This window comes from Anser brachyrhynchus (assembly GCF_964034855.1).
Source record: "Anser brachyrhynchus genome assembly, chromosome: 16".
NCBI classification, from domain to species: domain Eukaryota; kingdom Metazoa; phylum Chordata; class Aves; order Anseriformes; family Anatidae; genus Anser; species Anser brachyrhynchus.
This window is the reverse complement of record NC_137734.1, coordinates 2769765-3009505: the sequence shown is the minus strand read 5'-3', so window position 1 is coordinate 3009505 and position 239741 is coordinate 2769765. Positions and strand designations below refer to the sequence as shown.

Here is a 239741-nt window from a genome sequence, read left to right as displayed (position 1 = left end):
ATCTTCATTTTAGCCAACATGTTATTTATTGATTTTCCCTGCAATTATGCAGCGTTGTATTTATTTGCATCAGTGCTCTGCTGTGCCATATATTAAACCTCCCTTCCTCCAGTGGTGGCTCTTTAGAAAAATGCTTCTGATTTCCCCTCAGAGTATGAGGTCAAGAGGCCATAAGTTATGATTTTGAACCTATAGCCAGACCTAATTTATGGATCATTTCTGGTTTCTTGTCCTTAACCATTTAGGGGAGAGTGTTTCATCAGAGAGGCAGTGCGGGTCTGTTGTGCACAGCTGCTTGGAGAGAAGTATCCGCACAGAGAGCCAGGCTTGGCAGCAGGAGATGTATGGACTTTAGCACAGCGCCCTGCAATGCTGCATGCGCTTCAGAACTGCTTGTCTATAAATTATCTGTAGTTCTGCTGAAAAATGTTTGGATTTCCTAGTATAGGTCTAGATTTTCTTACTAAAGTAAGGAAAATCTCATTGAGAGGAAGAGTCAGTTCTCATGTAACAGAAATTAGTTTTCATTTGCTCAGCACCGAATGCTTCTGGTTCTCATATTTTGTTCTCCAGACTAATATTGACAAAATATAGATTTGCTTCTCTCATTCTCAAACAACTTTGGCAATATTTGCTGCGGACGAAAGGTAAAGGTTTTACATTACAGCTTGTAAAACACTCAGAAAATTTCTCCTGGCTTGCAGCAAAGTGCAGTTGGCACTGCCCCGTGCCTGGTGCACTCCCAGCACCCTGCTGCAGCTCGTGCCGTGCCGGAGAAGTGAAGGCGTTGCTGGTTTAGATTTCACTCGCTGCACGATCACCTGAGCAGCACACGCTGCTTGCTCTGACTCAGAATAGCTCGGAGTGCTTATAAAAGGGCTGATCACCCATTTCAGCTAATTTTGGGTCAGATGCTGAGAAATCTCCGTGGGTAAATCACTGCATGGGGATGTGCAGGGCGGTGCAGGCTGCCTGTGCCGAGGAAACTGTCCGAAGGCGGCCGGGCAGGGGATGTGGCATGCCGCATGCATCAGTTCATTTCTGACTTAACTGCCTCAGCAGCTCTTGGGAGCGATCCCCTTGCGCTTTACATCACCAAAACCATCTGCTAGAGCTGTGCCTAGGATCGCCTGGTCCTCTAGAGGCAGCAGGGAGAAAAAGGCAAAGTGAGATTCCTCTGTGGAAAGAAGTAAAAAAAGAAATAAAAATTTAACCCATTCAAACCCGAACGAAGCCTTTGCAGCCTCAAACCAGGTCAAGCACAGGCTGGATCAGGCCCATCCTTCAGGAGCTCACCGATGATGTTGGGTGCCCTGAGGTCAGCCAGCTGCCTGCAGGGCGCATCGAAAACGCGGCGGAACAAATAAATGGCAACCTTGACAGCTACTGATGAGGTTCGGATGTGAACCGGTGCCAGACGCTGCTGTCAGCATTACCGCTGTGCCCGGCTGTGTCAGCACCGATCTTGCCATGAGAACCTTCAGTCCCACACGTGCACCCAAGCACACGGAAACCCAGCAAGGAAAACGCCCCCGAGCATCCGGACCCTGCATCTGGGGTGCAGAGGCAGCTACACGCATGCAATGAGTGTGCGGGTGCTCAGAGCTGGCTCCGAGCCCCGTGGGTTGGGCTGGAGATGAACCCGCAGCTTTTAATTCTGGATTTATGGCTGCTGGTGATCCTAAGCTAACCCTTTGCCTTTGCAGTGTCTGAATGCAACTTTGGGGATTAATAAACGGGAGAAGTCGGGACCTTAGCTGTCATTAATATAGTAGATGTGCCCGGCACTAAAACCAACAGCCGTAAACCATGGAGGAGCAGACTTCACCGAAAGGCAAACCAGCTACCTGGTGCACAGGGTTAATAGCTTCAAACCAACAGCACAGCCATCGCCGCGGGCTCGGCTCTGCTGCGTCTTCCTCCCAGGATCCCAAGGAGTTAAAATGAAACAAACCTCCTCATGCATTTTATGTCACAGCTCCCCCTTTTTTGTCTGTGTGTGACCAAGCCAAGTTCTTTTTTAGCTCTACCCTTTTGAAAACTGCTGGTTACAGATAAATTAAAATGCCAGAACTGAAATTGCCCACGTTAGCCCCTAAGGGAGCCTGCACTGTCATCTTTCATTAGATGCTGATAGACCAAAAGCCCAAGGCAAAGTGAAAGCTGGTTCCTAAGAAAGGGCTGGGAGCCAGGAGCTGCATCTCTCCACTGTAATTTTGCATCTCTGTCCTTTTAAGTTTAAGCTGAGCAATGCTTTCTTGGACATGTCTGTTTTCATACTGCAAATTTCAGTCTTAAAATCAACAGCAAATATGAACAGAGTATTCCACAGAGTCCTAAATTGTCAAGACAAGCCAATGCATTTTCTCAGAGCAATCTGATGGTTTTGTCTGGTGTCAGCCCTTACATCCTCCAGTGCAGATGATGTGTTTGGACGGTTTAATAAAGAGCTGTTTAGAAATGTGACTGTTATTCCTTTTTTAAAAAAATGGAGTCTAACAATCCCTCGGCAACAAACGCAGGATGATCCCCATAGTTCTTCCATCGTTTTAAAGGAGGGACGGTTGCTCGGTGGGCTTTGTGAGGAGCATTGCAGAGGTGAAATGCTCTGGTCTTAAAATAAAAAAATCTAAATTTAATGCCTGCACAAGAAGCTTAATAAACCATAAAGGCCAGCGGCTTTCCAGCATCCTTTCACTTTGTATTTGAATTAGAGATGTGCTTTGACTTAGAAAAATGGGGCTGGTCCTTGGTGCATGCGGCAGCAGGCTGTGCGCTGGGCTCGGGGCTGGAGCCTTGGAAAGGAGCAAAAAGCCCAGATCCGCATCCTCAGGGGCTGCTCGGAGCTGCACGTTGCTGTCGTGGCCAGAGGACAAGAGCTGCCTCACGGCCCCAGGATCAGCAGATGGGTGAGGAAGAGGAGGCCCCCGGTCATCACCTCTAGGTCTCTTGAGCTTCCTTGCCCCCACAAAATTCTGCTGAGGCAGAGCAGCCAGAAAGCTGTACTGGGCTGCCTGGTTATTTAACCCTAGGATGGATGGGATAGAATTGATAGAATTTATAGAATGTATAGAATTATATAGAATTTATAGAGTTGTTAGAATTCATGGCCACCATAAGGAACAAAGCGAGTGGCTGACTAGGGTACTTTTTAAGACTCGTGAAGCTAGCCTAGTTGGTTTTGTTCATCTGTTACGCTAGGAGTGAAATAATATGCTCCATTTCCATCCACCTTCTTCTATTTATTTGTTTTGATCTATGATGGGGAAAGGAGCCATCTTAGGTATCTCTTGCTTTCTCGGAGTCAGCAAGGTTTTGGTTTTCAGACCGTAACTTCTCTGAGCTCCTAATCTCCGTTTTTATCTTTCTTTTTTTTCTTTCTTTTCTTTCCTTCTTTTTTTTTTTTTTTTTCCTAGCTGCTCCTGAATTAACTTCTGTTCTGTGTATACACCACAAAGCAAACAGCCTCACAGCAAAGTCCAGTGTGCTTTTCTCTTGGCAGCAGGTAGGCCCCCTTCACCGTATGACACCCGCAATTGATTGAGTATATGAAACCATAACACAAAGTAAAGAAGGCTGCCAAGTAGATTGTTCCAAAAGTTATCGGGCAAGGCTGTGGGGAATTAATCTTCATTGCAGCACAGCTCCAGAGGAGGCAATAATAATGAGCTGCACTTAGCACAAGTAAATACCTGCGACAGCTCTATGTGCTGCAGTGCTTGAGACCTCGAGATCACAAAGGAGAGGAAAAGGTTTTGGCTTCAGTTTGGAGGAGTTTCTGCTCTATTTGAGCACTCCAGTGGTAGGTGTTCTGGTGGAGGAATTGTGGACATCCCCGTGATGCAGTAACTTGGCGTTTTGGCTTTGGATTTTCCTTTAGTGCATCCCAAAGACTTGCTTCAAGCAAGCAATGAGGAAGGTACTGCCATGGTCTTCTCAGATCAGCACTGTCAGTGCTCTGCCTTTCCCACTTAACTCTGTCCTCGTCCTTGCTTTTAAAATAAATCTATGCTCATATGCCACCGATGAGGTTTCACCTACCCTGCCTGTTGCCAGAGGCTGCTCATTTGGGATAAAGCTCAGGCTTAATCTCAAATACATGACCTAAATAACATCAGAAGAGTGAAAATAAACAGATCAGGCTTTTGCTCCTTCTGACTGTGGAGGATTTTTGCAGACTGGTTCATCCGGAGGGGTGGCAAAGGGTGTGCATACACCCGGCCAGTCTTTGTAACGTCCAGTGAGGATGCAGCCGCATCTCCTTGGCTGGGACTTGCAGCATCCACACTACATTGAAAGGGTATAAAAAAAACCAACTAAAAACAAACAAAGAAAGACCAAACAAATATCACACACACACACACACACACGAAAAAAAAAACACAACCACAAACAAACACACAAACAAAAAAAAAACCCATTAACCGCAAACAAACTACCTTCTGACCCTTTCCAAAAAGAGCCTGGGAACAGCCACCAGGCAGCAGTGGTGCAAATCAGGGTGGTTTCTCCAGTTGGTGCTCAGAGACGGGCATGCTAAAGAAGCTGCTTTGGCCACGGAGCGATGGTTTTGGCAGCAGAAGTCACAGGGTTGCGAGAAGGGCAAATTTGGTCTAAAATCAGAAACACCATTTTGTTTCCTGACTTACAGAAGAGGGTAATCACGCTCCCTTTACATGGGTATCATGCCGTTTAATTAGTAAATGATTAATTTGTTAATGATTTCCCTGGCACGGAAAGCACTGCTGAACAGCTTCTTTTCCCAGCCATGTAGAGCCGAAGCAGAAGGGAGGTACATCTGCACCGTCTCAGGGCTGTGCTCGGCTCCTGCTCCATCCCTCTGCCCGAATCTGTTCACTCGGTGGAAGAAGAGGGTGAAAAGCTGTGCTGAAAGCCCGTTCCTGCAGCACCTCCACATCAAGGCACAGAAAATCTTTGTGAAGCTGGGACACATCATCACCCTTTCTGAAGCTAAAAGCCATCAGGTGTTTTCTTAGAGCTGGACAAGGGCTGGGAAGTGAGTACCAGACCTCCTGGTGCCCGCGGCTGCGCCTCACTCCGAGCCACCTGCAGAAGAGATGTTTGCATTGCAAACTTTCACATAAAACATGTAATTCCGCTCTATAAACACTCACATAGCCCAAACCCTGCTTATTCACAATTTCAGCAAATAAGATTACCAGTGAAAAGAGAAGGAAGCAGAAATGAATTGCAGCCTTGCTTAAGAAAAGAGAAAGAGACCCATTTAAGCCAATTTCTCCAATCAAGGAGAAAGGCTGTTTGAAAAACAGATGAAAACAAGCCTGGTTTCCTTGCAAAGGAACTTGACCAGAATGGCATTTTTCCATGAAAAGGGCTCGAGAGGGGCAGTTTGAGGGGGCCGGGGCTGCTTCCCGAGGGCAATGTGGCCACAGCCCTGCGGTTTGCACCTCGGCAGCAGGGCTCCCAGCCCCTGCTGTGGCTGCTGCCTGCTCCCTCTGTCTCCCAAGGGGTTAATTTGCTGCAGAGACAGCTGAGAATCTCCAGGAAGGTTTCTCTTTTCCTGCCCCTGCTCCAAAGCTTCTCTGACTGCCGGCCTCTGGGAGCATCCCAGGTTTCAGGCAGCTCTGCGGTACCAGAGATAGGACTGATGTCTTTCCTCGGCCGTGGGTCCTGCCCTTTTAATTCTTGTGAGCTGATTATCTGCCTTTCCTGATCTCAATCCCCCCCTTTTCACGATGCCTTTCTTACCCAACGCCTCTTGCCAGCCTTTCCCCCAGCCCGGCTCAGCCTCTGGGGAGAGCCTGCCCCTTTCACAGCTTTTCGCCTGACGACACATGACTCCCAAGCAAGTGCTTTTTTTAGGGCTCTTGACTTTAAAAAGCTCCACTTTTCGAACAGGGACATGTGCTTAAAAGGGGCAACGTGCCCAGTGCTGAAGGATAATCCTGACATCAGCATTGTGGCACCAGAAATACACCTGCTGTGAGCGTGAGCAGAGCTGGACCCCTCGGATCTCGAGTGGCTTCAGATTCCTCAGGGAAGCTCAACGCACACACACAGAGCACTGCCTGTTGTGTGCAAAGTCATGCATTCAGCTCTCTGCAAAGTGGCGAGATTGGCTTAAAAATAATGAGGTTTAAAAATAGAGAAAAAATATATTTTGGGCAACTTTTATCTGCTCCTTGGCTTTGGAGTGGTTTTCAGCTTGGCTCTGGGGACCACTTCAATCCCATTTCCAAGTTCTTCTCCGTACCCTGGAGGGCCAGACATCTACTTGAAGAAATCAAATCAAATCTGAGATTGCCAGAAACCCCACAAAATACTGACGGTTTTTAAACCAAACAAAATCTTCTCTCCAAAAGGGAGCCCAGTCCAGCCCGACAATACAAATCACGAGCTGGCAGTGCAGCCCTCCTAGCGAGGCATCCTTGCTGATTAGCGCTGCTGCCTCATTAACATGCATACTGTAATCTCATTTGCTCCAGGATTGCTTTGATGTTAATTCCAGCGTTTTGGTGCAGTGTGGTACTGCACTTTGTGTTTCCAGGCTGACATCCCTCTCTTCTGCAGCCCAGGCCTTCCCTTCCTCCTGAGTCCTCCCTGCTGCAGCCGCCACAGCCCCGGCCACCCCGACCCTCCCAGCCTGCAGCTTTGCTCTCTTGCATGCAGCCTGGTGCTCGTGCTCTGCTTTCCATATAATTTTTTTCTATCATTTTTCAGACACCCTTTTATATATCTTTTCAAGCTAAATCCACCATTTCCCCCGGCCCCATTCCCTGGGTCGGATGTTCAGCCACAAAGGGGACCTGGTGCGGGGCCAAGGGGATGAAATCGTGACGCTTTCTGCCCCGAGTGCTTGCTCTGGGGCTCGTGAACAAACCTGCTCAGCCCCACAGCCCAGCCAGGCTGTGCCGCCTCCTTCCTGAGATGGTGGGGATGGTTTTGGAGCAGAGGATGGATAAGGCAGCATCCTCTGAAGGATGCCCACCAAGCCCTGGCTTCTCCAAACACCCTCTCTGCTTTGGGGGCTGTTCTTATGGCTAGAGGAGAGGACAAGGACATCAGGCAGATGTCCGGAGAGATGGGGGAAGAAAGTTTAATGCATGTTGTTATTGGTATCTGAGTTATCGAGAGAGCCAGATGTGTGGCTGGGGTTGGCTGGGGCTGGGGATGCTGTGAAGAGATTCTGTTCAAAGCAAGATGGGGACTTCACCGCCCCACAAAATCAATCATTTACACACTTAAACGCATATTTCAGCTATCACAGGCATTTGCAATCACAAGGGCTCAGAGCTACCTCAAAACACAGGCAGCGCAGGAAAGCTAGCCTGCTTTATTGTCTGGGAGATCAATGACTTTAATAATTAGCATCTTACTTACACATAATTTCTATACTCAATTTGAATCTTAATTAGAGGTGGAGAGGGGGGATGTAGAAGCTGTGATGCAGCACAGCGCCGTGAGCTGCTCCCACCCCTTCGGAGCATCATCCCCTGTTTGGGGAGACACCCTGGGGCTGTTGGGGGGCCGTTGCTGCCTGTCCTGTCCCCAGAGGCTTGGCAGAGGGACAAAGTGCAGGAGGACACAGCACTGGAGGGTCTCAGAGCCAAGGGACCCGCACTCATCCTGCCTCAAAGCCCAGTCCAGTCCCCTTCAGGGGCTGGCCAAAGGACCGCGCACCTTGGGTGTGCACCCAAGCTCTTGGGTGCCAGCACCCAGTGCCGAAGGGAGACGCGACAACCCCTGGGGCCACCTCTGCACATTGCTCATTCGCTGCAAGAGGAAAGCTCGGCTCCTGAGGAGCTCCCCAGGCCCTGGAGCAGTACAGCCAGAATGACTCTGGGTTTTACAGATGGACAAACCCAGGCAGCGAGACGCCAAGCGACGTTCGAAGCTCTCCCAGCACACCCAGCAGGGCTGGGACTCAGATGGGTGTTTCACGGGGTCCCCGTCCCCCTGCCTGGTGCAAGACAGGCTGCAGGCGGGCATGGGGCAGTTCGGGCTGCAGCTGAGGGTGGTCGATGTGGTCAGCTGCTCTAAAAATCTGCAGGCTGTAGGGCCCAAGAAAGGGCCCGAGGAGCTCTCGGTGCAGGCAGGTTCAGCCCGCTCAGCCTACCTGTCTTTGCACAAGGACGTGCATCACAAAACCTGCTGCATTTGAAGCCCAGCGTTTTAATTAAACTGATTTAACATCCGAGTTTGCGAGGGGCTCAGGGCTGGCAAGCACAAAGGAGCCTCACAATCACTCTCGCTCCATTGTTGACGGGCTTTTGCTCTCTGTTTGTACAATAACCTATTGAACTTTTCCAGACTGTAATTCAATACAGAATAGATCCTTGCAGGAGGCTTTTTTTGGCAGGGAGCACTGAAGGCCTTGAATCAATTTCACTTTTCCAGCGTGGCTGTTTAATGTATTGATACCAGCTGGAAAAAAAAAAAAAAAAAAAAGGAATCAATGTTACTTTTATTTGTCCTGAGCTGAAGCTTTTTGGGGCTGTTCTTTGTGACACCGATACCACGCGGCGTGTGGCCATTGTCCCACCTTCGCAAGGAAAAGCAAAGTCTGTTAATGTGAAACAAGGCATTTTTTTTTTTTGTCAGTAATACTTCCCGTTCTTGCAAAGGCTTAAAACCTTTTATACAAAAAGTCCAGCACTCGCACCGGCGCGTGGCTTAGCCGGTTATCCTAATGAAACCGGGAAAATGCTGCGTAGTGCCCGGGACCCTCGAATGCAGCTGCATTGCTGTGTGAGCACGGGACGAGGTGTGCTCAGGACCAGGCTCAGGCTCATGTCAGGATGTGCCTGGAGCAGGGCTCTTTGGTGACGATGGCCCAAGTGTCCTGTGCAAACTGCCAGCTTTTCTGAGCTGGGACACGCATGCTGTCCGCCCCATTTGCACCGGGGACAAGCCTGGCACATGGGTGGGAGACAGTGGCTGGCCACAGTGCCCTCTGCACTTACTCCTAAAACCATTCCCACCCCTGTCATGCAGACGTAATCCTTGGGGATGCCTCGGCTGCGGAGGCAAAGCAGACCTAGATCCGTGTGACACTGGAAAAAACTGGGCGAGGTGGCAGAGAGGTGGTCCTGTGCTGCGCAGAAAGCTGTGCAGGAGCTTAAAGGAGGAGGCAGGGCGGTGGGATGGGGAGAAGGTAGTGGGCTGGGGACAGCACGATGGGCAGGGGGAGATGGGGATGGGGCAGGAAGAAGCCTCATCGTGGCCACAGGGTGGGCTCGGTGGTGCCCTTCCATGTGTGCAGGAGCAGCACGGAGCTGGGGGGCGGCAGTTTGGGGAACACGGCAAGGAGTACACCCTCCGGGGCAGGGGCTGAGCGTGGCACACCAGAAGCACTCCCAAAAGACGAGGCGGTTAATTGTTACTTAAGCAATCAAGCTGTTTCCAGACTGCCTGGGGTGAGGCAGTGGCGGTGGAAGGTATCGCAGTGCCAGAGCAAGGAGTGGCATCGGCAGGGCCCCTCTTTGCTGGGAAACTTCTGCTGTGAGAGCCATGGGAAGCTGCGGGCTGCACCAGGGCTGCTGGCCTGGGGTGCCGTCGCAAAGCCCAGCCCAGCACAGGGCTGGCAGAGAGACCAGCAAAAGCAAGAAAGTACAGGGAAAAATCCCTACGGGGTTGAGCCAAATGTCCAGCAAAAAAAATAATCAAAAAATAAAAATAAAAATCTCAGCCCACTCAGAGGTTTGCCCTCCAGCTTGGTGACAAATGTGTATGTGCACAAACACAATATGATGCACATGGACACACACATGTAGGTACAGGGGATTTACTCAGTGATAATGGTCAGTTTTCCAAGGAAAAGGAATGGCTGGGTTTCACAAACCTTTGAGTGATTTAAAAGCATGACTTCCACTGAATGACATTCTCAGAGTGTTTTCCTGTTAGGGTTTGGCCCAGATGAAGAGCAGAATGATGCTGCACCAGCTAATTATGGGGAATAGGACGACTGTTTCCAATGGAGTTGCAGTTGCTAAAGATCTGCCCCAAAGGTTAGTCTTGGGTTTAGAAGGCAGCTTTCTTCCCTGCCATTTAACATGGGGAGAGAGGAGAAAATGGGTGCCTAAAATGTACAGATTGCGTATGCACTACAGCTTGGATGGGCCTGATGAGGACACGGAGAGCCCAATGTTGCTGTGGCGAGTCCTGCCACAGGGAACTTGGGAACGAAGTCCCTGCTCATAACCAGGTGCTGCAGCGCAAATCTCCTCTTCACTTGGAGCAATTTCTGAAAGACAAAGAAAAATCCCCCCAGCGAGGTGTGTGGGGACCATCCAACGTGCCAGCAAACCAGATCCCCGTGCCTCAGAACTGAGCCAGAAGGGGACACCAACGGCGGCAGGGTGCCGGCGAGGTGACGCGGTGGCCACGATGATGGCGAAGGTGGCCAGGACGGGCTGGGAGGGCACGCGGGGGGAGGCGAAGGGGTTTCCATGCACGTGGCCATAACCCTGCAGCGGGGCGGCTGCTGGCTGTGCCCACAGGACCCTGCAGGGCCCCATCCTCGGGCAGGATGGGGACCGCTGGGGATGAGCATCCCCGCGCATCCTTGCAGCCCCCCCGGCGCACCCCGCCGCGCGCGCACGGTTCGTGCCTGACCCCCGGCGTCCCGGCACTCCCCTTCCCCTCCACTTATAAATCAGAGCAGAATTAATTCAGGCGCCGCGTTTTATTTGATAAACGTCAAAATATGTAAATACCGGGCTCTCTTCCTCCAGTCGCTAAAACAAATGGAAAACACATTTATTAGCATAGAGATGAGTTTAATCAAATCAGCGGCGAGTACAAATTAGCCACAGGAAACGTAATGAGCTGGGAATTAATTAGCAGCATAATGGTAATAACTTTGCCTGCTGATTACCTTGCGGCCATGGCTCTCCCCCAGGGCTTTCCATGGGTTCTCCAACAGCTGATCTTTTCTGTTGCAGGAGCCCCTGAACTGGAACAGCATGGCCGACAGCTCCGGTGCAACAGACTGGAGGAGGGGAGGGAGACAGAGGGAGGGAGGAAAAAAAATGCCATGTGAGACTTACACCGCCTTTACCTTTCCAAGCCACAAGCCTGCTTCTTTTCCCCAGTGCTCTCTCAGTTTGTCCTGCTGGCCTGAGAGCTATTCTGTCTCTACCCGGCTCTGGAATGGGGATGCTGCCTTGCTGCAGCTTCTCGTGGGCAGGCTGCGCCCCTGTGGGGTATCTGGGTCACCTTTGCCGATTGAATATTGCTTCTCCAAGCAGGCACAGGGCACAGATCAGAGCCCTGACTGCATCCACCCCTTCCTCCAGGGTTATTTCAGCACTTCCAGCATCATGCTGTACAGGGGTGATGCTGGACTGGACTTGCTTGAAATAAATATTTGTGTGGTTTTGGATAGGGGCTTGGGAAGGGCAGGAGTGGGGTGACCCCGGAGACTCAGCTGGCTTTTTTGAGGAGCTGATGTTGCATGAGAAAGGGACAATTGGTGCTCCAGGGGCTTTGTAAAGTGCTGGGCTTGTAAATTAACTGTTTGACACCAGCAGTGATGGAGAACAGTGGGGGGCAGGGGCTGCATGCGGGAAGGGGGCAGCTTCGCTTCTTGATTTATTTGTATTCCTGCTGCAGTGCCTCGGCTCCTAACACCTGAGCAGTCCAAAATAACTCGCACAGAGCCTTCCAGTGCAGGAGCTAAAAGCTCTTCATAAGCCTTAATGAATCAAGCTGTGCAACAGCCCTGCGAGGAATTATTATTCCCGATGGTGCAGGAAGGTTAAGGGAGAAACGCTCGCATCTGGGGGCCTCCATTTGGACGCTCCTGTCCATCCTCGCGCACCTTCACACAGAGCCTCCTGCTCAAGTGACTGAGATGAAACCTGAGCAGCTGAAAATACAAAGCTAAGTTAAAAAAATAAGCCAGGGCATGCGCTGAGGTGCTTTAGCAGGGGGATTAGCCGAGCATCTCAGTTTAAACTGTGGTTCAAAGGGATTTCCCCAAATTTTATGGAGAAAGTGGGAGCACGGCTCCAGGTGGCTGGTGCCTGTGGATCCTTTTTGTCCTCTCTGCTCCGGATGCTTGGCTCCAGCCTGCACAAAAACCTCGTGAAATGGAGGGAGGAGGACGGTCAGGTGAGGGCCCGGCGCTGACAAGGACATGGCAATTTTTTTTTCCTGGGGAGATGGTGTCAGCTTGGACTCGTGCTTCCCCCAGTCACCGGGCTGTCAGGGGTACCTCATAAATCAGGCCGGTGAATCCTCGATGTGATGCTCACCGCATCGCTCCAGCTGCTCCAAGCTGTGCCTCAGCCATGCCAGCTCCTTGGGCCATCCAGGTTTGGGCAGGCATTTGATTCGAGCTGTCAGGAGCTGGCGGACTGAAACTGATGCAAACAAGGAAGGAGTCAACACTTTAAAAACATATCCAGGCTGGATGGGAAGGGGCAGAGGTTCTTCATTTACTGGAGGCAAAAGAAAGAGAGGATTTTCACATTTTACAGAGTGTCTCTGTGCTAATGGGAAGGTATTTGGTTTAACTCCAGGAGGCTTCGGAGAAGGAAGGGTTCTCTCAGTCCTGAGATGGGCTTAGACCAAAATGAAGGCTCTGTCCTTCCCTGAGACACAAAGGAAATTCACATTCAGCTCTGATCTTTGAAGCTGAGACTCAGTTCTCCTGCTTGGAGACCTTACTAAAATCTGTATCTGACCTTCAGGCGCAAAAATAAAAGGTAGCATATAAATTCCTGCTTCGGCTCTCACGGTAAGATTTTCCAAGGCCCTCGTTGTTGCCCGGAATTTGTTTTTGCAGGCATTTCTGGGTCATTTACCATTGCCTTTAATTCAAGCAATATCGGCTCATTGATTCTGCCAACATCTCCCTACCCAGTTTGAATAAACCCACCAACATCGGCAGTACTGACAGCAAAGCATTGCCTCCCTGAGCTGCTTGGAAGAAGAACCTGACGACTGGACACTTGTCCCTGGAAAACCTGGCCAGTGCCTCCGAAACCTGGAGACAGAGGAGAGGGAATGAGCTCTGCTGCGTGCTAGGTCTCACACAGGGACTAAAATGCTTATGCAAAAGTACCAAAACACAGCAATAAATGGCTTACGGGACGTTTTGGTGATGTGTGGACTTTTGTGGGAGCGTTTGCTCCTTCTGGAGAAGCAGAGGCAGAACTGGGACAGGAACTATGCAGAGCTCACTGCAGACGGCAGTAGGAAAGGAATGCTTGCACTGATATTTTCAGCATTTTTGCAAAAGCCCTCACTCAAGGTATTGCTCAGAGGGCCTATGCTGGGCCCAAGCCCTCCTGCTGCCTGTCTGCTCGGTACCTTGTGCCTAGAAGGGTGCCCAGGGCTGATGCACTGTGGGCTGTGGAGCATCCATCCCCTCTCAAAGGCCATTGCCAGGATGGTCCTCCGTGGAGATCTCACCTGCAGAGTCAGGGCTACAAGGGCTTGACCTCTGATGAAAGTCGAGCGGCTTCAGTTAAAGAAGCTCAGCTCTTTGCTCCCTTTAATGCCTCTGATTTCTTTTATTTTTGTATTTTTTTCAAAGGGAGCTCGTGCCACTTGCAACAATGGATTAAACCATGAGTTGTAGTTAAAGAATCCTGTACTTTATTATCATGGATAAATAATATCTCACCCAGAAGAAAATGGGAGAACACAAGGTCACCCAGCATGCCCAGGGCTGAGCCTGAATAGGAGGTCTAAGCTCCCGTCTGGTGCTCCAGCCTCCCCTGCCGCCCATGCGTCGCTCTGAAGGCAAAGGGGTTTTATTCTTCAAAGTGCCGTTTCCCTTTGCTACCTGCAGACAAATAGATTGCTCTAAGACACATGCCATGAACTGATTTTTGATTCATGAGAGCTTGAACCAACGCTGATCATAAGAGAATCGACAGCGATCATGAAATATGAAAGGTTTTTAAGAAGCTGTCTACGTCGCACTGAGGTCTGCAGCACGCTTCCTGCTTCAGAGCCAGAGGGGCCAAATCCAGCCCCAGCTTGTTAATGAAAATGCAGAAGCAAAATCAGGGAGAGCAGAATTTGCCCCAGTATATTCAGAGCTACCTTGTTCTGCAGAAGCTCTTCGGAAACCTACCACTTTAAGCACAAACACAAGACAACGCTGTTTTCATGCAATTTTCTTGCCAATGCTTTTTCTTAAAAATCTGTACGGCTGTCATGTAAAATATGCCTTGGTTTGTTCTAATTTAGATTACGCATATTTGTCCTCAGTGAATGATTGATTAAGTGCTCTGATCTTGACTGCTATGTTAGCAGCAGGGTATCTGCGCAAGAGGATTGGAAATCTCATTGGATAAATTGCGGAGATGAAATCTTAGCTGTTAGAGATCTGGTTTTCTTTTTCACAGCCAAGGCAAATGCTGTCTTCTTCGTAATAACAAACATGCTTTGTAATGCGTTCCAGGACGGTGCTGATCCTGACTTTGTTTCTTCATGGAGGGGTTTAAAGCTGTCATAATACCATGGCACCAAACTCTTAATGTCAAGGATATCGCTGTTACGTGGGGATATCTGAGTTCACTGGATCAGTTGTGATTTACACTGATGTAACTGAAAACAAAATTTGTCTCACTGACATCTGCGGAGCTGCTCTGATAAAACCAGCGCATAAGCAAAACCAGGGAAAAAAAAAAAAAGATATCTCTGTGCAACGGAGCTCATTCCAAGCATCAGGCATGGTTTAGCAGGGCTGCCCGAGATGGAAAACCTCCTTCTGGGGTTAGTTACCCTGTCAATCTCGCTTTAACATCACTGAACCTGAACCGTGTGCGAATGCATTGCTACCTGCAGGAACCGGGAGACATCGCCTTGCTTATTTGTATAATCTCATGTCCCACACTTCTTAGGGGAAATTATGTCAAGCTGTGTTTTGTCATCTTTTCATCTGTTTGCATTCATGATCTAGAACCGATGCGAATAAAGGCACCCGAAGAAGATGAATTAAAAACGTATTTTGTTTTTCGTTAGCATGTCTTAATTTCTAAAGTTAGTCTATTATTTGTGTTGTCTCTGGAGAACTGTATTGCTGGGAAAGTGTGGTAACAAACCAGGCATTTTTCTAAAGAAACGACATTTTATTTTCCTTTTCTCTTTCTGAAGCTTTTCTCTGACCTTCCTGGAGTTGTAAGGAAAGCTTTCAAGACCATCAGAATAAATGGGTTGTTTACTGTGATGCTTGCAGCCTTGGAAAGAAAAGATAAAAGAATAAAGGCAAGAGAATCCCTATACCTGCTGTCTTCCAAAAGGGGATGGATGAGGTGTGAGCTGAAGAGAAAATATTCCAAAATTTTAGCATGATGCTGTCACAGCGAAGCAGAGGGAACCAGAACAAAGCTAAACAAAGAGGCAGTGACCCCAGGGGTATCGGCGGGACGCAGCACCCTCCTGCTTGGGGCGTTCAGAGCTTTGCAGAGGAAGAAGTAAGGGTAGATTGCAGACCTACTAGAAAGAGAAATATCTTGGAGAAAATGTATTTTCTGGCTTAATTTCGCACCATCAGGACATCCTGTTTGCTATGGGCACGATCGGCACTGCTCTGCTCACACGCAGCCACCGGAGGCAGGGTCTCGGGTGGCTCCCGGCGGATCGCCGCTCTCGTGTCCCAACCCGGAGCTGCTCGCAGGGAAAGCCATGGCCCGCAGCCACGGACGGGAGTGCTAAGCTGTGTTAATGATGCCGTGTTATCATCAGGCTCTAATGCTGCCTTGAAAAGATGTCACTGCTGTGTATGTTCCTGCAGATCAGTTGGTAATTACACTTGGATCCCAAGTAATTACCTTGAGACTCGCACTCTGGCTTAGGAGGCAGAAATAACCACGCACTCTCCCAGTCCCACACGTAGTGCTTGTGGTGTAATTTAATAGCCAGCTACTAGCACAAAAGTAAAGAGGCATTTGTCTTATGTTTATGCCCTTTTAAATTAAACATCGGTGTTTTTTCCTATGAAAGGAGCAGGGGCCTGCATGCCACTGGTCTTTTTCCCACTCAAGCGCCTTTCCCCCTTTTTGTTACAAAACGCAGTACTCCGAAGCAAAATAAATATTTATAAGCTCCTCCTGGAGTGTGATTGTTTTGACAAACTAACTCGAGCAGGTCTTGCTTTGGCTTTCCTCCGCGCCCTAGTTAGATGCGAGGCGGGGATCGAGCGGCGCTGGAGGGAGCTGCGGCGCTGGGCTGCTTCTCGCGGCCCCTCTGGGTGGGACGAGCGGGGCTGTGCGGGATGCCAAGGAGATACAGGCTGAGTTTTTCCAGGTCACATCTGCCAGCGCCTCTCCTCTTTAACCTCCCAACGTGAAACACCTGGACAGCTGTAGCACCGCATTAAGCGCCTTCCTTGATGAAGAGCTCGAAGGCAAGACAGACTGAGGCCAGCACCCAGGAGTTACAGGGCACCCTCGCTGCCTGCAGTTTTGTTTCCCTACCACCCCTCATCGGGCATGCAGCTTTTTTTGCAGATAGAGGGTAATACTTCGTGTGCGTTTCCAAATAAAGCCGGTGCTTTTGCAAATAGTCTTCTTCCTTCAGGGTGAGCAGCTTAGTTTGGTTAGGGAAAGAAAGAGTCTGATGTGCTCCCTTTCTTTTGGCAATGTCTGGGTAATCATTGCTCATAATAATGCCATCCCAGATGTTGAAACATCTCCTGTATTAATTTTACCCAGAAGATAATTTCCCTTAGAAATCATGTGCAAATCCCCTGTTCTAATTTAAGAATTAATTCAGTGCACTAAATCTTAGCACTTCATCCTAGAAATGTTTTTCAGTGCCTGTTAACCCTTTGCAACAACAACAAAAAAGCCAAATGGGAGATTTACGGAATTACTAACCCCGTACCAGCTCCGTGTGAGCCAAATACAAAATATCTTGAACTAAGGGTCCTCTTTGACACCTGGAGCCTACCTGCTTGAATGATTTCCCACCTATGTGAGATCAGATGCAATCCAGCACCCCTTCTGTGAAGCGGTGCAATTCAAAAGTCACAAATACCTCTGTTTGCACCAGGGCACCGCTTTTTGCCTTTGTTGTCTTATTTCTAGCGGCATTCAGAGAACAAACGAATCTCAGGTAGCAGTACATTTAAGTTAAGAAAAAGTCATGCATGGAATTGGTCTCTGGGTTCTTGTAGCTACACAGCTTGCAAACGTACGTGCTCGTATTAGCAAGATCAGGCAGCCAGCTATGAAGTGTGCACGCAGAGCAGCTGAGGATCACAGAATTCCTCGAGACCAAATTTTTATATGTATCTACAAATGTTTTGTGATTCCTACCATAAAAACATGAATTTATGATGTCACGGTGATAGTATCTAGCTAGTCGCTTCATGCAGTAAATTGTCACATTTTGGATTTCACTGATTTTACTGTCGGCAATCTTTGTGCTTGTGCCCTGTTTGGGGAGCACCCTGTGCGCTTTGCAGAGCAGAGGGCAGCCCAAGGACCTTCTCCAAAGAGGATTTCTTCTGAATCAGCTTTGATAATTATCATAAGGTGATAATGTGTGATTAGTGCCAGGGCATGCCAACATATCCACCACCACCTCATAAACCCCCCGATTCAGGACTGAGACTGCAAAGAAACACAGCCTCGGAGGTGAAGAATGATGCAATCCCCAAAAGGAAGCAAGGGAGAAAAGACCGTGCTGCTACAGTGTGGTGAATCCCCTTTTCCTTTCTCAGTGATCCCCTGTTAATAGGCAGCAGTGGATGTGAGCCTGGCTTTGAAATGATCCTGGAGTACAAGATTTAGCTCTTGGTTTTAAAATGTGTAGAATTCAGCTCTATGGAAATGCTCAGAGAGGTAAGGTGGTACATTGCTCTAGAAAGTGCTCCAGGTGCCTCCACATCCCCTATGCAGATCAGGCCTCCTCTCCTGCCCGGCACCAAGAAGATGTGCTGGGATGACAGAAACCATGCATCTTTTGGCTTTATTCACAAATAATATCCTGCTTCACGACCCTCCTGCTGGGCACTGCTACTTAGTTTGCAAAGTCCTGCTTCTTAGACTTCATGTTTATTCGTCTATTTCAATAAAACAGGCTAGAAATATATTGCTGTTTCCTTCTGGTCCTCAAGTAAAGGAGACTGCATTTCTGCTGCCCTGAAATGTAGCCCTATGAGCACTGCAGAATGGATCTGCTGGCCCAGCAGCTCCCAGCCTGGGCATCAGTTATTATTCCACCTGATGAATTCACCTGGGGGATCTGTTCCTTGAATGCAAAACTCTTGGGTGAGGACAACTGGAAAATGCATTACGTGGAGCATGACATGCCGTGAGCCCCAGAAACGAGTGCATGCTGAGATATGTTCACAGGCAGGGGGATAAAGTCGCTCCTTTATCTCCAAGTTGCTGCTGGAATTTCCTTCTAAAAACCCGTGTTTGTGATAAAGGAGCAGCAGTGGCTACTTGCAGTGTAATATTGGAGTTGCTCTAGGATTTAACTGGCTAAAATCACTGCCCTGTTCTGATTTCCATTAGTGGGGTTTTTAGCTCCCCATCTGTGGTGCTTTTGGACCTGACCATTCCCTGCAGCCAAAGATCAACCTTAGCAAGGAAACCAGTTCTCACGAACCACTTTAGTTCCCTTTCCCACTCCTCCAACTCCCCATTTCGGATCCCCCCCAACAAGACACCCACAACTGAACCAGGTCCCCTTGGCCGTCCTCCCCACCATGGGGAATATGGAGCAGAGTCCAGTACAACTCCTCCATCACTGCTGTCAGGGGGTATGGAAGCTTCTCTCCCCGCTTTAGTTTTTCCTCGTGTTGTTATCTCCAGGCAGCCCTCCTTAGCCTTGACATTAACGCACCCAGCCTATATCTGCATCACTGGACGTTTTATATTTATCCCCCAAACCTTTCCCTCTCGCCCCACTACAGCTATGTTAATGACGTTCCTATTTTCAGCCACGGAGGCGGTTGTCGTTTAGGTTTTGTTAAGGAAATGACAAAAAGACCCAGTAACAAATCTGAACTATGTAGAAAACCTTTCTCAAAAAAAAAAAAAATCAACACCAAAACTAAAAAAAAACCCAGAACTTAAAATATTGTCCCAACAGGAAAGCTGGCTTTCTAGCTTTCTAGCAAACCTCCAGCCCAAATTTTCTGCAGCTTCTCAGGATCTTGAGCTCCTAAAAAGGAACTGTTTGTGGTGTCTGAGGCCCTGCTCCTGCCACGAAACATGTGCTGGCTGGTTCTGCGGGGGTTTTCTCCTGTCTTCAGAGAGGAGACATGTTTTAGTGTTATTTGGTGAATTGTCATAAGACAAGCAAAGAGACAGCTATTCTCACCCAGCCCACTGATCCTTCCAGAAGACTTTATATATATCATTTGTTTTGTTGTGCTGCTCTCTTGAGCTCCAGGATACTACATTCTCATTCAGGTTGGTTCATACTCAGACCCTAAAGCATCTTGTGGAGAGGAGGAACTCTGTTTCCAGCCATGTTTTGCAGGTCAGATCAACATGATAATGTCTTGCTTTCAGCAATAGCTTCTCGAACGCATAGCACGTGGGAGGCTGGGGGGAGCGTGGGTTGATATAACCAAGGTACAAATGGGCGGGAGGTCAGCATTAGTGGCCCGGGGGATGTATGCATATCTGCAGGAGATGGAGTCGAAGTCCTGTATGGCTTGTTGGCAAGAGGAAGGAATAAGATATAGAAGAAAAACGATGCCCACTGTCAAACCACAACAGAGCGGGGGTTTCATAACTGCCTGTAGATATGCCTGGGCTCTAACACACATCAGAAAGTCAGCTGGCAGGAAAAGGGAGGAAGGAAACTCAAGGGAAGAAGATGTCACAGTGTTGACTTCTGGGATTCAGGGACGGTGCCTGAAGACTGAGAGTCAGTGGGGTCTTTCTAACTGCCTCGCTGCAGCCACGGGTGCCAGTAGGACCAGCCACCGCTTGCTCCCACCAGCCCTCTCCCAGCTCAGCGTTTCGGCTGAGGACGGTGAGCAGTTGCATAGTGGAGCATTTTCCTTTCTCTCCCTTCAATTCCTCTCCCCCTGGGGAAAAAGTTGGGATTAAAGCCTGTTCTTGTTTGATAACTTCCCTTAACTATCAGCTAAATAATGCATGAACACTGATCCACCGTGCTGACTGATGACTCCCTCTGCTGACCCTGTTTTATTTTTATTGCTTGGCTCGGGCCAGTTCCTTCAAGTCCTGAATCATCAGAACAGAGACCTTGAGGTATTCCAGCCAAATCAATCCCTGGCCCATTGACATATTGCTTTACCTAACCAACCATACAACTTCGTTTTTCCCTGATAATTTCTCAATTAATTGCTTTTCAGATCTCATTCGTTACAAGGTCAGGCTGTGACTGGGCTTGTGCATTCCCATCTCTGATAAACTCTCCTGGTCCCCTAATCAGCTACGACTGGGATTTTAGTTCCATTAACTTATTCATCATCTAGACATTTTCATCTTGGGGAGCTTGACTTTTGATTGTATCAGTAGTATCTTCAATTATTTAAGAGGACTTAAAATTCCCTTCTTACCTAAAAGGAAAATGCCCTGAAAATTGATCGTATCGGACCAGCGTGTTTGGGATGTTTTAATGTGCAAGCCCGTGTTAAACAGTTCGAGCATGGTCACACCACAAGAATCTGCTGCTGCCGAGCATGTGAGTGCATGGGGCCAACTATATTAAGATGTCAGCTATAGGGGGATGACAGTATGCTTATGACTAGTGGCTGACTAATGCTAAATCACGCCTGAGATTCTGTTCCGTCATGTCAACCATTGATTCAGTTTCTGTGGGAAGTTATGCAAATGCCAGAGCCCCTAAGATGAGATCTGAAAGAGAAATTGCTAGCAAAAAGCTGCTTGCCCTCTTCTGGCTAAACACCTCTTTAGATAATCTTGAAGCTAGCAGCTCCAGGAGGGGGGTGTATTTTGAACATGCCCCCAAAAAGAAGGTCTCACAGCACCCTTCTTCTGCTTTGGTGCTAGCTGCTAGGAACCAAATCCTTCTCTTCTGCTGCAACCGTCTGTCTGAGTTTGTGCTTCATCCTTGCAGCATCTGGTCCAGTCCAAGGCAGCAGCCCACCGGTGTTACTTGCTACAAAATTAATCTTTTAACAGAAGCAGTATGTGTTGCACCACGAAATGCTCTGCATGCCCGCTCTTCTAAACGTCCTTCTTCCCACATGTTGCATCCAGGCAAAACTCCTAAGAGTTGGAAAGCTTCTCCCAGCAGGACAACGGGTAGCAAAACCTAACAAACTGCCATCAGCTGGGAAAATGATACATTTCTGGATGGGTTGATGGGACTATGAAGTCTGGAGGTTCCTTTTTATATTTGGTCTGGTGTGGAAGCCAGTGAAATGCTAGATGACTGAAAACCACCTTGCTATGGTGGTGTCAGGAGAGACTTTTAGATTGTCTGAGAGCTTCAGGCTCTGAAGAATATCCACAGAGAGGGGCCAAACTGTATCAGAACTCTTCAGGAATAACTGGATCAGGACTCTTCAGGAAGAAAACCTGGTTGAATACTGTAAAGACAAGAGCTGCTGCGTATTTAACAGGAGCCTCTCCTTCCAGAAAATGTGTACTCAGGGCTCTGAAGGTGCCACCTGATAGCAGTCCCTCGTGAAACAAGGCAGTGCCTTCCCATGCCATGCACAAATCTGTGCTACGTGGCAGCTGCCCAGATTCTCAGGCAATGGTATGGGTATTTCTGAATTCAGTGGGGTCACCCTTATCCTTAGCAAGACTGGGAAAAGACCTATCTGCTCTTTGCACTGGGGCAGGATGGAGAACCATGACCCTCTGGGGACTTTTCCACCCTGCCAGCACCCACATGTCCTCGTGCACCACGTGGAACTGAGCTTAGGGCAGCCCCCATCCAGCTGTGGGCCTGGGCAGGGGTCCTCCCAGGCCTAAATTTCCTTTCTGCAAAACGCAGGGGATAGCTCTTGATGCTCATGATTTGCTTGTGCACCACGGAATGATGGGTTTTCTCACAGAGCCCTGTGATCACACGTTAGAGTGCAAAAATTCAGCACTCACTTAAAAAGAAATGCCCGCATTACTGCCGAGAAGAGCTTAAAAAAGATTAAAAGCTCAGAAAATTGAAAAAAAAAAAGAAACACAAGAAAAAAACCACCCCACCATCAATAGGCAGTGCATTATCATGAAAGAAAGTGCAATAATGACGACTATATAAACTTGAGTGTGGCTTTGTTTGCTCTTTCCCCACACTGTGATAGCTCACCCACCCCACTGGACATCTCTGGGTGTCCGTGCCCTCTCCAGCTCTGCTGCTCCCCGTAAATCCTGCACCAGAAGGCACCAGCACTTGGAGGACTTGAAGAAACGTACAGTTCTCTCTCTCCGCCTGTTGCTAGGATCCGCAGCTCTACCCCACCACTTTCTGGGGCTTCGGCTCCTATTTTCGCTGTAGGAAAAAAGCGAGAGAGCTGGGTGCTTGCAGGCTCTGCATCAGGCTGAGCAGCTCCAACGCCAACCTCTACAGCATTGCTACAGTCAGACATAAAATCTTAATGCACGATGGTGCCTCGAATCTTACATTCTTCTGAAAAAGGTGAGTCCCCAGTAGTAAATGAAATATTAAATACTATTAAATATGAAACAGCTAAACCTGGATTCCATTAAAATGAATCTTTCATAGTTTTTCTGTTTTTTCCTCTTCTCTCTCTCTCTTTTTTTTTCTTTTCTTTTCTTTTTTTCCCCAGGTTGTGCAGCGATCTCGTGAGCTTTTATGTGTCCTTTTAAAGAAAAATCACAGATAATTTAAGCCTATACTATTCAGATTTATTTTAGCTGGAAAACAAATCAAGGCTGCGAAACCCTCTCATGGTCACATCTATCTCACTGAACTATTTAACGGTCTATATCAAAGGCTCACCTAAAGACACCGTTGTAATGCCGGCTGACATGTGCCACCTATTTAGAAACCTTGCATTCAGTTACACATTCTACTTTCATTTAGAGAGGCTTTAATCTTCCACCATATGATAAAACCCCCTCTTTTCATATTACGTAGGATACATTTAGAGCCGTGTTTGTTGCTCCTGCAGGTTTTCTGGGAGTTAAACTGTGACTTAAAGGAGTGCTGATGTGTTAGCTGGGCATCCCAAAGAACATCTACAAGAAAAAACTTGAAATTTTATAGAGCTGCTGTGAGTTTGGGATGGACTGACCATGAGAATCTGGCTGAGGTTATAACTGCACAGACAGCACAGCGCAGTCAACAAATAAACCCTTACACAGCGTTGTTGCAGTATTCTGTGACAATAGAATTTGCACCTGGACATTTGTAAATAAATGGGCGTCTGCCCAGGTTGTTTATGTACTGCTGTATTTGAGTGGGGCTGATAGAAATTTCTAAGAGCATGGGAGGAAGGGCACCCTGGTTCTGTGCTAAGGGTTCGCCTCTCTCTGGACCGCAGGGGATATTACAAACAGTTGGGTCTGGTGGGATCCCCACTTCTAGCACCTGTTTTAATTCCTGACTCTTCAAGCCACCACATTTTGATCTCTCACACATGCATGCATTAGTGTATCAACCTAGAGACAAGCATTCGGGCTGGAAGGCAAAAACGACTAAGAAAGACAAGCTAAAATGGCAAAGTAGGTAAAATACCATTAATTATTCATTGCTACCATTCCATTTTGTGCAAAAAGCCTTCCACCTTGCTTTCCATTACACTTGCCTTAGGTCACTTCCGAGGCTCGGCAAAGCAGGTGATGGAAATGGGAGTCCTGGCTGCAGGAGTCCTCGCTGTGGCTCTGCCAGTCCGTGTAGGTTTCACGTCTACCCTGCTCCAGGAACTGAGAAATGTGGGGAAGAAAGAAAGAAAGAATATGGTTCTGAAGACAAATTTCTAAAAAAAATAACCACCACCACCAGTAAAACAACAAAAAACAAACACAGAACAAAAATTACAAACGAACAACAACAACAACGAAAAAAGAGCAAATTTCAGGAGGTTATTTTCTGTGTTTAAATGTCAGCATTTTCTTTTTCCTGTGCTTTTACTCCAGCTGAGATGGCAAGAGCATCCAGCCAGTTACGGCCTTCTCGCAGCCTGACCAGAAGCATACGCTCGTGGTCTGTTCTTGTAAGGGCTTTTGATGCCTGCTTCTGGCCTGACACCCTTGAGATGCAGAGGAACAAATCCCAGCATTATTATTTATTTATTTTAATGAACTGCTGCTGGCCAGCTCACGTTTTCACCGGAAAGATTCCAAATTGCCCCAGAGCAGCAGAAAACATGTTGCAAAGCACTGCAAAGCTTAGACACGAACATGTCAAATAAGTGATCCACATGAGAGTAGATAGACGTGACATTTAGTAATCATCTTTCTTGGACAAAATGGGGCACTGCTGTCACTTTAAGTAAATCTCAGTCAAATTCTGGCATTTTACCATAGGATGCATCATAGTAAATTTCTCTTTTAAAAATATAAAAGATCAACCTTGGGAAAAAAGAATGGTTGCCATTATTTAGGGTGTAATACCTTATGCAGTCTTGGCCAACCATTTACTTGCTGCTGATATCAGTATGCCACTCCTAATGTTTACTGATGCTTACTTTATAAATGGCTTTTCCTAGCTGTCAAAATATTTGTCACCAGCGTCTCTTCCCCCTCTTTACCTCTCACCCCCTTTAATAAAGATTAATATCTTTGAGGTTAACTAGAAAGATCAGATACTACGTAAATGACACCATAGGTCTGATATTTAAACAAGATGAACATGTAATTGCTGAGATTATGTGAGCAAATTGGGTAATTCCTAGCCTAAATGAACACAGTTGGCTTTTGCAGGGTCAGTTAATACAAGTGCACATTCAAATGAATTGTGTGTTGTGCACACATTTGGTGCACATTTTGAAGGTTCACTCATCGAAGAACAGTAGATGTTCAAAGCAAAAATGGGAGAGCTTAGGTTCTACAGCTGCTCTGAAATAATAATATATTTAAAAGATATTCAGAAGGGGGATTCTGTAAAAATATGGCACGTTGGTTTTCCATATTTATAGTCCACCAGTGACTTCTATATTAAATGGTTTCAGTCTGTGAGTTCAAACAAGATTTTTCAACCTGTCATTCCTGCAGCTCAACCTGGTGTATGAAATGCTAAGCATGTTCTGTCTGCTTTGTACATCTTTCTTGACAAACACCTAGAGTAATGATTCCAGAATTAAAATTTAGCTGGCAATTTTATGGATGAAGCACAAACCGCTATTTTGGCTATGCAAAGCTAAGAGTAGTGAACATGCGTTCCGCTTTTAAACTGCAAGGTGTGACTTGGAAGACAGTGGAATAGATCGTGGTCTCTTCAAATAAGCTGTGCTCCAAGTGGCTCAAATAACATTTGCCTGGCTTGACCAGCACTGCAGGATCAGACCAAAGCAAAGGTTCATATTTGTGGACCAAAACTCCAAGATCAGACCAAAAGAGCTGTCTGTAGGTATCAGAGTTACTTTTCAGATCACCACCTTGCTGTATATGTAGGACGGTCTGTTGGATGGAAGGCCTGTGGTCCAATACAGGCAGGTCTCTGCAGACCTCCCCGGCAGGATATGAGGATCACATATAATATAGGCATGTGGGCCCTACATCCGGATCTCTTAACCTGAAATCCTCCACTTGTTGCCAGTCCAACTTATGTCAACGCTTTCTGACACCTACAGCAATAACTATGTGTATCCTCAAAGCTGCAGCAGTTTTGGGGTGGCTGAGCTGCTTGGTTTGTGGGTTCTGCCCCTGCCCTGTTGGGTCCTTGCGCACAGAGGCTCTTGAACTCTTTTCTGAACAATGTCAGTTGTGATTTCTCAGAACGTGGTGGAGACCAGGCACAAGGCACCGGAGATCTAGGTCCTGCCAGAGCCCAGGAGGACCCAGGCCCACTGTGGCACAGCGTCTCCTCTCGGCTGGGGAACATTTTGGACGTGAGCACGTGTATGTGTGTGTGGTGGTGACCTGGCTCCTCTCCATCCTGCCTGCTCAAGAACCATCACAGGAAAGGGAGAAAAATCTGGGGCTCCTTGGATCAGGAAGGGAGCACGAAAGTGCTCGTGGCTCTGATGAAGGCACTTATTTAGGACTGGAACATTTGGTTCTGTTTTGTGCTTTCTCCAGGGGCAGTTTGACATAAATTGTTAGATTTAGCCCTTAAACTTGCCAGGTAAAACCCTCCTTCAAATGTCAAAGGCAACATTCCCATCGGTGCCAGTGCTTCAGCCTCATCTTAAAACACTTCCCACTTTGTTGTGCGGTGCGGTGAGCACGAACCCGGTGATAACTGCAGTCCCCGGCTCCACAGGGAGGGGACTGTTGGCGAGGCAGCCCTTACACAAAGGGCACTGAGAGCATTCCTCAGCATCACACAAAACCTTCCAAATATTAGCAAGCAAGCTGAAAAAAAAAAAAAAAGCCAATTCCCAAAGTGAGAATTTCTTACAGAATTTCTTTCCAGTGCACCACCAAAACTATTGTGCTCAGATGACCCTGAAACTGCCTTTTGTTGGATTTTGTGCAAAGTGGGATTTTGTATCTGCGATAACCATCAGGTGATTTTATTTCTAGGAATTGGCTTATTCTGCAATAAAAGAAAAGACTCTCAGATTGGTGTTTCAGCAATCATATTTTGAAGAAAAAACACATCTAAACATTCCAGGAATACTATAATATGTCCTAACATCAGCTTAGTTTTGATTCACACAGATTGATATTTGCGCTATTTTACTGTACGACACTGGTTCTTATATGCATATAATTCTTTCCTTCAAATATAACAAACTTGATCCTTCATATAACAGATCTGAGACTGGTAAACCACAAAGAAATTTTACAGTGCAGACTGCAGCAAGCAGAGGTCTCTCTAGCGAAGGCATTATTTTACAAAATGATGGATGTGCATATTTATTTGCTCTGTGACTTCCGTGTCAGGTTTGTCATATTCCCTCAAATTACTAGTTAAAGCAAGGTTTTGTGTTTTGTTTTGTTTTTGTTTCTGCTGAAGCCTGCAGGCTCAACATACCTTATAAAAATCAAGCTGTAATTTATCTGCTCCATAGATCATGTGTAACAATAATCAGTCTGGAGTCTGTGCTGGCTTCTGATGGCTGGCTCTGCGGAGGAGATGTATGAAGTGAGCAGAAAGCTTCCTGCTTTTCATACTCTGTAATAAACCTGAAATATGGAGAGAAGTGAAACACGTATTTAAATTAAACCATGGAATCATGACAAAGAAGGAGTGCAGAGAAATACACCCATAACCAGACACATATTATGCAATGACACAATATTATTTCTCTTACCAGATGGACCTCTACAAGTTATGTATACTACATGTCACACACACACAGCAATTGAACGAGCAAACCAATTTTTGTCCTGAACTTTGACTCATCGAAATCGTGTGTACATTTACGTGCATTTTGCAGGGACAAAACCCTTTGCCAGTACAGGGACGTGTGGACCCCCACGTGGGTTAACGTATGCAGGCATTACACACGACAGCTAAGTGACAGTTTGCACAAAATTCACGGCTCGGTGTTAAGGCTTGTTTCACATGCATGCGGGTAATTTTGGAAAGGTCACAAACAAAGTTGGGGACTTTTTGTAGATGTTTGGTTAAAAAAAATGCCACATACTATTCTTAGATGAAAAATCTAAGTGTACCAAATGGAGGATGGGTGGAAAGACTCCATAATGATTGATGTAGCTTAAATTCAACCCCACACCCACATACACCTCTCTAAGGACAGGAAACAAAATTCAAATATTGAAATATTCGATATTGCCCTCTGTTGGCAGTTCCTCCCATAGTTGCATTGCCCTTTGCAAGGCACTGCCCTCCCCTTGTTGTTGCAATTTATCCCCCCAGAAAAAGAACACATTTGCTTTGCAGATGCTAGAAAAGCACCTCTAAAAAAGCCTGGAGATTGAACCGGGTGATAAATGCTGCACGAAGGCGCTTGCCAGTGCCTTGTGAGCCCCTTGTCACTGCAGGGGTTAACAAGCACCAAAGTGCCATCACCACCGGGCCCGAGGAAGCCAAGCACTGGGTAAGGATTTCTGGTCCCCTGGTCGTAGGGACACGGAGCTGTGGGGATGCCCTACCGTTAAGAACAGAGAGCAAATTTAAAGTTAATTAATTATCCACCACACACGCAGGTGGTGAGATGCATCCTGTCTGCTCCGCTCCCCAGCTAAATGTGTGCCTTCCATGGTAGGAGCACAGCGCATCTTGGGAGGCACTTCCCAAAGTGGCAAAGCTGATTTTGTCTCTAACTCCCCAAAATCTCTCCTTTTTCTTTTTTCTTTTTTTTTTTTTTGGAAACTAAACTGCAGTCGCGTAGTCATTAAGAGAACCAACAGAAGCCTGGAAGAAGAGATTAGCACATACCAGAGTGACAGGGCTGCTAGAAAGGGGAAAAAATAGACAACATCAGTGCAATGTACCATTAAAAGTATGGAGTGACAGATGACAGTTGGTCTGTGATGGGGTGATTCAGCTAAATGGTAAACAGAAGGGCGAATTCTGATCTCACTGATGCCAACATAAACCTTGGGTTTCAGAGGAGCTGCTTCGCGTCTCTAGTACCGGAGTCGAGCCCGTAAAAGCTGTGACTCAGCCAGATAATCTCTGACAACTGTTAGCGCCGTGGTAAATATGGCAACGTGGCAGGCTGGAACGGAGACGGGAAAAAGTTGCACTTCCCCACTTCCAAAAAGGAATGTTTCGGATATTTGGTTCCCCAAGACAACAGTTAAAATCAATCTGTGCTTGATAGTCACAATAGAATTGGTTAATGAAGGTTTAGGAAAGAGTAATTTATTTTATTTTATTTTATTTTATTTTATTTTATTTATTTATTTATTTATTTTTCAGGATGGATAAAATGTTTTGGTTAATGAGGTGGCTCAGCCAAGAAGTGAGTTATTGGCACAACCCTGGTCCCTCTGGGTCAGACCCTGGGGATACCTGCCACAGCTGGTACAGGCGATGTGCTGGACGGACACTCACTCACACCTGCTCAATGGGGCAAGGGATGGACAAGAAAAGGTTTTTAGAAGGGGCTATTTGCTTAGAAAATCTTCAGCGCTTCATCTCGCTTCAGAGAAAGGATCCCATCTAAAGCATATGTTCCACACAACGTGTGGGCAGGCAGCAAACACTAACGTGGGACCTAACGAACTGCAAATTAGAAATCTTCCTGAAGCCAAAGCTGGAACTGTCCCCGTCCTGCCTGCTCGGCTTTCTTGTGCTACAGGTGGCTGCTCTTGGATTTTGTAACGGAGATGTCTGAAAGGCAGAAGGATGGATCTGGTGTGTCCTGGGCTGCCCGAGACCGCTCGTCCCTCCAGCCTTTGGCACCATGTAGGACGATGGTGTTTGCATCCGGCAAAGTCCAATCTGATTAACTACAGGCATGCGGTCGTGTGCCGTATTGCTTCGATGATTTAAAGAACAAATTCCCCTTTGCTGTCTGTGATTTGTCTTTATGAGGTTTTGGTATTTTTATTTCCGTTCACGTAGTGCCTGGTTTCACTAGCGAGACACTGCGGTAGCTGCAGAACTAAAAATAAACCGTTTCGCACGGAAAACGCCATATTTTTTTTCAGATTCTAGCTGGCCTGAAAGGCGGCGATGCATGGAGCTGGGAAGATTTGAATTCACTTCCACTGTGAATGCCAAAGTGGGAGATTCCCACCTGGGAGCTCCTCGGTGGTGTGACGGGCACCCGAGGGCCACCAGCAGCAGGGATGCTCCCAGGTGGGCGTCCCACCTTTTGCTTGGACCACTGCCGCAGCAGGAGCTCACGGCCCTGGAGCCCGTCTGGATGGGGGCTGCAGGGATGGGTGGGGGCCTCTGGGAGATTTAGGAGCACTCGGAGTTGTTTTAAGAGCTGGGGAAAGGTTTTTGTGTTAACCAGAGTGAGCTTCTCCTATAAACCAGGCTCTGTGTCGCAGTGAAAGCGGGGCTAGGAAATAAAGCCATGCAGAAGTGTTCACCTTCTGGGAAAGCCACCAAAAATATATGTGTTGTGGAATTACTCTTTGCTGAGATGGGAATTCACATTTTATTCCTTTTATTATGTTTTATTTCTTGTGTCATTACAGCATACACAAGCAGATTATTCCCCAGCTACAAAAACAGTTGTAGTGAGATGCTGCAGTTGAAAAGCACAAAACAGGCAACAGTTCAACGTTCTCAGTTAAGATAATTATGTTAATATTAATGGATATTAATTTCTGTTTATTTTACAAATATTGTATTAGGAAACTAGCTTTCAAATTCACACCTCACCAAATGCTTTTCAACAATGATTTGTTTCATTAATTTTATCAGCTGCATTGCTTTTTTTTTTTTTATAGCACATTCTTTGCTGAGAGACATTAAACCATGATAGAATATCCTAAAAGTCTGTGCAGAGGAGCTGAGCAAATAAATGTCAGTGTACTGGCTACCCACCACTGTCAGTTTTTCAATTTGCAATGTACTTGGGGCACATAATAATTTTCTGATTTTTTATTTTTTTTTCTTAAGTAGTCTTGAAAATTTTCTGTGCATATTTTCTCTCTGTTTTAACGTACATGTGAGCCCTCACATTCAAATGTCAAATTATGTGTGATATGGGCCAGGTAATAAACCCTGCAGCATTAGTTTTGGATTACTTGTAAAAATAAATAACAGTTTAAAGTCAATGCCTTAGTCAAATATTCAGTGCAGAATTAGTTTTTAGCTGAATTCAATATCCACCATTTCTGGGTTTCTCACTAATAAATATAAAATTGTAGAGGAAAATGAACAGGAAAATATTTTGCACATGCTAAATTGGCCTTACATTCAAAATGCAAGTACTGATGGCAAAAATGCTTGTGGCACTTTTTTAGCTGGTTAAAAAAATAATAAATCGAGTTAATGCTTGCACCTGAATGAAAAAGAGAACGGTGAACAAATTATTATTTAAAATGTTTTCTTTCAAATCCCAGGTTTAGAAAATGTCATGGCCTTTATCACGGCGAGAGCAGAGCAGGGTACTTGATACTTGCTGAATTTTGTTTTTAATTTTACTCCAGCTTCATTCTCCCTGGAGCAGCTCCTTGTTTCTTGAGCCTACCCTGAGCCCGAGGGCTGCGGTTTTACCCTGGTGGCACTGTGGCGATTGCAGGGCACGGGGCTGGGATCAGGCACGACATAGCGGGACTCAACCCCCCCACCGCCGCCTGCTCAGCAGGGGGACACCCATTATGGCACGTTTATTATCTATTATGGCACATTTATTGCTCTTTAACATGCCTGGGCCTTAGGTGTCACACCATCAGAGGGCTGCATACGGCGGTACAGGCCGCAGGCCATCAGCTCTGCCCCAAAAGCAGCCTGCAAAGCCAGCCGAGGGATGGAGATCTGCAGAACGTTTTTCCAGGCAAGGACAAGCCCTCGGTGAGGGTCTTACAGGCTGAAAGAGCCATCCTAAGCAGCCCCCGAGCCCGCTTTTACTCTGTGCTTCCCTGCCGATTGGCTGCGAAGGCTCCACTGGATGCTGAATTCCTCTGCTAGAAGCTGGAGACGGAGCTGCAGTTCGGGTCCTGCCACCATCTGCAAGCACCCCTGGTCATCCGGCAGCGCGAGAGCCTCACCACAAAAAAGGGGCGCAGTTACATTTTCTCCCCTTCTCCCACAGTGCTGGGCCAAATGCCTTTCTCCTTCCAGTTGTGACCCAAATCCGCTGAAGTCGATGGAGCAGCCCCAACCCACCCGTGCTTGCTTACCACTGAGTTAGCCCATTACACACGTCCGTTTGCCTTGACCTCTCTCCCCAGAGCAGACACCAACTACTATTTTTCATGTTTCTTTCCCTGGACCTTGGCCAGCTGAGTAGAGGTCAAATACATCAAGCCGAGTCTAAACTACAGAAAAAAAAAAAATGAGCTGCATTTCAACCTTTTCCTCTGGCAGAGTGACAATATAATTCATGTTTATATTCCTGCCTTTGCCACTGTCCTGCTGTTTGACCTTGGGGAAGTCACTTCATCTTTTTAGGCCTTCATTTCTCCTCCAAATTTGAATTTAGGCTAATACATTTGGGGCAAGAAGTGCCTCACGCTGTGCATTGCGTTTCTGCCAAGCTACCGGGTCCTTCTGGATCTGAGGTCTGCGGTAGAAGTTAAGGCAAATTAAACTACAAACTCCAATGAAATGTGAAGAAACGTACTGCCTCCTTGCACAACACGCTGTGTGTTTTCAGTATTCCTTGCATGTCTAAGATGACTCAGAAGATTTTGCTCCCGAGCACCCAAATTAGCAGGCGGAGCAGCGCGGTGCCCCCAGTCCTGCCGTGCTGCAGGAAAAGCAACGCCCTGTGCTGAGCTGCGATTGAATCTGGTCAGATTAGACCTGGCGCTGAGCGAACTTGAAATGCCTTCATTTTAGCGAAGCTCCCATTTTTACGGAGATGTTTGGCTGCTTTTGGATCTAATTTCAGGATCCAAACACTCTGATTTCCCCATAAGGATGAGTTCAACCACCGCCCGCCTGCTATTCTTCTCCCTCGCTGCGGAGCTGGAAGTCGTCACGTCTGATGAGCATTCATTATGAAGTTGACAATTTGCCCCTTTCCTTCAAGAAACGCGGCAGCGCTTCGCTCCTCGCAGCCCACACCGACTTACCCGAGCCTTCCTGGCTGCTCTTACCCTAAAATACCTGAGCGGGAGGATCAAACCCCTCCTGCCCCCTCCTAACGAACCAACAAATAACAGAAGAGGGAAGAAATTATCTCTACAGTAGAGCGATGGAGGCAAAGAGCTTATATGTTAGTCATTAGCAGAGAAAAATAAAATAATAAAAAAAATTTCTCACACGGCTCTGAAGCAGAAGGGAGTAAGGGGAGAGAGAAAGGGAGCTCATGGACAGCTCCAAAAGGGAAAAAAGGCCGAGCAGGAGTACACAGGGGCACTGAAAAGAGGGTTGTTTTTCTGTTGCCTGCTGCAAGAACCCTGGCCAAGAAGGTTAGGTAGAGTATTCGGCCTTTAAACCAGCTCCAGCCATGCAGGGGGCTGGGAGCCCCTCGAACGGGGCCGGATCCCCCCTGCAGGCCCCAGCCACCACCGCTGCCTTGCCATGGTGCCCTCGGAGGCTGCGAGGGAGAAAGGAGCCCCACGAAGCCCCCTTCTCCTTTAAGTCAGACAGCCCCTTCAGGCCCACCCTCTATTTACACATTTTTCCCCACAGTGACCACTTGCAAAATAACGGGGACTTTTCAATTTATTTATTTTTAAAAAATGTTGGGGGTATCCCCGGTGTGCAAGGAGTTAAGTCATTATCCCCTCGGATGTCCACAGCAGCCCCACGTCCCCGCTGTGCCCCATCCGACTGCCGGGGCAGTGTCAGCGATGACTTCACCCCGGCGCCTCGCAGCATTGCACGGTGCCCGACTGCTGGAGTTTGCTAATTTGTGCGTTTTCACTCGAGGCCTGCTGATTCAATCATTTTAAAGATGCCCATTTCTTCCAAGCCAAGGATTTTACGACTCTAAGGATTAGAAGCTGTTATCCCAACAAACCCTGGAGCTCTCTATATTCTGATTTTATGGTAAGCTTCACTAATAAACTGTTTAAAACATATGCTAATTGTGTTTATTGTATTCTTTAATTATCATATGTATCATTAAAGATGTACTATCCCGCTTGGAATCCTAATACCTAATACCCTCTTTTTTTTTTTTTCTTTTTGTATGGTCGCACAGCACTGCATTACTTTAAAAAAATAAGAGAGGAAATGGATATATATTTTAACAAGGACGCCTATTTTCAATTTTCATTGTTTATTTAAAAGCAGAGTCTTTGAATTTAATTTGAAATCTCTCTCCTGAAGAAAGGCAGGCAGGGAATGACATAACAAAACATGGCACTCTGTCTCTGTGCATTTTATTCCTTAATTTATTTTTTAACTATGCCTCCCTATAGTTTAGTATGCTTAGTTTTCTGTTTCAGACCACTCAGGATGATAATTTGTGCAGTTGAGATGGGTTACAAAAGATCAGAATAATTGTCCCCTCATTTTTGTTATAGCTCATTATTCTTATCATACGTACACACACATATACACACTGGCACATGCATAATAAATTAAGTGTATTATGTATATGTACACACACCCATGTGTACATATGTATATTCTGGCTTATTCTTATGCCAATTTTTCCCCAATTAATTAAGAGGCTTTTTTCCAAAAAAAAAAGAGATACCAGTTGTCCTAGAGATGTGAGTCATTTTCCCTATTTTGAAGACTGATCTTAATTCTTAACGTGGTTTTATCCTGCCCCTTTAAAATGAGGTTTTCCCTGCATAATCAAATGCTCTAGCTTAGCACTCACAATATATTCCACTCTGCTGACCTGCTATCAGCAGCCACAACGTCTCCCAGCCCTATCTGCTATCGATCGCAGTGGCCTGCCCACGTCCTCTCTTTGCTGTTTGGATATTTTTTTTCCAGCTGGGAAAAGGAATTGGAGCTAATACAAGGGTATCTCATTCACATGGTTGAAAACGAGAAAAGAAACAAAAAAATCCGGGCATTTTTCAGAAGTGCAAGGTGAGGAAAATGGATCTGGGGAGAAAGACGCATGTGTGCTGAGCTCAGTCCTCGGTCATCAATATTGCAGGCGAGGATAACAAATGCGTGCAGACATGAGACAAATGCGGGCACGCGTGATTAGCACAGGCTTGCTCTTCCTGCCACGGCGTTTTGCATGCTCGTGTGCCCCAGCCTCCACGTGCAAAGCCACACGATGGACGGACCTCTCTCTTTACCGCTGACACATTACAAAAAATAAAGTTCTTCAAAGCTTTATCAGCAGCTACCACGGAATAATATTAATCCTCTATCCTAGAGATAATGCCTGTTTTGAAACCGGACCTTTGAAGTACTTTTTTCCCTCCCATTTGAGGGACGTCCTGGGAAAACCGAGAATATCCCAGCAGAAACACTCAGGTTTTGATGCAAAAGAAGGAAACCACTGGGCTGCTTCGCTGCTGGCATCGTGGTGGACTTGCTCACAGGAATTTATCAATCAGACTTTTTTTGTTTTAGTTGGTGAAGAATGTTTCCTTTAGGTACCAGATGCTAATGTCACATCATGAATGAAACTGCTTCTGCAAATTGAATAATATCATTTGCATTCACTCATTCAAAACAACACTGAGAAGTGGCAATGCAGCTCTGTGTTAAAGCAGAAATTTACATTTCCAGGCAAAAGAGAGTGTCTGCTTGGGTATCCAAGCCATGATAAAACAGTGGGGTTTGGATTTGATAGAGGTCTTTAAAATACAAGTTAAATAATTGTATAATTGTGTTAAGAATGATAAAAACCATATAATTTTGGTTTCTAAATGATGGCAATGAACAGCCTATTGCATCCACATCACATAATACAGAGCGTAATGTCAGGTCAGACGCTCTTTACAGGGGTGCTGGGGTGAATTCGGAATAAGCTGCCTGCATATGCATCGTCGCTCCTTGCTGGCTGGGCTCACTGGGAGCACAATTAATTGTTTGCTTTGCCTTTTTGGAGATTTAGCCTCTGCGTGCTTGTTGGTTTGACATCCCAGCCACACGTGGCCTTCAACTGGTGGGAAGAAATAGAGGATTGTGCTATGTCACGGCAATGCAGTGTGACCATAGACACCTCATCCACCGGGTGCCGGGTTCCTGCTGCCTTCCCCGGGCTCCTCATGTCCCCAAGCACCCAGGGGTGCTGCCACCCTGGGGACACGCCAGCTCCCTGCTCACCCCAGCACAACGCCGGCAAGTGATGGCTTTGTACGGCCCTAGCCGAAGGAAAGCATCGCCCTCGCCATTGCCCTGTTCTATTAGTGGATTTTGCGCTGCTTTTTAAATTATGCTGTTTTCAAACACGACTGCATTTGAATGTCAGCCTCTAGTACCCAAATATAAATGTCAAGACCTCTGTACATCTCTGGCATGTAGGAACTAATTTAATCATCTCGGTGAAGCGATTTCAGTTCAGACAATCACTTTGCTCGAGTGGAAGGGTTATGAAGAGAGTGCACAGTCGCGGGCGAGCGCTTACACACCATTTAGGGCTGTGCTGCTTTACAAAGAGACAGCCAAGAAGGGCATTTGTTCACCAGTGGACCTTCCCTGTGCCTGCCCCGCTGATGGAAATCAGGGTAATCATGAAATAAAAATGACAGGTGGCACCAGCGCATACTGAATTTTGTTTACTGGGAAAAAGTGGGGGAAAAAGTGATGGGGAATTATTACTTTTTTCTCCTGTGACTGGTGAAAAAAGGGCAATCTTATGAAATAGAGAACAGTGGCCAGTGTGTGCTGCTCAGCTCTCTGAGTGCTGATCGCCCCAGCCACGCACGCAGATAATGCGACCGCAGCAGCAAAACTATTTCGCGTATGAACCATGGGCTACTTATAAAATTCACCTTGGATGGCTTCATCCCTCCCTTTACATATGGCTTTTAAAAAAAAAGGTGAAGACAGTGCAGGTGGTATTCTGTTCAAGGAATAACTCTGCTAAACAGGACTAGCAGAAGGAGCTTATTCTCTACAGAGGCCAGCTGCCCGGAGCAGTCGCGCTACTCAGCCTGTGCCTTCAGCTGCCTTAGGAAGGAAAGTTCCTCCTAAATTTCTGGGGCTGTTTGGGCTGGCACCAGGCTACCACTGTGCAAAAACTCTGCTTTGGGTCATCGGTGGAAAAGCAACGATTTTATGGAAAAGACCAAGCAACATCCAAGCCCCTTTCTGTGGTTGCTGGAAGATCAGAGAGGCTTCTGACGAACTGGTGTCATAAGAGAGAGATGAAAAAAAGAAAGGGAAGCGGTGGAGCAGGACCTGGAGGGTGAGCAGGGGGAATAGGAGAGCCCAGGTGGCTGCGGGGACATCTGGGGACACAGGGGATGTGCGGAAGGAGGCCATCACCCTGGCATGGGGGCTCCCCGCCGAGGAAGTGGAAAGCGACCCTCCCGCAGCAAGCATCCTCGGCTGCTCGGTGGACACGCACTCCTGAGTCCGGCACGGGCAGTTTTGCAGCCCGAGGCCGCAGATTTAATAAACGAACTACAGGCACTGATCCGACCTGTCTGCGTGTGAGCCATGCTGGACAAAGTGTCCTTTCCCCAGGCACGCCGTCACCTCGCAGGCTGCGGGCCGGGAGCTGACCCAGCTCAAGTCATGGAGACGAAGTTTGGATCTGGCACTGATCACTCTCTTCTGTCCTGAACTTAGAACATTTGGCCCTAATTCTGTCCTCAGCTACCAGCATTAAGAAGTTAGAACAAAAAAAATTTGCTACCGTTTCAAGCAGCCCCAAACCAAACAAAGCAAAAGCGAGATGAGAAGTGCAATCCATTTTGGAGAGCTTTGGTGAAAGAGGCTTAATTTGTTGGATTACTTGTCACAATTAGACGCGGTATAGATGCTATCAAATTATATTAATAGCTCTAACATTTCGTAAGTGTGAGTATGAAAACTGCCCAGCCTGGATAATGAAAACATGCACAAGTGAGCTGTGTAAAACAATCAAAAATCAATCTGACGTGTCAAGCTGAACATGTCAATGAGACAGTTTGCAGTCAGAGGGTTTTCTTATGAAGTGCTGTCAACAGGCAACGCTACACTTGTCTGATCTGTCCAGCTCCACTAAGTGGAAAGATTTCTCCTCTTTTTTTTTTTTTACCCAATAGAAGACAAAGGAAAAACAGGAAAATGTAAGCCACAGTAATTCATCTCAAGTATCCTGAAGGACAATTAGTAACAAAGGCTAGCAGTGGTAAGCCTGCTCTTTGGTGTGGTTTGGAGATCGGGGGCTGTAATTATTGAGCCATCCTGCTGAATAGCACAATCAATGCTTGACGGCTGCGTGGCACAGCGCCGGTGCGACTGCTTGAGCTCTTGTGTAAATGAAACGTCAGGCTCGGGGAAAGGGGGCCATTGTGTTTACCCGCGCTTTGATTAGCTTTTAGTGAACAATGAATTTTCAGTCGACACAAGACATTTTTATGGTGTTGTCAGGATCTTTCTTAATAGGAGGTTCGGGTGATAGGAAGGGAGGAAGGGAGGCAGGCAGCGCGTTGGCGAGGAGGGTTGACGTCCTGGCGAGGAGGACTGATGTGCTGGTGCACATGCACCCAGCCCTACAGCCCTTCCCAGGGCTGCAGCCCCCCCCGTGCAGCCCCACTGGGCATCACGAGGCTCCTGGCCTCGTCCTTCCCTCCGCAAGTCCCTCAACCTCCCCTTCTTGCTCCCCGGAGCACTTCCATTCCCTCCTTGCCAGCCTGGTTTGTAACCTCAGCATTCATCCCTCTCTAAAACCCCTCTGTAACCTCATTTCTCCCTTCGGTTTTCCCAGCACTGCTCCTGATTTTGCAAATCATCCCTTCCTAAATAGCCATAAACGTTCAGGCTCAAGCCCAGGATGCTCTGGGAGGGTTTCACGAGTGCATGTCCAGAGGTCAGAGGCTGCAACAGAGGTTTGCCATTCTGCAAAGGTACTGGACGATCCCATTTTCTGATCAAACACAAATATTCTAGCCCCAGCCTGTGTTTCTAAGGGTGAAGGGACAGGTGACTCCACTGGCCTCTTTCCATCCATGCACCAGAAGAGCGGACACACATTGCCAACATGTACACTAGCATCTTTCTGCATATACACTACTTTGTGCTTATTGCCGTGCAAACTGCATCCCTGTGAAAGAAGAAGCCCTGGCTGTGCTAAGCCTTGAGAAGACGAGTGACAACAGGGATATCAAAATGCTTTGGGAATATATTTGTTATTTGCACCCAGACCTCATTCCACCACGTTTGCAGCCCCCCGTTCCGTGCCAATCCCCCAAACCAGGTTGTGCACGTCCTACTTTGAGCCCTCCAAAGCCGTGCCCGGTACACGAGGTGCCTGACTCCTGCCATCCAGCCCCAGTGAAGGATTTTGTCCCCTGGCTCTTCCCCCGTCCCCCCGCCAGCGGCTGAGCACAGCAAGGCGGCACCCTGCGAGCTGCTCGGGGCGGGCACCGCGCCCTTCCCACAAACCACCCCAAGCCCTCAAGTGGAAGGCGAACTGCAGATGCAATTGATTAGTAACTATCAGCTAATTACAGGGTAATCACATGATTATTTTTGCTTTGCAAACTGAATAGTTGTCATGAGATTGAATAATTACGTGGGGCAATTTTACATGCAGTCACATACTACCGCTGTGTAAAACCAGATAACCTAAGGACCACACAGCTGCGTACAGCAGGTAGGATTATTTAATTCCTATCTCTGTACAAGCCCGGGGTGCCTCTCATTGCATCACGTGCTTATAAAAGGATGTTTGGGTCCTGTGCTCCAAAGTAGAACTGAAAGGTGGGAAATCTTTTCCACCAGGATTACTAAAATTAAATGCGACCCCCAAAAGCTGTGGCAAAGCAGCATCTTTGCAGCTCTGCCAATCCCAAGGGCAAATTTGACGCTTCTGCCCTGGGGAGGAGGGAGACGGCTTTGGGCTGCTGCTGTCCCAGGATGGGGAGGAGGAGAAGGGGCAGCGCTGGCTCAGGGCAGGATCCTGCCGGCATTAAGCCTGGAGATTTTTTCTCCCATGGCTCTCGTGGCCGTCAGTGCAGCTGCACCTGCGGTGCCTCTCCTCCCAAGGCCTGGTCACAGAGCAGGGATGTGGGAGCTGGAATAACTCATCCCTTCAAAGCTCATTAAAACTTTGGTGTTGGTAGGAGAGTCAATCAAATCCTGGGAACGCAACCCAAATATTTTCAGAGACGGACTGAGCACTGTATCAGGAAGCAACCTGAAGAAATGATTTTCTCTGCTGGCAGTGTGATCTGAAAGGCACTCTGGCTCCTGAATATCTCTTTCCTGCAGCAGACGACTAAACATTTCAAGCCATTTTTGGTGTCACCAATTCAGATTAATCAAATGTTGAAGAGATGGGGTTAAAGCTGAGCCTGCACTCTCCAGGCTCTCAGCGCTGTGGCACCAAACCAGTGGGATAAATGGTTCCACACAGGAAGGCTGAATTTCCCAGGTTTAATGGAAACACCTTTGTTTCCCTCGTCAGGGAACCCCAAAGCTTCCCATGTCTCAGGATTCCTGCAAGAAGCACCTGAGATACAGAAGAGTGTTCAGTGGGATAAAAAAGAACCCACCACCACAACAACAAAAAACATTTTAATATTTTAAAAAAAGAACATTTTATAAAAAAGCAACATGGTTCCGAATTAGGTTAAGCTCTTATTAATTTTCAGAAAAGTTTGGCATTAGACGACATTTTTGCATGAGCCAAGAACTAGCAGAACGTACATGGGAACATGTTTAGTTTTCATCCAGAAAAAAACCTAATGCAAGAAGCAAGTGCCATCAGCATGCTCACAATTGTGCAGGGGGTGGGTCTGAGCCTCAGCTGGTCCAACCAAGCCTCCCCCAGTACTGCTATTTGCCCCAGCTGGGGCTTCAGCCCCCTTTGTGAAATGCCATCGATGCCAAGAGGCCAATGGGCACCAGCTCAGGAGGAAGGGAGCCTCAGCAGGGAGACTTTGTCTCTTCGTATTGCTTCAGGAGGTAAGGAAGGAAACACAAGTAGAATATATCTGTAAGGCCACGCGGCTGTCAGAGGGCTGGGATGTAAGAAAAACAATGGAGCTTCACACTTGTACTGTGATGTTCTCAGCAGCTGACATCTGAGATGAACTAAAAATATGTTTCTATGCAGGGAAAATCTCTCGGAATGGGTTAGGTTAATTTTACATGGGAGCTATGTGTACTCGCGGCCTGATCTAAAGCTAAAAACAAGGAATAAATACAATTTTTTATTAACAGGAGCGTTTTTGCTCCCAGAAGCTAATCTATTGGCAATGCTGAATCTGAAGTTAATTTGGAGTGAAACTGGGAGCTCCCGCAGACTCACTTACCTGACTTTGGCAGAGCAGAGACACTTCCCAGTCATTCTCAAAACGCCCCCACTGCCCCCACAGGGTGCACCAGGGAAGCTTTCCTCAGGCTCCAGGTGTGGATTTTTGTAACCGTAAAATATGTGAATCACACAAACTCTTTCTTAAATATCTCTGGATTTGAAAATCTCCGTGGTTAAGCTAAGAACTGTGGCAGAAGAAGAAAGGAAAGGTTGAAAGCTGTAAGGGGGGTAGGGAGGGGAGGAAAAAAATCAGGGTCACCTGGTTACAGTCAGACAAAAGCCACATTTCGAAAAATGTACCCTGTAGTTTAGTCAAGATGGAAAGGACGGGAAAAAGGTCAATATTGTTTTAAATGAGACTAACAGCTTCCTTTATGTAATGGGTGAACTCTGGTGTGTTTCCGGATGATTGGCAATTTAGCCGCTCGGGGAAAAAAAAAAGGTTAAACTTATCAGCACACAAAAGTGCCAGCAATTTATTTCTGTCACTTTCCTACAAATTAACCTGGTTTTAGGCATTCTGAGCCTCATCAGCAAGCCCAGGTGTGGACGGGACTTGGGGTCATCCCCGGGTCTGCAGGATGGGGGTCCGTGGCAGGCAGCTGCACAGAGGAGCTTGGGGTGGCCGAGGGCCCGATGAGGGTCCTCTGGGGTTTACAGAGGACCCTAAATTCTCCTCGTTTTTCTGGTGAGCAAGGTTTGGCCTGCCCAAGCACCAGGGTGGCCCCATAGGTCCGAAGCTCTGCACCTGTCTGCGGGTCAGGGAGGTGGGAGGGATGGATCCTGAGTGGGCACGGGCTGTGGTGGTCTTGTTACAGAAAAAACACGGAATCTTAGAAGCATCGGGATTGGAAAAGCCCTCTAAGATCATCTGGTCCAACCGTCCCGCTACCACCACCACCGCCACCCACAAAACCATGTCCCTAAATATCACGTCCAACCTTTCTTTGAGCACCCCCAGGGACGGTGACTCCACCACCTCCCTGGGCAACCCAACCCAATGCCTGACTGCTCTTTCTGAGAAGAAACGTCTCCTCATTTCCAACCTGAGAAAACATCTGGGATCTGGGCCCCACGCCTTCAAAGCCTGATGTCTGTGCCGGGAAGGGAGACAAGTGGAGAAAAGCCTGTCTCCAGCCCAGAGACAGCACGGAGAAATAAAACCCTCTGGAAGCTGCAGCAGCTGTCTGCTCGGCTTTCCGTCTGTCTGGGGCATTGGGCAAGCTTTTAGAGCTTTATGGACAAACTTAAGGTGGGGTCCCATGGGCGGTGACACCCTCAAGAGGAGGGTGAGCCTAACGCATGCCCGAGCAGGGAGGTTTCCCCATCACCTTATTTTTCATAGAGCAGCTGTTGATAAAGTCCTGTTGGTTTCCCAGAGCTCTGCTGGTTTCTGCCAGAGCAGAAAAGGCACCATTTTTTTTTTCCATCACTTTGCATGAGAGACATGGGCTTGTACAAGAGACACGGGCTGAAACAAGACCTTTAGCATTAACATTTTCCAACAACAGTTGGTCTTTCCTTCCCGTGCTAATTACAGCCTTTGTGAAAGAACAGGGCAGGGCCTCCTGTCACCCCGTGTGCTCAGGGGCTGGGGAAGGCTCTCTCTCTCGCACGGCACTCTTCAATTTTGACAAAAAATAGCATAATTAATTTAAACATAATAGCTACAATTTTCAAGAGGACCAACGGGAAAGATTAGAGGATTAAGGCTCTTGTACCATTTGGGACCAAAAGTTTCCACAGCCTAGATGCCGAGCAGTGGGGTAGGTGCCTGCCTTCATGGCAAGGTGCTCCGGTCTCTGAAAATTTGGCATTTTTACCTGGGGCTGCCTTTCAAAGACAACATTAACTGTTTTGATCTAAATCACTCAGTCTCACTGCTGATAGTGCTTTTAATTAAAGCAGTGGTTTTCCCGTTAAAACACCCGTAGTGGATAAAGCAGCATCTTTCAGCATGTGGGTATTTCAGTGTCGATTTTACATACGAGGATGCGTGACTGGCTGCTCTACACCATAACAAAGCTCTAAACGATTGCTCCAGCTGCATCCACAGGTGAAGCTGCCGGTGAGTCAATCAGCAAAAGATGCTTGACACAGCGATATTTCGATCTTTGGGATTTCCGTGGACGTTTATAGGCCTTTTTTCCCTTCTCTGACCATTGAAAGCATCACTGTCAAAGGACCTCCTTTGCACCCAGGTTAGTCCGTGATGAAATACTGCCCGATTTCAAAATGCTGACCCCAAATTAAAAGCAAAGACTCATGTAAAATGCAAAGGAGTATGATTTCAGTTCAGATCCTTGAAATATGTCCACTGTTTCTGCTTGATCCTTAATGCTTGTTTTCTTGAATACCTGAAACACCGGCTTTGACCTGTTAGAGGTACCTTTACAGCCTTGTTCGTGTGAGTACTCCTTTAGACTATTGAGAAAAACAGACTGAAACTCAAGCTATCAGCAAGGGGGAGAAACCTCTAAAATTTATTTTTTTAGATGTAATTAATACAGCTTAATTATCTTTTAATAAAAGTAGCAGTAATAGGAGCAATAAAATATGCCACAGGCAGCGCTGGGAGGAGTGGGCTATAGATTCTAGCAAAGTTTTCGGGGTCGGTGTAAGGGCTGGCTGCAAGCAGCCACACGAGCCTGTGTAGCCTTGCACCCAGGAAGGCAGAATTTCCTCTCACTCCTCTTTCCCCTCTGGGATGAAGCAGTCTGGTGGCAGCTCGTGTTAGCAAAACATTAACTTCTGGAGCCTCTAATAATGGCCCTCAGTGATCTCAGAAATGCTAAGAGGGCCAATTTTGCAGTCTAGGGTATTTGAATCAGCAGCTTTTCATATTGTGGTTGAGGCATAAATAGCCATTGTATCTGCTGAAATTATTTTGATCAAGTTATGTATTCACCAAGTGGTGTCACTACCACTGTTCTCGCCATCACAGTGCTGGAGTAGCGAAGATTCGAGGAACTTGACAGGATAATTAAGTATGAAAGCAGACTGGATTTAGCAGGACCCCAGTGAGTCAACAATCCTGATTGTTTCATCATCTCGGCTTTGTGCTGTTCATATCTTATCAGATTAGATAACAATCTGGTAGAGCTACGAGTTGAATTACCATGTTGAACCGCACAGTTAGACCACATGAAAAACATCAATACACATTTAAATAATCCCATTTTCAAACTCAGATAAGAAATGGCCAACCTCTACAAATCAAAGGCATATCCTCAGGCTAAAATAAAGAGTGGTCTGATTACCTATTCAGTTATATCAAAGTGCAACAATCAAATGCTATTGCTAATATAATGCAATGGCTCTCAGAGCAGAACAGGAGCACGACCACCTCGTGACAGCAAATTTCAGACCCGAAGTTCACAGGTGGAGATTTTCAAGGGGGAGGAAAGGATTTGGCTGCATAACTCCCACAGGAATGAATGCTGCCCGTGTCTCAGGGGCTCCAGCTCATCCAAGTTCTTTCTCAGAGGCACTTGCAGGGGTCTCAGCGAGCTCAGCGGGTCAGCAGGCAGCAGGTCCCCTCCTTTGTGACCTCTCCACTTCTCTCCCAGGACACAGACTCTGTTACCAGACATGGGTCCCCTTGTTCCACCTGCTGAAGTGACTGAAGTGATAAAACTGAGCCCCTTCTAGGCTTCAGGGGTGTTCCTCGCTCCTTGCACAGGTGGAGAGCAGGGCTGCTAGGTGGCAGAGGTGAAGGATTTGGCCAGCCGGCCAGCGCACAGAAATGTCCCCAGCCTGGGCAGCACATGGGGGGAGCCCTGGAGCCTTCCCCTCAGCATGCTGCTGCCGGGCACTTATCTTCCTCCTGGTCTATAACGGTAGTGGGACCAACAAGGGTTTCTTCTTGCACTAAGGTGAATTTTCCCAAGTTGCCATGCCGGTATTAAAAGGCTCTCATTAAAGAAGTTGCTCTCTTTCTTCTTTCCTTATTCTCTCAAAAAAATTAAAGCGCACAGCTCCGTCACTTTGATCTCATGAGCTCCCATTTCCCATCCCCAGCACTGCCGTGGCACAAGTAACATCTCCTGTTTAACAGGGGATGGAAGGCTGGAAGGGCTGTGCTATTCCATCGGATTCACAGGCCTGTGAATTGTATTAATAGAAATTAAATTATTTCTGATTTGTCCTGGGTTGAGAAGCGAATTAAGCCAGAATTTAAGCTTGAGATGCATGTGTGGCCCTCCTAATTACAGTCACAGTTTCTACCGCCCCGCCAGATCCTGATCCCACATGAAAGCTGGGCGAAATTCCACATTAAAAAACCTCTTGTTGAAAATTGATATCGAACCAAATAAAACTCAAATGGAAATCAATTTTCTTTAAATACTCCAGCCGTTTCCCCCTCTTTCCCATGCCTTTCCCTACCCTCGCTTCCCGCTCATGTTATGCCCCATGAGCATGGTCCCTGGGGTGCTCACAGGACGTGGGCAGGCAGGACGAGGACTCTGGGCCGGTTGTCGTTACACCAGGACACCCGAACCTGGCAGAGCTGAGCTCAAGCCCCCAGCCCTGAGCCCTGAGCCCTGAGCCCCTCTCTCACGGCTCTGCTTGCAGCGGGTGTGCAGCACGGCGTGGCGGCGGGCTGCAGGGGCTCTTGAACTTTTCTTTGAATTGAATTTTTACTTGCTGAAAACAGTTTTCAGTCCCGCCATTCTGAGAGAAAACTGAAGAAACCGTACTTCCCATAAATATTCCAATTGCAGTGAAACAGCACATTTTGATTTATACACGTTTCTAAAACCAAAAACCTCCACTTGGTTTGCTCTGGAGCTCTTTGGCTGAAAGTTAGGTCCCCCAGCAAAGCAAATCTGCAAATTTCCAGGGGAAATGGAAGCTGGCTTGGCAGCGTGCATCAGGCTCATGCTGAACTGCAAGGCGCAGGTCTGGTGGCAGTAAGTGCGGGCTGTGGATCCTCTGGGCGCCTGCCTCCAGAGGGAGCTTGCTGGAGACTGATAGGGAAGGAAAGTGTCAGCAAAAATGCCTTTGGTGTGCTGATGCTGGAAGAAGATGTGTGAACAAACCGTAACCTGAGCTGTTAAACTGTTGTCTGTTCATGTCTTATATACCTTCAGGACATGGTTCATCTGACCAGGAATGGTCAGGGAACAATTTCCCTCAAGGGGCGCTGTGCAAGCTCTGAAATAATTGATTTTTTGAACACTGGCCAAATTGCAGGGATGTGTGCATGTGTACTTCACTGCGGGTCAAACAGAACACTTTGTTCAATGCAAAGTGAGACATCCAATTCCCAAACCTTCCCTTAAAATAAAACTAGGCACAGCTGAAAAGACAGCATCATTTTGAAACTCTGGAATTGTATCATTTAGGAAATTTCTGGAAAATACCCCGTTTTGGTGTTTTCACCTTTGCCTGCTAAAACAGTTTATGAATTCCAGCCATACTCAGTGAACAATTTTGGTTAACTTCGAACCATGTTCTTAGTGATTGGTGTCTCCATCCTGTGCTTTCTCCAGGCACGATGTGTGTTTGGAGAAAAGCCCAAAGGTGAAAGTCGCAAGCCGGGAAGGTGGCGTCATCCCTTTCACGGGTGTGGGCGTCACAAACATTTTCCCTTACAACTTTCCCAGTGCCCTCATGTCCAGCAGCAGCTCCAGGAGATGACACAGGAGGGCTCCTGTGATTCCCGCAGGCTGAATTTTTGGATATCCGCTCCCAAGTTGGAGAATTCGGCTCTGCAGCTGGACTCTCCCTAGGACTGCTCATTATATTCTTTAGGACTCATGTACTGAGGTTAGAGACACAGCTCCAAAACAAGGGGCAAGAACCCAGGGAGGTAATTATGGATGGGAAAAAGAGATATACGTTTTTTTTCTTTTAAAAATGTATTGATATATACATTGATGAGCTAAACTGACAAGCTGTGCTTGAGAAAGGAATAATTGCATCTTTAATAATATTAAACCTGACACCTGCCTTGGCCGATAACACGCAGTCCTGATGCTACTTAGCTAACAATTAGGACACATGAAAAGGATGAAGGCAAAAACAGTACTAAATTGAATCTGCATTTTAAAGAACACAAAAATAAAAAAAAATAAAGACTGTTAATTGTCTAACAGTTTGTTAATTTAATCAGGCATGCAATTTAAAAATAGCTTTGCTTTTTCACTGAAAGAGGAATTAATTACGATTTCTTCCTGAATCCCATATAGGAGAAAAAATATTTAGGACAGCCACAATGCTCTTAGAAAGGTTGTTTATTAATAAAAGCAGAAAACCCCAATGCTAATTGGCATCATAAGCACAATTAGAAGAGAAGTTGTCGTCCATTTGAAAATGAACAGAGAGCTACATAGCTGAAGGATATTATTGCAAAATGGTAAACTGTTCAAAGGTACTAGTAAAAAAGAAGGTCTTTTCTTTAATGGTAAAATGCCATGTTATCTTGTTTAAATGGCATAACTTTGCAAAAGACGCCATAACATTTCAACCTTTTAAAATGTCAGTATTAAAAAATACATATCACAAATAGCTTCTTCATACACCTCCTTTTTTCCTCTTTTTTTTTTTTTTTTTTCCCCTTCCTGAAAGGCTTATGTGCTTATGTAGAACTTGCAACTTCAAAGGAAAAAGGCAAGGAAACACTAAAGATGGCTCAAGGTGATCTTGAGCCTTGCAAAACGTAAATAGATTTGGAAACAAATTTGCATTTGTCTGTGTTTTGAACAAAACCCACAGCCCTCGTGCCCGCTGGGCCCACGTTGTCCCCAGCACTCGGGGGCTGCTCTGCCGAGCCCCTTCCCCGTGGTCACACACAGAGATGCTGCCGTGGCTCAGGGCACGATGCAGACCCCAGGAAGGTGTCGGCAGGTCGGGATGAGTTACTTATTTTGTGGGAGGGCACCTTAATCATCACCACCGTGCTGCTTCCCCCCCCCCCTTTTTACCTTTGCGGTCACACTTGGGTTTCTTCAGGGAAATAAATCTGCGGCTCAGTGTAACAAGAGAAAATGATTTTTTCTCAGTTTGCTGCTGAACGCGGTGTAACGCTTTATGATCACCTGTTTCTAGCACCAACTGCAACAAAAAGAAAGCAGGGGCGAGAAAAGAGACAGCAAAAATCCCCCATGCAAGCTCGCTGGGTGGCGGAGCCTCCCTGCTGTCGCAAGAAGTAGATGAAGAGGCAGAAGTTGTCAGGGATTGACCTGGCGCAGGCTACCTCCATGGCTGGCAGTGGGATTTGCTGTTCTTGATTTTAAGATTTGGTCCTGCTAACTAGTGATCAAAAGGCCTAATGGGTCCCTTCAAATATATATATATTTATATATATATATATATATATATATCTAGGAGGAAATCCTTCTTCGATTGATCCAGGAACTTGGCAGGTGATTTCAGTGGGGCCACAACTGTGCTTCAAGCCTGGAATTTTTGCTGGGATAGGACAAAGAGGTGAAATGGTGGTGGGGACTCACCCAGCCTTTGATTTCCGAAGGCTGCTGTGTGCTGCTGGAGGAAGGCGGGGAAGCTGGGGCTGCCCGTCTTGGTTCTGTGTTGGGCTGGCTGGAGAAACGCTCATCAACATCTTACACATTTGAGCTTTCACTTAGAGAAAACAACAGCAAGGATCAACTTCAGAACCCCGGACCAGCAGTTTTGATATACCTGTGCCCGAAATATTTTGCAAATAATCCATCAACACATGCATGGCAATGTGTGTAAGCTTACCAACATACACATACATATACTATATGCACACACGCTCATAAAAGCGTGTATATGTACATATATAAATGCAACACCCTAATTTAATACTGCATAGAAAGCCACATGCTAATGTTAGTTTACATATCTGAGAACACAATGACTAAAAGTTGGCACAATCCATATTTTTTGCAGTATTCTATTGCATCTCTATCAAATAATCAATGACATTGAATATGTGCAACATAAACCTATGCATTTATCTATACATAAATAACATGCTATATCTATACATATAAATGGATTATTTACAAAGTATTTCTCAAAATATAGTGACAGTTCATCATATTGAGGGTGCAGTAGTTTGGTTAAAATGACACTGTTGAGCCCCTAGGGTCTTTTTTAATAAATATATTTTTGGCTTCTGCCTTCTGGAAATCTGCACCAGGCTTTGAAACTCCTGCAAAATTGATTTGCTTTTTTATTGCTGCTTAGCCCACACTACAGGCTGGACATATTTTCTTCTTTTAATTGAATCTGCCTGTTACACTGCACAAGTGCCAGGACATCAATTTAATATCTAGATTTTTGCAAGCTTTCAAACACACAAAAAAACTTATTTAATATGGTTGGATGTTTCTATTTCACTCCTCAGAGTTTTGATTTGTACATTAGCATTACAGCAGCTGTCCAAGCTGTGTGATATTCCTTGGGAGAAAAAGATGTAACTCGCTAGAGGAATATTTTCTTTTTCGCTGCCTTCCTGCTGTAGCTTATCTTCCTAACAAAGGCAGGACTACAGTGGGTTTTGTGATCTGAGGAACAGCACTTTAGCTGAGGGATGCACCGATGGGTAGGAACAGGGAGGAGATAACCATCAGACACCAAGAGGGAAGCGGCGGGCACCAAAGCGGGGCTCTGCCCTTCGCCGCTGCCATAATCGTCCCGGGGGCTGACGCTCACCTCGCAATAGCTAAAAGCACGCTTGGAAAAAGTAACACCAAAGCAACAGCCTCACAAAAATGCAGAGATGAATGTGCCCGATCCTGATGCGGGGAGGCTGTGGGACCCGCGGGAGCTGCTTTGCAGCGGGCGAGAGATGGGGACGGCTGTGGAACAGTGGCTTGGGCAGTACCACGGGCAATGAGGGATGGGAACTGAGTAACGAGAGCTTATTAGGTGGGGACAAATACAGGAACCGAGGGATGAGAGCTTATTAGTTCTTGCACCCCTCCTGCCTCAAGCCCAGCCGCAGGGCGGACCGAAGCTGTGGCCGTGTGGGGCAGGACTGGGTGCCGGTACATGTTCAGGCTGTCTGCAAAGCCTTTACCTATGTGAATGGATTAAACCTCTTGATTAACTTCTCAGAGAAGGAAGAAATAAGCTGTAGGAGGCGAATGGAGCTTAAGGTAGTGTCTACCTTAATTTCCCTGGGTGTAATTGATGGAGTGACTTTCCCGAAAATCCCCTTGCAGCAAGGCATGCTGCGAGGGGGCAAGGCGAGGTTTACAATGCTGATAGCCTGATAAAATCTAGAAAACTGCCAGGGCAAAGAAGATTGGTGTGTACAAATAAAGTTAGGCCAGCACCAATGCCTTTCAGCCTCAGCAAGGTTGTACACGTGGGCCCCTATCCTAATCCTGCAGCTCTGACCACATCGCCCGCATCCAATCCTTTAATGCTGAATTATTTTTGGAGGTTTTGTCCATCGCCTGTTCAACAAGAGCAGGACAGTCGCTCAGAGAAGCTGCTCGTACTTGCAGTGCCCCTTCGCAGGCTGTGCTGGGTGTGTTTTGGCCAAGCAGCCCATTATTAAGAAGCTTTGTTTAGAGTATTTCAGTTGCCTTCATGCAAACCTGTTAAATAAGTATATTGTACTGGGGCAAAAAGAAACATGCATCAATTCAGCTGTGTAATTGAGGTAAGTTGGTTGTACACCACTGCAGTCAATCTGTATTAAGGAGTTTCCACTTGTGCTTTATTTGATGTAAATGCTTTTCCCCTCTGGAGCAGATAAAACCTCAGCTTTGGCCAACTGTCTGCTTCTAAACCCAGAACAACGCAGGGCCTCCACAATCCCAGAGAGAGAAAAACTGCATTAAATGAATTTCAGAAATAAAAACCAATGCCAGAGTTACTCCAACAGGGTGGTGCCATGTGGTGATATTCCTGGGCAAGGCGGGGGCACCCCGGATGAAGTCCTTTTCATAATTATTGATGAATATTCTCAGGAGAAACAGAGGATGTTGCTTAATCGCTTGATCTGATATATGCCATCAGAGAAGAGGGAAAAAATAGAGTGAGGGCTATCCTCAAAACGCAAAAGCTGAGGAATCTTCTGAGCTGGAGCTGGTCCTTTAATTACCCATGCTGCGAGGGAGGAACACACAAAGAAGGAGATGGCTTCAGTCAAAGTCCTTTGAGATGAAGTCCTTTTACTGAGGCACTCTACTTGTTAAAGCTGTAATAATGTCACCTGGAGGTTAGCTTTTTTATTAGGACTCGGAGTCACGAAAACATTTAACGCACACTTGTGCATCTAATTTGCCATGCAATTGGCATAACGACACGTGCCAGCTGGGGAGGTGCGGGTGGAAGCCCATATATTTGTGCAAGGAATTGTTGGGTTTGTAGAGGCAGTCGGGAAAAAGATGAGAAAAAGAAAAGGTCAGAAGAAGACCCGGCTCTGGTACGGAACAGATATTGCACAGACTGAACCCTAGGATGATCAGAGAAGCTCTGGGAAAAGCAACATCCATGGACATCTATATCTATATCTATATCTATATCTATATCTATATCTATATCTATATCTATATCTATATCTATATCTATATCTATATCTATATTTTTTTTTCCCCAGGAGCAAGCTCTGGGGACCAGAAACTCCCCCATCACAGCCTCCAGCATCCCTTCACGCCGGATCCTGGGCGGGGACCACAAAAGCACCCCAGACCCCACTGGGAGGCCCGCAGCGGGTGCCAGGGATGCCCTGCCACCTGTGTGCAGCGCTCCCAAGCCCCGCATACCCATGAAACCCCTCCCCAGCTGCCTGCAGGCTCGGGGGCCCGCAGCAGCCAGCTGGCAGGCGAGCAGAGCAGCGAGCGGAGCAGGCAGAGGAACCATTAGGAAAATATCTCTGGCACGAAGCCTGGCGAGCGCGTGGTGCCAGCGCGCGGGGCGGCCGCGGGAGGAGGGGAGGCAGGATGCTGGCCCCGAGGTGCGGGTGGCAGCCGGGTCCCCAGCCTCGTCCCTCGTTTGGCTGCGAGCTCTGTTCGTCCCCACGGAGGGTCACGTTTGGGTTACGGCGGGGCAGCTCCTCGGGTTTTGGTTTTTTTTGCAACGAGGAACAGGCGCGAGAGGAGGCTCAAGCTCAGCATTTGCAGGTAGGTGCAGGTGTGAAGCTTGGAGGACACCAGCCGAGGGATGAGGACAAGCAAGGAGCCTTCTCCCCACACTGAAAGATTTTGGGACAATACACTGGCTGCAAAAGTTGAAGGGGGACCAGCCCCCAGAGCTGCAACCCCCCAGACCACACCACGCACGCTCTTCTCTCCCCTCCCCGGGCTCCCCCTTGCTCTGGCGGCAGCAGAAGCGGGTGCCCCCTTCCCTCTCCCAGCTCGCAGCTCTTCCCCCCCACCCCCTGCCGGCTTTGTTAAATGCAGCACATTTCCAAAGAAGCAGATTTTAATTTCAATAAACTCTGCAAGAAATAGATCAGCGCTAAGGAGGGGAGCAGCCACAGGAAGTGAGTTTAACTGCTCGTCTGCAGAATATTAATAGGCTGGAATGTTATTAGAATAATTTTTCACAGTTTATTAGAATAATTTTTCATCATGAATAATAAATTAATAGAATAATTTAGCATCGCTACTCCTCTGTTTGAAAGGGTCTTTTATTTAAAAAGTGGCTTGAAAAGTGGTGTTTGGGGAGGTGGGACGGGAAGCAGAGCCCCGATGGTGCTGGGGCTGCAGGACTCAATGCTCAACGTTATCCCCATGGACGTGGGCACCCTCCTCCTCGTCACCTGGCCCAAAAACCTGCCCGGGGTCCCTTGTTGCTGTGACATGTGGACCTGGCCTGGGACAGGAGCAGGAGCACAGCGTGCAACCCCTGGGCCTTGCAGCTCCCTGTCTGTCCGTCCATCCTTCCAGCAACCTCCACTCCTGGGTCCCTGCGTGGGGCTTTAGCTCCTTGCTTCCCTCTCTCACCCTGGGATGGAGGTGCCCATCGCGGTAGTTTTGTGCAAGCCAAGAGGTCTCCCTCTCCCTTGTTTTTTTATTTGCATCTGCGTGGAAGATAATCAGTCCTCAGAGGGCTATTCACACCACAAAAGCACAATGACACTATTCTCTCCCTCTCTCTCCCTCTCCGTCTCCCTCTCCCTCTTTCTACTGTTTTACTCTACAACTGACAATTAATGTTAGAAAGAACATGAAATGGAGGAGAAATTACAGCAATTTATCAACCGAAATTATAGGTGTAGACACATGTCAGCAGTGGAAACAGTTTCTATCAAAATTAAAGTATTTAGAGATTTTCCTCAAATTTCAAATTATGCAAATCCCATTTTTGTGATATGCTGCTACTGTAGCTTTAATTGCAGGATTAGCAGCAAGCTGCAAACTGCACTCGTAACCGGGACCCAGCATCTTCGGCGAGCGGCTCTCTTCCCCAGCACATCTTATTAATTCCGCCAAGTCCCCATCTCTTTAACAAATTAACTGTGTTTTGCAGAACAGGCAGCGGTGTTCTTGGTTTCAATCTGTCACGAAGGACCCTGCTGTTTGCAGAGGTGACTCGACAGCTGGATGAACAGACAGGTTTGAGTCCAAACATGGATTCAAATGCATATTTATACATAAAACATATTTATACAACAACGTCGCGCGAACAGCTTGCGCTGCCGAAGTTTCTGCAAGGCCCTAAGCGGGGAGGACACCACAACCAGAGGCGGGGGAAGGAATCTGGGTTTCAGCTTCTTTCTCCAGATCCTTCTGGACGTCAAAAGCTGCTCTGTGACCCCGGAGAGCACGAGGGCTTCCGCGAGGATGGGCTTTGCTGGTTAGAAACAACCAGCTTGGCTGGGAAGCCCGGCGCCAGCACGCCTGATGCAGCGTGCTCCCAAAAAGCTGTTCGCTCACTGCCAGCCTCAGGAGAAGGCACAAAATTCAGGACGTTATTTGTCTCCCTCCTCCCATCTTAATTCCTTCTGATGTTGGAAAAGGAGCCAAGGATGAGGCGCAGGAGCAGGCAGGAGCGAGGGAAGGTGCTGACGTGGCCGGCATGCCGGAGGGCTGCTGGGCCAAGGGCAGGAGGCTTGCTGCACCATCCCCTCGCTGTGCCACCGAGCACGCTGTGGTCCCACTCCAAAGAGCCAGAGAGAAGCAGAGCAGAGGGGAGGAGAGAAGAACCCATCTCATCTCCAGCAGAGAAGCAAGGAAAGCTCTCGGGATGGCTGTTCTGCAGTGTGAGGCATTGTTGGTGAGGGAAAGAAAATTTTCTCAGCTCGCCCCATAGAAGAAGAGTGGGGTTGTCCTGCGCTGCATCGGCCAGCTCATGGGTTACCGACAGGCTTTACTCCCAAAAGCCAACCCCACTGATATGGGCTGGGTCCTTCATGCACTTGGCTTGTTCATCTGCTCACAGAGCAGGTGCCAAGCAGCTGCCCTGATGGATGTTGGAGATGTGCTAACACTGAATGCCCCTTTCCAGAGTGTCCTGCCTGCAACAAACTGAGCTGAGGCTGAAAATGAACCAAAAAGGCACGCGGTGCATCAGGTGTCTCGTTCTGTCCCAGCTTCTCCCAGCAGCAGAAGCACTGCCACAGCTCCGGTGACAATGCGGTGCCCCCAGCCCTGGTGGCATTTCACAGCCACGCCTGACCCTGGGCATTTTGTGCCACCCTACACCCAGTCCTGGGGGAAATCCCCTGCCCTGGCTGATCTCCCGAATTGGGAACCGCGTGGCACCTGCGGCACAGTGACACCCGAGCTCCAACCAGTGGCTCTCCCTCACCGATGGCTTTCTCTGAATATTTTTTAACGTGGCCAGAGCAAGGCACAACCAGATGCCTGGGATCTATTTGCATATGCCAGGCAGTGTACGGCTTCTGACAGCCTCCGCACCCGGCTCCAATAACCACGGTCTGCTCCATCTGCTGACACCCCAGCAGAACAACAGTGGGGAGCTGCACTGCCAGAGGCACTCCTGCAGCCGCTGAATGGCTGAACAGCTGGTAAAGCATCGAAGGGCACTTTCTGGAGAAGAGCAGGGTTGTTGGCCCTGCTTCCCTTCGTACACGCACTGGGGAGAGGAGGCAGAGCGTGCACGGAGGCGAGGACTGGTTAAAGGGGCAGCCTCAGCGACAGCGCCCCTGTCCCCTGCACCCCAAAAGGCACAAGGCAAGGAGGAGCTGGAGTGGTTCATGCTAAAAGAGCAGCCTGATTGGGAAAATCGGGAAAAAAAAGTTACCCACAGGGCACTCTGCATGCAGGTGTGGTAGAGTTCAACCTGCTTAGGGTTTCTATGATGGTGCTCCCTTTGTACCAGTAATCCTCGCTGTTGAGAAAAGAGTGATGGTGTCTGAGGACCGGGGATGGAGATAAAGCCTCGTGCACCATCACGGGGCAGGTGAACACCCCTGAGCTGGGGGGGTGGCGGTTGCCAGTGGTTGCCAGTGGCTTGGGGAGCTTGAGGAAAGGCTACAGGTTGGTTAGAGCAAAAATGGGAAAGGAAAAGGGAAAGGGAAAGGGAGAGGGAAAGGGAAATAGGAAAAAGGAAAGCAAGGCAAGGCAAGGCAGTGCAAGGGAAGGCAAGGGAAGGCAAGGCAAAGAGGAAAGGCAAGGGAAGGCAAGGGAAGGCAAGGGAAGGCAAGGAAAAGAAAGGAAAGGCAAGGGAAGGCAAGGAAAAGAAAGGCAAGGCAAGGCAAGGCAAGGCAAGGCAAGGCAAGGCAAGGCAAGGCAAGGCAAGGCAAGGCAAGGCAAGGCAAGGCAAGGCAAGGCAAGGCAAGGCAAGGCAAGGCAAGGCAAGGCAAGGCAAGGCAAGGCAAGGCAAGGCAAGGAAAGGCAAGGAAAGGAAAGGAAAGGAAAGGAAAGGAAAGGAAAGGAAAGGAAAGGAAAGGAAAGGAAAGGAAAGGAAAGGAAAGGAAAGGAAAGGAAAGGAAAGGAAAGGAAAGGAAAGGAAAGGAAAGGAAAGGAAAGGAAAGGAAAGGAGAAAGAAAAGAACAATCAATGGGAGAAGGGGGAAAACCTGAATTGATTCAAGCATTTTTTTTCTCCAGAATAATTCAGTGATTCTCATTCAGCTGGTGCTTTTCTTAAAGACCAAAGAGCCTATATGATAAGCATATTTTACAAATTAGGTAGCGATTTATCCCGCTTTTGTTTTAATGATTGAAATGAATGATGTCGTGCCGCTTGCTGCTGCTGCTGCATTCAGCGCCTGCTGTTCTTGGGAGCTGAAGACACCGAGAAATTTGCATACTTAATGCCGGGAACTGGCACAGACTAAATAGCTTCTTTTCTTTCCTCTGTGTTTGTAGATTTACTGTAGTGCTGGGTTTAATCAAAGGCTTTTTAAAGCCGTCCGTGTGCCGTTTCACAATGCTGAACTTGCATGTGACAAAGGCAGCTATTTATTACTTATCAGCTTTATGGCAAGTACCACAGGCTACTCTAATTAAAGGTATAGGGCTGCATACCCCTGCAGAAAAAGGCACTGGCCGGTTAACATTTCTAATCCCTAATCAAGACGTGGCACGGATTAATTTTTTTGTTTTCTTTCTGGTTAAATGCTCAGCTATAAGGTTAGTGCTAGGGAGGGAGCTAAGCCAAGAAGGTCCCTTTGGATGGGATGTGAAGCTCCAGGTGCAGGAGGTGAGCTCCCCATGGTGACCTCGCAGGCTTCATTCCTTGAGGTGCTCCACACCTTCACCTTCACTGAAGCTGAAATGCCTGGGACATCATCGTCTTCATGAAACATCACCAAAACAGGATGGACCGTTACGGTAAAAATGCTCCATGGAGGTAAATCCATATCTACCAGACTTTTGGGGAGATCCCAGTTTATTTCTGATGTACGTGTGAGAGAACGGAAAAGAGAGAAGTGTCGCACTCCATCACTTGATTTGGAGTCCAGCAGATCCTCAAACAGGAGATCTGAGGGCAGAACTGTTCTTGAGAAGGAGCTTCAACCTTTCACAAGAGGGAGACCACTGCCCCATGACCAGGTTAAGGCCTAAGGCACTCTGCTAGTTATTTAGGGGATTGAACAGTCCCAAATCTAAGAAACCTTCTTACATTAGCTAGGTTTTGAGCTGAAAGCTAGTATTTTGATACAAATGTATGTCTTCAATAACTGGCCAAAAATTCTTTTATTTTTGTTCCACTGCTGACAAAACAAATCCTGAACTTCAGGGGATGCTCGCAGAATGGAAATGTCACATTACGGACAGCTCTGCATTCAAATCAGCGGCCATGAAACCCCACAAGAATAGCAGCGCTGACTGTAGTGAAAGCAGGATTGCCCTTAATTTACTATCAGCAAATTTAGGGCTCCCTTTGAAGTCAGCAATAAATTTCCACTGGCAAATTATTATTATTTCGAACAGCAAGAAAACACATTTTCCTCTCTAAATATTTTCCAACTTAAATAGACAAAACACAGTGCAAGGGAGAGCAAACAGAATTAATCTCTCATCTGGGCTGGTCCTTAAAGAGGCGAACTTCTTAAAAAAATAAATAAATTGCTCCCTCCCCCCAACATCTGCTGGGAGCGCTCGGAGAGAACTGGCAGCTTGAACAATGCCGCCGAGGGCTGGAGCCTTCGAACAATGGGACTGGGACTAGAGCAGCCCTCGCCGTGGCATCGTTTCCAGGCCTTCTGCACATGTTACTGGTTAACGGGAATAAAGATCAAGTTGGACCAATAACACTATAATTTGGAAACAAATATATTGATTACAAGAGAGTCCCGCTGGAATGAATGGGACTACTTGCAAAGTGCGGTTATTATTCCGCGCGCGTGGGGATTACAGAATCCGGCCTTCTGTGGTTATGAATTGATCAGCATGATATTATCATCCTGCAAATGCCATGTTATCGTAGTGCCGTAACGCGGAGCCGTGTGCTGGGGACGGCAGACATGGGATGGCGCAGAGGTGCCCAACCTGAAGGCGCTCTCTACTCCTTGCCATGGCTGCTAATTCCCGCGGATGCTTTTTTTAAATCTCCATCGCCAGACCTGGCAGGTCGTCTGCTTCTGAACCCCGCTAATAGGGAGTTTATCTGTCTTCTAAAATGACTATTGAATAAAGGAAATAAAAACTGGCTATGAAATATTTAGGAGAAAAGATAGTATTAAAATAACTGGATTTGCCAAAACCCCTACACCTATTAATAATGTTTTAGAGCACAATAATGGGATTAATTTTTAAATCCTAGCTTATTTTTCACCATTGGTGGGTTTTAGTTAGGTTCAGCGTTTTATTCAGCTCTTGAAGTGGCACCAAGTCCCTGTTTTTATTCCTGACTATTTATTTAGTTAAATTTACATTAAAAGATGAAATGCCCACCTAAGACTTTACATTCCTTAACTTGTCCTTCGACAAGTTAATCCCAGCGACAGAATCCCAACTGCATCAAAGCGATCATCTCACAGGGAAGCCAGCTGGGTTTAGAGCACAAAGAGAGATCACCAAACTTGTGCGATTTCAGCACCAGCAGCAACAGATCCCAACATCACGGAGACCTGCTCGTCTCTGTCTACATAGCTGATGAATGTCAGCCACCTTCACCCCTTGTTTTACCACAACCCAGTGCTTTCTGGGCTTATTAGCTCACAAAAATATTTATTTCCACTTTATTTCCTTCTAACATCAGCATCATCACTGCTTTTACACCAGTGACTTCCCTTTGTTCAAGCATCTTTTTACCTTCCTGCATGTGGAGCATCACAGTTATTCACTTATACATGGTTTAGTCTTTTATTTATTTAGTTAGTTATCTACTTATTTTGTCTATCTATCTATCTTAAAGGCTAAGCCGAGACTTTCAAACAGACCGGCCCATCTTGAGCTACCTGCAGAGAGCAGATTTTCCAAAGGTGGGTGTTCGATATTTTCTGGAAGTCGTTTCTCTCTAATGAGTTGGACCTCAGGCTCCCAAGACAAAAGACACCCAAGCTGCTAATCTTTTCTTAAAACTTTATCCCTGTAGCAAAGTTAAATTGCAAAGTAGCAATTTCTTTTCTAAATAATTTTCTCTGCATTGTAATTCCTTTCAGCTTGACAGCCTTCGAGACCGATCAGGCTGAGCCAAAGGTTTTACCAGCTCTAATCGGAGTCTGTTTAAAATGGCTGCAGTGTTAATTTCAAGCTAGGAATTACAAGACAAAAAGTCATATTTCCCCCTCCGTGTAGGTAACAGCCCAGTACGGACCCTTTTGGGAAAACATATGCAACAGCACAACGCTGATCAAACCACCACCGACAAAAAAAAAATTAGCAAGACCACAAATTTGCAAGGAGGGTTTTGCATTCAGTCCACCGTGCTGGAAACCACAGCGCCGCGCTCTAATGGCCTTCTTGGGTCCCATCAGGCTCGTGCAGCTGTTACTGCAGCTAGCGCGAGTGGTAGCCTAAAGGGAGAAAGAGACACTTATTTTGGGTTTGTGGTGGCTGCTGCAGCTTCATCAGCCTGATTTATATGCTGATTTGCATATGTTCACCCACAAATGCTGTGAATTGCGCTTTTCCACGAAACCGTACCATTAACGCTGGCTGCCAAAGCGGCGATCAGCGGTGCCGTTACACATGTTTGTCTTGCACATATCTTGGATGCTAGGTGTGTTATCAGGGCAGCCTCGAATCTTCGGGTGCTCCCAGCCACGCTTGGTGATAATACTCCATATGTGGTAAAAGATGGCTGATATCGGAGCTGGGATTTTTTTTGCTAGCGAAGCGGGTGCTTTAACATTTCACATCTCTTGCCAGAGACGATGCTACCGGCACGTCACTTGCAGGCCAGAACTGGTGCTATCTAGGGCCCGTAGGAGCTGGCTCTGTAGCACTCCATTTATGACACCTATTATGGTAATTCATAAAAAATAACCACCAAATATCCTGCAAACACAGAATTGTTTTTTTCATAGACCGATTTCTCAACACCTGACATTTCTGCAAGAAACCTGGATATTATCTTTGCTCTAGTCACTGTGCGAGCCTCTGAGCATTTCTGCAGTCCCGTGGTATCTCCCAGACAAAAGAGCTACAATTAACCTCCCTGTGCAATCGCAGCAGTGCGGAGCGATACTGGAATGCCAGGAAAGAGGTTTCTGATATCCAGAGAAGCAGGTGCCCTCCCTGTGAAGGTAATCAGACCTCAGCTTGGGCTGGATCAGCCCCAGCTTGCTGCTTTTTGGGGAGGAGGGCACCCAGACCCTGGCTGCAGCCGCTTCTGCCCGCAAGCAACTGCGCACGTTCTCCTCTAGGTGTGGCAGGCAGGATAGAAACTTGCCTCTGCAATCGATTTTATTCCATTTTATTACTCTCAGCTCTTCCAGAGTATTGCAAACCCTCCGGGGACCTTTTAAGACATCTGCTGATGCTTCACTTATAAATCAAATCTGCCCTTCCTGGCTACTTGGCCGGTGCCCCATCCTCCTGCCGCGCGCAGCCTGGAGCAGTGCACCGAGACTTCACCCTCGCGATGCCTCTCCAAAAAGTGCAAGGGGGGGGATTTTCCCAGCCCAAGCCCAGGTTTTATAAATCAGTTTTATTTTTTGTGACAGCTTAATCAGACACTTCCTTACCCATTATCCCTATATGGTGACTGCAACAGGTAAAACCACCATTTTGCCACTCTTTTTGGACCAGCAGAAAGTGTTGTCGAGGCGTGCTGTGTCGGTGGGGCGAGCACCTCGGCACGCTGATGACTATCAAGGCAGGGGCAGATGGTGTCCGGGGGCATGGGCACATCTGAGCCAGGGGAAGGTTACTGGGAAAAAAGATATTTTCGACCAACGTTTTTCCCGAATTGAAATTAAAGGCTGAAAAGATTTATTACAGCGGCATGTTCGTGCTGCTATATTTAAGGTGATGTCAGTGTTCTCAGCCTAATCCTTCTTATGCACCGAGGATTAAAACTCAGCCATAATAAAGTGCTCCGAGCTGAAACTTGTCCTCAAATGTTTCCTACTTGAAGTCTTAATTTTATTTTACGAAATTAAAAATAAAATTAATTCCAAAGTTTTGCAGCTTTGGGGATGTGAATAAGGAGGAATCCTGCCCACAGATTTGCCCATCTGATCGTTAGCGTATTTGAGAGACCTGCACGGAGAGAATGCTGCCAAGGTAGCAACATACTCCTGCTTTTCTTGTTTTAAGCAAGGAACATCAGACTACAAACAGGAAAAATATTTTTACCTTTGAGCTGCCGATAAAAGAGCAAACGAAGGCAGATTCCTGTTTGCACCATGGCCTTGCTGGGCTCCCAGGCAGCAGGAGAAGCAGGGAGGACATTTGCGTACAGGGAAAGGGAGCCAGAAAGAGATGAACTTTAAACAGCATTCACTTCCCCCTGGAGTGCGTGTTTACTCTTGAACATGCTACAAATAATTAATAGGTTGTATCTGGTGAAATTATAAATAAAATGGTAACAAAGCTACTTCGCTTGTGCAGCAGGAACAAGCTTCTACTAGGGAATTTGCATGTCTTTTTCCAATATGCTGCAGTCACCAAAAATATCTATTGTTTCCTGAGTTCTCCTCGGTCACTGGGCCAGCGTTTTTACACCGTAAGTTCAACTTTAAAATGCAAACTTGAATCATAACCCTATGATGATTTTCATGATAGTTTTCACCTTGATCAGCCAGGTGGGGCTGGCTGGCTGTGCTGGATCAGGAGCTGCATGTGGGACAGGCAGAAAACGAGTGGCTGGGGGATGTCACCCTGAAGAGCAAGAAATAGCCAGGTTTCCATTTCAGGGTGAAAAAACACGGGTGTGGGTGAAGCCAGGGAGATGTTAGAAATACAGACCTGGACTCCTTGGAGGCGTGGAAGGACCCAAAAGCTGGGACACATCTGATCATAGGGCTCATATATATTTATGCATGTGTATCTATAAATACACATAGACGTGTTTATCAGATGTGACGTTAATTCTGGGCTATTTATCAGCTTTGCAGTGGAGTTATTAAACTCTTTTCTCCAGCTGCTCATTCCTGGTGGCTATTCACAGGGCCTGCGTCAGGATCTCAGGACGCTGCTCCTGGAAAGGGTAGGAGACAGGCGTGCCTTTCCAGCAAGCGTTTCCTCTTGCAATTAATACCTCTGTAGATTAATTAGCACCAATAACAACAGTTCATGGCAGGCAGTGGGAAGTTGCTGAGCACTGAATGAGTGCCGGCATTGAGGCCTTCCCATCGCCGTCTGACAGGGAGCGCACGTCCAGCCCCGGCGTGGTGCAGAGGGGTGCAGAAATGCAGAGGAAAAAAGAAAAAAGGGTTGCTGGAAGTGCAGTGAGCACCTCTGACATCTCCTACAGTGGCCACACACAAGCCGTGGCCCTTGGGGCAGCTTGAAGGAGGAACTCGTGGCTGGGCTGGCTCTGGGAGCACACCAGGCTTAATGCAGGCCTCTGGGCCGAGATAAGGATAAGCTGAGTCTTTGAAGCTGAGATTATGGAAGGAGGGGAAAAATTACAAATCTGCTGAATGTGCCTAGTGCTTGTCATAAGATCTGAAAGTCGAGGGTGTCCCTTTCATTAGTTTTATTACAAAACTCTCCCAAGCTCTGGCTCCAGCCAGCAGCTTGGTCTGAGGAGGAAGAGGAGGGAAGTCCCGAACAAGGAAGGCCCAGGAGCAATACTGTTCCACCAGAGGCTGTTCTTGCTGAGCTTATGGTACTAAAATGTGGAATTCAGGGGGACCATGAAGCATAAAGATGGTATATGCACAATCTTTGTGTAATACATAGACTGGAAATGTCAAATTACATTTACCTGAATGATCTCAACTTGATTCCTTTGGGCATATACACGATCATATGATCTTTATGCTTTGCCATTTATTTTCCAAAATTTCCATCTGCACGAGTATGCAGCAGCTTTAAAGAGCACCTATTCAATATTTTATTTCCAGCAAACTACTCAAACTCTGCTCTGGTGGCAATGACTAATTCCTCCTCAGCCTTGCCTATGGCATTCATCAGTTTAGCATTAATTTAGGAGAAGGGTGACATTATTGCCATTTTACAGATGAAAGTGCTGAGTCACAAGCAGAAAGTTCACCAAAATGCACTAATTTGCTGTACACAATTTTTGATGATGCAGAACTGGATATTTTCCATCCCAAGGTGCTTGCTTGTCACACTGCCTGGGTGGCTGGGGGAGCTCAGCACCCCACTAAGAGCAGCTGATACCCCAAAGTGTCCCTGGTACCCAAAAATGAGCAGCTTGCATCTATTAATTACACCAGAAATGTAAGCACTTCATGTAGGATCTCTGTGGTGAAGGTAGAAATGGCTATAAAGTGTAGTACAGGGCTGCTGCCATGCCTGTTTTGTTGGGATTTTATGATTTGGCCTGAAATTTCATGAGGGTGAATGCTGAAAAAAAAATCAATTAACGCAGATTAGAGATTTCTGAGGAGAAAAAAAAAAAACAACCAAGCAGTTTTTCCCATATTAAAAAATTAATAACAATCTGCTCTGTTACATTTCTAACTATTACAGGGGGATGAGGAAGAATTTTATGCTGGGAATATGCCTTTTGCCTTTTGAAGTTCCTGTGAAAATCTGTTCAAATTTGGCCATGTTATACACATTAGAGGAATTACTATTTGCACATGCTCAGTAGAGATTTATTTTTTATTTTTAATTTTTTGATTTTTAGCAGCTCAGATCTTGAGAGAATCACCTGAGTAGCTTGGAGCTGTGCCATTCCCAGGGGCTGAGTGTGCTCCAGCCTGGACATCAGCGTGCCATGCAGGTTGGGGCGGGCTCTTTGAAAAAGAGGAAGAATTCAGCCCCATGGTTGGACAAGTGAATGGCACAAAGTCCCCTTTATACTTTCAAAACCCACAAATACAATCTGTATATAGTGAACCGGACTCTTAACAATGGTTTTTACCAGTCAAGCAAAATTAATAGGAGGTGGAGCTACCAGCCTGCTCATCACACATTTGAAGAGATGCTACTCCCTGAACATGTCTCTTATTTGGAGGAGGTTCATCATGTGCGCTGTCGGGGCAGCCACTGCTCTGACTTTCCACCTGCGAAGCAGGAACCACCCCAGATGCTGGGGTGCTTGGACCCAACAGTGCTCAGCCTGCCCTCTGATTCTCCCCACTCCCTGCATTTTGGAAAGGGAGCAGTCCCTGCCCTGTGGCTGCCTTTCCAAATCCTACGTGAGCATTTAAACCAAGGAGGAGACATTCAGGGGAAGAGCAAAGAGGACATTTCCTTCGCCTGCTGCAGTCCTAAATGTGTCAACACATGGTCAGTTCAGCAAAGGGGAGTTTTACCTGGTTAATGCCACAAGGAGATAAAAGCAGCAACACTGCTAAACAGAATTAGCTATTTATTTGTACGGCATTTAATTGCGCTGAATAAAGGTCAGTGTGTTCTCACAGCCTTCCCGTTTGCGTCTAGGGAAGAGTGGCTGTGGTTCCTCTTCCTGGCTCCAAGACATCATGCTCACTTCTCTAGCCAGATATTCTCAGTTTCTTTTTACGAACCCACCCATAAAGAGAAGTTTCTTGCCAAGAACCAGAAGGATTCTTTCTTTTAAACTTTTGGCCCCTGTGACGATGAAGTCAGAGACTAGGTTGTACCCAAACACAGAAGCCAAGGCAGCAGCATCATTTGTCTGAGAAAGTTAACCAGAAAATTTTGGATGCTATCTTTTTCCTCAGGTCACTGGGATTTGCCACATGCTGCCCCTTCCTTCCAGACTGCCCCTGCCATACGGTGCACTTTATATGCCCCACTTGGTCCTGGGCCTGTTATGTGACACGGTGAGCTGCAGAAGATTGACCCTAAACAACATTTAAGTACCTGTGAGGTCTCACCTGCATTCTTTGCCCCTCACTGGTGTCCTCTTGCACCTTCACCCAGCCTCATGTCTCTGCACAGACTGAAAGCCCCCCCATGCAAGGGCTGCAGCTGCTCCACCTTTACACCTTCACCCGCTAATCCTCTTGATGATGCGTGACCCGACAAACCCGAAGCAGACACCAGCCTTGCACACCCTCTGCCTGCCCTCGGCGGCACACATGGCTTTATCTGACACTTCTGGCTTCCTCCGTGGGCCTGTGTGGAGCAGGCGGTTCTGCAGAAGCAGCAATGCTTTCCTCAAAGACCCTTTCCCTAACGTCTCCTTTGGGCTTTTTATAACCTGATACTACACCTGCCATTCTCACTGAGCTGCCAAGTGGGATAATGTGCACAGGCGAACATTGTTACATGCAAAGACACATACTGGAGATGCTGACAGATGGAGGAATCACACCATTTTGCAGGAAAGAAGGGCAGGATAGGAGCAGGAATATCAGAATGAGTCTTGCCGTTTACATATAACAAGCTACAGCTATATTTGGATACGCTGCTGCATTCACAACCTTCCCAATTGCCAGGCTTTCAAATACACACATTACCACCAGAAGTGCTCTTGCTTAAGTGCTCCCATCTCCAGGATTTCCCTTGAAGTATCTGACTGAAGTAATGTAAAGTGCATTTCAATTGGCAGTGAATGCAGGTTAAATGGTAACAGCACAACAGATCCAGTGTTTGTTCCCTGAGCTTTTTCTTTTACCAGTCTCTCCTTTTAAAGAGTCGGTTACTTACTGTAACGCTGCATTCAGGCACCTTCAGTCTATTAAGCCTCTTTCCTGACCCTCTATACAACAGCTTGAGGATGCTGTGAGCTGTATCAGTACTGCTTTAGTACACAAAAAAGTGAGTAAATGCACTGCTGAGTGCTCAGGCTGAGCAGCAAGCAGTGGGTAAACTCCCTTCAGAATCTGTGCACTTGCATTTATCCCTGGCTACAGCACCGAGCTGACCGGAGACCAAGCCAATCGCTTTGGATTACTTCAGATTTGTGTCACCTCCCGTACCTGTTATGGAGCGCCAACTGCTTAACCCTTAAACAGAGTCCTTTTCCAATCCATTGGATTGGCTGCAAAATGTACAAAATAGCCAAGTCTGCAGTGAACAATGAAATATCCCCACCTGCCCGTGCCAGACACTCGGCCTGAGATGGCTAACCCATCGCTCTCTGAAAAGTAACCAAAAAATGCAGAGCAGGGGAAGATCTTAACCTCAGTCGCTCATCCCACAGGTATCTCACCCTGTCCTGAACAGGGCCTTGCTGGTCACAAAGAGGAATGACCCCCTGCAAAAGCAGGGACAGAAGAATCCTGGTTATTATTACCTGGGATAAGTTTGTGCTGGAGGAAGAACTGAGCTGGGCTACGGACAGGCTAATACACAACCCAGATGAGGACCAGCTGAAGTTGGACACGGATTCAGATTCACTCATCTGGCTCTGGACAGAATTAACCTCCCAGAAAACAGCAATGTGCCTTTCCCAGGTGTGTACTACATGCTCTAGGCTACATCCCCCTCCATTTTTGTACCACAAAATCATGCCAAGTGACCTCTGAAGGTAAAGAGAAGGGATCACACCCCATCACCACGGTGTAGCACAGGCAGGCTACAGCTTCCCCCCCACTAGCAGTATTTGTGTCTGTGTGGATGTTTATGAGAGAGATTTTAGTTTAGTTTAATTGCTGCAGTTAGCTTTCCTGTTGCTTCATACACACAAGCTCAAGCGGATTTTCTTCCTTTTCTTCTTAAAGCTGTGAGCAATTTATTTCAGAATCATCTTTTTTTTTGGAGTGGAAGGAGTGAGAAAAAGGAACCCTCTGCTAGGGACTTGCTGGAGCGAAAACCTTACGTGTGAGCATCTTCCAGCTCTGGATGTTGGGAGCTTCTTACGGCTTCCTCCTGGCTTCTCCGAACCTCCACCCGTGATGGATGTTTAACACGCCGTGATGCGTACTGCTCCGCGATGACTTCGGTGAGGCCATTACACGAGTTACGCCGGTGACAGATTGACACTTAAGCCGGTATATGTTTGCAAAATATCTGCCTGCATTCTCACGTGGCCCCCCCCGTTCCCGTAGCGTCGGCGCACACACAGCACACGGACAGCACCGAGAGCCACCCGACAGGGGGTTCAGGCCTCTTTCCCATCACACATCGCCGTAGCACCCAGAACTGAATCACCGCGGGTGTTTCAATAGGCAGACGTTAATTTATAGAGCAAATCATTATGAAATGGAGGAAATAGTGACTACCATCGGCGCTGATTTGATCTAATAGAGCCTCACACTAAATTGCTAATATTCTCTCTCTCCCGGCTCCTTTCTTTCAAATGACAGAAACAAATAAAAATATAAGCCTTTGTTCAACCAGCGCTCGGGACATCACTGCCAGGTGCACGGCTTGCTGATCACGTACAGATTCACCTTACCTCCTCCCCGCTGCTTCTCAGGCTGGGGCGAACAGCATCCATCCCCTTCGGCTTCAGCAGGGACTCGGTAACCTGAAAATTGAAAGAAGACACATTTATCGCTCTCTCCTGACCTGTCCTTTCCCTTTCTTATCTGGAAGTCGGCGGTTTTGGTTCACTCGAGTGGCAGTCGGCTGTCCATTTCCTGATGGCAGCAGACTCCCATCTGGCTGATGCAGATGCCACTGTTTTGACTTCATCCAGGTGGTCACCCAGCAAACCCTGTTGTGCCTAATTATTTAAGAGGGTTGTGAAACACTAGGTGATTTTATATACCATATGTGCAAGGAGACATAAGCATGAAGACGCTGTGGCTTAATGATGTGGCAACTTCAGCTCGGAATCTTCCATGTTTTATGGCTGAAGCCTGACCTTTCGCTTTACTGCAATGCACTTTGTAGTGTTTAGCATGAAAGGAAAGCAAACCGTATCGGAGACGGGGAGGTTATCGGCAGCGGTTACAGAGCTATCCTCGCACGTCTATCGAGATAAAGCACTTGACTCAATTTTAGAATATCCATCCTGGTGGGGAGAGGGGGGGAGAGCCAGTCCTTTAAACGGGATTTCAGGATTTGGAGTTCAGAGACTTTGTTCATGGTGTAAGAGCAAATCACAGACCTTCTTCTTCAGAGCAAAATAACGGCAAACCGGCTCGCCCACTCTAATTATTAATTTATTTATTTTGAACGTGCATAGTTCGTTGCTTTGACTTCTCAGACAATGGGAAGGTACAAGGAGGGAAGGATAATAAATTGCATTCCCTCCTTCTTGCCATCACAGGAAACCTTGAGGGACTGTTCAGCAAGCTAGAGCTCTTATCTGCCTTTGGGTGATCTCATTATCAAACCTTCATTTTGCTCCCCAGCAGGAGAGATGGCCTGCAATGTATGATAACCTCTACTTATGAAACTCACACTCCAGAAATCTCTGATAATAGGCCAGCTAAAATGGAAAACCGAAGAGCGGGCAGTAGGTTTCCCGTCGCCAATAAAGACTATGCACACAGACACACAGGCAGGCACTAAGACACCCTAATGTTTATTTATATTTCTGTGCACCAGTCCCACTGCTGGCACCTCCCAGGACTAAACCCACCAACCTAACACAACCAGCATTTTCTGGCATGCTTTGAATAATGTTTTCAAGGAAGCCCGTGTGATACAGATCCTGTGTCCCATCTACAGAGAGGTCAGTGAAATCAGTGGGAATTATAGCCTGCCTAACCTGCTCAGGTGTTTTATAGATCCCATTAAACACTTCTTTAAGGCCTGTTGAAAAATGAGCTGTAGAATCATAAGTAGTTCCTGGAGCTACAGAGAAAAAGAAGGAAGGAGGAATAAAGAGAAATGGGTTCCTAAAACACTTGGGCGCTTTGCTTGTATTTATTTTCAATTACTTTCCCATTGCTGGAGAGCCAGGAGATGTAGAAGGGGGGTGGCCAGGGGGGTTGGGGGTTCAAGCCCCCCAATTCACGTCCATTCTGCCTGCCTTATGCTGTGTTCCCTGCAAACCATCGGGCTCTGGAGCATGGAAAAGGAGCCAGGATGTCAGTGCCTAGTGCTGGTTCCTGCTGCGAAGCCATCCAGATGCACAGCTGGCACAACCACAGCCCGCAATACCAGGGTTTCTCCAGTACCTGGCCACCCCGCTTTGGGAAAGTTAAGTGCTGGCTCATGTAGCAGTGGTGAGGGAGCCCTTGTGAGCACAGAGAGGTCTCCAGAAGGACTCCCCGGGATGCACAGCCTCACAAAGCCGTGCATTTCCCCTGGCAGAGCTGCCTTGCCCCCCTTTCCCAGCCCCAGGAGCCCCCAGCAGAAGCTGCTGTGCCCTGCACAAGCTGCACGGCTCTCCTGCGAGCAGCTCCACCACCCGCATCCCCATCACGCAGCTTCTTCATCGCAGTCCGAAGACCGTGGCAACCCAGGCTGTGAACTTAATTCTTATCTTCTTTTGCTGCACTGCTGGGGGACTTTCTGGATCAGAAAGAAAATAGTTGGGAGGTCACCGAAACACCTGGAAGCATCAAAACCCTCTCCTTCTCTTTTTGTTTCCATTTTCCTATCAGTAAAAGGGTTACCAGTGGTCAGTTGCTCCCCCTCTCTAGCGTGGGCGAGGCAGAAACATTATTTGCACTTGTAAAATCTCCCTAGGCATAGCATGCTGCTGAAAATATGATAACACTTTTAATTATATTTTAATATATTGTGTGGATTATATTTTTAATACCTTAAAAAATAATCAGCCTGAAAAATCCCAGCTACTTGAGGAAATAAATGCAGAGGACAAAAATATTAAGATACGGAAAGATTTTTCTTATTAAAGGCTAAATAGGTTTTGTTTTTAAATTCCCATTAAAGAGAAACATGTATTATAAAATAATCATAAAAAACCGTAGGGAGGCACCTAGTTACGTGAGAGGCCCTTGCTGGGACAGATTGTCCTTGCTCCTATTGGGATGAAAAAAGAGTAAAAGCTGCAGAGCCCCCCCGGTATTCTGCACTGGGTCTTTGAAACGGGGACGTGCTCAGCCAGGGGGTTCCCCCAAAAAGCAGAGGAAAGCAGGAGCTCTCCTCGCAGGCGGGTCCCACCATGGGGACATCAGCACGGTGGGAATTGATGCACGCTCGCGTCCCCCTTCTCCTTGCACAGGCTGGAGCATGCAGCTGAGCTCGCTGGGACCGTTCACACGAGCAAGGTGAGCAGGAGGAGGCCTCACGCACTCTTACGGCACCAGCAAGGTTCCCGTGTTGGCGCAGATTAGCGGTTTTCAGTTGCAATGGCTGTTAACCCAGTACTTTTCAGAAACACCGTGTCCCCTCTTAATGACACATAGGATGAAGGCTGAGTTTCCTGCAATGGGAAAAGAATGACTCGCTGGCTGCTAAAACGGCCAGGGCTGAAGTCAGGTCTGTCCGGGCAGACCCTGCCAGAGCCCACGTGAGAACAGGGATATCACTGATAAAGTAAAGCCTACTTCAGCTGAACGTGACCGGCCTTTTCTTTAGAAACGGGAGAGGAATTCAAAACGACCTCCCTTTAACAGAGGCGTGTGAGCTCTCCAGAAGTGTTATTTTGCGAGCAACAAAAACCTGAGCCCTCCAGACACCCTCGCCACGCAGCAGAGCTCCTCTGCTCCCAGCTCCTCCACCTCGCCGTTCCCGCAGCGCTCGGGTGGCTTGCGGCGAGCTGGACGGGGCCGTGGCTCGCCCTCGTTTTCCTCTCCCGTGCTAAGGGCAGGTAATTATCTCTGCATTCCTGGAGGAACGTTACGATAAATATGGCTGTCGTTTTTCATTACCGCATGGTGAACAAAGGGAACAAAGAGAACAAAAGGAAGTGTGGTTTTCCTAACCTGGGCTTGTATGTACTTCTCTGTGCGTAAGGCAGGAGTAGAGGGGGAGAGTTTATTGCTGTTATTTATTGATTATACACCAGGCTGGGTGAATGTCTCAAAATTTACCTTTTTTTTTTTTTTTTAAAACTAATTAAAAATCATTCTCTGGTGAAATCCTTACCTCCTACATGCTGTCCCACCAACATCTTCGTTGGGTTAAGATGGAAATTATTTAAAAAGCTAAAAAGGAAATCGTGTCTCCCCATCTTCCACCCTAGAAAGCACAAATATTCTCTGTCCTGATTTTTTTTTTCCTTTTCTCTCTATTTGACCTCCTCCCAGTAGAAAGTATTTAGCTAGATTACTGAATTTATCTTGATGATCATTCTTTACATGACATTGGAAAATGTAACAAAGGGATTTGTGTAAATAAGAGTACTCAGAAAACGTATGTGTGTGTTAATTTCTTCCCTCCATAGTCATCTTTGGCACTTCTTTTTCAATGCAGACCAGTTAAATTAAAAAATGGTCAATACCCCTAATCTCTGAGGATATCTAATCCGAGCCACAGCCAGCTCAGAGTTCATCTCTATGCCTGTGAATTTTTTTCCATGGTTCCTAGGTGTTTTTACTGACTAACTGAACAGACACTTTGATTTGCCAAACTGTTATTAAAGAAAAAAAATTAGAAGGTTCACAGCGTTCACACTGACTGCAAAATTATCTCCTGAGTTGCAGAAAGAACAGTTTGCACTCATCTGTCTGAAGGCTGGCAGCAAATGGAAAATTATGGTGTAAGCAAAATTTCCCCTGGCAACTGTCTATGTAGGAAACATCAGACTCCGGGAAGGGCTGCGCGCCGTGTCGGTCACAGCCGCTACACACGAAGGGTCCCGGAGAGGAGCCTTGCATTTCCCTTGCTCTAATAACAGGTTTCCGAAACTTTGCTGAGATCTAGTGATGAATTCGCTTCTGTTAGAGCCCCAATCCCTTTCTCAGTCTTCCATGCTGTCCGTACAGCACTTAGATATCCCCCGCAAAGCCCCTCCTGCTGCTTCTCGCCTCTCCATGGCTCTGCCTGCGGTGGCACTTGGGCTGCCCCCTCCTGCAGCCCGAAGCTCTGGCCCCCACGGTCTCTGCTGTGCCCACGCTGGTTTCCTAGCGAGATCCAGCTCACAGAGGCCCAGGCACAGCCGACATCTGCACCAGAGATGCACGCTGAAATCCCACCATGCAGAGCAGCCCTAAACCACCGGGAGATCTCGCAGCCTCCATCTCCCCCCAGAGCCCAGGCCTTTATCTGCTCTCTGGAAGTCCTTAGCTGCCAGGTTGCTGCACATTCCTCTGCTGTTTCAGGTCCATTTACTGCAAAATAATTTATATAAATATATATATTGGAGCTACCGTGGCACCATAAGGGCCCAGAGATGACCTGGGAGAAGCTCAGCCACACCAGGGTGCTGCTTTCCAGCAGCGGGGCCAGTCTGCCCCTGGGGTGCAGATCCTCTCCCAACACCGTGCACGAAGCCTGTGCAGGCACACAAGTATCACGAGGCTGATGAAACGTTCCTGATGGGGGTTTCCCTGCTGTATGCAAAGGCGCAGACACGTCCAAGCTAAGTCCTGAGCAGCCTCAGCCCTGGTAGCATGCAGCTCGGTGTGGGCAGCTCCGGGGCGAGCACAGCCCGACCCTTGGGGGGCTGTAGCCAAAGCCTTGGGGTGCTGGAGCCAAGCGGGTTAACCCCTGTACGGCTTCAGCGAGAGGCAGCCCAGGAGTTGTGCAAAGCAACTGCAAGCCCGGTGCTGTCAGAAATGCAGGGAGCGAATAACGGGAAATTGGCGAAAAGGATTTTGTGAAATAAGGAAAAATGAGATATTTCTGATTTGGCATTCTCCCCTCTTATCCGGTCTCAACCCGGTTGCTCTAACAGGCACCTTCTTGTCGGTAGCCACAATGACATCAATTGAGTGGGAGCGCGAAGCATCAGCATTACCGGTGAGAACAATTCAGTTAGGGAAGGTGGCTCCGCTGGCAATATTGGAATCAAAACATTCAAATGCAAAGACGGAGAGGCTAACAATTCAATTTACGCTGTGAATGCTGAGCAGCGCATTAAGCAAATCAGTTCAGATGGCTGGAAGTTGTTCTTGTTTAAAGAAGATCAGAAACAAAATTTCAACTCCTCTACCACATCTGAATGCCAGAGCTGACGCGCTGAAGTAGGCACTGCTGTTATTTTGGTTTTACTGAATTTAACACAGCTGATGGGTCTTTTTTACTGCTGTCCTGTGGTCCAGAGGGAGCTGCTGTGGTCCTTTGCAGATCTTTTCAAACGGAAAGAATATCAGGTTTACCAGGTGGTTACACCTCGTGCAATGGGCTGGAAGGAAGACATTTTAGGGATGTAAACATTTAGCTTTTTTCCCAAGTATCCTTCTGTCATAAGATCATCCGTAATGTTATACACCATGAAGCTTCCAGCAGGAATTTGATGTTTCCCCCACAGTTTTAGACCCAAATTCTGAAGGACCGTTTCCAAAGTCACAAATAGCCATGCTGAGGATTTTTTGAAGCACTTTAAGGAGGTTTGCTACCTCAGCATGGCAGGCTGTCGTGCTGCCAACCATCCCAGCGGGACCTGGAGGTGTGTGCCACCCCTGGCACAGCCCTGTGGGACCCTCACCCGAGCAAGAAGTCTCATGGGCCCATAACGACGCTCTTTCCATGCCGGATCTGATCCTGGGAGAAAGTCGAGGATGGTCCTAGGCTCTGTCCTAAACCCTGCCCCATGCACTCCTAGCACTGCAGTGGGGTGCGCAACCCTGCGCGGAACTGCAGGGGCTGGAGGCCTGGGTGAGAGCAAGCTCCTGCAGGAAGACCCCGATCAGACTACAGGTTGCTTGCTTGGAGCTACACGGTGCCGCTTGCAGACGGTTTAAGATTCATTAACCTTCCCCTGCGCTCCCCAACCGGAGAGACAAAGCATCAGGACGGGGAACCTGCCGCAGCAGCGAGACGGACAGGGAGAATGCCTTACCCACCCCGCCTGCCCGGGCTGTAACACACCGCGGATAATCACACCCGAAGCTGGGTCAGACAGGGACAAAATGAACTGAGGCTGCAACCAGACCTCACGCATTTCTTGCGTGTACCTACACACGGCACCGCGACCCGTCCCCGCCTGCCCCTTGTCCCCGCATCAGCCGTCCTAGCTAAGAGCCCGGTGTCACCACGCCGTATGAGCCTGTTACTGGGACATCAGCAGCGATGTGCACGTTGTTTGCTGCTGTGTGTGCAAGCCTGCACGTGCAAGAGGTGATGCCAGCAGTTACACCCAGTTATCTGAGTCCTACAGCAGTCCCATCCGTGCCTGGCAACTCAGGAAGCATTTTCCACTCATCTTTTTTTTTTTTTCCAAGACCCGCAAAGTTAGTGTCCACAACCAAACACCTCTGCAGTGTTGCAGCTCAGCTGTTTGTCATGAAAAACGTTCTTCAGAAAATGAACATTATAACGAATTCTGTATTTGCCCTTATTCCTTTCATAAACAATCTTTTGAAAACTGCTTTTCTTTGGTCAAAAAGTTACTGGGGATTACACGGGTCTACCCTGCTTTTCTGGACCTGAATGAGTAGTGACTACTTTGACACATATTACTTAGTTTACCCAGGTAGGGTATTACTTTCTTATCTAACTACATTAATTGATTCTACATCACTTAATAGCTCAATAGCTTATCAGGTTACTTCACTCACTAGACAAGCTAAATGTCTGGAGGCAATTAGAGTGTCATTCTCCGTAATAACAAGTTTCTTTGAGAAGTTGCTGATGAGGTTCTTTATTACACAGATTATAAAGCGTATCTTCATACTGTTATAAATACAGGTACGGATGGAAATTACCTACCAGGAGTCCCACTTCCCTAGCAACCAGGCAGATTTTAGGCTCATTTTCGGAGCGTTTGTTTTCTCCCCTTCCTCCCCCGCCTCCCCAGCGCTCCCTCCTGCCTTCCCCGTGATCTGCGTCTCGTTTTCTGTCACTCCGAGGAGATCTGCGGCCACCGAGGATCTGTCACGCCATCCCTCGCCGCGTGCCGCTCTCGAAGTTCGGTTCATTTCGAGGATGTTACCCCGGGGGCACGAGGGTCTCGGCACCACGGGTTAATTACGGCTGCTCGTCTCCTCGGCTGCCCCTTACACGAGTGCGGGGCTGGAGAGGAGCTCGTCCCCTTCGCGTCCCCCCTACGGGAGGCTGCAGGCAAATTCCCAGCCTCGCCCCATCAGAAGACCTGGCTGACCCGTGCTCTGGCTGACCCCCTGATGCCCACTTTAGTGCAATTCCCAAACGCATCCACATTCTGCAGGACCTAAATCGGTATTTTCTTATCCCAAATCAGGGGTCCACTTTTGGGCAGTGAGGAGAGAGAGTGGCTGAAGGGCAGCGGCTGCGGAATCCTGCTCTCAAGTGGTCCCCAAGCCCTGTTGTCAATTTTTTGCTTGGGTGCTCAGTATAATAATAATAATAATTAAAAAAAATATTCAAAATAGTAAATTTTATTTTGGCCAAAAGCATGGACAATGCTGCTCCAGCCTCCCCAGCCTAGACCAAAACACTGTTGGTTGGGAATGGGGCAGAGGCAGGATTTGAAATGGCAAACCCAAATCCTTTATCTGTTTTTTTTTTTTTTCTTTTTTTTTTTTCTTTTAACTATTCTAAATCTTGCTGCTTTTCTCAGCCACCTCCTGTGACCAGACAGGTGCCTGCAGCTGCCACTAACTGTGCTTTTCTGCTGTGGGATTAAGGGAGGGCGTTTAGGTATTGCTGGTGGTCTAGGGTTAAAAGAGCAGAAACCTTTACTTCCTCTGCAGAGGGAAAAGTCTTGAACTCATCTGGGTTCCTGAAAAAATGCCCAAGGGAGCAGTGGCTTTTCCAAACCACACAGAGGCTTTGCACATGAGGAAAACAGGAGCCCTTGGTTCCTGGGATGGGGCAGAAGGGGCAGGCAACGCTAGGTCCCACCCTGGGTGCTCCACTACTCCACAACCTGAGCATCTCCATCCTTAAGCACATCACAAATCCCACAGCCCCCTTCAAAAACCATAACCTCCAGGCTGGTGGCTTGGGAGCTGAATGCCTGGGGAAATGCACTGGTGAGTTTTGCTTTCAAGTCCCTGCTTTTCACCTGTTTTTTACACAACCACCCACTGTCATAGACAGCAGCCACATTGCACAGCATCATTCAGAGATCTCGTCCTGATTTATCAGCTCCTTTGCCCAGCAGCTCCTGTGCAGGACAAACCAGAGTGTCCAGGAGGCCCCAGGGCTGTGAAGCCACGGCGAGGCACGCGCAAGGCACAAAAGCAGCCTCAAAACTGCACAGCCCCGTTTCTGTGCAATCACAGCAATCGTACGTGGGCTCAGCCCAGCACATTTGCTCGATGTGCTGCCTATCTCTGGCATTTAATGCGCTCGGTAATTTGCAGAGGACAAACAAACAAAACCCCGGCGGTTCGCTTTAAGTCGTGTGCGAGACCCACAGCTAGTTGATATTCACCAGCAAGAGATGTCTGCTACCTCAGAACAATTAGTCTAAAATATTTATCAGAAATAAGTGTTGGGGTTTTTTTTGTCCAAGTTTTTGAAGTTAGGAGGCCTCAGATGGGATTAATGGAAATTTTAATTAAGATATGGAAATAAGCTGCTTTCTCCCTGTCTCTCTGAGACTGCAGGGAGTTAACATTATCCTCAACAGCGTGTCTCAACCTGCTGGGGGAACCATTTGCAAGACGACTTTGTTTTTAAGCTCACCTTAGACAGGAGGTTTAGCCACGAGCGTGACGTGAGCCCCAAGTCCCTGCCTGGAAATCGCTGCTGTGCCCCTGGTACCAGGCACAACCCGCTACGCTCTGCCCCGGGGCACGCAGAAGCACCCAGGAAAGGCTTTCCTGAAGGAGGGAAAGGGATTTCAATCCTTTTCTGCTTCCGACTCGCATCCTGGCCGTCCAGCTGATTAGCTCCGGTCACGAGGAGGAGATAACCAGGAGCTGGAAGGAGAGGGATGGCCATGGGAGCTGGGATGACAGGAGGAGCATCCCCAGAGCAGCACACAAGCTGCTTCGGAGCTTCTCCAGGCTTGTCCTTGTTTAGGTAGGACCCAGGCAAGGCTGATGCGAAAGCAGAAATGAAGTGCTATTTTCAGTCTGAAACAACAACAGTGCAGTGAGCTTCCTGCTCCCAAAACGCTGCCGTTGCCTTAGGGAGAACACTTTTTAGGGACATTCACCCTCTTTGCCCCGCAGCACTGCAAACGCTGTGAAATGAACACCGCTAGCAAAGCCCCCGTTTGCAACTTGGGCACAGGGAAACAAGCTCATCATCCTCTGATGGCCACTGGAGAATCCTAAAAGCCATTTTATGCCGTTACACATAAAGTCCCCCCTTCCTGGGAAGGGGTCTGAAGGTGGCGAGAGAACTTGAGGGGACAAATGCTGCCCAACAACCACCTTGTGCCTGCAGATTTTTAGTGCTTCTTCATACACAGAGACCTTTGGAGCTCTGGGAAAACTTACAACAACCCTGGCCTCTTGTTCTTAAAGATTTCCTGGGAAATAAGGAACCAGAGTAGTCTGAAGAGCTGGACTTCTGCACAGAAACAGATATCGGGATGTAAGTCACAAAGAGAGGGTGCCTTATAGTACCCAGAAAACTTGTGCAGGAACAGCCTGGCAGCTGTTTTTCTGCTTTCCATTCCTCCTTTTTCCCTTTAGTCTATATAGATATATCTCACTTTTTTCCAGTCTAAAGATGAGCGAAAATAAAACAGATAGGCAAATATGTTTCAAAGAGAACTATGCTTTTGGATGCTTGGCCTCAGCAAATGATGGTCTGGCTTGCAGATGCACTAAACACCCGAATTTCTCGCTGAGCTCAACCAGAGCAGAAGTTAAGAGATGGACATTTTAATTCTGATTTCCAAAGGCGGCGAAAAGTATCCAATAAAGGCATTCAGAATTATTCATGCCATTCTGTACGCTGTGGGATCGCACTTCAATTCCTACAGATACATAAAAAGTCGTTTTATTTATGGGAAACAACTCTCAATCCTAAACCTGTTAAACCAATGGAAGTACTTTTGAATGCACTGTGAGTAACTTACTTCATGTGAGGATCACAAAATAACTTGCAAGCATTAATGAATTAAGTACTGAGACCTACACATGCGATATCTAGGCATTTCTATACCAAACCCCTCTTCCTGACAAGGAAGGACTAAAAGGCATGAAACGACTGATCCAGGGTCGCAGGCGAGTCCATGGCAATGCAAATACTGAAAATCAGTAGGTCTTTTTCTGTCCTCAAAACCAGACTCTGTCCTATAGCATCGGGAACAAAAGAAAAAGGAAAAAAAGGAAAAGGAATAGATGTATTAAGGATGCCCAGATGTTCTTGACACAGAGGGCATAGGTCAAATCTGAGATCCTATTTCAAAATCTAGAGAAAATTACCTTTGCAATGACATGTGGTGTGACCTTCAACTCCTAATAGTCTAGGAGCAGTCCATTTCTGCACGTCTGGATCGTACATTTTACATTCAGGATCTCTAAATCACCTCTTATCATTTACCTACTTCCCTCCGATAATGAACGCTATTTTGCTGCTGCACCTCTGTTCCTATGTGGGCTGCATCCTGTTACACACTTTGCAGAAGCGCAAGAAAAATCTCAAGGCACAAAGATGACATTTAATGCAAGACTCGGGTAGAGCTGCTGATTACCGCTTGCTGTATGCTCCGTGCAAAGCAGGCAGGCAGGCTGCAGAAGGCTGGAAGGCATTAAGCAGAGATGATTTTGAGGGGATCTCAATGAAATTAAACTTTTTTTTTTTTTTTTTTTTTTTTCCCCCAAGTAAAGCCCAGCAGGGGATAACAAAAATTAGGGTTGGATTTACTAAAAATGAAGTGCTCCAGTGATTAAAAAAATGGTTGGCTGCAAAATCCCTAACTGCATTTGATTGTGCAACAGCACCAAGGCAAGATAGCGCAGCTTTTATAAATTGTGTTGCTAAATACAAATATTTCATACTTATCTCCTTTTGCACAATAAGGACGGAACTGTTTAATGACAATTTATTAGTGCTTATGCACAGATATAATGTATTTTCTTTTCTTTTCTTTTTTTTTTTTTTCCATTTGGTTCTTCCAAATAGGAAAAAAATGATAATTGCTATCTAAGCTCTTGACTTCCCTTGACTTAATTGCAATCTAAGTCCGCTTCTAATCTGTACAGATCACAGTAGCACGATTTGGAGTTTAATTTGAACCCCTTGTGAATACATGTGAGGAGGCTAGAGGGTTTGCATGTGCACATCTTTCCGTGCTCAGTATTTTGAGCATACTTTTTTTTTTTCTCCCCCAAAAAAAGCCAGCAGAGAAAGGTCTCTCCTTTTCCCCTATTAGGACACATAACATCTACCTTTCTGCCAGTATTTTTCAGCTTTCTAAAGGACCACGATTTTTTTCAGAGCTCCATATTTCATGACATAAACAAAACGAAAAGCCTTGGAGGGAGAAAACCAAAATTTCCTGGGAGCGGGGAAGGCTGGAGCAGCTCTGTGCCTGATCCACGGGGCGTGCCGTGCCCCTGAGTTAAGGGGAAGATCCCTTCGTGCCTCAAGGCTGCTATTTGCAAAGCTGCCTGAGAGATCTGGATACCTAATTCTTATTAGAATACTAAATTGAGGTTTCTCTTACACATCTTCACCTCACACGTGCCTCAGGAGGTTCCCCAATCCATTTAGAAATACGGGAAAGGAAATCTCTGGCTCGGCTGGGGAGAACGAGCAGCACAGATGAGGTTAGAAGCATCCTACCTGGAGTGGGAGCCAACCCCTTTCTCAGGAGAGATGAGCTACTTATTTTTCTCCTGTTACTTTGATGACTATTTTTAAAGTATCTGCCCATCATGGACCAGGCTGAAAACCCAGAGCTCTGAGCCATCTCCACGTCTGGTGGCTGTACCCAGGGAACAGCAGGATCGTGCTGGCTCCTGTAGGAACTGCCGCATCTGCAGAGTCAGGGAAAAAGCTGGGAGCAGCTTCTTCCACCGCGGGGGAACACGCACACTCGTCTCCTCCCTGCTCACTCACAGACCTTAAAAGCAAAGCCACACACACCAATAATAATAATAATAATAATAAATATATATAGGCACACGTTTGCTACGGTATCTAACATTTAGATTATTACTAAAATAAGGCTTCCGCTGTTTTAGTTAGCTCCAGGGGTGGGGTCCTAGCTCATTACCCTGAAAGGGCGGTGATGTTTCCGCCTTCATTCCCACCATTAAACCCTTCTCGTTATTCCACAGGTGGGCTCTGAAGAAGCCGACCCAAGCCCACCGCTGCTGGCTCAGCCTGGACCTCGCTCTGGGGCTGTGCCTGGACTCCATCCTCAGCACCGGCTGCCCGAGCCAGGCTTGGGGCCGAGCTCCGCACCAGGCTGGGGGCAGAGGCTGCCCGCCTTGGGCTTACCCCTCCCTCGTCCCCCTGCACCCTGCGGCGGCTGGTTCCGCTGCACCCGTGCGCACCAAGGAGCGGTGTGGGGTTCACCGGCACCAATCCTGCTCCAGCAGCGCTCCGGCGCCTGGCCTGAGCTGAACCCTCGCCCTGCCAGCTGATCCCTGAGATCCTGCTCTGTGTACATCTGCAGTGTTCAAGGGCATGAGCTCAGCATTAGCCCCACCTGACATGATGCATTGTCCGGGCTTCTTCCAAGCATGCTCGTACGTGCCTGCAGCCCCAGTGCCCGACGATTAACAACGAGCCCAAAGGGACAAGCAACGAAACACGTCCCCGGGAGGCTGAACGCGAAGGAACGCATCCCTTTAAGGTGCCCTAAGTAACTTTGAGGACCGCGATGGCTCCATTAGCTGTACCCGAGGTGCCACTTCGCATTTCATGCTACAGCGAGGTTCTCGTTTGACCAGCAGCGATTCGCACAACTTGGGGAAGTTTCTTTCTCGGTGCCAGCACATTAAAGAAAAAGGCTACGCAGCGCTGCAGGCGAGATCCAATATTTTGTTGTCATGTACGATTGCCTATTGACTGTGAAAAAGCAAACAACACAGCCTGAGCTGTGCAAGCTTTCAGACACCTGAACCCAAGGCATCTTGCCGTTTCAAAGGAAACCCTTTGGGAAGCATTTGGGGTTGGTCCTCTTTTGCCTGACCCCACAAAACGTGCCAGGCTCTCCCGGTTCGGAGGAGGGTGTCTGTCTTTAAGTCCGTTAGCAAACGCTGCCAGCTCCGGCAATCCCAGCTCAGTCCCCAGGCTGTCAGCTGCCGGTCCAATTTTAGTTCTGTGTACTGTCTAGATAATGAATTTATCGACGAAATGTGGTTGTAGGTGTAAGAAAAACTTGGAGGATTCGACACAGCTTCTTGAACCTCTACTCATGAAGACTAATGTGTGTCTTGATGAACTAGTAAATTCTGTCCCTGAAGGTCTGCGTAGGGGAAAAAAACTGGAACAAAAATGATGATACTTAGAACATTGGCTTTTGTTTTGGTTTGTTTTTGCTTTTTCCTTTAGTCCTGCTGCAATCAGTGTAGAAAAAAATCCGGAAAAAAACAACATATGTATATAATTGTTACTATGACTGTGCCAAGGAGACCCAGGCCCGGAACACCCCTCTGCTCCACAAATACTTTTCTCTGCTTAAAAAGTCAAAACCTACTCATGGAGGAGTTTTGCCCTAAACATTAGCACGAACAGATACAAACACAACTCCACCACCACCGCTGACGTTGTGCCAAGAGACAGGAGGTGACAGGGACGGCAGCAGGGGAACCTGGGCAGAGAGGCGACCCCTCCATAGGAACCTGTGACCAAGCTTTGCATTTCCCATTTCAATGAACAGCGGGAATAAAGCAGGTTGAGATGAGTTAGCCAAACAGAGCCTCCAAAAGCTTCGAGTCAGTTCAGAAGAGATGGGTACTAGGGGATGGATTTAGCAGAAGTCAGTCCCCCAAAATCTGGATTGTGTAAGAGCTCGGCCCGTGCAACTCTGGAGCCAACGGCACCTGTGAGATAACTTTACATGCAATAATCAGGACTGAAATGATTGTAAGGGGGTAGATCGTACCCACCCAGATCATCATACGGAGATCTTTGTATGGGGAGATTTTGCAAAAGGGAGTGGAAACTGAAGCGGAAAGGAGGGCAGAGCTCCATGGCACGCTGAGGAAGGGCTGGGGAAGAAATAAATTCCTCCAGTTCCATGCAAGTTCCCCCAGAATAATAACTGAAGGCCCATGAGTGTTGGCTGGGGACAAGGCACATCAGAAACAGAGGAGATGGTGCAAACTCTGGAAAAAAAGGCTGCTCAGAGTGAATGCACACAGCTTTCCTCCCCAGAGCCTTGGGGGAGGAAGCAGTGAGCGAACCCATCAGATTTCCACCGATTTCCACCCTGAGCACCCAGAGAGGGCAGCAGGCAGGGCTGGGGCTGCAGAACCCCTCCGAGGAGTGAGAAAAGCAGTCGGCACGTGTGGGAAGATAGGGAGAGGTCAGACAGGCAACGGTGCTGGTTTCTGCTTCATGGTTTGGGTTTTCTCATGGTCTTACCGACCGCGTTTGACATGCACATGCCCTCATTAATGTAATGTATGGATAAACTGTAGGGCTGATAATGCCTAGTGCCTCGCTTGGTAGAAGCAAAAGGTTCTGAGCCCATAAGGGGGAAAAAAAATCAATAAATTACAATAAAAGCGAAAGAAAAACATTTCTCTGGCAACCAGCAATGCAGCACCAGCAGGAGAAGCAGCCGCAGTAAGGGGGGAGAAAAGACAGGGGAAAAAATAAACAAGATGTCTCATTTGGAAAAAAAAAAAAAAAAAAAGAATTTAAAGCAAGGCACATGTTTTTGCAGGAAAGCAATAGTGAGTGAAAAGAGGACAGTTACATGGAATAATTCCCCTCAAAAAGCTTTATAAATGGAAAAGAATAGATTCTAAACACTAGCTGGGCTTTGCCATGCACTAGAGACAAGTGAGAGGAGGGAAGGGAAAACACGGCAAAATTATAGCACAATGCAGCAAACTGCCTTCTCTTCTCCAAAACCCTCCACCAAGCAGCCTCCCAGGTCCAAATTTCCTTGCAGAGGGGAAAATAGAGATTTCAGCCAGCTCTCCTTGCCCTGCTTTGGATGGGGGAGAGAGGACAACCTTACTGGGTGCCGCTGGGCATGGGGAGCCCCATGGTCCTCACCCCAGTGCAAAGCCCCAGCTTGCGGGGAAAACAAAGGAGGCTTTGGAAAAGAGCTCTGCGCTTGGAAAGTTGCAAGAAAACTATCTAATTATCGGCTGTTGGATTATTTCCTTGTTTAAGAGTCCGTTAAGAGCAAGTCTGATCTGTTCCCTTTGCAGGTGTCTTCCTCCCTGTCGATACCGAGAACTCACGTGGAGCAGAGAGCCGGGCACAGCGGACGATCTCGCCTGCCTGACTGTCCCTTACGGAACGTCCACACCATAGTATTTTCATGTATGGAGTCACTCCAGTTTTCCAGCAGAGTACGGTCTCTCAGCTGCTCGACAGGACATGTTTGGGGGCCCGACTGCAGAGCAGAGGGGCTCTGCCACGCACACCCAGAAAGGATCAGAATCTGATCTCAGAGGGAGAATTTCCACCTGCCTGGATCTCTCCTTCTCTCCCCAAATGCCGTAACCCAACGGGTGGTTTTGCAGAGCGGTCATCCTGGTGACACTCAATCTGAGTGCTAAATAACTTAAAATTTACCCATTTTGAAGTCAAACACAGTGACTTATTCAGTGTCAGTGCTGATTGTGGGGACACACCGCTGTCTGCACCCCTCCATCCTGCCCACCCGAGGACAACAGACAGGTCAGACAGATGTCCTGCTGTCTGCCATCCTTCCTCCTCCTCCTCCTCTTCCTGCAGTGCCCAGGAAAGAGAAGAGCATCACCTGGCTGCCATCTCATGGCTCTATATCACAAAGGGAATTTGTCATTATTCCGCTTAATCACTTAATAGCGACCACCCCAAAATGGTGACTTTCCAAGGATAATTGGGGTATTTTTCAGCTTACTTGCTCTGCCAGAGTGCTGCAGCCTGGGAAGAGGCCCTGATCGAGGTTAGACCCGAAGGACCTGATTTCCAATATTCCTGCCCATCGGCCCCATTCAGAAAGAAACGGAAACTTGTGCCTAACTTCTTGTCTCACTGAAATGGTGAGCACAGGAGGCAGAGCTGGGCAGGAGGGCATCTGCCTGGCAGCGCTGCCTCCCCTCCCTTAGGTTTTGGTGTTAAAAAGATGGTACAGAAGCTACGAGGCACCGCTGTGCCAAAGGTGAAAAAGGCACCTTACCTTCCCCGTCGTGCCATGGAGAGGATTCCAAAGAAACATGTGCATGCCTATATTTAACTCTTGTTCCTTTCCAAAAATAAATAAAAAATAAATTATTCAGCTCATACAGGCGATGAATATAGGCCACGGAATCCAACACGCAGCAGCAAAAGTACTCCATTATTAAGTCTGTAATTGCCAAGAATTAATTTGCTAATTGCATGCAACTAATCTGCGTCCTTTTTGTTTTATATCAATTAACAGAGTAATTAAAAAAAGCAATCTTCTTGATAGTTCCTCACTGGCAGACTTAGCCCAGCAGAGCTAATGAAAGAGGGCCACCCTTTAACTAACCTCATTAGTATCTCTTCTTTTGTTGAACATCCTACGAAAAATAGTTAATTTTGCTGCATGGAAGTCCTTGATGTTAGCCTGCTAATGAGGGGGCCACACGGCTCGGAGTCGACGTGTGGTTGGCGAGTGGCTGTGCTGGTTGCAGAGGAGATGCCTGCTCCCTGCCTCGCTGCCCTTTTGGGTAGCAGTGGTGCTCCTGAGCTGAGCACCGCTCGGAGGTTTGGAGGTTTGTGAAGTCACCAGCCCTTTCCCGTTCCCTCCAGGCCACAGATGAAGTTTGTTTTATGCAAAAGAAGGGCAAGCAAGAGAAGCCCTGACTTCAAGGGAAGAGCGTCTGGAATACGGCTGTTCCTGCGCTGAATTTTTCTTGGGCTGAATTTTCATAGCCTGGAATTTCTGCTCGCTACCCGTGCTTGTGCAGCCCTCCAGGATCTTGCCTCATTGGCAGCTCCTAGCTCGGAAGATGCCGGTGCTCAAGGGGAGCACAAATGTTTCCCACCTCTGTCGTGGGCAGCCGTGGCCAAGGCAGGTGATTAGGAAAAACGGAGAGGAATCACCAACGAGGAGGGCAGGGGGACAGGAACAGGGAATGCTACACGGCTGTGCCCATGCTGCAGCGGTTCTGGGAGGAAAACCTCTGCCCTGGGTCTTCTCACCCGCTCAGACATCTCGTGGAGCTTCGCAGGAGGGCCCTGAAACCCACCGGGGCCCTGAGCTGCACGCACAGTCTTCCTCAGGTGTGGGGGGGATGTTTTGGGGGAAATATCCTTGAAAAGAAATACATCTGGGTGACAAGGGAGGAAGTCTTCCTCTGCGTGCTTGGCTACAGCCCTCCTTCTGCAGGATAAAAACCCATCGAGATGTTTTTGCTAATATACGAGGCATCCTACATCACACGACTTACTGCCTGGAGGAGTCCTTAGCAGACATGCACAGGTTCACAGGGCCGTGGGCTCTTTTATTTTGCTTGCTTTGGTTTTAGGGGTTTGCTGGGCCATGCAGTGGCTTCCTGGCTCGGGTTTAACACCACGCCAGGCACCCCTCTCCCCGTCAGGCTCGTCTGATGGTGTTTGCAGCTCGTGCCCTGCTTTTTCTGACAGCTCCTTGCTGTAATGAGACCTTCCACCAGGAGGCAAGTTGGGCTTCACACCGGCACAGCAACGAGCGGAAACGGCCCCAGCCAAGAGCTGTCTTTCACCTTGCAGGGGTCCCAGATGATGCTCGGATGCCAAAGACACCAGGAATTTATCACTGAACATTTTAGATGAGACATAAAATTTTCCCTGGGTTGGGTTTTTAGACTTATCAATCGATTTAAGGAAAAAAATGACAGTGTAGCAGGTGGCAGTGTTAGCAGCGTGCTCCTGTTCCAGGGGCTGGGCTTTGTCAAAGGAGACCAAAATGGGTCCAGGCTGTTCCGAAATGACAAGCTGAAAAACTAGGGGGGTTGAGAACCTCCTCCCAAGAGCACCGGGACCCCAAATCCCAGAGAGACCCCAAGCACATTGTGTTTCTGTCTCTTCAGGAGCTTTTTAGACATCATCTCTCCCTCCAGACGGCCTGTCCCTGGTGGTCCCCACCACTTTTAAGGGTCACCTGCCGGGGGGATGCTGGCCCCAGGCCTGGACCTCCTGTGCCACAAAGCAGAGCTCGTATCGTCGTTGTCCTGCCTGCAGCCGGCGTCCTCCAGATGTGCTCTCAAGGGGTCAAATAAAAAATAGCCAACAATTACTATTGCTGTAGTGCTGGTGCCTCTGAAGCCAGGGCTTTCTAGTGCCAGGGGGAGCCAAGAGCTGGGCCAGGGGCTCTCCTGCCCCATGCTGTAGGACTTTAGCCTATGACAATGTCTTAAAAACACTGATTGTCTGACTTCATTTTGACCCAGGCTCTCACCCCGATACTAATTACAGCTAAGACTGAGCCGACTCGCTTCCCGTGCCTCTGACATAGCAAACCCTCCTCGCTGAGCCTTAAAACCATCCCGATTTCCTTTTCCCCTCTCCTTGCAGGGATCTCAGGACCCGGGGGACGGCGGTGCCCGTAGCCGCCTGCCTTGGCCTCGCCGCGTGCGGAACAAATGGGACGTGAGGCAGGGGAGGGGAGCGAGGTGTCGCACTGGGGTTGGGGGAGAGAAAAAAACAAACAAAAAAAGAAGCCAGAAAAAAAGAAAAAAAAAGGGAAGAAAGAAGCCAGATTTATGCTCCAGCCATTTCCCTCTGTAATCAGCTTATGTTGTAGAGTTAAATGAACCGACGGGGAGCTCGTGCAGGCGGCGGCGAACTTGTAAATCAGGCGGCGGCGTGCAACGCGCGTGCAAGGCGTGCGGCGGCCGGGCGAGGGCCGCCGGGGGGGCGGCAGGGGCTGGCGGGGGCCCAGCGCGGGCACTTGGCGGGGGCCTCACCCCCCCCCCAGCAGGCCGGGTGTGAAGGAGCAGCTGAGACGAATTGCAATACCTCCCACTCCCCTGCCCATTTGTTTCTTATGAATGCGTAATGAATGCTAATGAATTCCTCACTCGGGGCATATGGTTAAGACATATAGAGCCTAACCTTGCTACGGAGAAGAAAGACCTTGATGGTGCACAAGGGGGGAGGCCCCGGGGGGAAGCCAGCCATGCGCGAGCGGGGCTGGGGTCAGCGGGATGCGGCCTGCTCCAGGCCCGGGTCCTGCTCCAAGGCGAGGCCTGCGGGGTTGGAGGGGAGGAGGGAGGTGGTTTACTTCCCCGCTGAAGGAAAGGCAGACGTACGCCCACGGGTAGGTTTTGGAGGATACGAGTTGCTGTGAGGTTAAAGGAAAAGGAGGTCTCCTTCCTCTGGAGAGGTGGGGAGAAGCCCAAGGGGGAAGCTTTGTGGTGCCACAGGGAGTGAAACAATTCAGAAACCCCACTCTGCGTTTGTGCTTCTCCCCTTTTCACCCAGATGTATTCCGTTTCAAAGATATTTCCCCAGAAGCATCCCCCCCCCCCCCCCCCCGTATATCCATATACTCCCAACATCCTCTGGAAACAAAACCAGGCGTTTAGCCCCGGTGAGCAAGGTGCACGCATCGAAGAGAAGAAGAAGGGCTGGGGCTGGGGGCAGGCATTTCTGGCCAGCTTTGGAGGGCAGGAGAGCCAGAAGCAGACAGGTTATTCTCCTTCTCTCAGGGTCTGGGGGCAAACCAAGCTCTGCTGGCCCAGCTCAAGGACCCGTGCTCTCTGTGCTCCTTCATCCACCCCTCTGAACGTGAGACACCCATGTTCAGGCAGCCGAATCCTACCGGTGTGTCATGGATCTGGTCCTGAAGTGCTGCCACTGCCTCAAAGAAGCAAAGACTTAGAGATGATTTAAATGAGCTAGCTTATATACCTGTAATAACACAGATCCCTTTACTGGGCCATATACTGACCACTCCTGGCTGCGTTTTGGGGCTGCACACAGCTTTCAGTCCCAAGCCGGGCACTAACTAGGTCCAGTATCCCTCCTGGGCTGCTGTCACGTCTGTGAGACATCAACAAGCACACACCCTGATGGCCCGTCCCCAGAGGGTTAGAAAACCCCAAGAAGATGCTCAAGGACTTTCAAGGTAGTCCAAAAATACCCGAAGAAACTTTCACCCACACCAAAAAGTCTTTTGAGACCGAAAGCTGCCGCAGGGCTCTGGGGGAACGTGCAGCAGGCAGATTTCTGAACGAGACCACCTCGCTTGGGCAGCTGGGGGCGAGACGACGCAGCTGATGCTGCCCCCCCGGCATTAGGGTTTTAACTGCCTTGCGTGGAGGCTTGCCTTTCCCTTCCCTGCTTTCCAGCTCTTCTCCTCCTATCCCCGAACCTATAGCAGGAGCAATTAGACAGAGACTCCTGTTAATCTAGCACATTGAGGCATTGCTGTCCTTCGCCATCCATCTCATGCCTTAAAACAAGAGCCGAGATTGGGTGAAACAGCGTAGAAAAGCGCCGCTCACCATAGCTGGCGACTGCTAATTTATCAGCGCGCTTCCGAGAACAAAGCAGCCCAGGTACCTGACTGAGCGAGCAGTGAAAAGCAGCAGAGAGCAAGCTGGAAAAAATTCAAAGTCCTTCTAAAAATTAAAATCTGAAAGCCAGCCAAGTCCCAGCAGCCGAGCGGAGGTGCGAGGCATTTAGTCTCCGGGGTGGGCAAAAGCAGCCGACTGCCGTATGCGGTGTGCATCAACACCTCTTGACACTTCTGAATGTGGGGCTGGTGCTGATGCCCACTTGGATGAAAGAACAGAGTGAGACTGCCAGCGCCGAAGTGGGTGGAAGGGAGGGATGATCTGTAGCAAGATGTTGGGTTTTCTTTAACCCTCTCTCATACAAAGAGCAGCCCGCGAAGACTTGGAGCCGTGGAGATTTGCAGACTCCAGGTGCTTGGGTGGAAGTGAACAGAAGGACGGAGCTGAGCCCACGGAGGGGGCAGGAGAGCTGTGAGGGGCCAAGCCCCATGCAGCCACCGATGCTCAGTGTGGGGGAAAAGGGACCGCTCTATTTCTTATATCACTTGCTTTCTGGAAATGGCCGAGTTTGCTGGAAGCTGTGCTCGGTTTTCCTCTGGAAACGCAGGCCCTTTGTGCCTCCTGCAGCACCTCGCGCACAGCGGAGCAGCAACGCCCAGCCCCGAGAAGTGGGGAATCACACTACCATTACGTTCCCAAGTTCTTTCTGCAAGCCCAAGAAAGATACCGTAATCACCTAAAATAACTGTTTGCAGTAAAAGATGATGGCAGGGGCAGGAAGGTTTCAGGGAATGCTGCTGGTAAGCGAAGGCTCACTGAATGTGTTTCAAATCCACGGAGCCGGGGTGAGGGTTTGGGTTGCCACAGCCTCATCAACGGACAGAGCCTCGTTAATTGGTAGCACCAGCCTCTTTGATTTTCAGAAATTTTAGTTGTGGTTTTTGGCTTTTGCCAAATCCTGAAGAAAACAACAAAATAGCCCAACCTGCCCCTGCTTCTGCCCCTGCAGGAGGCTGCCCCCGGGCCGGGGCAGCAGCATGGTGCTGGAGAGCAGGGGAGCTCACCCAGGATTTCTTCTCTCACCACCACATTTGCATGACAGACGGCTCCTTTGCATTATCCACCTCTTCCCACATCAAGCCCTGTCCCTCGGGCATCCCGTGGGGATAGCTGCTGTCGCAGGCTGCTTTCCACTCCCTCTCTGCCCACCCTTGCCCTCACTCCTACGTGCTTCCAGCAAAGCACGGCTCCGCTACGTTGGGCCCATCTTAACTCCTGCTCACGCCACCTCCTTCTCTGTTTGCCTAAAATCTCAGGCCTCTGAGATTTGAGATATTCCTGCGACAGCCCGCGGAAGACGCTCACAGCTCCAAGCCCCCCCCCTCCCCAGCAAGGGGCCGCGGTGGGCGCATCGCTCCGGGGAGCCCCAGCCCTTACCCCAGCTGCAACACGCACCGTGCCTGATACGTTGTAATGACATGAAAATGAATAGAATAAACTGACTGAGTGGCATTGTTATTAACCTTTGGTACCTCAATAAATCACACCAAAGAGCAGCAATTACTCCCGTTTCTGACAAATACTGGTTACGCAGAGGATTCCCCCTTGCTCGCGGTCCCGTGCCCTCTCCCTCACTCTCTTTCAGAATTGCGACCAGGGACATGCAGTGCGTATCATACATAGACGGGAACAGGAATAATTTCATACTGGTAATACTGGGACATAACAGCACGTGGCTTCTTGGGGTGCTCCAAAAGGGAGAGGAGAGCCACGGGGTTTGCTGGGCTCCGCGGCACCGACCTGCAGTCACCACACAGGGCCAGGCACATCCCTCGGTGCTTCCCATGGCACGGTAGGTGTGTTGCTGGCATCTCCCTACTTCCCCCCCTGCACAGGACAGAAGGTTTTCTAGGGGCTCTCCATCCCTGGTGGATCCCACTCCTGGCCCCTGCACCACTTCTGCAGCAGCGCTCGCTGACGCGCTGTGATCTCGCAGCAGTGCACGCAGATACGGGGATGGGCCTCTCTTTTGCAGAAAGCTTTGGATCTAGGGAATTACTGAATGAAACAAACGGGAAATAAAATTTGCCCTCCTCCAGACTCCGGGCCAAGGTATGAGTCAAGCTCTTGGCCCCACACCAGCAGCAGCACCAGCTCCGCTTGGCTTTTGGCACGCGCTTGTGTCAACACTGATAAGAGTTTGGGATTTTGATGCTGCTCCCAAGCTAGCTAATTTCTGAGGTCGGTGCTATGTTTTTGGATCGATACGTTCAGAATTTAGTCAGCACAAACAGCCTTGCAACAGAGTGCTATCTTTGCATATATAAAGCTACCTGGGAAGAGGACCCTTCACCAAAGTTATTCAGTGAGACTTAAAAATCAATTCTGGTTTGAAGATGCTGGCAAAATATTGTAGAGGCCATTGTTAAAGCGTCTGGATTAATCATAAATCAGAGTTGAAAAATACTTCCTGCATTTAAAAATGTGTGGATTTGATTTCACTGAGCAGCTGGTTGTGGACACAAGAGTTGAAGAAAAGTTTCTTTAAAGCAAGATCCAGAATTACCATTGAATAAACTTTGAAGGACTTTTGGCAAACTTGGCAGAACCCCTGTATTTTATTAGCTCATATTATTTTTCTTTAGAAATCCACAGAAGTCTTTTTGGAGATTTGAAAAATTCATGGGAAGTTTCTAAAGTCTCACAAACAGCGAAAACAGTGGGATTAGAGTATTCAAATATGACACCTGGTTTTGAAATAGTTTGAAATGAGAGCTGAACAAGCGATCTGTGGGCAGAACTAGCTGAAGTTCAGGTTCCCCCTGCAGAGGTAAAGCTGCCGGTGCAGCGTGCGCCATTCATTGCTCCCGCCTGCCTTGCTCCAGGTGCTGGGCGAGCGCTGCGACCGTGCCCACAGCCGACCAGAAATCACAGAAGCGTGCAGCGCCGGGCCGGTTACCCTGCCAGGTGAAATCTTCCTTTGCAAATTGCTTTGCCGGGCCGTATTTGAATTCTCATGCTTAGATTTGCCTTAATCCGGCATGAAATGCCCGTCTCTGCTATCAGCACCCCGCGGAACAGGAGCAGCATCCCGCGGCTGCAGGTGCCGGGCAAACATAAAAGCGGCCCACGAGCAGGCGCGCCCCGTCCCTCTGCGGCTGGGTGACACGCAGAGGACAATGGATACGGTCATGTAAAAACCCTGAATGAATTTCATGGCGATGGCTTATTTCCTCCGACAGCATTTCAGCCGTGTGCCGGTGCGTGGTTTTCGTGCAGGGAACTGCAGCTCATAGGACTAATGGGAAATGCTCGGCTCCTTAGGAAGCGACTGCTTGTCTCGGTAGCTTGGCTATTGTTAGATCTGGAATGAGCCCCAACCTTTGTTTTAGGTCAGCTCAAATCTAATTTAGGGAGGAATCTTGGTTGTAGGGATGTCTTTGTGACTTATGGGCTCGGAGTTGATTTTACTCCCCCAATCTTATTACGGACTTATTATAGAGTGAGCGCTGCTGCCGAATCCATGAGGGTGCGGGCGAGGTGCCCTTTATTGCTAGCGAGGGGTGCGTGTGTGAGAGAGGAAGAGTGGAAGGGAAGCAAACCAGACATAAATCATCCAGAATGCCAGCCAGCAGAAACTAAAACCCACGGAAAAGCACAACCGTTTTCTTTCTTTCTCCCAGATCGCACAGGATCTGATCCACGCTCCAACAGCGAGCGGCAACTCGGGGATGCAGGACGCGGTGCAGCGTCTCTTTCCGACCAACCCCGGTGACCTAGTTTCTGCACTTTCATTATCCTAAAATAATCCTGCCTTTTCCCTGCCTCCCCCACGGCTCCTGAAGGAAGGAGGTGGGGTTGTGCCGTGGGGATCAGCGGGAGAGGAGCTCGTGGGAGCGGGGAGGCTCGGGCGGCGTTTCTTCCCTTTCTGTTCCGCTGGAGCATGTGACGGTTTGCGAAGGGAAGCCCGGGCGGGTGCAGGAGCGAAGTTGTAAAAAAACCCACATCACAATGACTTTTCTCAGATGATAAACATAATAATAAAACTCCTCCTAGTAGCCAATATGATGCTAATGCTTCTTAGCTCTGTCAGAAGTGAAAACAGCTCCTTGCTGTCAATTACTGGAGGGACAGCTGGAGTCTCTCCTCTCACTGTCAGGATGCAGACATATTGCATGTCATCGAGAAGGTAACAAATTCACCAGGACAGCATCACCATCTGTCACCAACAGAGACACCGCCGAAACAAAGGGTCAGGCTCCGTCGCAGAGCTGGGGCCTGATCTCACCCCGAGCCGGGGCGCGGCGGCGGCGGCAGGCAGCGCGCGGGCTGGCACGGACGGAGGTGCCCCCGCGCCCGTCCCCTGGGACGCATGGAGCAGCTTCGCTTTGCGAACCCGAGGGACGAGCTTTGAGTTTTGAAATGAGTGTTTTCGCCAGGAAACCTCGTGCCGAAGCCTCCAGACCCCGCTGACGGGGTTAAGCCCGTTCCCCAACCCACGGGGCTGTCACCTCCCGGCACGAGGTTTTCCAGGGCGCCGGTCACATGCGGGGCATCTTCCTCCACGCATGGCTAGGTCCGTTTGGGCTGCTCGCAGGAGAAAATCAGAGGATCAGGCTGGAAGGCCATTTGTTTGGGGCCAGATGGCTGGTTCCCCGCATTATTGAAGTCTGACTGCCCTGGATCCGCTCTCGCGAGGAGCGGAGCTGCTCGCCCGCCCCGGGAAGGTCCAAACCCTGCACGAGACCCAACACCCAGGGAGACAACAAGGAGCTCCGTGATGTGTTTTGGGGTCATTTTCAGTATTTAACCAGCTCACCAGAAACTTCAAAAAACCCTCTTCAAAACCCCTTCAATTAATAATGCCATTTTTAAAAAACATGTTTTTGAAGACTCTGTTCAGCAGAATGGTGTAAATAGCATAAATAATTTACGCGATTTTTTTTTCCCCAGCATATATTGTTGTGCTATTTAAAAACAACCCAGATAACTCCATTCTTTCACTCAAGATGAGGCTTGTGATGATGTGCTAATTATTTTGAGAGCAAAGTTTATTTTTTTTTGACAGAAAAATCATTGCACTTAAAATCATGCGGAGCGTTGAGGCTTCGGATGAGCCCGAAAGAAAGATGTTTGTGCAGAACCAGCCTGACGTGACAAGGCAACACGTCCGTGTAGCTCCTGCGCTTGTGTTACAGCGTTAATTTGGGACACCCTGTGGCTCCTGGCAAGTGCAGCAGCGTGGGGTCCGGCTGACACCTGGGGATACCCTTTGGGTTTCCAGCCTCGGGTGGCAGCTCTCCTGTTTGTATCAATTGCAAGATCCGGGACTCACCATTTATACTCTTAAATATTCTCAGGTGTTAATTAGAAGTTAGCTCAGGAGTCGATCTGGTGATGGGAACAGAGATACCTGGAATTAAATAGTGTGGTTCAGACTCTGGCAGCCTTTCAGGTGCTGCTTTGGGTTTGGTCCTGCAGGACTTCCCTGTACATCCCGCCCCCCCCCCCCCACCCCCCACGGCACAGTAATAATCCATAACAAGCACAGCTGAAATTTGATCTCAATTCCAAAAATGAAGCAAAAAAGAAGGAAAAAAAGTGTACTTGCTGCTGCTCTTGCACTGCTGCTGCTGAGATTTACGACAGGCACACAGCCCTCAGAGAAAACCGCGTTACTGCAGGCACGAGGACACGTTTCTAACAAGGAGAAATCGCCCATCCTCTAGTCACCGGCCTATAGGCCAGAATTTATTTCACGCTTTAGGCTACAATAAATGCCAGCTGACTACCCTGAATCACACAAAATAACTTCTAAGGAAGTTCTGGGTGCTGCCCCCCCTCCCAGCACCGCTTCGTTGCTGCAGCCCAGGACGAACGGGCGAGGTGCTGAGCGGATTCCTTCCTCCCCTCCACCCCTTCCTTCTCCCCGTGTGTTTGCGGGCTGCCTCAGGATTTCTCGCTTGACTCTTCTCCAAGGTTATGTCGAGATTGCTGTGATTGGGAAGTGACGGGAAGCTGCCAGCAAGAGGCTGGAAATGAGGCTGGAGCTGCGGCTGGTGGCTCTCCCTGCCTGCCTCCTTCCCCGCTGGGCTCCGTCCCCTCTGCAGAAATCAGGAGATGCTCCTGGAGCCACAAAGCCTGCAGGCTCGGTGCTGGGTAAAGCCCTTCGAGTACAAGGGGGGATTTGCAAACTGGGCTGGGAGAGTGGCTCCTATTCAGGAAGGGAAAGCTGGGAAAGCTGCTGCTGTAATTCCTGCTAGAAACGAGGGCGCAGGATGGTCCTGTGCCTGCTGCGAGCAGGGAGCAGGTGCTGTGCGCTGCAGTTACTGCCTCCTTGAGACCTGCACGGGTCTATTCTTTCAGGCTGGATGGAGGTGCCCCGCTCTTTGCATCATTTCCCCCAAATCCAGTCCCCTGAACTCCCACATCCTTCAGGCACGGCTCCTTGGCAGCCTTTTGGATGGACGGTGCTCTGACCCCTCACTATTCTCATTTTGCTGGGAGGAGCAGACAGCCTGAAAATTTAGCTGTGCTTCCTCGAAAAAGCTTTTTGGGGAGGTGTTTTCCAACACAGCGAGCGGCAGCTGTGATCTGGACCTCCACGGGGAAGCTGAGGCCATGGGGAGGCTGTGAGAGAGCAGGGAGCTGAGCCCTGCGGTCCCTCGAGCTCTCCCTCTGCCCCCAGGACATCCTTCGTGCTCATCCCTGCGGGGGGACAACATCCTCCACTGGGCACCTTCCTCCCCAGGGAACCGAACCCAGGCATTTTGCCGCAACTCAGGCACTGGCCTTTAAATGTGAATGTGATCCTGCCTAAATCCATCCTGAAAAATTTGCCTGGGAAATCGTGGTCCTCGAGGAGCATCCTGGTGTGCTTCGAGGAAGCCTCCTGCGCACAGGACCCGCCTCTTTGAAACTGCGAGGTGCCAGCTTAATGGCGTGGAACAGATGAAGCCCGGGCCACGCGCCTGGGATGTGGACGAGGCTTTAATTCTATTGTTTGCAGAGGTTTCTGCAAACTGAAGCAAATCCTGCCCCGGCTGCCTGGCTCAGCTGGCCTGCGAGAGGCTTAGAGCGGCGTGAGGGTATTTTATCTCGGCGGCTACAGAAGGAAAAGTGCAAATGATCTAAGGCTGCCCCTGCCCCGCTCGGACCCGGTCCCTGCTGGGTGGCTGACTTCACAGCCAGGGCTTGCAGACTGGCTCAAAGTGCAGTTATTTTGGAGCCAGAGCCGCTCGTCACGCCTGTACCCAGCTTTCCAAAGGGAACTCGAGCAGCTTTTGAGCTGCGGCTCAGAACATTTTGCTCTCGCGCTGCGCCGCGCTCTGCGGAGCCCTGCAGTCCCCGCCAGCCAAAGAGCAACCCGGCGCTTCTCTCCTTTATTAAACAGAGTGGGAAACTTCAAGCGAGGAAAAACTTAGCTTGAAAGCAATATCTGCTCAGGTGTTGTTCAATATAGAGGCTTGTCAAAACGCTGCTTGTGCTGGTGTCCTGAGCTGGCATTCAGGCGTGCCCCCATCAAAGGCTGCAGCGAGGCTGTGTAAGTGGCACTGCCTGTACAAATTGCTGCTCCCTCCCCGTGCAATGCGGCTGTCTCTGGGGTGGAGAAAGCGGTTGCTAAAAATGCAGCTGTTTCATTAGTTTGGACAGGGAATGGATAAAAATAGAGCGTTACAGGGTGGAAGAATCTGATCTGGGGAGCTGCCCAGGACGCTCTCAGGAAAGGTTTTGTCTGAACGCAAATGGGTTCTTAGCAGGAGTTTGTGACACTGGGCACCGTTTTCTTGCAGAAATAATTGTGACATTTCCATTAAAACTTCAACTCGTGATTGATTCGGTTTATAAAACCAGCCTTCCAAAAGCATCTCATGAAAAAGAGTTTTGAAATTCTTCATTTTCCAAGTAACTTGAGCAGCTACTACTGCTGACCATGGGGGATGAATCTAAATCCGGGGTAAGGACAGGGAAATAGCCATACCTCGGACGTGTCCCTGAGGACCTGCAGGTAGGCAGGCACCAGCTCAGGCAGTGCCTGTAGGCTTGGCCACATCAACTGGTAACCTTCCTCATCACAGCTTCTGGAGGATGGGGCAAATCTGATCCGTACTGTGCCAAAGATGCGTGTGCGTATAAGTTGTGCTAGAAAAGAGGGCTACCGAGCAGACAACAAACCTGTATCCCCTGGTGTTGAGTTATCAGAGGTAACTCATGGCTAAATACAGAGGAGGCATATACTCTGTGCAGGTTACCAGTGCTGGGACCCTGGGGCATGGCCCACGCTTAAATCAGTGTATTCTGCATCTGCAGTGGCTACTGATAAAAATGCGTTTTCCAGAAATGCAATTGTTCAGCCTCCCTGCGAGACTGTAATGCATGAGGAGAGCACTCCAGGGCAACAGCCCCAGCTTCTGGGCAGCTCTTCCAGCAGTACCTCCCTGTACCCTGAATAATCATGATGGTAAACACGTCACCCACACAATTAAATGTATATTTGTTTTTTTTAAACCAACAAATTAGTTTTTTAGCACGTTAGTTGTACTAGAGATGTGTATATCTGAGATTCCTTTGGTTTCTTTTGTTTTAAAATCATTTCCTACATCATGTCTAAGGTACTTTGCTCCTCAGTCATCCAGAAGACAGAAATTCATGCTCAAGACTTGGGGCAAGATCTATCAAAGGCAAAACGAGTAGATTTTTTTTGACATTTCTCCTTGGTGCACTGCACGACCACTTTCACCTCTTAATGAACGATACCGACGGGCGCTGCAAAGCCACTGCCCTGAGCTGGAAACCGCCGCCCTCTTTGCTCTGCTTAGGATGGTTCAGAACAAGGGAGGAAAGGGGACACGTTTCCTCACGTACACTAGGTGAGAGACCAAGTACATAGCTAATAATCTTCTGTTTTAAAATATTATCTTGCCATAATGGTCGAGATGTACATTTCTGGAATTTGTTGTTATCTTTTGATATTGCTGTTTTAGTGAAGCTCACTTTCACAGCCAGCTTTGCACACAAAATGGAAGCGCGTCTTCTCACCCAGTCTGTGCTTATGAAAACAACAAAACGAGGTGCCTTCAGGAGATTCTGACTTGTGGTTTTATTTTTTTCTCATGGGCAAAATTCTGCCTGCTGCAAACTTTCCAATTCCATCGCTTACATGCAGAACATAGTATATGATTTAGCAGAATTTTAGAAGAAAAAAATAGTTCTTTTTTGGTCCCCTAGTACTGAGATTAAAAAAAAGTAAAAGAAAAAAGCCTAACAAATCTAGAGGCACAGTTCCCACTAAAAAATAACAAACGGAACTGAATTCCAGCTGTACTTAGGCAAGTGCAAGAATTCCTTACTACAATTAAAAAAGGTTTGTTTGCCACTGAAGCAATTTATTCTTCAACAATGAAGGACTGGCCACATCTACGCGCTCAGAAGTGAATTTTTACAGCAATTCTAAAAATATTTGTGTTCCTGAAGGTGGATATGGCCACCCTGGGGATTTTGAAAGCTCTTGAACATCTTTAGTAGCAGCTAAATGCCCAAAGCTTTGAACATTGCACCAGACATCCATGTGAAATTTTGGGTAGAGAAGTGTCTTTACGGGCTAAGATTTGTACGGATGAGTAGAGAAGGATATATTTAAATATTATTCTGAAGATGGCCACTTTTGAAAATATTATGTGGACTTCTCAATATTTTTACATTTTAGCTTGCAATAGTTGAGTGTAAAAGACAAAATGGTGGCCTGGCCCTTACTCAGGCTTTCCTACCAAGTAGCTGCACCAAATTAGTAATTTAAACTGAGTCTGAAACAGCACTTTGTCTGCATTTACAGACGTATTGCCCCAGGATAAGAGACGTAATTCTCTGAAATGAAGAAAATTAAATCATTACCCTCTTCACCCAAGCCTTTTTGCTGTTGGAAAGTTAGTTTTGCATTTAATGAATATGGGCTCATGTCTTTCTAATGAGTATGAGATAGCTGCTGTAATTGAAAACTTAAGCAGGGAAAAAATCATTACAAGTTTTTTCTTAATTAATTTATTTTGTATATTTGTGTTATGAGTGATAGTTACCAGTAAAGTAATGGGGGTGGAAAACCACAATTTCCTCAACAGGCAATTCAGAAATGTGCTGGAAAGAGGAGATCCCCCATATTTTACCTGCCTGAAGGAGAGCAGCTGGAAATGAGTTTTCTGCTGAGTGTCTCTGAGAGATCCTAGGCATTTCCCCACTCCTGCCTTCCTCCTAACTCTTGCCAATGTCAACTTGTTCTCACATTTTCTGTACTCCCTTTTTCAGGCAGGAGAGACCTCCCCTGTCCTCCAGGACTGCCGACATGGACTGCCAACCTGACATTTGGGAAGGGCATCCCAAATGGATAACTAATCCCAGGCTGGGCTCCCTGCACAGCCACAGCAATGCCTGCTGTCCAAGACCGGGGGATTTTATCTTCCTCGGGGCCAAGAGCAAGACCCCGAGCAGAGGCAGGGAAGAGCTGCTGCTCAAGGACTGCGCGTCTGGGAGCATGGACAGCTGCAGTTGGCACAAAGAAATCCCTCTGGTGTCCTCTGCTCATCGTTCGAACCTGCTTCCGATGTCTTGGGAGCTCCCAAGACTAATGGGACTGATTGTCACTGTGTTCCCATGTATGAAATTGAGGACGGAAACATGCATTTTTAATAACGAAAGGACATCGAGGGGAAGGGCAGAGGAGGTGCCGGGAAGAGAGAAAGGTGGTTCATAAGGTCAATGTGATTCATAACAGATCCATAAATCTCTACCATGAGCTGGCAATGCTTTTCTCCACCTTTTGTGATATCTTTCCCCTGGTTTTGATAATCCCCATCGGTTCTTTGTACATTTACTTCTGGAGGCCGGCCTTCCTCCACAGGCCCATATATCATTTCCAGACAAAGATTTTCCTCTCAGAGCTCTTTGTTTTCTTCTGGTCTTTCACCAACAGTTAGATATTTTGAGTCTTTGCTCTCCCATGAATAGTTCTTCTCAACTACCACCATCCACAGCAAAATACCGTCATTAACCCCCCTTTTTTTACCGTCATTAACCCCCCTTTAAACCCCGATATCATCCTCCTGATAGCTCCTTCCACACTCCCTGCACAAAAACTATCCCACCTCGTTCTCCTTTCAGACACCGTCCTTGAGATAATCTCTCTAATTTCAAGAACAAAATCAAAAGAGAGAGGAGGCAAAGTGATTCTGAGAAGCACTCGCTGCGGGGCACTTTCCTGGAAAGCCACCTTCGTGCATTTACGGACGCTCACTATTGCAAGGCAGAGTTTGTGCCGTCGGTATTGGGCTTCATCCCCACACCTTGTGTGATGCACCGGCTTGTCCTCGTGCAATAACATTCTGAAAGTAGCTGAGAGCGCAAGATCGAGCACAAAACGATATTCCTTTTTTGCGAATCACAGCCCTGAGTGAAGATATTACCAGCCTCCAGCTTTCCTTTCTGCCAACACCGGCTGCGTGCGAGCGCTCCCTAAGCAGCTCCGTGTGCTCATCCATCTCCATCTCCCACCTGCAGCGTGAGCTCACCTGGATGGTTTGGGCCAGGGTGGATCAGGGAGCGCTCGTATCGTCGCTCCGACCCGCGGGGTGGCACCAGACAGCCGGGGAAGTTAATGTCTGCGAGTAGCATCACTTGGTCTGCGAGAGGATAAATGTCTGAAGCAGTAGCCAAGGGTTATGTCCCAATCACGGTGCATAATTTATCCATGAATTGGCTTTCTGGAAAGAGGCAGGAGCAGAAGAACACGGCAGTTTTCAGGCAGATTGAGCTGAGATATAAGAAGGTGGCAACTCTACTCCAGAGCTAGATCTGGACAGCGCTTCCTGCTCTTCATTTCCAGGAACACCCAACGTAAAACCAACTGTCAGTCCCTGCTAGCTGTTCAGATTAGAACAGGCGCATCTGGAGACCACACTTTGCCCTGAAAACAACCCAAACTGGCTCTGCAGTTGAAGACGAGGGTGGAATGTTCTTATCCCCGAGCCAAGCCTGTCGCGGCGCGAGCACAAAAGGCAGTTGGTAGGACATCAGCTTGTGGGAGTTTCCTCAGCTACCATAAGGAAAAGTTAAATGTCACAGTCTCCACTGGATCGAATCAACAAGAGTGGAGATGATTTCTTTGGGCTTGGATCTCGGTTCAGCCCCGGATCCAAACGTGAGGCCGGAGTACAGAGTGTACAAGAAAGGCAAGTTTGGGTTTTCTAAGGTGAAACTAATGAAATCAAGGGAGCACGTTAGAAATGAGGTTGGGAGTCCATATATTTTAGCCTTGGTCTCCCTGATCTACGGCTTAATTCTTATCACCAATATTTTGACTTGAGTATCTTGAGTAGCTAGCCCATATCTGCTAAGTTTAACTGAGAAACTGCATCTTTGGGGGAAAAGCAGCGATCCTGCTCTCACCCACATTTCAGCTTTCTGGTGAGCCCCAGCACCAGGGCTGTGGGGTGGCAGTGAGCACTGGGACGTGCTGGTATGGACACAGGGGCACTGGCACACAACTCCCGGCAGTGACATCTCCAGAGCCGCACCGTGCGCTTGCTTCTCCACGGGCCAAAAATGCGAAAGAGGAGCCTGGCTGGGACGTTATCGGCAGTCTAACAACATGCTAATGCCACTGCCAGAGCACAGACCATTGTCAATATTTTTCTCAGCCTAAAACCCACCCTTTCAGAAGTCAGCACCACTTTAAAGAGGCAGAGGGAAGAAAAAGACACTCATTAATCATTATGGCACGACAACACTACAGGGTGATTTCTGCTCTACACCTTTCCTCACAATAGTATGCAATTTAATTGCTTTTTAAAAAGCTTTAATGATACAGACCAAAAGCTGATCTTAGCAACATCTTTTCTACTTCAGCGAAATTAAGGACACAGTTGGTAGTTGATACAAAGGAGTGAGTGAACCTCTTCAGAAAAGGCAAATACATCTCAACCTCAGTCAGGCTAAAGAGGACACTTTCTGCAAATGCCCAGTAAAACACCTTCTATCTACTCGGAGTCCAAATTGCCTTTTTTTCTTCTTCTTCTTTTTTTTTTTTTTAAATTTTCTGTCTGGCCAAGGTATATTATTTCAGGGTGTTCTGACCTAGGAACTTCTTGTCTATAAGAACCTCTCTCAGAGGGGCAGGCTTTGTAGATGGAAAGAGGATGGAGGCAGAGATTCATGGTTAGTAAACTGAAGGAGAAAATGGATGGGGACACTGAGGGAGTCCCCCAGAGTGTCTATAAAAATTAAGAGTCAAAGACCGCCAGGTGTTCAAATAAACATGTGTGTATCAGCAGAGCCAGATTTTCAGCAGCACTCGGCTGGCTGGGTGTGGGTTACACAGTGGCACTTCCCTAGGATTATGTGAGATGCCAGGAACACTTCTGGAAAAATCAGATTATAACGAACGTATCAGATCTGGAGCTGGGCCTCCTGCAAGTCTGACCTAGACCACAAGTGCTGGAAATCGCAATCCTGTACGGGTATTGCAGAGAATGAATAAGACAGGGAGGTGTTCAGACAGGGCATGCGGGCTTCTTTTATGAGAAACCTGTCCAAAAATCGGTGAAGGACATTTGGATTTATGTCCCCAACTATGAAGGACTTGTTTTAAGAGGGATTCAGGTCACTTCTGCTGTCACTACTTGTAATGTGTGTGCATGTACAAAATAACGAGCTGGCTTTACATGCAAAAGGGACAGGCCTGTGGCGGGCACTGCTGGAGATGTCCGAGGAACACACCACGTGGAGATTACAACGTGCATCCATGCTTTTACATCACTGCACCTTGAGACAAATTGTCCAGTCTCAGCGTGCCTTTTCCTCCCTGTGTAAGGTTTACCACCCATCCAACAGCTTCTCAGCTTCTGAGATGGCAGAACTGGGCAGGACCGCTCCAGCACGCCCTCAGGGAGGGCTTTACTGAAGCATCACAAGGATTTCTGCCTTTCTGGCATTCTGAGAACAGATTTTCCTGCACCATTACCAGGGCAAGGGGAGTTCCCGAGCAGTGGGGCAGGCACCAGATGGAAGCAATGGCATCACACAAGTGCACGTCCCAGCAAGTGGAAGCTGCCCCCATGGGAAACATGTTCAGAACTCAGGCTGGAGGCATGAAGGGGATGAAAAACGTCACTTTTTAGTGACGGGGCAGGGTGGGGAGACGAGAGAAACACAACTTGTGGTTAAAGAGAGAGGCCTTGTTCCTTGAAGCTTTGCCTCTGGAAAAGCATCTGTGGCCATCTTCTGCTGGCCAGAAATGTGCACTGAGTGCATCCAAGGCCCACAACCTGCTCCGAGTCATCCGGCTTGCTTGTGCCATCATTCGCAGTCGTAGCAGAGCTAAGGCCAATTTAGGAGAGATTACCTAAGATAAAAGACTCCGCTTTCTCTAAGAGCTATGCATGAACACATTATTTGATCCAGGAGTGTACACAGCTTGCTGGAAAATGTTTACCTCAATGGAAAACAAGAATCTGCTCCTGTATCGGAGTGCTCTGCTGCTTTAGACAGAACCTTAAAATTCCTCGGGGATCGCTTTTCTTAAAGGGATGAGTTTCAGTGTTGATGGGGCTGCCTAGGAGGAGATTTTCAATGCAATCTGTAAATATGAGCAATTCCTTATAACTTAAAAGAAAGAAAGCAAAGGAAAATGCAGAACCCCCACTTTGGGAGCTTCGGGAGCTGGGGGTCTGTGTGGAAGCTGAGAGCTCTGAGTGCCGAAGAAGCACCCTGCTTCAAGAGAGCAAGCGGCAAAAGCGGCAATTTAGGTGAGCTGGTATTTTTAGCTAGAGAGAGGAAACAAGGCAGGAAGGTAAGGTCGGCGAGCAGGTCGATGGCAGGAGCAGGAGCAGCACACGGGTCTCTCTCCTTCCCAGCTGATGCCCTGCTCACAGCAAGGTCCCTCCAGCTGCGGCAAAGCCTATCCTAGCAAATTTGGCCCTGTGCTCGCTGCCATTCTTCCTATGGCTTTTGGTTCGTAAAAGGGATTCGAGGCTCACTCTCGTGTCACAGTATTAGTTTAATGTACATTTATTTTGTATACATTATCTTTCCTTTCAAGCACTTCACCGTGTCTGAGAATCGGAGATAAAAAGAGATAACTCATTAGATACAGTAACTCCCAAAGAGGCAGCCCCGGCAGGAAGAGCACTGAATTCCCAATAAGATATTATTACATTGCCTTCTTTGCTGCACAGTGTTACAGTAAGTAAGGGGATTATGTACTTGTCTCCTATATATAGATAAGGTATAAAAAAATAAAAAAAAAAAAAAGAAAGAATTGCGTTTGTTTCAGCAGTTCTAGCCTATTTGCACACAGGAAGACAAAATCCTGCCTGCCCAAAACCCTGTCCTGATGCATCACCCTCCTCTCACAAGAAAGCATCTCTGTCTAACCAAAGGGAGAGAGAAGGTGGAGCGAGCTAGGAGATGAACCAGAGATTCATCATCACAGCTTACACAATCATCTCCTTCGCAGGGCACCCAGCCTGTAGGTGGGCATTGCCCTTTGGAGCTGGAGCATCTTCCAGGGCTTGTTCCCACCCCGAGGGTCTGAGCCCTCCTGGAAAGTCGAAGAAGAGAGCATCCCCAAAGCTGGAGAGGATGGTTGTGTCCTGTAGCAGGAATACAGTTAGATTCAGATGGAGGTTTGTGTCAGTGTGCAAGAGAAAGGCACAGACAAAATTCTTCCAGGTTTTTCAGACGTTCCCTGGAGGCAAGGCTGTGCCAGCTCTTGTGCTCCAGGGAAGGACCTGGAAGCAAGAAGGGTCCCCACGTCTCCAAAAGCCCACTCCTCCAGCCACGAGGAGCTGCAGCACAGCCGGAGATCTTGCACCGGCACTGGAGCAATCCAGCCCTGGTGGCTGGGGCTGGGCGACCTCAGCCCACAAACTCCCACCTCGTGCTGAGGGTGGGCACCGGAGGCTGGATACGGCACGGCACGGAGCAGAGCGCTCCCGCAGCGTGCCCGGCTCCTTCCAGAGCCAGGGCCTTTCACCTGCCGTGCCACAGCCCGGTGCCTGACCTGGTAATTAAAACGTCCTTCCCTGTCTGTTAAGTGTGGAAACCCTCTCCCTCGTTACCCCAAACATTAATTTAGAAAGCCAAATGTCAGAGTGACTGCTTCCCTCGTGTAATTTTTCCCCCCTTCAGATTCCCTTGCTTCCTTTATTTGGTGCCAGCAGAAAACAATATGGTTCCTTTCATTGTCTTCTATTAAGACTTCCAAGCGAGGGGGGAGATTATTCTGTTCCAGCGTGTGACGACATAATAGGCTCCTGTCCCAGGAAACAAAAGTCTCTGCAAGGCGATAAAGAGACAAGTCCTACTTATGATGTCACCGAAAAGACAGTGGTAGAAATAAAGAAAGAAAGGGGGGGGGGGGGAAGATAAGAATAAACATCTGTATATTGGGAATAACAATAACATTTGTTCTGCCTTTTCTTTCTGAGTGCTGCCTTAAATTGTGCTTTGCACGGAACAGAAAAGACTTTGTGTGTGTGTGTGCGCACAGATGGATTTATAATAATAAAAAAAAAATCCATTGAAATGCAAAGTTTAGGGTTTCCCCCTCCCCCTCAAATATAAAAAGATCAAATAACTCCTGACAAAGAAAACTGGTACGGTTCTATTTTTTCCCGATCTTCTCACGTTCTGCCCCTTTTATAACCATACAGAGCAAAATGTAGGATTCTCTTCAGCAGAAATGTGCATATTTCGGGAAATACGCTTCGGATGGCGCAATTAACGGGGCGTGCGAAGAGCAGGAGTTAGGAAAGGAGGCAGTGCTTTGCCCTCGATGCCAGCACAGGCTGGGCGGTGGTGGAGCTGCTCCTCGCCGACGGGCTTGTGCCGGGGGACGAGCAGGGGGCGCAGGGCAGGATCCTGGCCTCGTGCTGGGCTAGCTGCGGCTTCCAGGGGGGATGTCTTGGGTTTACCCAGCAGTGTTTGTCCCTCGGTTTAGAAAAGAAAGGGGAACATACCTTGATGGCTTTAATACTGGAGTTCTATATTAGCTTGCAAGCTGGCTTGCTGGCCATGCTCTGCAAGGCGAGACCACCAAGTGCTCGCTGCCCTACAGAGGGAGGCGCTGACAGCGGTCGCCCACCGGGACTTTGGGGATCTTAAAGCCAGGGACAGAGCAGAGAGCAACAAATCGCGCCCCAGTGCAAGGAGCAGCACCAGCCCTTCCCTCCAGTGCTGCTGTGGGGGCTGCCAGTGGTTGTTTCTCGTGGATTGCCTTAAACCCCACCGTAATCAGCCTCATTGCACCTAATGACTATTTCTTGCTCTCAAAGGCGGCGTTACAACAAAGGTGGGCATTATTTGGTAAATAGAACCAAACTAGGCATTTACATCTGATTTCCCTTCTCATAGCACAGTTATTCCTAGGACTTGCGTAGCTCTATTAGGTCTATATGCAAGTGTATTAATAATAACAATTGTACTTGCAATTAATTTTAAAGCCCACCATCAATCTTTCTTGGAATTCAATCTGATGCACAGCCAGAGGGAAGGGACGTGCGCACTGCATTTCATTTTAACCCCTTCCTTTTTTGTTTGCCAACGTTGGGTTACGGCGAATAACGAACCCCCGCGGGTGTTGCATTTCCAGGCCAGAGCCGAAGAGTTAAATTTGCCATCGCAGGGAGATTGGACATCATCAAAACCTCAAATATCAATAAGTAAACAGACGGGAACAATGCACTCCTCCCGCACGTGACCGACGTTACTGGTGGAATTAGGAATTAACTACAAGATTAAAACCACCATTTTAATGCGTCAGACAAAGCTGGGTATCTGTACAGCCATCGAAAGCAGGTGGCCAGCTTGCTAGCTGCCATGGACACAGCGGCCAGGATAATGCAAAGTGGACCGGGAGGTAATAATTCAGCCGATAACCCCTGCCACACTTATTCAGTTGCTAATTCGCTCTGCGTGCACGAGCTGTAACCAGCGTTTAAAGATGTGCTATGATATTTAAAGCCTAATTTATTCTCTTTATTAAAAATGATATCAAACAATATTTCACTCTCCCTTTTGGTGAAGATTAACTGTTTATGATCCTGGTGTATTACGTGGGGCCATAACCATTACTCACGTCAACTGTTTGGCTGGGGCATCTGAGGCCCTTTAGATTAATAGTGGGGCTGTTATTTGTTACAGCTGAGCAAGTGTCGGCGAAGGAAACAGCCTCCGTTCTGACGCAACTTTATGCCAAGCATTAAAAACATTTCTTTGGACTTGTTCATTTATAATGACCTTCCCATTTTGATAAAGTTTTTTTAACGCAGACAGAGAGATATTTTCAAATCTGCGTACAACAGATTTACTGTTATATTTATTTAACGCCCACTTTTCCTTAAATGCATTTATCCACCAAGACCCACGTGAGCCACTGGCCATCAGTATTTCCCATTTCCCTGGGTACTGCAGGACTGATTTATTTTTTTCTTCTCTGGACTGTCTGGCACATTTTCTAGAGCATCTTCTTCCTTGCACAGAAAACAAACCTCGCTGCTCACGTGTTTTAGCCTACAAAGACCAGTCTGATCCTCCAGGTACTCCGCAGGTCCACTGAACTAGCCCAGTTGAAAGGATTCATAAAAATTATAAAAACATCAGTGGAATACCACTGTAACAGCAAAGGAATTTCTAGGGAAATAACACTATTGCTTTTAGTTGCCTGCCCCTAGTTAATAAAATATTATTATTGCAGCAGAACCCTCCTGTTAAGGAGGTGAACTTTGAAGTAACAAAACCAAATTAATACAGAAGTAGTAATTAGCTCCCCTTCAAAAATGCCATGACGAGCAGCGAATGGAAGTTGTGAAGCACGGCACCACTACCCGCAGGGATAAAACAGAGCGCAACCTCCCCAAACTTCCAATGAAATGAAAATCAGGCATTAGGGGCACAACGCTGCCACACGAAGCCGAGTGGGCAGGGGCTTTGGCGCAGCCCTGGAAGCTGTAACAACATCTTTGGCTTGATGTCGGTGTGCAGGGTTTCGGACTGCTGCTAGCCATGGTTACGATTCGAGGGCATGATGATTTCAGAGGCTGCTTCTAGCTGCGGTTATGATTCGAGGGCATGATGAGAACAGGGCTAGTGCTATTAGGGGGGTGATTATCAGAGCAAACCCTAGGATGTCAGAATTCGGGCCACTGATGGGAACCGCAGGGCGGTGTGTGGGGGTTTTGCTGTAGGGCTAAGCTGGAAGGGGATGGCTCCTGCACCTCCACGCCTCGGTGCAGTTGCAGGGATTTACAGCAGCCGAGGAGCTGCGGAGTAACCCTGCTTTCCCTTGGCCTAAAGGGGATCCTAATTCAGAGTTGAGGAAAGTATGAGAGAAGAGAGCTGACAGACGAGAGCCCTCTCCATCCTTCATCACTCTCATCATGCCACCGAGCTTCATTTTCTTTTCAGTTAAAGCAACGGCAGTCAAAAATATTCCAATGGAAAAGCTTGCAGCTACGCCATGTAAAGCCCACTTTGGTGACGGTAACGTTGGATGTACAGTGTGCCCTTTCAGCCCTATTATTCAGGTCCACTTTCCTATTCGGTCATCCCAGCTGTCTGGAAGCAGCTGCCCAGGTGCACAGAGGCGCTCACCCATTTTGGGCACCCCCTCGTCCAGGCGAGGCACCCGAAGGACGAGCCCCTCGCCCCTGGTGCTGCACAGCTGCCAGACACAGCGGGTGCTCGATTCGTGCAAGCAGAAATTTGGTGCCAGGAGCACCGGGAGATTCGGCCTGAGCTCAGGAGGACAAAAAGGGGCCGTGGGCAAAGCGCTGGAGCTGGCGTTTTGGTCCAAGCTCTTTCCTGGCCTCTGTGTTTCTGCTCCCCAGCTGCGAAATGGGGGCAACTGCACTTCCTGAGAGCACAACAGCTTATCTTGGAAAGCGACTGAGATAAATAGATTAGAGCTGTGCTGGTGGAGAGTCACGGAGAAGAGGGTCATGCGACAGCCTATTCAGACGGTTCCTATTATTAATATGTAAAGCTGTCATACTTCATAAGATCACATCCAATGTAATCAAGAGGATTTAGTTCACTAATATAGCAGCAGTCACACTAGATAAGATTGCTTATAGGGATAAGAGTGTACATTTGTCGCTCCATTTTAATTAAAAAAAAAAAAACTTAATAAAAGGTTGTAATGATAAACTGATAAGCAATTGCGTTCTCCCCTTCTCCCAGTAGGTTACTGCACAAAACTCATATTGCAATTAGAAACCTCCCATAAGACACCATAGGACATATATCAACGTTGGCTCCGCAGCCCGGAGTTCCTGGTCACCCCACTTTGTCTCTTCAATTGCTGCTAACTAGATTTTTTTCCCCCCACCTTGATTCACAAATTATTTTGCCAGACAGGGAACAACCCAGAGTGAATTTATTTAACACATCCCGGTGTTATGACTAAGTGGGAAGAAAATCCTCTCTCCGAAGAAAACTAATTGAAAATGTAAGTGATTCCAGCAGGACAGCCCCGCGGTATGCCCTCCCTTGAAAAGTAGAGGCTCGCTCAGTGGTAGCACTGCTAAACATTCCCCCTTGCTAGATGAGGTGTTAAAGTGTATCTCTTCCCCTTTTCGGGAGATGAATTATAAAATGGTGTGATCCAGAGCTCCAGCCTGGTTGGATGAGAGGTGCACGTCGATTTGTACAACTGAGCCTATACGTTCCTGGAGCAGCATGAAGAGGCATGCTGCTATTGAAATTTCAGATCATTTTGCAGCTGCAAACTGTAATAGCAGTAATAATAAACCAGAAGCTGTGCTATCCATTAAAAAGAACCCCAGACACTCTCACATGTTTGTTTTGCCTCTGATTTTAAACATCCAGCACCAGCTGAACTTCTTGTTCACAATTCATTAAAAATGTCCTGGATCTTCTCACACACATGGGTTACTGTGCGTCCCCAGAGATAAGAGCACGAGATGGGAGAGGGGACAAAAGTGAGCTCTTGCCTCGCTTAGGTCACCTCCTTAGTGTGACACGAGGTGGTTCGCACCACCTCGCTGTGTCCCCGCTGCTCAGAGGACGGGGGGGTGCTGGTGTCCTGCAGGCTGCTGTAAGGCCAGGCTTTTCTGCTGGCAGAAATCTGCACAGTTTTGAGCTGAGTTGGCTTGGGTAGAGCCAAACACAGATGCTGGCTGACGGTGTGCACGTCCCGAATCTCTGCGAATGACTGGGAAGCGGCTGTGCATCGCTGCGTGGCTGCAGCCCTGGCCTGAGCTGCAGCTGATGAACTTCTCCTCCGAGTCCGGTTGCTGGAGACTCTGAGCTTCTGCACGGGCAGAGATGTCCGCATTAGAAAGCCCCGCGTCTCCTGCTGCTGTCTCAGACAGAAATGATTTGCTTCAGGCCACAGGCGCTGGGGTGCTGGATGCCACCCGAAGCGTTGCGTAGAAGCGTCCCCGTGCTGCGGGTGCTGCGGTTACCACGGCGGTGCCAAAGCAGAGCCCGAGCAGCAGAGAAGGAGGCTCCTGCCTCACCCTGCCGCGGGGCTGCGGTGCTAATGGGGCCGTTGCTCTGCCTCACAGGCCCTGACGAACCTCTACCTTCATTTTGCAGGCTGCGGAGGAAGAACAAGATCTGCGTGATGGCTTGTGCAGCGGGTCGGTTCGCTCCTTAGAGGTCCATGGGCAAGGAAAGGTTTCGCTCCAGGTTACTCTGGAGCCTTGTGCTGGAAGCAGCCCCTGGAAACCACCCCTCCCAAGCCCCCAGTGAATGCCTAAACACCATTAGTAAGGGTAGGAGGGGAGAGCCGTGCTGGCACTCCTGCCAGCTACAAATCCACTCGCACACTCAGCAGCGACGGCCGGGGAGCAGCTCGGGGAGAGCAGCCGCCCAGCCTCCAGCACGCCCACAGAAACGGCCCAGCGATGGGCACCAGCTCCCAAAACGCTCCTCGTGGTCCCTCAGCACCATGCAATGAGCTGAGCACGGCCAACCAAAAGCTACGCTGGATTTTGTGAGCCTGAGAAGAGCACTATATCCCTGGAAGAGGACAGAAACATTTATTTATCGATAATATTTTCTTCCTTAGCTTTTTTTTTTTTTTGAAGTGTGCCAAATTAACACAAGAATGGCAATGTTGATTTTTTTTTTTATCTCTACTTTTCAGTGAATATGAATGCTCAACTCTGGCAGGGCTTAACTTTGTGTATGAAGAGGGAAAAAAAAATCCTGGTAAATATGTTGTTACTGATTTAAAAATCTATTTGTTCAGTAATTTCTGCTGGAGCCATCATTATCTTGCCAAAGCAGCTGTTGGAATATTAACTAGACACAGCAGTAACAAGTGGAATATAATTAGCACTCCTTGTTCCAGTGAATTTTCAGTTTTAACTAGGAACAATTTGCAATGAATCTCTGTGCTGTTGTAATTAACTTAACTAATGCACCGCACATACCGATGACTGTACTGAGTACTGTAGGAAATCACTGAGGGTGCTGCGGGTGGGGCAAAGCTATTGCCTAATTCTGGCCAGCTATTACATACCAAGGAGATCCCTCCTTGCTCTGCAGCGCGCTGTCTGCAGTTACAGACAGGTAGCGTCTGGTTGTGAAACCATAAAAACAAAATTACAAGTGGATATTAATGTCACACACTCGGATTTTCAGGTGTATTTTTTCTTTTTGCAGTGTGCGTCTTTAACACACAGATGGTTTCCCAAGCATTGAGGCAAATTCTTCGTGGGGCCAGCTCAGCCCAGTGGCCTCCCCGGACCCGAACCTCACCGACATCAGCTGGGCTTAACCCCACGCACAGCATCCGAGCACCTTCTGCAGATCGGGCAAGCCAAAGACACATCCATCACTACATCTCCATCATCTTCAAACTTCATGAGCTTCTCCTGCCCTCCTTGGCGAAGGAAAACACTCAAGGAAATAGCAGCAAACAGATAGCCATTGTTCCTCATCACCTTTAGAAGCCTCACGGTGGGATAACAACGTCCAAGGTTGCCCCAGGTGCTGAGATATTGATAAATATTTGGGAGAAGGGGACACTGGGGCTTCGGGGAGCTGAAAGGTTGTGATTCGTAAGTTGTATTTTGACCCGTTTTACAGAATAAACCCCTCAAAACTCCTCGACAGCATCACTGGGAGCTCCAGCACTTGCGTACTGCCAGCCCTGGCGCCGCTGGCCAGGGCTGAATCAGCCCCGCGTCTGTTTCTGCGTGGGATGGCGTAAATTAAAACATCTCCTGCAAGCCTTTCCAAAAGGAAACAATCTTTCCCCAAAATAAGTTTTGAATTAAAAATTTCTACAATATTTCACTTTCTAAATTTTTCACTCCGCATCCTCTTTTTCCTCTGAACCCCTCTTGGCATGAAGAGCAAAAGGGGAGAAAAAAACCTCCAAAAAGTTGAAATCTTTTTGCAAAACCTTTTAAAAAGTGATTTATTTTCCTAAAATTTAATGTAAAAATGACTCGTTTTCATTTAATTCTAACCCACGTGTTTTTTCCCTGGATAATACATTATTATTAATTGAATGCCACATTTGTCCTACCTCTAAATGCATCATCAGCTATCAGGAGCTTCGTTAAGTTTGGTCTCAATACCTGATCTCATAACAGGACCCTGGAATCGCAGCGAAGGAGCTGACTGCAGGCGGACGACCACTGTGAGCGTGCAGGACTTCCGAATCAGGCCAACAACTGGATCAGGTCTGAAGAGTCCCACTGACCTAGCAACTTGTCTTTAAATACATACGGTGTGCTGAGTGGGGAGTGGGGATCAGGAAAAAAAACCACAACAGAATAAAGAAATAGAAAAATAAAAGAAATTAGATGGGAAAACTGCTGGTTTTACAAGCAGCCCAATAGCTGGCCAAGCTGGTGCTTAGCCACCAAGACGGAGAACAAAGCGATGGGTGCAGTAAGGACTGCAAAGGGTCGCTTTCATTTCTCTAAATGTCCTCGCCTGCCCGTGTCTGAGCAGCAGAAGGGTGCTGGGAGCTGGTCCATCTCCCAGGCACCTTCTCCAGGTGAGCTGGGTGTTGGCGTGCTCAGCCTGAGCCCCTCGCGCCGCACGGGCCACGGGCAGGGCAGCAGCAGCCCAGCAGGCTTCAGCACAGCCTCCTTCCGTCTCTTCCCAAAGCCCAGAGCAGCCTCCTGCAGCCTCAACCTGCATCTAACAAGGATGCCGAGTGAAAAACCCTTTGTCAGCGGAGGAGACGGCATCGCAGGAGAAGGCAAAGGGGCATTTATTAAGCCATGCTGCTGCAGAACGTGATTCTTGACATCTAACTCCTGAAACGCCGGCGAGGTGGGCTCCTCTCGTGCTCTTTAAAAAGCATTACTTCATGCCTTCTTGTCTTCTTCCATTAAGATCCCGCACGCGTGGCTATTCATCCCCTCAGCACACAGGAGCCAGATTGTTTGCCGAAGTGATAGATGAAAAATTCATTTGGTTTTGAGGATGTTTAAACATTCAGGGCGGGAGTGGCACTGCTGCTGGGGAGCCAGCCTGACAGTTGCTCTCCAGCTCACAGTCGCCGAGGTTCAGGCTGCAAATTCCAAACCCTCTTCACGGTCAAATAAAATCACCAGAAATTGGACTATAATTTCATTTTTGTTGTTTTTTTGTTTGTTTGTTTTCTTTTTAATGTAGATTTTTAGGGGTTTATAGCTCCATCCATACCATAGCTTTTGACAATTTATTCTCCTGAGCTTGACCGGGGCTGTTGTGCATAAAGTAATGAAAATCTTGGAGTCCGAAGGGAAGCATCTCTCCGTGTGTTTGTGTGTGCACATGTACATACATTATTTTGAAAAATGAATTGACAGGCACCCCTATGAGATCATGTTTGCAGGCTGCATTTCCTACCATGTTTTTTGTTTTTGTTTTTGTTTTTTCCTACAAGACTAAATCAAGACATTTATGCAACCGAGGCAAAAGATGTGAATCTCTAACCCTTCCCCACCCAGAACGTGCCTGCACACACAAAGCCAAGGCAGGAAATCGCATTGCTTTCTCAGCAGTTACATATTCCACCCCTGCAAAAATGGTGTAATCTGTTTTCCCTGTAACTGGAATTCATGATGTCAGGGATGCTGATGGCAGTGTCAAGAAATCAGCTGAGCCTCTGATAATGGCATTTACACGTTTGACTTTTTTATTCTTTGTGCTTTATGATTTAAAATCCGCAGTTTAATCTGCACCCAACATCTCGCATGCGGACTGTAAAACACCCCCGTATATCCTGACACAGAAGCAGCAAATGCTCTTCTCTATTGTCAGCCATTGCTGTCCGATGCCAAAAGAAAGAGGTCACCCATAATAATAAGGTCAACCATCACCATGGTATCTGAGCACCATTTGATTTAAAGAATGCTGTAAGAGTCTATGGAAAATGTAGAGGCAGCAAAGGAAAAGCACTCACAGTAACTTCAGAAATAATTGCAACGCAATTAAGACGTGCCACCAAAATGAATATTTCAGATCAGAGTTCATCTGCAGAGAGGTTGCCAGTGTTATAAAAGTTAGAGACGTTTAGGCTTGATTAGGCTCTCGCGTGCAACTCAGCAGTCAAACCCCCACAGATCAGTGGATCTGCATCAGTAAAAACCCTCTCGGGAAGGACAACCTGGCTCAAAGGGAGGCAGTCGGCCCCATCAGCAGCTCTGGAGCCCCCAGCATTGACGGGTGGCCAGCGCTGCTCGGGATCGAGCTCGGAAGCCGCAGTATTGCTGGAGCGAGGGGAGGGAAGGCGAGGAGGGAAGATGGAGCTGCTACCTTCGGGTGTTTGGAGCTGGCTTTTCACAGCCCTTGAAGTTTCACGCTACAAACACACATGGGAAACTGCACTGAGAAAGATCAGTGGGATTTCTCTTGTTTCTGATGTCTCCTTTAAAAGGAGCTTTGTTTTAAAAGGATCTTGGCTCGTTTAGAAGACTACCTCTCATTTGAAAGGATCCTTGCCGGGAGAGGAAGCGCAGAAGGGCTGGGACCCAGGGGTGCAACCAGCGCCGGCACCAGCACCCGAGGAGAAGGCCGGGATCTTGCCAGCGGGCACTTCACAGGCTAAGCTGCCAAACCCATCTGGGCTGGTTTGTGCCTTCAACCATAATGGTATTTCTGTTACAAAAGAGAAAGGGAAGGCCCTCAGTTCATCCCCCTACAGCCGCTGCCTACACCTAAAGCCCGCTTCAGGCCCGAGCATCCTCTCCCATCCAGCACAGGGCAGGGACAGGCTCTGCTTTCAGCAGACACACAGCCCCGGGGAAGCTGGCTGGGCTTAAGAACAGAGTTAGAATAAAAATTAAGCACGTTTGGCTTAAAAACCTAACGATTAAATGTTTTGGGTGAAGAGGATCCGTTCTGGCAGGGCTGGCAGCCCAGTGGGTCCAATCCCCCGGAGCAGAAGGATTAGGAGCAGAGCTTAACACAACCTCTTCGGAGCAGTGCGCCGGGGGCAGCTTTCGGAGGCTGCTTTCCCCAGAACCGCGCCGCCGCGCTCAGCAGCAGGGTCGCTGCAAGCAGCCGGGGCTGTTTATCTACTAGAGGCTAGGATTTATTTTCTAGAGGGCAAGTGCACCTCTAGGGAAGACCATTTTGGTCATTAACGCGGGTTTCGCGGGCTCCATTTTATGCCGAGCTTTGCCGGTACGAAGCTGTAAATATGTTTAAAATTCTCACGACGGAAAATCAGGGAGAGCGCTCCTCCAGCCAGGCAGCGGTCCAAGCTGAAGGCGAATGCGAGCACGGGGCAGCTTTGTTGCTTTTTTATGATCCCCACCGTACAGTAGGCTCTGATGTTTATTATGAAATATTATGATTTAAGTGACTACAGTAGTTCATGAAAAACGACCCCTGTAAACGCTGCCGGGGAAACTCGAATCAGTAAATTAGCACATTCCTTAGCATGATCCTGCTCGCTGTATATTGTATGTTCACTTAAATGTGCCTAAATGGACAGTTCAGTAGCCTATACATAAAATCTGTAAATGATTATCCTATTAGGGGCGATCATTGGAGTGGTTTAGTCTCGTGCTGTATCATTTATGCAAATGAGAGGCAAACCGAAGTTACTGTTACTTTTAGACAAAGTGCAAATAAGCTTTTCATTGCATATTAATGAATTGCTAATACCACAGCTCTTCCGGACCCATCTTTATGCAGATTATAGTAATGCTGTTTGCACAGTTGTATAATTTGAACTTTTTCATTTTGAAGCGCCTACAATAAGATCCAAACCCCAAACCAGATCTGATACCTCCAGAGTTAAACCAAATACCCTTTCCGCAGAAGCACTGATTTGAAGCTGTGGACTTGGTGAACACGCTCAGTTAATTGTATTTTGTGTTAAATATATCAAAAGAATTTTTTTATGATTTCAGTGTAAAATTTAACAGATCCAACAGCATTTCAAGAAAGCATGTAAGAACACAGTGGAAACCATCCATTTTTGAGATAATTCTTAATTTTAAGCACATGCTTAAATCCCGGTGACCGTGGTGACATGTTGACATGTGTTTCATCACTGGTTTGAAAGAAATATTTGCTTGATTCAGGACTTCAGAGAACGATTCTTGTCTTTGGACCCAATCCTGCAACCCATTACTCTTAACTTTCACCAGCAACCCCTGCGACAGGGGACCCCTTCCGCCTGTGCAAATACCTCAGGTACCAGAATCAAAGCTGCAGACAAATTGAAAGTGCTCCCTGGCTCTAACGGGAGGAGGATCAGGTCCGCAGAGAGAAATGGAGATGATAAACGTGATCAATAACGCCTGCAACTTGCTAAGTTATAGCTTTATTGCAAACCAGGAAGAGCTTCCAGCTGTACGAGGGAGGGGGAAATGCATACACACCATTCTGGAGAGGTAATAACGCACTTTTATGTAGCTTCAGCAAATCTGATTCCAGAAGAGAATCAACAAAAGTGCTTGATGGATCTCCATTTTTTTTTTAAAATTCACTTGTTCTATTTTACTGCTCCCTGATATAACAGCTACATAGTCACTAATAAAAGTTACCTCATAAACCCTTCCAGTTCATATTTACAGCACTGCATCTCAATGAATATTAGAGGCGTGTAGGAGGCAGGCATCTCTTTTGGAAACACCACATAGTGCAAAAAGGCAGGGAGGAGCCAAAAACATACCTCTCCTCCCGTGACACAGAGGGGCTGGAGGGGGGGTGGCTTTGTCCTGAGTCCTGCAGAGGCCCCGGCCCCGGTCTGGGAGCAGGCACGGAGCTGCTGGCACCCAGCTGGGGCGGGCTCAGGGTGCTGGGCCTGCGGGGCCTGCGGGGCCTGCGGGGTGCTGCCTCCCCCGTGCTGCTCTGCCTGCTCCTGCTGAAGGAGACAGAGGGGTTTGGCAGCAGTCCGCTGTGAAACGCTCGTGTTTCTGCAGGGAAAGCACTGTGGCACAGAAGGCAAAACGACCCATGTCTTGACAACACCGACACACATAGGCACTCCTTTCTTTGCAGCCACCAGACTCAACGCCGCTTACTGGGTTTGAAAGGGTAGATTGTGGCTACAAAACAACCCGAGGACCTTAACAGCAGAATTACATGGCTTTCTGCTGCCGTCATTGGCGTTTACACCACCCCGAGACCACCGAGCTGCGTGTGGTGGGCACCGTTCGGCCTGGTGAGGGAGGTGATGCCTGGTGCTGCCACCGCCGCTGCGTCCGCCCGTCTCACCTCCAGTCCTCCTGTTTACCCTAGATCATCACAACCGCTTCGCAGCCATTACAAGCCGTTCAGTAAATACCACGGATGCTGTCTAAATGCATACAGTACAAATGCTCAAATACATAATTAATGTGGCTTACCCTTGAGAGCTGTTGTTGGTCTCCTGGGTAAGTAACAGGTCTTTCATTGTTTAGACTTAAAGATCTCTTGAGCCTCTTTTAAGGACGTGCTTTGAGCAGCTAAGAGAAGAAAAGCGATTGTGCACGAGAAGTCTATAGATGAGTCTATCTATGGCAAGAAACCCAAACCACAGTCCTGGTCTGCATGGCCCTGGCAGGTCTCTGTTGCAGACGACTGAGCAGGGTGGTCTGGAGCTAAGGGTGGAGGCGCTGCTCTGGCCTCACCTTCAGGAGGGCCTCATCCAGCTGCTGCTGGGCCAGGGCTTGCAGAAGGGCTGGCAAATGGCCCCATAAGTAGGGGTGAGATTTTGGGGTCCAGAGACCACTGAGAATGGACAGAAGCAAAATTTGAACCAACAGCTTAAAGGTAAAAGTGTGTTTGTATTTCTTTGCTAGCTCTTAGGAGTGCCCAAGCCCCTCACCATCCTCAATGGGAAGGATTAGAGAATAAACTTCCCCTGGGGCGCCTGGGCGAACCATCCCACTCAGCTGCATGAAGCCGAGGGGCCTTCTCCAGCCGGGCCGGGCAACCACGTTCAGCAGGCGAACAGGCCCCGAATTCAAGCTTGTGATCAGTTCCCTAATGTCACCCCAAAACCCTGCACAGGCGCTCCCGCTGTTCCACAAAAACCACCGCCAACACCCCACTGGTAAGCAGACGTCCAAAATCCCCTTTCTTATCCACATAACAAGTCCACCTGCCCAAGTCCCGCTGGCACGGGGCTGCGGATGCTGGTGCCGCATCAGGCCCCCTGCGATTTGGGGACGGTGTCCCTTCCCTGCCTTCAGCTTCTCAGAGGAAGCAACTGGCGGACAGCCAACTCGCTCCAGGCCCATACAATTACAGCCATTAGTATTAATGAACGTTGTGAGAGAACATGGAGGGGGCCTGCACCCCGCCCTGTTTAATTTGGGACCATAATATGAACCGCAATGCTGCCCACAAACACCTGATGCAAATGGAAGTCAGGCCTTTTGTGCGGCCCAACAGTTGGGAGGAGGTCAATATTATTATTATTTTTTTTTCAAATACAAACAGCATTTGCTTCTGCTTTTCCTTTTATAAATGGCCAAATTAAATTTGCACCATTACTTCATTTGGGCTCCCTTCCTTTTATGTTTAAACCACGGCACTATTAGAGGCTTACATTATGGGTAAAGTAACTAAGAACAATACGGGCATCATAATGAAAAAGATGTGCAGCATTTTACACTGCATAATAAATGTGTGTCCATATCAATGTAAAAACATACAAATGGCAATAATTTAACACTGAATATTTTTCTGCCTTTAATTAAAATAAACTAATAAAGATTTCAGAGATGCATTTGCTTAAATAGAATGCAGAGTTATAATTGGTGACCTATTTTAAGCAATTTAATTTCCCATGACCTGTTTTCCAAATTAACATAGTAATAGAAGAATGTTTATTGTGTTTGGGAATATAAGTTTCTCCTTCAAAGATGTCATATGCCTTTGTGATTTGATTTAAAGGTGTATTCTTTTATTAAAATGTTCATATAAAGAGCTTGTAAATTATGTAAATGTTTCTTTTTATGGCATTTAATGAGCCCAGAATTTTAAATCAAAGCACAATCAAAGAAAATAAACAAGGACATCCTGAAGATTCAGAAGATCACTTTTTAAAAAAAAAAAAAAAAGGCAGAGCAGCCAGGTCGTGCTGAATTCATTGAATCCCTATTCTCTTACAGTGCTCACGAACATACCTTCCCCAACTATTTTATTACATTTCTGCATTTGTATGTACGCACCAACACACCCCTACACAAAATTCCTTATTTTACACACACGGGCTCAATCCACAAATGTTTGGAGATGGCTCTTTTCGGAATCTCATTAAACTCCCGTGGCACTGTGTGCCGAGGGCTGATTAGGTGTTATGTAAAAAGCCCAACAAGATATTCCCTCGTGCAGTTTGGAGGCACCTGAATTATTCACAAGGCGCGCAGGGGGCCCATCTCCCATCCTGCTGCTTCTCTGCCGGCACGAGGAGTGCAGCTAGGAGCAAGTTCAATCTGCACCTACAGCAGCACCTACCAGTGCTCGGGGTAAGCCCTAAATATGAAATCCTCTCCTTTAAAGGCTGATGCACAGCTGACCTGTGGATGCTAGTCTCACAGGTTTGGGGAAAGATACACTGTCAGTTCCTTTCTTATTATTAATTGATTTTGGTCAGCATTTTAAAACTTCTCCTTATGGTCCTTATTATTCAGCTTGAGGGCAAATTATCTGATAAAGCCATAGGCTGAAATCCTTCGGACTGCCACAGCAGGGGAACTGACATGGGGTGAAGGCACTGTAGGAAACCAGGACAGTGTCCGTTTCCCTTCTGCGTAGGAGAGCTGACACCTCCACACGGGTAACATCAGGCAAAGATAGGTCCTGCACGTGTTAGACTGCAGGTAATCCTGCTTTTCATTATGGGATTACGGAGCAATGATTACAAGGCTTCAGGAGACCTCCAGTCATTCGGTGGGAGGGGATGGACACAAGATTAAGGCTAAAGCATTTAAAACCAAAACAAAACAGAAACAGGAATAAACATTTGTTGTCTTGTCAAACGCGATGCGGGTGGGAGCCCATTCTTAATTCAAGGGGAATACGGGGTTGTTCCAAGGGGGTATGCAGGGTTAATGAAACACACCACCTCTGTGTAAAAGCAGTTCTACGGCTTGATTTTGTAATTATTTTGCCATGTTTAAAAGTTTTAAATCTTTTTCTGGGAAACTGAGCCACCCCCCAATTCCTCCTACAGTTAAATAGGTTTGCTCATTATACAAGTATATGAGTGCACCTATGGATATTTGTGTGTTTGTATTTGGATTTGGATATTTGTGTTTGGGGGTTTATATACATTCATCTAACCGTGCATGCTCTATGCCACTGGTCGGTATATGCCTACAAAAGGTACGATAGTGCAAACAGAGCTGCAGTCACAGCAGTGGCCTGCATAAAGATTCATTCACTCTCACCAGGGCTCCATCATCTGAAAATGTGGAAGAGAGGGGAAAAATACACAGGATGGTGTCCTTAATGTACCACGGGTGCCCGTGACCTGAATGAAAGCCTCTTCTACGTGGTGCTCACAACCCCAAATCACTCGTAAAATGCTTGGGACACCAAAGGCGCATGTTCAACAAGAGGGAACTCTCATCACGGTGCCCGTACCTCTGTAATCATGCCGAGGAGCCGGGGAAGTGTAGCAGGGGGCAGCCGCTTGCCTGCACCTCTCGGTGACGAGCAGGACACCAGCAGCAGGACAGACGACAGCCTCCTCCAGCAGCTCGCCTGCTTTTTGCTGGGGCTCAGACGGCCACGTGGCGGTATTTCAGCAGTGTGTCCCCACAGCAGAGGAGACGCTCTCTAGCAGCTTGTTACAGCCCCATCTGTTAAGAATTTACAGCTAACGTATCTTGTAGCATGGGTTTTTACAGGTAACAAAGAAGCGCTTGTCCTGACGTTGATGATCTGGCTGCCTAACACATTCGGTTCAGTATTTTGGGGGACTGGTATTAAAAATATCAGTGATTCATCCATCATTGATAAACATGCTGAGATGCTCGATACAGACGCTTCAGCAGCAGTAACTATCGCGAGGTACAGATAGATGGCTGAATTTATCTCCATGTGTTTCAGATATAATTCCTACAGAACAGCCCAAGCTGTAAGGTGTTTCACGCTCAAACCCAAGTTCCATACCACGACAATTTACAGCACACAATCTATAAAGCTGAAGGGTCTGACTGCCTGGATGGAGCTGCAGTGTGCAGCCGGATCTCAGCCAGCCTCGCTGTCCCGCACTTGGGGAGCGTCAGAAAGAAAAAGATAAATCCCCCACTGTAAGAAATTTACAGTGTTTCTGTTATATTATTTGCTTTTTATAGCCTTATTAAAGCACCAAGCAGCTGAAAGGCTTGGCCAGGGAGACTCAGAGGGAATATATGAAATGGTTTTTGGTGGAGAAAGGGAGACCAAATCCGTCTTTTTCTCCAAAGACAGAGGCTAACCAAGCATTGATTTACACCTGCCAGTTGAGCTGAAGTCCCCCATCCATCCAGATCCCTAAAACACCCTCTCCTGGTAGGAGCCCTTAGCCTTGGACCACGCAAACACCCACCTAGGGGCAGGCTGGGGCAGGAGTGGCGAAGGTTGGCCCCGCACCTGTCTGCTCCAGCCACCTCGCAGCGGGAGGAACGGGGGAAAGCACCGAAAGAGACAAATAAAGAGAGCACTGCCGCAGCCTATCCGTCGGGGATCCTTTAAAGGCATTGATTTCTGGTCTTCAAGAGAGGAAAAGGAAGAGAAAAATGTTTCGAAAGAAAAATAACAGCCCCCAAACCGCAGACTTCGAGCTGCCTGAATTTCCTACGTGTGTTCTGCTGGATGGTGCCACAGCCCCCTGCGCTGCTCCCAGCCCATCTCCAGCCCGCAGCGTTTCGACCAAGTCCAGCCAAGATCCCGCTGATGGAAACAGCAACCCCAGGCCCTCTGCTTCTTTATTTAATTTTTTTTTACAGGCTCTGAACTGAAAGCTCCTGCTCGTGCAATACCCTAGCCAGATCTCATGTTGCCTCCTTGAGTCTAGCCCTTTTCCCACTCACCTGCTCCTCCCTCAGCCCAGCAGGAAAAAAAAACCCACTGAAATAAATCACCCCTGGTCCTATTTAGGACAAAAAACGACTCCTGTGGTTACCAGCCTGGGATATCCACATAGCTCTGCCCTGACCTTACGTGCCTTTGGTTAAAGGGATGTTCCATGGTTAATCCAGCTTAGAGCTGGATTAACTTTTAAAGATACAAAAATGCCCCCAAGCCAAGTAAGGTGATATATTTTTGGCTGGTTGGAACTGGCAGGCTGCCGGGCAGGGCTAGCGAGCATCTAGAGCTTAGGAGAGTTGCTTTTAGACACAAATCCCAATGCAAAAATATAAAAACAACTCAAATAAATTACGTAAGGAAGTAACCACCAGCAGGTCACACAGCAGGACCTCATCCTCCAGATCTATTTGTGCTCTGTGAGAAATTCAGCGAAACGCAGAGCTTGGAAGGCAGGACCGAAGGTGACTCCCAGTTCGAAAGAGGATGAGGGAAAGACAGAGGGGGGGAAAGGGAATTCAAGAGGAAAAAAAAAATTATGCTGAATAGAAAAACATGTCAGGACCGATGTAAAACCTACTGAAAGTGATGTCAACAGGAGGTTTTTGTTTTCCTCCTTCCAGTAGACATTGGATGGTGGCCCAGAGCAGAGTTTCTGAACACGGCTGCTGTAATGAGGCACCTACAGCCTGCGCTGGGAGCTGGGAGGTCGCGGGGGCTGCAGCCTCCCCAGGCAGGGACTGTGCCTGCTTCGCTGCCTCGTGGCACCGACGATGGCCAGGATTAGTGAAACATGGATTTTCACCTGCATCTGCACCCAGAGAGCTGAAAACCCAGCCTGAGACATCCCTCCCATTCGAAAGAAGGCATTCAGAGTTACAAACGCATTTAGAATACTGACGGTATTAACTTATGCAGCGCCAGAAAGGTGGATTTCAGCGTATCCTTTAAAACAAACTCTTCAATATTTTAATGTATGCTCCTTGTGAAACTCTGCAGATCTCTAGCAGCAGATTCCTGCTGACTGCAAAATACACATCCGCTGTGTTTACTCTCATCGCTGCCTGAGGAGGGGATTTATGAGGATGATACCTGCTTGTGACGAGCATACGAGCGAGGAGCTGAGCAGAACAGGCTGGAGACGATGTTAGCACTCATCTCCGCAGACGTCCGATAAAACAGGAACTGTTGAGCCTTTACGGTTTTGCTTGTTTCAATAAAGTTCCATGATCGGTATTAAAAGGAGGTGATTCTTCTTATGCTTTACCTCTATTGTCATACACCAAAGCGCATAAGCAAATATTGTCACAAAATGAGAAAAATTGCCTTTAAATAAGTATCAGGTAAAAAGAAATAGTTAAGGTCTGCCATGAATTATTCAAGCAGCTCCAAATATGACTTGCCACAAGTAGTGGGACAACGCCTCGCCTTTCTGTGTGCTGCCCGTGTCCTGCCCCAACCCAGACCACACGTTTTCGCCCTGGGGGAGCTGTGCATGAACCGCACTGCCTTGAGGAAATCCAACGGGGGAGCAATGGCACGCTGGGCACAATTTGTCCTTCTTCACCTCACAGGTTACATACACGTGCTTTAAAGCCATTCGGTGCCACTGCGACCCTTCGGCACGTGCTGCCTCTGTTCAAAACCTGCACCCGAGGGCTGCGCAGCCAACGCCGCAGCTGGTGGGAAGTCAGGGCCCCAAAGTTAGAAACGAGGGCTGGGAGCACACGCTCCCTTCCAGCTCTGATGTAATTAATACCAATTCTTCACTCAGATTGCAATTTTGTTACCGTGATAGTGACAATTACTGAGATGCACGTGGAAAAGAGTGCTGGCTGCTGGCTACACCTGTGCAAGTCTCTTCATGCCGCGAGGGCTGCACCACGCAAGCTGCACAGCAGAAACTGGCACGAAGACGGCAGCGCTCGGACTCGCCTACGTTTTCTAGGACATCGTGTGCATAGGAAAGTGATAACCTGCTCTTTTATTTGGCTGGGGCTGCGGGGAGCAGAGCTCCTCTGCCTTTGGCCGCCGAGTGACTTCACTGCTGCCTGCACAGCTGAAACCGACCCGCAGCAGCCTCGGGGAACCTGCATCAGCTGGGGGCTGCGGGCATAGAGCAGCCTCCCCCGGGCACGTCTGCTCCATGTGCGGGGCTTTCCCCATCTTCCCTCCTGCTCCTCGTCCTTCCTCAGCTCCCCCTCAGCCTCTCCTTTTCTGTAAGGATTTGGGTCACCTTCCTCACTCCCGCGCTGCTGTGCCCGACGCAGAGCTTTTGTACAATCCCCCCGAGTGGGAACAAATTGGGGATTGGTGCTACAGAAAGAGTTACCGCTGCACAGGAATTAAGCTCTTTCCTTCCAGGGGTGCGTAGTGATGGGGATTATACGAACAAATATTTATACTGTTTCTTTTTGCCGTATTACAAATTAAAGTTTAGAACATTACAGAGATGCAGCCCGCATGAATGCATTCATTTTCCCTAAATGCACAGGACAGGGCAGAAATCTTTGCTTTTTGATTCTGTTTACTTCCTCTTTAAGAAAACAAACAAACAAACAGACAGACACGACAAAAGCCAGCAGCGCTCTGCTGCTCTGAAAGCAACACACATTTGCAGGCGGCCACCGCTTGAGTGTGCGCCTCTGCCTTGCCCGAGGAGCATGTGCCTAGCTCGAGTCCCCACGGTGAGTGGCAGAATCTGCCATATGGAGGTCACCTTGTCCGGGTCCATAAATAGCTCCTCTTCCCAAGCAGGCAAGGGAAGGAGCTAGCGAGAGCAGTGAAAGAGGAGGCTACCTTGCAGCCGTGGCACTGATTGGTGCCAGGGTTACAGCACGCAGAGACTTGTCATGCCAGCAGCAGCGATGCCGTCAATCTGCAGGCGCAGAAGTCACCTAGTTCCACGGTGAAAACGCGTGCCAGCCAGTTTTTCATTTCAGCTTCCACACAGGGGTTTGGATGCCTTTCAGCTGTTCCGAAAGGAAACCGCAGGGAAGGTGTCCTTGGGGAGCAGGCGGCAGCCCCCAGGCGAAGGGCGGGCGCTGCTTGAGGACAGACCCCGGGCTCCTTGAGGTCGGTCCCACGGGCAGGGGATGGATTTTGACGAGGAAAAGCAGCAGCAGCAGCAAGGAGGCCCCCTCCGAGCCCCCCACTGCTGCCGAGAGCTGCGTGCCGCCACAGACCCCCGTCTGTCACCTGGCTGCCATCAGTCGGTCCCCCGGGCTGTGGCAAGGACTTCTCGTCCACGCACCGGCAGCTGGAGGTGGGGAGATCAAGATCTGCACCCTGTGCAATGAAGCTTTTTGCTTCATTCAGCTCTCGAGATACTGACGACTATGAAAACGCTGCCGCAGAACTATTTGATAGCCAAGGAGGTGCTCAGCGGGCTGGCAAGTAATTGATCCAGTCATTTAAAAATAGGCTGTCGCCTCGTGTGGCACGTCAGGCCGGCTTTCACAGGCCAGAAAGCACATGGTCGTGTTCCCGCTACAACATCCCGTGGAACAGCATGAAAATAAAATATTGCAACAATAACGTCCCCGGGTAAATCACGAGAAATTTAAAGGAGGGCAGAATGGGAAGGGGAGACATTCGCGTCCCGTCACACGGGCAACGCCGGCGCTCTCCGTGCTGCCCAAAGCGCTCCCCTCCCGTTTGTCGGGATGGGAAGGGAAGAGCACTCATCCCTCCGTGACATCTTTTTGCATCCCACAGGCTGCAAATCCCCGGTTTGATCTCGTTCAGCGTGGAACATCTGACATGCCTCTGATGGGGAGGCTTTACCCGCTCTTATTCCTCCTTCTGATACCCATGACTATAGGATCGGATGAAAGGGAGGAACAGATGGATGGCTCGCGTGTACGCACTGCAAAGCCTTTATCCTTCCCTAGGTGTTGGTTTTAGCGATGCACAGTATTTTTAAATAGCCTCTTCTCTTTTTCCTTTTCCCCTTCACAAGTTTTCCTCTGTGTTCCTCCCCTCGGCTGTCTCTTTCCCCCCTCTCCCATACAAACACTTTGAGCTCGAGTCTTGGTACTGAAAAAAACACACCCACCACGGAGCAGCCCTAAGCCAGTGTTTCCTTTGTCCTTGCTCTTTAAAAGCCGTAGTTGCTGCTCAGATGAGGTAACAGGCCTCATAACACAAGAAGTATGTTTTTCAGAACTTAATGTCCTCTGCCACAGATGTCGTCTCTGCCAGAGGCTTATTAACACCTCAGAAGAGCAAAGCCCTGCCCACAAAGGGAAGGGAATCTGAAGAAGATACACAAACAAAGGAGGTGAATGTTAAAAGCAGCTAATGAGGGGGAAAAAAAACTCTCCACCTTCCCATCACGGCACTTCAGAACAAGTAGCATTGCCAAGCACTAAGAACCTGGGGATTAAAGAGACAATTTAGGAAGACTTGATGCGAGGAATGGAAATCTCCTGGAGGACGTTAAAAGAACACAGAAGATCAGCGCACATATTTGGGGAAAAGAAGAGAGACTTAAAAAAAAAATAGATGTACGCGTACAGACAACTTTGCAAGGACTAGCAGAAAAGCTTCTTGGAAATAATCAGGTACATTTATTTCCTGGAAGGGAAATTTAAATTTAAAAGAAAATTGAAGCCGTGCTATGGGAGGGGGACGTGCACAAAGCGGTTTCATTATCAAAAAAAAGAGCTGTACGTTCAAAGGGACTTGCTGCAAAAGCAAACCTGTTTGTTTACAAACCTTTTTATTTAAAAGCAATCCTCTTAGAAACACCAAGAAGCACTCCAACAAAACACCCACTTCACTGGCTGGTCTCTCTTGCTTTGGAGGTGCGAGGCTGGCGCTGCTTCTGAAAGTCCCGTTCTTTCCCCAGCGCCACCCTTGGTTTGCTCCCCAGCACGCCAAGGACTTGCAGGGGTCAGCCTCGTGCCCTGGGACGTGGTTCCCCTTCCCTGCCCCATCAGAGAACCCCAACACCGGGCCAGAGGAATAGATACGGTTGGAAAAGATGGCAAAGAACAGTGTCTCCTGGTCCTCCTAGAGGTGGGGTCGGGGCCCAGACAGACTGCTGGTGTGAGACACGAGTAGGTGAGGAGTGACGACGGGGCCCCAAAGGTCACCAGAAATAAGCAGCATGTCCTGCTGTCCCAAAGGGCACTGTGCCTGAGACCAGGCAGCAGGGACAATAAAATCAGCCCCTGAGATTGTTGCTGTTTAAAGCGAGATTTCATATGGAAATGACCAGCCCACGGACGGATGAGCTGGGTGCGCACCACGCATAATGCTAAAACTGCTGGCATTTACCCTCGGCACAGCGCACAGGGGCTGGTGCATCACGGAATATATCACAGGGCTTGAGAAAACTCCAGGGGCTAAAAAGATTCAAAGGGCACTGAAGGCAGGCCGGCCGTGCTCCAGGCCGCAGGAGCTGGGCCGTAAAGGCTTCCCAGCGAGTTATGTCGCATTCACCCTGTCACGGGGCCACAAACCCTTAACGTGGGCCTTGTGCTTCTTGTTTTGTGCGTAAAAAAGCCACTCCTTGAACAGAAACTGTCCTAAACTGCTGCGGGCTGGATGGAGGCTGCAAGGAGGTGGGCATCCAGCCACCCAGCCGAGATGGCCTGGCCCAGCATCGAAGCTGCAAACCCCGATGTCAATAAGGACCCTTGGTGGTGGTGGTGTTACCCCTGTGGTACCCTAATTCTGTGTCAGCCAACAGGGGGGATCCTTATTTTTGGTCCTGGGAGGCTCTGCATGTTACGGGTCCTGTGTGAGGAGGGAAGAGGTGTGTGGAGCCCCGACTTCACCCCTCGGGCATTGGAGAAATTAAAAATTTTCAAGATGACCCCCCCCGTTTGCCATCCACGGCCAGCTTTGTGAGCAATCCTTGCTTGTGCAGGGCTGAGCCAGCCCGAAGGATACGATCAGGATCATCCCAAGGGCAGGAGGAGGCAATTTGCCTCAGATGGTGCAGGCTTGGATTGCAGTCAAGGAACTGAATCTTCTGCGGAGATTAACGAGCTCCGCAGGTGCAGGGGAAGAACAGGCTCTTGGAGCACGGGAGAAGAAAAACACACAGTATGGAAAAGTGCCCGCTGCCCGGCTCGCCGGCGAAGCTGTTAAACAACTGCCAGTGGGTTTTCTGGAAGGAGGTCAGGAGAGGCAGAGGTGTAGAAAGAAAGCAAACAGCAGCCACCTGTGTCCTGACGGAAGGAGGCGCCGGCTAGCGCTTGGAGATCCGACCTGACCCCTGCGCGTTCTGCAAGTTGCCTTGCTGGGATCGAAGGCTAGAAAAGCAATTTGCAAAATAATGCTGGTGGCTGAGCAGCACCACCCCACGCCGGAGCCGCTTCTCACAGTGGGGCTATCTCACCTTTGTCTGCGGGCAAAAAATGAATCTTTCTGGCCACAGAGGCCGAGTTATTCAGTGCTACAGAGCCTCGCAGGCAGCCTGACAGCAGAACGGGCTCTACAAAGCGTTACCTGATCACAACCAGCTTCAGAAAGCGCCTCCAAAGCCTTCCTACCCCGTGAAGAACGTATCCAAAGGCAGAGGGGAAACACCGGCTCCCCAGGGAATAGCTTCGAGGGACTAAGTGGGGATGGCAGCAAAAGCGATGTGATAATAAGAAGGAAGAGCTGCCGAGATGATCAGTTCCTGGCGTTATATTCCCCAAACACTGCCGAAGCCTCGCAGCCTCCATATGGCTCAGCAGACACGTACAGTAACAGGATCATCCAGAACATGCAGTCCTATAGGAAGGGAACAAGAAGCGCAGACGTGTCCGCGCTCCTCCACATCGTGCCGGGACCCGATGCGAAAGGGACGGGAGGAAATTCAGCTTTCCCCCACCGTCCTGCCCTGAAGCCCCTTCTGCCCCCCAGACCCTTGGGGTTCCCATGTCGGTTCCAACCGGGGCTGGTCCCACCAAGCCCCCAGGCCCTGCCGGGGCACACCTACAGGGATGACCCATAGCAGACACGAGGGAGACATCGCACCAGCTCCCCGGCTGCGTTTTGCTGCTCATCGCCAGTCGGTCCGTGGCTTGTCTCTCTCCTGTGGCACCAGCGCTCAGCTCCATGCCTGCAGGCAAGGGAAGTAAAGCTGCACCGAGGTGGCTCAGCAGAAGTGGCTGTTGTCACCCTCACCTCGGTGACAGCTCGACGGGGCCTCGGCAAAGCCCTCGTCTGTCCGTGCTATCAGCAGAGCAAGGTTTTTGTAGAGCAGAAGCGCGGTGAGTCCCGGTGGTTCCCAGGGGTTTTCCCTAGGAGATGTCCTCGTGTGACCGCCCCATCCTGTCCCAGAGCTGCTGGACTCATGGTCTCTGCTGACCACAGCATTTATTGTCGGTCTGAGGAAGGGTCAGGCCTGTAGCGAGCTCCAGAAAAACTTCTCGGTCATGGCTTGTGAGCACGAAGCCTCCTTCCCCAGCCTACCGAGGCTCAACCAGCTGCAGTTGCACTTTCCAAGTTTTTTCCAAGGCTGTTAAGCCAGCATCCGCACTACTTGTTTCTCAGTCATCTGGTCTCCAGTTTTGAGAAACTATTTCAGTTCTACAAACCTGGCTTGCCATCTCTTTCCTTCTATGAGGTTTTGGAAGGAAAAAGGATGATTCAACACCTTTTTTTTTTTTTTTATGATTACTTTTCCAAGTGGGGGGCTCCTTCACACACGGCTACGTATTCCTAGCATTCATCGCACCACTCCTGCTGGCACCTGCAGTGTCTTTGATGCTTTCTCTTCCCTCACCGAGGGGCTTGTTTATTTTTATTTATTTATATCATAGGCAAAGCCTAATTCTTGGTTTCCTTGTTAAAACCCCTCAGCCCAGCTCCTTGAGGAGCAAAGCAGTCATACGGAAAGTTAATGAGAAATTCTCACTCCACCCCTGAGGACCGAGGAGGGGATAATTTAGGTAATACTCGGAACCAGCTCTGACCCTTTTTAGACTCCCCGGCACCCACCGCGGGAGGAGGAGGAGGACCCAGGTGCCCTACTTCTCCCTGTCGATGCCACCACCGCCTGCCTCTGCGCGCGCGGCGCTGCCGGCAGGTCCAAGCGCTGCGTGGAAGCTGGGGAACCACCTGTGCTTTTACGGCCTCTGGGCAGGAAATGCAAATTTTCAGCACTTTCCTCCACTGGACACCCAGAAAGCTGATGCCTGGCTCTGACACCTGCTGGATGCAATCGTTTCGTAACGTCCTAATGAGCTGGATCAGCAGGACCAAGCATCCTCTCCCTCTGCCCGGGACGGGTTCTCCCCCTGCTCTGCTCCGCCACACTTCCCCCTGGGAAGCGTTTTGTGATGCTTTGGGTCTCTTGTAAACCGTTATTCTTCCATTTGGGCAGTCTTTCAACTCCGTGAAAGTTACACGTTGTTTTCGTTTCTTCTCAAGTACCTCAGGTCAAAGAAAGACCGGTGGCAGTGGCTTTAAAAGCCTAATAAAGCCTTTCATCCGCAGACCTGCTTGCTGGCGCAAAGTCAGGGAAAACAAACTAAGTCATCGAGTGTTGTTCAAACTGTCAGATCCTTTTCAGCATGCTCTTCCTGCCAGCCTGTTCGCCTGCGTTTGGGGGCTGGGATGGGGAAATGGGGAGGGGGAGGGAAAAAAAAAATAAAAAAAAAACCCCGATGGCAGGAAGCCCATGGAACAACTGGCACCTCTCCAGAGCAGCCTCCCCCCGGCCCCCAGCCCGCCTTCGTGGGCACCGGCGCCTGCCAAGCTGCTCGGCACACGCACGCGAGCGCGCAACGCGCGGGCAACCAAATGACTTCCCGACAACTTTGCTCACAAGTGGCACTCCACTCCCGGCTTGGCACCTCCCGTGTCCCCCCGCGCCCCCGCCTCTCCAGCCTCCCAACGAGCTGGACAGGTTCCAGTGCTTAAAAGCCCATTTAACCACTCCCTTTTGTTTAGGAACGCTAAGCCTTGATCTGATTTTTATCGACTCCGCCGTGCCAAGGGGAGGAGGATGCGGAGGGTTTCAGAGGATCCTGCAACGAGCTGAAAAGCTCCGGGAGCCCTTCAAGCTTCGAGAAGGGCTTTGCCCGCTCGGCGGCAGCCCTCGTGCCATTGAGAAGCCCCGGGAGGAGAGCGTGTACATTCGCCGGACCACACAGGATGGTTTCCGCTCCGGCTTTTGTGCACGGTCCTCCCTTTAAAAACTTCATTATTGGCACGCTCGGGAGCCGAAAGTCGGTGCCATGGTTGGCTGGCACTGCCTTTTGATGGTTAAATAGTGCTTTATCCTCTGCCTTGTTCAGTGCTGCTATGCCCAGGAAAAGCGGAGCGGCAGGGGTGGGAGGCGAGAACAGGACCTCTGCTCTGCCTGACAATTGTAATTTTCCAGGGTATTGTTCGGAGACATCCTTCTGCAAATGATAAAGCCAGCATGATTACAAAAAAAACATATCCTTTTAAAATATGTTTCTCTTTTCCATAAAGCAGGTAAAGGCAGCCGCATTTAGAGCTAATTTCTATCCCTTTGTACAGTGTAGCATTTGGATGCCCTCTTAAGGATGCTGGGTTTGAAAGTTTCCCTTATCAACATCATTTTTTCTCATAACCCCAGACAAGCTCTTAACGTCAGTGACAGAAAGGGCCAGGAAGGCAACATGACAGACAACCACGCGGACCCAGAGTAACGGGAGCCTCTTCCCCACACCACACCTCCCCTTCCCACGCCATCACTTCTGGACAAGGCTGCTTATCGTGCGGGGAAGGGAGTAACCAGAGTCTGACCACCGAGACCACCAGCCCCAGGGAAGGGTGTGCTGGTGGTTTGGTCCCGTGCTTCATGCCCATGACCCCACCAGTCCTGTGCTGCTGCTGCCATGGGGCTGCCGACCTGGGGGAAGAATTTAAGCGTCCCTATAGCTGCTGTAAATTTGGGTGAATGAGAACAGTTTCTCATCTATGCAATTTACACCAATCGAGGCTCTGCCCTCACACACCCTGCGATCTGGAGGAAAGAGTCTGCCTCCTGCTAGGCACTCTCTGACACTTTTTTTAACTTTCCACAGGGCTCTGGCTCTGTCCTCCTCTGCTTTTTAGTTTCCCACCAAAGAAAAAAAAAATAATAAAGGAAGTAATGATGTGGTCAACAGAAGGAGCAGCATGTTCGAGGCAGGTCCTACCCAAAAGTTGACACAGAAACAGAGACTTAGTGGCATCGGGAATAGCACGGCCTGGAACAATGGCTCTGAAAAACAAATTGCACACAGACACTATCCAAGCAACCGCCTTCGGTTCAAACCAGTCAGATATTTTTGATGTCCTGCAGCTTCAGGAAGGATAACAGGCAGTTGAGTACAAGTGCTGAAGATCACGTTAGCCCTACTGGATTATTCAGGTCATGCTAAACAACAAATTCAGCGGATTAAAAGAGCCCTCGTTCCTGCTGTGCAGTTTTAACAGCCCGCAAGTTACACTGAGGGCTGAGGATGCTATGTACGTTGCATGTCTTGTGCAGCACTTTCTAGTCAGACAAGCTCAGCAAGGGGCATCTGCCTTCCTAAAAATTACCATTGACCCATTCCTGTTTAGGAACATTGAGAAACCAATGGACTCACCCAGCAGCTATGTGAAAACCTCTTTGCCAAGCCATGCAGAACTCACTTTTGTGTCTGCAGTGTATCGGCATTGTATTACCATGACAAAACCAAATTACTGCCATTGAGGGCAGCCTTTGCGAGCACAACAGTCCTGCTCTAGTAATAAACTCGTGCGCACAAATGATAGCACAAAGGAGTGGATGTGTAGCTGCTGTGGGACCGCTGGGGTAGCGGTGCAGTTCTGCGGCTTCTTTCTTGCCTTGCCCAAGGCTTCTTTCTTGCCTTGTCTGTGCAGGCATCAGTGCCTCCAGGCATTGCAATGCTGCTGCCTCGTGTTCGTGGTCCTGCCATCGCTGCCGAGTACGGGCCCAAGTCACCGCAGCACACTCAGGGCTGCTGCGGCACTGCCCCTTCCCTCGCTGGGGTCAGTGAAACCACGGGTGTTCCTGCACGGCCACTGAAACCACCCACTGTAATTAAGGCTGCGTTTCATTTTAAAAATAATGATATAATCATTATAAATGAACGTGCTGCATTGCCTGGGAAAGGTGATCATGAGACAAGTCAGAAAAGAAGGGCCCGTCTTCCAGCACACGTGCACGGAGCCTCCACCTGCCGAAAACCTCCCTGCATGACACGAGCCACAGCCCCCAGAGACATCTCGTTGGTTTCCACCTCTCCATGGCTCGTCTGAAAAAATAAATCCTTCGGTGACCAAGCGAATGAATGATGAACAAAGGAACCGGTGGTGCTCCTGCTCCATTTTTCCAACCCCATCCTGCTGAGGCAGGCAGCACTTTGGGGGCTCTGGGGTCTTCCAGGAGCTGTGCAGTTCCCGTCCCCGCGGGGGGAGCAGTGATGGGGTCTCCTCTCCCCCACTGCCCGTGCTGGGAAACTGGTAGGGATTAAATATAGCCAAGGCTTCTGCCTCTGTTACAACTGGGAGAAATTAGCTGACAGCCTAGACAAATATTATGGGAGCTGACAGACGGACACACCTACACGCTGCATGGGGTGGCCCAGAGCTGCTTGCCTTAAACTAGGCTAAAAATGAAACCGGCCAGTCCCTGAGCGGGTCGGGACGTGGATGTGAGAGCTGGTACCGGGCTGGCAGGCTCCTTGTGGAGGCAGAAGCTCTCCTGAGATTCAATTAGCAACGCACGAGAGAAGGAGTTGGTTTAGAGTAAAACACTGAGCCCATGTATGAGGATTTAGGAGGACAGCTCGTGCTAGCACTGACCTCAGACAACAGTTTCAGAGTAGCTTTGACCTCGCAATCAGCACCTTACGGACCCAGGTCCCACACCAGAAACCGACAGCAGAGATCCACGTGAGAAGCTGAAGCCCCTACTTTTCCACCCGTAGTTATTATCTGACCTAATGTCTGGATACAGCAGCATCTTTCAAACGCTCTCTGCTAAGAAAGTCACCCCCAAATCTAAACATCACTTTTCATGATATGAGGATGCCAGCGTGCCAGTGTAACAACGTAATCAAGGCTTTTTCACAGAAGTTTGCAGATACTGCTGGGTATTTTTTCAGCTAAAATAAATCACTGTGAGCTCCCACAAGGGCTTCTTGAAGGTACAAGATGGCAAAACTGAATGCTCATCACCGGCGGATCAGCAAGCAGATGGAAAAACCACAGTCAGAGGTTGCACCGCGTTTGCTGTTTCTTTAAGTCGCTGATGGATTCACACATGATGCAACTAGACACAACACAGCACTTGCATCTTCCTGCATCAGTGATTCTGCAGACATAGAGCTTCCCACCCTCCTCTTCCCCTTACCAAAGCCCAGGCACATTTTTGTCTGGAACTGGGTACAATCACGCTCTGCGTACGAGCCCAGCAAAACAAAACATCCCATTTTCAGTTCACAGAGCTGCCATGGCAGAAATAAATATTATTTTGTTTGTTGCGGTTTTCTTTCTCTTTGCTGCCGTTTTGTTTTCCAAAATCATTGTTCTGCTGAACAGTGTAACAAAACCTATTCTTCCCGATTCAAGATTTCGCAGCTAGCTGCATAGTAGCTGGGTCCTCATTAAAAAGTCAATCCCTCTAAACCAAAACCCGAACCCAAACCTCTCCAAAACCTCAGCCTCTGCAGAACTTCCTAAATCAGTAAATGTAAGACAAGTGCCTGGCCTCCTTCCAGTTCCAGCAGGAAGCCACCAAACACAAGGTTGTTGAAGCACTGCCACGGTTTGCAAGCAGAAGAGAACTCCTTTGGTTCTGCCTCTGCTGAGAGCATGCTAGGGCTGAATTTGGGACAGGCTAAACCATTTCCCATTACCAAACTGGGCTGTGACTGCAACTGGTACCAGCATTGCTCAGGAAGAACAGCATCAGCTGCCCGTCTGGCTGATGCCCCCAGGATTTGAGAGCAAAACATCCAGAGGTGCAACGGCCACTGCAGCAGTGCTCTGCCTGCAGAAGCACGTTGCTGGATATTGATGAATCAAGTCAGGGGATGAGCCCTCCTTGGAGGAGAAACCTGCTCGAGTTTGGGCTTTAGGATCCTGACATGGACTCGCCAAGATCAAGCACGTGTAAGGGCTCCTTACCTCTGTTTGCAAGGGGCAGCTTCAGGAATTAGCATCTGTTTTCTCCTTCTCCCTCCCTTCTCACTTCAGTTGCCTGATCTGGTGGTAATTTTCCTCCCCATCCTTTCCTCTTCCCACCCCATCTGCCAGTAACAAAAATACAGATGAGAAAAGGCACAGTTGCACAAGAGAAGGGATTTTTTCCATCATCAGCCTGCACACTGCCCTGATGCAGAAGTGTGGCAGGTTGCGCGGGTAAGGGTTGGATGGAGGCCGTGCGGGGCAGCGAGCCGAGCTGCCCCTTCACCCCAGCTCCCTGCCTGCTCTGCTCCTGGCTTCACTGAAGGCACCGGGTGTGAAATGGTGCCAGCACCGACGCCTTGCGCTTTTCTGAGCAGCCTTTGTGCCGAAGGAGTAGTCAGACCAAATCTGTGCCCCACGTGGTGTGCCTACCTTTAACGGGTGTACCTAGAGGGAAATATTCCCTGGTTTTGCACCACTGATAAAAAAAGCGTGTTTCTGTGCAGACACTGGCTCCGTGGCCCAGCGGATGCAGTGCTGTTGCAGGCCGGTGTTAGAATCCATTTAAAGCAACCTGCCTTGCTGACAACTTCAGAATGAAGAAAACATATTAATCAACGCTTACCTTGGATTTTGGCCTGGGGGGTTCTTTTTCCCAACAGGGGCTGCTTCACGGGGATTTTTGTAGATAGGAAAAAAAAAAAAAAAAAAGGTATTGTAAGAATGAATGGAAAGAAGAAATTACATTAGCATGCCGTTTTTAAAAAGCTCTACTTGTTTTACGGAATATTTTGATTTTTGCTTAGCATTACAACTGACCAGATTAATCTTTGAAAACGAAATCTTTACAAGCCTATCCTCATTTTTGATGGAAATTGTTCAAGCTCTAATGCGAAGCCACTTGTAGGGTTGTTCCTCTCCTCCAGCCCCCTTCCTTCCTCCCCATTTACCATATTGGAAACTGAGGGTGGTCCCGGAGCTGCTCCCTGATATCCCATCATGTTCACCTGGCTGGTTTATCACCAAACTCATGGCATGCTTTACGCTCCCCAACAGGACAATTAAAACAACTCGGGATTAACAGAAGATGAATTTCCAGGTACCACCAGCCCAACTTCTAGGACAACTGCCCGTACCAGTCAGGGCAAACGTCTCCAGCTCTGAACTACTCAACCCAATGTCAAACGCGCAGTGAAGGAGCTGCAGAGTTCTGACCTTCCTTTTTGAGGGGTTTCCCAAAACACCTCCTCTAAGAAAGACAGAATTCCCCAGATTAATTTGTTTGAAATTCACCGTAAATATTTGTTAACCTGCTTCTCCTGCCCCCTCCCTCCCTCCCCAGCAGCTCTTTGTCTCGCACCAGCGCTCTGCCGCCCTTGCATCCTACGAGCCCTTCTGCCTCGATGCTTCACGGGCTGAGATGATCTTCACCCGCCCGCCGATGGAGCTGATTTAAAGCAGCCTTCCTCAATTCACGTATTGCACCATCCCTCTCTCTCCTCTCTGCTCTTGCAGCTACAGTTCTGGGTGGATTTCATCTTATTAAAAACAAAAAACAAAAAACTAAAACCCCATCCCAGCCCCGTCTCTCCCTGCCAGAGCTGCCCCAGGGTGCCCGAGCCGGGCGGGAGCTGCTGAAGACCTCGGAGCCCAAGCCCCCAGCCTTCAACTTCCACATGTGGTTGTGGGCGGCAGATTTCTGCCTTTCACACTTAAAATGGTGAAAAGCGCAGTAGTTCTGCTCGACGGGGAAGGGGTGGCTGGTTAACCTCCTCTCGGGACGTGCAGATGCAGAGGAGCACTTTCCCACCCCCCGTGGCCGCAGCCGGCCTTTGGGCCATCGGTCAACCCAGCCCTGAGCTCACACACCTAACGTGCTTTTGGTGCTGTTCAGCCCAGGAGAATTGGGAAAAATAAAGTTTGCTCCCCTTTGTGCTGCCCTACAACTGCCCTGGAAACCAGCCCTAAATATTCCTGTTTTTAGCATCGTTGTGAAACTTGTGTAGGATTGTGAAAATTGTGTAGGATCCTGCTGATCCTACAAACCCAGGTGCTGCTGCACACCGTGCTCCTGGGGTGCGAGACCTGCTGCCCCGGGGCAGGAGCACGGCCACCTCTCCCCTGCTCTGCCTTGGCCTGCGAAATGAAGAGGATCCTTCTGCACGTGCCTCTGTGAAACCATGTGCCTGCACCGTGAGCTCAAAATGACACTTCTGAATAATTTAAGATAACGATAATAGAAACATTAAAAAAAAAACCTCTTGTAGAGACCAAACCCGATTCCTTTCACAGCTTCTGAATTAGTTTTTCACTTGTAGCCACTTCTGCTCTATCTTAAGAGCTATAAAAAAGCGCGATAGAAGGGAGTATTAAAAATTATTAATGCCTTTTTTTTTTTTTAAAGTACCTATTGCTTAACCTTCTGCGGTTCTATTCCTGGGTTCCTGTGCAGCTTCCATCTGCACACCGAGAGCCTCGCGGAGCCCCTCGCATGCTGCAGCCGAGCCCGCCGAGGACGGGCTATTTCGGGCCTTTTCCCCTGCAGCTGTTTTGTTTTGTGCCGCTGGAGACGATGTCACACGAGGTCAGCATTATTATTTTTTTTAATTTCTGAGCTTTATTTACAAGATAGCATTAACTGTTTGGATTTCCCAGCCCCAAAACTCTTTGCTGGCTTTCTGAATGTAGCGGGTTGGTTTTTTTTTTCTTTGGTTGGTTGGTTTTCATTTTATTTTTAAAGCTGAGAACGGAGTCCAACACTGCTGAGCACCTTGCTGTCAGGATTACAGAAGCGTGGGCTGCCCCAGGAGCACAGGAACCAGCCCAGCACCTTCCGCCCCGCAGCACCCAGGGGTGTTGGGTGCCTCTCTCGGGGCACCCGACCCCGCCGGGAGCGTAGAGCGGCCGCGGCCGCGCTCAGCGCTGCGGGACTCTGGTTCCCTGCCTGCACTTCTCCATTGATTTATGGGGCAGCTCATTTCCAGACCCACCTCCTCCAGGAGGAGGAACCTCGCTCGATGTGAATAACCGGCTCCTATATCTCTTAAAGCACTCGCCGCGGCCTTCCGAGGGGGGAATTATGGCGAAGGGCAACATTTCTCCTCCCTTCGGATGGGGCTGCAAACGAACACAGCCGGAGAGCCGGTGCGTTCTGCTGGTTTTGCTGTAGCTTTTTTTTTTTTTTAAGGGAAAAAAGTGCGAAATCCATAACCCAAAGCAGAGCTCGAGGAGGAGGAGGAGGTCCCGTGCCCCACGGCCGCGGCAGGGGCACACAATGGCAGGCACGCACGCCTGCCGCCCATTCAATCTCTCCCTCGCGTCTCTATATCTATATCCACATGCCCCACAAAGGCATATTTTCTACATTAAGCCTATGGATTACTGGCTCAGGCCCTTACAGAAAAAAAAAAAAAGAAAAAAAAAAAAAACGTTGCCAAGGCGACGAGCCAGGGGTTGCTATGGCATTTCGGAGGCGAGCAGCTGGGCCAATCCCCGCTCGCTGCGAGCTGGGAAGGCGCAAAGCCCCGAAATTTAATGTCAGCGCCGAGAGGAAGGGAAGCTGTTGAGGCATGCATGATGCTGAGCGTGCGCTTGCTAAATGCGGACAACATGGCCCCCATGATTAGGACCAGCACACTAATGAATATTCATTGGGCTGATTAAAGCAAAGTCAATTAACTACTTGACTGCTTGATTTTTTCCTGGGTTTCAGTCTTCTCTTTTAACCATTTTGCCACTGGGGATGCTCTTGTTCTGCCCTTCATCTCCCTCTTTCCTCCTCTATATTTTCTTACGCTGGCAATTAGGGTTCAGATTTTTTTTTTTTTTGGTCTTTGTGCCTTTTGCCGACAATAACCCATCCTATTCAGATTTTACGGCTTCCTTTATTTCCCCAGTAAATCACGCTCTTCTAGGGTCACCGTCTTCCGCTGCAGCGGTAGGTAAGCCAGAAGGTCACAGATTCCCATCAAGTTTTTAAATCTCACGTGCGATGTAATTCAAAATCCACGGCTAAGCAATAATGCTGATTTTCTACTTCACAGTGGGATTCCCCCCCATCAGCGCAGCCCTTTGTTTTATAACAGAGGGCTGCTGCGAGCCCGGCCAAGGGCTGGGGAGTATTTTTTTATTCTGATTTGTTAGAGCGGGATTTCTTCAGATGGACGACTCAGACCGAATGTTCTAGGAAACCTAAAGGGATCCTAAAATAAAACAACAATTCATTAAAACGGTTTTCAATTCCGAGAGATGTCTTTCTCCCAGCGCAGTAGTGATGTAATAAGGCTGTGATGGGGACTGCATATTTTATAAAGACCATTTTTCAGAATGTGCCTGCAAACTAAAACATGTGATTCAATTAAAAATAAATGAAAAATTGTTGGCCAAAAATCAACATTTGTGAGCTCAGCACTTACAACCTAACCTGGGAAAATACATTCATTTTCATCACGTTCAAATTTCTCCGGTTCTTGTATTATGTATACAGGACTTTCAGAGAAAGATGCATTTCTGTGATAGCGAGGAATCTCCTGGAGGGGAGTCATTAGGAGCTGTAAGTAACACCCCGATGGGTAGAGTGGAAAACCTGAACGTAATCACCCAGCACTTGGGCTTGTATCTTTGTCAGCAATTGAAATAAAAAGGTGCCGAGGCAGGCAGAGCCTACAGAGGGAAGGCACGGCGCTGGCTTCCAACGTTGCACGTTCAGTACCCGGTGAATTCAGTTACATCCAGGCAAACCCGAACTGCCAGTCCTGCTCCTCTCTTCTAAGGAGCAAAAGTCACAATTCGAGGCTAGCGACCCAAATATGTGCTGGTCAAACTGGGGACAGAAGGGTGGGTTTGAACCAAAAAGATTAGAGGGGGAAAAAGGAAGCAGAAGAGGCATGGAGTGAGGCAGAGCATAACCGAATGAGGAACTGAATTATTTTGAACTGCAAGCCAGAAATATATAAGCAAATCTCATTCTATAAGCTCTGCAGACACCCAGATTTCTCTGTTATTTGGCTAGAGGATGCACTTATTTAGGTTTTTATACTTAGATACTTTTGAAAGCAAATAGTTGCTTTTCCAGCACGCCACTAAAACGTGGAAAACTGAGAATTGCAACATTTTCCTCTGGAAGCTGTACTGGGGGAGCGTTACAAACAGTTTCTCTGCAACCTCGCTGCACGTACATCCTCCTCCTATTAACACCACTACCCCAACTTTTAATCTTTGCATTTGCAGCCCAATATTTAGCACCTGCTTGGACCCTACACATCTTTCCGACTTCCCCCCGCGCCGGATAACGCTGACGGAGGATGAAAAGTGCAGGCAGGACTCGGTGCGCGTGTGCCCGGCTCGCGGAGACGCTGCCTTCCTTTCAGGGCTTTGCATTTCTGCCATCAAAATCAGCAATCTGCATAGCAACACCGAGCTCCGCGGGGTTCACGTGTAACTCACCCAAATCTGAGGAGCACCACAACAAATAATCACCTGTTTACAAATTCAAAGAACGACAAAAGAAGGGGAAGGGGACCGCGTTCAGCTGCCACGTTTAATCAAAACAAAATACGTCGTGGGCTCTTTTTCAAAATCGGACATTTTTGCCTACGCGCACTCAAAATCTCCTCGCAGTTTAACTGGGGGCAATATGCAAACGTAGAGGTGCGCACACAAAGAAAAGGAGAATGATTGTGTTTAAAAAAAAACAGACAATTGGATTCAAATTGTAACTGGGTCACAAATGAAACACGGTCAGCAACCTCGCTGAGGTTTGCCTGGAGTACAGGAAAAATGAACGGCGACAAAAAACCCCCACGCAAGCTGCCACGCGCCTCAGCAGCCTTTGCAATTCCTGGTCAGGAGAGGCCACAGCACCAGCCGGGCAGGGCATGCGGGTCAGGATTAAGATGCATTAACAGATTCGTAGGGAGGGAGCTTGCCCAGCACCTGCCCGCAATTTGCCGATTCCCCCCATCTCCCTTCCCCGCGAATCTAATTCTCTTTTCTACTCAGAGGAAGATTTTAAAAATAATTTAATTCTGGGTCAGATTTGCATCCCTGAGCTGCGGAAAGCATTTTATCTCAGAATCTACACAGGCGTAAGAACTACACAATTACCGTGCTCGTATCTGAACGATGCTGCGAAAAAATCCTCAAGGATGTGCATGTGCGCGCATGCATACACACAGGGATAAATGCTAATAAACAGCACTTAGCTCACGTCTAAGACTCGAGAAACATTCCATCAACTTTAAAAAAAATAAATGTGAAAACAGAACCCCCAAAATTTGCTTCTGCACAACGTAAATATCCCGACCACAAGCCCCTCGCAGTGAATTCAGGGTTAAGTCTCCGGGTTCCCGTCTGATACTCCCAGCCTTTCATCACATCTCTATGAATTTTTATTCCTGCACTCGGGGGGAAATTACGGCTGATGGTGTCAGCACAGAGTTTGGAGCCCCATTTCGACGTTTCTCGTGCTTGGCCTGCTTAATTCAGATCCTTTCGGTTTGCCTCCCACCCCTTTAGGCGGAGGGTTTGGGGCTCCCTAATCCGCTGCGGCCGTGCCGCGGTTTCTCGGAGGCTATTTCCCACCCAGCTCCCCCCGGGCCGCCCCCAAGCTCCTCGTATCAAGGCAGGAGCCATTTTCCCTGGGCAGAAGCAGACAAATTCCTCGCCCTTTGCTTCCAGCCCGGCCGAGCCGGGAGCAGCGGCGAGCCCCAACTTTCCCTCCCCTCGCTCCCTCCGAGCGGTTCAGGAAAAGCCCGGTGCGTTTGAGATCGAACCGGGATGTGTCTGGGATTAAAGCGCACACGTTCACGGCCCTGGCGGTGCTAACCAACCAGAAGAGTTATCTAACACACGATACATGTGATTGCTTGAATAATATTACAGCGCACGCCGCGTCCCTTCCTCCCCGCACGCACAGCCTCCCCGCGCACACACATGGTATTTCTAATAGGATCGCTTCCCCCCCACCCCCCTCCCTCCCTCTCCCCCGCTTTCACAATCTGTCGCTCTCCAATCTGCCCACTCTGCTCTATTTTCCCATCCAACATTCCCCCTCCAACACCTTCCCCTCCTCTGCAGCCCCCGGCCTTGCTCCCTCGATCTTCCCCCTCCTCGGGCGCGCCGCGATGGCATCCGGATTTTGGCTCGGTGGACATTCAGAGCACTTCGGCCGGTTAAAAGAAAAAGAAAAGGAAAGGGCAATTCTTCTCCCTGTAACTAGCACTTAAATATCACAGTGAGCAACCGGCTCTGCTAATAATCCGGTGGCTAAAATCAATTTTCCATAGCGCTAGGCTGCGTTATTAATACTCAAATCGCACTCGGTGCCTTTTATCGGAAACTTTACAAACAAGTTGGCCGTCGCCAGCTCTGATTTACAGAGGGGAAGGAACAGCAGAGGGAGGAGAAAGGCTCGGTCAGAGCTCCCCAGCAGGCTGGTAGCAGAGCCTGAAATAAATTAGGTCTCCTGGGTTCCAGTCCGGTGCCCGAGCCATTAGTCTCTGACTACGAAACAAATGCAGGGAGGCCAGCGAATGCGTAAATTGAAGCAACACTTCACTGTTCTTGCAGTCTGCGGAATAATTACTGGGTGCATATGTAGCTGGAGATGCCTGAGGCTTTGGTGATCTCAGGGATGTATTTTTACCATCCAGCCTTTCCTCTAGCCCGTCCTGCTGCTCTTCCACGTTGCAGGAACTATTTGCTCCGGCTGCAATTTGGCCCCAGCCAGGCCAGGAGTTGGAAAACGCAGGCCACAGCCACATCTAGCCCAGCGAGGGGGGTTAAGGAGTTCAGGGGAAGCACGAGGCTTTAGCCAGGCCTGGCGGGATTATGGAAATAAGTATTTAATTTCCCAGAAGAGAACGAGCTTGCGGCCAGCCTGTGTGAGCCTATGCACGGACACACGCATGCACGCGGGCGCGCCAAAAGCTCTTCCACGGCACGAAAGGAGGGGGAAAGGTGGGGTGGTGGCGTTTACTCACTGTGTACGGTAATAACAGTTCTCACAACGAGGAGAGAGAGATAAACGCATTTGTAAGTTCCTGCTTTTCTAAGCGGTGCGCCCAGTCTGTGGGTCCCCTCCTCTCTCCCCACGCTTTGGGGCAGCAGCGGTGAGACCTGCACGGGACGGGGGAGGCAGGGCAGGGGCCGGCCTGGGGTCCTGCAGCATGGGGAGCCCAGAGGGTTATGACGGCCTGCTCCCTTGTCCTGAGCACAAGAGCACCTACAGCTACGAAGACGTGCACTGCCGCAAACAGAGAACAGTAAAATCAGCAAGAAATTTCTGCCATTCCCGCAGGCCAAGCAAAATCTGCTTGTAAGGCTGCTTTTACATAGGGGAAAAAAACCCAAAGCTCCTTAAAAGTCCGGAAGGCGTGAATGAAGTTCTTGTTCCCGACCTGGGCTTGCCGGTTCTGCATGGCCTCAGCTCATCCCTCCCCACCTTCTGCATCTTGCTAGGTCAAGGCTGCACCTAGAGGCTGAAGACCCCCAGCACAGCTTCCGCTGTTATTTCATTCATCCGCAGGAAGAATAAAAATGCTCGGAAAAAAATTAAAGATGCAGAAGACCAAATCTCTTCACCTCAGTTTATATATTTTTTTCTGCACTTGAACTTTTTTTTTAATAAATGATTAATAAATAGGAGTTGGTACAAGTGTAGGCACAACACTTGGCTGTGTTTGCCCTACATATTTAAAAACCAGATTACTTAAGAGACTTTGTGATCTGAAATGGCCTGGAGTGAGCTGCATTTTATATGCTGCAGTGCAAAAATCTTTGATGTAATAGCATAAGGGAAAAAGAATTGTTCAAGCCCTTCCAAGTCCTCCCCCCCAGAAGTTATTTGAGAATAGCCTAGCCTTTGACTTGCTACATTTTAGGTTTAAAGCTCCTTGTAGTACCCGTGCTCTTCCAGCACGCTCAACCTCATCAAAACATGCACAGCTAGTGACTATTGCCCGATTTCTCACAAATCTTACCGCAAATATGCCCCACATCACATTGTCTGCTACTACTAATTAGGAGTTTGGCCCTCATCAGGTCAAGAGTATTAAAAAATTACTGCATTGACCTCCCAGCGTAACGCTCACAGGATATTTTAAGGCTTTTCTTGAGACCCGTAAAAAAGATGATGATTGTATAGCAAAGCTGGAATTTGGTTTAGGCACGGGGTGTGAGATGAGACCCTTAAAGAGAAGGACAAAGTGTCACGAGGCTCCTAAGGTCAGCGTGGTCCACTCAAAGAAACCTGTGAAATTTCTGAATAGGAGAAACTTCCATTTGCATCTCTTTCCTGAGGAATAACAAACAATTGGAAAGATTACGGGATATTTTGACAACAAATTTCCTTTAATCTTCATTATGAAATATAGACATTGAGAAGTGGACATCGAAATGTTTTAAACAGGGCTCCGTAAACCATTGCTTTTATTCAGCAGAGACCACAAACAGCTTTCCTGCTCCACAAAATTTCTGGTAAAAAGGCAGTTCAGGTTTCCTCGCAATAGCAGCAGTGCTGACTGTGAGAAACGTGAACAAGCAGATCACCCGGGGACATTCCTTGTTCGAAACTTTGAGGATCAAGCCTCTTGCAAAGATTCCTGCGCACATCCAGGTTCCTGTACCAGGAGGGCGCCTCCTTGCCTTGGGCAAGCACAGCTTTGTAGGAGGAACCCAGGCAGAAATCAGCCACCAGAAAGGCGTGAAATGTCACAGCCGTTTTCAAAAGGGCTCCAAAGCCGAACCGAGGAGTACAGACCTGTGCACGTGGCTCTTGTAAGCTAGCAAAAAATATTTGCAGTTCTGTACATGTACAGATCCCTAAGAACTGGGGCAGATTTGGGAGGCGTGACATTCATCCAGCACAACGGTGCTGATGTTGTGACCGTGCCCAGATCTCTGCGAAGCTTCTGGCCACTTCCCCCTCTAAAAGCTCTTAAAGAAACCGAACCATCGGGGCAGAGGAGGGGACGCTCTCTTCTGGGTTAATAACTGCAGGGCAGTAATAATTTTTAACAATAAAGCAGAGCACCCAGAGCCACCCGAAGCCTCCACGGCCCAGGCTGCAGGATGCCCACGTGGAGCACCCAGCCCCGAGGCGTGCCACAGATCGGACGGGCTCCGCATCCTCAGACCCGCCAGAACCCGAGCAGCCCAGCTCTGAGCTGACGGGCCACACCGAGTCCTCCCCCTCCGCCCTTCGATGCCACCCAACGAACGCCCCGCGCTGCTCAGCGCCTGCGGAGCGCAAAGCCAGCCCTGCGCGGAGCCATCCCCCTTCAACAAGTGCACCCAGGAGGCAGGAGGAGCGCACGAGCACCCTCCTTCCCCGTGCAAACTCGCCGGCGTCCCAGCGGGGCCGCGAGCGCGCGCGTCACCTCTCCGGGAACTTGTTTGTATTCTTGGGAGAATGTTGAAAAATATCTCTGACCCCCAAACATTTACCTTTTGATCGGAGGTTTCCAATGTTGCTGTAGTGTATTAAAGCTGAGATGCTCATAAAAAAACCCTTTGTGTCAACATAGTAAATGACTCTAATTAGGCTGGTGGTGCAATGAAAATGCTTAATTCATTCTGATGAGGCAGAAGGAAGAGCTAAAATGTTTATAGACAATGGGTGAACAGGGAGATATAATGCTGAGTGCCAGCTTTAAATGCAAATTACCGCAGAAATCTTTCCCTCTCCACCATCCCATTCCTCCCCCTTCCTCTCTCTCTGTCGCCAGCACCACACTGTAATCTCCTAGTGCAGTAATTAGAAGTGAAAGGAGCCACATAGAGGGGCCTCGAAAGGCAACACTAAAGAGAATTACAGAAAAAAATACCTGCCTTTAATAGAAGACAGCACCATTTTCCAAAGCGCACCACCGCCGCAGCACTTAGCAGGGTGGCGGGATCAGGGGTGATCATTCGGAGGGGGATTACTGCAATGGGATGCAAATTTGTTGCCTTGACCCCCTCGTCTGGACCCGACTCCACCTGCAGCGGCTGCTCGGAGCGCCGGGGCCACTCTGCCTTTTGGAAGAAGGCCAGAGCAGCGCTGAGAAGCAAAGCTTTGGGAGAGGGCAAATCTCGTGGTGTTTCCTCCCCTCTGCAGAAGTGTGGAGCCGCAGGAGGACAAGAACTGCCTGCTTGGAAAAGGACAGCCTGGAAGGTGCTGAGAGAGGGTGGAAACCCTACAAGGTCACCCTTGGGAAAGGCTCTCAGCACACGTGCAGCATCCCAGCTTCTCCTGGGAGAATTTTTACATTTGGTGAGAAAGAAGAGGGAAGAGAACGAAAGGGCATAAAAAAAGGAGGGAGAGAAGATAGCCAGTGGTCAGTCTGTGTAGGATACCACTCCTTCCTCGTTGAATATGCTCCTCTGAAGCCTCTGGAATGGCATTTCCTTGGGAGTTAAAGGGAAGAAACGCTCCTACTGCCAACTGGACTGCCTTGCATTTTAGGATCTCCTCTATCAGCACGGACACATCCTCACAGCAGCACGCAGATGTGTCTTGAAGTTCCACGTGTGGAGCCCGAGCTGAAATTGGGGTTTGTCAAATCTTCTGTGAATTAAGCTCCCTCAAGCCCTGCTTCACCCCCTTTCCCCCCCCCACCAGCACACACATCGCCCCCGGACAGCAGAAGGTCAGAGCAGGAGACCAGAGATCTGTCAGTCCCAGACTACGAGACAACCAAACTCCTAGGAAGCAGCTGCAGAAATTACATTCTGGATTGCAATCCATTAACCAAAAATATTGTCTGTCCTCCTAGCAGCCGCAGTGGAGTCAAGCTTGAGAAGAACAAGAAGGCGTGCGCGTGCCCTGGGCCACGGCCGAGGGATGAGGACTGGATTTTGCCCCCAGGAGCTGGCTGGGCCAGGGGGAAGAGGCAGCCATCGGGTGCTGGTTCTGTGGGGACCGTGAAGCTTTGTCTCCCCGCTCTAACACAGTCGGTGGAGAAGGTCACGCTGGCTCTGGGCACATCACTTAGCTCAGTGCTCATCTTTTAGGCAAGCCTGGTGCCGTGTCCTGGTCCGCAGCTGGGCTGACCACAGCAGGCAACGTGGGCTTGCTGTCACCCCTGGGACTGAACCCCTGGGACTGAACCCCTGGGACTGAACCCCTGGGGGAAGCTGCAGGAGCCCGAGGTGTGCTGCTGGAGGGCAGCAGTCAGCTCCTGCTGCCAGACCATGTCACGTTACCAACTCCCAGCCACGCTGCATTTCCTGACTTAAGATATTTCCACGTGCTAAAAACCAGAGGTGATGTCTTTTCCCCTCCCCTAAGGCAGGAGGTGCAGCCACACCCCAGAGCCTGCCCTGGGCTCAGCCACGTTCCTGCAGGACACCACGCTGCTGCACTGAAGAAGCGCAGCGGGTCCCACCAAAATCCCTCCTCTGCGCACCCATCTGCAGGACCCGGCCCTCAGCAGCACAACACAAACCTGGACGGGGGAAACCGCAAGCCTTGTCCGGCTCGGCTCGTCCATAAGAGATGCCCACGGCACCCATAGGGCCACCACGAAGCCCCATGGATGGGTGACCCCGGGGGATGCTGCAGGACGCGGCGGGCACGGCGTGCCAGCAGCCCCCGCTCCCCCGGGCGCGCGGCGAGCGGGAGCATCCCGGCGGCTCTTGCTCTCTCTCCCTCTCTGTGTTTGCTCAGTGAGACAGAAGCAATACCAGTTTGCAGCACAATAAACCATGTAAAGGAAGCATCAATTAACTAGAATACATGGATATAGTATTTAATTAACTGATAGGCTCACAGTTACCGGATGATGTCATGGAAACCTCGAATCTCCCGGGTGCCGCCTCACACATGCCAACTGGGGACCGGAGCCAGTGCAAATCCCGTGTAAAGTTTGAATCCCGACATTTTTAATTAAAAAGAAAAAAAAAAAAAGAAAAAAGATTCTGACTTTCTTAAGTACCTTTTAATCGCCCCAAACGTGCGCACACCCTCGGTGCTGGGGGAGCCCTGGGTGCGATGGGTTTTGCAGCAGGGCGGCCAGCGGCGCGGCTCACCACTCAAGGGCACTGCCATCAGCCACGGCTTTGGGGCAGGGAGGACGAAGAATGAGCCCGCAGGGCTCTAAGGAACAGAAAAGAGGGCGAAATCATACTAGATGGGTTTTTCAAGGATATAACGTAATAATACACTGCATTTACACGGTCTCTCGTCTGAAGATCTCAAAGCACTTGGAGAAACCAACCCACAAATATTTTTGGCTGATTTTCTGACTCCTGATTGATGTTCTCATGCTGAGTCAGGTCTGTAGCTTCCTGCTTAGCACCTTTGAGCAGCAACCTGTCCCCGTACCGAATCACGTAACCCCCCTCAGTTTACAAAGCCCTATTTTAGCGCATCTACAGCTGGGGAAACTGAGGCAAGGGGCAGTCGGGGCCACCTGTCCAGGAGCAAGTGAGCACGAGCGGAAAGAGGTGGGAGCGGGGTGGGGAGAGCCCACCGTGAGCGTTCACTGCCCATCAGTGAGGGCAGAGGGGGCAGCCCCTGCAGCAGGGGGGACACAGGGGCTGGGCAGGGGCCTCTCCTGATCCGTCAGCACCATCTCAGCCTCCCCGACGAGCTGCTGTGACGTTCAAAGGTCTCGTTCCCAAAGCACCAGGCTGCTGCAGGTTTGGAAGTTGGATCCTCGCAGCCCGTAAGCAAACACCAACAACCAGCGAACAACGCTCCCCCCGAAGCAACGTTACCCCCCCAGCTGTAAGCATTAGCACTTCCATCCCGTTTACCACAAGGTATTTGTTGCCCAACACTAATTTTACCCCAACAGCTTAAATTACGGGAAAGGTCCCGTATTAAAAACCACCAGGCTGAGACTTATCGCACGCCTTCCTTCAGCGCTCTGACAGTGGAACATTGGACTTAAATACACCCAGACAGGTAGGTAGGGTATTATCTGCTGTGAACGAAGGTGTGCCTTAGTTGTGAGTATCCATTGTCTCTGTTTATGTGCAAATTAGTTTATGGATCGTTCTTGACAGAGCTACAGCGCCCTCCCTTAAGGGCACTGCTGATATATTGCCTTTGAAAGAGAATCACAATTTATTCGTTCAAACACAGCGCTAAAGATAGATGTGCACGGGAATATTTTGAAATATTACATTATATATAAAATGAAATAGGGGGAAGCTAAATTACACAGCTATAATTACTTAGAGTTCAGGTGGCATCATAAATAATCTATTCACAACTCGCTCGGTGTTTATTATGTCACCAGAGCGATGTAATTAACACGGGATAGACGGGAGCTACACGAGGCAGATGCGTGGTGCGCCCACATCAAACCCGCCGCGACGCACCTACAGAAACACACAAACACACAATGCCATTCAGGAAAATTCGTACAAAAGTGGCAAAGACCAAAGCGGCAAGCTGACGACTTTCAGCTCCTCGCCGTACCGAGTTGCCACGAGCACCTCCTTGGAACAGGCACGGTTAAACCTGAGGGCACGCTGCAGCGTTTACATTGCAGAGGCATGTATAATGTTGCATTGACCGAGTTCAGGTGAGCTCTGAAATTTTCTCTCTGCTGCTCTAAAATCAGCTCCCTGGCTGTTTGAGGTCGAACTGTTACAGGGAACAAGAAGCTGCCAAATAAAAGCTGGGATCTGCAAGTCATCCTCATCCCACCTGCGTCACAAACGCATGCGTTCAGATACCCCAAATTAATTGCTTACAAATTATAAATAAGGTGTTAGGCAATAACAAAAAACTCCCAGAATATAATACAAATGAAAAAAAAATAATAATAAAAACAGAAGACTCAATTCTGTAGCTGAATTTGCAAGCAACCATTACATTTAGTTAGGAATCACAAGATTTCTCCACTCTCCAGACTCGTTTCCAAACTCTCGACACGTGCGGTAAGAGGCACATGTATACCTGAGCACTGGAAGGAAGTTTTAGAAGCAAGTCAAGGTGCCTTTGACAGCTCAAAGGAGGAATGAGATAAGCAAGTGGCAAACTTTCCATTAAAGGCACGGAAAGGTTCGAGGAATAGGTTTTTGAGAAGGGTCGTTTGGGGTCTGACAGAGTGAGGGACTGGAAAATAACCTGCTCCTGAGTCCACGGTGTCCTTCAGTTTCAGTTGCTTGAATCACGAGAATATTTTTAGGGTCTTTGAAACTCAATTTGATTGGTGTTACTCCATTCCTGACTCACTCCTTTCCTTCCCATAACATTTTTCTGGATGCCATTTCCCTATATATTACTTTTTCTAATTTTGGTTTTGTAGCAGGGAAAGCGAAAGGAAGAAACAGAGGAGAGGGGGTGAAGTGGGTCAGAAATCAGATTTTTCCCCGCTGCATATTCCTCTTACTTTTCACTGCTGTGAGTTTATTGCAGACAGCCTATTGCATGCTTCTACATTGAGAGAGACCCGATAAAATCTACCATCAGAGTTTTCTTCCACTGCTTTCCTGGTCAAATCTGGTTACTGTAAGAGCAGGAGGACTTCTCCCTCAGCCTCCAACACTCCCTTCTCAGGAGCTTCTGATCCACTGCTACCGAAATCCCCTCCTTGGGCTCAGCCATTGCCCCCAGCCAAAGCGGAGCAAGCCCCCTGGGACCCCATCCTTCCCCGGGCTGCTCCCAGCCTCCCACAGCCTCAGCCCGGGCCACAAGCGCAAGATTTACGCAGCGGACAGGAAGACGCCAGAATAGGTCAGGCAAAACCCCAAATTCCTGAAGGTTTCGGTCAACTCAGAATTTCCCTTTCCCCGCGGCGGAGTTGCAGGTACGAAGCACATCCTTAGGAGCTCTGGTCCGTCGAGGAGCTCGCTGGTGGTCAAGGAGCCACCCCGCAGCAGCCTCGCCGCGAGGAGGTTCGGGAAGGCAGAGGCGAGCGCCATGCCTTTTATTAAACAGCATCCGCCCTTCTTCTGGATATATTGCTTTACACCAAGTGGTGTGGATGATTTTTTCTTTTTTTTTTTTTTTCCTTAAAGTAAAGAATATTTAATGTCATCGAAAAAGAAAAACGGCCCCTTAAATTATTTGTGGCATGTCCTCTGCGTGGCGGAGGAACAAAGCTCGCTCTCCCCGTGCGCCGCACCGGAGCTCGGGAGCAGCAGTGACAGTCAGGAAAGGATTTATGGGCCCAGGGGAGAGATCTGCTAGGGTCCTGTGGAACAAGATAAAATATTCCAGGGTTGTGCCTTTTTATTTTTTCTGTCCCTTGGAGGTAGCAGAGATGAAAGATGCAGACCCGTTTCCATGGATGGAGACCCCACCACGACACCTTCCCCTCGCAGCAGAAACACCTGGGTTTCTTGGGTTAACATCCAAGTTTTGTTTCCAGGATGTTCCTCCCTCTGTTCCTAAGAAGTTTCATGGCACAAACAGGAATTTCTAAAGGTTAAAAACAAGCTCTGGAAAAAGAGAGCACAGCACACTGAGTTCCCTTCCTCTTGGGCCCTTGTGATTTTTGAGCAGGAGCTCGGAGGCCCATTTCTGATGACCATGACCCATGACCACATGCAGGGGGCATCCCATCCAGGTGTCACCGTGCACAACCACCAGCCCAGCCTCAGGTTTTTAAAGGCCTTTTGCTGGCAGCTGCCTTGGGGCCAGGCTGAGCTCGGGCCTCTCCATCGCTGCTCACAGCTGGAGTGTGACGGAGAGGGTCGGGGTTATTTCTCCAGGACCTGCTCTCAAGGACCAAACCCATCTCAAGCTGTCATTCCCAAGACCTGCACTGAAAATTGGTTACAAACCCCATGGATTTGTACCAAAGGAAGGTAACCAGTGGGTTTTTAAGGTGGAGAAGAACAACATCAAGTTGCTGAACAGCAGCACCATCATTTTAGGTCTCCCCACCGTGAGACCATCTCTTCCAGACTCTCTGAGTTTATTCCTGCAGGTGGAGGAGGATCGGGGGGAAGCCCTGCACGCTGCCCCCCACCCACAAAGACAAAGGGCAAAACCTGCGCTCTCCCCATGCCAGGCCGGCCAGATGGGAGCCTGCGCTCATCCAGCAGCTCTGCAGCCACCTTCCCGCGGCGCTGGGACGGAGCCAAGGAGCCCGCTGAGAGCTGCAGCAGAGGGGGCGTCAGCGGGGCACATCCGCTTTGGCCGAGCCATGAAAACACCGCTACGTGGTGAGGGTCCGAGCTGGCTGATGTCCCCGCAGCTCTGCCAAAGAAACACGAGGACAGGTCGCTGCTCGCGTACAGGTCGCTGCCGCTTCAGTGTCACCGCAGAGAAGAGCAGTGTGTGACTGCAGGCATGTCGTCTTGGGAGCAGGATCCAAGTCTCTGATCGATCCCAAGTCCCCAGAAGGAGCAGGAGCTGCTCTCAGCAGTCAGCAAAATGTAAGTGACCACCCCGGGGGACGATCTCTGGTACAGAACACCGAGGGTTCACTCACTGCAGCAGTAATCAACACCAGCTAAAAATAATCACCCCTTCGCACGTCCTGCGAGCAGGCAGGTGCCTCCAAGGTAAGGCTCTTCACCTCGAACCACAGCTTTAACAACACAGAACAAGGTATCAAAAGGATTTGATTGCCAGCACCAACGCTGCTCACACCTACCCACCAAGCCACCCTGCCTCGTGCGCACCGCTACAGCCTGCGTCCAGCACAGCCTCGGGAGCGGGGGCAGAATTCAAGCACCTGCGTGACCTGGAGGAACTTTTGCCTCTCTCTCTTTTGCCATGGAAAAGGCCGGGAGCCACAGGCAGGTTTGCTGGCCGCCCTAAGTGAACGCCAGCATTCGCAGAGCATCTCTGCCCTCAGCCTGCTCCAGCTCTTTGAGCGCCTCTCCCAAGCCCACAAACCAAATCCCCCACCGAGGGACCGCTCTCTGAAAATCAGCGCGCCAGCAAACCGCGCATCCCAGTTCCTGGTAAGGAGATTTCAAAGGCGGCCGCAGCCCCCTTCCTGCGGCAGGGAAGTGGAACTAATGACGGGGCGGTTTCGAGGTCCCGCTGGGCCAGCTGTGCCCCCCGGGCTGCCGGCGAGGCAGGCGCAGCGCTTCGGGACTGGCCCCTGCTGCCAGGGCCGCGAGGCGCCCTGGGTGCGGCGAGAGCAGCGGTAAGAGATTTGATCTTTTTATATTCCTTTAGAAAGACGTTTACGGCAGGCTGACGGGAATTTCAATGCACGCCCGGCTCTCTTCCCACAGCATCCGCAGCTCCCAGGACCCGCGAGCAGAGGCGAGCTGTTCCTTCAGCACAGATGTAGGTCACAATGAGAAATTTGTTTCTCCAGCATCATCTGAGCTCTTTGCACTTTCACAGAGGTGTTCTGCTGTCTCGTCCCTCTTAAAACAGGGGCTAATAATGAAGCCTGGGGTTCACGCACGGCTCGTGAAGCCTTTTACAATGCTGTGCAGGTATAACTGCCTCCATGCCACAAAGGGGCCCGATCCTGCCATCTATGCAAGCATTGGGGCGGTTATTTCACGAGGCCAGTTTGCCCTAGGACATGGAGAGCTGCCAGGCTGCCGCACCAAGCAGTGAAGAACTGAACCAGAAACGTTCCCCACCACTCAGCACACCTGATCCCCAAACCTTTCCCGGGGTCTCCCGATCCCCAAACCCTTCCCGGGGTCCCCCGATCCCCAAACCCTTCCCGGGGTCCCCTGGAGCCCAGTCCTCTCCTGTCGCCCTCCGCTGCAGCCAGTCCCCATCACGGCAGCGGTTCAGATCAAGGCTAATTGTGTTTGAATCTACAGGGCACCAATTTTCCAGCAAAGGGGTTTTAATCTAACATGCAGATCTCTTGTCTCCATTCACATCACCCCAGAGGCCCATAACATAGGTCATTTGTGCATACACAATCTCGGTAATAGGATGCACAATTTTCAAACGGCTAAATCTGCGGAGAAGGAAAAAAATGTTATTACAGGAGGAAAAAGAAAAGATTAGCTCACAGGCTGAGATCATGTTTGCCAAGTTTCCACCCAGAGAATTATTCCAGGACCGAGTTCTATGCTACCAAAATAACGGGTTTATACAGCAGGCACCGTGCCAGCTTTTTGGCTATAATTATAGTGTTTTCCTCTCTCAAGTTCCTTATTGATATCTGGATTATTTTTTTTCCAAAAAAAAAAAAGGAGGTGGAGAAGCGATTTTATACGTCCAACAAACCGCAGCAACACTTGATGCAGTTAAAACCAGGAAGTTTTAACAACCTGCCAGCCTCTGACTTCACAGGGAATGTCAGTGCCACCACGAGACTGGCGAGGAGCCCCAGGGATCCATTACCGGGGTTTGAAGATGTCCCCGCTCTTCCCTTTCAAGCGAGCGCCGGAGCCGCGTGCTTCATTCAGCTGCTGCTGCGCCGCACAATATTCCTTTGAGGAGATGCTTTGCAGTGACAAAATAACTGCTGACAATGTGAATACTTGGCTTCATTTTAATTTTGTTTTACATTTTCTTTGGTATGTTTTGATCCTAAAAATCTTTAGAGCGCCTTTTTTTTTTATGGTAATAAAGCAACTATTTATACAGCACGGCGGAGCCATTTCGCTGCCTCTCCCCCCACCCCTTCCCGTTTCCCCCCCAGCCAAAGGACACGAGCTGAAGGCGCGGCGCCCTCCGTGCAGCTCAACCCAGAGCAGGAGGGGAAGAGAAGCACCCTAGAAAGACTGTAAGGTCAGCAGTGACACAAAATTGGGCAATGCTTTTTTTTTTTGGCCAGCCATATAAGCAAACATCGAAGAACGTGATAATGTCAACGTGGCTGTTGGAGAACCCATGCGCTTCTTGTTGGAGTTGCTGGTTCCCATCCCATCTGCATCCCAAGAAGGGCAGCTGGCAGCAGCCGGTCCCAGCCCACGATGCCCTCTTTCTCAGGGATGCAGTCGACTTCATAAATCCCCTGAATCAGGGCAATTACTATTTCTAAAAACCTCACCCTTGCATCTTTTATAATTCTGGGAAACTTCTCCAGCCACCACCACTACCGAAATTAAAATGCCATCAGCCCCGACTCCAGGAACAATTAGCCCGGCCGAGATGACTCCCGATAGTCTTTCGCATATAATAAGCAATATCCAATATACCTCGACATTGTGGGGATCTCTGTAAATGAAGTGACATCTCTTGCTGGACAAAGCCTGGAAATGTTATCCTTCGGTGATAGGAATCCTAAGGGGACGGCCGTTCTCCCCGGCTCGAAAGCTCCCTTAATTGTTGCAGTTGCTGGAAATTTTGAAACAATTTCCCCAGCCGCTAGGCCAAGTTGCGGCAAGCCCTTTGTCTGCCTGATGTGCCAACCAGAGGCACGGGGAGATAAGGAGAGCTGGGGGAATTGCACAGAGAGACTTATACGGCGGGAGCTCCCTCGCCCAGGCTCGCTCCTCCGGCTTCGCCACTACCTCTACCGCTTATTATCATCATCACACAGCCGAAGCGAGCGGCTCCTTCGCCTCCGGTGCCTTGGGTGCACTTACATGGGAAGGACTCTGAAAACAGGACCCCGCACTCGACATTTTTTCTCCTATCTCCCTTCTACCTTGGTTTTCCAGTAAAACTATACGGATTTATGCTATTTATTTCGGTATTCCAGCAGCGGAGTGGGCGTGCTGGAGGGCACCGAGCACCTCCTCGTGCACCCCTTTATTTCTCAGGAGGTGACCGCTGGGGAGCACCTGATTTCCCCAGAACAAACCGAGCCGTAACCGAAACCCGCCCTCTGGATGTAGCTCTCGGGTGTGAAGGTTGGTCTACAGTGGATTTCAAGACGGGTAACTCTTCTCCAGGAGGCTGTCACAAGCCCATTTAGCCATCCCTTGGGGGGGTTTTACACTTTAAGTGGCCCTCTCCCACCGGATCAGCCAGCAGGTCATTAGCGATGCAGCAGGGCCCCTTGGGAGGGAGCGATGTGAAACGGGGCCGCCCAGCTCACAGACCTCCCTGGGGCTGGGAGAGGCCTCGTGGTCCCCCCAGACCTTCCCCCATGCCCCAGCCGCACGCTGCTTTTTGTCACCACGGCCACACCACTCACCGGGCACCCCAAGGGGAAGGAAGCTGCTCCTCGGCACACCGACTCCTTCTGTCACTTGTGGCCGTGTGAAGTCTCCAGGGAGCTCCACCTCAAGGCCAAACCAATGAGCCAGCTCTCCTCTACTCCCCTGGCCTCCCGATGGGCTGTTCTGCACCCCACATGGCTTTTCTTTCATCCCACACAAACTTTCCTATCAGCCTTTGCGTTCCACGCCACAGACAGCAGCACCCATCTTCCTGGTGCATCTGCATTTTAAAAGTCCCCAAAACTCCCTCTACAGGAACTTGTTTTCATAATAAGCTGATTTTCCTCCTCTTTTTTAGGGTGACATCAGCAGTGGTTGCGCGAGGCTAACAGGAGCTGCCCCAACAGCCACCAGCTGTGCACGAACCAGGTCTTCCCATGCAGACCCAGGAGACGGGACCACAACGCCCATAGCTCCATCCAGGTCAGCTGAGCTAAGGCTTTTTTTGCAGCAAACTTGGCCCGTGGGTCCTAATCTGAGGCATTCCAAGGTCTCTTTTGTCCCCTCCTTACTCAATAAATGACATCCTATAGCCAAGAGCCCCACTGGCTCCACCAGGACTATCCAAGCCCAGGAGCCTCCGTAGCATGCAGGCGGCTGGGGCTGCAGCCTGCGCTCTTCCTTCAACAAAACACATCAGCTCTAAACGCAACTTGCAGCTTATAAACGCCAGGAAATTCCTCCTGCCACGTGAGTGTTTCCAGAGCGCTGTGCTGAACTGCATGGGTTCAGCTTCAGATCCACGCAGAGACAGCTTGGCAGAAACATTTACGGGTGCTGGCAGCTCCGGCCAGGGGACAACCAAGGTTGGGACGATGACCGTGCCCGGGTAGCTTCAGCTCTGGATCCCAAATCGTTCCTCAGAGAGCTTTCTATTAGTAACACTTGCATCTTGCTACCAGAAACCCAGTTACTCCGAACGACTACGAGCACATCGCCCAGGCTTTGCCGAATTCCCCTCATTCTGCAACCAGATTTGTGCTTCGTCGCCACTTTGCTTCTGTCCCCCGCGGTCCTGGGGGACGCGGCATCCTTCAAGGACGTGTCAGAGGAGCACGCTATCCCGGCATGCTCTCGCTTTGAGGCCTAGCAGCTGAATCACCCCCAGCCCTATTTTCTTTTGCGGCGTTAGATTAGCGCGAGGGCTTATGACCTGCCATCTGTCACTGCAGTCTGCTGACTGCCAGTCCCCGCTCTCGCCGCAACACTGCTGAGGAGGTGGAAGGCTCGGGGAGGGGGGGGAGAGGAGGACGGGGGAGAAACCTCTCCATCCTGCTGCCTCCTTGCTCCGGTTAAAGCCCGGGGAGGACAGGGCCGGGGAGGATCCCCCACCAGGGGTTTGGTTTGTTGCGGCAGTGCCCGGCTGGGGGCTCCGCAGCGCGGCGCGGCTCTGGCGGCCCCTCGGAGGCAGCCTGCGCCCAACCTGCGGCTCCCGCATGCTGCTCGCTCACACCTGCTGAAGCTCTCCCAGCCTTGCCAGGGAGAGGCAGGCAATGTGACCATGCATCTGGCTTCCTGGCAAGGAGAGGATTGCCTCTGGAGCTGTGCCAGCGCAGTCCATCTCCTCCTGAATATAGTGCATGAAGGAAAAAAAAAAAGCCGCTCAAGGCACAACCCCGGCTTGCAGAGCGCGAGGGGCCAGCGGGACCGCGCGCCGCAGCGTTTGGGAGCCCCACGGCCAGGATCCAGCCCCCGGGGTTGGGGACAAAGCAGAGCAGCCGCTGCTCAGCCCCCAGGCTCGATCCCAAGTCAGCTGCTCGCGAAGCTCCTGCCCTGAGGAAAGGAGAGGGCTCTGCACTGCAGCGAGGAGTCACAAGCCAGCAGCTCGCTCTCCTTGAAGGCTGAGGGAAGGAGCGCTCCCACCTCCTGGCGCTTTGCTGGAGAAAAATAAAAAAAAATCGCTGCATAACTTCTCCAACGTCTCCCACTGAGTCGCAGCGTAACCGTACCAGAACACACCGGCTCCGTCCCTGCTGGAGCAGAGGGAACTTTTCCAGATCAGCTCCTTTCTGTCTTAAAGATAAGACAATGGCAGGCAATTGGGGCAAAGGCCATAGCAATCCAGCCACGGTATCAGACTTCTCCCCAGAGTGCTTCTCCTTCAACCTCCTGCTCCTAAAATGGTCCCTACTTAAATGCCCGGCCCTTTCCAGTGCCTGAAACCGAGCTCCCCATTTTTCTGGTGGGACTTGTGCTCACATCATTTCCCCCAGCCGCCGGCGAGCTCCTGCTGACCTTGTAAAGCTGCAGCACACGAGGAAGAGCCAACAGGCAGGGGATGGCAGACCTGGTCTGGGACCTGTGTCCTCAGCACGACTGAGCCTCCCTGAGCACCGAGCCCCGGTGCCCGGGGAGCAGCAGCCCTCCAAATCGGCCTCCGAGCAGCTCCCCTGCCCTCAGCCACCGCTCAGGTCTGTCACCGCCAGGCTGCTCACATCCTCCCACGCCGTGTGAGAAGTCTCCAGAGATGCGTTTCTCTGGCTGAGAGAGAAGAACAGACCCAGGAACCAAAGGAAGGGAGGAAGCTGAATTCTTCTTCCAAGCTCACATCCACGGGGACTGTTTCAACAGGAGCTGATTCAGCCTCAGAGCTCAGCCAGACCCCGAGTAACTGGCATCAGAAATAGGAATCAAGGTGTGCGTAAGGGGGAGGTAAGCTGCTACCTTGCAGAAGCCTTTCTTTACTCAGAGACCCATCCATGCCCACAGGTAAGCACGAAAACACTGCCTTGCACACCGCAGTCAGACGCCGCATCCTCCCAGCCCTTTCCGAGCAGCGATCCCCCAGCAGATGGGATTGGTGACCAGGAGCCCATGGCCCCGGCGCTCCCAGCCCTGCCTTCCCCGCGGTGCCCAGGACCTCAGCGCGGAGCCGTGCCCGGGGTGCTGCCTGGCACGTGTGGGCACTGGGATGTCAGCAGGCAACATTTCCAGAAACGAGGCTATCCCAGCCCCTAACTGATATCAGCAGCGAGTCCCACGCAGCCAGGGCTATCTTGCCCCTGGACGTCCTCCCATCCACGCCCTCTTCCAGCACGCTGCCTGGATGGAGTAGGACAATTTTGGCTGCTCGGGTTCCCAAAAATCCCAGAGCAGTGACCCCCATGCACGCCGACCATCTCGGCGCACCGCACGCAGCAACTGGGTCTGCTGCGAGCAGTCACGCTATTCCTGCAGCATCTGTGCAGCAGGGCTGACACAGCTGGAAAAGTCACTGTACACGTGTTACGTGATGTACACGCACATATTTCTGTGCAAGAAACCTCAATCAGGAGCACAACACCTTTTGTCATAAGACAGCAGGACCCGAACATCCAGCACCGCCCCGACGCCACGCGTACGGTGTGCATGAAGTCAGCCAGGCTGCGTTATCCCCTCCGGCCACGCCGCACTCGGGGATGCTGCAGAAACACACTGAGCAAAAGAGGACAGATGAAGGGCAAGGATGTGGGCTGCAGGATTTGGCATCAAAGCAGAATCTGTTCAACCTCAGTTTTCCTGAGATCATTTGGGCTCTCACAACCCGCGTGGTGCACGAGAGGAGCTGTGCGGAGCCACTGCTGAACAGCGCTGCTTTGGGTAGTGTAAACCACGTCTGTGCACATGCTGGAGGACTCACTAAGGGCTTGCTGTTTCTGGACCAGCCAGCCTGTGTCAAACAGCTCCAGGAACTGCACCCAGGGACGTGGTCAGGCAAAGCTGCAGGCAGAAGACCCAGGTTTCCAGCAAGAGCCCACGTGTGGATGTGGATCACGCCAACCCTTGCACACGGGCGAGCTGGTGAGACCTTCTGGACTGCAAGCCCGAAGGGCTGAAGACCACTCGGCCACTTCTCTCCTTGAGGTCCCGCTAAGCTCTGTGGGCCCCTCGTTGCACCAAAACCCATGCCTCGGGATTTCTAGAGGATGTTCTGCAGCATGAACTGTGCACATCAAATTCTTGTGCATTAGACATGCAGAGAAGCCAAAACATCATTTGGAAATAAGGAAGTGTATAAGTTACTCTAGCTTGAGGGCTCTAGTAATTTATGCACTGAGAATTTATACAGGTCATGTACCTATTTACTTTGCTGTGCTCTAAAAAAATGCACAGTTACCTTAGCAACTTTAATATTACAAGAGAGTACAGAGCTTTCTTAAAGAGACATTGTCGAGAGCGGTCAGCCTGACCGGCTGCTCCCCTGCCTTCCTGCGTACTAGATCTGCATTCACCGGCATTTTCCCCTCAGATCAAATATACTTTTTGTTATTTTAACAATGAACAACCCATCTCGGAGCTCATTGACATCAGCTAACAGTAAACAAAAATAAGCCTACCATGTGCAAGAATGAAAAAGCGCCATCAGAAATGCACAGAATTTACTCATTTCATCATCCCAGCGTGTTCTGAGAGCTTAAAATAATTTTTCAATTTGTGGAAATTGCCGAGACTCCATAAAAACATAAAGCATGCTAGTTGCACCTTGGGGGCTGCTGGATTTAAGAAAGCATTGTAGAAATCTAATCAGCAGCCTAGGCAATGAGCACCCAACCTCCCAAATTTGTTTTAGTCTCATCTCCAGGATTTTTCTCTGGACATGCTCGCGGAGTGTTTTTCCCGAAGCCAAATTGAAAGTCTCTAGAAAGGGCTCCTGAGGAGGCAAGCTGCAGAAGCAACCGTTCAGAAGGGAGATGCCATCTCTGCCTGCTCACCTGCCTCATCCGCTGCAGCCGTTGAGAGCTGAAGAAAGCCATGATGGGGGGCACTACGGCAGGGAGGGTCTGTGCGACAAAGCAATTGGGATTTTGCTAGACCACAGTCAGAATAGCCTGAAACTGCTTCACGGGGGCTCGGCTGGAATTTTGGTCCTTATCCTCCCAGCCATACATGCAAGTCATGGCAAACCACAAAGAACACGATAAAATATCATTTTTTCCCCACACTTACGTAACGACCACCCAGCTTTCATTAAAATATTAACAATTTGCCTCCCAAAGAAGTCTGATTTTGCAAACCTTGGAGAGCAGACACTAGATTTAAACAGCCTTTTTTTTTTTTTTTTACAGCTATAAACATGATATATTTCCTGCAGCACGCTGTGAACATAGGAGGTGCCTCTTCCGTGCACACAAAGGTTTAGCACGTTGAGCTGGGGAGGAAAGCTATAAGCCCCCGTTTTCTGGGTGACTGCTTTACCCCTACGTTATCCAAAAAAAGTCAAGTTGTGGCTCTTTTTTAATCAAAGGGACAAAAAAAGGCAAGCTAGATGTTGCCTCTCCCTAGTGAATATACATGCCTCTAATCAAACCCTAGAGCAGCAGGCCCATGGGGGCCATCCATTTCAGATGGATGGTGCCTGAGCATTAGGGGCAGCACCTAACCCTAATTTCTCCACTTTCACTGCTGCCCCCTGTGCTGGGGGGCACAGCTCAGCCTCAGGGCAAGATGCGGGAGCAGATCCCAGGAATCACGCCCAGGAGCTGCATGAGCAGACTCCCTCCGAAGCCACAGGGCAGGGCTGAGCAGGGAATTCATTACTTTCTCCTCTTGCCCTCGCTGTTCAACGCAGCCAAAGTTCGGTGATCCTCCTTTAATATTGCACCCAACTGTCCCCCACACCACGTGTGCAAACAGGGAGCAACAGCAGGGCAAGGAGCTGAAACCCCATTGGCATCGTCCCTTTGCACCCCAGCCCCGTGGAAACCAACAGTGACCGCACAAAAAATAATGCAACTTTAAGACATGGCTGTTGTAAGGAAACCTCTCCTCTCTCTGTGAGATGCTCCAGCAGAACCACACCAAGCAGTGAGGTCCCTGCCTTCAGGGCATCCTCCAGGGACAGCAGGGTCCTAAATCTGGATCTAAAATAGGATCTAAAGCAGCATCCCATTTTCTCTCCCACTGAAGCACGAGGCTTGCGCCCTCCCTTCTGGGAGGAAGGAGGCTGGGTGGCAGGGAGCTGCTCTGCTCCCATCCTCCCTGCGAGGAAGCAATCTGCCTCCCGTGCCCAGGTACCGCAGGCAGCGTGCCACTTTGCCAACGCACTGTCAGATCCGCGCCGCGTCAGAACGAGCCCTACCACATTAATTCAACTCGGTGGATTAAAAAGAAAAAAAAAAAAAATAAAGGGAAGGCAGGACAAGGCGCAGCAGATGGCTGAGGACAGATACTGCAGCCCATTCTTCCTTGCTCTGCAAGAAAACAGCTTCACTCTCTGCTGTTTGTCATGCTGCTCCTAGCTTTTTTTCTTTTCATCTAAAAAAAAAAGAAATGCAGAAACTTGTGTCCAAATAGCCAAGGTTTCCATGTTTTTGTTGTCTCTACTGAAATTTTGTGCATTTCCGTCCCCGTTGCAGCTCTCGAGGCCACATGGCACAATGAGGGTGCGATTGCTATGAGATAATCACACCCTTGGGGTGTTATTAAGCACAAGGCTATGCCTCGTGCCTCTCGCTCTCCAGGGATGTGATTATATCATGATAACCAAACTCCCCAGAGACACCTTATTGCAATTATGACATTTCTTTCAGGTTTATGTATGAATACATTATTCAAGGAAATTACTTTGATCACCAGAAACTTCCACTTAGTGTTCAAATACTTAAACTGGCTGGTTTACAGAGATGAAGTTCCTTCCTTACAGTGTTTGACAGGGAGAGAAACAGGGCTTTTAATCTGAGCAGAGCGGCACGAGGGCCTAATCACCAGCGCGCGGTGGTGATCTCTTATTTAGGGTGGCAGTTTCTCAAATAACCAAACTAATCCAACTACGCAATCCACGCTTTGGCTGCTCCAGCACCTGCTGAATTAGCCCAATGAGCAATTCCTCTAAACAAAAATTTAGGATAAAAAAAAAAAAGAATTGAAGTCAGAACTGTTACCTTTTAGCTTCAGGGGCACAAAGACCTGGGTGGCTCAAGGACCAGCAGCTCCTCTTAGGGACTTTATAAACTTGGCTGCACCACTTTAGCTTGAATGGCCTCACCTGTATAAGGCACCCAGCACCACAGCCACGCATCTCAGATGACCTCCAGCGTTGGTTCCCGATGCCTGGCTAAAAGGCTCCGCCAAAATTCATTAGTTAAACGTGCCCACCTGCCTCCCTCTGCCATGGACATCCCTGTAGCAGCAGGAGCTGCTCGTGCTGCTGGTTTTCTGCTCCCGTCGTGGTGCAAGCACGATCACCTCCCCAATGCCGAAGGGTTAAATGGCTGCGGGGCTGGAATTGCCTGCACAGATTAGTGGTAGGGCAAGATCAAGGTCATGCGAAAGGCCAGCACGGTGCCACAGATGGATAGTGTGAGCTGATAAAAGGTGCGGCCAGAAGGGCTCCAAAGCCCATAAGGATTCTTCAGGGAGCAACTGAATTAAAACAGAGAAGCAGAAATACCACCTGCACCCCAACAGCAACGAGTATCCCCCTGAGGCCCCGGGACTCAGCAGGAGGGTACCGTGTGTCCGTCCCCGGGTTTGTTTGCTGACCTTGGCTAAGGGTTTATGAAACACGCATCGGTTATCGATCGCTCCCCCCGCTCCTCACCAGGGCAGACCCAGCAGTTAACAGCACAGCTCTGGTAGCGGAGGAGCACCGAAAGCACGCACAGATGCTAGAAAAAGGGGCAATGAGGTCTGTGTGCCCAGCAAGAAGCTCAGTAAATGTGCATCAAAAACTCAACGGCATCATCCCTAGGCTTTTTTTTTTTTTTTTGTAGTTTCTGTACGTTCCCCACAGAGAGCCATCAGCCAGGGGGAACCTGAAGCTGCGTGTCCTCGTGCCCAGCGGTGCTCCTTGCCTCCTGCTCCTGACAGCCCTGCTGCTACTTCTTGCACAAGGCCACCAAAGCCACGTGTCTGTGACACCTCCCGCTGGAACAAAGGGCAGCCCAGGGGAGCAAAGAGCATGGACCCCGATTTTCACACCCCCTTTCAAATTAAGGGAAAAAAAAAAGGGTTGTGCCAGAAAAAAAAATAATAATAATAATAAAAAAAGAATTGCACCACTGAGGAGCTGGTTTGATGGCTTCTGCAGATCCAGGAGGCTGCAGACCATGTACGTGTGCTCTGAGGGCCACCACCTGCTTTGGAAAGCCTTGTCCTGCCGGGGACCAGCGCTGCCACGCATCTACGAGCTGACTTTGTGATGCTGTCCCACCTGCAAGTGGGGAAGACCAAAGCTCCCGGTGCCTGTGAGACCTCCTGATAGCTGCTGCGATTCTCCCGCGCCTCCCGCAGCCTTCCCAGCGCCTCCCGGAGCCCAGCGCGCTCACACCTCGCGCTCCGAATTCGAGAAGCAAGAGGAAGCGTCAGAAAATCTGTTACTCAGGTGATGCCTCGCTTACAACAGCCACGGGAACGTTTCTGCCACGAAAGCCAAATATATATATAAGGTGCTAAAGATAATGACAGTGTGCATTACCAGCCTCTCACCGCCGTACCGTTATTGGGGTACAGCTGAAGCTCTGGCGGACTTCGTGCGTCCCTCATCCCTTCCTAGCAGCAAAGGTGACTCCAGACAGGGGCAGCTTATCGCCCGCAGTTCACCGAGCTAATTGAAATGAGCTTAAAACCAGCTCAAACGACCCAATTCCTGCGCACGCGACTTTGTTTCCGTCTCTTCGGCGACGTGAGAGGTGACGCGCAGAATTGCGCCGTGGCAGAAGGCATCAAACGTGTGCCGGGAGGGACAGACTGATGGGCACGGCTGAGAAGTGCGCTTCCTCGATAAACAGCCCCGCTACCTGAGAACACTGAGCGGTGATGCCAGCTAACAAAAATATGAGCGCGAAGGGGAAGGATTCTGACCCTTACTGTGGGCTGGGGTTTACATTTCCCCCCGCTGCTCTCTCAGCCCTTTTTCAAACCCTGTTTCGCTTTGTGTTGTGGGTTTGAGCAGAAACTCCACAATTAATGGGTTATCAAGGAAATCGCCTCTCGCTTGTCCTGTAATGACAAAACTCGCCTGCACGTGGGCAGCCGGGGGGGTGCTGGGGGCACGGGGACCCGCTCGTGGAGGGCTGCGAGGGGGGCTCCTGCCTGCCCCTGCCTCCGTCCCCCCGCTGCCCGCCAGCGCGGCTGCTGCCTCCCTCCTCGGCACAAACAGGAGAGACAACCTGCGTACAGCCAGTGATCCCTTGGACAATTAGCAAGAGAAATAATTACATTTTTTTAAAGGCGCCCTTAATGAATCCGGTCCTCTGTTTATAATGAATATATCGATCAAGGGAGCATCCTCCATCAATGCCTCTCTCCAAGCGAGATAGCTCTCTTCGTGGTGGCAAATAAATGCACTTGCTTTGGTGTACTTGGTTCTCGTAAGGACAATTACGCAAGGACAGCATCGATGCTGCCAGAAAATGAAATCAAGAGAGAGAAGTCAGTGGTTGCCAGAGCCTGTACCTTCTGAAATCGGATTCTCCCCCAAAGACACGGCTCCAGCCCGGCGATATTTGCAGAGGTGACACGACTCACAGCCTGTCCCCGCGTCGGAAAACTCATCGAGGGCAGGAGAAGCCAAAAAAATAAAAATTAAAAAAATAAAAAAGGAGGAGAAAGAAAGAAATCAAACGCTCAGATAGTTAAGGCCGGGCTTTTTTAAAATAAATGCACAATGAAAGGTTATGCTGTCATTAAAGGGATAGCCAACACTTCCCAGAGCAGTTAGCACAGCGCTGCAGCAGGCACTTTGCATTTCCAGCTAATCTGCCAGTGATTAAACGAGCTGTTATTGAGCATTTGCCCTGTTGAACTAGGTTTTTCTCATCCTTATTAATCATTCATTTTACACTACAGTAGCCTCCTGTCTTTAAGCAAAACATCTTTTTTTCTTTTCTTTTCCTTTCTTTTTTTTTTTTTTCAATAGGCAAATTTTTTATTTTATTTTTTTTCCTCCGGTGATGTCCTTTACGTTCACAGGAGCAGACCGCTGAAGGAAAGCGAGAACAAAACCTGGGAGAGCTCTAAAGAGCGTGGGGAAGCAAATTCTTTTTGCACTAAAACTTCGGGAGTTAAAAGTAGAGGACATGGCTGGAGCCACTAAGCTCTGGTGTAAACACGGCCATTTAAGAGGATTTGCATACCATTTATTAACCTTCCAGAAGAACTACACGGACCCCAGGCAGGGAAAACAACTGTGTACACATGTTCGTTTCGTTCTTGTTATCGAAATATAGCTTCTGCCAGCCACCCCCGAGCATCTTCCGTGGGCAGATAACAGAGGGAGCGGGAAAGGGGTGGTGGATGCCCCCAGCCCTCTTGGGTTTTGTGAGACCTGGGATTTTTTTGGCACTGTTTCCAGCAGCCAGGGGCTGCCCCTGGCTGGTGTCTGAGCAGCAGCAGCCGAGGTGAGCCCGGGAGGGATCACAAAATCCTAACTGGGGATTTTACCCCATGTCCCCGCCACCGATGCCTCAGTTCTGTCATCAGCATCACCTCCTCTCCTCCACCGCTGCTCCCAGGCCGCCAGTGGCCACACGTGCAAGGTGTCTCGCTTCCTTTTCACTGCTAGCAATGGGTATTTGCTACATAAATTTCAAGGTGCTTAATAAAAAATTCTCAATAGTGAATTTTACAACTGTCTGGAGAGGAAATCCTCTGTACTGGTACGTTATGGAGACCATGGGTGGGCAATGTCCTGGGACCCAGGAGCTGCAGCTTCTCCTCCCCACCCTACCCCAGATTTGTACAGCTCCTGAGTCCCTCCGACCACATTTTCATTGCTAGCAGAAACCTGGCTGGCACCTTGATCCTACAGCCTAGGGGGTTTGGGTACCTTTGCTGGCTCGTACCCCAGCAGCAGCTTGAGCCCTGGCTGTCCCTGCCCCTTAGCCAGCGTCCTGGGGTACCAAGGCTGCGTGAGGAGGGCTGAAAGCCCCCCCGAGGTATCAGAAAGGCACAGGTTTCACCCCAGAACCGCTCCGCAGCCCCGCCAGCACCAGCAGACGTGTCAGGTTTGCTGGCTCCCAGCAGGGAATAACCCACAAGGAACATCCCCAAACCACCGCCCCAGCTGGGGGGCTTGCGGGGTGATGGGGCTAGAGGGGGGCAGCAGAAGGTGCTGCTGTGGGTGCAAGTCCAGCTCAGTGCCCGGTTCTGGGGGGGTCAGTTAGGGTAGGTGAGGCTTCCAGGCTGAAAAATGGGGAGAAACACAGCGATTCCTACAAACCGATGTTTCGGGTGATGCCCGAGCAGGATTTCGCTAACACACGTACCTCGCACGCACACACGCACGCACACGCTCACTTTGAAGTCCGCCCCAAGGACTCTGTCAGCTTAGAAACCAAACAGAAAGCAAAGCTTGTTAGAAGGGATTTTTCTCCCCCTAATTTCCTCTGGGTTTTCTTTTTTTTCCCACTTTAAACACACGTTTCCTTCACGTTCCGTAAGGAAATTACACTCCGGTTTAGAAGCTGGATTAACTAATACATTTTTACTTCCATACAGCAGCACGTTGTAGCGTTTATTTTTCAAGCGCTGCATTGGAGCAACTTTAAAATAAAGCTCTATAAACGATTTTTTACCGGTTTTGCCTAAATTACGGAATATACAGCATTGCCGTTGGGCTTTATGAAACCCTTTTCTGTACATTTATTCTTTGGTTTATAATTTGTCGTGATGGTAACTCCTTTAAACACAATGTAAAAAAAATCCCCCTTCGTAATAGCGGCGCTGACGCTGAAAATCCAGCAAGACCTTCCAAACACCGAGGTGAACATGCAACCGAGGAAGAAAACCTGACATCCAATATGTTAGAGAGTTGTAGGAAAAGTGTAATTAATGCGAGACATAAAACAAGAGAGTGAGTCTGAAACCTCTCCCAGCGATCCCATACTTCACAGCGTAGTACGAACGCAGCTCCGGCGCTTATTTTTAGCCTGGCACACGCGGGTGTATTGTTACCCAGCCTGCCGCTAGAAGTCATGTTAAATATCTTCCCGAACAATCGCACAAGATGCTGTATTCAAGAAGAGGCGCAGAAGTCGTCTTTATCTCTCCTCCTCCACGAGAACATTTGACCTCCCCGATTTGGGTTCGTTCGACAAGGATTTGCTGGCTACTTAGAGATCTGCATCTCGTGTAGGGCGATTGTAATAAAAGCCCCCACCAGAAGCCCTACACAGAACAGCATTCTCTGTACCTACGGAAAGGTGACATTTTCCAAGCTGTTACCTGGAGAGCAAAGGACAAATGGAAGAGATCAGTCACATAAAGGCAGCTTTATCATAACATCCCGTGGCAATTTGGGAGTTCTTTGAAGGCCAGATGCTTCTGCTCCATATCTAAATTTCCCACAATGAGGGACTCGATGGAAGCACAAAACATACCTGCGTAGCGAAGTGAAAAATCCCAGCTACGCTACAATTTAAAGTCATTTTCTAGTTGGAGTTGGTCAATTTTTGCAGCGTGTGTCACGTTTTTCCGTGGTGTGCCAGGGAGAGACAGCAAAATACGGCCAGGGAAGTTGAACAAAACTCTACGGGCAGATCGGAGCCGTTGAACTGCCCAGCTGGACGTGAGCTGAGGCTAAGGACTGAGGCTGAGCCTGAATTTCCTCGAAGCACAGGAATTGTCTGGCGGGATCTCACCTCACCCCTGACCGCAACCGCAAGAAGCCCTCAGACCAATCTCAACCTAACCTGTGCATAGGGAAAGCTTTTTTCCTGACAATGCTTGGCTCTACTGCAATATATTGGGCATTTCTCTGGGTGCTGTTCAGCGTGCAGGCCTCCCCAGGTGTGAATTTCACTGCAGCACCAACCTGCTCCAAAGCACCAGGCACCGAAGGGAACGCTCGGGCAGGGCTTTGCTCCTGCTGCTGCCTTCCCCGGAGCAGAGGTGGGCCAGGGAGGGATGAACGGAGCCCGGAGGACTTGGCCTTTCTTAGGCCAAAATCATGCTAGACTGTCTGCGGGAGCCAGGGAAGGAGATGGGCTTTAGGGGAATGTGAACTGACCCCACTGGACCTGCTGCCGACCCGGCCTGATGGAAATAAGAGGAAAATCACTGCCCTCCGCTTTTAATTCCCGAAGGAAACGGAGCCTTTGCACGCCCCACTTCCCCCTCGCTTGCCCAAAAGGGAACAAAAGCAAATAAGAAAGGCGGCGGATGCCATCTGCAGAGTCTAACCAATGTGCATACCTACCTGGGCTTGCTCTGCTAAATCATCTCCAAATACAGGCTGGTTTTTATTTAGTTATTTATTTGGGGGAAAAAAAAATCGATTCTTCTATGATTTACGGTAGGGTTAAGGCAAACGTGAAGCCCATGTTAAGGCTGTTCATCTCATGATAAGGCAGCAAAAAGGTCAACAAATTACTCTCTCCCTAATGGTTCATTTGAACCAATGAAAACAGGATATTTTATCCTCCCGGGTCAGGCCTGCTTAGAAATCCTACGTCCCCTTCCCCCTTCCCTTCGCAGCCTCCCCCCATTCCTCCTCCCTCTCTCCCACTCCCATCCCCTTTCTTTTAACTCTCCATCTCTGATCCTCCAAGGTGACCTTTTCTCCCAGTCCTAATACCAAATTTTCTGGCTGAGTGAAGCCGAGCGTTGCTGCCGCCCTGGCCGAGAGCCCCTCCTCGGTGGCCCGAAGGGGCAGGGACGGCAGCGGGGCCGGGACGTGCCAGGACCAAGGGGCAGGGATGGCAGCGGGGCTGGGATGTGCCGGGGCCAAGGGGCATGGATAGCAGCGGGTTTGGGATGTGCCGGGGCCAAGGGGCATGGATAGCAGCGGGTTTGGGATGCGCCACTCGCTGATGCAGCCGTGCTAGGTGGGAAGGCACCAAAAAAAAAAAAAATCAGAACCAGAAAAACAGAAGGGGCACAGCCCCACAATTCCTGCCCTGCTAGGAGAGCTTTATTTGGCAGTCCGAGCCTCATCAGTTACCCACGTGCAGCGGCTGAGCTGGGGCTCGGCTGCTTTGGGCAGAGCTGCCCGCCGCCCGTTCGGCGTAGCTCCCGCATCTAATTGTTATCCCTGCCGCTGATTGAAGGGCGAGGTGGAGGGATGGGAAGTTCAGCCGGGTGACATGATGCGGTTTTAATGAGTCGCTCTTTTTCTTTTCCTTTTCTTTTCCCTTTTTTTCCCCCCCCCCCAGCCTGGCTGTTTTAATATGGAAATATAGCAAATGCTAACAAAATCAGGAGCCGAGGCTGAGCGCAAACCTCCGGGAGCCCGTCAGCAGTCGCAGGGCAGCAATAACACTACAGAAGCAATTAGTTCCTTAAGTTCTTTAATACAGGGCCTTTGCTGGGGGGGGGGGGGGGGGGGTGGACACTAGATTAAGCCCCGCTTCATTTGCTTATTTATTCAGCTGTCAGGAAGCTGGAAGGGTTAAGTCATCCGGTGGAGAAGAAAAAGGCTCCGCGCAGCAGAGCCCCCGCGCCCCGATACGCAGCCGGCGGCCCCGGTCCCGTCACTGCAGACCGTGCCCCCATGCCCCGAACGGTTCCGATGCATTTTTGGCAGCAGCTGCAGCGTGCCGTGGGCCGGGCGTGCCGCAGGACCTGACTCAGCAGATGCCCGGCGTCGGAGCAGCTCCGGCGCTGGAAGCCGAGCCCCTGTCTCTAAATAACGGAGGGATCAAGCTCCGCACTTGGGCAGGGTTTTTATTTGTTCCCTTGGCGGCTTTGCCCTCCTTGCAGCCGCGCGGGCGTCCCACTCGGGCACCCCAGCGCTACGAGGAGCCGCTGCTGCCCCACGGACCGCAGCCTGCGTGTTCAGTGCTCCACCACTGCTAGATTTACAAAGTTAACTCTGCGAGCGAGGCTGTTTTGCTTTGTGTGCCTCCACGTACACACTGTGCATCAATCGCGCCCGAAGCAGGAAGGGATGTAATTACAGGATCATGTTTGTGCTGCATGACCGGCTTATTCCTAATATCGGTCACTAATTTGGGCTCCCTTTCGGCTGAACCATCCCTTGGTGCTGTGTGCTGTCACGTCTGGCAGCCTATATCCAGCCCAAGAGCGTTTGCTCTTTCTCTCTGCACGATTTGAGGACAAATCTGAGGGAATCTGGATTCATGCACTAAGAAACGTGTTTGTTTTTGGTGTTCCAGGTTGTGGTTTTTTTTTTTCCCCTTTAAGGATAAAAACTGTAACATATTCAAAATGGGGTTAGACAAATAGATCACATACAATCATTCACTTACGGAGAAGGAATGCCAGTGCAGACAGAGTACGATAGCTCAAAACACAGAGATAGCATGTAATGCAATTTTGTTACAGCATGTCATTGAGTTTTGTTAATATAATAACCTGAAATAAAGTATTAAGACAGATTGACATGCCTTGGTAGCACAGCTGAGGATTCAGATATTTAAATATAACGTGTTCTAGCTTGTTCCCATTGAAATCAGTGGAAGTTCTCCTTCACAGCTGATTTCAGGGGGAAAAATGGATCCAGCTTATGCAGAATAACAGGAGGGGGAATGGGCAAGTTCAGCTGAGTTTTCAAATGTTGATTTCTTAGCTCAAATCAGCTCTAATTTCTGTTTGTTTATTTTTTTGCTCGAGAAAAATAGTAAGCTATTTTCTTCAACATCCACAAATAAAATAGAAATCATCCCGGTGAAAGGAAGGAGAGAGGGAAGAGAGTGCAAAGCCTTTTTCACGTGCATCTTCCTTTCAGGCTTTCATGCTGTGAAACTTCCTGAGCCACTGCTCTCTGTTTGCCCCTCGATCTACCCCAAGGAAAGGACCACCTGCTGCTGGAGCCTCGGGATCCTTTGAGCCTGCCCACAGTTTACAGGAAAAACTTCAAACCATTTTAGATCTCCGAGTGTGAAAACATAAATATAGAGAAAACGCCGCAGCCTCCTGCTCACTTTCTGCGCGGTCCCATTTGTGCTCCCCGCGCCTGGCTTTCGCCGGAGGATCACAGACAGGTGCTCACTCTCTTAGCTGCTGCTAACGTCATTCCTAATTTTTCCAGGGCTGTGCAGCTTCACACAATTTGGGTCCGGGCATTCATGCTCCGAACCGCCTTCAAAAGCAAGGCAGAGAGGCGCTGGCTCACGTCGCCACCGAGGCAGCAGCGACGCCCCGGCTGATCCCAGGGGAAGGAGGCTCCAGCCCGCGCCTCGGAGAGCTGAGGGCCTCACCACATCACGAGCCTGCTTCAAATTGTTCGCGCCGAGGACCTTTGCGATTCCCCCTCCCCAGTCCCGCGTCCTCTGATCGGCTTTAATTACTGTGAAAGTTTGGGGAAATAAAAAACTTCTGCTACTAAGAATCCTACAAACACATTTAAAGGCAATGCAGACTTCCATAGTGAAAGCATCCCGCTGAAATATTTCCTCAGATTAAAAGCCGATTTTTCAAAAATATAGCTACAAAGGCAGACTGGAGAGGTTTGCTAGAAACAAGCAGGAAACGCCTCGTTTTTCATTCAAGCAAAACCGAATCAGATAGATTAATGCAGGGCTAGGAAAATCATCGGGAAGGCTCCTGTCATTTCCAATGGGATCTTTGAAGGCAAAGAAGATGGCAGTCCCCAGACCTCCCAAAACAACCCATAGAAATTCTTTCCTTGCTGCCCTGAAAGGGGAAAACACGCCCCAGAATGCTGCAGCATCATCCGGGCAAGGGCGAGAGCAAACCACCCAGCTACCGCCCATCTCCCGACTACAGATTCTGCCTGCTTCCCCCCGAATTATTTCCGTATTTCATCCACGAGGTTCCTGCAGCTCGTTTAGCCCTCGTGGTTGGTGGTTTTTTTTTTTTGTTGTTTCCAATTGCATTTTTTCAATTGCACTTGACCAAAAACGAGAACCCCCTCAGCCGCTGCGACCGTCCTGCAGCGCAGCGCTGCTCGCGGCGCTCCCGGCTCCTCTTTTGTGGCGAACAAAGGGTCCCCGGCGGCAGACGGAGCGGCCCAGCCCCAGCCCCGGCGTGCAGCGAAGGGAGAGGTCTCGTAGGGCCCGACCCCACCGAAGGCACAGCTTGAGGCTTTGGGCAAAGCAAGGCTGAGTGCTCGGCTCTGGACGCCGTGTTCGTTTTCTGCTTTCGCCGTGAGCTCAGCCTCGCCGGGGCCGGACTCAGCGCCACGCCACGGGGAGAAGCCTGGGAATACAAATCGGAAGGCGAATCGCTTCCCAGCGTTATTTCGCTGTAAATTTAAGCGGCCCCGGCGTTGTGAAGCTCTCTCGTTTATTTTAAAAGGATAAGAGATTTGTCCTCCCCAGAAGTCGCTCGGAGCGGGGCCGAGAGCAGCCAGCTCTGAGCTGCTGCTTCCCTCCCAGCACAAGTCGGTGCTGTGGCGGCCAATTTACGGCAGTCGTAGGGCAGTGCTCTTCCAAAGCAGCCCGAACTTCTTCTAAGCCATCCTGCATGTCTTCGTCAGACCCAATTCCTGCTGCTGATGGGCTGTCCGCACCTTTAAACCTAAACCTGGGTTTAGGGTCAGTCTGGAGGGCTCTCCCGCTGTTCCTTGTGACGCCAAACATAAAGGGGCGTTTGTAGGAATTCAGGCCACTGGGGCAAACCTGGGGTCAACCCCTAGTCAGAGTTGTCCCTGTTGAGGATTATTCTGAGACACCAGAGACACCTAAGATTAACCTCCCTGCTCCTAGGGATGGGAAATCAGAACTGACCCGAGGACAAAGGGAAGGCGAGCTGGTTGCTCATGCTCCTGGCTGGCAGCCCCATCTCCTCACCACCACCCGAGCTCTACATCTTTGCAGGGTATGCAACCGGCATATGGGATTTTTAAAAGCAATTTTGTAAAGATGGGCTTCTATTTCTGTTCATGCCATAGCTTTTAATCCTGAGGCAGAAACAACCAATGCCTGAGTTTTGCATGCATGCATATGCATTACCTGGAAAAGGCAGGCGAATGTCACTTTTGGGTTCCTACCAAAATCTTTCCTTAGCTGAGTTTTTCTCAAGAACTGGAGAACAGACAGAAGCAGAGCCCTTAAAATATGTTTTCGGGATTTAAAATGCAAAGTGCAGCCTTCCTCCCTTCCCCGTGTATGCTCAGGGTGAAACTCAATGCTCTCGGCAGCTCGCAGGTCGGCGCGGGGTGGAGCACGAAGCGGGCGAGATGGACAAAACACCGCAGGGGTGAACACTGAACCTGGGCACAAGCCCTTTGTCGGATAAAAGACGTGCTCAGAGCATGCCTTTTGCTGGAGCAAAATAAAAGGAGGGGCAGGGGATGATGTTAACCGGCCTGCGACCATCTCAGCGCATGGGCTCGGACCTACGCTGTGCAGGGAGGCTCCAGCCCCCAGCCGGTGCTGGATACTGACCGCACCGAGGGGATTTCGAGCTCTACCTTCAGAGCTGGTGCTGGGCTCTCTGTGTGATATCTCTGTTATTTCCTTTGTGTGCAACCAGCCCTTTGCTCGGGCTGCGCAGAGGGTGCGAGGCGTGTGAATAGAGCCACGTACATACCAAATCCCCGTGCATCCCACACCCCCCTGCACTCCCAGCACCTCCACCTTCCCGAGGACGCCCAGCGGTTAGCCGGGGCTGTTGGACGCTGCTCTGCGTGACTTAGGAATCCAGCCTGGACCGCGGCCGTCTGATTCACTTGTTTACTGCCCGCTCCAACAGGGAGCGGCCCTAAAATCTGTTAAAACTGTAAACAGCACTCACTCGATGGGCTGAAAAGATGGATGTTTGCTCATATGTGTTCTTTTAGATTTTTATTGGCCTAACCGGCTTTTCATTAACTCGAGAGCTCTGCTGTTTATTTTAATATTCCAAGCATTTATGACCTTGGAGCTATATCATCAGATCCCTTATATATACGTGTTCTAGGACATCAACAGTTTGTTTTCATTTCCTTGTTGCTGGCTTTTAAAACTACTGGACCGGGTCACACAAATTTCTACCGAGGAATTTAGAAAAATCTTCCAAGCCTGACCTTTCCTGGGCGCAGACGTCTCACCGGGTCTGTATATTTAAGCACAGAAACGAGGTTTGTTGAAATCACACGCAATAAAGTAACGCTCTCCCCCTTTTTTAAACAAAGGAGTAGCTGGCGAAACGTTGCTGGCTCTGTTCTTGTGGCTTCACGGTTCCCTTCCACAGGCTTTCAGCCCACCTGTACTAAACTCCGGTGCGTGGCCAAAGTTTGTCCTTCGGGCACAGGGGGAGAGAGAAAGAAAATATAAAGAAATAAATAAGCTCACCTCTGTGTGATCGAACTTTTATTTTCCTTTGCTATTTACCTTGCCTCCAATCAATCACCTATTGCTTGACCTTTTAGGAGTCTGTGTCATCGACGTGGAAGAAGGCATCAGCCGCACGGATACCTGGCCCTCCACCACTTGTGTCCTGCTCAGGACCTTCTGGTTTCGCCCTGCAGATTTCCAGGGTATCTACATTTACTTATGGGGTTTTGGATCTCGTCCCCGGGTGTGCCGTAACTACAGAAGGAGCTGAATTTCCCTGAGGTCAGGGAAGCGATTGCTGCTGTTTTACCTGGCCACCGTGTCGGGCTGAGAGCGAGTGGGTGAGTGACGGCCACGGCCAGCCCTGCACCACTCAGGATTTGGCTCTGCCGATGCACAAGCAAGCGACCATACACGCCGAGAGCAACAGGGGCTGATGGAAAGAAGTCCGGGAATGAAACCAGGCAATAAAATCATGAACTTTGTGCTGGCCTGCTACTGTCGGGTGATGGTAAAGGAGCAAACTGAAGAGGCCACGAATTCGGCTCCGCTCCCTTCTTCCTCAGAGGGGCAGCAGGGACGCGCAGGGGTGCAGAGCTCTGGCTTCCTCAGCTACATCTGACCCTGAGGCACAGAAGACAGCCACCAGACCTCCAGCACCTTTGGTTTTATTCGCACAGCCTTCATCCTCCGCTCTTTATCCGAGGGGCAGAAATCCCCCGGGCATTGGCTGTGACTCCGTGCAGGGAGGGCCTCCGCTGCTGCCAGCCTCGGGAACTCCTTGTGCCACGGTGAAACCGCGGCTGTTCCCCGGGGGGGAGCCAGGGAGGGACGGGTGAGCGGGGAGATGCTCTCAGCCAGGGCTGGGCTCAGCTGCTTCCAAAGCGGAAGGTGCTGAGCCACGGGGGGGGTGCCTGGGCAGAGCGACCCCCGTGGAGGTGACGGGGTGGGTCACGGCAGCACGAGGAGCATTCGGCAATGCCAAAATTCTTGCAGCATGAGGGCAACGATCCTTTTTCCAAAAAGCAGCGTCCCCCACAAAGCAGCATCGTGAATGGGTGCCCAGTTCCCAACAGGAGGCGACGCCAGGCTTGGAAAAGCCCAGAGCAGAGGACGGGAAGGCAAACAATGAACCTCAGCGCCAATTCACGGGAACAAGAGCCTGCAGAAGGAGCACTCAACAAATTTCTCCGAGCTTTTAGAGCATCTTAAGAGCAGATCACTGTATCACTTGCTTTATGAGTCTGCGGAGGATCTGGCTGGGTACGAAATGCACATATTTAACTTTATGGGTAGCTAAACCTAACATTTAGTTCCCAGCTATGTACATATTTAGTTCGTTGCATTATAAAGCATATTTCTGCCATATGGGGCATTCTGGCTGACCAAACGGGAATGAGTTTCTTAATTATTTAATTACTATAGCACGCTGACACCTATTATTAATGCTATGAATAATAAACGATAAGTCTAAAACCATAACCCCCCAAAAGCAAGTCAGACATGCACGGGAAGGAAAAAAAAGGGATATAAAAACCTATGTGTCCCTAGTACGGATGATACCATGGCGCAGCAGGAGACAGAAAAGTGGAAATATGGGGGAAATAGCACATGGCCCATGCCTTGCGCTGAGTCTATGCAAACACACACCGTATGAAACAGTCTCTGTCCTGAGGAGCAGGACAGGGACTTACCCTGAGCGAGAAAATGCCTTTGCCATGCCCATCTCTACCTCCAGTGTCTTACGGAGTAGAGCATCGTTGGGAGAAGAAATAGCCAAGACAGTGGGTGTTAAGGTCTCCGGGTGGATTTTCACCTCCATGCCCCCGAGAACTGCTTGCTCCCAGGGGGGGATTTGCCAAGGGAGGGCTGGGACTGCCAGGGGACAGGAAAGGACGAGCAGAGATTGGGGCAATGGGAAGAGAACGCAGGGAGGGAATGAAGCAGGGCGAGGTCTCTGCTCATCCTCCTCGGAGGGAGAAGGGAGCGGTGCTTTGGGAAGCCTGGCAGGGCCGTGGATGTCCCCAGGTGCCTTGGCAGAGGCTTTGGGGCAACGGGAGGAGGGAAGGGGTGAGGCTGCACGCTGGTGCAAACGAACCCAGCAACAGAAAAGCCTTGAGACGAGTTGTTGAAAGGGAAATTAGACGGTCTGCTTGCCCTTCTCCTGAGAGCTGGGCAAATGCTCCCTGCTCCATGCCCGGCGCCGTCATTTACCGCATCGACACCAAGGGGCCTGGGGACAGAAGGGTGCACGGAGGCACCACGCTGAACCACGAGCAGTAACAGCACCGCCCAAACACCCAACGCCACGTGAAGGAGCCTTGGTTTGCTCCAAGGTCACCGGTACCTGGCACAGAGGTGGGAGGGACAGACCCCATCCCGCTCCCCATCCTCTGAGATGTGCTTTAATGTGCTGCCTACATTTACACCAAGCCCTTTAAGTGCAAACCAAATGCAGAAACTCCAGAGATTTGCTGTGCTACTGAAAAAAAAAAAATCTTTACTAAATAATTAGCACGAAGCATCCACTTCTGTGTGCAAGTTTTGCCAGTTTTACAAATTAGTAACAGATCTTGAGCGGTAGGTTCAGGGCACCGGGTTTACAGAATGTCCTCAAATGACCAACAAAATACCTTCTTTTATTTAATTCTGGTGTGTCAGTGATGACACGAGGAGAAAGAAGAAATTAATCTTACGGGGACGGTGTAGACAGAGTGTGCCCGTTTGTTCGGGGAAGAACTGGAAGGAGAAGGAGAAGGGAAGGGAACGCTGCTGCACATTAATTGCACCAGAAATGCAAAATGGCTGCAAATAGACGAACGGCATTTAGAGAGCTGTCGAGTTTTCAAAAGATCAAAGGCAGAGGTAGAAAAATAATCCATCGGACGTGTCTAATTGCAAAGCGAGCGTTGCACAAAATCAGCTCGTGCCGTTTCACTCGCTTCCTGCCTCCCCGGCGCTGCGTCCCGGGGGAAGGCCGCGGCGGGCTCTGCGCCGCTCCCCGCACGGCGCTGCCTGTCCTGCGGACGTGCGTGGCTCGGGGGAAGGACAAACGTGGAGAGCCTTCTGAGGAGAGGGCTTGGAGCAGGTCACCGGGCCACGGGCTGCCACGCTGGGGACACGGCAGCTGGCTGGCACTCGGGGCTCACCCGGAGGAAAAAGCTGCTGGGGTGCCAGCGCCCTCGTGCCTCTTTATGGGTGGCGGGGAGAAGCTGGGTCCCCTCGAGACCTCACCCTCTGCCACTTCCCCTCCTCCTGTCCCCAGATGCCCGGGGGCGGGTGGGCTCTGCGGTGCCTCCGTCCTGGGCTGCAGCCCTTCTCCATCCACAGGCCGCAGCCGCCAAGTGCCGGGGAGCGGGGCAGTGACCGCCAGCTGGAGGGGAGCTTTGCAAGCCGGGGACAGGACAGGAGGGGATGGGACAGGCAGAGGGGGCTCTCAGGGAGCGGGGGGGGGGCCCTCGCCCTCTATTTTGGCAGACTGGCCGTGCCCTGAGTCGGGGAGAACCAGGCGGTGGGAGCGGGTGGGGGGATCCCCCTTGAGCCCCGAGGCAGCAGGAAGGGATGGGGGCAGCCCCAGGGAGGCAAGGGGAGCCCCAGGGGTGGGAGATGCCATCGGACCCCCCAGTCCTGATGTTCTTGAGTGGTAAAAGGGGGAGAAAATGCCTTCACCTCCTGGCTGTGGGTCCCCGTAAGGGTCCCGGGGGGGTTCCCATGCCCGCCGCCCGCTCACCTCGGCGTGGGCACGGGGCTGGGGCAGGAGGCTCCAAAGAGCAATTTCACAACCGCGCATTAAAACCAGGCTGGGCGGAATTGCATTTCCCCGTCCCTTTAATCCAATAAGTCAGAACTTCTTAACTGATTAATTACAAAATTAATGAGGAAAATGGCAGGGTTTCAGGGAGGCGGGATGGTAAGGGATTTTTTTTTTTTTTATGTTGTGCTCTTTAAAAAGACTGATGGAAATAAAGTTACCTCAAAGCATCGGGTGCTTTGATGCCTACAACAGCAATTCAGTTATTGCATTAGCAGATTTCCTCTTTAGTTTTAACTAGACGTTGTTGAATATGCTCTTGTTTTGTCTCAGCTAGGAATATTTGGGGTTGCGTTTTTCGTTATACCGATTCTCCCCGTGCAAGGGATTATTTTGCGTTATTCCCCCGCCTTAAATGTCGGCGCTAAAGCGAGCTATCAGCACGTTTCAGGGGGCGAGCAGGACCGACAGAACCCCGCAACCGCAGCTCACGCGGCGTTACCCCAGCAGCCTCGTGTGCACGAACACGCTCTCCCCTCTAGAAACCACCGCACCAAACTTCGTGCAGTAAGGCTCCGAGATTGAAAGCGCTACCAGAATCCCAAAAGGACGGGACTGATGCTCTGGGGTAGCCTGCCGGAGCCGTGCCGAAGCGTCGGTGCGACGCACGCCGAGCGCACGCATCCCCCCCCGCTGCGGAAAGCAAGGATCCGATGCTGCAGCAGCAAAGGCGCAGCAGCTTCCCCCTCCCGTAGTGAGCTCCGAGGTGCCTTCGTTTCGGCCGACTGTCGCGTTTGGCACAGAGGAGTCGAGGGCAGGGATGTCTGCCCGAGTGCTGTTTGCGGGTGCCTGCGCTCGGGCTCTCCCCGCTGAAGCCGCAGCGCGGGGGGCTCGCCGAGGATGCTGCGGCGCAGCGGCTGCGGCAGCGGCTCGGAGCGGTGCCTGGACCCGGCACGGATGCTGCCTGGCTGTTTACACGCTGCCGAAATTGTTTGGAAAGCCTCCTTTAAGCAAACAGGCTCCTTCCCCTATTAGAGAGCAATATTTTTAGGGCAAATATTTAAGGAGAGGTGAAACTCGCGGGGTGAGGGGAGGAGGGAAACCTTTTTTTCCTTCTCAAAGCACTCCTGGTAAATAAAGGAAGAGGGAAAGGGGATGGCAGTGACAGCCAGCACGCAAAAACGCGTGCTTGTCCCTTCAGTGGTGGCTTGGTGAGCGGAGCGCCTGCAGGAGGCAGGCGGGAAGGTGCCTTTTGCCTTCACTGGGACCTTCCTTAGAGAGACAGGCTGATTTTTTAAAGGATGGTGGTAAACGCATGATGACAACACTTTTTTTTTTCCCCCTTTCCTTAGAGCAAAACAATCTCCCCGAAGCACCCACACGGCCGATTGCTTTCCTAGGGAAGGCTGGGGATAAGCACACCCCCTAATAGTGAAAATCTAAGCGATTCTGTGCATTTTTTTCCATGAAAAGGGACTTGCTATGGTATACCTGGTGGCACTGCCCAATGCTATGCTGTCTTCCCAGCAAGGACAGGGCTGCTTACATGTGCTGAAGTTACAAACCTTGGGGGGGGGGGGGGGGGGGGGGGGGGGTTTTGGGGGGCACCGGGCAGCCCCTGCCCGGCCGCAGCGGGTGCCGGAGCGGTGCCGCAGCCTCAGCCCGGCTGAGCCCGGCTCTCCCCGGGTCGCTCATGGCTCCGCAGCAGGGGAAGGAGCCAGCACAAACGCTGCTCAACTCCCACGGGGGGGAAAATAAGGGGTACCCGGCCAAAACTGGAGCTGGGGCTGCCACGGAGACACGCAGGCGGGGTGCAGAGCGCACGTGGCCGGCCGGCCAGCCGGCAGCGGGGATGCCCTCGCTGCTCACGGGACCTATGTCAGCCTCAAAATCCGTTCTGCGAAACGTCTCCGGAAAGCGGAGGCACGCTCCACGCGCATCGGAGCAAGCGGACCCCGCGGGCTGTACGGACGCGGCTGGGAAGGTCCGGAGCGCGCGGGGCACCGCGGGCAGGCAGGGCACAAGCGGGCGCGCGGCCGGGCTGTGTTGATGGAGGTGCCACCCCGTTTGCACGCACGCATCACGCCCACGCACAAGGGGAGCCTGGCGCGTTCGGCAACGCCACGCGAGTGGGGTTAAAGCATGTCCCTGGGGAGCGGGGCAGCGTGGCACGAGTGGGAGCGGGGTATGCGGGGGGCTGCCCCCTTTCTGCATCCCCCGTGGGGGCTCCCAGCGGGCTGGGGCTGCCCCGAGCGGGAGGTGGGGGGCAGCGGGGGGCTGCGGGGTCCATGCGGGGCAATAGGGTGCACAGGGCCATGGGGGTGCGGGTGCTGTGCCGGGGGGCAGCTCCTGTACGCCCCGCGGATGGGGTAAGCAGCCCTAGCTGGGCTGAGATGGGGGGCTGCACGGGGAGCAAAGCCGGAGGGATGGCGGGGGGGGGGGCTTAGGGGGTGGCAGCTGCCGGAGGTGTCCCCAGCGAGGGGACAGCCCTCGTGCCCTCCGCCCGGTGGGCAAGGCCGGTCAGCGGCCAGACAACCCCCCTCTCCCGCAGCCCTCGGTGCGGCCAGAGCCTGCGCCCGGTTTCGCAGAGCCCCTTTCCCAACATTTCGCAGAAATCCCATCCAAGGAGCGACGAGCGGTATTTAAACATCGCTCTGTAATTATTAATTCCCCCCCGCGCCCCCCTCGAACGCGCGGGTTTAATTGGCTCGGCGGCGAGGAGGCTGCGAGCGGTGCCAGCAGACGAAGTGACCCCGCGAAACGAGGCAACGTCTGCAGGCAGGGCGGCCACGGCCACCACCGCAACGTCCCCGCGGAGCCGCCGTGCGCCCAGCCCCTGCCCGGCAAGGACCGTACCCCAATTCCTCCCAGCCCCTGCCTCGGCAGCCCTCGGAAGCCCTCGGAAGCCCCCGAGGATGGTAGGAAAAGAGGAGCCCCCCCCCACCCCCCCCGGCGCTTACCTGCCCGCCGCCAGGCGCGTCCCCACGGCACCTGCAGAAGAGGAGCCCTCCTCGCCCTTCACACCGCCCGAAAAAAACTTCCCCCGAGTCCGCCCGGGCGATTATTTATTTAATTTTTTTTTTTTTTTTGTAGAGCTAATCGAGGAAATAAAGTTACAGAGGAGGAGAGTTCCTCTCGTTTGGGGTCCGCTTCGGGGGAAGGAGGGGGTGGGGGGAGTTAAGGAGACCAGTTGCTGCCCACTGCTTTGACCAGTGAGGGATTCAACCCTTATTACCATTTTGTTTTTGTCCAGATTCGAAAGTAGGGCCCCCTGCATTCAAATCATCGCCCTCCGTCGTTATTGTAAAAGACAGGCCTTAGTGGGCCCCCTTCGGATTGTCCTCCGCGAACAATCCCCTCTTTTGTGGAGGTGTTTCTTTTTCCATTCACACACGCCGCTGATGGCACTTCAGGCCCAGCTCTTAAAGAAACTGTTTGCAAAATTACACCTTTCCGCCCGCTACTCCACGAGGAAGCGGGGAGCTGCAGTTAGCAAAACATCATTGAGGCTCCTAATTTAATTAAAAATGCTGAAGCTGGCGGAGGGGAAATGGGAAAAGGGCAAAAAGAGCCTAAGAGGGGAAAAGCGGGAGCCCGGTGTATTTTATTTTTAACCTCCACGGCGGAGTCCCCGGGGGCGCAGGGAAGTGCACTCGCACGCCTGCCTGCGCACAAACACGCCTGGCGCACGCGTGTACAAGGCGCGGACGTGGCACCCGGGTATCCTTTAGCAAATAAGGTTTGGAAAACGGGAGCGCAAACTTGGACGTGCACGGCCGGACCCCAAGGGGCTGTGCGGCGGGTGCCCGCAGCTCCTGGTGCCGGGGGCGAGGCTCTCGGGGGTAATGGGGTGCTGCACACGTGCACCCCGCTGAAACCCCCTCGCTTGGAGGGTTTAGGGGGAAACGATGGGCTGCAAGGATTCGGCACCCACTCGGCCTCGGGCAGGCTCGAGAAGCGCGTTCGCAGCGAGGACGCCCTGCCTTTGGTGGTTGTCGTTGTCCCCGTCGCCAGCAGATCTGTACGTGTTCGAAGAGTGACACGGCCTTAAAAATAAAAAAAAAATCATAATAATTCAGCTGGCGAAGCAGGGCAGAGCCTGACCTCCGGCTCCATGGATGAGTGCTTCGCTGGGACCCCTGCTGAGCCAAGGCGGACCTTCAACATCAGCTCCGAAATTGGTGTGATTTGCCTGGGAAACCAGCAGTCATAGAGCAACTGGCCTTGACAAGATGAAGAGGAAATGTATAGAAGACGTTTAATGGGTCGCAAAAGGAGGAGGGGGGGGGGGGGGAGAAGCTCTGCCCGGAGAGCTTCAGATGCTCGGAGGGGCCCTCGTGCAGCAGCGGGGCCGCGAGGGAGCCCTCCCCGAGCCGGCCTTCGTCTCGCAGCCATCAGAAGCCAGCTGGGAGCGCCCTGCCCGGCAGAAGGTCGTTTCCCTGTCCCTGCCTGGGATCGGGCCCGGGCCGGGCCTTCGATAAACCTGGAGATTTCTTGAGTGCCAGGGACTGGCTGAAGGCAGGAGGCTGGCGAGGCTTTGTACGGAGCCGCGCCGGGCTGGGATTATGCACGCCTAATCGCCTAATTTTCTTCGAGTGATCTGGATGCCGTCCTCTTGGGCTGCGGAACATTTTATAAATAGCTGTGCTTGGAGTTAATATGATTTACTGGAGAGAGAGAGCGGTTAAGCAATTCCCCACCTAAGTAGAGCAGTAATGAACAGGCTCTGGAGGAGATGCCTTCCCCACCGGCCGGCGGAGGGGGTGGGCAGGGGAGCAGGGAGGCAGAGGGGCGATGTTTATTTGCGGGCGTGCACCGAGTGTCATTGATTTTTAATTGTATTAAAAGGATTGCAGTAGCCACAGGCTGCCTGTAGGACCGGCCTTTTCCCTCAAATGCGTGGAGGGAAGCTGTGGCCTTCCCCTCCCGCTACCGGCTCGGCTAAATCCCAGCGTGGGAGCGAGGGGGGATGGCGGAGCCCTGACCCGACGGCACACATCTTCCCCAAACCCAAACCCAAAGCAGGTCCAGAGGTGCCTGCCCGCTCCTCCCAGGACCTTTCCCTCTCAGAAGCAGAGCCAGGCTGGACGCTAAGGGACGCAGCAGCCCCAGGTTTGTCCCAGTCCACCAGGGAGGGGACGGGTCCCCAGCCTTGCCCCCGGACTCAGCAGGGCCTGGGGACGCAGGGAGCTGGTGGGGAGCTGGGGACACCGAGGGCACTGATCCCGCTGACCCCCCTCTGTCACTGCTGAAGCCTTAAACCGGGGACACCGTGATCCCAGCGGGGACAGCGGTCGGGACTGGGTGCCACGGGGCCATCCCTCCTCCCGCCTGCAGACAAAACCCTCCCCGCACAACGTCCTGGGGTTTGGGGGAGCACTGCTGGGAGCTGGGGTCTCCCCGGGAAGGGAAGGGGGTGAGGAGAGGGTTCGGGATGCCGAGGACGGCCTCGCCGCTTGGCAGGCAGGACGAGGAGAAAGCAGACGAGCCTCAGAGCAAAAAGCAGAGGAGGAACCGCAACTGCGCCCGGCAGGCTGGGGACACCAGCTCGCCCCTCGCCCCTCACCCTGGCTGCTGCTTGCTCGCTGCTCCCCGCTGCGCCCCTCATCCTAGGGAAGAGCAGAGCCCTGTGGGTCTGAGACCCCCCAGAAAAATCATCCCCAAGTCCCCAGGGCAGCACGGCCAGGCACGGGGACAGAGTGTCCCTGGGAGCAGCATGGGGCCGTGCGCTGCGCACCCACGGGACCCCCCCCCCCGGCAGCTCCCGGCCCTCGGCCGTGCCTTCACGGCTGGGCAGAACCAGGCTGGAATCCGGCCTGCCGGCTGACCCGACCGACCAAACGCCTCCGGGGAAAGCAAAAAAAGAAATCCCCCCAAAAACGCCTTTTTCCAGCAAGGAGAGGGGCAGCAGGTAATTAGCAACGGGACGGAGCAACCCAGGCAATTCCCGACACCGCGATTCTGCCCTGTGAAACCGCGCGCGGATATTTTTTTTTTTCCTTCTTCTTCTTTTTTTTTTTTTCTTTTTTTTTTTTAAATTAAGATCATTATACGTTTTTGAAATGTCAAGCCCAGGAACAAGTGGCAGGGGTGGGGGCTGGGGAGCCGCGGGCATTCTCCGCTTCACAAGGCTGAATGTTTCAAAGTTGCTGCTGCGCTGTTAGCTGACGGCCATTGTGTGCGCTCGCGGCCGGGGGGGGCGCGAGGAGGGGGCTCTGACCCCCCGCCGGTGTGGATTTGCTGCCCAAAGACCGTTAGAAAGAGGCAGAATGAATGAGGCTGAATGGAATTGTAATGCACAAGGCCCTCCTCCTTTCTCAAGGAGCTGGGAGGCCAGGAAAGCGAGTCGCGGGGAGAGCAGGCGGCTTTCTTGCACATGGGGAGAGGCTTTGCGAATCAGCAAATTGTGTACTTCTCGGGGAAGAGGGGAGGGAGGCGAGTTATTTATTTATTTTTTTTTATTACAGATCCGCAAAAAAAAAAAAAAAAAAAAAAAAAAGCACCGCCGCCACCGCCACCCTGCAGCAGCCGAGAAGACCAAAAGGAGACAGAGAGAGAAAAAGAGGGAGAGGAGACGTGATAGAAAGATCTCGTTCCCAAACCTCTTGTAAGTGTAATTACTTTCTAAGAAAACGATTTGCTTTCTAAGGAGGAAAAAAGACAAAAAAAAAAAAAAAAGGAGAAATGTAGAAGAATGCCTGAAATCGTGGCAGGGACCAAACTCCGCCGGTCCCTTTCTGGGATTTCTGGGGCAGAAAGCGGAGGCCCAGAGCCTATAAAAAAAAAAAAAAACCCTCTTGGGGGGATGCGGAGGCAGAGCTGGGCCTCATTTTAAGGAGATTTCGCTTTCTGCCCGGCCGCGGGTCGGCTCGGAGGCGGCGCTGGGGCTGGTGCTGAGTGCTGCCCCGCTACCTGGGCCGCAGCCCGGTGCCGAAGAGACAAAGGCGGCTCCGATACGGCAGCGATAAGGGGGGGGGGGGGGACATTTTTGGGGAGACGAAGGGGCGCTGCGCGAGCGGTGTGTGCGCGCGTGGCGCGGGGGGCCAGGCCGGGGCCGTGCGTTTGCGGCGGTTTTGTTGTGCCGCAGTCGATTTTGGGTTCGGTCCCGTGTATTTCTGTAACGCGGTTGTCTACGCATGGCAGGGCCGGGGCTTGGAAATGGCAGGAAAAGTGGAGGCATGTTGCTTGTCTCCGGGATCCCTTTGTTCAGGGAACAGTAGGTGGTAGGTTTAAAAAAGGCAGAGAGCGAAAGAAGGGGGAGAAGAAGCAAGAAACGAAAAAGCAAAAAAAAAAAAAAAAGGGAAAAAAAGGGCCCTTTGCAAATCATCTGACTGTTTTCTTCCGGGCCGTGGAAATGCTGCGTTGGAGATTGAGGAAGGGCCGAGCTCCGCACAAAATGTCTCGCTGGCAGTGCCAGCGTGCGGCGGCCGAGGGGCAGCCCGCTTGTAGGGCCGGCAACCCCGGAGGAGGCTGCGGGGCCAGGGGGGAGCCGTCGGGGGAGTTTATTGTCCTGCAAACTTTACTGGGGCTGAGCCAGGGCTGGGGGCTCCCTCCAGCAGAGCTGACGCCCCGCCGAGCAGCACCGCGGCCCCCCCCCGACGCCACTCGGTCCCCGCTCAGCCCCGGGAGCACCGCGCGGCCCCCCGGGGGGAGGCCAGAGGGGAGCGGGGTTGAACCGCAGCCAAAAGTCCCCGAGCCTCCGGGGGGCTGCGGGGGGCTGGAGGGACCCCCCCCTGGCACCTCCTGCCCCGAGGAGGCCGGAGCCGAGCCTCCCTTCGGCGCCTTCAATACCATGGACAGCGAAGGCCGGGAGGCGGCGGAGGCAGCAGGGCAGGGAGAGGGGGAGGCCGGAGGGGGGGAGGCCAAGGGGAGGCCGATGGAGAGGCCAAGGGTGAGGCTGCTTCGCGTCCCCGCACATCCCCGGCCCACGCAGGGGCACCCCATGGGGACCGAGCCCCATTTGGGGCCGGCCTCAAGAGCTGTCAGGGCTGGAGGCTGGGGGAAAAGGAGGCCCGAGGGTCCCCGGGGGGTGCGGAGCAGGGCGGGGGGCCCTCGGGAGGCTGCGCTCGGTCGCCTTGTTTTTCCTCTCGATCGATACCGGGTCGGGAGTGGCGGTCTGTCGGGGTAAATAGGTCAATACGGAACGGGCTCTAACGAAGCAGGTTTGAAACAATAAAACAGAATGAAGGCGTTTCGGAAGAGGGAAAGCGAAGGGAAAATTCCCCCTCGCTGCGTAACGCCAAATCCCCATTCCCCCCCCACCCACCCCCCACTCGGTGCCTACGGCGGGCACTGCGGCGCTACAAAAGGGAAGGCGAAAAGCGCACGCGGACAGGGCGAAGGCCGGCGGCACTGAGGCTGCCTGCTCAGCACGGCTCTTGAGCTGGGGAGGTGATGTTGCACCTCGCTGCAGAGCATCGCTGCTTGCTCGCCGCTACCCAAACACGGCCCGCCGGCTGCTCCTCAGGAGACGCGGTTTGGAGGCCGCTTTCCTCCCCCCCCAGGGAGCCTGGGGTGGCTCTGGGGAAGGGAGACGCCGTCCAGAAAACAATTGTTTCTGGGGCTGGGGGAGATTTCCAGCGCCACAGCAAGGCGCCCGCCACCAAAATCGCCTCCTGCCTCCCCCCCCGCCTTGCCCCTGCCCGAGGAGGGAAGTGCCAGGGGCTGTGGGACCGCACAGACGCGAATAAATCCTCGCCTGCAAGCTCTGCTAGCAAATGCGCATCGCGCCGCTGGCCATAAAAGTTACTCTGGGCAAGGGGCAGGGGCGTGCGGAGAGCCCCAGCCCTGCAGCCTCCATCCCCAAATCGCTGTGAGTGCGTGCGCGCGTGCGGCCGCATTTTCGGGGTGTGCGTGTTTTGGGGGGGGGGGGGGGGGCGGATAACGAGCAGCGAGGCAGTGGCTTGCTGCTGGAAAATGCAACACATGCGAGGCTTCCGAGCAAAACCTGCTGGCGGGACCCAGCCTGCTGCTCGCCAGCCCCTTTTTCTCTCCCCAGAGACGAGATTCGGCGACCCTAGATAAAATAAATAAAATCCCGGTGCCCCTTTGCATCGTAAGGCGACGAGGTCTGTGAGCTGAGCCAACAAGAGCCGCAGCCAAACCAGGCGGGACGGGCGCGATGCGGCGGGGGCTCGCAGCGGGGCCGCGGGGCCTGGGGCAGGCCCCGGGCCGGGGGCGCTGCTACGAGGGCCAGGGTGGAAGGGCTTGACTCCAAAAACGCTCCCGCAGTTTGCTGTCTGGAAGTGGGAAGTGTTTCCTTTCGGCTAAGCAAGGTCCTCGTCGCCGTGGGGGCCGCGCTGGCGCAGTGTTAGGAGCGAGCTGGCGTTAAAAGCGCAGGTGTAAAATTCGCATTGTGCGCTTACGGGGAAGCTCTTGCTTTATATAACGCGGGGCACATTGTCCCTTCTGCGAGAGAAGGGGGCTGAAATCCTACACATTTCTTAAAAAAAAAAATAAATTAAAAAATGAAAAAATGGGGGAAAAAAAAAAAAGAAAAAAAACCCACGATTTAAAATCACATCCGTGTCAGCTTTAAAGAGAATTATCGCTGATGTCTTTCTGAGCTTGGAAATATAACTGTGGGATGCAGCTTTCCCCTCCCCCTCTGCCCCTCCACCCCCTCCCTTCCCAACAAAAAAAAAAAAAAAAAAGGAAAAGAGAAAAAAAAAGAAAAAGCAACAGAATATATAAAGCTCCTCTGATTAACAGTTTAGGTGCAGAACCCTATTTATAGGGTGTGCGCTCTGCTACGCCGCCTCGGTCCGCCAGCCCGGAGCAGCACATTATCGATGCAGCTGCAAGTGCTCAAAGCTTAAACAATATTTTCCGAAAAGCCCCGGCAGCCCGCCCGGGAGGAAGGTGGGGACAGGCTGGCGATGGAGTCCTGAATGTTCCTCCTCCGGTTTCAAGGACATCTCGCTGATGAGGATTTGGTTAATGGAGGAGAACTTATGTCCTGGCGGTGACGTCATTGGGTCCCAATGTAATCCTCTTGTGCTGAACCCAATCAGCAGATGTGCCGAGAGCCGGGATGCGGAGAAGAAGCTCTAATCCCTTAGCCTGGATGAGATCAGCTGAAACAGCCAGGACTAGACCCCAAACCCCTCTGCTAGGAAGATCAAGAGAAAAGGGATAAATTGAGAGAGACGCCTCACAACCCCTTTAAAGAGCTTTGGAGAAGAGAAGAGAAGAGAAAGATGGGTGGTGCACCAAGTTCATCTTGCTTTTAAAGCCTAGCGGGAGCCTGGTTTTCACTCTGATGGGGTCCTTCTGCATTGTTCCAGGGCAGGAGGAGAGAGAGGAAAAAAAAAAAAAGAGAGAGAAAAGGAAAAAAAAAAAAAAGGAGAGAGAGAAAGAGAACAGAAAGTCTGAAATCCAAAGCTAACGAGAGGCTAGGCGCCTTTCTTATTCATCTCCAGCCTGCCTACACAAAAACAAGCATCCTGAGCCACGGGAGGGCGTTTGCACTGGATCTGAGCGAGGCAGCAGAGTTTGTGCCGCCGGAGCCGCCGAGCGCCGCTTCCCCCGGAGTGGGTAAATGCGCCCCGGGCTGCTGGCGCCGGGCTGCGCCGACGGGGTTGGGGCGACAGCGGTGGGAGAGCGACCCCGGCCCCACCGCTCACCTGGAAGAGCAGCAGGATTTTTTTTTTTAATTTTTTATTTTTTTCCGCACCCCCCTTTTGCAAGCGACCTTCACGGGCTTGTGATTTTTTTTTTTATTATTATTTTATTTTATATATATATTTTTTTTTTGGACGAAAAGGAAGGGGAGGCAGGGGAGGGGGTGAGGATTTTCGGACGCGGTATCTAGCGAGAGACCGTCCAAAATTCCCCAAACGCCTCCGAGTCCGGCAGCGACCACCGAACCCGCTCCGATTGCTCCCGATCCTTCTCAATTTTCTTTCTTTCTTTTTTTTTTTTATCCTTTTTTAATTTTTTTTCCCGTTTTTTTTTCCGCATTCGTATTTCTGCCGAAGTGGAGCGATGCTTGCCCCGACCCGCGGTGGGGGGGGGGGGGGGGGGATGCTCTCGGCCCCCTCCGCCGGCCGAGCGGAGGCAGCACGGGCCGGGGGGGGGGGGGAGCTTTGCCTTTCCCCCTCCCGACCCCGGGAGGCGGGGGGGGGGGGGGCTGCGGGCTCCCCCGACACACAGCCGGGACCCCCCCCCCCGACCCCCCTCCCGGACCCGGGGGGCTGCCGGGGCAAGGGACGGCGGCGGCCCCGGGGGGAGCAGCAGGAGCAGCAACCCCCGGGAGGGGGGGGGGGGGGCACGGCGGAGGGTTTGGAGGCGGCGGAGGGGGGGGGGCGTTTGCTGGGTTCGGCTGGGAGGGGTCGGAGCCGGGGATGCGGCCGTCTGTCCGTCCGTCCGTCCGTCCGTCCGTCCCACCCCTCCGTCCGTCCGCGGGGCCGCGCCGCAGCTGCGGGAACCCCCCGGGGGGAGCCTCCGCGGGGCCGCCGAGCCCCGGGGTTTTGGGGAGGGAAGGGGGGGGGGGGCCATGCTTCCTGCTGCCCCCCACAACCCCCCCCCACAACCCCCCAACATCCCCGCATCCCCCTCCGGTGGATGGGGAGCCCCGGGATGTAGGGGGGGGGGGGGAGCCCACCGGGGCGGCCTCTGCACCGGCAGCCTCCGCCCCCCCCCCCCCAGCCTCCTCCTGAACCCCATAGCCTCCTTCTGCCTCCCCCAGCCTCCTCCTGCACCCCCCAGCCTCCTCCTGTCCCCCCCAGCCTCCTTCTGCCCCCCCCAGCCCCCCCCCAGCCTCCTCCTTACCCCCCCAGCCCCCCCCCCCAGCCTCTTCCTGCCCCCCCCAGCCTCCTCCTTACCCCCCCAGCGCCCCCCCCCCCCCCAGCCTCCGCCCGCCCTGCTCCGAGCTGGGGCCGAGCCCGAGCCCCTCTCTGCGTGTTCACAGCGGACCTTGATTTAATGTCCATACAATTAAGGCACGCGGTGAATGCCAAGAGAGGAGCCTCACAGCTTCATTTTCATGGAAATCGGGGACATCGACCCCCCCCAGCCCCCCCACAACCCCCCCGACCCCCCCCCCCCCATCCCTAATTACCCCCACCGACAGGCTCCGAGCGCTCCCGGGAGCATCCTCGCCCCCCGGCCGAGCAGCGCGAACAATGCCCGGCAGCTGCGGCCGGGGGGCGGCGGGGAGGGCACGGGGGGGGGGCAGGGGGGGGGCCCGCTCCTCTCGGCCCCGGAGCACAAAGGGCAGCAGCAGCAGCAGCCGAGGGACCCGGCGGGCAGAGGGGGGGGCTGAGGTCCCGGGGGGGGGGACACCCCAACAACCCCCGGCTGCACAGCGAGCGGCCCGCTCCCCCCCGAATAAACCGCCCCCCCCGGAGAGGTTGCTTTTTTTTTTTTTAATCGGTATTCCCATCGTTTTTTTGCAGTGGCGGGGGTGGGTTTTGGCTTTATTTTACATTTGCCTCGCTGCTTTGCCATCGCTCCCCACAGCCCCGCAACCTTGGGGGGGGGGGGGGCTCGCCGCACGCTGCGGGGTCGCAGCACAGGGCCGTGGGCCCATCCTGCCCGACCTCCCCAACAGCCCCGTTGCAGCTCAGCGCCTCGCAGGGCTGAATCTCGAGCCTGCTTTCACCCAAAAGCAGCGAGGTCCGGCGAGGCAGGGGCGCTGCAGCATCACAGCCGCCTCCGGTGCCCCCCCTCCGGCTCTGTCACCACAGCCCGCAAGGCGGGGCGCGTCCCCTTCGGCAGTTTCGGGGGGCCGCAAGAGCCCCCGCCGGCTCCTAGGTTAGGCTTCAGACCTCAATAAACCTCTGTTGTAAGACTCGTTGTTTTCAGCTTCCTAAAGCCACGCCGAGCCCCGAGCCCCCAGCCTCCCGAGAGCCGGACTTGGGCAAGGGAAGATTTTAATTACTGGGCTGCGAAAAGCCGCGCAGCTGGATTCAGCCGCGTGCACCCACCTCTCCGCGCCCCCTCCCCTCCTCATCTCTGCTCCGCTTTTATCAGCATTGCGTCTGTCCAAGGAAGCGAGCCCGTAGCCGGCCCCGTCCTCCGTCCCTGCGGTGTTTGACGTGGGACACGCGACCTTGCCTGCGACGGAGGTGCCGCTGGCAGAGCACTCTCCTTGTTTAGGAGAGGGGCGAAAAAACCCTCTCTGCGCCTTGCGGGATCGCCTGATTTTGTGCTCGCCTGTAAAACGCAGGCGCTTTCAGGGAGGGCTCCCGGGGGAAGCGGGACGAGGAAAGGGAAGAAGCAGAGGACGCGGGCCTCGGGGACGGCTGCGTGGCGGTGAGGAAGGGGCTGCTCTGCAGCACATCCGTCGCACAAGCAAGCAGTCGAGGACGGGGCTCGCCTCCAGCCCCGGGAAGAGGCAGGAGGGAGGAAGCACGCGATGCCCATACGGCTCCTTCCAGCGGTGCGGCGACCCGCTCCTCTCCCGCGGACCCGATCCCGAGCGCTGCTCCAGCGAGGCCAGGTCCTGTGTCGCTGCAGAAGCTCGGAGGGCAAGAGGCTGCGAGGTGCAGGCAGCCCCAGCTCCGTCAGGAGGGCTCTAGAGGCACAGAGATCTTTAAGAGACGCCGGATTTGCCCCCTTCCCTCTTTCCCAGTAGAGCAGCGCAAGTACCAAGGTGTCGGAGACCGCCTTGCTCCCTCGTCCATCAAGCACGGCGAGGTCCCAGGACCGTTCTGACCTCGTTTCGCTCCACCCTAAGCCAGGGGCGATGTGGTGGTGTGTTCACCGCTGGGGGACGGGACATCTGCACCGCCCCGGCCTCTTCCGTGCACCCTTGGGGCGAGTTGCCAGCCGCGGGGCAGTTCTGCTCCGGAACGAGCCCCCGGTTCTTTGCAGAGCAGGTAGCAAGGGGTAAGAAGCCGAGGGCAGGCAGCCAGGCCCCAATAAACCCAAAGCGGCCTCGGCTGGCATTAAAGGCGGGAGGGAGCGAGCCGCTCCGAGGCAACCTGCAGTGCAGCAGCAGAGCTGCTGGCTCCCTCCAGGGGCCACCGAGAAGCCGAGGACAGCTCCGGAGGAACGCAGGTAACGGGGGAGCTGCTGGGGCAGAGCGGGCCTGGTCCCCAAAACTGGGGGGCCAAGGGGACGGAGGAAAGCCTGATCGGGCTGAGCCGGTGCCAGCTGCCCCTCCCGGACCCGAGGCCTCTCCGGGTTTGCAGAGGGGCTCCTCGGCAAGCAGGACTGCCCCCGTGCCCAAACGCTGCCGTTCCCCCGGGCTTCCTGCGGGTCCCCTTCTCCTTACCCCGGAGGGGATTCAAGAGGCTAAATGTGGTAACCTTAAAATCCTCTTCTGCGCACACAAAGCCCCCTCCAATGCTGCCCAAGGCTCCGCAGGAGAAGTGCCCCCAGCGTGCTCTCCGCCGTGCCCCCACGGGCTGCCGCACGCCAAAGGGGGGCTGCTTCCCACACACCCCCCCCCACGGCCACGGGCCCCCAGGCTCAGAGGCGGCTGCGCTGCAGCGAGCCGCTCCCGACGGCCTGAAATGGCAGGAGACGGGAGCACAAAGGCAGCAAGTGCCAGCAGGCGCAGCTGGGGACGGAGCAGGCCACGGTCTCCCTTTGCTCGTCTCCTCCTCGTGCGCTGACCCCCCTCGTTCAGGCACGCCAGGGCTCGAATGCCCGGGAGCGGGGGGGTTATTTCGCAGAAGCCCACGTGCGGCCGTAAGAACGCCCCTGCCCTGCCTCATCCGTCGTGTTTCGCTCTCAGAGCTGGGATCCCGCGGTCTCAGGGATGTGGTCCCGCTCCTGTGGCAAAGCCAGCTCGGGGGCCGGGGCTGCCGGTGATCCCGCAGCGATTCTCCCGCCGGCTCGGAGGCTTGGGGGCACCTCCCGCGGGGGGGTCCCACAGCCCGCAGGCCGCTGAGACGAGAAGGGTCCCCAGAGCGACGCGGTCGGCCACGCGGCCCTGACAGAGGGTCCCCGCGGGCACCGGGCCCTCACTCGGAGGTGGATTTACCGGGGACGTGCCCCCGCGCAGCCACGGCTTTAGCCCAGTCGAGTCCGGTTTCCTGACGGAAAAGCCCTGGGGCAGAGGAGCTGCTCTTTGCTCCGCGGGGCTGGGTCAGACCAGTACACGACAGTAGCCACCGGGCACAAACCACCGTCTTATTTCCCCTACACGGTTCCCCCCACACCCAGGAGAGCCACAGTTCCCTCCCGAGGGGGAAGCACAGCGGGATGCAAGCTGGGGGTGAGAAGGAAGATTTACCTCCACCCCCCGGGCACCCCTTCCTTGCGGACGTACACAAAGCACCCGGCTCCATCCTTACCCGCAGGCCAACTGCTCAGGGAACAGCTTTACGAGTGCCCCATCCTACACGGGTCCTGCCATCGGTCAGCAAAGAGAGATTAAAACACACGCGTCTGCTCTCGGGTTGCCGCGTGGCGGAGGGACCTATCCTGCCAGCCAGGAGGTTTGGGGTACACGGACTGGGTGCAAACAGGATAAAGAGAAACAACCGCAGGCAGAGGCCCCATCTCCAGGGGAAGGTTGATGATACGGGTGGGTAAGCCTAGGAAGAAGGAGGTTAAGGGAAATAAATGAACAGTCAAGTGCCCAAAAGGCTGCCGGAAGGGGAGAGAACAACCCATTTTCCATAGCTGTGCACGTAGGGGTGGGCTCAGCCCAGCAGAAATGATTCAGGTGTTGGGAAAAGAGAGGAAGGGTCGGGGAAGCATTGAATAGCCTGGGAAGGAGGAGAAATCCCTGCCTGGGGGCGGCACTGGGGAAGGACCTGGCAGGACTTCCACGGCAGCACTGGGCCCCAGCCCTATGCAGGTGTCCCAAGCGCAGGGTGAGCGCCCGGCGGGCGTCGTGCGTCTGCTGCCCCCCCGAAGAACTAAAACCCAGCCCTCACCACGTCCTAGGCCCAAGGGGGGTTTTCTGCGCCACCGCAGAGGCCTGGAGAGGCACCGCTGCTCGAGAGGCAGTGCCGGAAGGCGGTGCCCATAAAAGCCGGGCTCGCCGTCCTGCCCAGAGCGCAGGGCTGAGGCATCCCGGCAGAAGTGGTCAGGTTCAAGGGCGCGGGGGTTTTGCCACAAAGATCCGAGCTTGCCAGAAGGATGGGGCAGCTCCAGAGTGCTGAGCTGGGCGTACCTTCAGATCGAGCCTATGGAAATGATCCCGCTTTGGGTTATTTCCTTACCGGTTTGTCCCAAGGCAGCCGAAAACCAACCGACAGCATTACTGAGGTCTGACACCCCCAGGTGACGTCCCGGAGGGACTGCTATTTCCTTTGACCTCCTAACAGGCCTCTTTCGACGAGCTGCACACCTTCCTGGGCCTGCTTTCCCAGTGCAGGCTGTCAGAGCTTTGGCACCGGAGGGCAAAGGAACCCGTACATGCCTCCGCTAGCAATACAGCCTCCCGCGGCACAGCTCGGCTCTCCCCGTGCTGTTTGCCCTTGGCTGTAGGACTATCGCCCCGGGGGCATCAGAGCCGGGGCCGGGGGCTGAGGCAGGGAGCAGAGGGACGGACTGCCCGGGGTTTGCTTTAGGCTCCCAGTGCTGCCGCTTGAGTGCCGCTGAGCGATTCCCCATCCCGGATCTATCCAGGCACCGAGCTACAAATTTGGCTTCAAGGCTGGGGCTCGAGTTGAGTTTCTCTGGGAACCAGGGAGGCAATTCTGCCCCCTTCCTCCAGTCCCTGGTTTCTCGGAGGTGAGATCCACCTCTCTGCCTTGTCATTTCCAGAGGCAAACAGCCGCGATGCTAACCCAGGCTCTTTTCCCCTCCATCCTCCCTGTTCCCAGCCACCTTTGCCAGCTCAGCCCAGCCGAAATCCTTCGGGCCTTGGGGCTGAGCACCCTGCCTGCTGCCCATCGCCTCTTGTACCCGTGCCTGCTGCCCACCTGGCGGTGCGCAAGGGGCTGCGAGGGGCGGGGGTGGGCAGCGGGCACGGCTGCTGCTGGGCACCAAGTGGCACCAGCTCCGCACCCCCGCGAGGGGCTGCAGGATCCGCAGGCAGCGAGCTGCTGCTGCAGGATGCGAAGCAGGCGGTGGCTGGCTCCTCCGTGTCAGCAGGTAGGAGCTCCCGTGCCTTTCCTGCCTGCCCTGACCCCTCTCTGGGTACTAAAACGCCGGACGACCTGCTCGTGTGCTGCCCCTGTGTCGTACAGGTTGGGTGCCACGGCCAGCGCTTGCACAGGTGCACTGGTGTTAGCCAGGAACCCGTGTCTGAGACCCAAAAGCTCATGTCTGAGACCCAAAAACTCGTGTCTGAGACCCAAAATCTCGTGTCTGAGACCCAAAAACTCCTGTCTGAGACAAGGCTGGAAGCACGTCAGGAGGATAACCTTTCCTGCCGCTCTGCAAGTTAGCGCCGCGCTGAAACAGACCTTCTGCAGCCCTTTCCCCCCTGTAAGGGTGGAAGGTTACAACCCGCCCGGCTTCACTGAGCTCATCCGCAGCTGAGCAAGTAGCTCTGCCTCCTAGCACTCATTTACTCCCCAGCCACACGGTGCCTCTGTACAGAGCTCCCTGGTCCCCCTCCACCCCCAAGCCCCAGAGGCCGCCCGAGCTGCCCCGTGCGCAGCCGTGCCCAGGCTAACTGCGGTACCCAGCGCCAGGCTGCTCTGTGACACCCTCCTGCACTGTGGCACCCCCCAAATCACCCCCACCGCCTCATTCCAGGAAAGCTTGTACTCCTTCCCGTACGGAAACGCTAGCTGATAGAGAGATGTACGTGTTTTGTACAAAAAACCCCCCTGCAGGGTACGCACTTCGCCATGTGCTTTGCTGGGGAGCTCTCACAGGTCCTCGGCTCACAAACCCCTTCCAGCTGAAGCTCCCCCTGCTCCCAGTGCAGCCAGCAAGCAGTGGCTAGGCAAAGCCTGAACCACACGCTGCCAAAATCCCAGTGCAAACCTCTACCTCCTTGAAGACCGTCACTTCCAGGCAAAATTCAGGTGCGGACCCCAGAGACGGGCAAGCTTTCGGCACCGTTACAGGGAAAGATGTAGAAGTGCTGCAGGAAGTCACATTCTGATTAGCTTCACGTCAACGGAGGGGTAAGCATTACAAAGCATTTAAAAGATCAAATGCAAAAGCACAGCTTGAGTAATAGGGACCGAGGTGGTTTCAGCTAGGCACGTTTGTGGTTAGCCTGATGGAGCTCTTTGAGGCTGTAACTGCTACAGCAGTCAAAGTGGAGGGCGCGGGCAGAGCACAATTAGGCTTACGGCACGCACTGGGCAAGGCTTTGCAAAAGAAGCTAATGACTGAGATGGGGAGTCCCAGAATAAGTGGCTGTGCTGCGGCTTAATGCTCTGGAAATTGCCCAGAAACAAAGATGCGAGCGGGAAGGTATTAATGGGAACCTTCGGTGTCAGGAGGGAACGATTCCCGGGACGGAGCAGGACAGCCAGCTCGGCTGGAGCACAACAAAAGGCAGCAAGGTAAGACGGAGAGCTCCCGAAGGCAAGGAGCTGTAATTTGGCTCTGCACATCACGTTCCTCGATGCCTCACCCCCCAAACAACTCTCTCCTTTTTCCTAACGGAGCTGCTGCAAGCCTGCTTTTTGTATTCTCTTCCTCATTTTCCTGCTCCAGTGTTGTTGCGGTTTTTCCTACTTGTTGTCGTCTTGTCGTTTGGTTGTCGTGTTCTGACAAAAGCAGAAGCCCCTTTGAAAACGAGCAGCTCCAGCAGCGCGTGCAGAGCCCACGGACGTGGGGCCGGAGCAGTTGCAGGGCTGCGATCACGCCGTGGGAAGCTGGAGCAAGAGCTACACCAGCCGGTGCTGGCTGGGAGCTGCACTCCCCTCGCCAGGCCCTCCGGGCGCTCCGCACGCGAACGGCAGCGGTAGGCAAGGGCTGGAAGGACCTCGCTGTGCTCCTGTGATCTTTGGGGGAGTTTGGGAAATGATGCACACGGGAAAAAATTCCAGGTGAACAGCATCTTACCTCCCAGGGCTCTGTAACCGGAAAACAAAGGCAAATCTTTGCTCCGTGTCTGCCTGAAGGAGCAGGTCGCCGCCTTCACGTCCCGAGTCGGAGCTGTGGGACGCACCGGGCTGTGCTCAGGGGAGGGAGGAATGGGATATTCATTTCTTTACCACCGATTTGGTTTTGCCAGACTCGCAGTAACTGAATCGGTGCCCAAAGCACGGGTCTGACTGCCACCCAACGCGTGCAGTCGGGCTACAGCACGAGGCAGGGGGGTGCTGGTAGGGCAGGACAGCCGCAGGCGAGCGCACGCAGCACCGTGCACCACGGGTGCTGTAAGATCTTCAGCATGTTGTTCTGTTTGTTCTTATTTCTCTGCTTGTTTAGCTTTCTCACGACTAGTCTTAGTCGTGTCAGGCTAGAGCTGAGGGTTTTAGCCGTACCCCTCGAACTCAGTGTCTGGTCGTTACCCTCCCAAGCCTCTCTGCTCTGGGTACGTTGATTTTAACGCCCTAAAAGAGGGGTTCCAGGCTTTCTGAGAGTCACGGTGTACTGGAACAGCCAAGATTTAAGTTCATAAATCTGTGAGCTACTATTACCAAGCCTGGTACAGGGTGAACTTAAAAAAAAGTACATTTTTTGTAAGCGTGCATTCAGCACAAGGGAAAAAGAAACCCACAGCGACCCCAGGCAGCAGGGGGCACAGGCGCACACAGGTTATTTGTCAGGGAAGGACGCAGAGCTCCGTGGGAAGTCACCAAAAGACTTTGTGATGCACTCAAAAAATGTGTGGACGGGACTGTAACGGGGATAGGAACAGAGCTCAGTGACAGCCGAAGTGTCTTCGGCCAGCTGTACTACTAGAGAAAAGATAGTATCGGATTAAATCCTTCCAACCTCATCAGTGCTTTCACATTGTAAAAAGATGCGGTTTTGCAAACCCAGGACAGAAAAGGCGCCTTGCAAAATCCCATTCTCACGGGCAGGCTGCAGTCACCCACCGCTGGATGTGCTGTTACCCCACAGATACCTGAGCACCACCCCGAGCCTCTTCACCGACGGAAGTTTTCTAAAAATGTGAAAAAGGGTCTGGTTTCCTGGCTTTGTACCTCCAAAAACTACACCGTGCCTCCCAGGCCTCCTCCCTCCTCTGCGATTTTGTTTCCTTTTTAATCATTCCACATTTCTCTCTATTACCACTGCTTCCTTAGGACCGACGGCGAGGGACCTGGCTGAAAAATGCACTGCTCGTAAGCAGCAGGGTGAGGCTGCCAGCTAGTGGAAACGAGCACAGTGTCTGCGGCATTCCGACCCTGCAGCTCACACACGGCCAGAGTTACTGCCCAGAAAGAAAACACCAATATTATTATTACTGTACCTCTTTTCGAAGGATACATACATGCATATGCATTTAATGTACACGCCAATGTGCATAAAAACCACTATATTGTGGGAGGAATCTCAGTATTTATTCCAGAGTCTGATTTTTTTTTTTTTAAGGAAAAAAACAGCTTCTTATGTACAGAATTTTCTTACTCTACTGAGGAAGCAAAAGCGCCTCGTAAGGAATAAGCCTGACAAAGCTGCAAACTAACTGCACTGCAGATGACAAAACCAGCCCACCAAGAAGATCCGTTTCGGCTGGCCAGGACTGTAGGGCCCCCGTCCGTAGAGCATTTGTTGCTCCCTGGATGCCTCCAGGAGCTGCGGAGAGCGGAGGCAGAGGTAAGGGGAACTTACCTACCGCTTCCCCTTCCCCGTGATGCGATGGCTCCTGTAACTAACCCTTTGAACGGACCCAACGCTCGCTGCAGTTCCCGTGCCAGATGCTTGTTGCCTCTGGACGAACCTTAACAGGCTAAGGGCACAGCTGGGGCCCTGCGAGTAATTCCAACGGCTTCGTTATCCTTGTAGCGGCACCAGCCGAGGCAACGCGTTAAAGCCACGAGCCTCTCAGCAGAACGCGCGTGGGCTCCTCACCGCCGCCGCGCCGGTGAAGCCGATGACCTTACATACTGCACGGCGCCTCCTTTCCCTCCCCTCCTGCAATCTGCCCCTTCATCCCTAACATAACCGCTCCCACACTCTGTAACCAACTGAAAATGACTGAAAAAACAGTGCTTCGGAGCTACTTTCTTTCTTGTTCCTTGCCCTCTTCAACACCTCCTGCCTTCTAGGGCCCCGGGAGGAGGTGCTGAGGAGGAGCTGGGTGCCCCCCCAGGTCACCCCCCAGGTGACATTCGCAGGAGATGACACCTGCGTGTGTTTCTGGGGGTGGCAGCGCCTCCCTGACCACTCTCGTTTCACTGCGAGGCTTTGAAACTTCTCCGGAGGAGCCCCTGTGCTGTTTGTGATCTTCTGCAGGTTCACACCCCGGCTGTATTTATTACTTAAAATTAATCCAGCTCAATTAATAGTAAGCGTAAAAGAACTGTCTAAAAATCCCCCTGCCGGCCTTTTATGAACACCTTCCTCCTAACACTCATCCTCCGCTATCACACGCTCTGAAATAACCGAATTAGCAACACCCGGTGTTTTGGTACCTGGCTCATAGAACCACTCTTCTTCCCCAGCTAGCACTTTACTCACCGTGGGCAAATCACATTTCCCATAGGAGCTCATTACTGCTGCTCTTTGCTCAGCATCAGGAAATCTTTTGGAGCTCTCTTCACTCCCAGCTGCTAAAAAGGGCTTTGTGCTTCTGCTGGTGACTCGGTGCTCCCCCCGTCCCCTAACTCCCTCTCACGCACCTTCCAGATCGGAAGGGGCATTTTTAGAAAGCGCCTTTCGGATCAAAGGCAAAGCCCACCTTGAACAAACCCACCACGCTTCTAACCTTGAACACGATCCCTTTGGTATCTCCGACTCTGACGATGTCCCATAAAGGGGGTCCCTAGGGGTAACCTGTGCCTTTCCAACACCTCCCCTCCTCTGCGAGTGCCCCCCAGGCCGCTTCCCCCTTCCCCACACACCTACAGGGAAGAACACGGTGCCTCGTTTAGGGGCTGCATTGTGCAACCTTTGAGCAAAGCAGCTCCAAAACCTCCGTGACGGCAGTGCTCCGCTTCCTGCCCCAACCTGCCCCTGCCCTCGGGGCTTTGTCCGGGCTCAGAGCTGAGCAGCAGGAATGGGAAATCGCAGCTTTCCTCCATCCCAGTGCACCGGAGAGACTTCGTAGGAGGGCAGCATCAGGGGTCTAGAAAGTTTACTGGACAGTTGCACTTACGGATTTCTAATTTTTCATACCAGCTGAAGGATAAATGCCACTGACTTATTTATCACAGGCCAAAACGTTGAAGTATCTTGCCCTCCCACAGAAGTGTTTTCAGGGCTGCTGTTATTCAGCTTATCTAAAGTTGCCGACAGCCTCTGCTGACAGTTTTCAAGGTTACAAAAGCAGCAGCTTGTTACAGAGCGGTGAAGAGTTCTTCCCCCTCAAAATTAGGCTCAGTGCAGCCACATAATTGTATTCTGCCAGTACGGTACAAACTTACACGGAACAGATTTATACGAGAAAAGGATTTCCATACACATCAAAGGGATAAGATTGCCAAACAGTCTCCGTAAATCCCCGGTTCTTCTTAAATTCGAAATGTGCTTTTTAACCAGAAATCTCACCCCAGCAGGGGTGAAGAGGAAGCTGCTCTGCCCAGAGAGCCGCCTTATCCCCAGCTGGAAGGCTGACTTCAGGCGTGGCAAGTGGCCGGCTACCCGGCATGGGATTGTATGCAGCCAAAAAAATGAGCCAGTCCCCTTACCCTGCACGTGGTCTTTAATTAGAAAGTGCATCTTCAGCACGGTGTAGGCATTGATCTGCTCTATTCCTCACTAGCCTAATGACCCCCACCTCCCACTTCTAATCAGAAGCAGGCTAAACACTTTTTCAGTGGTGCACAGTTGCAAGATCGTGCTCTGTGCCTCTGCCTTCACCATGTTTTCAGCTAACTGCGCCATGTTGCTACAGGCGAGCCAACAGCAGCAAGAACACTCCCTGCATCAGTGGTTTTTAACTTCTCAAGAGGGCTTGCAGACCCCTACGTTTCAGGGAGATGCAGAGACTGAGGCATTACCACCGGGAGAATTGCCGTGTTATGATCTGTAGATCCACGAGAGGCTCCTCGCCCTGCAAGGCACGGAAATCAAAGCTCCCGTGCTGCGGGATACAGCAGTGCTGTGAAACTGGGCACAGCGATGCAGAAATTCTTCAATGGGGGGACTGGACAGATGACACACACGATGCAAAAGCCCTCTAATAATGTACATATAGATCGGCAATGTCATTTACTGGTAACACTTGATTTCTATTCTCTCATCCCACAATATACTTAGGGAGGGGAAGAATCAAGGTTGCTCGCGCTACGTATTACCGCCCAACGCATTGCATTCGTATTCTAAAAATACCTGGAGAGCGCAGCTTTGACAAAACAAGTATTTACACCTCTTTCACGTTACCTTCGGTACTGAAGGCGCAGCAAAACACCATACCCTGCTGATGTAGCAGCAGTTGGACATTAGAAACGCATTCGGTGAAGACTTTGCCAACCGTCTGTTGTCATGGAAACTTCGCAGGTAAAAATAATTTCTTGAATAACTTATAAACAGACAGATGGCATAAAACCTCCCACACTCTCCAAATTAAAGGAGTCACTAAAAGGCAGTTTACGTGCCAGCTCTGTGAAGTTCTGCTTGTTGAAGAAACCACGTCTCCAAGGTCATCTTCACAGTGCTGGTAGCTCACCTAAGGAACTTCACAAAAGGCCGATCGGGGGCGTTACAGGAAGCATTCAGATGATAGGGAAGCCAAGTCAGCACGCTTTCACGGAGGATTTCCCAAGGGATTACAAACATGCCCTGAAATAATGATCCTACATAAAACGGGAAATTAATCCAGCAGCACACCCGGGCACTAAAGCCTTGCTTGTAATTCCTAAAGCCCTGCCCTGCTTATTCTTTTACTAGGAAATGAGAACTATTACCCATCACAGGAACAATCCAAGTGCAATATACAAGTCAATTTTAAAGTTGTTTGTTGTTTTTTTTTTTCCCACAGAAGTTTTCTGAAGACAGGAAAGCTGTCAGTAATATTAATACACAGTTTCATTCACCCTAGTGCCAGCGGATGTGAACTGAAGTGGTACTGCGCCACCGACGGCAGCTGCCAAACAGTCCACGGGACTGAAGCACCTGACTCAGGAAATCCAGGATCTCTCTGGCAAGTTGCACACCAAGAAGTCAACGTTTTGACTCAATTCCCTCACTTCTAAAATAGGCAAGTAAGAGCTCAAAAGAATTGTGGACGAGGCAGGCTGCTGACCAAGTGGTTATCGCAGAAAAGCCACAGCTACACTCGCATTATTCTCGGGCAGCATCGCAAATTCAAATGAACCCCCCCCCCGCCTTTTTCCCAAAATAGCAAACAGCTTTCTCCTTGAAGGAGCAGATGCTGAGCACTGCTATCAGCAAAATTCAAAGATTTTTCCAAGTGAAACAGATTGTTCAACATCCTGAGTTCAGAGTAGCTGAGAGACAAGGAAAAGGAGTATCAGACCAAAACACCCCCCGCCTCCCACCCCAACGTTATTTGTGCTCTGTTTTTGCATTTATCTGCTGCATTACGTGAGCTTCCCTCACTCCTCCCAACTACTATTCTCAACAGGTGTACAAGAAAAGGGCAGTAACATCACAAAGGTTAGTTTTCCTTTGATGTAAGTTTTTTTAATGCTCACATTTACTGGAATTTTCTCTCTTCCCTGGCTGACTTTTTATTATTAACGTGGAAAAAGCAAAGACGGGTCCTTTGCACAACCTGTGTTCTGTGGTCAGACTAATGCTCAGAAATAAATACAAATGTTTTTCTCTGAGATCGCACTGACATCTTTAAGTAAATCCATTAGTATCGTTGAGCAAGTTCCCCAAACAAAAATCAGGTATTTTGTGAAGAATTGCTCCCATTCTTTAACATCAACAGTTCCTTAAAGGGCGAAAGCAAAAATTGTAGGGTTTAAATTTTATATTCCTCTATTTCATCTCCCAAGAACGAGTGAAGTAAAAACCAAACTCTGCCCTTAATTCACAAGCACGTGGTGTTGTGGCAGAGCAATCTTGAAGCTGAGTTTGTTTACTTTTGTCTGCCTGTTTCTGTCCCTGCCTCTCAGCGTAACTTTAACGGGGTCATTTTCTCTACCAGCATAACTCAGAAGCACTTTGTAGGGATCCTCACAAAGACCAAGTACTCAGTACTCTCACTTTTGGCGCGACTACCTGTAAAAAATAACTTTTTCCTAGTGATGTAACGTTCACAGCTATAGAACAGGTCCACCTCAGGGCAGCGGGATGTCAGTAGGATGTGCTGCAGTCACTGACCAGTACCCGAAGGAAAGAATTATTTCATCTATCGGTACCTGGTTCTACCAGCCGCATTTGGCTTAAAAGCGGTAGGCAGCAGGGATACCGTCGCACATACATTCTAAAAACATCAAAGAAAAGTATTCATTTAAGGAGAGAATTTAAGCACAAATTCCAAAAACACAAAGGCAAATTTTTGTAAAAAAAACACTACTTGGATTAAAGAAAGAGTAAGTCAGAACTATGACATTATTTAGAACAGACACCAGAAGAATGATTTCCTCCCCTCTCAGCATAATTTGAACACTCAAACAAAAAGTCAGGTATCTCATTAAACTGCAACGACAGTTGATTGAAAATGAGCGCGACTAGCAGTCTGTGGCTCAGATCTCCTAGCACTGAATTTTATCCACGGTGAAATATTTTCTCCCCACTTTAAGATATTGCTGTACAACCCAGCCACAACGCTGCAGTATCTGGAAGGGAAATCTCTGCGTGCTGAAGCCGATACAAATTTTTTCTGCTAACCACAAAGCCAGACAGCAGGTTGAGACACATCACAACTTTCCTTAACAATACCGCCAAACCAGTTTGAGCTCAAGGTTCTCTCTCTGGTACAAAATATTTACACCCTCTGTATTAAATCAGAGCAAAGACATTTTTTCATATCTAATTAAAGACATAAATGAAAGTTGTGTGACTAACTTTTCTCTTCAGTGCCTAGGTGGAGCTGAATATTCCTTTTAGCTCTGGAATTACCACTTGTAAACATCCTGTCTTTCATAGCAGAAACTAAAAGCATGCCCTTTTATTAGGCGATAACGTGTCTATAAAATGCAGAATTCTTTCAAGAAGGCAGCTCTAAAAAAAAGTCAAATAACAGAAGTTAGAGTTGGGAAATACAGCCTATTGTTTTAAAAGGAACAGTTCGGAGAGCTTTAGCTCTATTTGGAAGGTTCTTTTCTCATCCCAGTGACCCGTGTCTGCAATAACACCTCCTGAAGGCTACAGGGCAACTTCCAGTTGTTGCTTCAGCTCCTCTACCATGCAGGGAGAAAGAAAAACACAAGTAGCAAACATCGTTTGTGCATGTACTTCCTCTGAGGAACAGTAACATTCAAAGCAGCTTAGATGTCTTCTGCAGAGTCCCAGGAAACCCTTCTGCAAATATCACGCGTGCTGGTAGCGAACATCCGAGTTATTACGAGCAAAACACTTCTCCAATTAGATTCAATTCATGAGCTTGCATAATGGGCTGTTTTAACATAGGAAAACAACTGAAAGTAGGGAAAAAACGAAAATGACATCAAGCTTGCTAAATATGTATTGTTTATTAAGGCTTGTATTCTCCTAGAGGAAAAAGTTAATCCGATGCTGTCCATTACCCCTTACAGGCAGTAACAGTCCAGAGACAGAGTTATATGTTCTAAATACAAGTCTAAATGATACAGATTAAACTTTATTTAAATTGGAGGTCCTTTTGGAGTAAATAGTATTCAGAAGATACTTGCTTTCTAATATAGTAAAAGATCCTCTACAATAAACACGTGCAGATTCAGTGTGCTAGAGCAGCGGACATGAGCACCATTTCCATGCTTAATTGGAACTCCAGTTGGTGACAGGTTCTCCGACGGTCCCCTCACTCCACAAAAACATGACAGCAAATTCAGTTTCTTAAAACAGGTTTTTTTACTCATCCAACAGAAAAAAGTTAGACATACACACTGTCAATTTTAAACATCTGAGGCATAATCCATCATATTATCCATACTATTAGTTCCTACGTTAAAGCTCAGCATTATTGGTATAAAAACTTTAAATGGCGTTAGGACTTGGGGGGTGGGAGGGAGTAATGAAGGGAAGGATTAAAAATGATCTGCAATTAACTAATAACACCTGAAGCTGAAACAGGTTTAAACACATTGTCCAAAACCCCTGCAATGTTGATAGCATCACATTATTAATTATTAAGCTACAAAAACCATAAAGCAGAATTATGGCTGAGAGAAAGCATCTCGCTCACCCTCGGCAGGATATGGTATAACAAATGCACACTGAAGCACTGGTTAACAGAATGTGAAAGGGAAATATTTTCCAGAGAAACAGCTTCACTGACAATTTGATCTTCTACTAGACAGAAAAAAACAACAATGGCGCATTAGCAATTTTAAAAGTGTAATTGTACAGATAAATAAAGAGGCATAGCAGCTGCACAAAGTGATCTGAAATTTAGATTTTTCATTTCAAAATTCCGAAGTGCAGTATCTTAGAAGTTTTGTTTTGTTGTTTTAAATGACAAAAATCAATGCATGGTTTCTTACATCTGCCATGAAGAAACATGGTTTGGGAAGAGGATAAAGGAAGATTTGTCATGTATTCTCCATAATCTCTATATCTGGCTAGGAACATAATTTGTGCCAAAATGAAGTCTTTGGGAAGCACTGACACTTTAGTATGCTCGTGTATAGGTCCACATTAGGTTAATATAACTGTTTACCAACTTAAAAAAATAAAAAGAGACACACCTTTATTAATGATTTCTACAGAATTTTACATAGAAAAAAGATACAAATTAATGCAGATCCACTTGGGCAAAAATAAACTACAAAGATGCAACAACTTAATTTCCCCTGCACGAGAAGATATATTGGAGCTGAAAGCTTTAGTTTATCCTGATGCCACGATAAAGCACCAGAATACATAAATTTTGTTTCTCAGTCGAATTTAATATCAGTTCTAGTATATATATCAAACTGTATACGTATATTCTTATTGTTTGTTTCGATTCTGACGTTCCTGTAAAGAGAAAAAAGTTGAAAATAGTTAAAGATTTTAGTGAAATGAACAAGGAAAAGCATTCTTAGTAGTATAACAACACTGATGTGATCCCCGACAATGACATGCTTAGTCAAAAAAATTGCCACTACATTTTATATATATATATTGTATATACCTGATAAACCCAAGGATTTGGTAAGAATTTAAAGTACAGCTTCAAGTGGAACAGCTGAATACCTGTACAGTCACTTCAAGCTGACAGCAGATGAAGGTCACAGCAAGGAAGGTATGGAATAGCAACGTTCCCAACTAGAAACAGGACCTACAACGTTCTGCTTTCTGGATTAATTTAGCTACTGCAATAACAGCATGGCCAATTCGAGAACAGAAAGGAGATGGCAGATTAACGAACTCCACAGAACCAGTATAATTTTGAACCACTTAAGAGTTAAGACTAAACTTAAGAGTTTAGTCATATTCAATATCACTAGGATGTGATCTCTATAGAAATTCTGTTCCTCAGTCTTTTTACCTGTTCAACTACTCAGGGAGGCACCGTAAAATACTCGACGAATTGGGGAAAAATTCATTTTGTGGAAGAAAAGTTACATGCTTTTTGCATGGTCTGATAAAAAAACAGCACAGCTAGACAGAACCACCCAAAAACTTATGAAAACATTGTAGTACAGAAGTCAGCAGCTGTCTGAAGTCTCAAAAGTTTCTGCCAACCACAAATACAGAAAACAGATAATCTAAGGGGTATGTGCAGGAATGCCTCAATTATTCTAAGTCTTCATCTAGCTAACTTGTGTTCTCCCAGCAGTAAGTAGGGAGGACAGCTTCAATAATTGCTTCAGGAGCCCCTGAAGGTGCAGAACAGCAAAATGACTGCAAGAAAAAAACAGACAGAATAAGCTGCTGTATTTTGAAGCTAGTGCATTTTTTCCAGCTAAGACACCACGCAGAATGAACAGAAAAGGTGCAGTCTTACTGCTTTCTGCTTCATCCTACTGGTGTTTAAAATAGACTGCAAACTTCCAAACAAGCATGTAAAGACACTGTGTACTGTACTTTAAGACACTGATATAGCACCAAATCCTAGGCCAAGACAAACAACTGTAAAACTGCCTAAGCATAAACAAGTGTCAACTCCCGAATTTCAGATTTTACTTGTTCTGTGGAATCTTTCTGTATAAAGTTTACCTCCAAATTGCTTGTTGCAGTGTAAACATTATTTACAAGTGTGCCAGTCCTTAAGGAAGTTTTCTGATTTTTTGCTGTGACCAGCTGAGGTAGCCAATGCAATTTCTGTTACATTTATGAATGGAATATACTGGTTTCTGCATCCAGGCAGTATAATAATTTTTTTTTTGAAATTGAAGTAAGTAAACTAAAATCTTGAATAAGTTCTTAACCTAAGATTTAAGACCTTAGGAAAGTTGTTTTACCAAATCAGCAAAACTAACTGTGTAGTATGTTCTTGATGAAAAGAACTGATTGCTGCCTGCCATTTCAAACAAAAGCTGGTTGGAAAGAGAATTTAAAGCTGAACCAAATCAATGCCATTTTCAGACTTCCACGAAAGCAGTTCTATCCCACTTCCACTCTTAAGGTGGCAAATAACCTTTACCATACCTCATTGCCCTACCATACCCTGTAAACCATTCCCATTGTCATCTCTGGCAACTTTTTTTGGGTATCTATCCAGCGACTCTTATAATTCCACTTTTAAAGAAATACATCTTTCACTCTCACAATCTACTCAGACACTCAGCTCAGGCTTTATAATTTAGCAAAGAGAACTATCTATTGAGCAAATTTATTAAGCAGTTCTTCCTACCTTGCTGCTCCCTTGCTGCTCTTTTTTTTCCCCCCCTCTCAGGGGCTACTCTGAGTCTTCCTTTTTAAAAAGGTCTGAATCCATATAGATTGACAGGGAGGAGCCTGACGTAACAATTCTTCATGCTCTTGAATATGGCTGCTTTTTGGAAGATCTCTGGAAGATCTAACTCAAGTTCTCTCCTGCATTGCTATTTGGCACTACTGCAAGCAAGTACAAGCAACTTGGTAAGGTAATAAAAAAGCTTTGTTCCTTTTGGCTCCTAAGATCCATTCAGAGCCTTCGTAATTTCTCTTCTCCAGGGGAGTTCTGATATCTCACAAGGGAGCTCCTGTTGCACGCTGCTTCTCATTGGTGACATTAATACATAACGGCATCAGGCACAGGGAAGATTGGTTTTCACCAAACTTGCAGTAACTTCCATTCTGGAGACACCCACCCCGTCAAATTTCTGTTCCCTGCGCCCCAGTATAAAGTAGCTGGTAATCTTCCTGCTAAGCTGTACTTGTTCAGGTCAGCTGGATGAAAGCATTCACGATTTTTGTGTCAGGAAATAATTAGTATCAATTGTAAAACAGCCATGTTTTTAACTAGTTTCAAAGGAAGGACAATATTCCATCCTTTAAAGTTCTATGTTCAACGAACGTGTTCACAGAAAGCATACTGAAAGGAAATCTTTACAGTGCTAGAAAACAAGGAGTATTTCTGTCAGTGTGCACCAGCGTACACTTTACAGTACGTACTCACACAAAAGAAACGCTAAGTTGTTGATCCAAGAACTTTCTGAGATAAAGCAACTGAGCTCTTCCACAGAACACGAAGGGACAGACCTTGGACTAGCTGACTGCCGTGACACAGATCAGAGGCGAGAGCACAGCAGCCCTAGCACAATATGTGGGACCACCTAGTGAAACACACAGCGGTGAGGCCGAACGGCTGCGTTTTACACTCCATCAATCCTGTCCTACCATAAGTTGCCAGTGACTGTACAAAAATCTGCAACAAGTTTATTTTCTTTACAAGCTTTTTTACTCTGCAAGACAGTTTTGTAAAGACTATGCAAGCTTGTTTCTAGGGAGTGTTACTTAAGACTACATCATACTGGATTTTCCTTTTAAAGATTTTCTCACGTGTTGCAACATTACGTTTTAAAAACATGAGCTTTGACCAGGGAAGTTGCTCCCTGGGGACACAGTCATGTTGTAGTGGCCTAGGGAACTGACTGAGAAAACAAGCAGGGGCCAGAAGAAACTTCATACCACTAGTTCTTTGGCTTCCTGGTTTCTCAGGTTCCAGATCGGACTGGGAGAAAATAGCTTATTACTACTGCAAATCAGAAGCTGGACTTAGATCTACATGATACAGCCCTTGTTCGTCAGCACGACCAGTGTTGTTTCTTTGGCACTTTAGAGATTTTCATTCAGCATTACATTACACCCAACTAATCCTCATGTGATGATTTCAAGGAACACAGGTGTTCCTAGATGAGTTAAACTCAGAGAGCACACAGCACAGCTTTACACTGCACCCCTTATTTACTTCAGGAAACAGTGGCTAGCAACAAACCGCAAACATCAAAAAACCCAAACCCTGCAACGCTAGCGGCTCGCATTGAATACATTACATCAAGTTTGTCTTCCCTTCTAAACATTTGTGCATAAATGAAGTAAACGTTCAAGCTCTCCATTAACAGCTTTTTAAGAATTCTAGCCTTTTGTAATCATGACAGTGGTGAAACAGAAGCACAAATGTTTATCAATTTTACTGCTAAACAGAGTACGATGAATAAAAAACACGGCGACTTGTAAACCAATTAAGACGGTACATATGCAGACAACCATTTGAAAAAGCCATTTGAGCCATAAGGGTTACCTTAACTGGCAACAAGATTCTTCAAAAAATCTCATAGGAAGGATAATTTTGGCATACTAGGGAGGATTCAACTTCAATAGCAGGAACTTCACAACAATAAGTTTAATTGTGTGTGTATCCTGCAAAGAAACTCTTCTAGTAATCAACTGGACTTCTAAAATTCATTTATTCAAGGGGGTGGAGGGCGGGGATCAACTTTCCAAGACAGTTTTTATTGTCTGGAATAAGAGACCACGCTCCGTTGTGACAAGGCAAGGGGCAACGGCTCTAAACTGAACGAGATTTAGAGGACATACAGGTTAGAAATTCTTCCCTTTCAGGGTGGTGAGGCTGTGGCCCAGGCTGCCCAAAGGGGTCCCTGCCACGGGACATGGGGTTGAAACCAGGTATCTTTGAAGGCCCCTTCCAACTCCAGCCACTCTACGATCATTTAGGATTCTCCCCCACATATGGGAACAGCTCTTCGACATACACATTGCATTGAATATTGAATTGCTAATTGTCTATGGAACAAATGAAGCGTTGAGGTAACGGCTTTCAGGTTTCAGCTTGTGGAACCCCGTGGAGAGTACTGAAGAAAAACTTCAAATCTTAAGCTCTCCTCCCCTGCTGTGTTGAAATATGCTAGGCATGTTGTATCAGATGGCTAGGAAAGGTCGAGCTGAAAGTTCTTGATACACCGATCACCTTCTCTCTCAAAATTTAAGAGTACGTTCTAAGAATACAGTTTAAAGCAATTTTATCTCCGTTTTTAAATGCCAATAAAACCTTTAAAACAGCAACTTCGTTTTCAGGCCCAGAAATACATATTCTGTTGTCGGTTTTTGCTTCAAAAAGATGTTGAAGCAAGTGAGCTGCATTAAACCAGCCTGTCAAATCCATTCTTTATTTCAAATGCCATACAAAAGAGGTGTATGAAATGCTATCAAACAACTTTAAGCACTACAAAACTAGTAACTACACAAATATTTTGTCCCAACACCGATATTTTGTCAGTCCTTTACTTCCAGACTGCCTAACTGGAGAAACGCGTTCCTGGAACTGAGGTCATAGGACAGCTGACTCTTGGGGCCATAAAAGCGTATATAAAAGGTTTACCACACTTTCCCAGGTACTGCCCCAGTTTCTCATACATCCTCACTCAAGATTTCTTTTCAAGAATTAGTAGACAGATTAGACCTGGGAACCAAAAGCCTTTAATTACCCAAATAATACATGTGACTTCAGCAGCAGAAGCAACCTTTCCAGCACTACTCCAACGATTTTATGGAACTCCTTTTCCAGAGATCAACTGAACAAACAACATGAGGCTAGACTCTTCTTGCTCTCAGAGGTAATATACAAACTTCAAATGCCACATTTATCGATTTTGATAGACTGGTTCCAGCCAAACAGTGCTAAAACACCTCATATTTATAAGGCAAAAAGCTTGCGTGGCCTCCTTTGACAGAACTGCACTCTGAAACAGAAACTAGTTTCTAATCTATTAACCATTTTAAGAGAAAAATAACTAAAAACATGGACATTGACGTCCTTTACCTGCATCACTGCTTGACCTTTTTTTCTGAAACGCATTTGCTATGAAATCATGTCACAGACAAATAAGCATCAGTTTGTTTTCGGTGTTGTTAAACACAAATAAAATCACCAAGTTGAGATGTATTAAAAACATTTTGAATTCCTACTTACATTTTTTCCACCAAAGCAGCCTTCACATTTCATTTTCCCCATATCTGTGTATAAAATAAATTTTTTAATAAGTTTACCTTCCGCACCACCTCCTCCTCTTCTTGGCGCTTCTCATAATGAGAAAAGTCATCAAAGATGGAGGTCGTGTGCTTGTAAGTAGCAATAATTTTAAGCACTTGTTTTGCTTTTTCTAAGGGCACCTCCTGTGTATCACGGGAGTTTGTAACAGGTTTGTTGTCATTGTTCTCCAGCCTGATGTGTCGGAGCTGGTTGTTGGGCACATCCTTCACAAAGATCCACTTGACATCAAACTTCCCCTTCCACTTGTCCTGAGACCAGACACCTGCACTGGTGCCATAGTCCACAGGTGATTTCATCTCCGCAACTCCACAGAAGTGTCCACTACCGTTGACACTGAATAGCAAGTAGACCGGGCCCTTACTATTCATGGACCGAAAAGCACTGTCCAGCCGTTTGTTGCCGTGCTCCGTACTACACCAAATAGAATATTTAATGGAACGATGAATATCATCCTCAGAATAACTCTTTATTATGAACACACGTCCATTTTTAAGGTTCCATTCAAAATCTTTAGGGTTATAGCTGTGAGCAGCTTTCAGTTTTTCGAGAACAGGATGGGACTCACCACTCGGAACAGGGTTAGGCTGGGTGCTGCCAGCTGAGCTGCTGTCGTTACCAGTTCCTCCACTTTGGCCAAAAGCTGCATTTCTGTTGCGAGGCGCTACCCAGCGATTTTGGGGAGGCTGCTGAGGGCTCTGATACTGTGGTTGAGTCAATGGAGGAGGTTGAGCTGGAACAGGCTGAACAATTTGTTGCTGTGGCTGTGGAACAGACTGAGGAGAAGGTATCTGTTGGGGGGCAGGAACTTTTGCCACAGGACCCTTATTGTCCCAAGTACCTATGTCCATATTATGCTTTATAGGCGGAGGAGGCAATGCTCCTCCAATCACAGGTCCAGTTTTTGTTTTCATTTTAGGCTGTGGTTTTGCAGGCTTGCTAGCTATAGCAGCCCACGAGGTTGGTTTAGATACTGGCAAGTTTACATTAGATCCACCGTTACCAGAGAGAGCGCCTGTCATCCCAGCACTGTTGACAACGGAACCCACTGTTTTCACAGCAGAAGTTGTAACATCTCCACCAATCTTAAGTCCAACCATTCCCTGCTCAATGCTGTTCATTCCAGGAGCTTTATTTAACGTGTCATTATGAAATCCTGTTTGTCCGTCCACGATGGTACCACCCAGTGAACTAGGCGGGTAGCTGTAACTGCTCCCATATGCTGAACTTTGAGTCTGCTGTCCTTGGGATCCACTTGTTCCCCAAGCTGAGAAGGCAGGATTTTCAGGGAAAAAGTTAAAACGGTGTTGATAGATATTATTTCCCAGACCCCCAGGCTGTCCAAAAACAGCATCATGCATAAAATGATGATCTCCGTTACTGAGCTGTCCATAGGTGGTAAGATATGGGATTGGAGGATCTCCTCCCGTAGACCATGGTGCTTCACTGAGAGAGTAGGGAAACCCAATCGATGGTGGATAATAACTGGACAGATAAGGATCAGTCATTGATGGATAGCTACTGTTCTGTTAAAGGAAAAAAAAGGTAGCTTCAGATATCTAAAACTTCGTTTATAAATAGCCACAACACTGTACATTACCAAATAGAAGAGAACAATAGGGACAAGGTAATTAACGTCTAATTAAAGATTTCAGTTCACATTCCAAGAGTCAGTATCTGGACATTCACAATATGCTCCAGTGCTATTTTCACAGTGACGGTAGTACCTGAAATTGTATAATCTTAGTTATATTATTATGGGGTCTTTTGTGGCCTCTTCTAGAATTACTTAATCTGCCAATACTCCAAAATATTTCAAGAAACTCATGTACCAATACATTTTGTGTCTCATACCATTAAGGATATTTAGTTTATCTTGATTACCAGAAAGAGCTGCATGGGAGTTAGATTAAATTGCTTTAATATGGCAGCACACAGAAAATACAGTCACAGTCCTTATTATGGGATTGTTTTGAAGAGCCAACGGTTCCTAACAAGCAAACCACACCTGAAGTGGATAAACACGCAAAGGCTACTTCTGACACACAAAGGATCAGTGAGAGCACATTCTAAAAAGCGTGCCAAGTTTGATTTAAGTAGACCTAATGGACCTAATGACTAGAAACTGAGATTAAGACGACGTGCTAGAGACAACTACATACAGATACAGCACGTGACATATTCCAGTAAGCCATCCAAAGTGTTTGTGACAAACCCTATCAAACTGCTGCTGAAATTCTCTTCCTCCCTCGGTAGTAAAGTTACAAATGTGCAAGACTGCTTCAGACTGCTCTTCCGAACAGGCCACCTTTTCCACTCTACGAAATAAAAGACTGACTTGTTATAAATGAGCAAATCCTTTTCCAAAGTTCTAGCTTCTCCTTCCTTTCTCCCTCTCAACTTTTTTATTACTAGATTCAGAAGCCTCCTCCATTTTTCCAAACATACAATTATTTCTTAGCTTATTCAGAAAATGAAGTAAGAAGACTCCTTGCTGTAGATGAGCGTAATACCCAAGTGATAAATTAAAGAGTCAGTTTTATTCCTCATTTTTCATTGACTCCCTTCCATGACACCCAAAGCAATATCCTTACTTTCCATATAAAGAATGATACCATAAAATGCCACCAAGACTTACATACGCTACTGCAATCACTACTGAGATTTCAACAGCCTGAATCCAATGTTACTGATTCAAAAGACATCATTTCTCCACTGCTCATGCTCCCATTATGTGCAAATTATATCCATCATTATCAAGAGGAATACTATCTGCCTTCCCATGACAAGATCCTCTAAAAACACATTACATTCTCTAAGATTCCCAAACCAGAAGAACCAATATTTGACATATGATTTTTTTTTTCCGGGAGACTTTACATTGTGATTGACATCAATGTATTATTTCTGAAGTTATTAATATAATAAAAAAGTAAGAACATGTTGTTGGAGGGAAGAGGAGACGTAAGTTGTTCTTAGGAGATACTTACCTTTTCATATTCCACAGATAAAGAACTTCTTAAGACCAGTAAGAATAAGTCTAAAGAAGGCAGGTGTTTTATCCTAAAATATTTCTGCTAAAGATTCTAAACAATTCCTCAGACTGTCACCTCCTGTAAACAGTCTGCAAAGTTTCCGCAAGGATTCTAACAAGATTAAGGGAAAGTTTCAGCAGACATCTTTACAAAGCATTCGATCTACTTTGCCTGGCTTTATGCCAGAGCATGTAAGATCAACCCTGACAGAAATCCTTCACTGCCACAGTGGTACATGCATTCAACAAATTTGTCCTGGAACTTTCTGCACCCTTCTTATTATTAAAAAAAACAACCACTGAATTAATTAGCAAAGGAATCCTTCCTCCTGAAGTACTCACACTGCTAGTAATACCCTGTCACTTACAAAAAATCTTTTGGTTCTGGCTGACAGTACATGGGGGATGCCTTCCTTGCTTTGAGCATAGCTTTGTATATGAATATCAGACACTCAGTTACCTTTTCACTTAAAAGGTACTTTTAGTGTAGTTAATAACAGTTATCACACCTGGAATTTGTTCTGCATTAACTACTGCTATTTGGATACTGGACCTTTTTGTGGAAAGAAAAAAGACATCGCTAACGAGGTGCAGTTTCCAACAGAAAGATGGAGGACAATTACATTTTATTTAATTATGTAACATGCTTAGTACTCATTTTAAAGACTAATTTGTAATTTTAAAGTATTGATTTTAACACAGTATTATCAACCTACATTTGAACTTTGATGTCAAATACACATTTGTGTCAGGAGAATGTTTAACTTCTAAAGTATTTTTAAAAAATAATTCAGTTTTGAGTCTTTTTGTACATTACCTGTATTTTACAGTAATTAAAAGGGCTGAATTAGTCTGACTAAATAACTAGGTAAGACTTTGTTCAGAAACATGGCTGTCCAGCACAAAAATCTCAGCCCTATTTAATGTTACTGTCGCTTTCCAGTTAGAGCTGTAAGACCACCTACACAATCGGTTCTTGCAGCATGCCAACTTCTTGTCACAGCATAAGTACCAGTCAATGTAGCTATGCTTTAATGTATCTAGACTTTATTAGAATTATGGAAGTTCTATGTCATAGTAATTTTTCCATTTTAAACCTAATAACTGGGCTTGTTAAGAGCTAGAATAATATAGATATATATTTCCTAGAAATTAACTGTAATAGTCTTTGATTTTTTCTATGTGGAGTTAAACACTCAGTACAGTTCATGTTACAAGACATCTTGTTTTTAAGATGAGTAAAAACTACACGCAAATGTAATGAAGAGGGATTTCAAGAAATCAGAGGAAGGATACAACCTTGATCTCTTTCAAAACTAATTTTGCACAAGAAAGTTTTACTTAATTTTTTTCCACAAATTTCATGCTTTTATACCTGCCACAGCACGAGATAATGTGCTTCATTCATTCTTCAACACAGTTCCAAAGAGAACGTGCTCCCTCTTGAACGATTTTAACTTTGTGCATGTCTGGAGCATGTGACTACGTTGCATACCAAACCTGGGTACCAGGTAGTCCACACGGTGCAGTGCTAACACAGCCCATGTTGTCCTAAATGCATTTGTCCCAACTTCCACAGTGGAGTATCTAGATTGCTTCCCGGATGGAAATGTGCTCAGGAATACCTATACTGTGCTACAGTTAGCAGCTCTCAGAAAGCTGCAAGATCTAAAACTTGTAACACAGTTTCTTCTCTGGCTGCCCTACCACAAGGCTTAATGCACCTTGAAGGTACCTGGTATGCAGCACCAGAATTGAAGTTGTTTGCTCCACTGTTCAAGATTAAATCACAATTTCCTCAAATGAAACAGAACAGCACGTTACATGTTTTCTTTCATCCTCTTCCTTTTTTTTAAGCATGTACATGAATGTTCCTTTGCCAGCAAGTTCAGTGATGTCACCAGTATAAACAGTGGCATTTATCAGCTTCAGGCTGAATTACAGATTTACTTCGTAAAGCCTACCACTTCTCTTTCCTGCCAAGAAATAATAACGTACCTCTGCCATGCCTCCCTCTTACTGAAGCAGATTTGTGTGAAAAAAACTTTTTGCATCTCCAGCTTCTAAACATTTTCTTCACTTTAAAAAGTTTGTATTTTAAGTCCAAGATTACTTGTATTAGAAGATTTTCAATTGCAATGCTATTTAAGTCCTGGATGTTGATTTAATGTACATTATAATGAGCTAAATTATATTCAGAGTTTGCATTTTAGGGCCTCATTCTTGAAACAATACATTTCTAAGTCTTAAGATATTTCAGAGGACACAAAAGAGCAATATTTGCTAAGTGTATAAAGCAAGCAGGATCTCTCTGCAATCTTTTCTCAAAAGCAATATCCAAATTTCCACTAGGGCAATCTCCAGGATTATTTAAAAAGACAAAGCAGGAGACCCTAAAAGCAGAACCTCCAGACTCTCAGATGCAACTCATCTTTCAGATAACTGCACGACTAACTAGTTTGTCACAGTTCAGCTATGTCAGTAACCTGCAATCTGAGGAGCAATCAGCAGACACTAGTTGGAGCATTAACTTCATTTTCACTTGTGGCCATCTGGATATGCAGAGTAGCATTAGTTGGGTGAGCACAAGCACTTGTATTACGAAGTAACACTATATGCCAGTCACTTCTTTTTCCATTTCTATTTAAGGAATTTGCTCCCTTAACACATCCTATGAATGGAGTGCCAACAACATGCCCAAGAAAAAAAAAGGTTAAAAATATACTAACCTGATTTGACTGCCCAGAAAGGTAAGGTTCAAAATCGTTGTCATGAACTGTATCCTTCTGATGTAATGAACCATTTTGTACTAGGAAAAAAAAGTTACAACACATTATAATACTGCTTAGCAGCAAGTAAACAACGCAGTAAACTGCTTCATTTCATGTTATTTTATGAAGAGACATGCTAAACTTGAGTAAGTTTAGTAACCCAAACCTTCCTACATGTAAGGGAATAGACAGCCTCTGTGAACTACCTCTGAACCAAGAAATAATCGTTCTTCACAAAAAGTTTGTGAAAAACATAGGTAACAACATCAGGTGTTCTGGTACATAATTAGAACTCTCAAACTAATTTACAGCTTTCCCAGCATGTGTTGTTTACTTCTCATTTAAGTTGGCTAAAATGAAATCAGATGAGGTTACATTTAATTATAAAATAACGACTGCTAGTGCCCTGATATTCTGACATTTTCAGGCAAAATTTAAGTCTCATCTTTTAAAGGCATAAGTTACAGATACTTGCCTTATCAAACACCTACTTATAGCGACTATTTCACAGAACAGCTAAACTAAACTAAAACTACACAAAACACAGCGTTTAGCAAGCAAGCTTGAGAATTTATAAAAATATTTCTGTAAAGTTTGCCAGGGAGAGTGGAGGCAAAAGAGTGTATACAAACATAGGAAATAGTGTCAAATTTCTTGTGAGTAGAGGCAGCTGGATTTTTAAGGCAAGTTAAGATAAATTTAAAAGCACTTATGAAGTAGAAGACATTGCTAGCTTCAAAACCTAAACATTTACACGCTTACTAGCAATCACAGCACAAATCAGTGTATTTTCTTGAACAACTTGTTTTTGAAATTAAAATTCAAATGAAGCATAGGTATTATTATAAAAGGCTTATAATTTCCAACAGTTATTTAAGAAATTTTAAATTTTTAAAATAGTTGTTTTTTGCCTTACTTATGACATCTAGTACATACACAGTCAACTGGAGTCCAGTAACAGGACTGTATTCATATGGAACACTAAGCAAAAGTATGTCAAGTATATATATATATACATACGATCTTGAACAGGCTTACCTTCATAATTTTGCATGGAATTGGGTTATTTTAAGAAAATTAGGATCATTATTATAAACATGCTTAGTACTAACGCATTTTTTTTTGCGTGGTAAATTCTGTAGCGTTTACTGGGATGCAAGCAAACACATATGAATAGCCGTTATGTATTTTTACAGCAAGGCCCAGCTTCCTTTGTTATCCAGAGCCTAACTGCAACACCTTCCTGCTAACCTACAGGTATGCAAATAACCCAACTCTTGCAGTAACAATTCCAACGGCAAGATCTCCTCGCGATCCTCACCTTTGTTGTCCTGTCCTTTCGGTCTCTGGAAAGCCACGGCAAATGATCGGGTAAAGAAAAAAAAAAAAAAGAGAGAGAGAGGGAAAGAAAAAAGTTAATTTTAGACAAACGGTTACATCGTCACTGCAAAACCCACGGCTGACGGAGGAGGGCTGAGGTGAGGGGGGCGGGCTGAGGGCCTGCTCAGGCGCTGCTGGGGTTTATCTGAGCTGGGGCTGAGGCGCCTCAGGGCCTCCCCCCGACATGGCCACCGCTCCGGGGCGGCGGCGAGGCACCGTGCCCGGGGGCGGGGGGGGGGGGGAACGAGGCGGCTGGAGAGCCTCTCCCGAGCCGGGCCTGAGGCTCTTACCTGAGGGTCCACGCTGGTGGCAGACATAATTCATGCACAGGGCCGCCGTGGTGCAGCGGGAGCGGGCGGGAGGCGCGGGCAGGGCCCGGCGGGGCCTCTCCCCTCAGGCGGCGGCCGCGGGCCGAGGGGGAGGGACGGGGGCCGCTGGCCCGCGCTCGGCGGTTCCTCAGGGGACGGAGGGAGCGGACGAAGGGCCGGCGGGGAGGGAGGGAGCCGTGCCTCGCCGAGCCGTGCCGTGCCTCGCCGAGCCCTGCCGCGGCGGCCCCGTCCCCTCACATCCCCCCGGGCCCTGCCCCCGCCGCCCCGCTGCAGCCACGGAGCCGGAGCCGCCGACTCCAATGGCGGCGGTGACGTCAGCTCCCACAGAGCGCGGGGCACGCCGGGAGCGCTCGGCCGGGTTGGGAGGGGGGGGAAGGCGCGCAGAGCGCGGCGGCACCTGTCGCGCATGCGCGGTGCGCGCAGGCCCCCGGGCACCCGCGCCCACCGCTGGGGCCGTGAGGAAATGGCGGCGGGGCCCCTGAGCGCCTCTTGGGCTGCGTGGGTGTAGGGCTCCAAAGGCAGCCCCTCGTAGCCCCTCACGACCATGTATCCCCTTCACGTAGCCCCTCACGATCACCCTAGCTGCTGGTGCGGCTGGTCTCGTTCTGTTTATTTTTATCAGGTTAATGCATTTGATTTCCCTTCCAGCTATTGCTGTGCCAAACCTGAGTGAAATGTTGCCCCCGTTAGCATCGCTGATGCTGGTTTCACAGGGTTCAGAAGCACGCAAGTGGTTTTTGAGGGGTGTCGGCAGGCACCACCGCTGTGGGGCTTGGTAGGGAAATGAAACGGTGGCAAATAAGGCTGCTGAGTTGCAATTGCTCAGTGCTGGCTTCTGCTGAAGCTGGATTTTAGCAGTTTTCAGGGTGGCCTGGTGTTTCCTTAACAAGAAATCAGGTGAAATAAAAGCAATGTCCTTCCAGTACTTGAGTTCTGGCTCATTATCAGCTGTACTTCAGCTGCTGCTTGTGCATAGTAGTTTTTTTCGGTTGCTTGCTTGCTTTTTGTTTTTTTTTTTCTTAAATGGGTGGAACATGCAATGACAACTGTTGCAACTTCTTGTTAGTTTTTAGGATCCCACTCAGAACCCTCTGGTCAATATACAATTTTTTGGTGCTGCACGGAACAAAAAGGCAGCCCATGTCCTCCCCAAGGCCCTGCAGTTTGTTACTTATTATAATACAGAAACTTGTATGATAATCCACTTTATATCTATTTGAGTTCTGATGAACAAATCATAAATGCTTTGTGATGAGACAGAACTCAGCACTGTCTTGCTATCTTATTGTTTATAATTTTGTAATGACCAGGGGCCTTACTGCCCTATTGACTTACAAACTTAGTAAGAGAGAGTTCAATCATTGCTTGATTGGAGTCTGCTGGACTGGGAGCCTATTAAGTCACACGTGCACACACAAAAAACAAACAGAAGTTTCATCTTAGCACTTCTGCAGAACAGTGGAAACGTTATAAGGTATTAGAGATTTGTAGGATATAGTTCTGGCTTCTTTGGAAGTTGCTGCAGTAATAAGAGTTGTAACAGAATTTTCACTGATTAACAGTATTACTGAAACTGTCCTGTAACATGTTATATAGGTGCCTGATATCTGGAGAACGGAAATAAATGTCCAGAAACCTGACTTTTTCTTGAAAGTATCAAAATACCTGCAGAGATTTAGTTTGGTAAGTCTCTTTTGCCTTTGAACATACTTCTTGTGTAAGTTTCTTCATACAAACATGCACCATATACGGTTACCAGATACACACAACATTAACATATTTAAGAGAAAAATGAATCCGAATTAGGTCCTCAACATGTGTATAATATATAGTGTACTTGTCTGAGGTAATAACTAGACCCAAGCTGGGCCTAGTACCAACTTGTACAATGCTCAGAGTTAAGACTGACATACCAAACAGTAGTTCCAGAGATTACAAACCTTTCTTGTAACCTTTTCATGCTTAATTTTGGGGGTAAAATTGATAAATTTTAGTCCTCATGAATGGTACTATACAATGATACAATGCAACCATCCCTTCTTTTAGATACAGTTAAAACCAAAGTTTTCTCTGTCTTTAGAAGTTCAGGAATTGTTAGTTTGAGTTTGTATTTGTTATTCCAATAAAATATCTGAAATGTACAGTCCACTTTTTGTCCTTTTTCTGATCAGTCATCAGAGGTAAGAAAGAATACTGCGTTAATGCTCAGCACCTGGAGATGCTTTGAATTCTTTGTCTTAGCTTGAAAGTAATAATTGGCATGTTTCATTTTAATTGTTTGCCAAATGGTATATGTTATGGACACATTTAGTAAGTGTGTGCTCTTCAGAGTCCCTAGGTGAGCTGGAAAGGCCATCCAGGGAACATTGCTTCAGAAACAAATGTGAGAAAAATCAAACAGCAGGGCACGAGTGGGGAACATCTGTCAGAAAGAAGAAAGGTTTGTCCTGGATACTAGGGTGATGGGCACTGCTGCGAAGTCCATGTGATTGTATATGTTCACTAGTCTTGATATAGCAGCTATGTGACTATGAATCATCCTAGCCATGAGTGTATGTAGGCAGAATGTTAGAACTGTATTTGTTTCAGCACCCTAAGGTACAGGGAACTAAAGCTATTAGACTATACATGTTATTTTAGATTCAAAGTCAGAGCATGTCAAGTATATATGTATGTGTTTGTCTAAATCCATCTTTATGGGATTTTTTTTTTCTTTTGCATTAGGAAAATGTGAGTTGCTGCTTCTTCTGGGTGACTTTAAGAATGATCGTCTGTCCATTGAAAAGTACACAATCTTTTAGAAACAAACCAGTAAGGAGTCTCAATTGAAGCACATGGGTAAGACGCAATATTCAGAATGGTTTCAGCTAAATTGAATTTTCTCCCTTCTCAGAATACTCTTGGAGAGTAACAGTGTAACCTGTGGGCTAGCACATTTTTTTGTTGTTGTTTTGGCTTTGTTGAGACAAACACAGTGGTATGTTCTTCTCATATAAGACATATTTAACAATACCTTTTTCTTCCTTTGTTAACACTCTGAAATCTTGGAAGAGTTGGTGTATAAATTACAGATCATTTTTTCTTAAATTGGATTTTACAGGAATCTTATGCAGCCCTTTCTGCTATGAGCAGGGAGATAAAATCAAGCATTGTCATGCTGGAATCATCTCCTCTGCTACACCTCTGTGGAATGTAACCAAAGCAAGGATCCAGCTTTAATTTCCATCACTTTAGGGTAAAATAAAGGCAGTCACACAGAGAAGTACTATCTGTTCTTTCCTATTTTTCATGTCACTGGCATGCTTTGTAAAAACATGAGAAGGAAAATGATATGCAAAGAGCATGTCCTGTGAACTGATATCATCTGAGATCTTCATCACATGCTGTTCACTGCAAGACAACTTCATTGGAAAGCTGTAGCAAGGTCCTCAACTGAGCAATGACTGATCACAAGTGTCCCTCTTATTCTTTGTCATCAGCAACTCTTTGTTGCTGTTATGTAGCTTCCATTAACTTATAAGGTCAGTCTTTTTTTACTTCTTTGAATTGTCTCACCCATTTTTCACTTCATCTTTCTGCGGTGTCTTTCACGTTGGTCTGTCATCTTTCTTCCTTATCTTTCATTCTTGCTATTGATTATTGATACAGGGCAAAGCAAACCTATTCTGAGTCAATTTGCATGGGAGAAATAGGCGATTGTTAGTGTGAATAGCTCAAGAACATACCTTTCTGCCTGTTGCCCAAGTAATAGGCAGCTAGGCACATCTCTATGCAATAAAAACATGTTCAAAACTATAGCAGACTTTAGTCGGAAAATTAGATGTTCCATATTCCTTAATGGCTGATTTTCCACCAATTAAAAAATGTGTTCTATTAAAGTCATAACAATGTCTGACAAATCCTTCTTTAAAGGTAATTAATGGCTGAATGGTGGAACATACATTAGTCACCAGCTGATAGCAATATCTTCTGAAATGTTTTGTTAGTTTTATTAGTTAGTTTGTTAGTTTTGTGAAGAATTTGGAGTAGCAATGCCATGCAGTTTAGATGAGGCTACACATCTTTTGTTCCTATACTTCTTGCCAGGGAATGCCAGGGAATACAGCACAAGTGTGAAGCTCCTCTGTGTAAGAGTCTGAAAGAAGCAGGAAACAATAGGAGGTAGGGAGAGGGAGAGGCAGAAGTGGAGAGGAAGGAGAAGCACAGCCTATCTTTGGGAAAAACAGCCATATCCTACTCAGAAAGGAAGGAAGAAAAGGATTATCATTCATGCTTTCCATGCTCATCATGGAATTGTTTTTAGCCAGACAGTTCTCTCTAGAAACTAAGTTGTATTTTTAATCCCTGTGCTACTGCTCAGCCCTCTAAGCACTCTGCTTGCTCTTTGGATATGGCATTGCTCTGCTGAAAACATAAAATTGCTCATGCAGTTTGAGGCAGTGTTGAATTCTTACAAATTTTTGTAAGACTTCAGAGTGTTGTGGGAATCAAACAGAAAAAAACCTAAATGATGATGAGTGAGTTCCGGTTTTGTCCTTTTTTTTTTTTTTTTGACCATGTTTGTATTCATTGCCAAAGACAAGCAGGAGCAGAAAACCAATTAAAAAGGAAAAAAAAGAGGAAAAGAGGTCCCTGAGAAAGCAACTTTTTTTTTCATCTCCAAAAGCCATTTAGAAATGTAAGAAAGCAATTGTTTTCTACAAATAGCTTTTGAAAAAGTGTTAAACAGCGTTCAACCCACTCTATCTTCTATAACATATTTTTGTAATAGGCTGGACACTGAAATCATGAATTTAGGAAACAGTATAAAACATAATAATGACTTGTGGCAGAAACACTGTTAGTTTGCTTTTCTTTCAAGCCACAGTACTATCAGTTCCTCAATTGATTTTTTTTGACTATCTGCTGTGCAGTGCAGATTTTTCTTTTGATATGTACTGTGTTCTGTTCCTGTGGGCTGGTATATAAATAGCGTTTGATTCTAAGCACTTTTCATGAATAGTGTTGCAAGCTACATTTGAGCTGTTCCTAACTATTACCATACATAAAGTTTTGAAGCAATCAGATGCTGTGGTAGTTAGGGCTGGAAGAAAGTATTCAGGGAGGAGATTAAAAGGTTGGAATCTTTAGGAAATCACTTAAAACATGCATCTGTTACCTGTGCATTAGTTCTGGCAGTGTAAGTTTATTGTAAGTGTATTTATAGCAATATAGCAACGTTTTTCAGCTTTCCTGAATTAATGCTTGTTAACATGGAGAAGGATTAAGCTTTTATTATGTTATTAACGTGTTAAATTTGTTTTTGATTATTGTTGAAATATCCAGTGAGGAATTAAAAATGACAGTCATCAGGTGGAAAGCACAGCAAGGGAGACAGTGATAAGCAGAGAAGATCCCTTCAGATATACGGCACTACTCGGTTTTTGGCAAAAGAAAGGACCTTGAGCTGAATGAAGAAGCAAAGGGAGACTTTTAAGCTTTGCCCTAGGGGAATGACTTTGTGTTTGTCTCTGGTGTGACTAGCCACTTTTCACTGTGCCTTGCCGTTATTCACTGAATAGGATCATGCTGCCTGTCCGCAGTGGATTCATTTTATGGATGCCTTGGAGTTTGTGTCAACAGACAGCAAGCAACCTGCTGTGGTCCCTCAGTGCTGCACTGGAAAGCAGCTGGACAGACAGGCATCCTGAAAGGTTTTACTGGTGCAGGAAATACATTGCCAGCAGCTCTCATGAGAGCAGCAGAGTGCAGGTGTTTTGCTGCAGGATGATTCCAGCTGGCCATTCAGTGTGAAGGGAGATCAAGGATAATAGATAAGGAAGAGGCAGAAGATGAAGAGCAAGACCCTAAATGGAGAAAGAGAAGAAGCAGTCACCTACTTCTATGGCAACTAATTTAGTGCCTCAGCCCAGAAAGCAGCTATATCGCAAGGTCTGAACTGAGCCCTGTTTTGTTCTGAAAAATGGGTGCTTGTCTCCATGGAGCAGTTAAGGGTGGTTCTGAATAAATGAGAACAGGAATTATGTTATAAGTTTCCTTGATATCCTGCCCCTTTACAGATCAGCTGCAATGTCAAGCAATGGCATCTCAGTTCATGTTCCCAGCCTCCTTGCTTCTTTGATAATGCCAGCTGATACACTGTTTTTCCCCATTACAAAAGCCTCCTTCCTCAGGATTTTTTGATTCACTCTTAGCTGAGCAATGAAAGCACAATAGTCTTCCTTGAGCTAAACCGTGCAGAACAGCTTTATCCTGTTACATACGTGTAGAACCTTAAGATTAGAGATACTGAACTCAGCTGGAGTTTTTCCAAGGGTTCCTGTCACTTCAGCCCTTTTGAGCTCTTTCTCATACTGTCTTCAGCTATACTCTGGCCCTTGTATTTGATTGCTTTCCTTCCAAATTAGGCTGATATTAGCAAATATATTTTTGATTAATTATGTTTACATTTATTTCTTCCTAGAGTGCTTGAAATCACTGCCTGGCATGGGCTTCCAGTTACCCCTGAAACAAGCTCAGCAGCATAGAATTTAATGCCTTCCTCGTACAGGGGCATGGTGGTGATGCTGTTGATCATTATCACTGGTCTGTCCTGGCCTGGTTGATGCTTACTGTTTTCCACATTTGTTTGTCTTTAGCTCGTTATGCTCTTCATTTTAAGACAAGCTCAAAAACTCAGTAGGACATCTTAATCCTCTGAAAAGGAACTAAAAATATATACAGATTGCTAAAAAAGATCAGTCTTAGTTTCATACAACACGTTACTGAAGATGTTATTTGCTTTCAAAATTTTGGTGTGCTAAAATAAAACCCCATCACTTGTCCTTGAGCATGCTGGCTTATTTTTCTCTCGGCATCATACTTCCTGTCACTTCATCTTCTTCTGCTACAGTCAGTAGTCCTTATGAGCTTTCCTTTGTTGGTGAAATGTTCCCTCCAGGATCTGTTATGTGAGTGTCCCCCAAAGAAAACTAACCTTAAACCTGTCTTGAAGCTTGCATGATGTTAAAAGAACACTATATTAACAACTACAAAAAAAAAAAAAAGATAATCACTGCTAGAATCAGTCAAATTTTGTAAATTAACTTAGAAGCTGTCTTTCAGCTCCTCTGAACTCATATACAGCTTCTCCCCCTTTAACAGGCTTGGAGGATAGGGAAAGGCCAATATAGAAAAAAAGAAGAACTTGTTCCTGACACTGCCCAAGGCACCTCATAAATCTGACAAGTTACTCAGCTTCCCTGTGTTCGGTATCACCATCTTTAAAATAGAGGCAGAGGATATCTGTGATGTATTTTGAGATAGTTGCCCTTGATGTAGGCTAAACGTGGAACCATAGCCCCAGCCACCCCAGGGGCTCCCCCTAGGAGAAGTGGAATTGAACAGACCTGGCAGTTCAGTACACCTCGACAACAACACGATAGTGGGTGCATCAGTGCTGCCCTGCGCTGTGGTCAGACATTTTAAGCATTCCACGAAAGCATCCCTGACTTGCAGACTGCTGCTGAGGGTGGGTGCGACTGCGAAGTCAGCAGATCCAGGAGCATGCCACGTTCCCGGTACCTCCTGAGATCACATTTTAGGAGCAAGGCAGTTACAAGCAGTACAAAACCAGCTCATTGCTTGTAAAATGTGTCATAAGATGAGAACTGATCATTCTTATCTATCACCAGGTAATTTGCCGTAAGCCATTAATAGTCCCCAAACAGCCTCTGTAAGAGGGACATTTTTTAACTCCGTATCTTGCATTTTTAGGATACATTCTTCAAGAACAGGATATGTGGAGCAGAAGATAATGTGCAATTACATATAAATTCATTGTGGACAAATTAAATGAACCACCTTCACGTTAAAAGATTCTGTAAATTTCATATATAAGCACTGCCCCCTACTGCTCGAGGGATTTTCATAAACGTGTATTTAATTAAAAAAAAGTTTCAACAACAGAATGTTTAATTAAAATATTTGTATAGGCTTGCCTGTAAGAAAAGGACATGGATCTTCTTAGAAGATTCTTAGAAGAAAATTCCCAATTTATCATTTTTATGAGCATAAAACACCTGTGTTCTTATGTTAACAGAAGCAATTTGTTTTCTCAAATACATAGTTTAGAATAAGATGCATGCATCTTCTCAGGCAGGAAGTTAGTAGAGACAAACACATTTTCAAGTAACTGCACCTTTCAAAACTGACCTTAAAACCCTTCCTTCTGAATTATGACCACAGGAAAGCAAAGGAATAGAAAGATTTCAAGTTGTAAAGATGTGATGGTAGCAAAAGAATTAGTGTTTATCCCCCGAAGTAAGGGCAACATAATCTATTCAAGCACTCTTGAGTAAGTTCTTGTTGCTATTATCTTTCATTTTATAGTGCATTTTCTTGGAAATTGTAAGGTGCAAAACATGTGTGTGAGTGCAAGGTGAAGAAGATAGAGTAATGCTATTACAGTCACAGCATTACTGCAAGCATTTTGTGAGGAGCTGTTGTCATGCCCTTGTGTGACATCGCGGTGTATTTGATGTATGTCGTAACTTATTTCTGGCGGTCTCATTTTAAAATATGATTATGTTTGTCTCTGTTATATGAAATCAAAATTAAAGAAGAAATCATAATTGCACAAAACATCAGCAATTGAGGAAAATCAGTAGTCCTACTGAGAACCCTTTTACTTCCAGCAGCGATCCATGTTCCCAAGGCTCCCACGCTTTTCTGGCATGGCACAGATCAGCGTCAGCTGCTGTGGTTTGAAAGCAGCTCCCCCAGAGGATAGCAATGCAGGAGTGATGTTTGCACCTGATTCAGCTGATAATAAAATTCCTGTTTCAATGTGGCTTTGGAAAACTGTATTAACATGGCTAGACATTTGCTATGGAGGTAATTTGTGTCTACTTAGACTCCATTACATTGTCAGGGTCCAAAGATTTTCAGTGGACATCAGAATCAGACTAATTAATCCTTACACCATGTTTCTGAGGTAGGAGATGCAGTAGTCCTTATTTGAGGGACAGGGAAACCGGGGCACAGTCTTTGACAGCCTGACTCTTCCAAGTCTCTAAGCAACTACTTCACTTAATTGCCTATTGGAAGGCTGCTTTAATACCTGCGAAATCAGGAGCACGCTGAGTGCAGCTGTACTTGAAATGTATGATAGAGCCATCGCAGTGCAGAGCCTTTTAACACCACAGTGCCATACCCACTGCAGTTATTACCGTGTGTGTACATTTCCGTGATTATCTGTACATCTCCAGGAGTGCTAAAACACATTCTGTTTCTTCATAAGCACAAAGATTGTCTAAGTTGTAGCTGCTAACTGAAAAAAAAAGTCATGTAAAAAGGACAAAAAAAATGATTTCCCTGGGAGATGACAGAGCAGAAGGGCTGGGTGCTCTTGTGAAGCCCTGCACCAAGGAGAAGGAACCTCACGCCCTGACTGCTCAGCCTCCAGATCTAGTGGCAAAGCCACTACAGCAAAACAGGACTGCAAGCATTACATGAAGTTAAGATGCTACAACCACTGCTATGCTAGGTTTTTTATGCTAGGTTTTAACCAGGTCACAAGACTTACTCGTTTCTTAGGCTCAAGCAGTTATTTTCTGGAAGAACCTCAGAATCAACTTCACATCTTTGCCAGGTGACTTGCATTGAGGAAATTTGAGCTATTAGGCCGATAGAGAATTTCAATACAAACCCAACCAATCGGGGAAAAAGATGCTTTAGAAATGGCCGCTGTGCCAGGTGGCATCACTTGCTTTGTGCAAGGGCTTCTGCTTTCTTGGGGAAAGGTTTCTGTGGTGTAGAGAAGAGGAGAGTGTTGCCTGAAACTTGGGTTGGGAGAGCTTTAGTTATCGGAAGTGGTTTGTAATTTACTTCAGGTAAGCAAGGTGTATGTTTTTTGTGTTTTTATTTCCCTAGTTGTAGAGAATTGTTGATTTTAACGGTAATGTGGCTTCAAAAGTATGTTGCTAAGTAGGTGTAAGCAGAGGATAATGAGAAAGTATTGTCTCTTATTTGTGCTATAGCTACTTAATATGTTGAGTTGGTGTGGAGAGTTATTAGCTATTTATATGCTTTGTAGAAGACTTAAAGTAGGCAAACCATAGCATTTTTTCCCCTGTAAGCCAAAACTTAATATATATCTTTTTTTCCTCCTATGTCACATCTTTCTTTTAAAAAAAAATTCAACAACTTGATTCAGCTGTTAAGTTTTTGGGTGGAGTAACTCTCTTTTTCTTTTGCTGTGAAGCTTATTCTGTGCTCTGTTCTGTTGGTCGTCTTCTAGGTGTCAATCAGTTCAATTGATCCCGATTCTCGGTTGTGTAACTGTATGACCCTTGAAAGTGTATTTACAATCAGTATAGAAAGTACTAGAAGCAGTAGCTGAGTTGCAATTTAGCTTTTGCAGGGAAGGGCTTTTACCTTAGGTAGGATGGGGGCTTGGATAACAGGACGTTCACTAACTTTAACTTCCCCTTGAGTAGAACTAGCACAGGCAGAAAGTGTCTTATCCTTCCTAGATTTAAGGACACTTTTCCCTAGCAACTGAACTTAATTATTTTGGACTTCTTCCTGGAGAGTACTCTGTAAGAGGGATATTCCTCTGTTATGTTTAATTGGCATAATAAGGTTACGAATAATCTGGTACTTTGAACTGGATGTGGTCTCAATGTTTGCTTGGGTGTGGCTGTTTTCTGCTCTGTTGTCTTTTTTTAGGGGCAAAAACGCAGTCTTTTGAATGATAGCTTGAAGGTTGAGCAAAATGATTGGGGATTTATCTCACAGATCTGAGGCTGAAAGTTGGATTGGCTCAGCAAGAGGTAGCATAGGTTTTGCCCTCCCCCTCCACTCTCTGTTCCCGCAAGCATCTCTCCGATAAACTGGCAGAGGGGATCAGAAAGTGCAGGTCTCTTCCCTTCAGGCACACCAGCAAGGACTCAGCAAAACTCTAGCAGCAAAGTACACAAGCACCGGATCTGCGATTAGGCTGCAGTTCTGAAACAAGCTCAGCTTTGTCAAGAGCACGAGTTTTCCAGAATATGCGTGGGGATGAGCGGTGGGGATGTAGGACAAATAACGCAGGGTGAGTGCTGCCTGACCCCGGGAATCCAGCTGACTGCTCTGGATTATCTCATTCTCTTTCAGAACGAGGGCATGGCGGACACGGTACCGGCAGAGGAGGTTTGTCTCGGGACTGCTCACTTCCAGCTCTTCAATTCCAGCATGAGGGATGAAGCAAGAAGACTGAGGACTTTTTCCCAGTGGCCAGACAGCTCACCGGTGTCTGCCTGGGACTTGGCCAAGGCTGGGTTTTTCTTTGTGGGTCCAGGAGACCACGTACAGTGCTTCTGTTGTGGTGGTATCCTGAAGGATTGGAAACCTGGCGATTGCCCGATGGTGGAGCACCTGAAGTTCTTCCCTTTCTGTAAATTCATTTACCGTGAGGCTGTTCGGAACCAGCAACTGCTTCCTCTCCAGGGAATATTTGACTGTGTGGATGGGCAGATCCTCAGCCTCCTGCAGTGGATAGACGCCGAGGAGACAGCCCTGCCCAATCAAGCAGCATACCCAGAAATGGTAACAGAGGAGATGAGACTGTCAACATTTCGGAACTGGCCGCAACGTAGTGAGATGCATCCTGAGCAACTGGCTAGAGCAGGATTTTTTTACACAGGTAGGAACACCCAAGACAGTCTCTTTCTGTCTGTGTAGTGTTGTAAAAGCATGGCTGTGTATATTTCTTCCTGGGAACCCATAGCTAAATTTTAATTTACTGTACCAAATGCTGGAGGAAATGCAAAACTAGAAATCTTGGCTAGAGAGAGGGGTTGACCGTGTTTCATGCAAGTTTTGCCTACCTGAACCATTCAGAGGAGCAAACAACATAAAGCTCTGCAGGGGCTGTAGCTGAGTAGTTGAGATTGCTTGGTAACAGCACAGTGTGAATGTTCTGTCCACACTGCACGTCAACCTAACATACGGAGGAAAGCGTGCTTCTCTGAGGGCTTTAGCAGAGTAAGCGTGGTCCCCTGTAAAGCAGAATCAGTTGCATTTCCATCTTGCTGTCACACAGTATCTTCACGAAGGTGCTGCTGATTTGGGATCCTGCAGCACTTTAAAACGCCTGCCTGGCTGCTGGTGTTGCTTCCTTAGATGTTGCTCATAGTTTTATGCTGAAGTATTCACCAGTGTTTTGGTGGTGAAAGTTTTCTGGCTCTGTTCTGGTGGTATGAATGTGTATGTCAGCTGATATCTTTATACCAGCTTGTAGCTCCTAGACACCAAAGGAAACTTGATGAATTAGCACTTTTTTTTAGCCAAAGCACTACTTTGGAATCTGCTGTGTTTTTAAAAACTCTTATTCAAGTTAGCTTTTGAAGATGTCACTGTTTCAATGTTATTGCTTGCCCAGATACTTGCAAGTACACTTGGTATAGTTAGAAACCACATCCTTCCTTCTGCACGTGCTGTTTTATGTACTGCTTGGGCAGAATACCCTCGTATGCTGGACTCTGGTTTTGGGTACTGATGAATCCACTAGTAAGGCTGTCTTTCCCCTTACTGGCAGGAATAGAAGAATGACATGTTTGAAGCATATGTTTTACTGGAATTAGTGTGTGTTGAACCTATTTATTGCTTGCACTTTTAGAAGGATTTGAAGCACTTGGCATGCCATGTTTCATGTAAGCCCAGCCTTGCACTGCAGCCTTCTCTTCTCAAAAATGCAACTCAAGGAAACTTGTAGGTAGATAACCCATTTGTGGCTCATGTCCATAGGGACACTGGACTTGTATTACCAAACTAGAAAAGATGCTTTCTTGAGCAAAATATACAGTGTTTCTTGTTACCATGTGAATATATACATATCCTCAGTTGCTCCTCCTTGCAGGCTTTGCTGAATAGGTATCAAGTCTAAGTACTGCCTCCTGGAATGGGCAGTTGGAGGAAATCCTTCTAGTATATTCATGAATGACTGTAATTAAATACTGTGGGTGGGAATCCTTTTCTTTTTGCAATCTAATGTAGTGACATTTGTGTTAGAAATGTTCCTTTTTCCATGTGATGAAGGCATCTATGGGTTTTGTATCTGCACATCAGTAACTGAGATGTGGAGGGAAGTGGCAGTCTGCATCTACAGACTAAAGTTCCCTCTTCGATGGAAAAAATCCTGGTTATCATGAATGTCTCATGCTCTTATCATTGCAGTGAAACTGAATTGCCTCTCTCCATTTGAGTTCTATTTCTTAGCAAGGCTGCCCTTTCCTTTCATCTCTAAATGTTGTGATTGCTGTACCTCAAATCTGCACCTGCGGTGTACACATAGGAAGGTCTGTCTAAATAACTGACCTGTTCTGTTTAGCTTGAGTTAAACAAGTTTGTTTGCTAATGTATTTCTACTTCTGCAAGATTTTCACTGAAGCTTTGTAACCTCAATCTTGCTGTAAATGCAGTTAAATACTGAAAATCTGCACCTGCCTGCTCAAGGCGAAGCAGTGAGGGCTAAGCAGCATGCATGCCTGTAGCAAAAGAGCATTGCCTACTTCAGCTTACCTGCCGTTGCTTCTGTCTTTATTAAGTTTTAAGGAACAGAAGAGACCAGCTTGGCCAGGAGCACAGGATAAACTGTAAAGCACTGCCTGCAGCTAAAACCTGTCTTGTGCTGGCCTTGATTTATCACATGCAGGTCTGCTGTTTAAGAGCCCCCCACAAAGGCTCACCTGGGGACTGTTAGGAAGCAGTCTGATAGCAGTCCTCTGCTGCCACTCGAGCTGGAGAGCTGTGAAACCAAATGCTCAAAATAAGCCAAATGGTGCCCTTATGTTTGGAAGATCACGTCTCTGACCCAAACTTACTGAAACTGTTCGGGCTCTGCTGAAACTTTCATCATCCTTAGGGCAGTGCATTTGTAGGCAGTTCTCAACTGCACTTGGCTTTGGTTTCTCTTCTCAGATTATGAAGAGACCCGCAGTAGCAAGGTGGGGAGCTCGGGACCATATTGCCATAAAACTTTATGCCTATGGGATAGCAGCTGTGTATGTTGTCTGCTGGTTATGGCAGATCACGGTTAGAAATAGTGTGTTTATAGGTATAACTGGTTATAGCTGTGCTCTAAATGTAGGCAAGAGGGGACTGGGCAGCTGTGTGTGCATGTGCACTAGGTGATCACATGCAGGCTGTTAGCTTGTGACCCAGCTCTGGAATCATCTCAACCAGCTGCAGCTCTGGGATTTCTGACTGTCTTTGGATTTCCTGCCGCTAAACAACTTGTACAGTGCTGGTAAACTGTCACGTGCTCACCTGGTCTGTCCTGGAGCCTGGGATTTTGTGCTGAATCTCTCCCCAGCTTCTCATCTAGGGCTAGGGGAGCATCAGGTGGCATGAGATCTCATACACTGTTTGGTGTCTCTTTCAGGACAAGGGGATGTGGTGAGGTGTTTTTACTGTAATGGAAGTATGAGGAACTGGGCCTTCGGAGATGACCCGTGGAGGGAACATGCCAAATGGCATCCAAGGTAATTTGGTCTTGGCTGGCAAATCTTCCTTGTAGCAAGGCCAAAAGACACATTGTGTGTTGTAGTGTGTTTTTTTGTCTTCCATAAGACAGAAGTACCACCAGCTGAGGGACAAGGCAGCCAGTCACAGGTGTATGAGTAATGGGTGCTGCTCCCAGGCCCTGTTATTAGCTTAGTTTCTAGGTTTTTCTACCTAGCTAGAGCCAGGTGAGAAGCTAGTTGAGTAAGCTCCGTCGTGTTTAACCGTATAAACTGTTGCTATAGTCTGTAACCATCTGGAAATCTCTGAAACATTGAGGAGGCTCCGAATCCTTAAGGCCAAAGTTCTGTGGTAAGGGACCATCTTCAGGCTTTAGTAGTGGGCCAAGATGGAAAACTTGTTTTGAGGTCTGCCACTTAGTCTGTGCTATGCTCCTCATGTGTGGGAGAACCAAAGGTTGGCCTGCCAACCTAATCACGTCGTCTTAATTGCTGACTCCTGTTTCTCCCCTTCTGCCCACCCTAAAATGTGGCTTGTGTGTTTGGAGCCTCTCTGCATGTCTTGTCTTAGAGCCAGCTCTTCAGATGTCCTGTACTAATGTATTCAAAACTTTCTGCTTATAGGTGTGAATTTTTGTTGCGGTCAAGGGGGAGAGAATTTGTTAACAGTGTTCAGGAGTCCTTTGCCAGCACTCGACCTCCAGTGAGTCACGAATATTTTGTGTGTAGTGAATGTGAGTTTGTTAGGTGAAGTCTGATACGTGTGCTTCTCTTCTGTGACCATCTTGTGACACTTTCAGGGATATTCCAGGGATCAGACTGAACAAGATTCCTCTGCTTCCCAAGGTCGGTGCTGTAATTACATGGTGTTTTGTCTTCTGTCAAAAGTGTTGCTCTTTTTTCCACCTCACCCCAGTTCCCGTGCACTCTGTAGACTTGGTGATTTTGAGATGTGTTTTAATGTTCTAGAAGCAGTTTCCCTTTATTCTTAGGAAATGGTCTCTAGCACAAGAAGCATATGTATTTGCTCTTGAGACCTTTTATCCTGCTTAAGATGAAATATTTAGCTAGTCTGGATGATCGTGTGACTTTTGGCTGCTTGCCTAACCTTACCTTGACCTGTCTGTGCTCTGATGGTTCTGTTGTTTCTGTCTGGGGTTGTTCAGACTGCAGCATTTGAAGTGTGCTTAGTAGACCAGAGAACAGCTGGAAGGTCCCAGCTTGGTTCTGGGGATCTACTACCATCTGTTATTTGCTGCTGAAGATTTAAGTAGGTGAAATTTGGCTCGTGTAGCTGTGGAAAACTGATTTCCTCATTCGCTTGAAGAGCCTGTCCACTAGGTGAGCTTAGGAAAGATTTATGCCTTTGAACAGGCTGCCAGCTGAATTTCCCACTTCAGTATTAACTGATGAATGGTTGAGCTAGATTATGAGGGAAGAGAGGCTTCACTTGGAAGTTGTTCTTGATCTTCCTGAAAGCAGTTCTGAGGCTTCTGTTCTGGGATATGAAAACAAGATTCTGGACTAGGGCCAGACATGGAGGCTTTATTCACTGACACTGCTCAATAAAACATCTGAAGTTAGTCTCCTGGCTCTTATGGAATTGCTTTCAATGATTTTCTTGTGAGTTATGGTTGGAAGTAAAAGCTGTAAATCTTGATGTTGGTCTGTCTATATAGATAACTTGAGGAATGTTGTGAAATTAATGCCACTTTATGTATAATGACTTCAGAGAGTGGCATGCTCTTTGCTCAGTTATTCCCCCCCTCTTTTTTTGGTAAAGTATCTGCTCACTGCTTTACAGATCTTCTAAGGAACTGGAAATTGCTGTCTCTTCCTTCTCCGGATCAGTTTTCCGTAGCACATAATGTCCTGGAGATGGGCTTTGACCCCCTCTGGGTGGTTAGCCTGGTAGAGAACAAATACATGCTGACTGGGACTTACTACCTGTCTGAGTCTGAACTGATTTCTGATCTGCTCCAGCTAGAATGGGAAGAGAGCAATGCAAAGGAAAGCAGAGGTATGCCTGACTTGCCCACCCACGCTCTTGGTGGAAGTTTAACCTCCTGTTCACTCGATCTTGAGCACTGTTGGGACTGTCCTGAGGGTCTGCCTACTCTCTTCCTAGGCTGGAATTAAGAGCAGTCATGCACCTAAGCCTGAAGAGGCTGAAGAATAAGGGGCTGTGATTCCTGTAGTATCAGTAACTGCATCTCTCCAGTAGGCTGTGGCATAGCAGAAAGTATTGAAGCTGTCTACCCGTAACTGCAGTGGCAGATGTACGTTGTAGGGTTTCTGCACAAATTCATATCAGTTGATGCAGATGGGTGGACAGAGGCAGTTGTGTGAAGCAAGGCTTTTAGGGTGAATGTGTACTCAGTCTATTTATAAATGGAATCAAGGACTTCATCAAAAATACCCATACTTCTGTTTGGATAATACGTATTTTTCTCATCTGTCTGTCTTGTGTCACCTGTTTTATGGAGTCTCTATGATAAGTTTATTTGAAGATGTAGTTTCCCACAGATTTTTCTGGTACAAGCCTGCTTTCCAAAGCTCCTGTCTCTGTATCAGCCTGCCACCCCTTTAGCTAAGGCAAAAAATAAAATGACTCAAAGGTGAGTGATTACATAGTAGTGAGTGAGCAGATGCTGACTCCTGCTGTCTGATAGATAAACCACCTCTGAGGAGATGTGGGCATGTGTTAACCTCCTTACAAAAATACAGTGGCGTAAGCACCAGAGAGCATTGGCTTGACCAGGCTGAATGCATGAGGTTAACAGTTCTGTAGAGAACTGCTTGACTGAATGGTACTAACATCAAGGACGTTACATCTCTTTCAACAGTGCCCTCTGAAGAGGGCAGAAAGGGGTAGCATTTAATGTCATCTTCTCTCCTGGTTATACAGATGCTGTTGAGAGAGATGCTGAAACCTCACGTTCAAGAGGAGAAATGCAGTCTGTGCAACAAAAGGAATCAGGTGCACTGGGGTGACAGTGGTGGGTGAGGAAACTGTGCCTAGATACAATCAGGATGAGTTTTTATAGTAATGGCATCAGTGGTTGTTGTATTTGTTGGTTTTAATCCTGAGAAGGAATGTGTAGCAGCTTGAATGGTGGCAGGACATAGAGACCATGTTGAGGAATTAGGGTCCCTTTGTGAAGCAGGCTATTATTTTAAAATAGTTTTTTAATCAGGGATGTTACATATTGCAGCATAAAGATACTGACATCTGTCCCTACTCAGTCCAGCATGAATAGATATGCTGTCTTAAGTAGGTAAGATTGAGTAGCTTTTCAGCTGAAGTGAAATTTGCCTGAGAAAGGTACTTCTGACACTTTCACAGTCAGCCACTGAACAAAATGATGAGCAAATTGCTTTGTGACTTCCCAAGGTGACAGAACTGGCATTCCGGAGCTGTCATAATACTAACACTTTGGCTTTTCTCTTTTTCTGGTAAAGAAGAACCTCCACTGAGCACAGAAGAACAGCTCCGCCGCTTGCAAGAAGAAAGGATATGCAAAGTGTGCATGGACAGAGATGTGTCTGTTGTGTTTGTTCCATGTGGCCACCTGGTAGCTTGTGGAGAATGTGCCCTCAACTTGAGACTGTGCCCTATCTGCAGAGCAGTCATCCGGGAGAGTGTGAGGACTTTCATGTCCTGAGCTATGATGTGCTAAAGAGGAAACATTAATCTATACAATCCACTCATAAGAGAGAGGAAGAAAATAAGTAGTTTGATACTGTCTTATTTGCAGGGCAGCCTGGCCTAAAACTTATTAAATGTGCCTCCTGGCACTGGCTAAAGCGATGATTTTTATTTTAAATGTAATATTCTATCATGTAGCAAAAAAAGAAAGGTTTGCCAGTACTATACCTTGCTAACTGCAGGGGAAAGATGTTTTAAAATTAGCTGTTCTTTCACTGAATAAAAGGCTTATCTTATGGAGGTCTGAGTATCTGATTCTAGTACGTGCCCTGCTGGTGGCGGTCCTACAATGTCAGAGTGGAATCTAGTTGTAGATAACACTGAAGGATGGAAATTCAAGTTACAGAAGCATGAGTGGGAGAAACAACTTCTTACCATCCACCAGTTTCCTTGGGAATTCACAGAAGATATTGCGTGGGACCTCCGGACGCCGAACTGCACAAGAAGGGAGGAGGATGAGGGAGGATAAGGACCAAGCATGTGAAGCTGTGTAAGTGGGAATAATTCTGCATCTGAACGTGGCTGAGATTTGATACCTGTTTGTTAAACATATCTGTGGAGGCCGGAGCACTGGCTCTGGAGTCACTCATTTAGGTCCGACCCTGGGTACTGAACAGGGTCAAAGGCTCATCTCCTTCATTTTAAGGTGTCAGGTAAATATTAGTGCAGCATTTGGCAAAGATGAGAAACTACCAGCTGAGCAGTTTAAACTCTTGAACTCTGAGGAGCTGGCGGGTCTCTTGCCAGCCAGCAGCTTTTGTATTGAGCAGAGCTGTACCACTGTGCTAAATTAAGCATTGCATCTGGGTTCAAGCTATTATTGGCTTTATTTTGTCACTAAAAATAGCAGCAAAAGCTGCATATGTTTTAAGTGGGCGTGCTAATCTGTGAAGGGAAAACAGCTCAGTGCTGGATTAGTGTTATTTCCTCTTAAACTTCAGCTCAGTGTGGCTGGAATCTAGCCTGAGCATCAACAGGATGAGAGGATGCTAAACCGGCCAGCTATTTCTGGGCCTTTTTTTAATTTGAATTTGAAAATTGTAGCGTTACCACCCCTTCCAGGTGTGGGGACATGCCCTATGAGGAAATGTACCTGTTCCTGAAGGGACAAGTTGGTTTGACTAGCCGTAGTCCCAAGCGATGCCTGTCACCAACAGAGGGCACTCCTAACCTCTGGTAAGAGAACCCACTTGAACAAAACTTTGAGTTGCTCCTTAATCTCACAGCATGCTGCAGATGCAAACAGGGAGTTTCTGCCCTAACAATGCAATTGTTGCATAGTCTTGCAGTTCCCAGAGTAGTAGGTCTAGCAAGCAGACCAGCAGGAAGGGCTGTGAGTATGAAGGCTGAATGTCTTTGCTAACAAAACCCAGAGGAGGTAATTAAGTGTGGAATATGATCTGTGGTGTCTTGTCTTGCTTTGTCTTTTCAGAGTGACTTTTTTTATAGCAGTTGCCAGTACTAAATATTGCAAGCTTACCTGAACCTTTGTTTTACTTCTAGTAAAAGGTACTTAATTACCTGTGTACATCATAGAATGGAAAGGGTAGTTGTTGTGAAGCTATTCAGTCATCACACTTGTATATAATTAATCTTTACTGCACTATTTTAAAGTCAAGAGGCACGCCATTAAGTGCATAGGTCTGTGCTTAGTCTTGTTAAAGTATTTAGCGAGTGTTTTCAGTTTTTGTAGTGACTGTGGCGTTAAGTCTCGGTCAGATGAGAGTATTAAACATACAGACGACAAAATAACTTGAGGAATTCCTTCCTGACTTTGCACTACCATCTAGAATAACTCCTGTGTAATAATTCCTTCACTAAATGACTAGTGAAACACTTCAGTTCTTCAGAGCTGAAACATTGCTTTTTCCACCATTTGTGCTGAGTTTCGGTTGTTCTCAAACAGGGCCACTGAAGAATGCTGGCATGTGATGGACAATAATCTCTGAGGAAAAGATTCTTATTA

At 49.0% G+C, this 239741-nt stretch overlaps 3 protein-coding genes and 2 long non-coding RNA genes across 15 annotated transcripts; 2 read left to right on the top strand and 3 right to left on the bottom strand.

The window, feature by feature from the left end:
• Window positions 1-9065: 9065 nt before the first annotated feature.
• On the bottom strand, window positions 9066-135452 carry LOC308178699 (uncharacterized protein). Of its 7 annotated transcripts, XM_080557693.1 has the most exons (9): window positions 135390-135452; window positions 67138-67209; window positions 27010-27161; window positions 23671-23792; window positions 13616-13773; window positions 12240-12425; window positions 10859-10972; window positions 10698-10718; window positions 9066-10225 (listed from the first exon to the last, which is right to left on the bottom strand). In XM_080557693.1, exons 5-9 carry the CDS (start codon window positions 13650-13652, stop codon window positions 10086-10088), a joined length of 498 nt encoding a protein of 165 aa, XP_080413819.1. In that variant the 5' UTR covers window positions 13653-13773; window positions 23671-23792; window positions 27010-27161; window positions 67138-67209; window positions 135390-135452; the 3' UTR covers window positions 9066-10085. The 7 variants fall into 7 exon arrangements, 1 of the variants encoding a protein (XP_080413819.1); XR_013939920.1 differs by lacking the exon at window positions 10698-10718 and having other exon boundaries at window positions 11123-13773; XR_013939922.1 differs by lacking the exon at window positions 9066-10225 and having other exon boundaries at window positions 10234-10718; window positions 11123-13773.
• LOC308178700 lies at window positions 14813-25190 on the top strand. Its single transcript, XR_013939926.1, has 2 exons — window positions 14813-22542; window positions 22694-25190. It is a non-coding gene; the product is annotated as an uncharacterized lncRNA (long non-coding RNA).
• Window positions 135453-149562: 14110 nt separating the features above from the next.
• On the bottom strand, window positions 149563-162730 carry LOC308178669. Its single transcript, XR_013939889.1, has 2 exons — window positions 162613-162730; window positions 149563-152241 (listed from the first exon to the last, which is right to left on the bottom strand). It is a non-coding gene; the product is annotated as an uncharacterized lncRNA (long non-coding RNA).
• Window positions 162731-205121: 42391 nt separating this feature from the next.
• On the bottom strand, window positions 205122-219915 carry YTHDF1 (YTH N6-methyladenosine RNA binding protein F1). Of its 2 annotated transcripts, XM_080557856.1 has the most exons (5): window positions 219542-219913; window positions 219193-219217; window positions 217830-217909; window positions 212066-213592; window positions 205122-206605 (listed from the first exon to the last, which is right to left on the bottom strand). In XM_080557856.1, the coding sequence occupies exons 1-5, from the start codon at window positions 219566-219568 to the stop codon at window positions 206579-206581; spliced, it is 1686 nt and encodes a 561-aa protein (XP_080413982.1). In that variant the 5' UTR covers window positions 219569-219913; the 3' UTR covers window positions 205122-206578. The 2 variants fall into 2 exon arrangements, with proteins under 2 accessions (XP_080413982.1, XP_080413981.1); XM_080557855.1 differs by lacking the exon at window positions 205122-206605 and having other exon boundaries at window positions 208459-213592; window positions 219542-219915.
• Window positions 219916-229300: 9385 nt separating this feature from the next.
• On the top strand, window positions 229301-238015 carry BIRC7 (baculoviral IAP repeat containing 7). Of its 4 annotated transcripts, none has more exons than XM_080557858.1 (8): window positions 229301-229452; window positions 230720-231248; window positions 233988-234087; window positions 234691-234769; window positions 234867-234912; window positions 235871-236086; window positions 236975-237046; window positions 237532-238015. In XM_080557858.1, exons 2-8 carry the CDS (start codon window positions 230729-230731, stop codon window positions 237729-237731), a joined length of 1233 nt encoding a protein of 410 aa, XP_080413984.1. In that variant the 5' UTR covers window positions 229301-229452; window positions 230720-230728; the 3' UTR covers window positions 237732-238015. The 4 variants fall into 4 exon arrangements, with proteins under 4 accessions (XP_080413984.1, XP_080413986.1, XP_080413985.1 ...); XM_080557857.1 differs by having other exon boundaries at window positions 229302-229452; window positions 237529-238015; XM_080557860.1 differs by lacking the exon at window positions 235871-236086.
• Window positions 238016-239741: the final 1726 nt, after the last annotated feature.

Excerpts from the sequence above, each read along its gene's own strand:
- YTHDF1 (XM_080557855.1), bottom strand. The coding sequence starts at position 219,568 with ATGTCTGCCACCAGCGTGGACCCTCAG. Across the intron at positions 219,218-219,541 it reads CCACCAGCGTGGACCCTCAG|AGACCGAAAGGACAGGACAA; the intron begins GTAAGAGCCTCA and ends GTGGCTTTCCAG. Across the intron at positions 213,593-217,829 it reads TTTCTGGGCAGTCAAATCAG|AACAGTAGCTATCCATCAAT; the intron begins GTTAGTATATTT and ends TTCCTTTAACAG.
- BIRC7 (XM_080557857.1), top strand. The coding sequence starts at position 230,729 with ATGGCGGACACGGTACCGGCAGAGGAGGTTTGTCTCGGGACTGCTCAC. Across the intron at positions 231,249-233,987 it reads AGCAGGATTTTTTTACACAG|GACAAGGGGATGTGGTGAGG; the intron begins GTAGGAACACCC and ends TGTCTCTTTCAG. Across the intron at positions 234,913-235,870 it reads AGATTCCTCTGCTTCCCAAG|ATCTTCTAAGGAACTGGAAA; the intron begins GTCGGTGCTGTA and ends ACTGCTTTACAG.
- LOC308178699 (XM_080557693.1), bottom strand. The coding sequence starts at position 13,652 with ATGCTGGGTGACCTTGTGTTCTCCCATTTTCTTCTGG. Across the intron at positions 10,719-10,858 it reads GGGAGAGCCATGGCCGCAAG|CGACTGGAGGAAGAGAGCCC; the intron begins GTAATCAGCAGG and ends CATTTGTTTTAG. Across the intron at positions 10,226-10,697 it reads GACTGGAGGAAGAGAGCCCG|AAATTGCTCCAAGTGAAGAG; the intron begins GTATTTACATAT and ends TTTGTCTTTCAG.